We start from the raw sequence: 281,586 nt of genomic DNA, 5'->3' as shown, positions 1-281,586 counted from the left end.
TCTTGCACACAGCAACAAGTTCACTACTTAGTTATACTAAGTAACAAGTTTATCTTGCGTAGATGCGAATAAGTATATTTGAGTACGTATATACAAGCATTAGTGAAGGTTGTATACAACAGACTGCTGCATATAAAAAGTGTATTGCCTTTTATAGGTTTGGCAATACCAAAAGTATTTAGGCATCAGATAAAAATAACATCTGTCAGGATGTTGTAAGTATAATATGAATTTGTTATGAATACAAGAGCAGGTTGCGAGAGACACATACATAATTAATTTGCTGTATGAATTTAGTTACAGACACAAGAACAGACAATATCAGTAGAAATCCAGTTGCAAAACAAAGCACTAAACAGGTTATCAGTTGAGTGGAATACCAAGAGATAACAGGTGTCAAACAAACTATAAAATGTTATTATTAAATATTCCAATGTGGGGAGATAAGCGGATGGGTGGTCTGACAGGTAAATTGGTGATTAGTAATAGCTGTTGATTGTGATGTTTCTCGTTGAACAGAATAAAGGTCATTGTTGGTCGTTTTGAGTTAGTTGTATTGTTCGTGAGGTATAGCTTGTAGCTATACCTTACAGTTTCTGGGTCAAATCTGGGTAGTAACTCGCTCCAAACTGGCACGATAGGGGGGGGTGGGACATGGGTGTATAAAAATACGAACAAACCCCCTTCATTACATATGGGAATCATTTAAAATCAAACTGAGCATTAAGTTTTCATAAATTTATTGACTGAACACTCATATCTTTTAAATGAAAGTATAACTAAAGATTTTGACTATGAAAAAAATCACAGGGGTGGATAGAAATGCCCCCTTGCTCGCATATGCCTTGCGAATTATCAAACAAGTTAAAAAACATTGGTAGTTGATTTGTTTGATTATCCACTGGTCTATGGAAAAGTTAAAACTAGATTATGTTGGAACAAAATTAATGAAGAAAATAATGAATTCAAATACACCAGAATTGAAATTAGCCATCGAAGTCGTCGTCCTCTCGGATTTCTCCTTCATCGTTGTCATCTCCTCCAGCTTTATTCTCACAGTGGCAACACTGACAGAACTCGGTGCATTTCAGGTTCTGCTTATAGCAGCCACATTGTCCAAACTGACATTTATTAGCCTTACATGAGCAAAAGACATTTTTGCGTACTTCCTCACTCTGTGTGAGATACCATCTTTGCAGAGCACCTAGACAAAAAAGTATGATGATCAGTTTGTAAACTATTATTGGCAAACCGACAGTTCTTTGAGCAATTTAAAGATGTGGTTGCGTCAAAAAGGTCGATTTAATGAAATTAAGACCCGTAAAAGGCTAAAACATCAGCTACAATTTGATGCCATTTTTGTTTTTGTAGACCAACCCTGTCCAGAGATATATGCGTTTGAATGAGGCCCTCTTTTAAAAAGCTCATGTTCCAGCGGGTGCTTCTTTCGTGACGTCACTAGTGATACATCTGAAAAGAAACCACAATCGATAAATATAAGGTCGCTTCATTAGCCAATCATCAGCGAGAAATTTTTAAATAGGTCGTAATAAATATTATCACTCGTAAAATGCATTGTCTGTGATCTCAAATTTAGGGATTTTACTCTATTATTAAATCGCATGAACATTGATATTTACTAAATTAATTAACATCGTTACTTTAATGAATTACTCGATCGACACGTTTTATTGGTGACAACATAATTGTAAAAATTGCTGTGAAGTTACTGCGAATGTGATTCCGAGTTTTCTGGGCATCAGGTGGTTAAAGTACTACGGAGGAAGATCGGAGAATGGAGGTAAATTTATCTTTCACTTTGAGTCTCCTATAGATATACTGTTGAGTTTACATTCAGATTATATTTCCCTGTTTGAGGCTAAAATGTAATTTCTTGCGCGTGCGTGATACGTATGTACAATGAGTTCTTGACGGCTTCTTTTTAATCTATAGCATCTAGCAATACAATGGCTTAGATTGATGAATATACTAAAGGTAATATTTTTAGTACTCATTAATACATGTACTAATTAATAAAATTATAACTTTTTGCTATCACTAATCATCGTTTTATAATTTTTTATTGGTTCACCTAGCTACATTTGCTTCAAATTTTCTGTGGCAGTTTTATCTAATATAATTGAGATAATGCAAAACATGATTTGCAGAATATTGTAGTGAATTGGATACGGTATATGGATGTCCGCAGAACTGGAGAATGTGAGTTCAAATCCAGTTTGCAGCAGATTTCTCATCCTTAAAACTCTATCCCTATGTATATTCTTTTCAAAGACGCAGCTTGCTTATTTTACTTACGGTAGTAAGAAACTAGTTTTCGGTATGGGGGATGATATACAGCCCCACCCCCAGGATAGGCGACGGGCATAATGTGGGCGGGGCTTTTGGGAGGCTGTATATCGTTAGTGTGGGTAGCGACAGAACTGTGCCGATACAAAGACCTTATTCTACATAGTTTGCTTGACAGAATTATCGTAGACAGGTAGAATTGGTAGTCGGTACTCAAATGTTTGCACAGCATTTGGAGAAAGTGAGTAAGACAAATTTTCAATTTTCATTATTTGAGGCCTTTGAAACATTCATAATAATGTATCTGTAGCTGGGTTTAAAATTTTATTTTAGCTAACATGAGCAAATACAAAATAAAATATATGCCGATAGAGTCACGTAGGACTAGACTTTTATCGCAAATAGCCGATGTGAATACGAGATATATTGACAGATATATCACGCGTGACATCATTTTGGGCAAGTCTGGGCATGGTTTTTTGGCCTGAGCATTTTTACCTCGATCAAATTTCTTGGATTTTAATCTTCAAATATCTTGGCAATGAGATTGCCTAACACAACAAACAACGTATCAACTGATAGAGAAAAAAATGCTTTCTTTTAAGATCAACTCAAATTTGACGCAACCACATCTTCAAGATATTCTTGGCTGCAAGTCAAACCATGTTTGGTTTTTTCACAAAGGGAACATCTTTCCGAATAAACTAATGAACAATCCATTACTGGCACTATGTATTGATCATGCATACCTCTCGATATCAGGGGCATCATCATACTTATTGTGGAGCTCCCTTAACTGAGTCATCGATAAGATCTGCTTTATGGTGACTAATCAATAAGTGATCACTTCCCGGCAGAAGATAGGGCTGAGTCGTGTCTCCAGGTTACTAAAAAATAAGTAAAACATTATTACAAATGCATATGGTACTGTTTGTCACAATAGATTCCCATGTACCATTATGTTCAGATAGCATGTACTGTAATTCATAAGAAAGTGCTCCCTCACCAAGGAAACAATCATCATTTTTTGTATTGTTTAGAAGAACACCAATCCAGCATAGGCCATGTTCAGAAGTTTTTCCAATTTCACATACACAGACAGGATGAAAGTGTATTAGGTGTTATATTATGCTTCCTGTTTTGTAGAGTTGCCCCGATTTCGGTATCGGAATTGGTATTGGTGCCGATATGGGTGTTAAGTATCTGAATCGGTATTGGCCGATTTTTTCTGAAACTCTCTGAAACTTCCAATACTTTTTCAAATCAACTATTTTGCAGAAAACCGTATTTTAGCCTGCTACACTAATAAAAAATTATCAGCTGCAAGCTTCTTACTTTTACCTAATGAATTTCAGGCTTGTCACACAATTTATTTCATGTCTATAGCCTGATCAACACAGCTAAGGAACCTTTTTGCTTTAGTCAGGACGTAATCACAAAGTGTGGTAGGGCCTATTTCCCAATTACAGTGATAGAATTTATTGCAGCCAATCACGAGCAAGATAACAAATATGGAGACAAAAACGCAGTGTAATATTTCTATTTACTAGCATTACGAAAGTAATTTAAACAGTCAGTGCATAAAGTTATCTATCACTTTCTTGATCCTGACAATACAATGTATTGTTTGTACTGTACAAAAAATGGTAACCCCAGTGGCTTATCAGTATTTAGCCTGTCCTTCATCATCTGTGGCATCGCCCTTCAGTACGACTGGCTACGTTGATAATGATAGAATAAAGATACTTCTTACTGAGAAAATTGAATCACTAACGGTAATTAAAACAAACGCTGATTTGCTCTAAACTTGTACGGGCACAGCAGTTCATCCAGCAATAGAAGAGGGACTTCGTTATCACAGAGAGAGCTGTACCACTAACAGTAATTACCTTTATTTACAAATTACAAGAAACACGGACTGTTTTGTTACTACATGCACGGTATGTCAGTATGTCAATATGTAGCCTATATACATGTATATTTTTTCCATAAATACAAACAAATAAATTTATACATTAATATTTATATTTGTATTTCATAATAAAATGAACAACTATCTGTGCAACACAAAAGATCTGAATCGGATTATTTTTTAATGAGAATCGGTATATCGGATCGGTATCTGAATCGGCTGATGAATTTAGAATTGGGGCATCTCTACTGTTTTGCAAAAGAAATAGCCACATTTCACACAATCTATATATTGGGCAGTATTACATATATTAAGTTTTTACCTGATTGAGTAAAGATTCACTGAAAAGAAACAGAGTATAGCTGAACTATGGCATGTTATAAATAATTTAAATTCTACATATTAAGTATTGATGTAAATCACAATTTACACACTTTTCATATTTCATTTGGTGCCTTGCTAAAATCTAAGTATATGGTGGACATGTCATATTAGTTTGTACTCTGGTTTTGGTTGATATTGGACGATGGGAGCAGTTATGTACAGAAAATCTAGCAATAATGTTCATATTCACACAAATAACAATGTACAGTGATTACACCAACCTGGATGATGTGCCCGTGTCTTGTGTGTGGGAGTTATACAATGATTTCATCCCTGGGCATTGGTAGTAACACTGTCTGTGGTAACACATCTCCTGAGCGATGGTGTCAACAGAGAGAAAATGTACCAGGAGGCTATGATCAGCTCTTAGCTCAGCAGCTTGTTTTAATCTACCTTGTAAAAACAAACATAACAATTCAACAAATCATCACAAATGCTAGATTAATTAGTCTCTACGGTAGACCACGGTTGTGATAAACATAATGCCAAAGTTACCTAACTTACCAGCATCTTTGGTCTCTGCCCTTAGTAGACCATCTCTGATACGCTTACCAGCTTACTTAGTCCACCGCTCCTTTTTCCACAAATAACACATAGTTTGGGTAGCGTAGTTTCGGCTCTTATTGTGGATGAGGAGTGCAGTTGTTTAGTAGTTGGCTCAGGATCTTCATTCTCATAAGTTACAATCTTGAAAGAAACATGTACCAATAAAATTTAACCAGATGCAGGCATTTCATTCATCATTCAGAGTTGTCTAGACAACAGTGAAAGCCTAGCTAAAAGTTTGTAATTTTAATTTAACAAATGTAATTTTAAATTTTTAAAACATTAAATACTGCTATGCAGGTTAGTTTAGAATTATAAGATTACTTACATTTGACTGTTGTGCTGATTTGAGCTTTGCTAAGCTGGTTATCCTTACATAGCAGGTTTGGTGAATTAAAGGCAGCTCAGCTTTGCTACCAGTGGACTTATCAACAACATCATCATAAGTACAAGAATGTATAAATTCCTTGCACAAAGTTCTTTCTGGATCTTTATTAGTAACCTACTCTTTGGCATACTTCAGCAACTTATCATAGCATTGCTGACTCAGTTATGTGGGTAGATTTCTTTGGCTAGTGCTTTGAAAGTGGCAGAAACAAATCATAATGCTGATTATCTTACTCAGAAATCAGAAACATGTCGATTGGAACTCAATTTCTTGATATAAATACATGCTAGAACTCCACACTTTATTCACTCTTAAACGACCTTGCGCTTTAAACCAATCAAATGGCCAAAATTCGTTTGGCAAGAGAGGGCAACTCCTCAATTTTAGTTCACAAAAAATCATTAATTCTGAGTGAATGTGCCGGTTTGCAGTGAGTTACTACCTGCCATGTTGTTCAGCACCTTCAACTCTATAACCCACAACCCACACAGTGTATATCCATGCAACTGGAGCGAAAGTGAACAATAATTGAAGGTGGCTTACTGACTATAATTAAGAAAAGCAGTTCCTCATGATAACTTTGTTAAGATGTGTTTGTTTTTTCCTTGTTTCTCACTTTATTTGCAGAAATTGAATATTTTTTAAGATTTTGATTCCTTTAGTTTTCGAGGCCAAAGAGACCGATAAAACAGATTGGCTCTTATATACGACTGCTATATAAGAATCTGCTCTTTGACGAGTGTTATAACCTATGCTATCATACTAAAACCGTGGCTCAATGCTTTCAGTTGCACACCTAGCAAACAGTTTGTGTTTTTCTTGCTTTCTCCTCTCTCACTCTCAGCAACTCAATACCAGTGTCCTCAGTTTCGTAAAGGTTATTTGTCCTTTGATGTTGAAGATTGTTATGGGTGGATGTGGAGAAATGATGTTATGCATAACCAATCCGAATCTACACACAACATCAGTGTTGGAATTGTTTAGTCAGTTTATTCTATTTTGACTATGTTTAGCTTGTGCATTTTTGCTTAGCTTGGGGGAACGAATTTGATTATTACTGGTTCAGGTACAAGTGAAGGCGTTAAGTTATTGTTATATCTGAAATCAGTCATGTACAGATAGATCTGAATAAAGCAACAAGCTACACCAACATGCAGCTTACATAACTAACTTCCAGAGTTGCGACATTTACAAATCCCATGATTGAGATTAGTACTCTCACATGACAATCCCAGACTATAACAACTTGCGTCATGCGCATACCTGCCAACTCTCACGCATTGGGCGTGAGACTCACGCAATTGCCCCATGCCTCACGCATCTCATGCCCGTGTCACGCAATTGCCCCTTTTACCCAAGCAAACCTGTTTTTTGCCCCTATCTTCAAGTAGTAATCATATACTTACTACTAATAAACAGCTATGTATAAACCTATTTGTGGCATTCTCATCTATCAATAACCTCCACGACATTTAGTTTCCATATGGAGCTATATTATCTTTCGCTGTGGTTTTATACGCTATGGAAATTTACCCCACTTATCAAATCAACTTATTAATCAACACAACACTATTGTAAGCAATACTGATATTTACCAGTAAAAGTTATTTCTTTATTCTATAAATCAAACAATGAAATACACAACTAATGAAATTCTAAAACAATAATATTAATGACAAACGATTAAAATGGCTAATGACAGTTACATCCTTACTCCATGCTTATTTGATCAGTCTCGTACAGCTGTGCGTCTCAACAGTCAAACGAGATTCGTAACAGTCCATATAGGTACAGAAATTTGGCAGTTGAGATAATGGTGTAGAAGAGGCTCAGTTAATGAAGGAGAATGAGGCTCTATAGGCGGGCAGAGAGGTTCCTCAGTAGGCAGATGGGAAGCGTCCAAGGAGGCCCTCGGGAAGAGAGAGCTAGAGCTGCTGAGTCATTAGAACTGTTCTCTTTTATATATGTCTGGCATGTGGGAAGGCTAGCCTGTGGGTGTAGATTGAATGTTAAGGTTCAATGGTTTATGTCAGGAAGATATCTTGTTTGGATAGGCCTAAATCTTCAGCTGGTGCACGTGATGTCGACATGTAGGGTGGAGCTCGTGACTTACTCCTGGTATTTAGGCCATGTTTGACAGTAGTGGTAGATCTGTATGTGACTCATTGGATTTGTCTCTAATGTTTCTCTGGTGATTTTTTGGTGATGGGGGTTGGTATGTTTAATTGCTTCGATTTTCCTTTGGCATGTTCTCCATCTGGTGTTGACGCAGTTTCTATGATTGATTCTTTCAATTTTGAAGTTTGTAATTTGCTTTTGACATTTTCTAATTATTGGATTTTTTGATGCCTTTGGGTGTCTTGCTGTTTGTACGTATTATATGCTTATCCTGTGGTCTGGCTGCATTCCCTATTGGTATGTTGTTTTTGCAGTATTTCCATACAACAAGATAAAGCCTAATGCTTTATTCCATAGCTTTTCAAGCTATTTAATGTATTTTTTCAAAAAGATCTAGATATGAGAAACTTACTGATGCAAAGGTTTGACCTAAAAAATGGCAATTTCTTAGTAGGTGTGTCAGCTGATTTTAAAACCTATCTAACCATAGCTAGCTTTTGTGTACCTTTTTTGTCAGTTTGTGTAAGTGTTCATTTCATTTTATATGTGAGTGTAATATCATACCTATGTAGGAATGGGAAGACACAATAGTAAATTCCTTACTACTAAAATATTTTCAGGGTTGTGTCAGATATCAGTTCTGGAAGAAAACAGGAAGACCTATTTTGCCAAGGAAACCATAAACAACTATGACCTATGATGACAACAATACACGCAAAAAGATAATTTAATGACCTATTTATTTCAGACACAACACGCAGACCACCCAAAGGATGTCAGATGCTACCTGGATGGAAAAACCACTAATCACTGTATCTCACCATAATGTAGACATTCATTTAAATGCTTATTCAGATTCAACACAACCCATCAAAATATTGCATAAACATTGAAAAGAGAGACATACAAACGAAACAGCTATCCAATCCTATAAAAAGCCTATACAGTTATGCCTATACATTTTATTCTTTGTATTTTTTGCTTTTTACTTCATGCTAGTTTTAAATTTTATGTTTTATGCTAATTTTATTTTATTGTACACTGTGCTTCAAAGCGGTCCTCAAAAACTATCAAACTCATGAAAAACAATCCTTTTAACTCTCTCCATTGGATTCCATTTAATCATGGAATTTCCCAAGGAGCTGGATTCTAGCAGTAAGCAGAGCCTTTGCAAAATAAGCTCTAACAACTTTTCACAGCTAAAATAAAATTTTTAAAAGTGTGATTTTATAATAACAGTAAAAATGAAGTAAAATACATACTTCATAGTTTTTTTAGAATTTTAAAGCTAAAAACAAAAAAGATAGAAAAACTTATAAATTCCACACTCAGAAAATTCAAACATCATGGACTTCCCAGAAAGATGAGCTCATGCGCTCCACTGTAACAGCTGATCTGTTGTGATATGCCTAGTCAGCAATAGCACACAGTTTGCATAATACTGACAAGAAGCCAATTAGAAGTTATTATTCTCAAAGGGTTGTACAAAAGGAGCCTCTGAAAGGGATTAAAGCAGACAGGAGGCCAAGGGGGTGAACTAGTACTACCCTGTTACTACTATTTATCAAAGAGAGATCAGGCCAGATGGGTAAAATTGTATAACCCTTTTACTACTATTTTTACCACGAGGAGATAAAGCCAGAGGAGATAAGACCAATTGGTCGAGTACTACGATTATACTGATAAGTTTCATAAATTGATGGAATGAGTGTGTCAGGTATTGTGACTATGCAATATGCATGCATCAATTGTCATTTCATGAACTCCCAGCTTGTATTGTAATCATCCATGGTGAAAGGGATGAGTTCGCTTATTTGTAATTGTATATCTGTTCTCTGGTTGAGGTTTTTACTCTTTATAATTGTGAACTGAGGTTGGTTAAATACTAGGATGAGTGTACCACACCAGTATTGGGGGCCAATGCATCTGTAGTTAAAGTAAAAGTTTATTAAAGGTTTTAAAAGTTGAGTATTGGGGCAGTGGCGATGTGGGACTTCAGGGTTTGCATTGCTTTTTTATACTCTGAACGTCGTATTAATTCCTGATGTTTGCTTGCTATGCTTGTCAATCGTGTAATCAGTGCTATGATAACTTGCTTCTCATATAAGCTAAGTATAGTATCTATGTGCTACGATTTATAAAATAATTCCTGAAAAAGCACTGTCTATTGCTTCTTCAGGAATAATTTTAATAAGCTCCTGTAATAGCCAAATAATCCCAGTAACCTCTTTGACTTTTGTTCATAGGACTAGTAAACATGTGAATCTTTTTTGTGTTGTCAGGTGCAACTGCTATACCATTTTATGATATCACATGTTCTAAATATAAAATTTCCCATTTGCAAAGTTTTGAAGGTCTCTGCTTCAGTCCAGTATAGCGAAAACCAGTGAGCGCTGTTTTCTACAGCTATGAGCTCAGTGTTCGCTGAGGTCCTTGAAATCATCAGCCAGTCGTCTAATAGACACAACTACTACCTTCACTGATCAGGTCTGCCATAATAGCCAAAGCTATAAATGCTATTTCATGGTTAAAGTTGCAGGACTACCTGACACCTCCTGTGGCATCTGGTTGAGTTCGTAGCATCCAAAGGGGTGATCAATTTGGTCCTTTCCCTCGAATTTTGTGTAAAGTTACTTAAAGCTTGGTTTCCATATGACAGCGCAAGGCGCGCAACAAGGCGCACGACGTTGTGCGTAGGTCAGCTGTGATATGAAAACGTCAACGCACGATGATTGCGCGGCGTGCGTACGCTGATCGCAAGGATCCAACAGAATGGATCCTTGCGATGGGTGCGCGCGATGATGTATCCCACGATACACCGCTAGACCTTTTGAACCTATCCCACAATTCAAATGGAGGGCTGTTTTTTCCGAAGAAATCTGTCTCTCCTACGAAAAAGTAAGGAAATTATCTACCCTGTCCAAAACAAGCATGGAAACACTGCATCGCGGCCCAAGAAATGCATTGCGCACGATCACTGGGCCACGCACGATAATTGCGCTGTCATATAGAAACCAGGCTTAAAAGAAGCCTGAACATAGGGCCATTGAACTGAAATTTATTTTTCCATACATTATTGTCATAGCATTATCAATTCCTGATATTGTCATGAATTGTTTTACTATTGCAATGTTAGGTTTGTGGTAATCAACACATAACCTCATATTTCCATCATTCTTGCGCACCAAAACAAATGGCAATGTCCATTTGCCAGTTCTGGAGAGTTGATTTCTTTACTTTGCATCTGATCCATTTGCTGTTGTATCTACGTTTATATACCCACCGGTGTAAAAGGGTTTGTTGTTGTATCCACGTTTGTCTACTCACCGGTGTGATAGGGTTTGCTGTTGGATATGGTAGAGTTTGCACTAAATGTTCTACTATTTGAGTTTGTCCAAGCTCTATAATCCTTCCTATTGAAATTCTGCAAAATTTTCTAGGAGTTTTTTAGCTTGTTGAATTGATCTTCAATAAAGTTCACATCTGAAATGTCTAACGACTTGGAGTGAAGCATTTTTTTTAAATTTTTAGTTTGTATGGCATGCTGAGAAGTCACAGATTATTAGACCACCACATCTTGCATGCTCGTATTCATTGGAGCGGTTGAGCTGCCTCAACTTCTTAGTAATTTTTAACTGCTAAGTACTAAGAATTGCAGTCTAAGCTCATTCACTTGGAATTTCCAACTACAACTAATTATGAGCGCTAGTTGCGCTCCAGTGCAACTCGCGATGAGGTTCACTAATGTAGTATTGGTTTTGCCTGCCACTAATGCAGTGAGTAAGAGATCCTTTTTTGCATTGAAGCAAATCAAAACAGCAATAAGGAGCACTATCAGGCAGGCTCGTCTAAATAATCTTCTAATATTACATATATATAAAAATGTTGAAATACATGTTGATACAGAATCAGTTGTGAAACACATCTGCCATGGACACATTGACAGAACAAAAGCTATTACAATACAGAAGTAATAGCTCTTGTTCTTTCAATGTTTTCTTCAGAAATCTGTATTGTCATGAGTTTTATATCGTTCGTTGAATAAAGAAAAGGTTTTGCCTACCATGAACCATAAGCAATATATTTATGTAGATTGCGATGCTTACAATTGATTACATGTATGCATACTTTGAGGGTTGTTAATGCCTAAAAGGTCCAGAGCTCCGGGGCGCTGCCCCATATCCCGTTGAAGAGGGGGGCTAACACCGCCCCCTAAACTCCCAAGTGTTCATAACTAGTCACCTAACATTTGCAGCCCCAACTTGCAACCAGGGAATACAGGCCTGACATCTTGTGTTATTGGTTGGGCATGTTAGCATGTTAATAGGGACAATTATTTTTCCATGATTAACATGAGCAGCCGACTTCCTAATCACCAGTCTTTTTTGTATGTCGGTGTTCCTTCAAGCAAACATTTTTCCCTTAATCTCTGCTATTCATGATCGCCACTACTACCAATTTTGAGATTGGTGCTACCTTGATGTTGTTACAAAAATAGACTGAATCAATTCTTACCTATTGGTTTAGGGGACGGCTGACCTCTGGTAATGTAAAGAGAGCCCTTATCAAAACTGTAAGCACATGCCCCACATTTGCTTATGATAACATTATATGATATGTGACCTGCTGCATAATGTTTAGTTATACCATTTCAAGCTACGGTTGTTTCTCCAAAATCTTTAACATGTCTTTGGTCAAACCAGAGGTCGAAGGTGTATCCTCAGATCAAGCCCGAGTTCTGTTTGATTACGCTTGTTGTGACTCCTGCATATAAGCGTGAGGGGGTAGATGCATCCATTCCATTTTATATCTATTGTGGTTTTTTCACAATTATAGAAATACCAGCTGATTGCCCGGGTTATAAAAGTCTTTAAGTACCAAATTTATTTTTATTCAACTTATACAACCTTTACCATTCTAACTTTTAAACTTCATATTATGAGAAGTGTTTTTGTGCAGTTCAAACAAATTAAGAGAAAAAATAAAACAACGGTAAGGGTTTTCAAACTTTTTCAAACAACTGTAACTTTTAAATTTCAAATCATGAAAGAAGTGTTTTGTTGAACTAAATAAGGAGGAAAAGTAAAACTAAAAGGGTGTTTAAATGTAAATGTGAAATAATTAGCAGGTAACGGCTAAATATAGTCTGCTTTGCTACGATTATAATGAAAAATTATTTGGTACACAATCACATGATTTTATTTCATTTTAGTGTTGGCATCATAAGGCGAAAATATAGTATAGACCACAGGTGTCCTTTAGCGGGATATTGCCGAGGCCGGGCCGTAGTCTACACACACACAAAAAACAACAACATGTTGTTTTTTGTGTGTGTATACTACGGCCCGGCCTCGGCAATATCCCGCTAAAAGACACCTGTGGTATAGACGTACATAGAGTGGTATTGAAACCCATAGTAATTATCTAATGCAATCACCTCCTGGTGAAAACCATCATCATTAACAAATAGTAACGAAACAATATGTTAACTTTTGTAACTATAGTTATCTACAATAACTTTAGTGCATTTTGTGGTTATAATCTGCAAAAAAATGTAACATTACAATGTGCTACATGCAGAGTTCTTACCGTCGAGACAGACGTGTAACATAAACGCTGAATCTAACTTAAATGAATTTAGCTTACTAAACACTTACTTGAAGGAAGTTTTAGTATGTATTTTAGTAAACTTCAAACTGACAACTAAAATTTTATCGCTCATTTGTTTGCGAAGCCGTTTTTACCAAAACGGATAACGCTGAACTGAGAGGCAAAATAGCTTATCCACATTTTTGTTATTTCGTAATTATCAGTACAAAATTCGCCAAATTTTAATTTCGAGAGGAATTATTGTTGATACCGTATGACGAACCAGAAATTCGCCCCCGTATGGCTAGGCCGAAAAAGCATTGTGTTTCATAAGAGTTGGACGAAAAATATTTTATAACAAGGGCATCGCAACGCAGGGGCGCAATGCATCAATTAATATGTTACTTAGGATGGGCAATCGAGAAAATGATATACAGTATATGATAAGAGCGATAGAATTTTAAGGGTTGTGTAGCTCAGTGGTTAAATGAGTGGTTGGAAACTTGTGGTTGCTTGCTTGGTTGTGGTTGGAGCGCTTGTCATTCCAAAATTTTACTAGCTATAACTGGACAGACGGACATCTGAACAGATAACGACAGACGACAACAAACTTTGAGATTTATATATATATATATACACTATGCTCTTGGAAAAGAGAGCATCTCCATGGATCTGTGAAAAAGCATAGCAATCAATCGATAAGCAGGATGCATTATAATGATGGAAATTTATTATGCAAGACCTAAAGATGAGTCATGCTCGGCACTTACACAGTGGATAGCCTACTGCTCTAACACAACATGTGTGGTGCTATATTACACAGTGGATAGCCTACTGCTCTAACTCAACATGTGTGGTGCTATATTACACAGTGGATAGCCTACTGCTCTAACACAACATGTGTGGTGCTATATTACACAGTGGATAGCCTACTGCTCTAACACAACATATGTGGTGCTATATTACACAGTGAATAGCCTACTGCTCTAACACAAAATGTGTGGTGCAACTGCCGTATCTAACGGTGGAACCTACAGCTAGTAAGTTCCACCGTGATAAACAATGAGCCGCTATGATGCACATTTTTGGTGGTGTTTAGAGGAAACCAACAGAAATCATACATCAAGATCCACAGTGGGACAGAAATCAGACCACCTTGCAAATCATAAGAATGACGAATTAGAACGGCAGTCACAATGTTTTGGCCATAAATCTTTTTTATCGTTGGCTTGTGTAAATAAATAGGTAGTTAAAACAGAATGAAAGCGTTAATATTTTACTATGTACCTGGTGCAGTCACTGGCTCTACACTGAGCAAGGCAAATTGAGTTACTCTCATGTGATGTCTAGATCTGACGTTTTTATTTTAAACATTTTGTACTATTTTATACTCTTCCGCTATGTATAGTTTTATTGTTTTAGCATCTTGAGAATATTTGATCAAAAGTATAAGAAGCACTTTTTATCATTGAATATACTAGGTTTATTTATAGGCTGGTAGTTTCACCCCATTTCAAAACCAATACTGATTAATTGGTTCATACTATGGTCAAGGTCATTTAGCCTATCTGGCCTACAGGGCAAATCAATCATCTGAACTTTAGCATAGTCTATGTAAGGTAACAAAAATATTTTGTGACTCCTATTTGTTTAGGAGTCAGAAATTTTCTAACAAAATTCTTTGAATTTGATTCAAAAATCATAAAATTTGACTGATTTATTCATCTCACAATAAGTCAATACAAGAGGACGAAGAGCACAGCTCATAATTATACCCGGGTTTAAGATTCGAGATAGCAATTTAAGAACATTTTGTGATATCCAACAGTTTTGCAGGGAGTCTTTCAGAATTTAAAAACTGAGCACTACTATCAATAAAAAGTTATTGATTTAATTCTGGTAATTGAAGAGTAATATCACTGGTATACATAAACCATAAATAAAAATATAGTACAGCAGATAAGAATATCTCTAAGTGAGTTCTTATCATAGAAACAGCGATATGTCGTAAGAGGGATCAGCGTCAGTGATTGTTGTCATGTCAGTTATAGCAGCGTAGATTACAGCATCTCAAATGATGTCCTTGAGTCCATCAGCCTGTGTTAGAGGTGCGCTGCCTCAAGGTAATTGAGGCGTTTGAATTAAATCATACAGTTTTTAGCTGAGAGATAAATCTGTTACCCGTGAGGATATTGGTAGTGAGGATTAAAAACCTGTTACCTACAAACATAGTTTCCAGAATAACATCAGTATTATTGCACAACGTTCATTTAATACGTAATACTGATATCTTAAAGGAAATCTTAAAGGAAATAATACCAAATTCACTAAAGTGCAGCTATAAGATTTTCGTGCAAGCAATACTATCCTTTAGTGAAAGACAAACAATTAGCCGAGAAGGCGGCTGAACAGCGAGCCGCATAGGCAGCAGTTTCAGGAGGTAGCTATTCAATGAACGAAGCGGTACAAAACCTTTCAGACGATGTAAATTTTCTAGACATTATTCTGACTTGATTCACACGCTTGCAAATACTGTAATACTGTATGCTGTCACTTATCGTCACTAGTTCTAATCCTAAAATGAGCATCACGCTAGGAAACAGCTACCAAAGAACATTTTGGTTCCAAAAATGAGCATAATCAAAACCAAATAAAATACACAACTGTTAACTATTTAGTTATGAATTAAAATTTAAAAACCTCATGTGCCTGTCAATCCATGTGAGAATAGTGAGAGGAAGGCTGTAGGTATTCATATAGTCAGCAAAGATGGAAAACCCCATCAAGTAAGTTAAAATGGCCTTTATACCTGTTGTTTGCCCGAGGAAACGCAGTGCGGCTATCTCTGAATATGTAACACCACCTAAGAAGAAGACTAGCACTGTCTGGTCTTTACTAGCTCCTGATGTATTCATCTCCTGAATTTTACTTCCTAGCAATGAACAGAATAATCACTACACAATCAAGTATCAAAAGAGTGACTACTTAAAAAAACAACATCTTAGTCATCATCTAATTCACATGGCCGGAGTACCGTCACGAGCATGAAACAGGCGAAGCAGTGTGTGCAATATGAAAATCATGAATACATCAAAAGGCATCGGTAGCGAGTGACAAATTTACCTCGAGCCGATTGTGCCCGTGTACTTTGGTAGTAGGTGTTTGTAGTCAGTTTAATACTGTCTTCCAAGCCAGAAAAGCCTCTTTTTTGTAAAATCTATAATAAAAAATAGAGATAAGGGTGAGGGTGAGGAAGGAGAACAGTCGCAAACAGACAATCAGCTCAAAGAATAGAAGGAACCATTTACTTGATGCACAAGGGAATTGTGAAGGGTCTGTATATATTCAACAAGAATGAGAGGTAAGTATACAGAGATGAGAGAGGTCAGTAAACAACAAATGAGAGATCAGGACAGTGAAACCCCAAGACACCCATTATGCAAGCTCTTTTATTTACAAGCCATGCTTTCTGCCAAATGACAATGGACATGGCCTGGTGTACATCACGTGTTTATTCTGCATCGAGTGTTCTCTTTATTATCAGCAGCAATAACGAATCTAAATCACTTTTTGTGTGCCATCACTGTACAAGAAAAGCAGCAATTCCATAAGGTGAGAAAAACAGGATGATGCCGACAGAAATAAAGCAAGAGATAATTGAAAAACATGAGTGTGGTATAAGAGTCAATGAGCTTGCAAGAGAAGACGACTCGAGTACTTCTACAATTTGCATTTTCTGTAAACAAAGGTTATCAAACTCGCAACACCAGCAAAAGGAACATCAGTTTTATCTCAAAAAAGACAAGCTTCCATTAGGAAACAGGTCTACCTGTGTGGATGAAAAAGAAAGAATTGGCATGGGATATGTTGGCAAAGACTATGACATGAAAACAACAAGCACTATATATGCCAATGTTAAACAGGAAGCTCCATCTCCTTGAGAAGATTTTGGCATATATAGTGCTTGTTGTTTTCATGTCATAGTCTTTGCCAACATATTCCATGCCGATTCTTTCTTTTTCACCTACACAGGCAAACCATTCCCGGTTGGATATGTATGTAAGAAGAGATCTGGGATACACTTGAGTTGAAAGAATAGTGGAGGCTGCTAGTGCTGTTGGCGAAGGTGCTAAGAAATAGGTAACATATACTTGAAGGAAGTTTTAGTATGTATTTTAGTGAACTTCAAACTTGGAACCAAAATTTTATCACTTATTTGTTTACGAATCCGTTTCTACGCTAACGGATAACGCTGAACTGAGAGGCAAAATAGCATATCGACATTTTTGTTATTTTGTCGTAATCAGTAGCCTACATTAATTTCGAGAGGAGTTATTGTTGATACCATATGGCGGAAAACAAAGTCGCCATACAGTATCAGTAACTTATCAGAAAGGAAAACTACTAATTAACAAGTGTTCAACTGTGACAAAACAAATCTATTTTGAGAAAAATTCCAATGAGGACTTTTATCATTACTCTTGTAGTAAGTGAAACACCTGTAGAGATTTCAAAATAAACCTGGAAAATCCTCGAGCCTTCATGTCACACAAAATTCCCAAAGAGTTGCAAGTCCTGTGGAAGGCCAAATGTGAAACGTCAAATGAGTAAATCTCGTCATTGGTCCTGCAGTTAATAGTTGTCCGCATGACGATCAACCTTCGTTGCAAGCATTGCTTATTCTAAAGTTTAGAGCTTAAACAATGCGTTAGCCCATCCAACTGGTCTGAATGACTACATTCTCAATGACTTACAGTCCATTGAAGTTCGTACCCTCCTAATACTTCTATTTTACGACTGATAAATCAACAGTTAATCCTTAATTTCAAGAAGCTGCTCCACAAAGCAGCTCTGTGATGGCCAAAAGCCCTAATCTCACCTTTAGAGAGTTCTGGAAAGAACGACTATAAAATCATATCATACTTACGCATTATTGACTTGACATGACAGGGTGTTAAGCGAGAACTTTAAAATCTGTATTGAGAAAAGTACAGCCGGAGGTTGTTGCAAAGAGGGATGGGTTTTAAGGCAATTCAGTCCGAGACAGAAGACAAGTGATAGTATTCCTTGAAAAGTTGATACAACTCTGAGGAAATTGGGGTGAGGAAAATGGGGCAAGGAAAATGGGGTGAGGTAAACGGGGCGAAGTAAACGGGGCGAGGTAAACGGGGTGAGGTAAATGGGGCGAGGTAAACGGGGCGAGGTAAACGGGGTAAGGTAAGCGGGGCGAGGTAAGCGGGGCGAGGTAAGCGGGGCGATGTTAACGAGCTCATCAATAAAAACGTAGAGGACCTGTGAACTGAGGAGTTGAAGGAGCTAGAGATGATGCAACATATGGAGGTTATGCAGGAGAATAGTAGTAACAAAGAGTCTAAGAAAGTGATTACTGCAACTGAAATTTAAGAAATGCTGTGATTGTCAGAGAAACTTTCTCAGAATGTTTCAGTAAAAAGAAGCATTCCAAAAATGTTTCAATTAGTCATGCTTCAGTGTTTCAATTAGTCATGCTTCAGTGTTTCAATTAGTCATGCTTCAGTGTTTCAATTAGTCATGCTTCAGTGTTTCAATTAGTCATGCTTCAGTGTTTTCAATTAGTCATGCTTAAGTGTTTTCAATTAGTCATGCTTCAGTGTTTCAATTAGTCATGCTTCAATGTTTTCAATTAGTCATGCTTCAGTGTTTTCAATTAGTCATGCTTCAGTGTTTCAATTAGTCATGCTTCAGTGTTTCAATTAGTCATGCTTCAGTGTTTCAATTAGTCATGCTTCAGTGTTTCAATTAGTCATGCTTCAGTGTTTCAATTAATCATGCTTCAGTGTTTCAATTAATCATGCTTCAGTGTTTTCAATTAGTCATGCTTTAGTGTTTCAATTAGTCATGCTTCAGTGTTTTCAATTAGTCATGCTTCAGTGTTTCAATTAGTCATGCTTCAGTGTTTCAATTAGTCATGCTTCAGTGTTTCAACTAGTCATGCTTCAGTGTTTTTCCTGACAACCCCTTAACGAATTTTATAAAAATGTTGAAAGGCAGACAAAAACAAGTCTCATTGGATAGGTTTGTAGAAAAAAACCAAATGATGAAACCTAAATGAAACCCTTTCCCTGAATGAAACCGGCGAAGGTTTAGCAGAAAAGAACAAACGATGATTAAATGAAAAATCTGGTTTAAGGTAATAATAAACAAAGTCCTTGTTTTTTTTACAAATAAGTACTTTTTGTTTGTTTACGTAAGCAAGAATTTGTCACTATCATTGTTGTTTTCATCAAGGAAAATAACCTTAATGTTTAAAGTTAAGAAAGTGATCTTTCTCAATCCCATCTGTCGCAATTATTTGTTATTACAGCAAAAAGCTAAATAATATTTTAAGCTATTTCTTTGCTTTTATCACACATTGATAACGTTCATAGAATGATTTTTTTGGTAGTTTACAGTGATAAGATTTTAGGTCTAGAATTCAGTAATTTGATTTCAGTAATTCCAAATGGGATTAAGTCGATTGGCATGCGAGTTAATATTGACATGTCAATTGATATAATCTATCGATCAACTCATTTGTATATCAATTTCATCCTACTATAAGCTCTATTATGAATCAAATTATACTCATATCTCGAGTGCAAAATGGGGCGAGTTTAACTGAGTGTAATAATGAGATGAGAGTTCATAAGAATAAGAGGAACATAAGCTAGCTCTACCTACCAGTTCCACAAGCCTGCAAGAGAGGGGAGTGTAAGCCCCACTAAAAACATATGCCATATCTGTGGGATTCCGCAGGTCATCTTCTTTGCCCGGTTTACGTATCTGTAAAGCGTTGACGAAACTGTTGATGAAACATGGCCACCAATCATGAAACCTAGTTTAGTGCAAGTTACACATGTTACTGAGAAGTGATGGAGATAGCGTAAACCCATGATCAACGGTAATGTAGGCTAGAAAAAAATTATGAATGGGCTCCAAGTCACACCAGAAGTCTTTGGAGTGAGTTGACTGCTAAAGAACACTTTAATGTCAGTTTGGCAGATCAACTTGATCCTGAAATGTTGTACTCTATGATTCATATCAAATGTTATGACCAGAGGTTCACTAGCCCAAAATCTTTTATGAAAAGAGAAACACTAGTTGTTTATCATTTTACCACAAAAAAGACATGCATAGACTTTTTAATGAAGGAGACTGATTAGAGCAAGCTCTAAAATTCATTAAATTTATATCAACAAAGCCCACTTTATCATAGCACGTGTGCAAGGTGCCTTTAGTACGCGTAAACCCTATGCATTTCTACATTTTTTGAGAACCAGAGAGCCTGAGAACAAGCCTCTTAAACACCCAAATTACGGGCTCTCTGACATCGCTGGGCTTACTGCTAGTTTTAAATAAATAAAACATTCTTTTTAGGAATACAACAAAAAATCTTAACACAATAGACTTCCGATTATACAAAAATCAAAAATCTCATAAAGTGTGCCACCCAACTTCAGGTGAAAGCACGTAAACATCAGCTAAGTTGCCTAACAAATGTATACTATCATGTTTTAACAAGCTTACCAACTGTAGGTTTTTGCTCAGCATCTGGAAAGAGCTCTTCTTTGGTAAGTTAATCTTGGCAGCGGAAAGCTTAATGCTTGAGCCTGAGGTCCCGGGAAGTTTAACTGTAGCCTGCTGCGGAGGTAAGCGTTTGGTAAAGAGTCCAAGTTTAGCGAGGTTATGGAATGTAAGAATATGCTGATATCCATGACTCTGTAATGAGTAATTTTATTACATCCTAAAAATGGCTAAAACTGACAGGCAACTCAAAAATGTGAGACACAAAAATCTGCCAATTTCACAAATTAGTTTCATTTACATTTTAATTTACCGCAAAAACCTCTACATATTTGACCGCCACTATAAGAGAAGGCTTGAAAAATAGAGCTCCACCCTTTATTTGAACACCACTTCTATTTGACCACCACTTTGACATTCTTTGATCTTTACGAAGCCATAATAGCAAGTGATCAGTAGAAAATATCCATTAAATTGTGCTAATATTAACTCCGGTTACATTATTAACAACTAATTCTTTCGTGGTTTCTGGTCGTATCGAAGTCCGCTTTTCAACTCCAAAGCTTACAGATTTTTCTTTAAAAATTTGAAAGCAATGCCATAGAAATAATTAATAACTGTATCAGAATAATAACAGTTGCTTGTTTAACGCAGTCTTGATACGTCGACGTATGTGAAAAACGGTTTACAATTACGATGGAACTTGTACTACTATTTTCAGATTATAACTTGTGCTTAGCGCACATGCGGCTAATGGTTTATCATTATTTTCGTGAAAAGATTTCAAATAACAACGCGAATAAGTTTTACTCTGCTAAAACAATTGTTTAGACGCTAATATCGACTAACTCAGCAACGCAGAAGAAGAGTTGAAGTCGGTAGACGTTGTGGACGGTATCGAACAACCAGGAGAAAATGAAATGATTCCATACGAAAGCAACAATCAGACGCAACCTGCCGAGCAAACAATGCAAATATTTGTCTTAAAAATTTTAATTTTTGTTTCTGCATGTATGATAATTATGGTTTGTTTATGTCTGCTCTTCAATATACTGTATATTTATTGGACTGATTAAATAGATAAGAATCTCGTATTTTGTGGTTTTCTGTGTTTTTGAAAAGCGAGTTTTTGAACAAGAAAAAAAAAATGTTAATTTTGAAAAACAGAGTGAATTTTTGGAATTTTCAGCGAAAATCATGAAAAATGTTCAATTTTTATGGTTTTGTTATAATATATAGTGTAAAACTTCCAATATAGTGTAAAATTTACCATTTTCATGCAAATTGTGCAAAAACGTTGTTTTTTACTACTTTTTAAGATATAAACAACCTGGAAAAGGTGAATTTTTTTTGTATTTTGTGGTTTTGTAGGGTTTCTGAGTTTTGTACAAATTTTTTGGTGAGTTTTAGCCAAATTTTTGTGAGAAAAGCATAATTGAACAACCTTATTAGAAACTTTTTTCTTGAGAATATCAACTTTTCAGTTTAAGCCAGAGCACTCTCATGTTTTCAGAAAAATCAAGTTGAAAATATTTTTCTCATATTCTTATTCACACCACATTTTTCCAGAAATCTTGGTATAAATAGATACCCAGGGTTTTTGTAAAAATTTCAAAAGACTAAGAGAGAAAACTCAGAAATTTTCTCTAAAAGTGGCTTTTTGTTATTTCTAACACCATATCATTTTTTCTATTTAATAGATAAAAAATCCAGAAAATTTTACAAAAATTCCAAAATTAGAGATATTTAGATATCACAAAATCACTATTTGAATGATATGTCACTGTATTTTTCAACCCTTGTTCCATATTGGCATTTTATTAAAGGTGACATTCAAACAGAGGGTGGCGCTGTATTTTTTGACTAGCTCACCAGAATTTTAGGAAGATAAATTATAACCCTTTCACAATCAAAGCGATGCTCATGTCGCCCATATTTTACATTCTCTTTCGAGTGACATTAATGTCGTCGTATCAACATTTTTGCTAAACCGTTTTTCACATACATCAGAATATCAGACCGAGTTAAACAAGAAACTACTATTAGCCAGAGACAGTTATTAATTATTTCGATAGGGCAGCTTTCATAGTTTTAATGAAATTCTCATCCTTCATTAAAAACTTTAAAATCTTCAGGCCAGATTGTAAACCACATTATACACGAATCTTAAGACAGCAGATTGGATTTAGACCTCAGTGACTTCAAATCAGAGTGTAGTTTTGATGATTGTGAGGATCAATCTTCTCAGGTACATCGTCACTAAAACCATGGCAACCACTAAAGCAACGGCGAAAGAATTAATTGTTATAAATGTAACTGAGTCATTATTAGTACCGTTTTGCGTACACTTTTCTACTGATTATTTTCTATTACGGGTTCATAAAGAATGTCGAAGTCTAATAAAGGTGGCGTTCATTAAAAGCTGGCACTGTATTTTTCAACCCTTCTCCGATATTGGTGTTCTATTAGAGGTGGCGTTCAAATAAAGGTGATGTTCGAATAGAGGTTTTACAGTATTTTAAACTATTAACATGCTAACAAGCTTACAGCTGACATCTCCTGTTTGTAAGCTGTTTTTACATGTAAATGCGCTCATACATGGCTTATCAATGCTTTGGTACAATATGTAACTGCGTGTTCGCTAGCCTATAATTGGGCTTACTTTGGCCAGAAAATGGATCAGCCAATCATTTAATATAACTGTTTTATTATCAATAAATCAAAAACTTTGTGTATAATCTGTGAAATTCTGTTTGCTTGGATTTAATTTTTTTGATGACCACGATATTATAACCAATCATAAAATACTCCAGCATCCAGCAACTGTGGTTTCATTTAGCCATAAACAACAATTGGTTCCAGTTCAAAACACATTAGTAGTATTTTTTATCGCTGAAATTTGATACAAAAGTTCTACAAGGTGTGACAGATCTCTGTTACTACAAAAAACTAGTACAATGCTACGAATGATTTTAGAATGCTAAGAAACACTTTTTTATGTATAATTTAATGTACCGAAAGTCTTCACACAAAGCGGACTTATGTCAGTACGGTGAATGCTACGGGAAGTCATTAAAATTCGTGATTAAAAGGTCAACTCAGTCATGTATTTGAAAGTAACTTTGTTGTTTCTCTGTATTAAATTGTTGTTATGCATTTTTCATGTTTAAGTAAACTTGCAATAAATATAGAAATGAATTCACCAAATTAAAATTTTTATTGTAACGTATTAGAATATATTTGAAATTAATATTAAGCGAACATGATTGTAACTATAGCTAGCCACCCTTTCATTGCCTTCACATGAACAACACTGAAGATTCATGAATCGCGTATGATCCAGCTTCAGAGTTTAAGCGGATATTTATGAGAATATTTATGGCTTGATAGTATCATAGCACCAGCTATCATTACAAAATGGAGTCATCGATCTATCGCAACGACATGGCATGGTTCCAATAAAGATGGCCTTCGAACCGCACAAAAGTTATTGCTTTGAGTCCGACACTTTTAGAACCAACAAGAGCGATGGGCAAACCATGTGCATGAAGTACATTGTCGGTACTACTGGCCAAAGTAGTTGTTTAAATTGCAAAATTATTAGCACAGACTTTGGTTAAAAGCTTGTGGGAAATCATTGACTAATGTACACATAGCTGATAATCAGAAGCAAACATTAGTAAACAAGTCCTAATACATACATGAAGAAAGAGAGTTTTGAGAGAATCATATGTATCCGGAGAGAGGCCGTCTTTGACCAGCGATAGGAGGCAAAGCAACCGTAAAAGGTTCACAGGATTCTGCTGTCGATGAATCAGCTCTTCGATATATTTCATGTTCTCTGTCATGCCATGTCCTTGCAGCAAGCCTGTAAATGACAAATCGAATGCCTTGTGCTGTGTAGCAAGTTTGCCAACAAATAATAAAATGCTTCATCTTTTACGAGAGAGTGACTATTAATAACCGTGTGCATTCATGACTGTAACTAGTGCAATTAGTGCAGCTAGCATAACTGGATATATGTGAGGTAACTAACCGTGTTCAGTGGCTAAAAGCTCAGCCAGATCACCTTCAGCAGTTTTCTTTTTAGTAATAACTTCGCAGGCGCTAATATGCAGCGTAAGTGAGCGATGCAATTGTTTAAGACTTTGGAGGTCGTCTGCCACGAAGCTCTTCAATTGTGACACTGACATGCTATCAACATTCTAAAACCAAGTACAACAGTGACTTGTGGAGTTCATAGACAACGTGGCGAGATCTACTTCGGTAACTTATGCAAGTATCATAACGTGTGGTAACTCTATTCGTATATTACGTGGTAACTCTATTCGTATATTACGTGGTAACTCTATTCGTATATTACGTGGTAACTCTATTCGTATATTACGTGGTAACTCTATTCGTATATTACGTGGTAACTCTATTCGTATATTACGTGGTAACTCTATTCGTATATTACGTGGTAACTCTATTCGTATATTACGTGGTAACTCTATTCGTATATTACGTGGTAACTCTATTCGTATATTACGTAGTAACTCTATTCGTATATTACGTGGTAACTCTATTCGTATATTACGTAGTAACTCTATTCGTATATTACGTGGTAACTCTATTCGTATATTACGTGGTAACTCTATTCGTATATTACGTGGTAACTCTATTCGTATATTACGTGGTAACTCTATTCGTATATTACGTGGTAACTCTATTCGTATATTACGTGGTAACTCTATTCGTATATTACGGGATGATTAGAGAGCACTCTTTGCATTTCTAGAAAATCTCCGATTTTTTTAAGCTATCAGAGATACTACACCAAACTACTCAAGATGAAATGACAGGATTCTACTAAAACATGATTGTGAGACATAAGTGATCTAGTAAAATCTTAGTAGAATCTGTGTTAGAGACAGAAAGACGAAAAGGGTAATGCACTGTGACATTCATAACCATAGATGCCAATAAGGAGCTTGGAAACGTCACACCAGATTGTTGCACAGACTAGCCAACATAAGGAACAATTAGCGAACTACATGTACATGCACTAGACATGCGACGTTGGCAGCAAAGCATGTATAAAAGGCATAACAAAGCCATTACGTTGCAAGAAGGTCCCGAAACCTTGTTGGTGAAGCACTTTATCAAGGTCCCAAAGTACATGTACTAAAGATCTGAAGTAACATCAAAATACACGTAGTAGTGTTCACTTTGATAATATAATATATTGATATACTCAATGAGAAAAGTAATATAATATATTGATATACTCAATGAGAGAAGTGATATAATATATTGATATATTCAATGAGAAAAGTAATATAATATATTGATATACTCAATGAGAAAAGTAATATAATATATTGATATACTCAATGAAAAAAGTGATATAATATATCGATATACTCAATGAGAAAAGTGATATAATATATTGATATACTCAATGAGAGAAGTGGTATAACATACTAATAAACTAAATGAGAGAAGTGATATAATATATTGATATACTCAATGAGAAAAGTGATATAATATATTGATATACTCAATGAGAAAAGTGATATAATATATTGATATACCCAATGAGAGAAGTGATATAACATACTAATAAACTAAATGAGAGGAGCGATATCATATAGTGATAAGCTAAATGGGAGGAGCGATAAAATATTTATATATAAATCTCAATGTTTGTCTGTTTGCGTGTCCAGTTATAACGATAAAGTTGTAAGAATGAAAAATCCACTGCGTACGGAATTTGAACTCAAAACCTCCAGTTCTGCAGAAAGGCATTTATCCAATTTGTCCAATTGCCTATACTATGAAGTAAATTGGGCACATACATATTACGCATGCCAATCTTCCAGGCTTCACACTTAACACTGCAACTAGCATTATGCGTGAAGCCACACCAGAAAGAAAATTTGTGCTCATACTTGACGGAAAATGCATAAAATTTCATGACCAACAGGATTATTGCAATCAGTATAGAGCTGTAGTAGGCACTGTTGGAGGTACAGGATGAATTACACAGAAATAAACACAGTACACAGAAATAAACACAGTACACAGAAATAAACACAGTACACAGAAATAAACACAGTACACAGAAATAAACACAGTACACAGAAATAAACAAAACACCTTCATTTAAAAGTTATAGTAAATGTTGAGTAAAAATAAATTTTCTTTGCAAAAACTTTTTACTAGCCCTACAATGATCAGCATTCATCTAGTACAGATATAAACTCATTGAGAGCAGTCAGTCATAATCAGCAAGTAAAGTACTAACTTACACCATAATTCTTTTGGAGCTCTCTAGCCTTTGTGCTGAGTAACTTGTAGACTGTAGAGAAATGCCTGTTTCTTACTTCTTCAAATAACTAGATAAAGTTGCAGAGAATTAACATGCATGAAATTAGCATTAATTAGCGTTGTTGCTGTAATAACCCTCATAAGTGTGACACAGTCTTGACCCAAGGTAATAGAAGCAGGCGAACCCATTTGTAATTTCAATGAAAGGAAGCAAACCAGGGAAAAAGGGTTCTGAGGCATAATAATCAGACTATAATTTCCTTTTAAAGAACCTGTTTTAAGAACTTATCAGCACAATACTATAGGTTCCAGCTACAATCAGGTTCTAGCGAGTTCATATGCGTGTCAGAAAATCTGCAACTGCGACACAGTTGATTAAAATACAGTCAAACATATATATGTATTTGTAAAGTTAATTTGTTCTAGAAAACGCTTTGTCTCTTCAAGCCGTTGTAGGCTGGATCAAATGTCGCTATAAAAATGCACAGCCTGAAAATCCTGTAATTCTTTTAAGTTTGACTTGCAACAAAATTCACATTACAGTTATTTGGTATCAGAAGATTCACCATGTCTTACTCTGTTGTTTTGTAGGTGCAAAATATGTGGAAATGTGATTAAAAGCTCTTAAAAGCTTAAAAACGAACAGTTAATCGAAGCCATCATGAAAACTATGTAGGTCGGAATTCCTGTGACGTGGTGATGTGACGTAGTTCAACACTAAATGCTTCTGTTTACAACTACGTGCAAGCTCATTCGTCAAAATATTTTCACAAATATACTTCATGCATTCAATAAAACCATGTCTATTGTCCTTACGAGTCTATTTCATTATCACTGTAATGCTGTCACTTTGAGCACTGATATCTCAAAACCTAGCATAAAATTTCGTTTAATTAGCTCGAAGGAGTGCATATCATCCTCTGTTAAACGTGATGAGTCTGTCGGTCATCTGTGATAGTCAAAAATGCTGCAGAAATTGTTCGCGTCATTTGGCAGGAGGTATGGGTCACATGACCAAATTATGACTAGATGATTAGACCAAGCTGAAATGAAACAGAAAAGTAGTGAGCACCTATATTTGATAGGGGCTTTCTGGTAGAACCTGAAGTGTTCGTCATAAACTAGTGCTAGGAGACGCTTTATATTGAGCGTTTTATTGGCCTTTCAATTTGCGTGATATCATCACGTGTCAAAAAAATAATCACTTTGAGTTGAGTACGTCATCGAAATAAAGGGATTCCAACCTACGGCGTTTTCGTGATGGCTGCGATTAACTGTTAGTTTTTTATCTTTTAAGAGCTCGTAATCACATTTCCACATAATTTGCCCCTACCACACAGCAGAGCATGACATGCTGAACCTTTTGATACCAAATAACTGTAGTGCGAATTTTGTTGCAAGGCAGCCTTTAACAAATTCAAAATAAATCAGTAAATTATTTATGAAAAGATGCACAAGGGGCGCACAAGGGACGCACAAGGGACACGCAAGGGATGCACAAGAGACACACAAGGGACACACAAAGGACGCACAAGGGACGCACAAGGAACGTACAAATAACGCACAAGGAAGGTACAAGGGACGCACAAGGAACGTACAAGGGACTCACAAGGGACCCACAAGAGACGCACAAGGGACTCACAAGAGACACAGAAGGGACGCACAACGGACATACAGGGGATGCACAAGTAACGTACAAGGGACGCACAAGGAACGTACAAGGGACGCACAAGAGGCGCACAAGGGATGCAAAAGATGAAACACATCAACTACCAACACAAGTCGCAAGGAATGGCGGCAATAGACTCGCTAGAGTTTAAACTAACTTACCTTACAGAAATTTTCCCTACTTTTGTATTTTCATGCTATATTTTCATTCCCACTGTCAGTCTCTTAAAAACTGCTTATGAAACTACGAAGCTTCAAAAATCATATACTAGAAATTACTATCTGTGTAGAATCAGGACGTCCATTTGATTGGCATTTACACCCTATGCGGAAAAAACAATAAATGAAAGGAGTCGTCAATAAGACTTTCACTGTATTCAAAGTCAATACTTCAAAGTCTACTCAAACTTCGACTGCAATCGCAATAAGCCTTCATGTATTGATAACTACTGTTAGATGTTTAAAAAGTTACATCTATGCCAGAGTTACATCTATGCCAGAGTGACCCACATTTACATGAAAAACACATGATTGGGAGAGAAATAAGAGTCAGAAACTGCTATAGTGTTTTAAATTATACATGTGATACAACGTGTGGTCTAGTTATGGTTGACACACTGTACAACAGTACAAGATGTTTTTCATAATCTATACGCATTGTTCAGTATTCTTAAGATAAAATGCAAGCATAGGCAGCGATATGAGAACAAAGATACATTGGCTAGAGAAACTGCTCACCGAATCATTAGAGCTGAGCACCGATTTAACACTTTTTTCTGACTGAGTAACCTCTTTACCGAACTCAATTACTCCACATTGGATACCAAATATGTCATCGAGGAGTCCTTCATACGTGACTTGAGAACAAAGAGGAGTGACCAGATCGACATCTGCAAAGACACGTCGCACATGTATGAATGAAATGTATATTCATTAGCAAATGATAATATATATTTGCTGAAGATTGAAATGTCTACACTGGAGGTCAGCAATAGAAAGAGATGACAATTTGTTAATACCGTATTTTCAAGACTATAACCAGCATCTGTATACAATCCAAACTTACACAAATTTCGAAAGAAATCTGCGCATAACCTGCATCATACCATAACTTGCACTGTACTATAACTTAACCCATACTATAACCCACACCGTATTATAACTCACACCGTACTATAATCCTCACCGTACTATAACCCACACTTTACTATAACCTACACCGTACTATAACTCACACTGTACCATAACTCACACCATACTATAACCCTCACCGTACTATAACTTACACTGTACCATAACTAGCACGGTACTATAACTCACACAGCACTATAATCCGCACCATACTATAATCTGCCATATACTATAACCCACACCGTACTATAACCCACACTGTGCTATAACCCACACTGTACTATAACTCACACTGTACCATAACTCACACCGTACTCTAACCCTCACTTTACCATAACCCGCACTTTACTATAATCCACACCGTACTATAACTCCCACTGTGCTATAGCTCGCACCGAGTCATCTTCTTGTTTTCTGCAAGCGCTAACCAGCAACTCGTCGAATCTGAGTTGCTTGCCGCTCTATTTCCGTGCTCCTTGGCAAACTGTACTTTAAAGCTACACTGTAGTTTTTTCTACTCTTAGCTAGCATCTTGGTTAATTGACTAAAAATAAATACCTTACAGATGGCGCTCTTATTTAAAAATCAAGATGTCACATGATAGAAATCAATAATCAAGTGACTGAACAAGATTATACAATCCTGCATAGGCTTAGTAACTTAAGTTACTGATGCCTCTTGACAATTAGAATTTTGAACAGTGCACCCTCAGGATACGTTTACTCTGATATATGATTTTTTCACCTTATGAAGTGCAACATGATGAGTTTTCACCTCACCATACGAATCTTAAGGTGAGGCGTCGTATTTAACCATACGAATTCAACAAAATTTTCGCTAGAGTTCAAATTTGGCAGTCGGTGTGCTTATTACGTACGTCAAAATAACAAAGACACCGAAATGCTGTTAATGGAAAACATTTTTACAACGCCTGAAAGAGACACGATGACCGATTTTTTTATAGTTCAGCAATTCTCGTGTGTAAAACAGTACAATTTTCCTTTAAAACCAGTACCAAAGTTGGAGTTACGATCCCTTTACACAAAAAGCAAGTGGTCAGACAACTTCCCTTAACCTGCTAACAAACATCCACTTTATTATGAAAGAAGCTCTATTGGGGCTTTTTGTTGAATAAGGATGGAAAAGGTTTTAATCAGGTCGGCTAAAATTATATTGGAAACGAAGCCAGAAACTAATAGGTGATAAAATTTTAGTGATAACAAAATTAAATTCAGTAAAATAGTTAAAAATACATACTAAAACTTCGCTCAAGTGTGTGTTTAGTAAGCTAAACCTATTTAAAGTGAATTCAAAGTTCATGTTATACGTACGTCTGTCTTGAAGAGAAAAACTGTCTACGGTATGTACTGCACATAGCACATTGCAATGTTACATATTAATGCATATCACAACCAAAATATACACTAAATATACTAAAGTTACTGTAGGTAACTATAGTTACCAAGGTTAACATACTATTTTTTAATTTGTACAGTACTTGCACAAAACTTAGTGAGGGTGCACTGTATGTAATTCAACAATATAATGTACTGTACACAGAACTGAAGATCTATTCTATGCGCTACGACAAAGATACATTTTATAATTAAATCATAAGTTTGTGTTAGATCGCTAGTGATGAATAGAAGACAAACTTTATGCGTAAACCACAGTTCTATAGCCCCCGCACCGTACTTAATTTTGTGCAAAATGTCAGGGGTTATAGTTCAGACAATACGGTAGTCATTTATTCTGCATCACGTGTGCCATAAAAGATGACTATAATATTAACTAGCTGTGCATCAAGAGGTACAACAGTATGGCAGTAATACAACTGGTCTACCTCTGTCCATAATAATCAAGTGTTCTATTTGACTCTGGAGTCCAGTTATGTCAGGTTCATATTCAAGCAGCGTCTGAGACAAATCCCAAGTATTCTGTAAAGATGAAAGAGAAATCTCTCCAGCTCACGTACTTATTGGCATGTATAAAAAGACAAAGAAGACCCCTTTACGTGACTACTTGCAAAGCATCTAAATATCATCTAATCAAATACTTGTATACTTGAATCTTTTATGTTATATAAAATATGCTATAAGCAAAATGCCTCTTAATCATTAAGGGTTAATAAATAAAAAAGAAAATAGAAAATAAGCAAATAAGTGTATGAGACGAGGGGTTATCTTCTTTTCATCAAATTTATTATCTAAAAGTTCTACTTTAAAGCTTTTTTACGCCGATAATGTTCAGTGGTTTTGTGACAAACCAAGCTAGTTGAGTGATACAAAAAGAATTCTTCTTGGCTGATACCGATTCTAGAGAAGAAAAACATAAAAACTGTTCTATTTCTATGAATCAAAAAATACACAACAAAGAGATATCATTGAACAAGTCATATGTAGGTTTACAGTAAAAGATAGTTTCATAAAAAGCTAGTGTTAGTGGTTATATAATAAAATATTGCTCATATGATACATCAATTGTCAATAAAATACCAACAGGATTAAATAATTACATGTTATTTTTTAAAACTTAATTTGTCTGAGAAAGACAACTCCTTAACAGGCGACTCAGTGATGCAAAAATTGTGGTAAATCTGAAAAACTTGAAAAACTGTGGTAAATCCAATTAACAGCAAATTGCGATAACAATCGGTAGAAAAAGTTAACAAACCTTAGCACACTGCCCAATCGCGTATACATTCTGAAGTTTACCAAACTCCTGTTGCAGGGAAACAAGAGCAGAAGCAGCCGCATGAACCCAAGTTTCATCATGATGCTGTAATATGGATAATGGCATGTATTAAATATATTAATAATTGATTACATCTATCAATTATATCATATTTATGTCTGTCTAGGAAGAAAACTTACAAGAAAATATGATGAGTAGAATAGGTCAAGCTCCATAGTGATAATATCATTGTCTATAGGAATAGTGTGCAGTGGCAAAGCCTCAGTGTGCACACAGCCATGCAGTCCATGCTCTTCAAAGATTTTTTCGCAGATGTAGAGCTGGAAACCGCCAAAATCATATCTTGGAAAAATATATTAGCATACGCAACAATATGATAGCAAGTTCAACAATATACAAATGTACTCAGCAATATCACAGTATACTCCAATACATCAAAGCATACACAACACTACGACAGGATACTCAGTAGTATATTAGCATGGTATACATTGCAGAAGTGTAGGAACCATGTGCTTGCACAAGTATGCTTTAGATAAGCACACATTCTTTACTTCGCAGCTATTCAGCTACATAAATGACCAGATAAAATCCCACATACAGCGGTATCTCTACTTACGAAAGAATCTATTTACAAAGATTTTAAGTTAGGAATCATCTTTCAGTAGAAATCTTGCTTCAACTTATGAAAGACGTTTCTAGATATGAAAAGCCTTTCGACTATTTTGTATTTACATCCATTTGTTTTGTATTTTTGGCCTGTTTGTTTACTGTGGGTACAACAAGTCATCCTCGACTCGCTAGCAAAAATCAGTAAATGGCATGTTTCGCTTTGGTACGGCATACAATTTTGGAGTTATCATGTACCACATACAGAGTACGACAACTTTTGTTTCTAGCAATTCTAGTTCTGTGTTTCTTGTATGATTACAGTTTTTCTTTTTCAATATCTAAATAAATCTTTCTACTTACGTGCGTGCAAAAATTTATTCTGAGAAATGCAAAATCACGACAACTATACAACACCCACTCTTCTGACTCCCACTCCCCTTGGCTTCCGTTTAGCCTCGTCTAAAATGCTAACGCCAAAGGTAAACAAACACACTGTCCGTAGTTTTTATAATCTGTCATTCTTACGTTTTTCTTTATTCCATGAGTACTTTTTCCATTTATTATGTAATAATGTAATTCTAATGTGTATTTGTTACAAGGTTTAACCATTGCATGTATTTATAATCTGTACAAATGCTCTGTCAGAATTGTGTGGGGGCTCGGAATAAATTAGGGCATTTACTGTCAAACCTCTATTTGAATGCTAGACTGCTGTATTTTTAATCCTTCTCCTATAGTAGCTTTTCATTAGAGGTGACGTTCAAATAGAGGTGACGCTGTATTTTTTGACTAACTTGTCAGAATATTGGGAAGATAAATTTAACCCTTTTACGGGAAAAGTGATGCTAATGCTGTCAGCCTCAGCAATTTTGCTAAGCCGTTGTTCATATACGTCGAAGTATCAGACTGAGTTAAACAAGGTGCTACTCTGAGTAAAACTTAGCCGGATACAGTTATTACTTATTTCGATGGTGTTGCTTTAAAAGTTAAAAAAAAAGTGTAAAGCTTTGGAATTAGAATACGGACCTCGATACGCCATAACAATGCCTGTATTATAGTTAATTAAGTCGTACAATGTTCCTGAAGAGTATTCTCATCGTTTATCAAAACGCTTTAAAGTCTTCAGGTCTGATTGTAAACCACATTATCGACGAATTTGAAGTCAATGGATCGGATTTAGACCCTAGTGACTCCGAATCAGATGTAGTTCTGATGATTGTAACAATTTTTCTTCTCAAGTACTCTGTCGATAATGGCAACCACTAGAGCAACAGTGGAACAATTAATTGTTATAGATGTAACCAAGTTATTATTAGTACCATTTTGTGGAAATTTTTCTACTGATGACTTTCTAGTATGGGTTTGTAAAAATCAACGAATGTCAAAGTGGCAGTCAAATGGAAATGGCATTCAATTAAAGAGTGGCACAGCATTTTTCAGCCCTTCTCCTATAGTGGTGTTCTATTAGAGATGGCATTCAAATAAAGGTGGTCGATCAAATAGAGGTTTTACGGTATATGGTAAAATAAGTTTCTACTTACGAAATTTTCTACTTATGAAAGTTTCTACTTATGAAACAGCTTCCAGAACAAATTAATTTCATATATAGAGGTTCCACTGTACGTGACTATAAGTGTAAAAGTTAGTAAATGAAGAAGCAATCATTTGATGCTTACACTCCGTGGCACCATAACGACAGTATATCGTCTGTCATGTCCCGCTGTCTGCTCCCCCTTAATTTGCTCTACTAATAGCCTGGCATTAAAAGCTTTTGGTCTCATGATGTAGAACCTTCTACAAAAGCAATTGCATAGACCCTACTGGTAATATGACTCTCACAACCAGCTTACAACGTTAAGGGTAATGACCAATGTTTTTTGCATCTATCAATTTTTAAATGCCTACATTGATAGTCATAACATTAAGTAAAGAACAAACAAACAGGTAGATCCCAAAAGCTCCGCGAGATAAATAATACTATAAAGCTGAAAACGATTGACGAACTAAAGAGAGAATAGATCGTCTATATAGAACATGCAGAGTCATAACTGTACCAAGTTATTGCTTATATGAAAACAGCCCTCACAGTAAGATTGTAAACAAAAAACCTTGAGATATAACAAAGATAGAAATAAATAAAACAAGAAACAAATAAATAAGCATACTCTTTGCTTCCTTGAACAGGCTTCGACGAGTCCATCTTAAATATCCTGTCAACTCCATGATTCTTTAAGAAGCTTATGTCAGCAAGGCGGTCAATGGGTTTCATTAAACTAGGGTCAATAAAGAGATCTTTAACACCATGCCTCTAGATAAACAAATGGCCAAATATACATTTGACACTACTGTTAGAAATCAAACAATTAAAAAGTTTGCATAAGACAATCAATTAAATCAATCAATCTCGAAATCAATCAATCAAATCAAACTCGCTGTACTAAACTGCAGAGCTAATATTGACAACTGAAGAATGCTTTATCGTAATATTAAATCAAACCAGGACTGCATAGAATTTCAGGATGATCTTAATAGACTTAATACAAGGGCAAATAAATGGAAGATGCAGTTCAATCCTGTAAAATCACATGTTATAGTGTTTGGAAAAGATATGCTTGAAAATTACCACCTGTGCGGTCAACCTTTGAGCTATGTGGAAACTATAAAATATGTAGGCAAGGTGTGAATATCAGTAGGGATCTTACCTGATGTGTGCATAGTGAAAGTGTAAAAAAGCATCTGGGATGCATGAATTGATAAAACGCGTACTATTTCAAGCTCCCCCAAAGTAAAGTATATAGCACACCTCTCTTTATGTAGACCATAACTCGAATATGCAATGAAAGCTTAGGATCCATACAGGGTACAGCATATAGATATGCTTAGAAGAATTCAGTCACAAGCTATCAGGTTTATTAAAAATGCAAAGAAAAGATATTTCTCAGAAACGGTAGCAAGAGTAGAGTTAAATCTAGATTTGCTAAAAGACCAAAGAATTAGTGCCAGTAGAAACATGTCTTTTGAAACTATTAAAGATCATGATAAATCCCCAAGTCTAAATGATTCATATGACCAAGTTACTGAGACCGTTATCTATATACAACCAAGATCTGCTACAAAAGCCTTTACATATAGCAGCACTGATCATTACCTTTTTAGTTTCTTACCCCGCACCACAATTTAGTTTTTTACGCCTTTCATGCCCTTAATAAGCTAAATTAATGCACTATGTTTTATCACAAGACATTTTAGAAAAGACCATCAAGGAGATCCTCCCCTCTCAATCAGAAGGGTCTACAGGATAAATAAAGAAGAATGCAGTTTTAGGTTCTTGAAAAAATATATAATCAAGTAAACATATTGCACATTGATGGAACTAAATAAAAAACTAAAAGAACAATATGTACCGTTTCTAGAATACGCCGAAGTTCATCTTTTGTTAACTTCTTTAAAGAATTTAAATTAGGAAACTTGGGTTTCATGGACGCCGCCATCTTTAACAATGATCTCTCACTCACTAAAAAGGTTTTGATTCGTTCAAAGACTGGTGCGCTATTTGCCATTTGCCAATAAATAAGTTACTGTATATTCTTTATTTTCCTTTCATTCATTTCTGTTTAATTTTTTTTAGACATTCTCATCAATCAATCTGAATCAATTTATGCTTCTATCATTCTCTTACTCACTATTACTTACTCACTATTACTCTGAAATATACTTAAATCTCATCTGTCCATAAACAGGTAGCCTGTCTTGACAAAACAACTTGTTTTGCTCGCTCAGCTCGACGGGAGACAACTCCGCAAAAAAACAACAGTTTGTCAAGACAGGCCAATAAACAGGGAATAAACACAGGACATAAACACAGGAGTTGAAACGTGAAATATGATGATGAATTTGAGGGTGTTTATGGACAGATGTAAGTACATGTAGGTATATTTCAGACCTATTTCAGAGTAATAGTGAGAAAGAGAATGATAAAAATTTAAGTTGATTCAGAATCAAAATCAGATTGATTGATGAGAATGTCTAAAAAATAATTAGAAAAAATGAATGGGCACTTCAGGAGGAAAATCAAGCATATGCATGGAACTTCTCTACTGGCAAATCGCAAGTGGCGCACCGGTCTTTGATATTTTTCGTTGAATTTTAGACACCAAAGAGCTCAATTGACAAAATCTTATTCGTTTAGCTACTGGTAGCGCGGCGAACATTGTTATGAATTTTCAACTTTTATTTGTCTAGCTTGTTCACCTGGCGCAAGTAAGGCCAACTACCCGCAGACGCGTTATTAAACTTACATTTTCAACTTTTAATTGAATAGGGTGGGTATGTGCAACTAAAAGTCTTGAATTACCGAAAAAACGTCATCACTATAATTTGTCTGAAAATCGATTATCGTCATTATATGCCTATCAAGGTGAGTGAATACACTTTGTCAGTTTTGGGTTTTCCTTGGTTCTTAAATTTAATTTAGCGTTTACAGGCATTACAGTCGCGCTTTTATATACCAATAGATATACCGTATTAAAAAGTTGATCAAATTGATCGACGAATCTGTTGAGTCGCCCTCTTCCTCTTCGACATGCCATCAATGATATACAGCCCCATATGGGGGGGGGGGGGGGGGGTGGCGGCTGTATTTCATTGGTGCCATCTAAAGCCATAAAACGGGTGGTTATAGGTGTTACCAAACGATTCAATTTCTGCAGCCCATTATAAAAATGATTTTGTATCAGTAAACTCTCATCTCTAACTCTCTGCTAGTCTGACCAGCCTTTTTGTACGCTGGCTGCGGAAGCATTCAGTTTGCAACAGTTCACTTACCTTTATTGGGACATGTGTTTGATAAACACGACGAGTGTGTTTATCTTAGTTTAGGTCTGGTCATTCAGGAGCTCTGCAAGGTTGTCATCAGATTCATCAAACTAGTCTTGACATTTAGGCTGCACCTTTGGACATATTTTGCTATCTGCGTCACTGCTATAAGAGATTTCTACTGCCCTTCTTCTACATCTTTACCTTCAGTAGCTTTACTTTTTTTCCAGTGCAGCATCTGTCTCTTTGTCTAGTTTTACCTTAAATTTGTTTTTCATCACTTTAGCATCAAACAATCTGCTTGGTAATTCTGAACTTGTCTTGAGGCAGGAACTTCTGGCTAAGGAAGATAACTAGCTTTTGTCATAAATCTTGCGTTTAGCATGTCTTTTTAATACTCCATTTTTGCATTGACCCAGTGCAGTAGATGACAATTGTTAGATTCGGTTTGCTCCTTGCATTCAACTATAATAGTGCTGGTGATCATTGTTCAAAGCTTTGAACCAGTAACAATTTTTCGAGTCGCGCTTGATCCCATGAGACCAATGACCATTACTCACATATCATGCTCTTGTTTGTTTCATGCATTAAAATAACGTGCTACAATCAACTTATCCTTTTTGGACACTTGGGGGAAAAACCATTTTTAGTTGGCTATAAAACTTCTACATGATTTCTCATGGATTTGTCATTGTAGGTGTGTGTAGCCTACACTTACGATTGTAGCATAAACATCCTTTCAAGTTGTAAGTGAACACTCATGGTATCACTTACAGGTGAAGGATCTTGCTCTTAGAGTTTGACTATTGGGTTTCTGATGGCAAATGCCATTCCAAAATCCTTTTTCTTGCTTTTTTCCACTTCAAAACCAGGTATAGCTACAGTCCACCACACGGTCATAGCACCCAAGGCGAGTTTCAGTAGAAGCAGCATTATCAACCCATATTTGCAAAGTTCATTTACAGCATAGTCTTTCGGTCTACTTTATGAATGACTATTTTTGAATATTTTCATATTCTACTTGCAAGTGTGAGCCTTGTTCAACATCCTAACTTACTTTTTATATCCATCAGGAGCAGGAGATGATAGGTACAAATTTTGTTCAACTTGGTAAAATTTTAGCCTGAATAAACAGATTTTTTGTCTATATTTCATTGAACTGTTTGCAAGATTTTAGCACCATTTGAAGTAAAACTAGCTCCTGCTCTACTATGTTCACTCTTAGCAATCACTAGCATAAAGTATGACAGGCAGGGTAGAGTTGAAATATGCCATGAATGTTCAAGGCTGAGTAGATTAGCTGCCAACATCTAGACCTAAGACAGGTTGTACCTGGCTGCTTGATTACCAACAGCTCGAATTTTTCCTGACTTAGCTAAAAAAATAGATTATGTAAGTAAAAACTTGCAATTAGTATTAACTACAAACCAAAAAGATTTGGTAGTAGTTTTAAATTATACCAAGTAAATTTAATACAAGATTATAAGAGCATCGTTACCATAGGTGCCTTGAGACATATGTTGCTTTTGTTCCGTCACCACAGATAGATTGTTCTTTTTACTTGAACGATTCCAAGTAGGTTTTGGTCGCAGTAGCTACATGTAAATATGAAGAATTTATTGATATACTGTCAAACTAACGGTTGTAGTGCGTTTTATTTAGCTTCACAATTTTGACCTGATGTTCTGGTGCCGATGATTTTGGTTGATAAAAAGATGGTGAGTGTTGCGCATGCATGCATCATGAATCATTTGACTGTTGGTACAATTTACAAACAGAAAGACTATATCATGAAGCATGTAAAAGGTACCGTGCCGATGCAATCCACGACCATTAAGAAGAAAAGGGGAATGTCTTGTGAGAGCTCGAAAAATTTCAATGAACAAGTCTTTTTAAATGCCGCACAAACCAATATAGGGTACTTATACAAGCCTTACACATACTTATATAATCCTTAAAATTCGTACAAAATAATGAACTGAGACAACTTGCGAACAATTCGCTTAACAAGCGGTTGTTCAAAACGCATCTCATTCGTAAGTTGGGGACGTCTGTACTACAATACAATGTTTAAAATTTAAAGGTAATTTCAGAAATGAGTAATAAGTATAGTTGGCCAGTGATACGAATAAGCAACGTCAAACAGTGGGGTGCCAATGCACATTCGGGTGAAATAATTTGAAGACCAATAGTTAATGCCGAAAAATCGACAGTAAAGAAACTTCGATCAATTCGATCTATTTCGCGAGCTGACTGCTAATGGCTCTATACCATTGCAACTAGGTGTTCATATCTGTTTACTGATTACGCATCTTTTTAAAGGTATAAAAATATAATCCACTTTTTATATTATGGCTAGGTCATGTTCATGTCAGCTCGTCATTGTGAATCACTATATCTTTATATGTTAAATGTGTGACTGTAATAGTTACATATGATTGTTTATTGTAGCTGTAATATTGTTATGATGCTACATAGTTATGATAAACAATAAATGACATGTGAAAAAAGGAATGCTGTAACTTCTCAAGCCATATATTGTTTGTTGGCATGATAAAACCTGAGAGGACTCACTGTCGTGATGGCTACACATGATTCTTGGTTATTGCTGGGGCTCATGATTGCTCCAGAAACACAGCAACTGCATATATAACAAATGCTAATGGAAAATTGAAACGACTGAGTCGTTTGATTTCCATATAACATGCCATCGTTTCCTTGGTTTGCAAGCAGTCTGTGGATATGCATCACCTTAGTACTGCATATTCGTTGTCCATCGTGTCTGTTATTTGTATTTGGATTTTCATTTCCTGTCATTTGTGTGAAGAGTTGAGTCAGTAAACTCATCAGTAATTTTAAGCACTTCTACTGCAGTGATAGTTCAATTTACATATATTATACCTCTCTTCTTTGTTAGTTATAGTGTCTCTACTACTTTTAATTTTTTGTTCATAAAAAATAACCTGCCATTTGGTTGCTGGGATTTTTTCCGGAGCTTTAAGTTTACTCGTAGTCCATGATGAACTGGTCAAGCTTTACGTCTAGCACTTTGGTGGAGTTGTGCAGCGCAGACTAACTGAGGACATCGCTATTGTAGTACAAGCTCAACTCAAGTGCAGTACCTAGTGTCATGTAAGCTGCATTACTTCAATGGTTTGTGCAAATAGGTACTTTTCGTAAAACTATTGGGTATACCATTGCTAATACAAAGTCTCATTGAGCTAGTGTATTCCTCAATGCATGGCTGATTTCTATTTTCTTGCACGCTATAGCAAAGATTATCATTAGGATATTTTAGATCTATTAGCTCCATACTTTTTTTGTTAATTATTGACTCATACATATAGAAATATGTTTTCTGTATTATGTGAAAATGAATTTTACAGTCTTGACCAAAGAACTTGAGAGTACGGTTTTTTAATATGAAACAGTGTGAATTTTTATCAGTGTAGTTTGTGCAGCAATAAAAGTTTGTAATGAATCACTGCTAATTCACAGATATAAATGTAACATAGGAAAGATAATTTGGGTTAGGCTCTGTATAATTGTGAGCAACTTGTCAGTCACTTGGTTTTATTGAAAATGATTGTTGTTTGGAATATATGCATGTAATATGTTCATGTATTTTATCGCTACAAAATAACGCAGTGTACATACAAAACATGCATACAATCCGGTGTAACAAATATATTAGTAAAGTTTTGGTTTTTAGTTCTATGTTTATGTATGAGATGAACTTGAGTGTAATTAAGATTGCAGTTTAAGGCTTATGATGTTTTCACCATCAAGTCAAACACAAGGCAAGGTGCACTGGTCAGTGGTCATGGGTACTTTATTAACTTTATCTGAGACTGCAAGGTCTAGTTGATAAAACTGTATACCTATAGTATATAAAACCTGTATACAAATGATAAAACTGCTAAAATATGATAATAGCGAAAGCTGTATAAAAAAGGCATGATAACATAATATGTCATAGAGTGCATGCATACCTATTGGTACATACAAGTACATGTAGATCAAACATGATGGCTATTAATATTGTCACTAAAAAGAGATGACCAAGCAGTGTAAGAAATACTAGTAGTATAAAGTAAAAAGAAAATACAGATAATATTGAATAATAACTAACCTTTTGCGCCTTATTTCTATTATGTCACTATAATTGCTTTATAAGGAAGACCATTGTGTAGTAGTATTATTCGTGTAATCTCAGTATAAATGTGAAGAGTATAATAGGTAAAATTTGTCAAGAGCTGAAAGCATTGACATAACAATAGCTTCTTGACTGCTGTACTACTGGTGCTACTAGAACTAAGAGCCCAAGCTGACCTAAATTTCATAACTTTTGGAAGTAAAAAATGCTGCCAGTGATTGGACACTGATATAGGCCAGTTACTACGTCACTTGTTTTTTATTTGTTTTGGCAGTGATGTCTCTAGAGTCACAACAAAGATAGAAGTATATATAGTAGAATGTCACTACCGAGTAGAAAGTAGTAGGCTTTTTACTCTGAGGTTGCTTATTCATATTAAATCCATGCTGTACACCAAAAGAAATTTTTTTTTGTTCCACATTAAAAAAACTCTTATAGATGCCAGTTGAAACAAACTACATGATAATGATTTTATTTTTTAGTGCCACAACAAAATTCTGGAGTCTACACCTGAATATTGTGTTCAAAAGTTAGTCATAAGTTCATATCCTTCTTCATGAGTGTTAGGAGTGTCAGGTTCATTATCATTTTTACCTTTTAATGTTTACAAAAAGAGGAAATTAATTTTGGTTTACCAAAAATTATTTTGGTCCATGATCTTTTGTCAGGCGTTCTCTCTTATTTGGGCAGGTGAACCTGTTAGTAATGAAAGATCAGATAACAATCAATGCAATCTGTATTCATTCACAAATGATGCAGAACTTGATAATAAAATGTAGACTCAGGAACTCTGTTCAAGACTGTTAGTTTTGCCTGCACACTCAATTTGATCTACCCTAGCCCAATGTTACAATGTTGAGGCTAATGTTGAGGCTACTGTAATACGGCTAGCTAGCGCTGCTGTTACAAATCATGTAAGCTGATATTTACACTCTTAGAAATAAAGAGTTAAGAAAATTGCAAAATTACAGGACATTGAATTCTTTATGGGACTGATCATAGCACATGCACTGTTAATTTGAACTGTCAAGAAAAGCGTTCAGCTGCAGGTTCTACAGGCTAACGTTTTTATATATGGGACCTGACCTTGCATGTGAAATACAATGCATTTTCTGTGCATTCTCCTCCTGCAATTGTGGTGACTCACACTCATCTCGGCTTTTTCATGGCTTATTATCAATTGAAATTGAAAGCTGTTACATCTTTCTGTACCATCTGCATTGTAAGAGAGGAAGCATTTTGCTTACTATTACAGATCAGTATTTCAAGTCATATGGCTAGTTCTTGTTTGGAACTACTTTGTTTCTATATATTATTTCTGTCTGCTGTTTTGGATTGATCGCCAGACCCATGACCTATTACTACTCCGAATTGTCTAACTTTTTTCACTTTAGTGCTAACACTACTTTCATGCTCTTGAATCAAAAGGACATTTCACGACACAAATTTGAGGCAGCTATGAGTTTTTTCTAACGGAAACAAACAACTTGTCATAATTTGTGCGTTCTGTGACATATTAAACACTGTATCTTCTATCTTATTTTTTGTGTTTAATATATTTCTTTACCGCGAAACTGACTTTCCCTGTCATACATTGCTTGGTTTTGAATTCACAAGCTAAAGTTGCCAGTTGACAAATACAAGTACAAATATTGTGCTCCTTACAAAGACATTGATTAAATCATTGAGTTGAAGTGGTTAGATATTGGCATTATTTCGGATGAACCATAATCAAAACAAGCGACCCTCGGCCCCAGCCCAGGGCTGATACTCTAAAAGAAACGCCCACCTGGATAGGCCCAGACTTGGATATTGTACCCCCAATCACCTGGTCTTGTCAATTTGAATTTGGATATTGTACCCCCAATCACATTGTTGGTCAATATGAAATACACCCCCTAAACACTGGGAGTTCCCTAGAGAGAGCCCAGGTTCCACGCCCGCTAAGCAGCCAATATGATTCATGCATTAATAGAGCAGAAAAAAAGCTACAAACGGAATTTCCAATTTTATTTAAATACGTTTTTATTTCGCAATTTTCGTTAGTTTAGTATTGAAAATAACGGTCGTTTTTTCGTCTGCAAACGGCTTATTTTTTGTTGCTAACAGAGGCCAAGATTGTAGTTTACTATTTGTAAAACATTAAACAAAAAAGGCAATTAGCTAACCATAAATCAATTTATAAAAACCGTTCGTGTGGCGACATAATAGTCTCTCTGCCACTATCGTCAGTGTCACAAAAGGGTTAATAAAACTGATTCCAAACATCAACCATCAGATCATCATTTTCATTTACAAAGGAAAGCATAATGAATATCAATGAAAGAAATATCATATCATTCGTTCTGAGTATATCGCTAAAGGGTTGCTAAGATGATGCAGTGTCGACTGTCTCTTTTCCTTTTCTTTCCTGTCAGCAAGCATGCAGATTTTAATGCAATCTGCATTAAAATGAAGACTGGAATTTCGGTGCAATTTCTTGGTATTACTTTGGCTGAATAAAACCTTAATGAGCATGGGCCCCTAAAGTAGCAAATTCACTGACAGTGCCCCATGGTCTGAAACCCCCCTAAAACGTGATTTTGGGCCGATCCTAATGGGCCTTTTAGGGGGAGTATCAGCCCTGGGGGCCCCAGTTCATTCACCGACCAAGGGTGGAACTGTTCCAAAGGAAATCAGTTTTAATCAGTCTATACTAACACTCAATTATCAAGTTACAGTATGTCCAAAAAGTACCGAGTCTCAATGGAGACTAAAATCATTATAGCATTATATCATGAAAGTTCAACCATCTTTTCACATTTCTGAACTTTTAACTGTTTGCCATTGATATCAGGTGAAGCTAGTTTGTTTAAGAAGTAAATTTAAAAAGGGCTATAGTGTTTTTATTAACACAAATTTTGTCTCTTCAACTCAATGGTTTCTAATAAGTCCCTAAGTCAATATCTAATAAAAAAGAGATTCCGCTTACAGCATGTCTCAGCTAAACAACTTTATAACTAATGCAGATATCGACCAATCCTTTGGAGAAACTTTCAAACCATTCACTATATTTGCCAACATTGTTTTTGATCTTGTATGTGTATGACTACTAATAACATTCTTTGTGATTATTTAATAACAGAGACAGAAAATGCTTCACCTCTGTATGAGTTTTACTGACCACGAAAGGGAATAGGGTCCATGCAAACTATATTTTATCAAAATACTTTGTCGGGTACATTGCTCCATCACTCGGGTACATTGCTCCATCACTCGGATACATTGCTCCATCACTCGGGTACATTGCTCCATCACTCGGGTACATTGCTCCATCACTTGGGTACATTGCTCCATCACTCGGGTGCATTGCTCCATCACTCGGGTGCATTGCTCCATCACTCGGGTGCATTGCTCCATCACTCGGGTACATTGCTCCATCACTCGGGTACATTGCTCCATCACTCGTGGTCAATTGTACATATATTATTTTTTTGACTCGGCAAAAGCATCTTTTTAACTACAGACTGGAATCCCTTGCATACTATCACACACCATATGATTTTGGTTTCAGCCAGTTTTAAAATACTTTCCAAAAGATTCATGAATCTTTTGGAAAGTATTTTAAAACTGGCTGAAACCAAAATTGTGATCTTGCCCAAGAATGGTTTTACGTTGTATGTCATTAACAGGCCTATAGAACATTCCTTAATAAGTACACAGCGCTATGAGATGCCATCATATTTTCTTTTATGAAAGCTTTTTCATCGTTAAAAATACAAATAAAGTAGTCAGAGGAATTAAAAACTGAAATCTATTACACGCAGTGCTAATTACTTACCAAAAATAAGGAGACATTTGCCTGGACTTATCATTTTAGAATATATGATATATGATCACAGATCTATGGATATGTCAGAGAGGTAGTTCTCAATACTGACTTAAAAAGAAACAACAAAAACATGTCCTCTTCAAATAAAATTGTGTCTAGCCAACTTGAAGTGGTTTGTTAAGCTTTCCATTATTAATAAACTGCTCTGATATTAGACATGGGATCCATATGGATCATTAAAGCACGTATTTAATTGTGCCATAAATCGTTAGACATACATTGTATTTTAATCTTACTTACATCAGAATTTGCTAATAATTTTTGAGCGCTTTACCAATGTTTCGTCTTTTTTTCATATATATATATATACGTTATTTGGTCTCTGTAAGTCCTCCTAGAGAAAAAGACCTTATGTACCCACAACTCTGACATTGAGATTTAATGTACTGATAAATGTGTATTAGGTCAACTGTCATCGGAATGTTTACAAACTCATTCCTTACAGTGTCAGTTATGCAATAATACACCTTGGTTAAATTTATGATGATTTAGTTATGTGAAACGAGACAATGTTTTAAATTAGACTGTTTAAACTGAATTGAACAGTATAATGCCTTTCTATTCATTGTCATATTTGCTGCTCAGTGCCTATCACTATTGTTAATGTGAGGTTTCACCAACCATAGCTTTGGCCACTGTACATTGTATAGCCGCTGTACATTGGTTATTTTGTTTAGGTTTGATTAGAAAAATGAGCTAAGTGAAAGGCGAGCAACTGAAGTGATGTTGTTCTGCTAGAAATGGACCGATCTAGGTATCAACAGTCCTCTATGCAAAGCACTGGTGGTGAGAGAATTGTCTTTCTAGTTTTGTTAGCTTTTGCCTTTTTATTCTAGTCTCATGGAATGACAAGGCTGGAGAGATAAGGCTTACAGTTGTTTATTGTGAAATTGAGTGACAGTGAAATTGTCGTAACTCATTGTCATAAAAATTGAAATAAAAAGTGAAATTAACAGTCATAAACAGTGAGATTGTCATAACACTAAACTCTAACTAAATTCCCTGCTTTAACTTTTCTGTATGTAATTTGGTCAGGTTAGCTTTTGTTTCTTTTTAGGCCCTGTAGCCCACAGCACTCCATCCAAGTCCTCTGCCAAGTTATTGCGATTCTCTGATAGTGCTCCAAGAGCAAACGAAGGTCACGATCTTACAGATGGTTGTGCTTTTCCTCCTACAAGATTTGCCTTTAGAAGAGATCTGCCTTCCAGTTCAAAGAATGAACAACATTCCAGTGTGAGTTTTTGGTGAGATTTACTCATACATTGCATTTTTTGAAGAAGTTTCATTCATTGTGATGTCTAGCTATAATTAGGAACTGATTGTGTTAGAAAGCTACTCAGATCTCATTGATGCTTGACTTCATCTAAAAGTAATTACTGCATTGGCCAGTTTAAAATCATAATGTGAGCTTCCATGTTTTTATGCCGTATAAATGCTGCTATGTTTTCGGCGTTATTAGTCAAAATTAGGTAAAATTGTTTGTTTCAATGAATCATAGTACTTGTCATAAATCCTGGAAGACACAATCAGATCTGACACAGGTTTTATCAGAGATGGAGCGAGATACAATCGTAAAGCAGCGAACAGAACTGCAGTTGCTCATTGGGGAGCTACGTGATCGGGATAAAGAGCTGAATGACATGGTTCAGGCGCATCACACAGAGATGAAGGCCTGGCAGGAGGACAGATGCCTCACCCAGTCGATGGAGCAGAAGTGTGTCAAACTTGAGAGTAAGTCTATCCAACTTGTCATTGTCAGTGTAGCAAAAGTCTGTCTGAATCTAGTTTAAGTTAGTCGTGTTGACATCATCAATGAAGCACAAGTGTGCTAGACTTGAGTGTAAGTCTATTTGTGATATCGTAGTCAGTAGAGCAAGTGTGCTAGACTTGAGTGTAAGTCTATTTATGATATCGTAGTCGGTAGAGCAAGTGTTCCAGACTTGAGTGTAAGTCTATTTATGATATCGTAGTCAGTAGAGCAAGTGTTCCAGACTTGAGTGTAAGTCTATTTATGATATCGTAGTCAGTAGAGCAAGTGTGTCAGACTTGAGTGTAAGTCTATTTATGATATCGTAGTCAGTAGAGCAAGTGTGCTAGATTTGAGTGTAAGTCTATTTAAGTTATCAGTTATCAGTCATCAGAGGAGAAATATGCACTTTGGTTTAGTAGTCAAAAGGTGCTAATTTTATGGTAGTCTCTGTTTTAACCAAAAATACCATAAAACCTCTAATTGAACGCCATGGCACTCTATTTTTCAACTTCTCTTCAATAGCGGCGATCAATTGGAGGCGGCGTTCAAATAGAGGCTGGCAGGTCTATTTTTCGAAGGCTTGTCAGAATTTTCGAAAGATAAATTTAGCCCTAATACGGGCGAAGCGAATATCGCTTATATTTTGCTCTCTTTTTTCGCTCTCTTTGTTTTCTGAAGCGATATTAAACCTTTTGGATGCAATAAATCTACTAACTTACCTCTAACTTATCAAAGATCTCTTAATAAATGTGCATCGGGAAACCGATAAATATCTCTACCGGTTGATATCTATTGCTTGCAATTGACCTGCGATGATATTATAGCCTGCGTGCTTCTTTGCAATTTGTTGGCATTTCTAATTTTTATTTCATTCTAAATTTGAAGACATATTTTTATTTTATATTTATATTTGACATTGTTGAATAAAGACTCATTGCACTCACTGATATGCTTGCTACAGTTTACAGCCAAAACTAGCTTTTTATGTGCAATAGAAGCGGAGTTATGAGCATCCATCAATTGTAAGCCGCGTTAAGATAGCCGCAAGGATGCAATAAATAACATGCTATAAATCTGTATATTTGTAAGTCTATATATAAGTTTGCACAATAATAATCTATCAAATGATACAAATATATATTCATGAACAAGTGACATAAATGAATCAAACTTATATTACACGCAGAAACAAAAATTAACGTTTTTAAAACCAAAATATTTCCATCGTTTGCTCGGATAGCTACGTTCGGATTGTTGCTTTCGATGGAACGAACATCTTCTAATTGTCCAATACCTTCCACAATATCTTCTGGTCTCATCTTTTTTTCTGCTCTGCTAAACTAGTCAATATTAGCGTTCAAACAATTTTTGGCAGAGCGAAACTTTTACGCGCTGCTTTTAGTACGATAAAAGTAAGCTCAGTAAACCTAACCCTAGGTCCAAAACTTGCGAACCAGTTTTTATACGCATGTCCTTCGAAGTATTAGAACCGCCTTGAACAAGGAACTACTATTAGCCTGAGATAGTTAGTTATTTCTATGGCGTTGCTTTCAAAGTTCCATCTACCATCGTAAGTTTTGCCGTTTTTTATGCGCATGTACTTCGAAGTATCAGTTAAACAACGAACCGCTATTAGCCTGATACAGTAATTATTTCTATAACGTTGCTTTGAAAGTTCAACTACCATCGTGAATTTATGCCATTTTTTTGTATATGTAGGCTGCTTCACAGTAGAAAGACCGCATTAAACAGACAATTAGTACTAGCCTGAAATCGTTATTGATTAGTGCTATGGTGTTGCTTTCAAAAAGATGAGAAGCTTTGAAATTGGACAACGGGCGAATTAATTGTTATTAATATAAACGATTCATTATTAATACAGATTTTGTGGACACTTTTCTACTGGTCAGTTGATATTATGGGCTCGGAAAGATTAAGCAATGTCAGTGACGGTTGAATGAAGGTGGCGTTCAATTGGAGAGTGGCGCTTTATTCTTCAACCTTTTTCTCAGGCGTTCAAATAGAGGTGGCGGTCAAATATAGGTGACGTTCAATTATAGGTGGCGTTCAATTAGAGGTTTTACGGTATTTGGGTTTCTTTCAGGAGATCTAAATAAAAGAAACAATCAGATAAGAGAACTGCTGAAGAAGTTCAAGGCTGTCGAAGGAGAGGCGCTTGATTCTTCTTCGGCACTTGAAACGAGTCGAAGCCAGCTTCTTGGACTTGAGGATGAACACAAGACTGTTTGCGAGCAGCTCAGAGAGCTTGAGGTATAATCTGTATTTAGGTATAATCTGTATTTAGGCTTGATTCTTTTAAAGTCTCCTTTTGTGTAAGGTATTTCTCTTCAAGGTAAGCTTGCATTTTATGTGGGTAGAAATCCTTGAAGGTAGACTATGTTTGGATGGATTATTAGTTAAATAAGTCATTTCCCTCGCAAGTCCTTTTCTCAGTTTCACCGAAGTTCTCTTAGAGTTCATTTCCTTTCGAGTCAATCTGATTGCATATTTTACCAAATGAGACCTTTGGTGGTCAGATAAGCCTTTTTTAGTTGTACATTTGTAAAGATACTGACAGACTTTGCTTTTCAAAATTCATAGATTTGTTGGTCTCACTTTATGACACGTATGAAGAGCTGGGTTATTGGCAATCGAATGAACATTCCTTGTGCCAACGTTTTTAGGAGTATAACAGCAAGCTGCAGGATTCTTTCAGGCATACGTCACAGTCTCTTGGAGATGCGCAGAGTAAGGTAGTGCAACTTCAGCATACTCTACAGGTCAAGGTACATGCTCAAGGCCAATGACCCAAAGATGCTTCATTAGCATCTGCGAATAACATTTAATTTTGTTATTTCTGAATTTTCCAATGTTAAGTTCAAATTATTTGTTGATTAATGTAATGTATTAGTTAACTCTACAATGTTTTTCATTGCTTATTCATAACTAGCGATACTTAGCATGTTTACAATGTGATGTGTTGATTGATTTGCTACAGTTTTATCACTAAAGTAAGGTTATGGGTGGATGAATTACAATTTATGGCTTGATTCAAATCTTGCTTAGGACAAAGAGGCCGTAGCCACTAGCAAGGAAGTCACTGATTTGGCATCTCGACTTCAGTCTTTGGAATTCTCCTATAAGCAACTAGAGAAGATTACTCTCGAAGTCAAGACATCAGCCAATGACTGGAAGAACAAGTATTTGGATGCTAAACAAATAGCAGATACCATAAAAAGTAACTATCCTATAATATTAAACGTTTATCTCTGATTTGTACAGTTCTCTTATAAATGTGTCAGCTATAGTGTTTAGCTGTATCTTATAACTGCGTCAGCTATAGTGTTTAGCTGTATCTTATAACTGTGTCAGATATAGTGTTTAACTGTGTCTTATAACTGTGTCAGATATAGTATTTAACTGTGTCTTATAACTGTGTCAGCTATAGTGTTTAACTGTATCTTATAACTGTGTCAGCTGTAGTGTTTAGCTGTATCTTATAACTGTGCCAGCTATAATGTTTAGCTGTATCTTATAACTGTGTCAGATATAGTGTTTAACTTTATCTTATAACTGTGTCAGCTATAGTGTTGAACTTTATCTTATAACTGTGTCAGCTATAGTGTTGAATTATATCTTATAACCGTGTCAGCTATAGTGTTGAATTATATCTTATAACTGTGTCAGCTGTAGTGTTGAATTATATCTTATAACCGTGTCAGTTATAGTGTTGAACTGTATCTTATAACTGTGTCAGCTGTAGTGTTGAATTATATCTTATAACTGTGTCAGCTGTAGTGTTGAATTATATCTTATAACCGTGTCAGCTATAGTGTTGAATTATATCTTATAACCGTGTCAGTTATAGTGTTGAACTGTATCTTATAACTGTGTCAGCTGTAGTGTTTAACTTTATCTTATAACCGTGTCAGCTGTAGTGTTTAACATTATTTTATAATTGTGTCAGCTGTAGCATTTAATTGTATTTATTCCAGTATAATGCCCAAAATTGTATGCCAATTTTTAATGAAAAGTTATGGTGCCCGTTACACACAAGTAAATACGAGAGTCTCACACAAAGCATTGTTGCCTGATCAATGATGCTTCACCGGTAATATAATTGAAATAACCAGAGATGGCAAAACTACGTGGCATGAAAACAGATTCCGCATATAATGCGTCATCTATCCTGGTTATTGTTCACTATGCTGATCTCCCTATAAATCGGGCAGTCTGTGAAGAATTCACAGTACCAGAGACAAATAATAAAGACTAGAAAAAGCAAAAAGTTATTTTAGAAGTATGAACAAAAAGATGAGAGTATGATGAGGGTGAAAAGTCCTGTACAGTGCGCCCTTCGGTTACGATGTCCCTGTTATGCGATTTTTCCGCCTTACGATTGGAACACGATGATTTTTTGTCTTTGCCATACGGTATCAACAGAAATTTCTCTCGAAATTAAAATTAGTAAGTCGGTGTGCTGAATATGTCGGAACAACGAAGATGACGAGATACTATTTGTTGAAATCCCTCCCACAACGCCTGAAAGAGATCTAATGCTCGCTTTCTCAGTTCAGTGTTATACGTTATAAGTTCTAGTAATAACGGAACCAAAAACAAATAGGTGCTAAAAGTTTGGAATATGACAAATTTAAGGTTTAGTAAAATACATAATAAAACTTAGCTTTAAGTATGCGTTTAGTAAGTTAAATTCATTTAAAGGTTTGCTTGCAACAAAATTCCCATTACAGTTATTTGGTATCAAAAGATTCACCATGTCTTACTCTGCTGTGTTGTAGGTGCAAAATATGTGGAAATGTGATTACAAGCTCTTAAAAGCTCAAAAACGAACAGTTAATTGTAGCCATCACGAAAACGCCGTAGATTAGAATCCCTTTCCAAAACGGCTCAAATGGGACATAGCTGAACAAGATGGCTTCTGTTCTCACTTTCATGCGACGTCATTCGTCGAAATATTTTCACAAATATACTTCTCACATTCAATAAAACCATGTCTATTGTCCTTACGCATCTATTTCATCATCATTGTAATGCTGTCATTTTGAGCACAGATATCTCAAAACTCATGGTAAAAATTCGTTTAATTTTGTAACCTTAGCTTGAAGGAATGCATATCATCCTCTGATAAACATGACGAGCCTGTTGGTCACCTGTGATAGTCGAAAAATGCTGCAGAAATTATTCGCGCTGTTTGACAGGAAGTCTGGGTCACATGATCATATTACGACTAGACGATTAGACCAAGCCGAAACAAAACTGTAAAGTAGCGAACATCTATATTTGATACGGGCTTTTCGGTAGAACCTGAAGTGTTTGTCATTAACTAGCGCTACAAGAAGTTTTATATTGAGCCTCTGATTGGCCTTTCAATTCACGTGATAACATCACATGTCAAAACAATAACCACATTGAGTACGTCAGAGAAATAAATTGATTCCAACCTACGGCGTTTTCGTAATGGCGGCGATTAACTGTTCGTTTTTGAGCTTTTAAGATCATCTAATCACATTTCCACATATTTTGCACGTACAACCCAACAGAGTAAGACATGGTGAATCTTTTGATACCAAATAACTGTAATGTGAATTTCGTTGCAAGTCAATCTTTAAGTTAAATTCAAAGTTTATATTATATGTCTGTCTCGAAGGTAAGAACTCTCTACGGTACGTACTGCACATAGTACATTGTAATGTGACATTTTCTCACTGATCATAACCACCAAATACACTAGTTACTCTAAGTAACTATAGTTACTGAGGTTAACATACTATTTTGTTCCTAATTTTTAATATGTACAGTATCTATACATAAATAAAATGTTGATGTTTTACCAGGGCGTGTTTGCATTAGATAGATACTATGTGTGTCTATACCCCTCTATATGACGTTTTCACCTTATGATGCCAACACCGAAACAAATTAAAATCGTATGGCGAGGGTCCACCGCACTCAGATATGGGGAAGCTTTATGGTTGTATAACTGTTGGTACATGCTACATCACTGCACGTCAGACCTTCAAAGCACATATGACATGCATAGATTTAATCTTCAAAGTATCTGATAGATGAGCAAGGTTTATGAGAAGGCGTGGACTTACATTACACCGAAAAATTAAGATAGCACAGAAGTTGCTAAAAGATTCAGAACAAAAGCTCAATCTATTCCATATATTTCTAATCAGTCTACAGCAGAATAACTTTAAATTGTCACTTATAGGCAACATGAATAAAACTATTATTAGTTTTGACTTACCACCCAAAAGAATAATGACATGAAAAAAATTGCACAGTCCAGATTAGGACCACGGGCCATGAAAAGACTCATTTCACAGCCATGTTATCTTGTATGTCAGGCGGCGCAAAAATTTTGGTGATTTTTAAAAGAAGGCTTATTCCAGAGGGTAAAAAACCTTTGCCAGGCGTAGTGATGAACTGTCATCCTCAAAGATGGATGGATGAGGATGGCATCAGTTTTTGTCTAAATTAAGTTTGGGATACTAGACAAGGCACACTGTTAAAAAAGAAATCTGTGGTAGTGTGGGACCAGTTTCACTCACACTGTACCGACACTGTGAAGGTCAAGATGCAAAATCCAAATTCATCATTTTGCGATGCCAGGTAGATTAACCTCTTTTCTTCAGCCACTGGATGTTGTTTTAAAAAAACCCTCAAAGACAGAGTTTGAGAGAAATGGATTGTCTGGATGAAATCCAGCAGCACAAGGTTGATAACAGGTGTCAATATCAAGAAGCTTGGTTTATCTTTTTGGACACCATGGGTTAAAACTGCGTAGGAAGACATACAAAAAAAATGGTCGTCATATTTTGTCAAAGACAGACATCAGTGATAAATTGGACTGCACAGAAGACGACCTGTTGAATTAAGATAAAGATTCAGAAGGGAAGACATCGATGTGCCCTGAGCACATCTTTGAATTTGCAGTAAAAATAGCGTTTTGGACATCAACGTACGCAAAAACAATGTTAGAAAAATTCTCAGCAGTTGTCTACTACTGTACTACTAATACCAAAGTTTGGATTCTTGGAATGTTTCCCCCAGATTTCAAATGTGTATTTCTGTTTCTCTATATTATGCTACAACTTGAATCCTTCAGTTCCTAGCCAAATTGCTAAAACACCTTAATGAGAACTGTGACACCAAAGTAACTGCTTGCTCCAGTTTGGGTTCTCTAAGTTATTAGTAATATTGCAGGGTAAATGTGAGCACTGCTTTTTTTCTTCATTTAGCTGAGGTAGAGATTACCACTGCTACACTGGAAGAAAAGGATGAGGAACTGGAAAAGGTTAGGCGACTTCTTAAGGAGAAGCAAGAAGAGCTAGCCTACACGGGTTTGTGTACCTTGAGAACTAACATTTACCACTTTCCTTGTCACATGTTTATCTTGTGCAGTCATGCATTCGTGTGTTCTTATCTTGTCATAGACTGGTGTGCTCTGTTGTTAAAGTTGCTGGTGTTGCTTTCTGATATCATACAATCATGCGCTGGTAATATTGCCATGTAGTGATATAGTTGGGTGATGTAATACGATGTTGTGGCCTGATATCATTTAGTGATATGGCGAAATGATATCATGTATATATGATATGATATGGTATGATATGGTATGATATGGTATGATATGGTATGATATGGTTATGTGATCAGATTATATCAATATAGTGATGTGGTTTGATGATTTTATAGGCTGAGAGTCTGCTGATGTCATTGTAAGACGCTCCAATTGTGCAATGTGGTTAGCTAGAAGAGAATTGTTAGAGCATTAACATTGATGATAGTTGATTATACAGATTGAGGTGTATTTTTATCCAGTGGAGAGGGAGAGACGCAAAGACCAAATGCTGTCATTGCAGAAGTCCAAACAAGAGAGGACTGACACCGAGTTGCATTCTCTCAGGCAGATATATGACTTACAGCAACACAAGTTGGCAGCATCACGCAAGGAGCTTTGTGAAGTAAAAGAAAAGGGTATAAAGTACAGATGCAATATTAACCAGGAAGAAAGGTCAGTACCACAGGGTATGACTGCGTGTAAGTCTATTGTTAAAATGGAGTAGGTGAGTTCAAGTTGAAACATGTTAACTGAGTTTTGTTAAATCTGCCAATCAGCGGCAATTATTTCAGTGTATTTCCGTACGCTCCATAAGTTAGTGCGATAACGTCTATTGGTTAGCATGACCTTTAGACCTTTAGATGATAATATTTACTTTCTTTGAGCTGTTTCAATTGTATATGTTGATAGTTAGTACAGTAGACGTTCCTTAGTACAGTAGACGTTCCTTAGTACAGTAGACGTTCCTTAGTACAGTAGACGTTCCTTAGTACAGTAGAGGTTCCATAGTACAGTAGACGTTCCTTAGTACAGTAGACGTTCCTTAGTACAGTAGACGTTCCTTAGTACAGTAGACGTTCCTTAGTACAATAGACGTTTCTACAACGTAAATGATTTGTTCCGCCAATGTTTACACTATAGGGACTTTATGTTATACTAACAGTAAAATAAATGTAAAATGCCTAATTTGTTCCTAGATCTTCTCACTCACCCCTTTGGACCTTGAAAGAGGGAAAAAGCTAGAAATGACTTTTTAGTTTAATGACTACCGCAACTGTAGTATTATTGGTTGATATCGACAATTTTTCCTTTTTCATCACTCTCACTCTGTTCATGGTTCATGATTGCGATAATTTTACAATGAGTCTTGGAGAGCGCACACCTTCAATGACAATTTATCTCGGTTTTTTTAGATTCTAGACAACATAATTCTAGACCATTTTACAAAAGGAAAACAATAAAAATGTTTTATGTTTAAAATAAATAAAACATAAATATAACTTCACTAAAATAAGAGTGGTGTTTATTTGTCCATCCGTCTATCCATCGAAAAGGTTCAAGGTTATGATAAAAGAAAGCTTTCGGTGATACTCGAACTCGATGACATTCAGATCGGTAGACCGGTACTCTACCACCTACATTGAATAGGTAGGTAACTGTGTAGCTACTTATTATCTGTGCTTTACCACACATCTGATGATTTCTCACTGCGACCTAGACTGTCACGGTATTAGTATGTATAATAGAGATAACCCTATACGACGTTTTCTGTCTCAAGTGCAGCAAGAGAGAAAGCGATATTTTTAAGGCTAACCGTTATTCATGTCAAATTTGAGAACTTGTGCTGACTTCACACTTTCCATTATATGGATTTTTTACGTAGCACGAAGCAAAAACTACATATATTATTGGAAGGATATGTTATAGGAGCGTCTACCGAATTCACTTTATGAATTTCTTGTGAGACCAAAATTAGACTATCTCACATGATGTTAAATGCAAGTCTAGATACAAAGAGACGACATGGTAATAAAGTACTGCCCATTACATAGTTTTTGTTAGCTGAGTTGATGATTGTTAACTAAATGGTAATGACTACAATAATTCCATTTATCATTTGCCTGAACCATTGCTCTTAAGCAGGCATGCTGAACAATAGTAAAATTTTCTCTACAAGGTATTTACTCTCACCTTAAGCATTCTTTTTGGTGTAAATAGTTTTGGCTAAATATGTAGACTTTGCGAGTGTCATATATCTCTTAAAGCACATAAATTATATAATTTTTTTACTATATAGTTCAATACATCAGAGTCTTGGCTTTCGAATGAGCCTATATTCAATACACAAAGAATAATAGAACTATGAAAAACAGGGTGTCAAAAGTATGTTCTGCAATAAAAAAAACACTTGGTTGCGGTTTCAACAATGTGATGTCATAATTATTATTTACCCTTAGGTAGTCAATCCCTTTCGCTGCCATTGAGGCTGCACTTTTCTGAGACAATCGGTGCTGTTAAACCCAGAGAGTGCTAATAATAAACTAGGATTCTAGATAATCAACAAAGCCCAGGGATCATGCTAACGCCCGACCAATACAAACACACGTTCTGGGTTAATTAATTATGCTTCAATAAATATATGAAATCACATCGATTAAATTGTGACCTGCGGTTGCGTGGCCCTAGGACTATATGTCTATGTTTCCATGGTGCGCAGTACTGCGAAGCAGCCTCCTCCGAAGTCGAGGGGATAGTACGTTTCCATGCTGCGCAGTGGTTTTCAGCAAATCAGCCAGATAAGAGAAATTGTATAAATCGAATCGCCTGATGGAGAAATAGAATCGATCACGGACACCGAACGTCAGAAACGGTCTTTTTATGATTCTGTCGCCATTATACTTTTATTTACAATACACATTTCCAGGGTTTTACAAACCTTAACACACTTTTTACAAAGTAATATATTTTTAATAAGTATTTTTAAGTAATATATTATTTAAACGTTAATTTAGGATTTGCCACCTATTTTTCGAAAAGTGTTGGTATCGATAACAAAGTTCAGGAAAGTAATCACCTCATCATCCTCGTGAATGCAGACCATAATTAAATTTAGGTGAAAGAAGATCGGAAGAATAGAAAAAAACAAGATTAGCACGACAACCTTTGTACTAGTTTATGGCCCTCGAAGAATCCATCTCCACGGCATGAAAGCTATGCGCAGCCACTGCACAGTCGCTGTTTCCTTGCTGCGAATTTGCACTGGCTTCGCACTGATCAGTGCGCAGTGATTTCAGTGCGAAGACGCCGTTTCCATGATTCGGAGATAGCACAACTCCGAAGCACTGCGCATCATGGAAACATAGTGAATGTCAATCGCACTTTCGCAAGATCACGCAATGCTTGAAATTAATTAGTCTCAGTCGTGACCCTCAACATAACAATAAAAAGAGAGGGCTAGTACATAATATCATCGGGAAAACATAGTATGATGCTTGGAATATGAGCTATTTATCATAGAAATAATCTGTACATAGAGAGCTAATGACACTGATACCTTTGTCATCTTCATTGGTTCTCTGGAGTTGTCTTACCTTTGCCTGCCGCTAGCGTCATTATCGTAGTTGATAAATATAAGCGGTAAGCAATAAAATAAGCGGTAAGAGCACACAACACCGAATATGAAACTTGTGATGTCACAATTTTCGAGCCTATACCATTGAAAATTTTTGCAGTAGAGTTCTGGGGAAATCCTATAAACACCAACCATTGTCTGTCTCACCATGTCAAACAGGGGCACATTCGCGAGCCAAGACTCCAATGTATTGAAATATATAATAAAAAAACTATGTAATTTATGTGCTTTAACAAACTAAGTGTAGTTTGTTTTCACTTCATCAACCAACCTGTCTGTAATCTTCAGTGTCTAGTAGGACTATCAAAGATAGTGCCTGATGAATCGAACGTCTGCATAATTTTTGCAGCTCCCTGTTTGATACATCCGCCAATGAATCGGTAGACTTGACCCCTCGCAGTCCTAGGAAAAGTCAGCACTCCCCACGACGTCTCTCTCCATCAGCTGACATGAGAAGTGCTGAGGCACTAACAGATGATGTGGTTACTATGCGACCTGTTAGTCATACATTGCTCTCATTTCCTGTTAGTCATATATTGCTTTCATTTCCTGTTAGTCATATATTGCTCTCATTTCTTGTTAGTCATATATTGCTCTCATTTCTTGTTAGTCATATACTGCTCTCATTTCCTGTTAGTCATACATTGCTCTCATTTCCTGTTAGTCATATATTGCTCTCATTTTCTGTTAGCCATATATTGCTCTCATTTCTTGTTAGTCATATATTGCTCTCATTTCTTGTTAGTCATATATTGCTCTCATTTCTTGTTAGTCATGTATTGCTCTCATTTCCTGTTAGTCATATATTGCTCTCATTTCTTGTTAGTCATATATTGCTCTCATTTCCTGTTAGTCATATATTGCTCTCATTTCCTGTTAGTCATATATTGCTCTCATTTCCTGTTAGTCATATATTGCTCTCATTTCCTGTTAGCCATATATTGCTCTCATTTCCTGTCAGCCATATATTGTCTCATTATTGCTGTCAAAATTCAAATAGGTCTGTATCTCTATCACCACCTTTACCTACAACATAGCTAAGTGACAATAAAAACTTATTTTTATTGCTTACTACTTGCTCAGTTCATTTTGTTACATATAATTTAGCTTTTCACATTAACTTTCATATAGTTTCTAAAGGTTAAGGTTAAACCTTAAAGGTTACTTGTAACAAAATTCGCATTAAATTTATTTGTTATCAACAGGTTCACCATGTTTTACTCTGCTGTGTTGTAGGTGCAAAATATGTGGAAATGTGATTACAAGCTCTTAAAAGCTTAAAAACGAACAATTAATCGCGGCCATCATGAAGACCCCGTAGTTTGGAATCTCTTTATTCCTCTGATGTACTCAAACATTCCGTTTATTGTTTTGACACGCGATGCTTTCACATGAAATTAAAGGCCAATAAAAGGCTCAATATAAAACGTCTCGTATCACTAGTTTATGACAAACACTTCGAGTTCTATCGGAAAGACTGTATCAAATACAGACGCTCGCCACTTTACAATTTTGTTTCAGCCTGGTCTAATCATCTAGTCGTAATCTGATATGTGACCCATATGTCCTGCCGAATGGCGCAAACAATTTTTGCAGCATTTTTCGGCTATTACAGGTGACCAACAGTCTCGTCATATTTATCAAAGGATGATATGCACTTCTTCGGGCTAAGGTTAAAAAATTAAGCGAATTTTTACGGTTGGTTTTGAGATATCAGTGCTCAAAGTGACAGCCTTACAATTATGATGAAATAGACGCGTAAGGACATTAGACGTGGTTTTATTGAATGCGTGAAGTATATTTGTGAAAATATTTCGACGAATGAGGTTGCATGAAAGTGTAAACAGAAGCCATCGTGTTCAACTACGTCCCAATCGAGCCATTTTGGAAAACGATCCCTATCTATGGCGTTTTATCTAATGCATCACTTGTCAAAACAATAACCGCAATGTTTGAGTACGTCAGAGGAATAAAGAGATTCCAAACTACGAGGTTTTCCTGATGGCTGCGATTAACTGTTCGTTTTTAAGCATTTAGGAGCTTGTAATGACATTTCCACATATTTTGCACCTACAACACAACAGAGTAAGACATGGTGAATCTTTTGATATCAAATAACTGTAATATGAATTTTGTTGCAAGTCAACCTTTAAGTATTTATCTTTGCTTTTCCGCATCATGAAACAAATTGAACGAAATACCCTATATTCTTGTAAGAATATTTGCTCCAATGTTATTTGACTCTTTCGACATAAGAAACATATCTTGGAATGGATTATTTTTGTATATCAAGGTTTGACAGGGTTACAGAAACCCATTGTAATTATCTAATGTAAACACTCCTTGATAAAAAAACATCAAAAATTTTAATATATGTACTGTACTTATTAATAATTAGTAACAAAATAGTGTATTAACTTCGGTAACTAACTATAGTTTACTTATAGTAAACCTAGTAACTCTAGCTTCGTTGCAATCGTAATCATTCTCTTCTCCCTTTATTAATCTTAGGGCCCATGGCTAACAAATTAAAGTTATATATGTAGTTACATAGTTCTATACCTATAATAGATTAAGTTCATAGTAAATATTATATTAAATGCTAAAATGCACAATAAACTTTCACTTTCGCTTAATTTTCACTATTGTTCATTTCACTCATACGATATCAAGCATTTACGAAATGCGAAGAATGCTGAACTGAGAGAGTGAGCATCGTATCTCTTGCATGCATTGTGGGAAGGATTTCGGCAAATAGCATATCAGCATCTTTGTTATTCTGACGTATTCAGCATACGGGCTGACAAATTTGTATTTCAAGATAAATTTTAGTTGAAATCATAAGGCAAAAATTTTACATGTATGGCTGGAACCAAAAAAAACATACTATGTTCCAAATCGTAAGGCAAAAAGCTGTATAACTAGGACATCTTACCCCGGGGGTGCATTGTATTAAGGTAAAATATAATATCGATATGCAGGATGATTTCATAGTATTTTTTATTTCACTTTGAATTAAAATCCCTTCAATAAGTTATTCAACCTAAATAGAATTTTAACTATTAAAAAGTTATACAAATACAAAGTACTGATAAAAGCACGCAACACATTTTACGAAACAAACAATAACAGGACGATAACACATTTAACTACTCGTCAAACACACATAAACCTAAAAATACCATTGTTTAAATCAAAAGCTGGTCAATGTTGTTTGGATTATCAGGAGTCATTGCTATGGAATCTACTACCGGTTACACTGCGTAAAATTGTAAATGCTAATTCTTTCAAAAATGAACTTAAGTGCTATCTCAGACAACTAGACGACTAAACCAACTAGACATACTTCTGCTGACTCTACTTTCAGGTTCCGCGCCTTGATTAGCCTTGCTATTGCACATAGGGACCTCATCATCACCTTCCCTGGAGGGACATTTTTTTTCTATTTCTCTTGTCTTTTTATACTGTTAGAAACACTCTTCATGTTGTTTTTTGTGGTTATATTATAGATGAAAATAAACAAACAAACAAAAGTTAATTTAAGTTTAATTTTCCCTTGTAGAAGTGTGTTGGACATCAGATGTTCCTTCTAGTGCTAGTAATATTTATGTTACAGGGCTCATCAACCGACCGTCTGCAAAAGCTACTAAATGACTCGAAAAGACTTGTAGATACAATAACGAACAACGAATCAAAATCTCCTACACATCTGTTAGCTCAGCTGGTGAGTTCTCCCTTTAATTTATCGCTATTCTGTGAGTTGTTTATACCGGAGATCATCAAATTACTATGTTGATTAATTCGTAAGGCACAGCATAACTCGAATTTCAGTGCAAGTTAGAAAATCTTGAATAAATTGCTCTGTACATAGTGTACTATGAAGGATTTTAATATTATAAAATGTAACAAACGGCATAAAAATATTAGAAAAAGAAAAAATGATTTCTTTTCACATGAATTGAAATTAATATCCATAAAAAGAGAACAATTCTTTACCTTATTGCTCCAGTTCACTTGTACACTGGAAATGAGTGTTGCAAGGAATGGAGAGACAGGTATAAGCCTGTCTCATGATGTTAAATCCTTGACAAGCAGAATACTTCCATCCCTAATTACCTAATTATCTTTGTCAATGCTTCAGGGAATTTGTTTGCTGCTTTCTTGCTTTCTCCTCCCCGCTAAAGGCTTTACCTTGCACTGTAAGGTTATGGTAGTTGACCTTAGCCTTAAATCATAAACCATTCACTACTCTTCGCTATCATACTAAGACCATTGTTAATATGTTGCATTTGTTATGAAGTTTTTTAAATATTTTAGTTACTAATTGCTGATAATGGCAATTGGCTAATGGCACTTCACTGTGGCATTTACAATGCCACGGTGAAGTCACCAGGCTTGTCAAGCATGTTTTTATGTTGCAATAGCAAGTATATTTCAATGAATTATTAGTAAACCTTTTGGGCCATGTTAGATGATTGCCATCCTTAAAGGGTATGATTGAGAATACTTTCCCATACTACTAGCCTATTTTATGGTGTTTTATTTTTCATGAACAGTTTTATCAGATTTTTTATTGTGTTCATTTATGAACTGTTGTTAATAAATACCACATTACCATATAGCTGATCTGATTGCAGTCCATGTCAACTGAGGATGGCTAAGAAGTGTTCCTTTTAGGCATTGCTGACAGCTGTCACCAATGGGGAGACAATTTCTATGTATATGTACATTCTTGTATTATTTCACATTGTAAATATATTTTATGTATATTTTGTAGGTAATAATTATATTTTATATAGTTTACAGATTTACTTAAATTTACTCAATTTATCTTTTGCGATATCTTCACAGCTATGCAATGAAATTTATGTGTTTGTATGTGTTTACCCACACAGTTCTTGGATTATGACACCAGAATAATCATGTACATTTTACTAGATGTCTAATGCTGCGCAGACGTAGCGTTAACATAGTGGCCATGTTTGTAACTAATTAATATTCTGTTTAAATAAAAATAGCATCCTAGTTTTTATTTTGCTCTGACGTATATTGGCTAATGTGGATGTAGTAACTAAACAGACACTAACGGTAGTCTTGCTTGAACATGCACACGATTTGCCTACCACAATTTGATTTCTATTTTACCTCGTTTTTCTACAAAATATGATTTTATAGCCAAGCTTTTGAATGATCAGTTAAAAACTAGATTAACAAGAAGTTGAATACTGTAACACATTACATATACATATATATGTAGTTTCACAACTCTGTTTTTCTTGTTTTATTCATCTTTTTACTTCTTTCTTGGAGGTAAAACGAAAACAGTTTGATGGATTTTTTAAGTAAAAATTCTTTGAAGCTTTAATTCCTTTTGTACAATTGTGTATTTTTCACGATACTATTTCTTTATCGCATTTTGAAGTTTTTACGATACTGTTACCATGCTCCAACCTGAGCTAACATGATCTTTTCAGCTCAAAAATGAGACTAGCTCCTCGCATCCTGTGCATATTGTAGCTGAATCGAGCTTTTATATTAAGCCAAACCAGAAACAACGAAAGCTAAGCTCTGCATTGTAGCAACAGCTAGTATGACATGTTTCTATAGCCTTGATATAAGTTGGTCACCAAGCTTGATATTGAGTATACATAAAATTCCTAAATCCTATATGACAATAAATTGCCAGAGATTGGCTCTTACAAGTTTGCAGTGCTCACGAATACCGCTATCATCAGCTTAAATATAAAGTGCCCCAACCAAGCAGCCATCTGACACGTAATTTCAAGTTGGAAAGAGTTCAGCATGTGCAAGTAATTAGTATAATTTTTTAACATGTAGAACAAACTTGGTTTATTGTTGTAGGCCATTGCTAGGCAAACCAGAAGCGCTCCGAAATGAAGATGTCGCTTTATTGCAGAAACATGAAAATGTCTGCTGACAGCAAATACTTGAGTAAATTTTGAGACAAATTAATAATATTAATAATGCTGATGAAAATATTGCGTTAATAATAATACGGCGCATGATTCTTTACAGAATCATGCGCCGTATTATTATTAACATAGATACCATTCGTGCTGGTTATGAATTTTCCTCACGGGTCGGAGCTGCTTTTAATATATCTGAGCAGACTAGCAGTATTGCTAGAGTCGGACTGCACATAAACCTAGCATACAGCGTACCACAGGTGTATTAAAACTGTATTTACAACCATTCACAACTGCCTGAAATTCTCATTAACACAAAATGTTGAAGAAATTGTCAAATGTTTATTGGGTTATATATATATAGGTAAATTTTTAAAATAGAAAAACTATAATAATAATTGGAATTTGTGTAGTAAATCTATCTAAGCACATGTAGTAACATTTTTGTCTGAAGCATAATTTATCAGTGAGCGTACCAGTGATACCTTACCATTCAGAGCAGACAAATCTGAACGTATAACTTGTGAGCGTACCAGTGATACCTTACCATTCAGAGCAGACAAATCTGAACGTATAGCTAGTGAGCGTACCAGTGATACCTTACCATTCAGAGCAGACAAATCTGAACGTATAACTTGTGAGCGTACCAGTGATACCTTACCATTCAGAGCAGACAAATCTGAACGTATAACTAGTGAGCGTACCAGTGATACCTTACCATTCAGAGCAGACAAATCTGAATGTATGACTTCCCACGTTCAGGAAGGAAGCGTTGACTCAAGCATAGGTTTGCGTTTTACCTACGAATACGTGGCACAAACATTACATTTATCAATGTAATATACAACAATGCGCGGAAGAAATGCAAAGAGATCGCATACGAAATATGTTTGCTTACCACACAAGGCGAATTAGAATAAGCCACTAAGAGATCTTTTTCCATTCTTTAAGCTCCTTTTCTTATGCACAAACCAGTTAGTTTTGCATGTACAAGTAAATGTGTGTATAGTTGTATGGAGATATAGCGAAAACAACATATCTACAGGGAATGCAGTCAGACCACAGAATAACCATGTAATACGTACAAGCAGCAAGATGCCCAAAGACATCAAAAGATCCAATATTTAGAAAACATCAAAAGCAAATTAGAAACTTCAAAATTGGAGGAATCAATCATAGAAATTGTGTCAACACGAGATGGAAAACATGCCAAAGGGATGTCAAAGCAATTAAATCTACCAACCACCATCACCAGTAAACCACCAAAGAAACATTAGAGACGAATCAAATGAGTACACATATACTAGTCTGCCACTCCTGTCAAACATGACCTAGATACCAGGAGTAGGTCACGAGCTTCATTCTACATGTCTACATCACGTGCATCACATGGACTGAGCAAACAAGCATGGACGACCGTTCGGGTAAGGATGTAACTTTCATTAATATTTGTAACCTTTTGTCATTACAGTAATATTATTGTTTTAGAATTTCATTAGTGGTGTATTTTAATTGTTTGACTTACATGTATACTGTAGAATAAAGAAGTACCTTTTACTGGTGAATATCGGTATTGCTTAAAATAGCTTAACACCTTCACTAGTACCTGAACCAGTAATAATCAATTCAGTTCACACAAGCTAAGCAAAAGCGCACCAACTAAACATAGTCAAACTAGAATAAAATAACAAAGTAAATTCAACACTGATGTATTGCGTGTGAATTTAGATTAAATATGTATAATGTAAAATCTTCACATCCACCTATAACATAGTTTTGCTCATTTTTTGTCGCTTTCCATCCTGCGATCATCCAAACCAAACCTTGGGGAGCAGAAGTTCGCATACCAAAAGAGATGCTATGCCTTCATTCTTTACAAAGGCTTTGACTTGCCTCTCCACAAGAGCCGATCAAAACAGCTCTCATGAAAACTCCATGATAAAAAAATAGTCATCTTCACCAGTGCTTGCTACGTTTTGGTACCGAGGCAAAATCCTTTAGAATGGGGTGGGGACAAATCTCATTTTTGGCATCTGCAATTTACATTTTTGAGACCAACTCACTAGGGCTCTGCAAAACTAACAGTGTGCAACACTTCCCAATGCTTCTTACATTACAACTGGCTGGACCCAACAGATGGGAGTTGAAACTAATTCACTTGTGCTCTGCTGAAACAGAGTGCACTGAGCCCTACGCTTCCTATAGTACAACCTGGTGAACCCAACAGGAGAGAACTGATACCAGCTCACTTGTACTCTGCTGAAACCAGCTTACTTGTACTCTACTGAAATCAACAGAGTGCGCTGAACCCAACGCATCCTACAATACAACCTGCCAAAGCCAACACGCGGAGACAAGCTTTTTGTAAGAACAATAACTTTTCAGTTTTAATCATCATTGCAACCTTCTCCGAGGTTGCTGTCAGTTTTTAACTAACGATCAGAAAGAGATATTTTTTCAATGAATGAGCAATTTTATTAAAGTAATGTATCCATGTGTCTCTCAGGAGCAAAACCCAAACTGACTTGTCTAACGATTGCAGCAGTATTTGAGGTTGGATAAGCAGGCAGGCTGGAGCTACATGTAAACACATTGTTTGAATGGACCAATCACACTGCTCTGTTGACTGCGAACTTTGCAAAATTCCACATGCGCAACCATGAAAAATAATTGTGCAGCAACTAGCCATAATGTGCAATAAACTAGACACTAACTAAAAACCCGTATAAATTACATACAATATGTAGAAAACAGTACTCACAAGTAATAGAAAGACATACCCTGAAGACAAAAAATAGTAAATACAAGTTCTTTTCTCGACAAATGTATCAGCAAAAATGAAAAAATATTACTTAAAGGAATTCTAACAGTCCGGTATTCCCTGGTTGCAAGTTGGGGCTGCAAATGTAAGTTGACTAGTTATGAACACCTGGAGGTTGTTGGTAAGCAACTGAACCTTTTAAGCATCAACAACCCTCAAAGTATGTATGAATGCTTTCAATTGTAAGCATCAAAATCTTCATAAATATCAATGATATACAGCCCCCATATATTAATGATAGGCTGTATATCATTGCCTCCCACCAATGATATACAGCGAGGGGGGCGTATATCATTGGTGGGAGGCAAACCAATACTAGATAGTGACCATCTCCACTTCATTGCTAGTTGCGCTCTAGTGCAACTAGCAATGAAGTGGAGAGGCTAGATGCGCTAGAGCTCAACTACCGCTAGTAATTAGTAGTTGGAAATTCCAAGTGAATGAGCTTAGACTGCAATTCTTAGTAGCCTACTCAGCGAGTCAGCCACTGAAAATCACTAAAAAGTTGTCGTGGCTCAGCTGTCCAGCCACCCCAGGAAATACAGGCCTGAATGCTAATAACTAGTTGAAACAGATACCTATTAATACTATTCCGACATGCAACTATGAACATAAATAAATTTACTAACATGCGAATGCTATGAATAAAGTTGTTAAAGATTTTTATTCGTGTAAAAGTTCTATCGGTAGCATCATAATGGCATCTGCCATTGTTTCTGAGTCAACTTCTGTCCCATTAAGTCCTTCCTCTATATATAGCAGCTCGGTCGCCTCAGCCTTACATCAGATCATCATACCTTCCCGCAGCGTATATTTGGTCTCCCCAATGGAATTGCAGCGGCATAAGAGATGTCATACAGTCTGCCTCACCCTGCGGAGTCGCTCTCCATGGCCCTTTTCAGAACCATCACTCAATTCTTAGAGTTTGTTCACTAAAATTTCTTTTTCAGTTTTTAGTTTTACCATAGTACTTGCCTGATAGAGACGGCTGTTGACATTCCAATTGTGCTTATAATTTTGCCATTAGTTGGCTCGGCAGCCCTAATCATATTAGTTATCGAAACAAAATTATTCCTAGACCTTCCTTCTTCTCATAATTCTACTAATGCTCTTTTCACTGTCTATGACGCATGCTGGTACAGTGTATTGTGTAGAAACCCCACCAGTAATCGCAATGCATGTGTAAGAGGACAATAACACAACATCTCTCTTCCTTTTGTGATGATGAAATTATTATATATATTTTATATAATTATATATATAAATTATAATTATATTATAAATTATTATATATATTATTATATATATTGTAAAGAGTAGCATAGCAGAGTCTATGAAACTTTCATTCCTTGTTAGTTGAACATATAAAGGAACATTAAATAGATGAGTGCAGATTTAAGCATTTACTCACCAGAATTTAGGTCTAGGTAGTTGTTTAAACGTGTGGGCATGTTGGAACTTTAGATCAAGACAAAGTTATTTACTGGCTAGACCATTCATCTCTGTTACAGCTGGCCGGTTTTTTCGGTGTTGGGTATATGGTATCTGGTATAGATTGCGACTGATGGAGAGGGTTGGGAAATTGCAACATTTGCTACTTTGTTGGTCAGGCTGTGTCGGCTCATCTTAGATGAGACAGCACAGCCTGACCAACAAATTGATTAGACGAAACTCTTTCTTTTAATCAATGGACTGCCATTATCACGATGTATGAACTAGGTAAGGCATAGGGGGCCAGTACTCATCCTGGTGACCATTAGCTCTCCTTGTTGATCCTGACCATTACTTCCTGATTCTCCATGAATGGTTCCAGTTGCTTTAGATGTTTGTCACATAAAAAAGTTGTATAATTTTTGTTTTTTGCGCCGTCATATCTGAATGAAGCTCAATGTACTAAGTTAAGAGCTAATTATAGAATAAGTAAATGGGATTTTACTAAAATTGATTTGCATTACAGATTGTTTCTCAATTGTGATTATTCTAGAATGCATAATAGCTATTATGGCATTATAGTATTGCTGCCTAGTATATTTTTCTGAAAGTCGCTTCCAATATATGCACTTATTAAAGGCTCTTAATAAAACTACCTTTTAATTTTATCTTTATTTTAATTTTATTTTTAATGTATATCATTTACTATTGATAGTTATTTTTTATAATAAACCACTTTTGCCAATGAAAAGATATCCTATCAGACTGTATGATTTTAGAATTCCTCTATCGAATGATTATCTGTCTAGTTCAGTGACCTCTATCCAATGTTTATCTGTCTGGTTCAGTGACCTCTATCCAATATTTATGCGTCTGGCTCACTGAAATATATCCAGTGTTTATCTGTCTAGTTCAGTGACCTCTATCCAATGTTTATCTGTCTAGTTCAGGGACCTCTATCCAATGTTTATCTGTCTGATTCAGTGACCTCTATCCAATGTTTATCTGTCTAGTTCAGTGACCTCTATCCAATGTTTATCTGTCTGATTCAGTGACCTCTATCCAATGTTTATCTGTCTAGTTCAGTGATCTCTATCCAATGTTTATCTGTTCGGTGAGCTAAAAATGTAAGAAAAGAGCCTATAACCTCCAAAGATAAGCATTTGTCTACATTGCTCAGTGGCTAGTCTGAACACCAATTTTGCCTTTTCTTTAATTCTAATAATATCACTCATATTACATGGAATTTTTTGCAGCAGGCTCGCATAGAATGGACCTACCTATATATACCGTAGATTCATTTTCTAGCACACCATTCGGTGGAAATCCAGCAGCCGTTTGCATCATTCGCCATAATCAGGTGATCACAATTTTGATCTCCAACTTTGTATTGTCGTGTCTGATCAGCATCATGACACATTTGAAATAATAAAACACTTGAAAAATGACTGTTTCTAGAGATTAACAGAGAGTACCATGCAAGGAATAGCCAGTGAAATGAACCTATCTGACACAGCTTTTGTGCAAGAGCTGAAGGAGGAAGATTTATCTAAAGGTAGCCTACATGACTCGTCGTATTCTAATGATCATTCATAATGCGAAAATTAGACATCAGGGAAATGTTGAGGGCATATTACTACAAAGATAAATGTGGCAAATTATCTTGCTTCCAACTTTATGTTTATTCCTAATAAATTAACCAAGATGCATAAATATTGAAGATCTTTGTCTATCTAAAGCTTCTTTGCAGACACTATTGGCGTTGTGGTCTATTAATCAGTGACTAGATTTATTTTCATCTGTCTTATGGTCTATTAATAACTGGGTGTATCTATTTTCATGTCTTGTGATCTGCTGCTACATTATATTTTCGTCCATAGGCGATAGGTTTGGCCTGCGCTGGTTTACTCCAGCAAATGAAGTCTCTCTGTGTGGACATGCAACTTTAGCTTCAGCCGCCGTCTTGTTTCAAAAGTATGAAAATGGAAACAAGAAGATCAGGTTTGAGACCAAAAGTGGGACACTTGTGGCTGAGAACAATGGTGATGTAATTGTCATGGAACTTCCTCTGCCCGACCTCACTGACCAGGTAAGGGTATGGTCTGAGATCATTACAGTCGACACCTGTTTCTTCAGGCTTCGCTTCCTTGGACTTACAATCATCCAGACAACGTCTGCAGTCTGCGGGATTGTCCAATGCAGTTGTATCTGTCCGAATAATGACAACTTTGACTGACTCTCTGGTGGCTGTCGATGACAAACGACATAAGCAGCGCATGATTCAGTGTGGTACTGTAATTTTAATTTGTTATTATTACTGCTACAGTTATACCTCGACATTTGAGTGTCACAACATATAAGAAAATTGAGATAAGAGCAGAATTTCGAGCAAGCTATTTCTGTGAGGTACGAGAAACCTTTAAGATACGAGCCAGTTCTTGATGACCATTAAGTTGCTAAGTATGCGAGAGGCCACTTCCGAGAACAGCATTGACCGGTCTTTCTTGTCGATCAGTTTAAAAAAGTTTTTATAAGGTCGATTAAAAGTTATAGTAAAAGTGAGGCAAAAACTGTCAAGTCAAAAACAAATAACAAAGAAATTAAAGCGATGACAAAAATAAAGTTAAGTAAAAGATTAAACCTTAGCTTTAGGTGTTTGTTTAGTGAGCTAAATTCATTTAAGTTAATTTCAAAGTTTATGTTAGGTAGCGTCACAAAAAGTCTAATGTACCAAACGCGTTGCTGTAAAGTTTTTCCATCAGTCAATATGTTTGTCAATACGTCAATACGTCTTTTCCGTTAGTCAATATGTCTGTTTTCAAGGTAAGAACTCCATACAGCACTGACATAATAGTGCTACATTTTATTGCAGATCATAACAACTAAATAGGTGATTGGTAATGGATAGGTAATGAATTACAACAGTTAAAAATACTTTTTTTCATTGTAATATTGTTTTAACCATAGCATTTTTTTCATAGTATGGGAACGCATTAGTTTGTATTTAGTTACTTTATATAAGAAATGTTGCGTTAAAATACGAGCACATTGACATACAAGCTCAGTCTTAGAATGCATTAAGCTCGCAAGTTGAGGTATGACTGTATTATTAATATTATACTGCACCTTATTGCAAGTCATAGATATATAAACCTAGATTGGCCAATAGGGAAAAAGCCTGTCAGACTTAAATAGCATGACGTTACGTAGAGCTGTTCGATGTCTACCTGCACTATGCATTCAATTTCAGAGTTGTTTTCTCCTGAAAACTGAATGAAACCGAATCTTCATTTGTTACTTCGGTTTGCTCATATGGGCATTATGAACCGCATCGAACCGAGATTTGTATATTTATTAATAAATAGTAAACTAATAATTAATATTTGCAAAAATGTTAATGGTGTCATTTTCAATTATATTAATTTTAATTAACCAATACAATTTGAAAAATGTTATCCTTTTTAAAATATAATGAATCAACATCAAATTAATTAATTTAAAAACAATTGAATATAGTCAAGTGGGGTAAGTGCACCATTGGGGCAAGTGCACCAGCTGTTCATATTTTATCAGCCAATCCCTGCATAGCTGTCTATGAGTTGCAGGACTATTACCCATGATCCTCCACAGGAAGCTATAGTCCCTGCATTCTGGATTTCAAATTTTTTGTGAAGTGAGCAACAAAAACGTAAATGCGCTATTTAAGTAGTTGGCTTTAAATTTAGAGCTGTTCACTGATAATTTTATAACTTTCATTTTAGTGGATATTTGTTTTGGCTAACTATTGAGTGCAACTGGTGTCTGTCCATAGAATACTTTTTTTTTTGTTTTAATCCAAACAAATAATTTTGTATTATTTTAAATGGGGTGGTGCACTTGCCCCTGATAATTTTAGAGACAGGGGCAAGTGCACCTATGTAGTACACATTAACATTAATCTATGTGCACCTTAATATATAACAAGGGCCGGGCAAGTGCACCACCCAGCAAACATGTAGTTCTCCATCAAAAGAGACGGTTCAATCTCATTTTAAGTTCTCCAATCTCTATAGTCTTTGTTGGTATACTTTTGAGTTAGTCTATGTCAAATTTGTGGTTCACTTGAGTAAAACTGGTCACTTGAATTGCAATGGTATAGAATTGCTAATTTTCAAATTTTTAATGTTCAATACGATCAACATTTCAGTGGTGCGGTACAAGCTCAAAAAAACTTTTTTTTTCATCTCTATTGAATTTTATATAATTTCAATATCAGCAATTTGGTGCATTTGCCTCTGTTTATCAACCAATGCATAACAATGGCAAAGAAGGCTGTATATGGGGTAAATGCACCACCTAGACACAAATTTTTTAGCGCTTCATATAAAGCAATGATATTTAATTAACAGTCTTATTGTGCTGATATTCTTGCTCAGAACATTCTGGAGTTTCACAATGACCAATATTATACTCAAATGTTTAGTTAAAGCAAAGCAGTAAGACTGCGAAATTGAATTACCCTTTTTCAATGGTGTACTTACCCCACTTGACCCTAGTATAAATAAAAAAATTACAATATGCTCAGGACAAATACAATCAATGAAGATTAATACCATAATAAGATATTACAAATATGAGTCTCCTAACTACAAAAAATCACATGAGTTAATTTGGCAAGAGTCAAGACTGTTGCTACTATTTGGATGAAAACAACTCAACACAATTGCTGACCGATCAACGCTCTCACGGAACTTTGCTTAGGAAACTGCTGCGTAGGCATGCGCAAACACTGAATCGAATCGTGATGTAAAATTCGGTTCGAACGCAGTTGTCTTCTCCTTCTGAATTGATGAACCGAGAGAGAACAACTATCGAAAAACCGAATGCACTCGAATCGTTATCCAGCACTAACGTTACATCATTGTGTTGTACCTAATGCTTGACTGCACTGGTGTTTACAATGGAGCTAATGAAGAGAAGGTGACAAAATCACATTTATTTTCACATAAAAACCTTCTTGGATATATAATCCAGTGAACCAAAGCGATTCTGTGATAATATCTGATAACCACCATAGATTAAAACTATAAAAGTTATGAAATGTTGCACACAAACCATGAGCCATCAGGGCTTTATTTGCCAGCCCCTCTCCTACCCCCCTTCTCTCTTTTCCCCTTCCCCTTCTCCTAAGAAGAAGGGGGAAGGGGCAAAGAGAGAAGGGGGAAAGGAGAGGGGGGGGCAAATAGCCCACCCACCTGAAGAGCCAGACCCTGGCTAGGTAAAAGACTAATATCATGCTGAACTAAACATGACTAAATATGATGAGCCTGTGAAGTTTTGATCTGATCAGAGAAGTGGAATCAGTGGCTTTCTTAGCTAGAGCTAGAATGAAACCAAGGAATGCAGGGTCGGGCCAGACTCAGGGTCAGCAATGAGGGCTAAGATGGAGTCGGACCGAGTCAGCATGCGCGATTTTATTCATTTAAGGTTAAGAGATAGTTCTATTACAGCCTAATGTTGTGACGGCAATAACCTAAGATAAAAGAACCCATTATCATACCAATCATAATATTTTGTGGCTCGGTTTATAGATGCAATTTACAATTTATTGCTAGACATTGGTGGATCAATGCTATTCAATGGGTGATAGATTACTGGCATGATTTGGCTAGTGTTTTTATTACAGATTTTATTTTCATTTCTGCTATTATAATCAACAAAAAGACATTAGTTAAGAAATACTTTGCAAATATAGAAATGGATAACCCAGCATAATGGAAAGCAAAAATTCATCACTTCCCTGAAACTTCTAGTATTAGTGAAAGAAACTAAAAATAAAATAAATTTGCTGGATTAAAGGTTCTTAGACACGCTTTTAAGTTCCTCAGTATGCCCTCGTTGTAAATGCCTCAATAGTATTGCGGTGGACCCTTCTTTGTAACTTAAAGGTTGACTTGCAACAATATTCACATTACAGTTATTTGATATGAAAAGATTCACCATATCTTACTCTGTTGTGTTGTAAGTGCAAAATATGTGGAAAGGTGATTATGAGCTCTTAAAAGCTCAAAAACGAACAGAAAATCGCAGCCACACGAGACCGCCGTAGTTTGGATTCTCTTTTCAAAACGGCTCAAATGTGATGTAGCTGTGAGAGAGGGTTTCTGTTTACACTTTCATGCAATCTCATTCATCGAAATATTTTTACAAATATACTTCACGCATTCAATAAAACGATGTCTATTGTTCTTACGCGTCTGTTTTATTGTCATCGTAATGCTGTCACTTTTAGCAGTGATTGCCTATAACTTACCGTAAAAATTCGTTAAACTTTTTAACCTTAGCTTGAAGGAGTACATATCATTGCCTGATAATCATGACAAGCCTGTTGGTCACTTGTGATAATCGAAAAGTGCTGCAGAAATTATTTGCGAAGTATTGGGTCACATAATCAGATTACGACTTGCAGATTAGACCAAACCGAAACAAAACTGTAAAGTAGCGAGCATCTATATTTGATACGGGGTCTTTGGTAAAACCCGAAGTGTTTGTCATAAACTAGTGCTACGATAAGTTTTATATTGAGCTTTTTATTGGCCTTTCAATTCACGTGAAAACATCACGTGACAAGACAATAACCAAATTTCATGACTACGTCATCGAAATAAAGAGATTCCAATCTACGGCGGCTTTTCGTTTTTGAGCTTTTAAGAGTGTGTAATCACATTTCTACATATTTGGGCACCTACAACACAACAACGTAAGACATGGTGAATCTTGTGATACCAAATAACTGTGATGTGAATTTTATTGCAAGTCAACCTTTAACTTGCTTTCGCATATTGTACAAATAACTTAGTATTTCCCTTTCTTGACCGGCTTCTTCATGAACTCCCAGACCACCGACATGTTGATTATTTCCTGCCGAAAAACGATCTGAAACCTATAGTCCAAAGACTATTGTCGCAGACGTGAGAATATAGTCTGAACTCACCTTGTTTTATTTTGCCTGGTTCTTTCGGGCTAGGATTATACGCGACTCTATTTCAATCGCACTTAAAAAGTGATATACAATCGCTCTCATTTAGCCATAAACTTACCCGTGTCTTTGTATAAGAAGACCCGAGGGTTGGGTGGCCTGACCAGGGCACCTCTGACGCGGTGGGTCAAGACCCGACGAGCTACCCATACCAGCTCTGTCCTTAGCTTCATAATGTGCCCTAATCAAAATATATCTCTTTGCTATCTCATGAGCTAGGCTTCTAGCATGAAGAATGAAGATTACACTTAAACAAAACAATAGCATGATGTTGAACCTCAGCAACCTCTCCATGGTGACAATTAGTGCTGGCCTGAGAAAGTTTGTCACCAATCCAGCACTACTAAGCAACACTCTCATCACTTTCTCACTGTGGTTGCAAACCTCAATCACCACAGTCGAAGACAAAGTCAAGCCACCACGATTCTTAACTGTGATTAGGGAATTCATTGCTTGGTTGACATCATAGTTGGTAACATCTACGATGCTAGTGATACAATCATTACACTTCAGCTTTAGTGACCGAGATACATAGCCAGTTGTAAAATAATCTTTCCGTCTCATTTTTGACTTCAGACATATTTGCATACTCATCATATTTAGTCATGTTTAGTTCAGCATGATACTAGTCTATTTACTTAGCCAGGGTCTGGCTCTTCGGGTGGGTGGGCTATTTGCCCCCATCTCTTTTCCCTCTTCTCTCTTTTCCCTTTTTTACTTCTTCTTGGGAGAAGATGGAAGGCGAAAATAGAGAAGGGGTATAGGAGAAGACGTGGCAAATAAAGCCTTGATGGCTCATGATTTGTGTGCAACATTTCATAACTTTTATAGTTTTAATCTATGGTGATTATCAGATGTTATCACCGAATCACCTTGGCTTACTGAATTATGTATCCAAGAAAGTTTTTAGGTGAAAATAAATGTGATTTTGTCACCTTCTCCTCATTAGCTCCATTGTAAACAACAGTGCAGCCAAGCATTAGGTACAATACAATGATGTAGCGGCATGCTATTTAAGTCTGACAATGCAACCAATGGGAATAGCTATTATTGGCCAATCTAGGTTTATATATCTATGCTGCCAGTGTAATCATATTTTACTTTCCCGTGTATACTCTGTATGTATATTGTAACTTAGCAGTATGTGTGTAAGACAATAAATGCTGTCCAACGTACAGTTCTGTATTGTACAGTACAGTATTCAATTTTCAATGTCCGGATCCTGTTCATGTCCGGACATGGCCCAGTCTGTGTTAGTAGGAAGAAGTGAGGGTCGACTGTATTATTATTATTATTATTATCATGTATTATAGCATTAACCCTTTAAACTAACCTACTCTATGTCAACATCTCTGTTTATACATTTAATTGCAACATCACTGTCAAGCGTTTTGGTTTAAACTGATGGCAATATAGAAATCCATGAACATGTATGCCAGGCTTTTTAGATTGCAAAGCTCTCACTACGTTCTTTATAGACTTGCAACTGTTGACTATTAAACGGAAGAAAGATAATGAACTTGAGGGCTGCCACATAATTGCTTGAAGCAAAATTTTTTAGATTGACATAATGGCAGTTTACAATCAGTTGTCTACTGGGCCTCAGCTGAAAGCATCATCGTTAACTAGCTTTGTTCTAGTTAGCTCCTCTTACATTTTTGCTTGGTTCAATTCTCACTCAATGAACAATGTAAGTAAAATGGTGCTGAGGAAATGAATTGAACATCGCAATGACTAATAATACAATCAAAATTGCGGTCTTAGCTGAGCATACTACATGTATGTCTTGCCAACACTATTTATCGACTGATCCTCAAAACTACATCCGCTCACTCTTGTTTGTTCACTTTCTGGCTGGCTCCTATTTATTCCTTTGTCTTCCTCAGCGCTCGTATCTATGACCCAGTAAATGAATACTTGTAGATGCCCGAAGACACCAGTGCTGTTCTTGAGGTATGTACAATATGCGTCTACAAAATAATTAGTTTTCTTATAATCAACGAGCTTATTTGCAGATGAACATCATCTTCTACTGCTTTTGTTATGTGAAGCATAGACGGTGTTGACAAGTGTCTGTAGTCTGAACTGTGTGGAATTGTAAATCCTTTGACTAAGTTATTACATCGAGTCTACTTATGCTTCTACCTATGTGTTTCTGTTTATAAATATCATGTCTTTCTTTTTATAGATACTGTGCCTCTCTCTTTATAGATACTGTGCCTCTCTATTTATAGATACTGTGCCTCTCTATTTATAGATACTGCGCCTCTCTCTTTATAGATACTGTGCCTCTCTCTTTATAGATACTGTGCCTTTCTATTTATAGATACTGTGTCTCTCTCTATTTATAGATACTGAGCCTCTCTCTTTATAGATACTGTGTCTCTCTATTTATAGATACTGTGTCTCTCTATTTATGGATACTTTATCTTTCTATTTACAGATAATTGTACCAAATTTTAAAGCAGAAAGATCTGAGATGGTGCTGCGTTATTCACCTATGAGAGAGAAACTGCTTGTCAGGCTTCCGCCATCATGGAGCAGGTTAAATGCTTTGTTAACTTTCAAATCAGGACATAGTAGTATCGGTATTTTGTTCATTCCGCCTGTTGAAGTGTTTTAGTCAAGATGAAGCCTTATAATATGCATGTTTTAAATTAACTGTTTGTTTTATAAAATTGCAACTCTGTTTGTTATATAGACACGACACATGTCAGTCAAATTTGTTAAAGGTTGATTTGCAACCAAATTCACATTACAGTTATTTGGTATCAAAAGATTTACCATGTCTTACTCTGCTGTGTAGTAGGTGCAAAATATGTGGAAATGTGATTACAAGCTCATAAAACCTCAAAAACGAACAGTTAATCGCCGCCATCACAAAACCGCTGTAGATTGGAATCAATTTATTTCTCTGACGTAGTCAAACGATTTGGTTATTGTTCTGACACGTGATGTTATCACGTGAATTACTGCTGCATTTACTCACTGCAGCATTTTCTGACTATCACAGGTAACCAACAGGCTCCTCATGTTTATCAGAAGATGATATTCACTCCTTTGAGCTAAGGTTAAAAAATTAAACGAGTTTTTTATGGTAGGTTTTTAGATATCATTGCTCAACGTGACAGCATTACAATGATGATGAAATATATGCGTAAGGACAATAAACATGATTTTATGGATTGCGTAAAGTATATTTGTGAAAATATTTCGACGAATGAGGTTGCATAAAAATGTAAACAGAAGCCATGTTGTTCAGCTACGTCCCATTTAAGCCGTTTTAGAAAGAGATTCTAATCTACAGCAGTTTCGTGATGGCTGCGATTAACTGTTCGTTTTTGAGCTTTTAAGAGCTTGTAATCACATTTACACATATTTTGCACCTACAAAACAGCAGAGTAAGACATGGTGAATCTTTTGATACCAAATAACTGTAATGTGAATTTTGTTGCAAGCCATCCTTTAATGATAGTAGGTGTTTAGCTATAAGCACCACTGGACTCACTTGTGACACTCCATATGAATTAAATATCTTGATAAGTTGCTAACTGGGGCATCTGTTGTCAATTTCATTCAGTAACTTGCTTTTGCTCTTCTTTGGTGACTCGGTTGATGGTCAGTATTATTGGACATGAAATGCTGCCATTCACAAGCAAATTTAATATCTTGGTGTGTCTTTAGTTTCTTGCGATGTTTTTATGAAATGTGTGTCATAAAAATTACATCTTAGCATGTCAGTTTTTAGTAAACAGCATTAAAGTTTCTTTTAGAGACGATCTGGAGTCGGTAGAAATTCCTGATTCTAAGCTTTTACTAGCCGCTCATGATGCTAGTAAATTCAAAGCAGTCATTCTTACAACCAATGCTCCAGCTTCAAGTACTTCAAGTAAACCATATGATTTCATTTCTCGGTACTTTGCTGCTTGGAATGGAATCTCTGAAGATCCGGTCACCGGTTAGTTACATGAAATTGCTAATTGTAATGATGAATTAAATTTTAGGAGTTTATAATTGTCAGATCGTAATAGAATCTGTTCATAGTTTTACACCAAAATCTCAATGTTTGTCTAAACATGTTTTTGTTTAAGGCAATTAGTCAGTATCTTGAAAACCCATCAGTGCCTTGTCTTTAGGTTTGTAGCTAAACGAGAGCTCCAAGTGCCCGAGGAATCAATAATAACACATAAAATCAAATACTTTGATGCATGGTCATGTTTTCCGCTGTGTTACTACGTTGCCATTTGTTTATCACCCAATTTGCAGCAAGGAACTCATTTTGATAAAATAAAAACACATGATTTGGCTATCTTAATTTTGCAATACACATGCATAACTTCTATAAATTAACATCAGCAGGTATGAGCAAGGATAAACAGGTACAAGGTACAAACTGATATGAACCAATATAAACTGGTATGAGCCAATATAAACTTGTATGAGCCAATATAAACTGATATGAACCATTATAAACTGGTGTGGACCAATATAAACCGGTATGAGCCAATATAAACTGGTATGAGCCAATATAAACTGGCATGAACCAAAATAATTTGGTGTGAACCAATATAAACTGGTATGAACCAAAATAAACCGGTATGAGCCAATATAAACTAGAATAAACCAATATAAACCGGTATGAGCCAATATAAACTGGTATGAGCCAATATAAACTAGTGTGAACCAATATAAACTGGTATGAACCAAAATAAACCTGTATGAGCCAATATAAACTAGTGTGAACCAATATAAACTGATATGAACCAATATAAACTGGTGTGGACCAATTTAAACCGGTATGAACAAATATTAACTGGTATGAGCCAATATAAACTGGTATGAACCAATATAAACTGGTATGAGCCAAAATAAACTGGTGTGAACCAATATAAACTGGAATAAACCAATATAAACCGGAATGAGCCAATATAAACTGGTATGAGCCAATATAAACTGGTGTGAACCAATATAAACTGGTATGAACCAATATAAACCGCTATGAACCAAAATGAACAAACATTAACTTAGCTATGAGCTAGTATGAGTAGGCACAACTAGGTATGAACAGATTTGAAAAGCTATAAAGAAGGTATTACCTGTATGTAAGAGCTAGTGAATTCAATGCATTAGTTTTTGTCATTTTTGCAGCCCTGCATTTATTCTTTTTTTTTCGAACCATTATTGGGTGTTTCAGGTTCAGCGCACACTGTTCTTGGGAAATTCTGGTCTGAAGAGCTCGGTGCTAGTCAGTTCTATGGTACGAACAGCCTCGTGTCACTATCTTATGGGCTCTACTTATGATGCACCTTGTTAATCATGACAGAGCAGTCTATTTCACCTCAGTCTATACATTTGTCTTTTATTTGATTTATGATTTGCTTGTCTTCATCTCCGCATATATCTTGAAGCAAAGTTTGGTATTTCTGTTCGCAGCTCGTCAGTGTAGCAAAAGGGGAGGTGATTTAACAGTACACATAGATGCGACAAAGGGAAGTGTGTATGTCGGAGGACCAGCATGCTTGTTTTTATGTGGCTCAATTCGTGTATGTCTGTAGACTTGCTAGTTATTCTTTGTTAACTTTTTATGCTGGTGCTCCTAGTGACACCACTGGGTCTATTCATTGGTTTTAACAATACAGTGTCATCACCTTCGCAAAGGCTCCATCAGGCTACAGCTATGCAGTATTACCATTAATATCGCTTCACTTTTCATATGATTTTTAAATGTCCTATTTTTACTCTTGTGCAGCTGTAATTTGAGTGTTTCCTTTTTTACAAGTGCTAAATCAATACTAGTAATGTTGAGACATGTTAGATGATTGCCATCCTTGAAGGGTATGATTGAGAATACTTTCCCATACTACAAGCATATTTTATGGTATGTTAAGTTATTTTTCATGAGCAGTTTTATCAGATTTTTTATTGTGTTCGTATATGAAATGTTGTTAATAAATACCACAATACCATATAGCTGGTCTGATTGCAGTCCGTGTTAACTGAGGATGGCTAAAAAGTGTTCCTTATAGGCATTGGCCGCATTGCCTACAGCTGTCTCCAATGGGGAGACAATTGCTGTGTATATGTACATTCATGTATTATTTCATATTGTAAATATAATCTATGAATACTTTGTAGGTAATAATTATATTTTTATATAGTTTACAGATTCATTTAAATTTACTCCATTTACATTTTGCGATATCTTCACAGCTATACAATGAAATTTATGTGTTTGTATGCGTTTGCCCATACATTTCTTGGATTATGACACCAGAATAATCATGTACATTTTACTAGATGTCTAATGCTGCGTAGATGTAGTGTTGACATAGTGGCCATGTTTTTAACTAATTAATATTCTGTTTAAATAATAATAGCATCCTAGTTTTTATTTTGCTCTGACGTATATTGGCTAATGTGGATGTAGTAACTATACAGACACTAACGGTAGTCTTGCTTGAACATGCACATAATTTGCCTACCATAATTTGATTTCTATTTTACCCCGTTTTTTTACAAAATATAATTTTATAGTCAAACTTTTAAATGATCAGGTAAAACTACATTAACAAGAAGTTGAATACTGTAACACATTACATTACATATATGTAGTTTCAGAACTCTGTTTTTTTTTATTTTATTCAATTTTTCACTTTTTTCATGGAGGTAAGACTAAAACAGTTTGATGGATTTTTCTGAATAAAAAATTCTTTGAAGCTTTAATTTTTCTGTACAATGATGTCATTTTTCATGATGCTATTTCTTTATTGCATTTTGATAAGTTTTTACGTTACCATGCTCCAATCGAACTAAAATGATCTTTTCAGCTCAGAAATGAGACTAGCTCCTCACATCGTGTGCATATTGTAGCTGAATCAAGCTCTTGTATTCAGCCAAATCAGAAACAACAAGAGAGAGGGAGAAAGGGCAGAAGAGGGATGGAGAGAGGGAGAAGAAGAGGAAAAGAGGGATGGGGTGAGAGAGGGATGGGGAGAGAGAGGGATGGGGAGAGAGAGGGATGGGGAGAGAGAAGGATGGGGAGAGAGAAGGATAGAGAGAGAGGGATGGGGAGAGAGAGGGATGGGGAGAGAGAGGGATAGGGAGAGAAAGGGATGGGGAAAGAGGGATGGAGAGAAAGGGATGGGGAGAGAAAGGGATGGGGAGAGGGAGGGATGAGGAGAGAAAGGGATGGGGAGAGAGAGAGAGATGGGGAGAGAGAGGGATGGGGAGAGAGAGGGATGGAGAGAGAGAGGGATGGGAGAGAGAGCGAGATGGGGAAAGAGAGGGATGGGGAAAGAGAGGGATGGGGAGAAAGAGAGGGATGGGGAAAGAGAGGGATGGAGAGAGAGAGGGAGAGAGAGAGAGGAAGGGGGGGGGGGTGAGAAAGAGTCATCTATCTTTTATGGAGATAGATGACAAGCATTATATGATGTGTGAGCAGTTTATGGTACAATCAGTATTAAACATTTATAAAATAGCTGCAGATGTCCATGATGGCTTCATACTGTTTTGACTATGTGATTCACCATTGTTAAGTGTCTGCTGCAAATGTTCCTTGCTTTCTATTGCTTGCAGTTAGGTTCAAGTTTTAAAATACAGGTAAACCTCAACTTGTGATCACCTTCACATACAAATTATTTTAAATAAAACACGAAGTTTGAGTAAATATTTATCTCGAAAGGTTATTTGTTAGCACACTACATGTATATCTGAAATTTTTCAAAACATTGCAGTTTGGTAAATCAGGGCAAATTGCTGTTCTTGTAGTATGGCACTGCAATACCCAAATACTATATATATATATATATATATAAATAAATTTGTTTCCTCACCTCGGTTACCCCGTATGGGTGGTAAATTCTGCTCTAACTCGGGTCTCCTACCAGATACCTGGGAGTTTGAGCACTCGCCTCAAGATCTTAGCTGTTCCCAATAGTGCACTTTTCTGCAACTCACCTGAGTTGATTGTTGTTGGTATTTGGGCAAGCCACATTTTATGCTCCAGTGTTAATGCGCCCAGTGCCCCAATGACTACTGGGATTACAGTTGTTCTTACATTCCAGCATTTTTCAATTTCTTCTCCAAGAGGGAGATGTTTCTCTACCTTTTCTTTTTCTTTGCTGGCTATATTGTAGTCATTGGGCACTGCTATATCTATTATAGTGGCCCTCTTGTTCTCCTTGTCTACCACCACTATATCTGGTTGGTTTGCTAGGACATGCTTGTCAGTTCGGATGTAGAAGTCCCAGAGGATCTTAGCGCGGTCATTTTCATTGACCTTACCAGGAGCTTTCCACCAGTGTTGTGGTTTATTAAGGCCATACTCATCACATAGACTTCTATACACAACACCTGCGACATGATTATGTCGCTCAGTGTATGTGTTCCCTGCTAGCTGCTTGCATCCACTGATGATGTGTTGGATGGTCTCAGGTGCATTTTTGCACAGTCTGCATCTAGGATCGTCTCTAGTGTGATAGATTTTCGTTTGGAGTTGCCTTGTTGGGAGCACTTGCTCCTGGGCTGCCATGATTAGCGACTCTGTATTAGCCGTTAGGTTTCCTTTGTTCAGCCACATATATGTCTGGTGAAGATCGCCAACCTTAGATATTTGTTGGTGGTAAGCACCATGAAGAGGTTTCGTGTGCCAGTCAATTTCCTCATCATCGGGGCGTAGGTCCGTTGTAAGAGCAGCCGATTGAAATTCAGCTAGCAACTTATCTGAGATGGCCATGGAGGCTGCATATGCTTTGATGCTTTGCTCCTCCTCTTTCACTGTCTGCTGTACACTTTTGAGTCCCTTACCGCCATCTTTCCTATCAAGATGGCGATATATTCTTTCCTATATATATATATATATATATACTCATGCTACAGACAGTACTGTTTCGGCTATTGAAGCCTCATCAGTGCAGCTCAGAGCTTAGGCAAGGGAAACAAATCCCATTACCAATGAGAGTTGACTTCCTGCCACGAAACAACTAAGTTGCCTCGCAGACTTTAAGAAAGTCAATGTGCTGGCACCAGAGTGCTCAAATCACAAAAGTGATGAGCTTTGCACAAAGGCTAATAGTGCCGCACCTCTCACAGAGTGCTATATATAATATATATATATATGTTTCTCAAAGTTTGTCTGTGTGTGTTTATATAGTTATTGAAATCTTGGAATAAAGAATCCATAGGCTATTGCATAAGATACCTATGATCTCGGACCCTCCCATTCACCAGTCCAATCCCTTACCAATTGAGCCACATGAGCTTGATGGATTCATTAGGTGATATATGTCATTATATGGGTGCAAATACACTACCGCTTTCAGTTACGATGCAAAGTCATGGAGGGCGGTAGCGTAATTTTATGCATTCTCAATCGTGAGAGCAAGTGGTTAGCTCTTATTAGTAAGCTTACTCAAATTATTCATTCGCAATGTGCCAGGCTAATAGCAAGTAGCAGGCAACTACATTACCTCTCATTGTTTATAGGCTGATTTTTATTTAATACCCGTGCAACGCCAGACATTTCGCTGGTTATGTATACATGTCATGCCACATAGGCTCGAAAAAAACTAGTAATGGGAAAAATAAGACAATGATTTTCTTGAAACTAATACAATTGTTAAAATGAACATGAACAAGCATCTTTGGATCAACTCCTTAAAATTTGTTGAAGGCACCAGGTAGTTAATATGAGAAAAAACTTACAGTGATGCAAAAAAGTAAGAAATAGTGAAAATGGAAAGACTTGCGGTAATAATTCAAATTTTACAAACATTTAAAAACAAAAATATATATAAGTTATTTTATCTTTTAGTTTACATTGTTAAACCTAAACCACCATCTGCATCATTGTCATAACCAGCAATGAAGCGAATGAAATGAATTACGACATTTAAAGAAATTACATGGAGTATCCACCATTAAGTCTTTTGGCTGCAGATCAAATTAAATGATGTACTAAGCACCCTTTTAAAAATCTATGCTCCACATCAAGATGGCTTCAGCATATAAAGAACAAATTGAATAGGTGCTGTAAGGACTAGTTTTGTGTGCCTTTGCAGATGAAACCCATGTAAGAAGAAGCTGGGAGTGGTGGTGCACTCTTGTAATCCAACTACTTGGAAGCTAGGTTTGGTGATTTAGAATTTGGTCTCTCAGAGTTTTAACACACTCTAATGATTATGCTACCATCATCTCGTATTACTTTGGCCAGCAAGCGGCTGCCATAACAGTTACTCAACCATAGGGTTAAACTTCTGTTTCTCTTCCTTTTGAAACCTGCTGAAGTTAGACTTATTACTAGGATTGTTACCCTTTATTGCTATAGAAACCTTTTGTCTCTTTAGCAACTGCACCTGGCAAGCATGTTAATATCGTGGGATGCACACCATTACAGCTGCTGCTCTGTTATAACACAAAGAACACATACGCTGCCCTCTAGCAGAGTGTTATCAATCTATATCAAATATATGTACGTATGCATTTACGCTATATTTACTTGAATTAATTGTAGAGCCTGTACTGCCGGGTCAGTCTGTATCGTGGTACATATATAAATATATCCGTTTGAATCAGAGTAGGATTAAAACCTGTGATTGCAAAGCAAAAAACAAAAACTATATATCTATGTTAAATACGTCCAAGTAGGGGTAGTCAGGGCACAATAAACCAAAAGTTACACAATATAATGGTATAGGAAGCATCAAGTAGCTAGCAACTACAAAATCAAATTTAAAAAGCTATTGCATGTTGTTAGTGTATTTTCCATTGAATATGTTAATTTCATACATTACTCGATTTCTTAAACATTCTCTGTTGGGTTGCAGGCCTTGCCCTCAGGGCATTATGAACGCCTAGGCGAGTCACTTTAAATATATTACAGTAGGACGACATTGTCAGTTCATTTTCAATTTTTTATGCCACATATAGATCCAAATATCAAAAATGGTTAATTCTAATCAAATAAGGAGGCAGTTCAGGCTCACTTGGAGCCTTCCTCACTGTCACTTAAATTAATGGTTAGCTCTTCATCGCTGCTCGACTTGTTATCTTGATCTGCGTAAGAAAGTAAAATTTTAACATCTTTGTAGAACAAATGATTGAATACAATAACAAATTACACAGTGTCAAAATACTTATACGAAAACAAAAGGAAATGAAAGTTTTCGTCAACAATGAAATGATCGACATTTAATTGAACTATCAAACTTTTATTCAAGGTGTTATAGTAGTCAAGTTTAATTATGATGTCTATGATACCATCACTTTTTTCTATGTAGATTTTTTTGGGCATTTTTTGCATCCCTTTCAAGTCGGGTTTTTACCGGCGTGTCAGTCAGGACAGCTGTAGAACTTTTTTTACCAGTGGTTTTACATGGTCCAGCTTTGGGGTAAGGCCGTTACTGCGCTGGTCTGACTGATTCTTGTTGAAGTGCTCTAATTGACATTACTGCATGAGCAGCCAAAACGCTATCAACTGCGGAGGAGGGGGGGGGGTAAAATTATTTCATTTTTCATTTTCAGGTTGGCATAAACTGTTATAAAACCACTGAGAAACTCTTCTTCACGAAAGGCATTTCAATATCTAATATTAGATAGTGTCAAGGCTAATGGCTAGCCCTAAAACAAATTAAATGAATGGCTATGTGTTTTCTTAAGTACATTTGCTCCACCATACAACGATTTTAATATGCGAAGGAAACAATCAAAAAAACTGATTTTCATGTTTTGAGGTTTGATTAAACGTATCTATAAATATCAAATTCAAATAAGTTCACTGTTCAAATTTCTATCTTTTGTATATTTTTATATTTTATGCTGTCTTTTTTGTTTTATGATTCTTTTATGGGATAATTTGCAAAATTTTTCTGTTTGAAATGAAACTATTGCCAATAAAGTAATATATATGGTTTATAAATTTTATTACCTAATCATATTAAGCAGATGGTGAGTTATCCCCCATTACTACATACTTTTCCTAAAAGTAGAACAGCTTCAACAGAAAGCTACAGATCTAGATACAAAGCCATAGTGGAGTAAAATTTAGAGAGATTAATTGCAATAAGCTGGACTAACAGTTTTTTAGAAAATCTTTTGGTAATGGCATGTCTCTGTAATGCTATAGTCATTCTGGCCACAGAAGAATTCATAGTCACCACCGCAAAGAATGCAACAGAGTAGACATTTTATCTCTGTTAACAATATGTTAACGATGTTAATAAATGTTAACAATGTTAATAAACTCTGTTAACAATGTCAAGCAGAGTTTTTTATATTGTTTCACCAAATTCAGATTTTGTAGCTGTCCAAAATGACCAGCCGTAATTGGCCACAGTTTAAAAACAACTGCGGTCTTGACCAATCATTTGATGACGTATACAAAGAATTATGCATTAACGTTCAGAGCAGACGACCAATGAATTAACACCTCACATATAGAATGATGCGTGAAAATTGATAGTTGAGTTTCTAGGTTGTCCAAAGGAGTAGTTTTACCATTGGTGAACCAGATGAAGGACTACCTTCATTTATATCTCCTTCAATCAATTCTATTAATATCACTTTTTTGAAGAGCCTGTAGACTTTGACAAGTAAAATATTCTTTAGATTATTGTACTTATCGATTACTTACAATAATATGGGTGAAGTTTACAGTTTATGGTTAAATCTTGAGCCATTTCTAGTAAACCTTGTCTAGCAATAGACCATGATTGGTTGAACCAATTAGGAACTCGGACTAGCTGTTTGTGAACAATAACGTGCAATTATTTTTATGTGTCATAAAATGACTGGTGAAGACTGGAGCTGATTCTCTCAAACTGGCCAAGTATACCTGTACCTGTACAATTTAGCCAGCTACAAGAAAACTGATGCTTGAAATGAAATTAAATTTGGAGACTATATAAAAGACACTATCTAACAACATGGTGCAGATTGTATTTCCTAAAATGGCCCAACATTACCTTCAATATACAATAGCAAAAATGGCCTGAGATGTCAACAAAACCACTTTATAGCTTTAAGTGTAAAGGAACGATGTTTCTTTTCACACGAGCTGTGCATTAGTTATAGCTCATGCATTCTGAGCTTGCGCTATTCATGTCTCAGAATTTTTCTTCACATGACACGCTGGCCATGGGTTGCAAATAGGTGGCATATAGGTTGCATGTATGTTTGTTTGTTTATTTTCATCTATAATATAACTACAAAAAATAATATGAAAAGTGTAAAAGAACAATAGAAATAGAAAAAAAAAGTCACTCCAGGGAAGGTGATGATGAGGTCCCTGTGCGCAATAGCAAGGCTGATCAAGGCGCGGAACCTGAAAGTATGAAGGTTGCATGAAGGTTGCATATAGGTTGCATGTAGGTTGCATGTGTGTTGCATATGGGTAGCAAATAGGTTGCATATAGGTTGCATGTAGATTGCATGTAGGTTGCATGTAGGCTGCATGTAGGTTGCATGTATGTTGCATGTGGGTAGCATATAGGTTGCATGTAGGTTGCATATAGGTTGCATGTAGGTTGCATGTAGGCTGCATGTAGGTTGCAAGTTGAAGTTAAGGTTCTTGCGATTAAGGTTGCGATTAAATATAAGCTCGCTAAAGGTAACCCTTGATGGTAGCCAAGATGGTTCGATAAGCCATCATTAGAGCTGCGTCTTTAGCTGTGATTTTTCTCCATGGTGACTTAACAGTCTTTACAGCACTCTCAGCCATACTATTGAAAAAGGGATGTCAGCTTGAGCCCCGTTTCTTCCAAATTACCTAAACTCTTTGCTATCATAGCACCTTTCATTGCTTAATCTAACCTCCTTGAGTATGCCAACTTAGGAAATAATGCCTTCTTAACTGTAATTATTGCGCCAGATGTCTGAGAGGTAACGAGTATAGCTTCAATCCACTTAGAGCAATAATCATCTACCACTACGTAAACCTTACCTTTCAGAGCAAGCAAATCTGAACCTATAACTTCCCATGGTCAGGAAGGAAGCGTTTACTCACGCATAGGTTTGTGTTTTACCTGTGAATACGTGGCACAAACATAACATTCATCAATAAAACGCACAATATCGCTAGAAAGACCAGACCATCAGAAGTGGCATTGAGCCCTTTTACGACATTTAGTAATACCTCCATGTCCCTCATGGCATAACTCAAGATACTTAGACTTAAATGTCTTAGGGATGTATATCCTGGAATTATACAGCAACATCCCTAAAAGCAAACTATAAGTGCCTTGCATTGTACAACTTGGCCAGCTCCCCCTGCAAATCACAGAAGTCATCCGACCACTCGTTAGTTAAATCTTCAATATACTTACTACTCCATTTGTCATTAGCCATTGCACCAACCAACGCTTCCTCCCTAATGTCCATATACATGCTGAAATAGCATTAGTATAATGATAAAATGAAGCAACTATATGCCACGTCAGGTGGTGCAAGAAATGTTTCAATTATTTTACAAAAGGAAATTGAAAACTTGATGTTTAATTCAATTTAGCTGCAACTATGGCTTGTAATTATTAATGCGAGTAGTTTTCTAAACTAATTTGACAATTTAATGCATAACATATTTGAGGATAAAATGAATCCTCAAAATGTTGCAAATTTAGTATAAATTTTGAAAATAAATTAATTGCTCAATTTAATTTTTAATGCAAATATTTTCCAAGCTGATTTGATAATACAAAGCATAATTTAGTTTCTAAAGAACTTAATTAATAATTTTAATTATTGCACTTATTTCGGAAACCAATTTGATTATTTAATGAATAGTTCACTTTATACAAAACTTTATTTTATATTTTAATTAACAATACACTTATTTGTTGGACCGATATGTTGATTATTGCTTAATTTGGACTATGCCAAAATTGATCTGTTAATTTAATTACTAACACGATTAATCTTCAAACAAATCTAGTAATTTAATGCCTAATAGAATGTAAACAGAAAATAATTTGTTGATTCAATTACTAATGCAAGTTCACAAACCTAAATTTAACCAGTTTAATTATTAATGCCATTTTAAACTATCGATTAATTGTAAATTTAATTGCAATTTCTGCCATCGCCGCAAACCTGATAACAACATGGGGGATACTATGTTCATTTTTCACTTTTATGTAATATGCTTAATGGCTGACGCTTGTAAGCAGTATTGTTTTTAATATTTCACTTTTAGCTCTGTGAGTAAATTTGCTTAATTTATGCAAAAGCATATTATTAAATGTTTTCTGACATTTGAAAAATTGTGCTATGTAAGGGAAGCAGTTTTTTGTATTTACAATTCCAACTCTGAACTGTACGCTTCTATTCTTTTTATTTTTTTGTATTTAAATTGTATTGCAATACATACTCAAAACTTTTTGAGATGTTTTAAATGCAATTGCTGCTGTGCTCTTGCTTGTGCTGAAAAGTACCTTGCGCCTTAGTGAGCCGGACAGTCACACATCATAAAAGGCATCCACATATAGTATTCAAATGAATACTACTGCCACCCACTATGTTGTTATATTTTTTGACTGTTTAGCAAACGCACCTAGAGTTTTTACACAAACAGCAAAACATACAATGCTTCTAAAACACAAACCGGAAACTGGTTGCAGAGACAAAACCTATCAGAATAAAAACTATATGCAAATTTAGGTAAGACTTGTGCTTTAACTTGAGCTTTAAAAGATTATGTCATCTTGAATTATAGAATCATCAGCATCAACTAGTAGAGAATTTGTCTTCTTTAAAATAGTGCATAATACAACAATTAGTTTTAGAGCTGCTGCAAACAGGAGTTATTTTTTGTCTGTTGATGTTTTAGTGTCCCATTAGGACGTATATAAAATTAGTGGGCGCGGCCTGCTTGTTTGGAACCTACCAAACTCCGTATACAGCATACACTTCTATTGGTCACGGAACTTTCTCATACAGGGCACTGCACCAGCCAAAGCAGAAATGGTTGGGCGAAATATTTATACGTTTTAATACCGTATAGGTTACGTTGTCGTTTTATTGGTTCAGTCTAATCGTTGCAAAGAGATTTTCGACGAATAACCTGTTGAACGGAAAATCGACGATCGGGCTGGCATTCGCCCTATAGTTTTTATTAGAGCCGAGCAGCTCTGCTGCGCCGCGTGCTTTACACAACCAAATGGCGGATAAGCTAATTGTTGCTCGCAACACATTTAATTCGGCGATTAAAAACATCATCCTGAGTAGTAATATTTAAAAAACGTGTTGAAATACTGTTAGAGCATGCATAGCAAATGTCCGAAATGAATACAAATATATATCTACGAAGATGTCTATTTTTCTTCAGCACTCAAGCAAATTAGAATAAGCTGCTGAAATATTTTTCCAATCTTGAAAGCTTTTTTCTTATGCGTAAACCAGTTAAAGTTTTACATGTACGAGTAAATTTTTGTATAGTTTTGCTCAATTTTTGTCGCTTTCAACTCGACGATCATTCATACCAAACCTGGAAGAGCAGAAGTTCGCTTACTCAAGAAGATGCTATGCCTTCATTTTTAATAAAAGCTTGGACTTGCTTCTCCAAAAGAGCCGATCAGAACAGCTCTCACGAAATTTTCATAATAAAAACTAGTCTTCTTCACCAGTGCTCGCTATGTTTTGGTGCCGACGCAAAATCTTTTAGAGTGGGATGGGACAACTCCCACTTTTGGAACTGTATACGTATTATGTTATTGAGATCGACTTACTAGGGCCCTGGTAAACTAACAGAGTGTGCTGAACCCAACACTTCCCACAATACAACCTGCTGGACCCAACTGACGAGAGCTGAAACCAATTCACTTATGCTCTGCTGAAACCAATTCACTTATGCTCTGCTGAAACCAACAGAGTGTGCTGAAGCCCCCGTTACTTACAATACAACCTGTTAGACCCAATGAGAGAAAGCTGAAACCAATTCACTTGTGCTCTGCTGAGACCAACAAAGTGCGCTGAATCCATTGCTTCCTATAGTACCTGCTGAACCCAACAGGAGAGAGCTGAAACCAGCTCACTTGTACTCTGCTGAAACCAACTCACATGTGCTCTGCTTAAACCAACAGAATGTGCTGAACCTAACGCATCCTACAATACAATTTGCTGGACCTAACACGCGGAGACAAGCTCTTTGTAAGAACAATAACTCTTTAGTTCTAATCATCATTGCAACCTTTTCCGAGGTTGCTGTCAGTCAGATCAGAAATGGAGATTTTTCCAATGAATGAGCAATTTTATTAAAGTAATGTATCATGTGTCTCTCAGGAGCAAAACTCAAATTGACTTGTCTAACAACAGCAGCAGTATTTGAGGTTGCATAAGCAGGCGGGCTGGAGCTGGACACAGATTTTTTGAATGGACCAATCACGCTGCTCTGTTGACTGCGAACTTTGCAAAATTCCACATGCGCAACCATGAAAAATGATTGTGTAGCAACTAGCCATCATGTGCAATAAACTAGACACTAACCAAAAACCCGTATAAATTACATACAGTATGTAAAAAAACAGTACTCACAAGTAATAGAAAGACATACCCTGAGGACAAAAAAATAATGAATACAAAATCTTTCCTCGAAAAAACATCAACAAAAATGGAAAAATATTACTTAAAGTGGTTCTAGCAACTAGTACCTAGTTGGAACACATACCTATTACAGGTATACTATTCCGACATGCAACCACGAACATAAATAAATTTACAAAATTCGGATGTTATGAATGAATTTGCTAAAGATTTTTAATTGTAAAAATTTCTATCGATATCGTAAAATGGCATCTGCCATTTTTTCTGAGTCAATTTCTGTCCCATAAGTCTTTCCTTTATATATAGCAACTCGGTCGCCTTTCCGCGGTGTATATTTTGCCTCACCAATGGAATTGTGGCAGCATGAGAGATGCCATACAGTCTGCCTTACCCTGCGGAGTCGCTCACCATGGCTTTTTTCAAAACCATCACTCATTTCTTACAGCTTTTTCACTAGAATATCTATTCAGTTTTTAGTTTTACTACAGTACTTGCCTGATAGAGATAGTTGTGTTGATATTTCAATTGTGCCTATAATTTTGCCATTAGTTGGCTCACCAGCCCTAATAATATTTAGTTATCGAAACAAAATTATTCCTAGAGCTTCCTTTTTCTCATAATTCTACTAATGCTCTTTTCACTGTCTATGACGCATGCTGGTACAATTTATTGTGCTGAAACCTCATCAGTAATCGCAATGCATGTGTGAGCGGACGATAACACAACATCTCTTTTCCTTTTGTGATGATGAAATTATATACAATGCGCCCTCGGGTTACGATGACCCTGTTATACATTTTTATTTGCCCTGCGATGTTAAGCATGCCTATTTTTTGTCCTCTCTTCAAGGAAATATTTTTCGCTATACAAAATCAACATGAAGTTCTCTCGAAATTCAAATTGGGCAATCGGTGTGCTGATTACATTGGAATAACAAATATGCTGATTTGCTATTTGCCGACATTGCTCTAACAGATATGATGCTCGATCTCGCTTAGTTCAGCATTATTCATTATTAGCTATTGTGAAAATGAAACCTGAAACAGATAGGTGATAAAATACATGGAAGAGATGCGATTCTCGATCTTGCTCAGTTCGACGTTATTTGTTATTAGCTATTGTGAAAACGAAACCGGAAACAGGTGATAAAATTTAGTGATGAAGAGGTTGCAGTTCAGACTAAAATTGATATGCATTACAAATTGTTTCTCAATTGTGATTATTCTAGAATGCATAATAGCTATTATGGCATTATAGTATTGCTGCCTAGTATATTGTTCTGAAAGTTGCTTCCAATATATGCACTTATTAAAGGCTCTTAATAAAACTACACTTTAATTTTCTAGCTTTGCATAGAGATTACCCTGATATTACAGGTACATCATGTATATTGTTGGCTATTGACTGCTATGCTTTATAATAGACCACTAGCTGTGCTACCCGGCAATGCCTGGGTAATAAAAAAGTCTTTGGACAGAAAATTTGTTTGTATTTAACATATAACAACATTTGCTATTTGACAACTAACTTTCACAATACATATGATAAGAAAAGTGTTTTGGGTAGTTGAAATATTTTAAGAGAACATAAAAACAACTGTAAAGGTTTTCAAACCTTGTCAAACAACTTTTAAACTTCATATCATGAGAAAAATGTTTTGTGCAGATGAAATAAATTGAAAAAAAAGACTACAAAAAGGTTTAGATGTAAACGTGAAATAATTAGCAAGTAATAGATAAATTAAGGCAGTTTTGCTACGATTATGATAAAAGATGATTCGGTAATGAGACAATTAATACGAATTGAGAAAACAAAATTAAAATCCTGAATATGTTGAATTAATAATAACAATTTGTCCATAGAAGTATGATATGGACGAATGTGTGTGTGTATAAAAAAGGTTACTGTTCCAGCATAACCATCAAAACATTGAATACTACAATATTGGTACCTCTCGACACTGGTACAAATGTAAAAATCGGATATCGTACTGTCTTTGTCTGACCAAACAGAGAGAATGTAGAGGCCATTTCTACCCGAGATGATACAATTGTTCGCGTGAGAATTGGCCTTGACCCTAGATATAGTAATTGAACCTTACAAAAAATATTTCTTAACAGGGGCATCGCAACACGTTGCCGCATCGGTAAAATAATCATCATGTGCTAAAGCTATAGTTCGGGAGACACACATACAGACAGACACACCAACTTTGAGAAACATGTATATAGATTTTTGAAAATGAAAAAATATCCTATCAGACTTATTTTAGAATTCCCCTATCCATTGCTTATTTGTCTGGCTCACTGAACGTCTCTATTCAGTGTTTATCTGTCTGGTTCAGTGACCTCTATCCAATGTTTATCTGTCTAGTTCACTGAACTCTATCCAATGTTTATCTGTCTAGTTCAGTGACCTCTATCCAATGTTTATCTGTCTAGTTCACGGAACTCTATCCAATGTTTATCTGTCTAGTTCAGTGACCTCTATCCAATGTTTATTTGTCTAGTTCAGTGACCTCTATCCAATGTTTATCTGTCTAGTTCAGTGACCTCTATCCAATGTTTATCTGTCGAGTTCAGTGACCTCTATCCAATGTTTATTTGTCTAGTTCAGGGACCTCTATCCAATGTTTATCTGTCTAGTTCAGTGACCTCTATCCAATGTTTATCTGTCTAGTTCAGTGACCTCTATCCAATGTTTATCTGTCTGATTCAGTGACCTCTATCCAATGTTTATCTGTCTAGTTCAGTGACCTCTATCCAATGTTTATCTGTTCGGTGAGCTAAAAATGTAAGAAAAGAGCCTATAACCTCCAAAGATAAGCATTTGTCTACATTGCTCAGTGGCTAGTCTGAGCACCAATTTTGCCTTTTCTTTAATTCTAATAATATCACTCGTATTGCATAGAATTTTTCTTTTGCAGCAGACTCACATAGAATGGACCTACCTATATATACCGTAGATTCATTTTCTAGCACACCATTCGGTGGAAATCCAGCAGCCGTTTGCATCATTCGCCATAATCAGGTGATCACAATTTTGATCTTCGACTTTGTATTGTCGTTTCTGATCAGCATCATGACACATTTGAAATAATAAAACACTTGAAAAATGACTGTTTCTAGAGATTAACAGAGAGTACCATGCAAGGAATAGCCAGTGAAATGAACATATCTGAGACAGCTTTTGTGCAAGAGCTGAAGGAAGAAGATTTATCTACAGGTAGCCTACATGACTCGTCGTATTCTAATGATCATTCATAATGCGAAAATTAGAGATCAGGGAAATGTTGAGGGCATATTACTACAAAGATAAATGTGGCAAATTATCTTGCTTCCAACTTTATGTTTATTCCTAATAAATCAACCAAGATGCATAAATATTGAAGATCTTTGTCTATCTAAAGCTTCTTTGCAGACACTATTGGCGTTGTGGTCTATTAATCAGTGACTAGATTTATTTTCATCTGTCTTATGGTCTATTAATAACTGGGTGTATCTATTTTCATGTCTTGTGATCTGCTGCTACATTATATTTTCGTCCATAGGCGATAGGTTTGGCCTGCGCTGGTTTACTCCAGCAAATGAAGTCTCTCTGTGTGGACATGCAACTTTAGCTTCAGCCGCCGTCTTGTTTCAAAAGTATGAAAATGGAAACAAGAAGATCAGGTTTGAGACCAAAAGTGGGACACTTGTGGCTGAGAACAATGGTGATGTAATTGTCATGGAACTTCCTCTGCCCGACCTCACTGACCAGGTAAGGGTATGGTCTGAGATCATTACAGTCGACACCTGTTTCTTCATGCTTCGCTTCCTTGGGCTTACAATCATCCAGACAACGTCTGCAGTCTGCATGATTGTCCAATGCAGTTGTATCTGTCCGAATAATGACAACTTTGACTGACTCTCTGGTGGCTGTCGAAGACAAACGACATAAGCAGTGCATGAGTCAGTGTGGTACTGTAATTTTAATTTGTTATTATTACTGGTACAGTTATACCTCGACATTTGAGTGTCGAGATACAAGAAAATCGAGATATGAGCAACATTTCAAGCAAGTTGCTGTCTTGAAATATGAGAAACCTTTGAGATACGAGTCGGTTCTTGATGGCCATTAACTCTTTCGCTACCGCATTAAATTCTGACCGAACGATTATTCTGCCCAAATTAATTCGAATGTATTTTCGAAAGACTGATATAATGCTAGTATTTAAGCAATATCTCGAAAATCAAAGCGGATATCGTTTTTACTGTCGAATGTATCTTATTCGGAACAAAATTATGTACAGGATAAGTATAAATTGATTAGTGAACTTTACTCTTGCAAATTTTCTGATGCTTTCTTTGCGGTAAACGAACGCAGTGTGTATCTTATTGCCATGATAATAATGATCTAGTTTTTCCGTTTTGAAAAATAATTAGAATTGGAATTGTTGAGCCAAAAAAATTTCTATTTCTTGCACACGATTGGCAACAAGGCTGTTTCGTTGGAGACAAATTTGATTGGTCTAGCTAATGTGTCGGCTTCGTAGTAAAAAGAAAAGTGAAACCCTTTTGATAAGCCGATACATCGGCTTACAGCCAGTACTTATATTATTGCGAAAGCCGATACATCGGCTTTCGCGGTAGCGAAAGAGTTGAATGGCCAAGTATGTGAGAGACTGTTTCCGAGAACAGCATCGGTCGGTCTTTGTTATCACATCAGTTTAAAAAAATTTTTAAAAGGTTGGCTAAAAGTTATAGTGAAAGATAGGCAAAAAGCATTAACTCAGAAAAAACAACAAAATTAAAGTGATGTCAAAACTAAAGTCAAATAAAAGATTAAAACTTAGCTTTTTGTAAGTGTTTAGTGAGCTAAATTCATTTGAGTTAATTTCAAAGTTTATGTTAGGCGGTTTTTCATACTATGGAAGCGAATTACTGTAAAACCTCTAATTGAACACCATGGCCCTGTATTTTTAAACCCTTTCTCTATAGTGGCGGTCAATCTAAGGTGGCATTCAAATAGAGGCTGGCGTTGTATTTTTCAAATGGCTCGTCAGAATTTTGGGAAGATAAATTTAGCCCTTTTATTGGTGAAGCGAATGTCACCTATATTTTGCCCTCTTTTTTTGGTGGAGTGATATTGAACATTTTGGATGCTATAAATATGCTAACTTACCTCCAACTTGTCAAAAATACTTTTAATAAATATCCATTGAGAAACTGAGAATATCTCTACCGGTTGATATCTATTGCTTGCAATTAACCTGCGATGATATTATAGCCCGTGTCCTGCTTTGCAATTTGTTGGATCTTTCAATTTGTATTTCATTCTAAATTTGAATATGGATTTTTATTTTATCTCTACATGTATATTTACCAATGTCGCATAAAAGCTCATTGCACCCATTTATATGTTTGCTATAGTTTGCAGCCAAAACTAGCTTTTTATGTGCAATAGAAGAGGAGTTATGCGCGGCGATCAATTATAAGATCAGATTACTGCAATGATGCTATCAAATAATATGCTATAAATCTGCAAATTTATAAGTTATATAATGATAATCTATCAAATCCTACAAGTGTATATATTCATAAACAAGTGAGATGAGCGAACCAAACTTATATTATACTCAGAAACAAAAATTAACATTTTAAAAACAAATATTTGCATCATTTGCTCGAATAACTGCGTTCTGATTGTGGCTTTCGGTGGAACGAACACCTTCTGGTTGTCCAATACCTTCCACAATGTCTTCTGACCTCAACTCTTTTTCTGCACTGCTGAACTAGTCGATATTAGTATCCAAGCAGTTTTGTGGCAGAGCTAAACTTTTACGCGTTGCATTTAGCACAAATGTAATGCGTAAAAGTTTTGCTTGCTAAACATAATATTTGGCCTAAAACTAGTCGTTCATCTACCATCGTAAATGTAAACCATTTTTTATAAATAAGTACTTTCAAGTATTAAGACCGCGTTAAACAAGGAACTACTATTAGCCTGAGACAGTAATTAATTATTTCGATGGTGTTATTTTTAAAGTTCTAACAACAAAAAAAGCGAAATGCTTTGGAGTTGGACAATGAGAAAATTGATTGTTATCGATGTAAATTATTCATTATTAAAACGATTTTGGGGACACTTTTTTACTGATCAATCGATATTATGGGTTCATTAAGATCAAAAATTGTCAAAGTGGCGATTAAATGGAGGTGGCGTTCAATCGGAGGTTTTACGCTAATTTGTATTTAGTTACGTTATATAAGAAATGTTGCATTAAGATACTAGCACATTGACATCCAAGCTTAGTCCCAGAATGCATTAAGCTCGCAAGTTGAGGTATGACTTTATTATTAATATTATACTGCACCTTATTGCCAGTGTAATCATATTTTACTTTCCCGTGTATACTCTGTATGTATATTGTAACTTAGCAGTATGTGTGTAAAACAATAAATGCTGTTCAATGTACAGTTCTGTATTGTACAGTACAGTATTCAATTTTCAATGTCCGGATCCTGTTCATGTCCGGACATGACTCAGTCTATGTTAGTCGGAAGAAGTGAGGGTCGACTGTATTATTATTATTATTATTATCATGTATTATAGCATTAACCCTTTAAACTAACCTACTCTATGTCAACATCTCTGTTTATACATTGAATTGCAACATCACTGTCAAGCGTTTTGGTTTAAACTGATGGCCATATAGAAATCCATGAACATGTATGCCAGGCTTTTTAGATTGCAAAGCTCTCACTATGTTCTTTATAGACCTGCAACTGTTGACTATTAAACGGAAGAAAGAGAATGAAATTGAGGGCTGCCACATAATTGCTTGAAGCAAAATTTCTTAGATTGACATAATGGCAGTTTACAATCAATTGTCTCCTGGGCCTCAGCTGAAAGCATTATCTCTAACTAGCTTTGTTCTAGTTAGCTCCTCTTACATCTTTGCATGGTTCCACTCTCACTCAATGAACAATGTGAGTAAAGTGGTGCTGAGGAAATGAATTGAACATCGCAATGACTAATAATACAATCAAAATTGCGGTCTTAGCTGAGCATACTATGTTTTGCCGACACTATTTATCGACTGATCGTCGAAACTACATCCGCTCACTCTTGTTTGTTCACTTTCTGGCTGGCTCCTATTTATTCCTTTGTCTTCCTCATATCTATGACCCAGTAAATGAATACTTGTAGATGCCCGAAGACACCAGTGCTGTTCTTGAGGTATGTACAATATGCGTCTACAAAATAATTAGTTTTCTTATAATCAACGAGCTTATTTGCAGATGAACATCATCCTCTACTGTGTTTGTTGTGAGAAGCATAGATGGTGTTGACAAGTGTTAGTAGTCTGAACTGTGTGGAATTGTAAATCCTTTGACTAATGTTATTACATCAAATCTACTTATGCTCCTACCTACCGTATGTGTTTCTGTTTATAAATATCATGTCTTTCTTTCTATAGATACTGTGTATCTCTATTTATGGATACCATATCTTTCTATTTATAGATCATTGTACCAAATTTTAAAGCAGAAAGATCTGAGATGGTGCTGCGTTATTCACCTATGAGAGAGAAACTGCTTGTCAGGCTTCCGCCATCATGGAGCAGGTTAAACGCTTTGTTAACTCTCAAATTAGGACATAGTAGTATCGGTATTTTGTTCATTCCACCTGTTGAAGTGTTTTAGTCCAGATGAAGCCTTATAATTTGCATGTTTTAAATTAACTGTTTGTTTTATAAAATTGCACATCTGTCTGTTATACAGACATGACAAATGTCAGTCAAAGGGAACCTGATGAATAAGCATCTAATGATAATTTCTCAGTGTTGGTATGTGTGTTCCTCCAGCTATAACTATTAGAATCTTGGAATAAATAATCTGTACTAAAAAATGTTTGATCAGGGACCTTCCCATTCGTCAGCCCGACTCGTACCAATTAGGCCACAGAGATGGATTTGTTATCTAGCCGATATATGGGAGCGAATACCCAACGGTTTTGTGTACTCCGCAGGGTGATTGCGTAACTTCATGGTGACTAATAGCGCTCATTAGTAAGCTCACTCAAATTTTCCCTTGGCAATATGCTAGGCTGATAGCAAGTGGCAGGCAACGCTCATTGCTTCTCATTGTTTATAAGCTGATTTTTAATACCCAGGTAACGTGGGGAAGCACAGCTAGTCTAATGATAAAGTAGGTAGACTTTAGCACTGAGACGTCTTACATTACACAGACATTTCATATACACCTGCTTTTAAGTATTTGTTAATGATAGTAGGTGTTTAGCTATAAGCACCACTGGAGTCACTTGTGACACTCCATATGAATTAAATATCTTGATAAGTTGCTAACTGGGGCATCTGTTGTCAATTTCAGTAACTTGCTTTTGCTCTTCTTTGGTGACTCGGTTGATGGTCAGTATTATTGGACATGAAATGCTGCCATTCACAAGCAAATTTAATATCTTGGCGTGTCTTTAGTTTCTTGCGATGCTTTTATGAAATGTGTGTCAGAAAAATTACATCTTAGCGTGTCAGTTTTTAGTAAACAGCATTAAGATTTCTTTTAGAGACGATCTGGAGTCAGTAGAAATTCCTGATTCTAAGCTTTTACTGGCCGCTCATGATGCTAGTAAATTCAAAGGAGTCATTCTTACAACTAATGCTCCAGCTTCAAGTACCTCAAGTAAACCATATGATTTCATTTCTCGGTACTTTGCTGCTTGGAATGGAATCTCTGAAGATCCGGTCACCGGTTAGTTACATGAAATTGCTAATTGTAATGATGAATTAAATTTTAGGAGCTTAATTGTCAGATTGTAATAGAGTCTGTTCATAGTTTTACACCTAAATCTCAACGTTTGTCTAAACATGTCTTTGTTTAAGGCAATTAGACAGTATCTATGGAAAACCCATCAGTGCCTTATCTTCTGGTTTGTAGCTAAACGAGAGCTCCAGGTGTCAAAGGAATCGATAATAACACATAAAATCAAATACTTTGATGCATGGTCATGTTTTCCACTGTGTTATTATGTTGCCATTTATTTATTATCCCACTAGTAGCATCTCAAGGAACTCATTTTGATAAAATAAAATGCAATACATGTGCATAATTTACATAAATGGACATCAGCAGGTATGAATAGGTATGAGCAAGGATAAACAGGTACAAGCCTACAAGGTACAAGCTGAAACAAACCAATATAAACAGGTATGAACCAATGTAAATTGGTATGAGTCAACGCGAACCGGTATGAACCAATATAAACTGGTATGAGCCAATATAAACTGGTGTGCACCAATATAAACTGGTATGAACCAATATAAACCGGTATGAACCAAAATGAACAAACATTAACTTAGCTATGAGCCAGTATGAATAGGCGCAACTAGGTATGAACAGATTTGAAAAGGTATAAAGAAGATATTACCTGTATGTAAGAGCTAGTGATTTCAATGTATTAGTTGTTGTCATTCCTACAGCCCTGCATTTATTCGTTGTTTTTTTCAAACCATTATTGGGTGTTTCAGGTTCAGCGCACACTGTTCTTGGGAGATTCTGGTCTGAAGAGCTCGGTGCTAGTCAGTTCTATGGTATGAACAGCCTCGTGTCACTATTTTATGGGCTCTACTTATGATGCACCTTGCTAATCATGACAGAGCAGTCTATGTCACCTCAGTCTATACATTTGTCTTTTATTTGATTTATGATTTGCTTGTCTTCATCTCCGCATATATCATCTAGCAAATTTTAGTATTTCTGTTCGCAGCTCGTCAGTGTAGCAAAAGGGGAGGTGATTTAACAGTACACATAGATGTGACAAAGGGAAGTGTGTATGTCGGAGGACCAGCATGCTTGTTTTTATGTGGCTCAATTCGTGTATGTCTGTAGACTCGCTAGTTATTCTTTGTTAACTTTTTATGCTGGTGCTCCTAGTGACACCACTGGGTCTATTCATTGGTTTTAACAATACAGTGTCATCACCTTCACAAAGGCTCCATCAGGCTACAGCTATGCAGTATTACCATTAATATCGCTTCACTTTTCATATGATTTTTAAATGTCCTATTTTTACTCTTGTGCAGCTGTAATTTGAGTGTTTCCTTTTTACAAGTGCTAAATCAATACTAGTAATGTTGAGCAATCCTTTTTTGTTCCACTTTTATTCTTTTGTATTATTTGCATCTTAGATTTATCTTGCATTGTCACATCTATTGCTCACATCTGCATTCAGTGCATTGTTTTTACTCATCATGCTCTACCGAAATTGTAGTGTAATCACTTTACAATACTGGTCTTTTGCTCTGTGGATCTGCTCTGAGCAATGTCTCTCCGACTGTGGTAGAATATATTGGTAATGGCTTGACACAGTTTCAGTTTTCATTTTCAACAACAGTATTGCAGGCTGTAAGATTAGATATGGTTGGTTGTCTTACATCTCATAGCAGTGTGCACTTACAAGCTTTGGTTTGTTTGTGCTACAGCTGAGCTGCCTTTTCTTAAAGCAAAAAGAGTGCTCTAGGTAGCGGAAACCTTTACTATAATCAGCAAATGCAGCACGAATACATCACACACTCTTTGGAGTGAAAACAGTTGTTAAACTCTGTAGAAGCATAGCTGAGGTTTTTATTAATATAGCTCAAGCTCTAGAATTTCATACAATGATTCACACAAATCGTTTGGTTTTTGTTTCTCACTAACCAATAAAATAACCTTTTGATCTTGTCATCCATTTATTGCAAAAAGCCATATTTTAACAAAGCTTCCGCAATTGTGTCAAATATGGTTTCTTTGTCACGATTAAGTTGTGGCTAAATATGAGTACACATAATCTATGAACGGTGATTGAGGAAGCCACTGTAGAATTTAATAGAGCCAATAGGAACCTGACTCATGCTCAAGTCAATTACTCACAGTTAGCAACTATTCTCTTCCAGTGATAGTTGGAGGTTTCCTAAAAACTGAATCTGTTTAGATTATAGTATTTTGCAATCAGGATTTCTCATTACTGTTCCTAAAGTCACTTAGACTTTAGTAAGCGGTCAACAATCAGAGGTTAAGTGCAATGGTTCGAACTTATCAATTCATAAAGGCTGCTCATTACCTCTATGATTGCAAAAAAACATTAGAAAATAGCATTTGTGTACAGCAGTGAGATCGCAACTCTCAAGTCCAGTATACATTATACACTCTCGACTCAGCATCAGTGAAGTCTGTTGCAATATGCAGAGTGCAATAGAATAAAAAAATATATATCTCATGTAAATAGAAACAATACTAGCAATTAGCAGAATGCAGTGAAGTAATATTTTAGACAAGACAAGCTTCTCGTGAGACACTCGGTACGGCACTTGAGGGAGCGCTGTTGTAAGTATATCCAATTAAATAATAAGATAATTTTCACTGCTTCTATTGTGATAATTTATTGGTGATTGCAATGAACATACTCTTTGACGTTGTTTTGAAATAAAATATTTGATTTATGTCTGACAATTAGGTCTATTTATTATGAAAAGAACACATAATTGGCCTATTTGATAATGTAATGGAGCACGTGCACCATTCATTAATGGCACGCATTACACTGCTCAAACCCACCAACAGAGTGAACTGAGTTGTTTATACACTCCCATGTAGAACTTTCACTAAAGGAACTGATAACAAGCTTCAGTTAACGACAAAACGTATCTACAAATAGGTTAGGCTTGGCTAGAGGTAGCAGTTACAGGTAATTCGTGACTTTCATACAAGTAATGGTTATGCATTGTTATGTTAGGTTATGGTTGGATGTGTTATGTTCCACTATATTGTTGTATGTTATGCGTTACGTTTGCTATATACGTTTGTTATGTTTGATGTTTTATATTATTTTATACTACTGTTGTACACATTGCTAGAGTATATTATTTCATACCGATACGATATGCTGTTTTACTCTACTCTGTTGTGCTACCCACTATGTCATGCTATGCACCATGTAATGTTTCCTTATGTTATAAGATGCAGATTAGCTCTGGTAAGCAGTCCTAAACGATAGCCCAAGTACTGTTAATCCAATATTCTTTTATAGTTCTTGCGGGCCTGGCTGACAGATTAACAATGCAATACAAAGCTGCAATGTTTTTGATTATTATGTTTATTTTAACTACAACTAAGAAAATTTCATTAGTTCCATGAAGCATCCGCAATACATCCCAAATGTTTGCAGATGATTGCTAATTGTAGGTAATTATGGTAATCTTTAGTGTATCTTACTAATTTATTTCGTTAACGTTACATTCGCTGCTCATCATCAGATCTTGAATTTATTTCTTTAACTAATTATACGTGTTACGCCACACTACTATAGCTTCCTATATCAATAGTGCATTGAATTCTATGCTCTGCGACTCTTAGAGCTTTTGCTGTAGAAATTTGTGGAAGGCAAAAGTGATGGAATGGAATGTATCTTCTGCGAACAGTTTTCACCAACTTACCGAAAGACAGCTTTGGAGTCTGTTTACATTTCTGCTGAAGAACATATCACAGAGTAAAGCTGATGCAACCTCAACCTACTTTACGTCAGTCCAGCTGGACAACATTACAATTACTACAACACCCGAGCAGCTTTCACATGACGAAAAAATGATGATATGTTATATAGTTGTATTTTTCCTTTGGTATGGAGGTCTTATTTTTGCGTGTCTCATCGGCTTTGGAGTATATAAAAAACCGGACACATATAAAATGTATAAAACATTTGTTGCGCGACAAGATTTGAAGGAGAAGTTACGGAAGGAAAAGATGGCTGCGTTAAAAAAGCGAAGAGCTGAGAGACAAAACAGTTCAGCATCCTTGCAGACAACTCTCAGCGGTGAGTCACAATTATCTAACAGTTGCAATGGGGGTCTGCGAAACCTCCCAAACTCTTTAGCTATTACTTCAGTCTACCAGGAAGAGGAAGAGTGTCTGATTGAAGAATTTCCAAAGCTCTCAACTGCCAATGGCAAGGTTGTGTTCCAACTTTAATTGTCACATCTGTTGTTTTCCTTCTATTTTGTGAACTCATTTACGTGTATAATTGTATAGAATAGACTGCTGTATAGAGCAAGAGGACGTACAAAATACAAAATGATTGTTTCTTGTTAAATAAAGCCTATATAGTTGGGATAAATTAAAAATCTCAACCAGCTGAAATAAGGTTGAAGCCCAGAGTTTAAGTCAAGTCATAATCAGTTATATATACATGTATATATCTATAAATATATATAAATAAATATATATAAATATAAAAAAGTATATATATATGTATATATATACATATATTTATTTTTTTATGTTTATATATATTTAGTTATATTTATTTATATATATTTATAGATATATTTACATGCATACTTTTATTCATCAGTCCACAGTCGTTTGTATAGAAAGACCGTTACACCCATTGTGTCACAAAACAAAACAATGATAACATTAATAAAAGGTAGTGCCATGTGGTGTCATAAACGCAAGAACAAAACTTTGTACAAAAAAACTTGAAACTATTAAGTTCAGGTGTCTTTCTTAACTCTTTCAACATTGAGAGAATTAGCAGTATAATTGTTGTGTGCTATTTTCGCCAAGTACGAATAAAATCATCAAGCTGTGGATATCTGGTACTAATCAACACATAGCATATCTCCATGATTGATTCCCTGATGTATTCATTAATCGGTCAAGTATGAAAGCCAAAGAGCCAAAGGTAAATGTTTGTTCATGTTATAAAATACAGAATATACATCATTAGCACATGCTTGCACATCATGAAATGAAGCCTGCACATCACCGGTTCATGCTGCACATTATTGACTCATGCTTGCACACTGTTGACTCATGCTCGCACACTGTTGACTCATGCTCGCACACTGTTCACTCATGCTCACATATTATTGGCTCAAACTTGCACATCACCAGCTCATGCTTCTGCATCATTGGCTCATGCTCGCCCATCATTGGCTCATGCTTCCACATCATTGGCTCATGCTCACACATCATTGGCTCATGCTCATACATCATTGGCTCATGCTCACACATCATTGGCTCATGCTCACACATCATTGGCTCATGCTCACACATCATTGGCTCATGCTCACACATCATTGGCTCATGCTCACACATCATTGGCTCATGCTCACACATCATTAGCTCATGCTCACACATCATTGGCTCATGCTCCCACACTATTGGCTCATGCTCACACATCATTAGCTCATGCTCACACATCAGTGGCTCATGCTCACACATCACTGGCTCATGCTCACACATCATTGGCTCATGCTCACACATCATTGACTCATGCTCACACATCATTAGCTCATGCTCACACATCATTGGCTCATGCTCACACATCATTGGCTCATGCTAGCATATCTTTAACTAAAGCCTGGAAAAATTGATGCATGAATAGGAAAATATATGCACAGACGATGAGACCATTGGCATTTAGAGATCTAGATATGAATGTATAGAAACAATGATGCATAGGGAAAAGTATGTAAATTGATGAATCAAATAGGTTTGGTTGAATTAAAAGACTAATATACAGTATCTCAATTATGTTGCAAAGTAGTGAATCCACAAATGATAAATATGTAACAGAATTCTAGTTGATACAAGAATAAAGAATCGAAATGTAAATGACATATAATATAAATAAATAAAAACATAAACATGATAAAGGGCTAATGACAACAATTTCACAATTTATAAAAAAGAACTATTGTGTCAATGTTATGGATGAAAAATATGACATTTCAGTTATGAGCTGATAGCAATTCTATGGAGTATACTGTAATACGCATGACAGGAAGTATACTGTAATGTGCATGATAGGGAGCATACTGTAGTGTGCATGATAGAGAGTATACTGTAATGTGCATGATAGGGAGTATACTGTAGTGTGAATGATAGGGAGCATACTGTAGTATGCATGATAGGAACTATTAGGAAGTATACTGTAATGTGCATGATATGGAGTATACTGTAGCGTGAATTATTGGGAGCATACTGTAGTGTGCATGCTAGAAAAAGTTCTTTTCATCAACACCTTCTCTTGTAGGCAATATAACAATACAGAAATAGTAACAAAGTTGAATAGAATGCATCAACTCTCAACACAACTGAGCGGCTCTGACACGTCTTATATTTATAGCAATATCTTTTACTTATCTGCAGATGAACTCTCGCATATAATATGATGAATTTTAATCATCTTTATCGATTACATTTTTAAAGTAATCAAACTGTGATTGTATGAACATGCTCTTATTTTTATTAACAACTTAGTACATAAAGGTGCTCGAGTGATTATTTGACAATACAGCTATGCAGATTTACAACTACTAGACAGGCTGGTGCCAATTGTTTATTACTTTTTTAACCTGTTTCTCATTTTTAGTCTCTTTCCTATCCTCTTTCTCTTCCTCTTTCTCTTCCTCTTTCTTATCTTCTTTCTTATTCTCTTTCTTCTTATTTTTCTTATTATCTTTCTTATTCTCTTTCTTATCCTCTTTCTTATTTTCTTTCTTATTCTCTTTCTTCTTCTCTTTCTTATTCTCTTTCTTATTCTCTTTCTTATCCTCTTTCTTATCCTCTTTCTTATTCTCTTTCTTATTCTCTTTCTTATTATCTTTCTTATTATCTTTCTTATTCTCTTTCTTATCCTCTTTCTTATCCTCTTTTTTATTCTCTTTCTTATTCTCTTTCTTATTATCTTTCTTATTCTCTTTCTTATTTTCTTTCTTATTATCTTTCTTATTATCTTTCTTATTCTCTTTCTTATTCTCTTTCTTATTCTCTTTCTTATTCTCTTTCTTATTCTCTTTCTTATTATCTTTCTTATTCTCTTTCTTATCCTCTTTCTTATTTTTTTCTTATTCTCTTTCTTCTTCTCTTTCTTATTCTCTTTCTTATTCTCTTTCTTATTCTCTTTCTTATCCTCTTTCTTATCCTCTTTTTTATCCTCTTTCTTATTCTCTTTCTTATTATCTTTCTTATTCTCTTTCTTATTTTCTTTCTTATTATCTTTCTTATTATCTTTCTTATTCTCTTTCTTATTCTCTTTCTTATTCTCTTTCTTATCCTCTTTCTTATTTTCTTTCTTATTCTCTTTCTTCTTCTCTTTCTTATTCTCTTTCTTATCCTCTTTCTTATTTTCTTTCTTATTCTCTTTCTTATTCTCTTTCTTATTCTCTTTCTTATTCTCTTTCTTATTCTCTTTCTTATTATCTTTCTTATTCTCTTTCTTATTCTCTTTCTTACTCTCTTTCTTATTCTCTTTCTTATTCTCTTTCTTATTCTCTTTCTTATTCTCTTTCTTATTCTCTTTCTTATTCTCTTTCTTATTCTCTTTCTTATTCTCTTTCTTATTCTCTTTCTTATTCTCTTTCTTAATCTCTTTTTTATTATCTTTCTTATTTTTTGTCTTATTCTCTTTCTTATTCTCTTTCCTATTCTCTTTCTTATTCTCGTTCTTATTCTCTTTCTTATTCTCTTTCTTATTCTCTTGCTTATGCTTGAAATAAAACACTGCAATAAGCTTTGATGTTCACATATTGTTTTTGCAAGAGTTGCCTCCTATGTATAATTTAGAAGCTATGTTTATATGAAATGCTGAGCCAGGCTGTAGACAGAGGTCTCTGTCAGTATCAGATTCCTACTGAGTGCAAAATATGTTTGTTTTTTTATTTTGAAACCAATTAATAACTTAGAGAGATCCTTTCACATGTACCTCACTACTAAACATATATGTACTTCAGTGTTAACTATGTACCCCAGTCTTAAATATGTGCCTCAGTGTTAAATACGTACCTCAGTGTTAATAAGCACCTCACTATTAAATACATCCTCTTCTCATAAATATGCTGAACTAATTTCACCATTGCTAGATCACTGGTTGGTTTCCCTTAAAAAGCTGTGATTAATGTAAATTGATTAAATATTTTCTACTGAGGTTGGATCTTCCTCAAACCTGATAGTCTCTAGAGTCTAGATACAATAGCTAGATAACTTAACTTCTTTGCTGCTGGTGGTGAGCTTCACTGGTCACAAAAGTGTCCTCAGATATTACTCACACTCAATTGTAATTCGAGCAACAGAGAAAGAGAGAATTCCGAGGGTGTATATTTATTTATATTATTACTCAAATGAACACAGCAGTCTATGACCAATATGCGAAGGCTGTGAAAAAGTTTCTAAGTGATAGTAGCCTATACCTAAACTTTGGTTTTCAACCCAAATCTCTTCCAGAGGGCTGGACAAAAAGCACTTTGCTCAAAACCTGAAACTGTTTTCTCGTTGTATTCAATGTAAACAATTTTAATCTGTTGCAAGTTTAGAAAATGAGCTTTTTCAGGTTTTCTTTTCACGATTTTACGCCCAAAACTGTAAATAACGAGAGGGCAAGCAATATGTAAAATGCAGTGATTGTCTCATAAAAGCTGTACTCTATTGCTGTATGCGTACCCTAGCCTCATTTTACTCTGTCATAAATTTTAGGCTTAGCTTCCCATGTCTGGTACATGTAAATGCATAAGCAGTTTTATGTTTATTCACCTTTGCTTTGTTTCCGATAATTTTATTGTGTGTGTCTAGCACTTTGTGTTGTTTGCGGATATATAGCAAGGTTTGCTGTGACAACTGCATAGTTTATTTGATTACGGTCTGTCATAGACCTATTATCTATACTAGCTAACTTAACTAGTATAGTTAATAGGTCTATGACATGACCACTGCATGACTCATCAGGCATTTATCATAATTGCGCAATTGATGTGGAATGTAAATGTCTATTCAGGAACTTTGTAGAAGTTTTGATTTTGTTCACAAGTATACAGAGCTCTGCAGTGGGAAACAATCCTATTTCAGAAGTTATTGAATCAGATTACTTGATACTTTGCTGAGACACTATGCGTAAATATATTTAGTGATATTTCAACTACAAAATTACAATGTCATCATACAGACTGGATGGTACTCGGAGCCTTATGTATAGTATACCATGAATAAAAAGATGTAGAAATAGACTGTGGTTAAATTATATCCGTTCATACTGGCAAAAAACCCCAAACATTTTGCATGTTATACTCTACCCAAACTATATATATAAATGTCCAAGTCCGTTGTTCGGTGTGTCCAGCTATAGCCATTAAAATTTAGGAGTTAAATATCCGCTTCTTGCTGGATTTGATCTCGGAGCCTCCCGTTCCCCAAGGGATTATCTTACCGCTATTTGTTAGACCTCATGAGGCATTATGTGAGTCAAAATACGCATAGCTCCAAAGGTTGCTCTCACGGCTCTTATTGGTAAGTTTGGCAATACAGATAGTAGCGTACTCAAATTAGTCATTGGCAATGTGCCAGGCGAATGGCAAGTGACAGACAACTTCATTACCTGCGTCTGTTCATAAGTTGCTTCATTTATAAGCTGTTTTGGAATTCGGCTAGTTTTAGCATAAACATTAACGCTAGCCTACGTTAAGGTTGCGATCTAAAACGTTCTAATGAAAGATTACAGTAACATGACCTCTGAAGGTCAAATGAAATAAAAAACATAGAAGAAACATTTCTTGTCTTCTATTACAAAATGATTAAAGCAATGTACTGGTACGGTACAGTAGGGTGTTGAATGCTTGCCTATGCTACTGTACGAGGTAACAAAATCGTTAGCAAAGAGAACTACAGAAAGTTCAATAATAGATACAGTTACATATTCTATCAAGATTGTGTAGAAAAAAAATGGCACAACCAAAACATTTCTTATATTCACTAATTACAATTGTAGTACATTGAGAACAGAAAGGAAAGTTAGCTCTTGAAAGGAGAGAAAGTTTTATTCTTGGCAGAATAATACTTTGCAGGATAACTTTGGGCAACTCGACTAGAGGCGTTGTTCACAAATCTCAAGCTGTACGGCCTTTTTCAACATCGTCCCCCTGTCAGACTTATTTGTCGAGTTCTGCAAATCAACCAACTTACCAAGACAACTTAGCCCAGCAGTAGTGGGTTCCAATGAAAGCAATTTAACTGGCTTAACACCTCTCAACTCTTTAACAGGTTCAATCTTGCTCTCGCATAGCACATTTACAACAGCCAATAATTTCAGCTGCTTCAACTCAGGTATGTCCAAAATGTTTGTTCGCAATTCAACTTCCATAATCCTGTGTTTTCCAAATGAACTACTGCCATTACAAATTCAACCCACTACCATCTGCATTTTTAAATCAGTTGATGACTTTTCGTACCTCATAACAATTTGTTTTCAGTTAGAGATTCTACAACAGGTTGTTCCTTTTTTTCGTGAAAAACTGATTGAATTTAAACTGTTTCTGCCTCCTATTAAAAAGTTTACAAAAGTAGCTAACCACAAAGTCATTAAATACATACGCAACTCTACTGCCTGCAGCCCTGTTTCAATGATACAGGTCCAGAAATATCCACACATCATTCCATTTTGTACAAATTCTCTGATGCTAGCGGTAGAAGCATCCTTCATTCCCTCATCATCATCTGAAGACATCTCTTCCGTCAACGTCCTCTTCTGCTCTTCCTGAAGGTGCTGAATTTTTTCTGTTGCGAGCTTATAAATAAATATCATATCAAGCTTTTTTACATCGCTTGTGTCCATCTTCTCACCAAGATTTTAGAACTTATTGAGGAAGTAATTAGTAAGTTGTGTATGGTTTTGCGAATCCTCCTTGACATCAGCAGCTGCGCTAGTGCGAGCAACACTCTCAAACCTTTTAATTTTAAGTTCAGTAGTACAATCGGGCCACATTTTCCTTCATGTAAAGTTCATGATCACTGAGTTTCCATGCTACGAATGGATTCGGAGATTGACTTAACTAACAAACTATGCCCGATTCATATTTTGCAAGAATTTTTTTCTAAATTAAATGTTCTAGCGGACCACTTTTCTCTTTACCAGCTTTATTATTTCTCACTTTCTCCTCATCCATGATTAGAGGCTGATACACTCTACAAACCCAAAAGTCAGGTTTGTGTGAATTGCAACAAACACTTCTGTGCACAATGAAGGATGAGAAAACTGAATACTGAAGGGTGTGCTAGGAAATTGTCACTTGGGATTAGTCAGACTAGCGGGGCATCGAGGCATATATTCGGAATAGCTGAGCTGCTTAAAGGCAGCACATTTAAATTTATATATACATGTATATATACAGCAAGGACATTGGAATGATCTTCGGTGTTGAGAAATGTGGAAGGCTAATTCTTAAGAAAGACCATTCTATGCTCACAGATGGCCTAAAAATGCCAAATGGTACCATCAAAGATATATAAGAAGAGTACAAGTACTTAGGGATTATGCAAAGCAAAATCAACCGCGAAGCCGAGGTACGTCACAAAGCCATTACCGAATACAAGAAACGCCTTCGGCAGGTTTTACGGAGCCAGCTTAATGCCAGGAATCAAGTCATGGCAATAAATATCTACGCACTGCCAGTAATAAGATATCCAGCAGGCATAATAAAATGGACTGAGGAAGCCATCAAGGAAACAGATATAGCAACTCGTAAACTGCTGACCATGCATGGAGCACTCCACCCAAAATCTGATACTAATAAATTGTATCTCGATAGGAAAGATGGCGGTAGGGGACTCAAAAGTGTACAGCAGACAGTGAAAGAGGAAGAACAAAGCATCAAAGCCTATGCAGCCTCCATGGCTACTTCAGATAAGTTGCTAGCTGAATTTCAATCGGCTGCTCTGACAATGGAGCTTCGCCCTGATGATGAGGAAATTGATTGACACATGAAACCTCTTCATGGTGCTTACCGCCGACAAGTATCTAAGGTTGGCGATCTTCACCAGACATACATGTGGCTAAACAAAGGAAACCTAACGGCTAATACAGAGTCGCTAATCATGGCAGCCCAGGAGCAAGTGCTCCCAACAAGGCAACTCCAAACAAAAATCTATCACACTAGAGACGATCCTAGATGCAGACTGTGCAAAGATGCGCCTGAGACCATCCAACACATTATCAGTGGATGCAAGCAGCTAGCCGGAAACGCATACACTGAGCGGCATAATCATGTTGCAGGTGTTGTGTATAGAAGTCTATGTGATGAATACGGCCTTAATAAACCACAACACTGGTGGGAAGCTCCTGGTAAGGTCAATGAAAATGACCGTGCTAAGATTCTCTGGGACTTCTACATCCGAACTGACAAGCATGTCCTAGCAAACCAACCAGATATAGTGGTGGTGGACAAGGAGAACAAGAGGGCTACTATAATAGATATAGCAGTACCCAATGACTACAATATAGCCAGCAAAGAAAAAGAGAAGGTCGAGAAATATCTCCTTCTTGGAGAAGAGATTGAAAAATGCAGGGATGTATAAACAACTGTAATTCCAGTAGTCATTGGGGCACTGGGCGCAATAACACCGGCGCATAAAATGTGGCTTGCCCAGATACTAACAGCAATCAACTCAGGTGAGTTGCAGAAAAGTGCACTATTAGGAACAGCTAAGATCTTGAGGGGAGTGCTCAAACTCCCAGGTTTCTGGTAGGAGACCCGAGTTAGAGCAGAAAGTACCACCCATACGGGTTAACCGAGGTGAGGGAACAATTTTTATATATATATATATATAATTGTACGTATACAACATATATACGTACGTTTATGTATATAATTTATATATGTGTATATCATATATATAATTTATTTTGTTCTTTCAGGGAAAGTTGAAGACATTACAGCATCATTTTTCTTTTAGCCACATTTTTTTATAAATCCAACAGTTTTCTCATAAATTGTTATTATTAATTTACTTACAATAGCTTTTGGTTGCTTAATGGTGTGCTCAAGACTTTAAACTAGCATGCCTTTCTTTAATATGCCTTCAAAGCTGGATTATAGAATAGACGACATATATTATATATTGTTTATCAGTCTGATGAGCTAGCGTAATGTTGTATAGGCTGGCACAACACTGCTTTTCTGCAATACCAAAAGCCACAAAATTATTCAATCAATAGACAGCTTTCTCAACATTCAGATGAAAAATGCAGTTTTATACTTATCTGCTCTTATATTGTGATTCATTAAACTTTAAAAAAAAATTTGTGTGGCTGTTTCTAATGACTTTAAAATGTTTTCTTTTTTCAGTGCTTTCTACTCTGCCGCTATTTCTGTATTATAAATATTAAGGCAAGCAAAGTGATTAGCTCAATTTGAACCCATTTTGCACACTGAAAGTTAGGCTGCATCAAAGAGTTATCTTCTCTCCCTAGAGTGATTACAACACGATCGTTTCCGGTGCCAACAAGGAGCGTTTAGGCCACGCCCCTTTTTTGTGCTAGTCAATCGTAGTGATTGACTAAATCAATAACATCAGCCATGGGAATGGTTAAACAAGGATCATGAATTTCCACAATTAAGATAGTAATTAATGCTCATATTAAAGAAATGATGATTATAGTTTATTACTCTAATATATGCTTACTATTTAAAGCAATTCCATACCTACATGACTTGCAAAGGCTCTGAATAGATAGTGTTAAGTAAGTGAGTTAAGGCAATCAGTTACTCATAGATAAGATAGATAGTCATACTGGGGTTGTATTACATTAGTGTGATGGGAAGCTAATCGACTGCCATCAACTATGAGCTGTACTACCCGTTGCCCGAGTAATAAAAAAGTCTTTGGACAGAAAATTTATTTTTATATTACATTTACCATTCTAACTTTTAAACTTCATATCGTGAGAAAACATTTATAAGCAGTTCAAATGAATTAAGAGGAAAAAAAACAACTGTAACGGTTTTCAAGCTTTTTCAAACAACTACAACTTTTAAATTTCATATCATGAAAGAAGTGTTTTGTTGAAATAAATTAGGAAGAAAAATAAAACTGTAAATGTGTTTAAATGTAAAATAACTAGCAAGTAACGGCTAAATATAAGCTGTTTAGCTATGATTGCAATAAAAAATTATTTAATAAATAAGGTAATAAACAAGTTTATTTTATTTTTATATAATTATAATTCAGTATAATTAAGTATAATTTATTTTTATTTAACATATAACAACATTTGCCACTCTAACGTTCAAACTACATATCGTGAGAAGTGTTTTGTGTAATTGAAATAAATGAAAAGAAGAGAGAAAATAAAAACAACTGTAAAGGTTTTCAAGCTTTTACAAACAACTACAACTTTGAAATTTCATACCATAAAAGAAGTTTTTTGTTTAAATAAATGAAGAAGAAAAATGAAACTGCAAATTTGTTTAAATGTAAATGTGAAATAATTAGCAAGTAATGGCTAAATATAAACTGTTTAGCTATGATTACAATAAAAAATTATTTAATAAAAAAAGTAATAAAAAAGTCTATTATATTTTTATATAATTATAATTCAGTATAATTAAGTATAATTTATTTTTATTTAACATATAACAAAATTTGCCACTCTAACTTTCAAACTTTTTGCTTGCTTACAACAATCAAGGATGTCCACTAACTAGTGGACATCTTTGCTTCAAGCTAATCTATGCATTTGATTGATATGTATTGAAATCTAATATTACATGCAAGAGCTGTTTGTGGACTGTGGTGTCAATGAATCACTCTATCACCATACAATGTCAATACTTTCAGTTGATGGCAGTCATTAGCTTCCCATCACACTAATGTAATACAACCCCGGTATGACTATTTATTTTATCTATGAGTAACTGATTGCCTTAACTCACTTACTTAACACTATCTACTCAATGCCTTTGCAAGTCATGTAGGTATGAAATTGCTTTAAATAATAAACATATACATGTATTAGAATAATAAACTATAATCATCATTTCTTTAATATGAGCATTAATTACTATCTTAATTGTGGAAATTCATGATCCTTGTTTAACCATTCTCATGGCTGATGTTATTAATCTAGTCAATCACTACGATTGACTAACATAAAAAAGGGGCGTGGCCAAAAGGCCTCCTTGTTGGTACCGGAAATGCTCGTGTTGTTGAAGGCACTGTTATCACTTTAGGGGTAATAACTCTATGGGCTGCACTGACAAAAGAATAAACCTAATAAGATGCTTGCACGACGAAATACAGGCTCAAGTAGCCTAGTCAGATCACATTCCAAAGATGTGCAAAGAGAGAGGGACTATTAGTTATGCAAAAGCCTGTGTTCTCTACTGCCTTTTGCATGCAATGTTATGGAAATGTTTAGAAGTATATGGCGGTCCTCCGCTACAAAAGACAATTTTTGAACTGATTAGAGATATATGAGTGAAGGAGAGATGCCACAGGATTGGAAAGATGCTAACATCCCACCTATATTTATAAAGATACCAACATCACACTCATATTAATAAAGATGCCAACATCACACCCATATTTATAAAGACACTAACATAACACCTACATTTGTAAAGATGCTAACATCCCACCTATATTTATAAAGATGCAAGCATCACACCTATATTTATAAAGATGCTAGCATCACACCTATATTTACAAAGATGCAAGCATCACACCTATCACCATACAATGCTAGCATCTTTATTTATAAAGATGCTAGCATCACACCTATATTTATAAAGATGGTAACATTACACCTATATTTATAAAGATGGTAACATTACACCTATATTTATAAAGATGCTAACATCACACTTATATTTAAGATAGCTGAGACATATTACAGGATGGGTAATGAGGGAGAGGGAGAGGGAGAGAGAGAGGTAGAGGTAGAGGGAGGAAGAGGGAGAAAGAGGGAGGGAGAGGGAGAGGGAGGGAGAGGGAGGGAGGGGAGAGGGAGGGAGAGGGAGGGAGAGGAAGGGAGAGGGAGGGAGAGAGAGGGAGAGGGAGGGAGAGGGACAGAGAGGGAGGGAGAGGAAGAGGGAGAGAGAGAAAGAGAAGAAGAGAGGGAAAGAAAGAGAAGGAAAGAGGAGGGGAAGAGAGGGAGAGGTGGAGGGAGATTCTAGAATAAAATGTGCGTTATAAAAGAAAATTTTAACATTGGAATTTTGTTTTAATCACTTTGTTTATTGACAAATTCAATTGTTCTATTTAAATAATAAACTCTGAGGTAAGCAAGAACTATTAGAAAGGTGTATAGTAGCGATGCAGATTAATATGCTCAGAAATGATAGCTCGAAAGAAAGCAAGATCTTAAAAAACTACATGATGAATGCCCCCAATCACAACTAGATCTAAGGTTGCTGACAACACGCATTGGGTAACTGTGGTCAGAAGGAATGCTTCCTCTCCTACTATTGAACCACCCTAAAAGCAAAGAAAATGCTGTGAGGTACCCATGGCAGCAACAATCGTGATTTCGCTCTGAAATCAGCTCCTAAAAGAGATCTCCCAGTACGTATCTTTTTAGCAAGAATCACTGCAAGAACTGAAGTAACTACGGTAAAAAAACACATCAAATACAGTTTTGAACTAAACCTGGAAGTAAATAGAATTAACACTAGACACCCTTCATACTGCAGCTTTGTCGTCACCTCTACACAATCAGAATACACATTATTATCAGATGATACGAAGTAGCCAGCGAATGCAGCTTTTAGATATTGGTATGAACCGAAGGGCAAACAACTTCATGGAACTCATAGTAAAACTTCACCATCAACCGAGACCGATGACCAAACCGCACCTTCTTGCCATGACTAACGCCATAAGAACTCATCTATCTTTAAGAGAATATGCCAGGTTGTGCATAATAGAGTTATACCTATCTTAGGTAATTACACACCTATTGAACATGAGTTTAACATCTTGCATCATAATTCTCAATTTCTCAAACCTAAAATTGATAACTATATAACCTTGCCTAATTTAAACCGGTAATTTAAACGACGCTATCATTATTAGTGAAACTTGGTTTAAGCCTCGTTTACCAAGTACAATCATCGACATTCCAGCGTTTTTAGCTTACAGAGATGACAAGAATTCACTCAATAATTTACTCAGTAGTTAAACTAGTAAATTACTCAGAGTTTTTGCCATGCTGCAAGTCCGCGTAGCTGAAGATAAAAGTAAATAATAATATCCTAATTGCAGGAACTATTTATGTTGCCACGAGTGCTAGTAAAATGTCATTTCTTTCAAAAGTTGTTTTGGAAAAATCATCTTTGAACTGTTTAAATTCGTCCTTACTGGAGATTTTTATATAAACTTGAATGTTAAGTTGCAGCAGCAAATAGCACTCAGATTTAATAGTTCTGTCAAACCTCACTCAGCCAATCACTGGCTGCATTTTATAGCCAACCTCTAATTAAGAATCTCTCCTAGATATTTGTTTTGTTTTTAACAGTCTCATCCTTGCAGATTCCAACTCGCTCACAACTGATATTTCAGCTGTAAACGTTTCCATTTCTATTGCTTCATGTAAGTCAGCTCGAAAAATTGTTCTCTGTCGAAATTATAAACAAGTCATGAGTGACTTACCTAACACAGTAGATAATGACTTTATGCAGAATTTAACAACAACTAAGGGTGTTAATGAACGGGCTCATCTGATTGAGAATTGGGTTGCAAATTTAGTACAATAACTCTCTGTAGCCGCTGGCTCCACTCATAAGGTTGAGAGTGATAGCTGTCTCAATACGCTCGCTCGATAGCTTCAACGCTTAAATGGCTAATAGCAATGAAAAATCGTTTCTATAGGAGAGTTTCTTATTTTGACAACAACCCAAATTATGAATTACACCGGGCCAATGCAAACAATTCAGACACTGTACAGCAAAAAGCCAAAAAGGCTAAAAGAGATTATTACGCGGAACAGCTGAGCAAAGATGCTACGTCGTTCTATTGAGAAATAAACCCCTTGCTTGGAAAAAGTAAAAAGGTGTCGCCAAAAATATGCTTCAAAACAGAGGATGAGATTATAGAAGAACCCTTGAAAGTTGCTAATTTGTTTAATACATGTCGCTTCTTTACTAATGTTAACAGTCAAATGCCATAAAACCTTTTTATAATACCAGCATTGGCTGTTGATAATAATCACTTCAAATTATGCCCAGTAACCGAGAAACAAGTGAAACAGTCCTTTCACTCAAACCAGGCAGGCGAGAGAGAAATCTGATGATACTTACTGAAGTTTATAAGAGCTTAAAACATAGTCTCATACCAGCTATGACCACTCTTATAAATAATTGCTTCTCAACTAGTGTTTTTCCTGATATTTATAAAGCTGCCATTGTAACTGTAATATTTAAAAAAGGGAGACGCTATGCAATGTAACAACTATAGTTCTGTTTCATCATTACCTATCATGTCTAAGGTAACTTCAAATATGTCTCTTCAGATTAAAAAGTTTTCGTGAAAAATCTCAGTTTCAATCAACTCACCAATTCAGATTTAAGAAACACGCTTCACCTACTCACACACTTCATTATATTCTTAATTTGTTAGCTACTGCCTTGGACAATAAAAAACCTCAATATTCCATGCCATTGTTTATAGATATACAGAGAGCGTTTGATACAGCTGACCAATTCTTACTTATAAAGAAGTTATAACATTTGGATGGATTTAAAAATGATGCTGTTGCTCTGGTTCCACCTTACTTGACAAATCGAGTGCAAATGATGAAAATTGGTCAGTTTGTCATCGTCTTTACCCGCTTTAAAAGAAGTTTCTCAAGGTTCTATATTAGGCCCCTTCTAATCTGATTGTTAACGAGATGCTTGAAAACCATGTTTTTGCATACTCATAATATGAGTAATATCAGCATATTATGCTGATATTACTCATAATAAGAGCATCATCAGCATATTATGCTGATGATGCTCTTCTTAGTGTTGGTGAAAGCCAGCAAATGTATAAACACTTATAACTGAATGGTTTATAAACACTTATAACTGAATGGTTTTGGAAATTAAAAACTTGGTACAAGGCAAATGGTTTGGCTCTCTGCATAGAAAAATATCATACAATTATCTCTTTCAATCGTTCACCTGGTACACTAAAACTTGGTAATATTGACACTCCTGTTTATTCACCCATAAAGTTACTCGATGTCACTATTGACCCGTACCTTGGTTTCAAGTCCCGCATTAATGCTACGGTCAGTAAAGCAGGGCAACTCCTCTTTGCTCTTATTTTAACAGAGGATGCTAAGTTAATTTATATATTTGTTGCAAAGAGTAAATTAGAATACTCCAACACTTTAATTACTTTTGTCAACAAAATAGGATAGTCTTGCCAAAACAAGTCGATTACAATCATTTGTAAAGCCCCTAAAACTTTTTCAGTCCCAGATGATTGAAGGTTATCGAGCTTGTACACTTTGGCCAGTCGTCGCTCGTTCATTTATAGCAGGGGTCAGGAACCTTTTTAACTGAGAGAGCTAAAAACCGCAATGTTTCAAAATTTAATTTTTAGAGATCCATATGTATATTTGAATCTCGATAACATAAAATGGAAAAGGGAAATCATTAAATTTAGTATGTTTGAGCAATTTTAGAGCATAAGAAAACGGGATTTGTTTTAAACAACGATTTTATAACGAAGATAATATGAAAAGTACTTCTTACTAGTAATGCGGCTTCTGATGCTGCATGCTTTTGCTGATAACTTTGTAGTCTAGTTGATACATGGTGAGGTCCAGCTTCATGCAGGCATTTAGGCTTTCATCTGTTAAATGTGACCGCAGGTTTGTCTTAATGTTCTTCGTGTGTGAAAATGACTGCTCACATGCATATGTAAAGTCAAACATGGTTAAAAACGACAAGACATGCAGCAGTGTTTTGTATGTAACAGTAAGTGCGCACCATGTTTTGTCAATCAGCTGGACTGCGCGTGGAAGTTTTTTTCATGTCTGTCCATTTGTGTTTACTTGCCAGCTCTTCTTGCTCTCGTGCAAGTCTTTCCGAAACTTTATTCAGTGACTTGAACTTACCTATTCACCCACATGTCTGAGGCCTTGAGGTCAGCAACTTCTATTTCAAAATTAGACAGCGGATATAAGAATCAGGTTTACTTTTTCCACTGCACACTTCTGTGGATGAGTAATGAGCTTGAAAAGATTAGTTTGCTCACGGAGCTCCCCAAAGCGAGCTTTGAATGACTGCAGAAGGTAAGATGTGAAGTTGGCGAGCTGTTGAAGGTCAAGATGTGGAGCGGAGGCATTTGCCATGCACCATCTTTAAACTCTTTTAGTTTTTTAAAGCGCAGTAACCGGTCAGTCTCAATATCCGCAATGACCATTTCCAGGTTATTTTCAGATGCAAAACTGGCTTGTTGAATGTTGAATATATAAGACCGTATGTCCAATGTCTTGCGTTTTCACATTGAGTTGGTTCAAATGTCCCGTTATGTCTACGAGATAATACGGAGCCACTCGATGTCCGCTAGCTTGAAATGCTCGAAGTCTTTTGTTTTAAGAAAAGTTTGGATTTCACATCGGCACGATGCGAACGCCTAAGCACATTCCCTCTTGATAGCCAGTGAACATTACTGTGCATAACCAGACAGTGATAATTAAACTCAACTTCATCCAACAGCGCCTTAAACTGGCGATCATTTGAAACGCGGGCAACAATAAAGTTGAAAACTTGAATGACCAGTGGCATCACTTCATCAAGCTGATTGTCACACACTTGTGCACAAAGTGTCTCCTGGTGCAAAATGCAATGGAAGCTGAAGATGGGTATGTTGTATTGCTCACAAAGAAGTGCTATTAATCCTCTGTTTTCCCCCACCGTGCAAGAAGCACCATCGGTACATACAGAAACAAGTTTTTCCATTGGTACATTTTTCTCTTTCGCAAACTCCATGAAAGACTTGAATAAATTTGCTCTTCTCGTCGTTCCTTTTACAGCCAAGACAGCAAGTGTGTCATCTGCAAGGTGCTGCGTGATGATGCTGAACTGAGATAAATGACTAGCATCTGTTGGTTCGTTAAAAGCGAGGGAAAGATATTTTGCTGCATTTACGTCGTTCATTTGTTGTTTCTCCACCTGATTTCCCATCATAATGGCAGAGTCATGTACAGTTCTTGTTGACCCATGCATATGTCTTTACTCCGCTTTATTATTATGTTTTTATTTTTAAAGTCGTCAAAAAGTTCATGAGCCACATCTAGCATGAAGGATTTGGCATATTCGGCATCTGTAAATGGCTTCTCACTGCTTACAATTGCTGAAGAACCAGCAGAGCAAGCGAAAATAAAGTTTTATTAGCTTGTAATCTAGACAGAATTCCCTGGAAGGCTTTCTTTTTACTGTCTTCCATCGGATATTTCACTGCAAATGTGGTATGGGCGTGAGCCGAAGTGTCGCTATATATTTGACTGTTTCATCGACGCAATCGTAACACATTAAACGCAATGCAGAACCCGCTCTCTCCACAAAGGCAAATTATTCTGTCAATTCTTGCTGAAATGCCTGATACTCCTTGTCTTCTCTTTTTTTAGCCATCATTGTGTTTGAAGGGTTTACCTTTCCATTTAAAAGCTACTAGTGCGGTCTTTGTGCAGCCTGCGCAGAGCAGAGTACAGAAAGTACTAAAAAATCTTTGCTGTACACACCGCATCAAAAAGGTGCAAATGAAGAAATATTTTTATTAAATAGATGTTGTTTGCTATTTTGTTTATTGTTACTGAAATTTCCACATTTGTATTATTATGTTAATTAAATTTAATAGCAAAATTATGGATTATTTTTTCCATTGATTTATTCAAGAGCCAGATGCAATCATCAAAAAAGCCACATGTGGCTTAAAAGCCATAGATTCTCGACCCCTGTTTTATAGTGTTTATGGAAAAGATTTCAGTCTAAATTTTTTAAGAGGCAGCTGGCTCTTGAATAGGAGAGCGGAGTGTCTCCTGTGATACATAAATTTATTTTTTCACATATAACTACTAGTAAAATCAATCAGTTTAAGTTCTTGTCCAATTGTCAAATCAAATGTTTAGATTTTCTTATCTTATGTACAGGGATGCATTTTAATCTATTCTACTCTATCCCTTACTTAGTGGCCCTTAGTTGCTTACATACTTTGCATATTGTATCCACTACTCATATCGTATACTCATTTAAGTTCCATTTATTTTTTTATATAATTAGGAGGGCGATAAGATTCTAATTTCTTATTCTAATCTCAATAAATATTCTATACAAAGGGCCATACAAACATACAAAAAAACATGTAATCATTAGCACTTAAAATTATTTGGAGTTGTCTTACGCGCAGAAGAAACAGTAGCTCGTCGCATAGCCCCAAACAATCTAAATGTCGAAGGCGTTCAAACTAGGGCACATCGTAAATGCAAAGAATTAAGGTCTAATGTAGCCAACCAGTCATTGTCATTTGTAAAAAATTGAGCCATAGTCTAGCAGCGTGAGCTGAACATTGTTACCGTTTTGAGTGTTTTGTAGGCGACTCTGCATACATGTAATTCAAAAAATATTTGATTTTGCGTACAGCTATGTTAGTGTTTTTTCATTGTGTATAAACATAATGAAAAATATACTTTATGGATCCAGTATTCAGGGCATTCAGCTATGTATTCGCTTATTGCTTGTCATAAACGAAAAGAGAGAAGTACTGGGTTGCTAGCTTTAGCGAAATTACTTTTTTAAATTTCGGTGTTTGTCTACTCTACAAGTTTGCATTCAGTACTTATTTGCAAGATATTCACTTCGAACCAATCTACATATTTACGAAGAGCTATGGCTAACAAATATGCCTAACCAATAATAATAACACAATAAGTTGTTATATCGGCTGTTGATTGTACATGCAATATAAACACTCTTTTCCAATAGACAGTTTTTACAGCCTTTAAAAATATTTTATTGCTGGATCTACCCGTTTTTACCAGGTGACTTTTTTCTCATAAAAATCAGTAGTACACAACCGCTTGAAACATTTTTAGCATGTTTTTAATGGTCACTAATTTCTGTCCTTGCTAGTATGTATTGTAAGAAACTTCGCTGCACGTGTGTGTGCGTGCATGTGTGTGTAGATGGGTTTTAATATCTGGATGTGTATAGACAGGTCTTAGGACCTGGCTACACACCTATGATATGCATCCCCCAAACAATGCACGCATAGTAATGCTACTAAACAATGCATCTTGCTGACAAATAAATTGACTAGTGAGAATTAAAATCTTTGGTGTGAAGTATCTTTTAAGTATTATCAGGATGTTTATTATCTAGTGCGAATCATCAAAAAGTTGTATAGCAATAAGGTTCAGCTATTTGTTTTGCTACATTTTACTCAAGAAAACACATGCATTACAAACATACATTTTTTCATTTTGCTACAAATTATTGTGTAATACATAAATTTGTTTTATTGCAAATAATGAATAACTGTTCAGTTGACGGTTGCTCAATTTCAAAATTTATTTACAAAAGGTTTACAGTAGTTGCGTAAAATGATTACATATCGTTGTTATAAGTACAGTGGCTTTGATTTATTTCACGCTAAGCAGTTAAGAAAATTGTGCTTTGAATACTAATAAACGCAATATGCTACTGATTGACAAGGCTCTTATAAAACAATACATTTCATTTATTAAAACAAATGTTGGCCAATTGATTAAACAAATACACCAGTACTTTTGTTAGCCAATTCGTAATGGCAAATTACTATTTCCCAAAGGCTGAGAGTTCAGAGTTTTAGCTGGTTTGGGTTCAATTCCAATAAAATGCCATGCGAAGGTGACAGTAATGGCACCCAACTTTAAATTACTCCGTAACTGAAAATGTCTTCAGTCGATGCAGTTCCTCTACCACTGGGCTCAGACATGTCTAGCCAAGATCATGAAGTCATTTTTGTGCAACAATGCTCTTACAAACGCCCAGCCTATGTTTGCAAAAGCAAAGCAAATATTTTACTTTATCTTCAAGGGGTTGCCCAAGTAGTAGTCACTTACTACAACATACCATGAAAAATCTCACCTATCAAACGATTTATTATTTCTGCATTCTGGCCAACATGCATAAGGTCAATAGTTATCTGGGTTCCTCATTATGTGCAAACTATTCTAGAGTCTGCCACAAGCCAATTGTGTCACTGATGTTGTTTCTTTGGTCATTATCTAGCTAAAGGTGCTATAAAGTCTTCACTAATATTTTGTTGCGTGAATTTGCAAGGTTATGCGTGTGATGAATCTAGAATTTTGGAATGTTCATAACTGTTGAAAATATCGTTTTAAGCCCTTTAAAAGGTTCATGCGATGTGGTTGATGAGTAAAATGACTTCCTTATCAGCGTTGGTAATTCCAAATTTGAGTTTGTCTCTAGAAGGCTGTGAAACCTGTCAAATTGAAAGATGAAAATTCCTAATTCATCAAAGTTTGGCCACGTCCATAATGAAGTGCCTCTGATGAACACTGAAAACAGTTGAAGCAGCAGAACACACTTGAATGTTGTTTTTTATGTTGTTTGTTCTAGAGCTGTCAGTTGTTGTTTTAGTCAATATATCTAAAGCTACATGTAAATGTCATTGTTGACGACACCGAGACGTCACTTGCGTCAAGCAATAGCGCTTTATCTTTAGCAGACATTGTAAATAGGAATACAATGTTAATAACAAATAATCTGAACTCATCCAAAACCCAATTTGAATTCAAAGACTAAATAATTAGGCTAAAATCTATTTGTTTTGATCTCAAAGGAAAAACAAAAGTAATTGGTTATAAGAGAAGATTAATTTTGAAATATTTTGATTTTTAAAACAGTTTAGTTCTGATAAAAATGTAAACATGCATTATTTTTCAAAGATGCCAGATATGCATGCTTAACAAGTTAATGTGTTTTACAGCTAGAGCCTGCTATTTTTATTACGTAGTAACACTGGTTATTTCAGCTAGTCGTTTCTATAATTTGAGTTGCAACAATAATTGGTCGTGTCTTGTATTAGATCATACATTACATATGTTAGGCTACATAGTATTGTGAGAACAAATGATCTACTGTAGGAAGCACCATTACACAGAAGCTACAAGTTACGATTAAAAATATTTAGTATTCACAGCGTGAGACCTTTTCTCAATTCTAGTAATGAGGGTAATAAAAAGCAGTTCCAACTATCGCATTCGCTTCCCAAACTATTGGTGTTTGGTGTGGTATTTACCTGGTGGTATTTCTTTTTCTGTGACTATAGCAAGGCTAACTATTTCAAGCCCAAAACTGATCTAAGGCTAACGAAAGGATTATCTATTTCTTTAACTGTGTACCACATATGTATCACGGCATGCAATGACCACCAAAGTGTTGCTCTCTGTGTGGCTTGTGTGTATGTCACAGGATATTCTAAAAGTCTGCCACATTTTTATTTTGTAAATTAAACTTGACTTTTGTTTGTATCTTATAATTTCCTATAAAAAGCATGGAATCTCCCATGACTTAAGCTTTAACTCTTCTTGTAGCGCTAGTTTATTCAAGGCAGAATGAAGGAGCAGTACAGAGAAAGTGATGCGGCTAGAGTCATGTAAGTAACCCTTGCGTATACGACTCTTAATAAAATAGCCATGTAAGTAGTCACCCTTGTGTATCCAGTCCTTCAATACGAGAGCCCTGTAAGTAGTAACCCTTGTGTATCCACTCCTTCAATAAAAGAGCCATGTAAGTAGTAACCCTTGTGTATCCACTCTTTAAACAATTATGCTAATGCATCTATAATTGCACACTCCACTTACTAACGTTATAATCATATCACGTGTTTCTCTGCAGAGACAATGTCACCTTTGGCTTGATGTCTGCCGAGCAAATGAAGAAGCAGTCACATATACATATTGTCAACAAGGGCCTCTATGGTCAGGATTCAAAGGCACATGTCCCATATGGTGTCCTAGACCACAGAATGGTGCGTCTCTTTTTACCTCAACATTTACATCTATCATACCTAGAAAACAATGCGAAATGTTTCGCATGATTCACTTACGCATTCATGTAATACACTACATTTTGGTTAAAGTTAACTTATCTTAGACAGACGCGTGGCACATGTTATAGCGATCTTTGGCATGAGCCTGGAAATAGTACACGCTTGTCATAGTTCTGCTCTACCTTTATGTCTGTGAGTAGCGATCATCTAGGCTCAGTTGATAAGACTATTTAAAAAAAGATGTTACTTTTCTTGTAGGGAACGAGCGAGAAAGACAACAACTGTGAAACCTGCAAGCGAGGTTTAAGTGACTGCGTTGGCCACTATGGCTATGTTGACCTTGAGCTGCCTTGTTTCCATATCGGTTATTTTCGTACTTGTGTGACTATACTGCAGAAGATATGTAAGGTAGTATTTGTTTCCTACTTAGTTCCTTCTTTTTATGTTAGGTAGTTAAGGACGATGCTTTCTGCGTACAATGCCTTCTAAGGACAATGCCTTCTATGGACAATGCCTATCTAAGGACAATGCCTTTTAAGGACGTTGCTTTCTGAGGACAATGCCTTCAATGACTAGTTAGGATAACCTAGCTTGAATAACCCACTAGCTTGGATAACCCACCAGCTATGATAACCCACTAGCTATGATAGCCCGCTAGCTATGATAATCCACTAGCTATGATAACCTGTTAGCTAGGATAATACACTAGCTAGGATAACGAACTAGCTAAGATAACCAATTACTGTAGCTAGGGTAACCCATGTAAAACAGTGTCTGCTCTATTAGTTTATTTCAACACGGCCTGTTTTTAACTCGTTTTGTCTGTATTTTGACCATATCGCTTGTACCTTCAAAGGAGAATGCCTTCAAAGGACAATGCCTTCAAAGGACAGTGCCTTCAAAGGACAGTGCCTTTAAAGGACACTGCCGTCAAAGGACAATGCCATCAAAGGACAATGCCTTCTAAGGACAACGCCTTCCAAGGACGATGCCTTATAAGGGGAATGCATTATAAGGACAATGCCTTTCAAAGACAATATCTTCTAAGGACAATTCCTTTTAAGGACATTGCCTTTTAAGGACACTGCCTTTCAAGGACAATACCTTTTAAGGACAATGCCTTTTTAGGACATTGTCTTTCAAGGACACCGCCTTTTAAGGACACCGCTTTCTAAAGACATTGCCATTTTAAGGACAATACTTTCTAAGGACAATGCCTTTTAAGGACATTACCTTCCAAGGACACTGCCTTTCAAGGACAATACCTTCTAAGGACAATGCCTTTTAAGGACAATACCTTCTAAGGACAATGCCTTTTAAAGACATTGCCTTTTAAGGACATTGCCTTTTAAGGGCACACTACCTTTTAAGGGCACTGCCTTCTGAGGACACTGCCTTCTATGGACATTGCCTTCCAAAGACACTGCCATCTGAGGACACTGCCTTCTAAGGACACTGCCTTTAAAGATAATGCCTTCTCAGTACCCTGCCTTCTAAGGACAATGTCTTTTAAGGACATTGACTTCTACACACACTGCTTTTTGTTTATAAAATTACATTTTGCAGTCCATTTCTATGGATCACCTGTCCAATTATGTGGCCAGTAATGCTGTGCCTGTTTGACTGAGCGTCATTGTTCTTTTGTCCCTTTTTGGTTTCTACCTACAGAAGAACAAAACTCTGCATTTTACTTCAAATTTACTTTTTATAACTTTAGCTTTCATGTTTAATTAACTTGGAATAAATTTTTTATTCCTTGTATCTTTTTTTCGTACAGTCTAATCTCTGCATTAATTTTTTACTTATGACATGATTTTTGAGTAAATACTTGTTATGACAAGTAATTTCCATCATACAACTATAAACTACAGCCATGTATTTTTGCATGCAAAAGTAAAATTCTGCTAGAAATTGGATAATTATAAAAATAATAAACAAATGTATAAATTAAGTTGATGGTAAACTATGTTTAGTGTAAGTTATAGTAAGTCATGCTCGTTTCTCTAATATTTAGCTTTTCAAATCTAGTTGCTTGTATAACTTTACATAATGCATTTGTTTCGCAAAGTATTCATTATCGTTATTTAGGCTTTGAAATTAATTCAACAAGAGATAATAAGTTCTTATGGAAATATTTGTGAAGCAAATCTCAGAGCAGATTAGGTTCGTATGTTGAGGTTTGACTGTTTTAGTTGCCTCCAAACCATCATCATGGTTTTTTGATGTAGCAATAATTGAGTATTCCTGGAAGCCTACTCTAGATCAAGCTAATCAATCTCATGGGTATGAATAAGCATCAGCAGTTATACAGTTGCCAGTGATTATGTTTGTTCCAGACATGCAGTAGAATTCTGCTGACGGATGATGTTAAAGAGCACTATCTTGAGGTTCTCAAAAGGCCTGGCATGTCATACCTCCACAAAAAATCTCTCAACAAGAAGATTAATGACAAAACAAAGAAAATGTCTATTTGTATACGTTGTGGTGCAAAGAATGGTGAGTTGATATGTCGGGTCTGTTGCATGTAAGGCATGGATGATTTTTCTTAGTCTTAGCAAAACAGTCTACTAGATGGTTGTGCATTATATTTTATCACAGCCTTACATTATCTGATATCCTCTTGGTGATTGGTGACTTGTCTCACTCCTTTTCCTGCATTTTACTTTTTAGTCAAATTTTGTCACCTGTCCTTTTGTCTCATTGTTTTTCATATGCTGCTCTTCAGCGTGTCACCAGCTCTTATGTAATGGCTTGAGGTACATGTATGTGCTGCCATATGTCACTCTGTCACATGTCTCTTTCCCTCGTGTGTTACTTTTACTCACTCGTCAACCTCTCATCCGCTTTACATTTAGGGAGAATAGCTTCCAAGAGTTGCGGACAGACTTAAGACTGCTGCCATATTCTCCATACTTGTAGGTGTTGTTAAGAAATGTGGTCTTCTAAAAATAGTACATGACAAACACAAGAGAGTTGGAAGGAATGTGCATCCTTGCATCACAGATTTTCTCAACAGTTTTGAAGAAGTGAAAAAGTTCAACACTGAAATTGAGAATCTCTTGCCAAAGACTCAGGTTAGTGTGCCAAAAATTGGGAGGCTTGTTAAGTTCTGGTAGACTTGTTACACTCCAGGTGCAAGATATATTTCTCTGTTGTGCCCTACAAATTCAGTAACTAACGTTATCCAGATCTATTCAGACCACCTAGCAAGGATAACCCACTAGCTAGGATAACCTACTAGCTTGAATAACCTACTATCTAGGATAACCTACTAGCTTGAATAACCTACTAGTTAGGATAACCTAGCTTGAATAACCCACTAGCTTGGATAACCCACCAGCTATGATAACCCACTAGCTATGATAGCCCGCTAGCTATGATAACCCACTAGCTATGATAACCTGTTAGCTAGGATAATACACTAGCTAGGATAACGAACTAGCTAAGATAACCAATTACTGTAGCTAGGGTAACCCATGTAAAACAGTGTCTGCTCTATTAGTTTATTTCAACACGGCCTGTTTTTAACTCGTTTTGTCTGTATTTTGACCATATCGCTTGTACCTACAAGATTCTTAATAAAAGGTCGTAACTGGTATCTCCAAGAGTGCTTTTGTAGCCAATTACTCTGCAGGCCATTATCAAACAAAGACATCTAGATGCTCATTCAGTTTGCGTGACTTCCACAGCTTTGGAAAGCTTCTATAAGCATTCTGGTTCCGACATTAGATGATTGTTGCATAGGAGATCTTCTCTGCCATACTATGTTTGACTTCTCTTCTCAGGAGATGTTAAATCCGTTGACAGTGCTGCGGCTGTTCACAGCCATTCCTGAGGAAGACCTCCCACTGCTGCTCATGAACATCTCGGTGAGTCACCCGCAAGACCTTCTGCTTACGCGACTTCTTGTGCCACCCCTCTGCATTCGACCATCTGTTGTCTCTGACCTCAAGTCTGGCACGTAAGTCAACTCTATTCCTCCGCATCTACTGAATTGTCGCGCTACTTTTTTGTGTGTTTATATCTTACATATTTTTTGCTGGCTTATAAAATTATTCTCGCTGTGCTTTAACTCTTGTTTCAGCTTTAGTTGGGTTATTCCTTTAAAATTAAATTGGTTTATCATCAGGTACCTTTGTAATGGTATAGAATGGGCTATGTTAGTGTTTATTTATTTATTGACCCACCTCCGTCATAGAGCTACTCTTGTCATAGAGTTACTCCTGTAAGATTATGTATAAATTTAATTGTATGCAGTGTAAACTACGATCACAATATCATATTCACCCATTAAGACATTGGTCTCTTGTAACCAGGTCTCTCAATCCTTTTACTGGAGGTCCCAGAAATTTCAGGTTGTATGCCTGTGCCCACAAGACGAATCCCAAAAATTTAGGGATTCGATAGACCTTTTTGAAGTCCTTTTAATTATTTATAACTCTGTATTATCTGGACTTTGTATCTGGACTACAATTGTTTTGTGCTTAGTTATTCAAAAGAATATGAGCTCTGCCAAAAAATTCATTTGGATCATGATAACGACTGATTCAGCAATGAGCAAGATTTTAGGTTAAAAAACTGCGAAGATGAAATCGGAAGCTCAGAAGGTGCAGTGAGTGCAGAGTGCAAAGATGCTAACGATACTAAATAAATTTATTCAAATACTTTTATTGTAGTTTCTACAATTATTATAAACATTGCTGTATAATTATGTCACTTAGTTTTGCATATTTATTTTAAACATTTGATTGATTATTACTACAGTATTTATTTTGTAAATTTGCAAATTTTTACCATACTGTCTGATAACCTCAAGGCTGTTATCTCAACTGGACTTGCAATGAATAGAGGCTCATAACTCAGCTTCTCTTGCACAAAAAGCCAGTTTTTGGTCAAAACTCCAGCAAACATTTGAATCAGTGCAATGAACTTGTATAAGCATTGTTTCATCTATATACATGTATATACATCTCAGTGTTTGTTTGTCTCTCGACTGTATGTCCAGTTATAGTGAAAGAGTTTTAGAAACGAAAAACCGCTTCGCACTAGAATTAAACTCGGAAACCGCAGTTCTACAGGCTTGCTATTCACTACGCCGCACAGCCTACATGCCATATTATGGAATAACCATGTATATACTTATAACACCTGCCAATCTTTAATGGCGATTGGTTAAAATACCCACGCTTCAGCTAGCATGCTTGAACTACTAGAAGAAAAATATGTGCCCAGACTTCCCAAATGCTATAAATATATGTACATGTATACTAGGTGAATGCCCGGTGTTGCGCGGGTAATAAAGAACCCTTTGGATAGAAAGTTTATTATTATTAAACATATACAACATCGATCATTCTAACTTTTAAACTTCATATCATGAGAAAAGTATTTTGTGCAGTTCAATTAAATTAAGAGAAAAATATAACAACTGTAAAGTTGTTTTAATGTGAAATAATTAGCAAGTAATGGCCAGATAATCTGTTTTGCTATAATGATTACAATTAACAATGATTTGACACTGGTACAATTATTACGAACTGAAAAAAACAAGATAAAAATAATGAATATGTGGAATTAATAATAACAATGATTACATAGAAGTGTGTGTGTATAAAACAGTTACTGTTGTAACCGAAGCTATCCATCCAACCATTGAACACAACGATACTGGTACAAACATAACAATTAAATGTTGGACAGTTTTTGTTGGATGCTTTGTCTGACCAAACGGAGAGAGAATGTAGATGCAATCATTACTACTCGATATTACAGCAGTCCAGGTGTAAAAGTTTTAAATTTATAGTTCTGAGCGATCGCCACGAGGAAGAACTGGAAATTGAAGCTAGTAATAGGACATTTGAGATTGAAATGTCACATTTGCCAATTAAAAGTTCGAAAAATAAGTAATGAATCTTGAAATGGTTTGTGAAAATTTTCAAAAAGGAAAAACAAACATACCAGAGCTTGTCATAGATGTAGTCCTTAAATCAACTACCACAGCCCAGAGCTTGTCATAGATGTAATCCTTAAATCAACTACCACATACCAGAGCTTGTCATAGATGTAATCCTTAAATCAACTACCACAACCCAGAGCTTGTCTATATGTATTCCTTATATCAATCAATGCATGTCAGAGCTTGTCGTAAATAGATAGTATGTTCCTTATTTCAACCACCGCATGTCAGAGCTTGTCATGGATAGATATATTCCTTATATCAATCGGCACATGTCAGAGCCTCTCATATATACATGTACATGTAGATGTAGTTCTTACATCAACCACCACATGTCAGTGCTTGTCAGATATACATGAATTCCTTATATCAACCACCACATGTCAGAGCTTGTCATAGATAGATGTATTTCTTATATTGACCACCACATGCCAGAGGTTTTCATAGATGTAGTCCTTAATCAACTACCACATCCCAGAGGTTGTCATGGATGTATTCCATATATCAACCATCGCATGTTCGAGCTTGTCATAGATATATATTCCTTATATCAACTACCACATGCCAGAGCTTGTCATGGATAGATATATTTTATATGAATGGGCACATGCCAGAGCTTTTCATATATAGCTGTAGTTCTTACATCAACCATCAGAAGCTTGAGCTTGTGATTCTAGTACACCTTTAGTACACTTATTTCTTTATTCAGCAATGAAGACGATATAACTATGAAGTTGACAGAGATAATATTCCTTAATGATGTGATACAGAAGCACAAGGCTACAAATGCCAAGATGCAGATGATTATGGTAGGCACAACATTTTTGTATTCTCAAACATACAGTAGAATGTGGTTTTTTGTTTCACCATCACGCCTACGTGCTCGCGTGTCACCAGTGCGAATAAATACCAAATGACCTTTCTTATTATAGGAGGACTGGGATTTCCTGCAACTACAGGTCACACTGCTCATCAACAGCGAAACTTCTGGGATTCCCCAGAACATGCAGCCAAAGAAGTCCATGCGAGGCTTCAGTCAGCGATTAAAGGGAAAGCAAGGGCGATTTAGGGGAAATCTTTCTGGCAAGAGAGTTGATTTCTCAGGCCGAACTGTCATATCACCAGATCCAAACATGAGAATAGATCAGGTGACTGTAGACGTGGTTTTGTCAGATAGTTCTATGCGTTTGATGGTTGTGAGTTTCTAGTCTAGGTCTAGTCATATGGCAATGTTACGTGTCTTATTGGTGAGTCCTTTTTGGGTAATTCGTTCCATTGACAGTCTCGAGCATCTTAAGCTTTCTTTCTGCCCACTCATTTCCTTAGCTTGTCCCTAGTAATATAGAGCATGCATCAAGCTCAAGTCTTGTCACTCCATTACCTAGATGTTGACTACCTAAGCAAGACTGCATATTTCTATAGTAAATGGATTAAAAGATGAATGTAATGTCGTGGAAGAGCAAATGTGAGATTTGACAGGTTTGTGTAGTAATCATATAAACACTGTGTTTTCAGTTACATGCGGTTGTATCCAAGCTGTGTGCATTTATTATCAGTTTTACAGATACATGTATGTGAGAAGTTGCAAGCATATGATGGTCAAGTCAAGCAATAGTCATTTAAAGTCGTTTTACTTTGTCTGTGGTAGTGATAATAATAGTAATGATAATAATGGTAGTATTAATAATAGTAATGATAATAGTAGTGATGATAATAATAATAAGAATAGTAGTAAGAATGATAGTAATAACAGTAGTGATAATCAGTAATCAGTATATTTACCTAACAGTGTCCTTGTTTGTAGACATGATATAAATGTCTTCTGCTCATTAGTGCAAATTCTGGAACCGAATGACTTGTGGCTTTATTAAACTTTACCAATTATTAATATAGAATCTAAACATGGAGAATAGACAGAATGATTTAAATATAATAGTTTAATCGAAAAGTCAGGAATAGAGAATACTATGCAACTCTCTTATACATCCACGCTGCCTCTGACTATCCGTTGTCAGACAGTTGAAGGCTGTTTCATGTTTGAACATTGAAATCACTCGACACTGGCTGCCGGAAAGTTAAATGTCTAACTAGTAAAAACAAACTGCTGTTGTTATGCTTGGAGATGCATCTCACTCTCAAGTAAAACATGCTTGCAGGGTTTGTCAGGGTGATCTTGGTGGGCTTATCAAACCATTAAACTATTAATAACTCTATTAGAAATTATGGCAGTCTCAAAGATAAACAATCGCATCTTCTGTAGGTGGCTGTACCCGTGCATGTGGCCAAGATACTTACCTACCCGACTAAAGTGACCCCCTCAAACATTGAATTAATGAGGAAGCTCATAAAGAATGGACCAGATGTTCATCCGGGAGCCAACTTTCTTGAGCAGAGACAAACCAGTTTTAAAAGATTTCTAAAGTAAGTCTTTAACTGCCTCATTACGAAGTTATGCGAAAAGAGGCGAATTGCTCTAGCCAAAAGCTTCTGTGTGTACTGTGGGTGAGCGGAAAGGTTTGGCAATATTAAAAATTTTTGTTGGAAAAGATGTAGATGTATAATCCATTCTAAAGCAAAAAGAGCAGAACCCAGACCTCTGGATTTATGGTGGTTTGTGCTGCAAAACAAGCAACCTAAACGCTTTCAAAAAACTTCAATGGCTCGACTAATAAGACAGTAGTGTTCAGAAAGGCTGACAAAGCCATCAAAATATGTCCAGTGGCTGTGGCTATCTAGAAAACTTACGGGTTGTTGTATGAAGCATTGTTTGCATCTTTTTGAGATATGGCAACAAGGAGAAGATAGCCAAAGAGCTGAAGCCAGGAGACTGTATCGAAAGACACCTTATGGATGGAGACGTCATACTGTTCAATAGGCAGCCCTCTTTACACAAGCTCAGCATTCAGGCCTTCTATGTAAGGTTTAGCCTAAAACTAACTAGTTCATATTAACACCTTCATAGAGGTACTTTAGCTGTCAAAAGGGTGAACTTTACTTCCATGATGCTGGATGGTTATGCTGAGCAAAACGTTCTCAACCTCAGTATTATGGGAGTCTGTAACAAAGCTTGGCTATCCATTTTCTGTTTTAACTGACCCTGTAAAGGCAGTCATACATGTATGAAGACAGCGATGCATGTACTAAGTTTGACAGACATTGGCAGTGTCTAGTTTTATACCTCGGGCTTCAGAACATCTTCAGAAAAAAACATCTAGAATAATGATAATCTAACTAATAACAGAGTGGAGATTGGTTGGTGCAATTTGGGTAGACTTGGTGCAAGTTCTAAGTGATCTTGATTATATAGACAGAAATTTGGGTGCACTCATGTCTATATCCTTCTTTATCTACCTGCAGGCCAAAGTCATGCCGCATAGAACGTTCAGATTTAACGAGTGCTGTTGTAACCCTTTTAATGCTGACTTCGATGGGGATGAGATGAACCTCCACCTTCCCCAGACCGAGGAGGCCAAGGCAGAGGCTATAACCTTGATGGGAGTAAGTATGTTTCAGTTTGAGATCTCTGCTAGTAAATGCTAATTCAACATCAGCATCATACCTTGATTACTTTCGCTTTGCAGTGTTATCATATCATGGATACACTTTATTTACGTGATGGTATCCTACCCTGGATACACATAAGTTATACGGCTACAAGTACAGCTATATCACACCTTGGCTACAGTTGATTTGCGCAGTGCTATCCTACCCCAGTTACTATTGGCATTTGTACCATGGTTACTCTTGGTTTGCACACGATTATTCATACCCTGGTTACTTTGGCTTACTCATTGGTATCGTACCCTGGATACACTTGACTTGCAAAGTGGTTTCATACCCTGGATACACTTGACTTGCACAGTGGTTTCATACCCTGAATACGCTTGACTTGTACAATTGTATCATACCCTGGATACACTTGACTTGCACAGTGGTGTCATACCCTGGATACGCTTGACTTGTACAATAGTATCATACCCTGGATATACTTCATTGTACAATGGTATAATACCCTGGATACAATTGACTTGTAAAGTGGTATAATACCCTGGATACACATGACTTGCACAGTGGTATCATACCCTAGATACATTTAACTTGTACAATGGTATTATACCATGGTGACTCTTGGCCTGTACTGTGGTATCATTTGTTAAGTGTATCAAATCAATCAATAATGATGACTGTAGTCCAAGTCGAATGTGATTACGCCAAGGAATGGAGAGCCGCTAATTGCTGCCATTCAAGATTTTATCACAGCGGCGTATCTCATCACTCAAAAGGATGTATTCTTTGACCGAGCCAAGGCGTGCCAGCTAGCTGCTTCTCTTGTAGTTGGATCTGTTAGCAAAGAACGGTTGGACTTACCCCCTCCTTGCATTGTTAAGGTATTAGTTCTAGGCTCGCTTATTTGAAAGCTAAATATGAGGATATATTTTGCAGTGCACCCTCAGGATACGATAGCCCTGATATACAATTTTTTCACCTTACGGAGTGGAACATGATGATTTTTTCACCTCACCATACAAATCTTATTTCACTATGCAAATTCAACAAAATTTTCGCCAAAGGCTTCAAATTTGGCAGTCTGATGTGCTTATTACGTACGTCAAAATAACAAAGATGCCGAAATGCTATTTGTCCAAAACATTTTCACAATGCTTGAAAAAGACACAACGGATTTCTCTCATTTCAGCACTTCTCGTGTGTGAAACAGTAATATTGTCTCCTTGAAAATCAGGAACAAAATTGGAGTTGCAATCCTTTCAAAAAGAAGCATCAGTGGTCAGACAACCTCTCTTAACCTGCTAACAAAAATCCACTTCATCATGAAAACACCATCGTTCAGGTCTTCTTGCCGAATTAGGATAAAAAAGGTTTTAATGAGACCGGCTAAAATTATATTAAAAACTAAGCCGGAAATGAAAAGGTGATAAAATTTTAGTATTAAAACTTGAAATTCTGTAAAATAGTTGAAAAATACATACTGAAACTTAGCTTGAATGTGTATGTTTAGTAAGCTAAACTTATTCAAGTACATCTATCTTTAATATGTATGTCTTTAGTACGCCTGTCCTGAAGGTAAAGACTCTATAATACTTACAGCACATAGCGACGTTGATTTTTAATGCAGATCATAACCACTAAATATACTAAAGTTCTTATAGAAAACTATAGTTACAAAAGTTAATGTATTGTTTTGTTACTAATTTGTGATATGTACAGTACTTGTATAAAATTTTGATGATTTTTATCAGTGGATGTTTGCATTATATAATCGCTATGGTTTTTATACCCCTCCATATGATCTTTTCACCTTGCAATACCAACCCTAGAGCGGATTAAAATCGTATCCTGAGGGTGCACTGTCTAGCACTCAATAACCAGATCAGCATAAAACAAATGCTTCCATATGTTTTCCCAGACAGCACTGTCAATCTTGTGCTATCTATAATGCAAAGCATTGAGGGTGTATTTGAAGTTGTTACACGTACTCCTCACAATAAGACGGGTATCATAGTCTTCAGGTAACGCATGTTATGTTTGCCCCTACAAGAACCCCTGTTTTTCATTATCACTCGAACCCTTTGAATGACTTTACAGTAGTCATCGGCTTCTGGGCAGCCTCCATGTATTGTAAGAAACCTTGCTACATCTTATGTCTGGAACACTTACTATTTCTCACATGTATAACCTTTCGAATCTATGTAACAAAGTATTAGTGAAGATTTACTAACACCCTGAGCTAGATAATGACTAGAGAAACTCCACAGTTAATTATAGTACAGGTTTGACAAATGATGCCCTAATGCTTGCTTTTTCATTCATGACTTATTATAGGCAGCTTCTCAAGGCACACGAAAATCAAATGATATATGAAGGTGATCTTAGGGATAGCTCATTGTTATATGGCTCACTGTTAGTTCAACTAATATAATCGTGCTACTGTTGATATTCGGAAAAGGTAATAGAGGCAATCATGCTCATTTTTTATCTTCCCCTGTTAAGTGTCCATCAAAGTTATATTCATTGATTCCAGTTTTTCGTGGTCATGACAACGCAATAAGTATAAAAATAAAGAAATAAAAGGAATAAGAAGAATAGTAAAACCTTTTGTATTTTAAAAAGAAGGCTGGACGATGTGAAGCTCGGATTACCTTCATTTAAACAACTTGTGATCTAGACATTTTTTCCCTGAAAGATTTTTTTTGAGCAGGTTTCTATTTTTACTTGTTTTAGCCAGTCAAGTTGTGGAGTGGAAAACAGATATTTAGCCTAGTAATACGACCCTCAAAGTCATGCAATGTCAAGGCCAATTTGAGGACTAAAGGGAAGAATTACAGCTCCGGAGAGGACATGTGCCACAACGACTCTTGTAAGACGTACACACAAGCGCGCATAGCGTGTCTTTATGCTCTGGCTAATATTTCTTGCTAAATGTGTGTACTAACAAGGCATCAGAGCGTCTTGTGAATCTCATGAGTTTAAATCATATCTGTTGATTATTAAGACTCAGTACTTGGAGTTTCTTCCGTTTTTGTTTACCTAAATTTCTTTTTCAGTCATAGTCATCCACAACAGTCAACTCATGTGCGGCGCCGTCGACAAAGGCACGCTCGGGTCTGGTTCTAAAAGTCAGATATTCTATCAGATACTCCGACACTTTGGAGAAAAGCAAGCAGCGGATGCGATGGCTCGCCTTGCCAGGCTCTGTCCAGCGTATCTCACAAACCGAGGTTTCTCTATAGGTATTGGGGATGTTACCCCTGGCCTCGGTCTCCTCCATGCCAAGGAAAATCTCCTCACCAATGGGTTCGTACATTCTACATAGCTGTAGTTTTCTGCATTGAGTTGCACATCTATATTGGCTAAGGAAAGTTAGTGTCTCATATAACAGTGTATAGTCCTCATTTTTCTGCCCTCGGTCTGTCTGTATACCTTCTATCAAACAGCTAGCGTGTCTTCGCACTAATGGACAATACTTCTTCTCAATAAACTGGTTATCTTCTCGGTCTATTGCATGCAACTATATATCTGTTTTAAATGCTGTCGATGAAAACTTAACTCACTCAGGGAATTAATGTCGAAAGGCAACAATCAATGAGATTAGAATTCAGCTCTCGTCTCTGTCACCGCACCACCCTGTCTCTTGCCCTCTCAGGATGTAAGGCTTTCTGAATACCCTCGGTTTTGAACTATATTAGCATACAATCTACCTCCATGCCTGATCCTCGCCTCCTATGTTATTTTAGGTGATGTGCCAGAACTGACTTGTTTGAGAGTGATGTTGTTTTAGGTACAACAAGTGTAATGAGTACATACAACAGCTAAAGGAAGGAAGCCTCACTACCCAACCAGGGTGCAACGCTGAGCAGACGTTAGAGGCAGTTATTCTCCGGGAGCTCTCTGTAATTCGCGACCACGCTGGCAAGGCATGCCTGCAGGTACCTTTATTCTAGCTTTTGTAACTGAGTACCATCCTTTTAATATTGTTCCTTTCTTCATCCTTTTCACTCAATGATTGTTGTGTGAAAATTTTTTTAAAAATTGCTTCATAGGTGGTCTATGGTTATTGAGGTCTATAGAGAAATATTGTAGTTATAGGCATCATAGGTGGTTATAGGTGGTTATAGTTGTAGGTGGTCTATTGAGAAATATTTTTTGTGGTTATAATTTTCTAGATAATTATTTTCTAAATTTGCTGTTTCACGCCACCATTTTTCATATAGGTATCACTTACATAGTGCACACTTGGTATTATCGGCCTTTTGCTAAATCACAACTAATTGCAGCATTTGGCAAGCTAGTTCAGACTGAGTTAGCTTGCATGCTTTGGATGCATAGCAAGTTTGTAAACACCAGAGGCAATGCCGTGCGTGCTGTGTTCTCATCAAACTATTCCTCGTTGTCAAGTTTATCGTTCTTCAATTTACCATTAATGTTAATAGTTCACGGAGAGTGAGAAAGGGAATTTCTAAGGCATGGTCAATTGGATGAAGTAAAGCGCATATAAAACGATGTTTGTCATATGTGTGAAAGGATAAATAAAGTGTCCAGAATATTTATCCTTCTACACATATGACAAACATAGTTTTCTATTTTGTAACACCAACATACTACATTCACCATCATGTGTTAGGTAGTTTATGAACTTTCTGATTCCGCAACCTGCAATTCACTATCCTGACTCCCCACAATACTATCAGATTACCAACTTTTAAAATGCATTTGTTCAACTGACTCAATAATTCCTGAGTTTTCTCTCTTGGTTTTTTTTCTTCTGGCATCTGATGAAAAGCATCATTTTACTGATGATTACTAAAGGCAATAAGAAGTTATGCATATGTCAACCATTATTACTGAAGAATGTATGTGAATATGATGTTTTTAGGAACTGCACCCAACCAATAGCCCCCTAACCATGGCAATCTGTGGCTCAAAGGGCTCCTTCATAAACATCTCGCAGATGATCGCATGCGTAGGGCAGCAGGCTATTAGCGGTAAGAGAGTGCCCAATGGATTTGAAGATCGAGCCCTGCCTCATTTTGAGAGACACTGTAAGCAGCCCCAACTTTGCTCCTGTTTCTCAGGCTATCAATTGCATATAGCCTAATGTTTTTGCGAATCTTACTAAGTTGTTACTTCCAAGATAGTTGCATTTTTTTTAGTTTCCCCTGTTTAACAAGCAAATGAAAAACTGTATGTTTTTGTTATTTGTGTAGAAACCTCTGGAATTTATGGCTGAAAAGTAAGTATTCTTTTCATTGCAGCTCTGTGGTAGCAGGCAGCGTGGCGAGATTAATGCGTCGCACAATCGTGCTTTGCTACCCATGGACCAGTGCCATGTAGTTATCAGAAGATATTCTGATTGTAGGCAAGACTCCTAGTGCCAAGGGCTTTGTTTCCAACAGCTTCTACAGTGGTCTGACTCCCACAGAGTTCTTCTTTCACACAATGGCCGGCCGTGAGGGTCTAGTTGATACGGCTGTGAAGACCGCTGAGACTGGCTACATGCAGCGTCGACTTGTTAAGGTATCGCCTCCCCATTTCCCTTTTTGTTTGTTTTCTCTTCACGTGAATAAAATGTTCCAGCAGCTATTGAAATGTTAAATAGCAGTGCAAATTTCTATTGCGTTAACAACAGCAGATAACATTACAAGTTGAGGTTTCCATAATATTTTTGTGTATTTATGACCAAATGTGAGGTTTTATCAACATTTTCAAGTCATTGGTAGGAACAAAAAGATTATTTGCAAAATATTGATCAGAAAAAGCTGCAACACTATATTATTAGATTAAAATAGCTTGTTTCTCAACTATTTTATCTAAAAATTATTTGTTCAAAATCCTTATTATTGAAAATAGAGCATGCTTTGATAGATTTTAAAGAGATGACTCCTGAGAATAGCTAAATTTTATAGACAAGTATACTTATTTCCTATTTGTGTGAAGGAAGAATTGCTTGCTAACACATTCCTCAAGATATACGCACTAGCTGGGAGCATATTTCTCTAATCACTGCTCGCAAGTTATTTCAGGAAATACAGATGCGGCGCAGACTTTTTTGGTATTTGTGGAATCTAGTACGACCTTACAGTACAATTATCAGCTATGTTGGGCAACCATAACAACATAGTCTGGTGACTATATTGGGGACAATGTATAAGAATGGTGACCAACAGAAGCGCTTTTACTTCATGTTCATGCATAGGCTAATCATTGGGGTTGACATCATAATTCATACATCTATGTTTTGCCAAAAAACTGGCTTCTCTATTTTACAGCTCGGTGATTGAACTGCGAGTGTTTTTGTTTCTAAAGCTGGTTTTGTTTTTTCTTCTAACATCAAAATTATTGCCGAAAAATGAAACTTCATCATTATATCGGTATAAATAGATGTAATTCTAAATTCTATCAGTTAGCTTTTAAGCCAGACCTAGGCCACCTATGACCGGCCACCCGACATTCGGCCCATTGTACATCCCTGCCCAGTGGGCGTGAGGTCAATCATAAACATCATAATTGAAAAGCATTACATTATTTTTGATTACATTAAATATAGTAAATTGTATATTAGTTAGTCTACCTTGAGTGCCTTGTATGCAGTACACAGTGTATGTTTACTGTAAATTACACTAGTGGGAAGGCGTGCCATGTTGTTAACCCTTTGGCTGGGGAAATGACCAAAATGTCGTTTACCGGTTGCGTGGGGAAACGACATCTGTGTCGCTTTCGGTAGACGTTTATAAAGCTGTCGCCTAGTAGCGTTAAACAAAGGATATGAATACTAATAAGTTTTAAATATCATCAACAAGATATCGGTCGATGATTTACAATATGAAACGATTATCTGAGAGGCGTTGCTTTGTGCTAAAAGCTAAACAAATCGCGCCTCCTTAGAAAAGAATAAAAGTTGGAAAAACCAGTCAACATCAGCTCGACTTTCAAAACGGTAAAATAAAAGATTATTTGATCCTGCGATCATTAGTGATTTTTTGTCTGATCAGAATAAAAATAATTCAAATGATAGAAGTGATGTAAACTTTTTGGACTTTTAATATACTTGGAATATACAGAGAAAACGATCGTTATGGTGGCTCGTACGGCTACGTTATAGCGTTTGACTCTACCGAAAAAAAATGCTTCCAAGCATTTCATACAGGGACAATTGCACATGGTTGTATTTTTTTTAGTAGTAGTAGATATGTGACTGAATGTTTATGTACAAAAATTTTTGTTCATAGAAATAAATTTAAGATTTGAGCTATGCATGTTCATAAAATATTGGTTTTATTGAACTTTCGAAAATAAATTATACGAGTTTCGGTTGTTTTTGTTGTACCTGGTCAAAGGGTTAATATTGTGCAAACATGTGCTGTCTTCTGCTCTACAGTCACTCGAAGACCTTTGCTGTCAGTATGACATGACTGTGCGCTCATCTATTGGAGAAATTGTTCAGTTTACATTTGGAGGAGACAGCCTTGACCCAGTTAATATGGAAGGCAAAGACAAGCCTATCGACTTTCAGGTAATCTTTTTAGTTGCAGTTAAATAAAAGTTTAGTTTGCCTTTCGTAAAATGTTATTTTCTGTTATACTAACAGCCATTGTAGTGTGCAATACTTACAGTATATCCTGTACTCCAGCCGACTCAATTACCTGACTAGCTTAACTACCTGACTAGCCTAACTACCTGACTAGCCTAACTACCTGACTAGCTTAACTAGTGACTCATAGTAACTCCATGATTAAGATCGGCTGATGAGATGCTAACAATTTTCTCTGATTTTGGGAGTCTTCAGTTTTCGTGTTTTGGTTTTAGTTAGTTTGTAAGGACATTTGTCTATTCGTGAGAAGATTAACTCATATTATCATGAAAAGTTCTTATATACCTATAATACATACATGTATATGATTGCTGCATATTCTAGAGCCTGCTTGCTCATGTATGCGCCAAGCACTCGGAACACAATGAGCTTTCGCTATCTGGTGACAGCATTAGAGAGAAGTCCGATGAGATTCTAGACTCGGAGGAGTTCAAAGTTTGTAGCGAGGACTTCAGAGAGGAGCTCAGGTAATTCATACATTATTCATATGTAATACGCTAGTAATATGTTAGTATTACACTGGTAATATGTTAGTAATACGCTAGTAATATACTAGTGATATGTTAGTAATTCACTAGCGGTACATTTGTGATATACAGTGCTGTACACAGTAATTTCGCAACGCATTACAACTTTTTACTGCGCAACAGACGTTTGCTGGTACTGCAACTGTATTCCTTCAAATTGCCTACTGCGATCTACTGCAAATTTGCTTCCATGACGAATTACTCGAACATACTATGAACAATCATTCAAAACTTGAAATTGCATGTGTACTGTAACTGCTAATTAGTTAGTATGAAGTCGATACTGTGGATTAACTAACCCTGCTGACTTCCCAAGCATCTGTACTGTTGTATCTTTGTAAATATTCGCTATAGCCTTAGTTCTTACGTATTGTAGCTAGTCGCTGTTTGCCGACAACATCATTTATTCACATAGCTTTGGATATTAGCCTAGACATTTATTACAGTTATCAACGTAGCCTTTGATCGTCATTTTACTCTACATATTATTAGAAGCATCATCGGACATTTAATTAATAAATAAGAAACGCAGAATAGCAGCACCGCAGAGTCGGACATCTTGTAGAAATGGACTTGTAATGTAGAACCACGTTTTTAAAGCTAACTGTCCCTTTTTGGCTGGCCAGCCCATATTTGTCCCTAATCGATAGTACTACACAATAATACGCCAGGATCGTCTGGTGCTAAAACACATGCTAACAGGTAATTGTCTATATTGAGTTAAAAGCTACCAATTCAACAATTGGATTTAAATAATAGAATCTAATAAGTACTTGGAAATACAACATGTACAGCATTATACAAAATTGTCAGATGCTATTCTCAGCAAGCTTATGAACTTACAATCGAACTCTCTTATCATTTGTAAATAAGGTGTCAGGCATTACCACCATTTTAATGAAATTTGGGTCTTTGTATTTGCATTAACATCGTACATCAAAACCATAACATATTCTCATTTCAACCTAGCCTGTCTTGACAAGCTGTTGTTTTTGCGTAGTTGTCCCCCGTCGAGCGACGAGCAACAACAGCTTGTCACAAGACGTACTGCACCTGATGCATCAGCTGCACTTATAAGGAGTTATTCTCTTCCGTCTACGCGGCTTGGCCGCGATGTTATGTCGGTCGCTCCATTGGTAATCATAACGGATTTCACGCAAAAATTTATGTAGAAAAAAAAACAAGATTACAACGTTTAACCAAAGACCAGTTTTTGTGATAAATTTTAGTAGAACTTAAGAATAAAATAAACTTAAAATAAAATCCATTAGAACAAATAAAACTGACTGATACAAAAATAGAAATAAAACTGACTGAGCGCACCAATAACGGCATGTTTAGTCGCTGTTGTTACCTAAGTTCTCAAGTTCTACTAAAGTTTACCGCAGAGACTGGTCGCTGGTTAAACGTTATAATCTTATTTTTTCTACATAAATTTTTGCGCAAAATTCGTTATGATTACCAATGGAGCGACCGACATAACATCGCGGCCAAGCCGTGTAGACGGAAGAGAATAACTCCTTATAAGTGCAGCTGATGCATCAGGTGCAGTACGTCTTGTGACAAGCTGTTGTTGCTCGTCGCTCGACGGGGGGACAACTACGCAAAAACAACAGCTTGTCAAGACAGGCTAATTTCAACCATATACAACATGCTCACTGCGATCCATTGGTTTGCCGACTCGTACTCAAGTTAGGGCAGCATTCACATCTAGCAATTGTGTTTTGGTGGCATAAAAGTCAGCTCAATACTTAATTCTGTGATAAGTTTTCATGAAAAACTGCTGCGCATATATGTATAGTGTAATGCAAAAGTTCCTACTGTATCTAGCACTGCAAAATACACACTAGCGACACTCCCACTGCATCCAGCAGCACACATCGCGCAATAGCTAATACTGCACCAATACGTCCTAATGCACAGTAGAAAATAGTTGTACTGGATGTGTATGGTATAGTGCGCAGTACTAAATGTATACATTGCAATTATACTGCATGGCTGTAACATGCTTACTACTGCTAATGCAATTACATAGATATCCAGGCAAAAATTTACCGCAGCTGCAATAAATTTTACATCTGGGCATCACTGAGTGCTTATCAATGCGCAGTTATGATTTTTTCATACTGGTCACTACCTTTGTGATAGGCTAGTGATGGGGGTCCTACCACACAAAGTCGTCGTCAGAATAGTCACTTTTAAAATCACTGTCGTCACTTTTAAAATCACTCACCTTTTTCAAGTTGGTAACCAAAACAACCTCTTTCTTCACATTCGTTATTTTAATACAAATATCTATTCTTGTGGCACTGGGTTGCGTTAAAAACCTGATACTTGCTCAGTTTGAACTTGCGCTAACCAAAAGCATGGCTCAACCAGCGACCTTCACAAACTTATTAGTGATGTTTGGGAGCGTTGCTGATTACTCCGCGAAGAGTGGCAGCCGTCTTAGGTTTTTAGGGCTACATTTCTTGTACTGAAAATAGACCGAGATTGTCTTTAATAATCACTGTCAGTCAAAGACTTGGAAACGGATTTGCTGTCAATGTCGTGGCATTACATTGCCGTTTACATTAATTATTTGGCAGTCAATAAATGCTGGACCAGATGCTTCAAACCAAAACTAGTGAAGTTTCGGTTGAACGTGTTGATTTATGCTACACGTAACACATTTTTTTCGTTGGTTCTAACCGAAATCACGAACTGATTGAAACACACAGAATTATTCTGCGCTGCTAGAATCGTGCTAGCGAGCACGATTCTAGCAGCTTTTGCAATTGGTATAGTCCAAGAGACGTATAATTACACACAATAAAAGTATAAGTGTAATTCAACATAGTACACACCATGCAACTGCTTAGATTGCGTTATTGTATGTATTTATTGTTTGGACGCTATAGCTACAAATTGTTTATTTTTTAATTATATTTCCTTTTTAGCAGCAACAGTTTTGTGGTAGAAAATGTTGCCATCTTTAGCGCAATCAAGTCGGTTGCATCGTATTTACTATGGTGAATTTCCTTAATATTTTTCTTGCGTGTCGCATTATGTTCTCGGACTACATGTATCTTAAAAATTGCTAGAGTCGTGCTCGCTCACCAACAATAGTGCAACTTAAACAGTTACATCGTGTGTTCTATGTTGAATTGCTTTTGTACTTTTATTGTGTGTCGCGATACATGTCTTGGACTATACACTAATTGCTAAAGCTGCTAGAATCGTGCTCGCTAATAATTTGTTTAATCTGTTAAAAGCGTTTCGTCGATGAACTCGGTGGGCATGCACAGCTCAAATAATTCTGTGATATTCGACCGATTAATTCTGCGTTTTTCGTGATTTCGGCCAGAACTCAGAACCAACGAAAAAATCGTTACATGTAGCCGTACCTTTAGTAATCCTACTTACACAATCATCGTCACCTACATTGATAAATGGTCGTCTCGTCTGTCACTTTTTAAATATCCCTGTCGTCAGGTCGTCAGAATCGTCACAAAACATGGGAGGACCCCCAGTGATGTGATTGAAGACTAGCTTGTGAAAATACTAAATGCAACTATTTTTATAAATGAGATTACGCGACGGGAAGGATATGTATGATATCACTTCAGTCTCATATTGAATGAATTTTCAAGTTTCTTCATCTGTTGAGATGTGATCGTAGTAGAGGACTTAGCGTAGTTAAACATCACTACTCCTTGCTGCTTTTGCATGAGGTTATTCATTTTTGTTTGTTGACCTTGCAGTTGGTTTCAGCATTTTTGTAGGTTATCTTTGCCCTATTTCTATTTCGAGTTTGCCCCAGCTTTATAATCTTTATTATATTATATCATTATATTAAACTAACACTCACCATCATGCACTGAAAAAGTTTTTGATTGTCCAGGACGTTCTTGCATGAGACCGGCAAGAAGACGAGTGACACACGACAGAAGCTCGGGCTAACAGAAGACAAGGATGTGCGATCAAGTGGTACAAAGGCTCTATCTCAGTATGAAGTGAAGCGCCTTACATCCACTCAGTTACAGATTTATTTGGACGTCTGCAGGGATAAATATATGAGAGCTTTGATCGAACCAGGTAAGGGACAACATAAACCGGGTTGAAAGTAGCTGTTCACCAAGTGGTTACATTTGGAGATGTGCTTTTGTAGAAATTATTCACTCTCTTGGTCAACTAATTTTCACATACTTCACGAGTCATGCAATGTGTGCGAGACCTTGTAATATTACCCTAGAAACTCTGCCGGCGTGTTCTGCGTGTTTTAATTTCTTTCTGTCTGCTTTTTCTCACATTAATATTTCCAAACTTGCAGGCTTGATTCTGATTTGTCAGCTCAATATAAATACTGATATCTACCATCAGGAACAGCTGTAGGCGCTATCTGCGCTCAGAGTATTGGTGAACCAGGCACCCAGATGACCTTGAAAACATTTCACTTTGCCGGAGTTGCTTCTATGAATATAACACTGGGAGTACCGAGGATCAAGGAAATTATCAACGCTGCTAAAGCTATCAGCACCCCCATTATAAGTGCCACCCTCGATGTGGATGATAAACAAGAGGTAAAACCTTTCAGAAATAAATTTCTGGATAGCTGAATCTGCTGTACAAGTAGGTAAAACATAGTTTATCGTTATCTTACAATTAGGGTATGACTGGCACTTAAATGTACACTTCCTCACAGCTAACTCGTGTGAATGCACTGTTTACTGTTCCAAATAGCTAATCTAGAATTCTAGAATATATGGTCTAAGGACTTGCGACTGCAAATGTTCTTAATTATTACTGCTTAAATCAACTTTTTGCTGTCCTTGACCTTACCAGTATTCTGCTGTATTGACAGTGATATCTGCTGTTTAGAGCTTGTCATAGCAACCTAAATATTCCAGGTTATAGTTTTAGCAGTAGAGCAGTTTTTATCACTTCCTATTTGTTGTGTAACTATTGCTTCCTATATACTGAAATCTTCTGGGTCTCCTTTAATTCTCCCTCTGTACAGCTCTTTCTCTCTACAGCTCGTTCTCTCTACAGGTATCTCTCTACAGGTATCTCTCTCTACAGGTCTCTCTTTCTACAGGTCTCTCTACAGGTATCTCTCTGCAGGTCTCTCTCTCTACAGGTATCTCTCTACAGGTCTCTCTCTCTCTACAAGTATCTCTCTCTACAAGTATCTCTCTACAGGTATCTTTCTACAGGTCTCTCTCTCTACAGGTCTCTCTCTCTACAGGTCTCTCTTTTTACAGGTCTCTACAGGTATCTCTCTGCAGGTCTCTCTCTCTACAGGTATCTCTCTACAGGTCTCTCTCTCTCTACAGGTCTCTCTCTCTCTACAAGTATCTCTCTACAGGTCTCTCTCTCTCTACAGGTCTCTCTCTCTCTACAGGTCTCTCTCTCTCTCTCTACAGGTCTCTCTCTCTCTACAGGTCTCTCTCTCTCTACAGGTCTCTCTTTCTACAGGTCTCTCTGCAGGTCTCTCTCTCTCTTTCTACAGGTATCTCTCTACAGGTCTCTCTCTCTCTCTACAAGTATCTCTCTACAGGTATCTCTCTCTACAGGTCTCTCTCTCTCTACAGGTCTCTCTTTCTACAGGTCTCTCTCTACAGGTATCTTTCTACAGGTCTCTCTCTTTACAGGTCTCTCTCTCTACAGGTCTCTCTCTACAGGTCTTTCTCTCTGCAGGTCTTTCTCTCTGCAGGTCTTTCTCTCTACAGGTCTTTCTACAGGTATCTCTCTCTCTCTACAGGTCTCACTCTGCAGGTCTCTCTCTCTCTGCAGGCCTCTCTCTCTCTTTAAAAGTCCATCATGCACAGTCCCCACGTAAAAGGTGCTTCTCATTTTTAGAAAAACTTTGATCACAGTGCTAAACTCACAGCTCTTGATTTCAGAGTTGATGAAAACAATTAGGCTCATTGCTAACCAAATTTATAAGTGCTTGCAACTTCGCCCTACTTAGTTTTGTTAGTAAATCCCAAATTCAGCAGTGAAATTTGATTGGTTTTGGAAGAAATGATGCTTTTGCTGGTCACACAACGATCTTTTCTTTGCTTGGTGCAGTTTGCAAGGGTCGTAAAGGGCCGTATCGAGCAGACCAAACTCGGTGAGGTGTCTGAGTACATAGAGGAAGTCTACTTACCTGATGACTGCTTCTTGCTCATCAAGTTGGACATGGACAGAATTGCTCTACTCAAATTGGAAGTGGACTTGAACAGCATCTGCTCATCCCTCGTTATGTCTAAGCTTAAGATCAAGCCACAGGTATGCAAATCTGTAATAAAATATGTTAATAGCTTGAGGGCTCAGGTTGAAGCTACAACATAGCCATATATACAAGATGAATAATCTATTGTCGCAATATCTTTCATTTTTCTTGGCTGTCATTTATTCGGTAAGGTTTTTTTTTCACAACTTTGTTGATAAGTGCTACTACGACCTAATATTTATAACAAAAAACATTTGAAATGGCAAAATGAAAGACAAAATTGATATTATTAGTGATTAGTGTTTTATGAATTTGTTATGTTTTGTTCTGACACTAAACTACGGCAGCATTTGCTTAGTTTGTGATCACAACGATGTGATCACAATGATGCGATCACGATGATGTGATCACAATGATAGACTTTCAAAACCTTCAGATGTCAACTTAAATGGTGTGATTTATCTGAGCGTGAGTTTGTTTAGTGCTAAAATAATACACGGAAGTGTATATATTGGTGTAGTTGTTGATAAGGTAATATATTGAAGTGTATATATTGGTGTAGTTGATAAGGTAATATATTGAAGTGTATATATTGGTGTAGTTAATAAGGTAATACATTGACAAAGGTTTTTAGTTGAAATCATCTCATGTACTGATTTTCCTTTTCAGTTTTTATTTCTTCTACATCTAGTTGTTTCTTGCTTTATCATTTAATCCACTTACTGAATTTTTGCGTCTTTCTCATTTCTTATCTCATCTACCTGCTGATTGTTGCCTTATTCCGTATTATCTCATCTACCCTCTCACTGTGTTTCCGAGACTAATTATAAGGAGCCCCTACCTTTGGTTATAAATTTTCAGCATCTTGACTGTCATGGTGACTCTATAATCTGTATAAAGCCGTGTGAAAACAGCAGAAGTTCCATGTTCTACGTGATGCAGCACCTTAAACAGTACGTCCCTGACGTTGTAATCAAAGTAAGTGCTAAGGCTACTTTATTTAGCCTCAAAATCTAGTGCTATACGACGATATAATAATAAGTTGCTGGCATTTAAGGAACCTATTACAGCTCGCACATGTCATTGAGTGCTTACTAACTTGTGACAAAGTTGTCTTTATGTTTTTGAGCGGGTAATGTATTTTTAGCTAAATTGCATGTGTTGTGTTTGATGTTATCATTATCACCGATAGCATACCCTCCAGTGGAATAGTTAATGCGAGCCTTTTAGATTTGGAGATTTGCTGTCCTTTGTTTTTACTGTTTTCACTCAAATAAAAACCCACTTATGTTGCTGCCTTACACAAACTCAGTTCTTTAAGTTGCATAATAAGGTTTTATCATACATGGTGCAACGACAACTTGTTTATATTCTGGTTATGTTCAAACTAAATTTTGGTGCGCACGTATGCGAATGTTAGCGGTCACATGTTTTTATTGCTGCTAATTTAATACCTCGGTAAATCCACATATTTGGCGAACATTTGTGAAAGAGTACTTTTTTATGGTTAAAATGAAGCTAAAACTTTAGTATTTTGCAAATACTGGTTATAAAAGTATTTAAATACTTTTATAAATATTCAATTAAACATTGAGTTGTAACAAACTGCTGGCTTCTGAAATACCATCTTGTGGATACAATATACATGTATATATAAGCTGTCTATAGGGAGTGCCATCCATGTCCTGGGCTGTCACATACATGTATATTGATTGTCTGTAGGGAGTGCCATCTGTCTCTCGGGCTGTCATACATATAGATGAAACAGGTGGAGGAGTCAAGTACAAATTGCTGGTCGAGGGAAACAACCTGCGCAATGTCATGGCTACTGCAGGTGTGAAGGCTACAGGCACCACTAGTAATAACACATATGAAGTGGAAAAAACCCTTGGCATAGAAGCTGCGAGGTAAGTGGTGAAAGTGAAGAGTGAAGAGGTAGTTAGTTACAAAGAATGGAGGGAACTGAGAAAATTAATTTCTTTTGTATCTAAAAAAGTTCCGTCACCATTATGAAAAATATCCTTTGTGCAAAATCTTACTCGGCACTTTTCTGGCACAGAATAAGACAATGCTGCTAGCAAACATGACTGTGGTTCAATTTATTTCAGAGACATGAGAGTTAAGCGTGTGATGGTATGAGTTAACGTGTGATGGTATGAGTTAAGCGTGTAATGGTATGAATTGAGCGTATGATGGTATGAGTTGAGCGTACGATGGTACAAGCTGAGCATATGATGGCACAAGTTACGCGTGTGATGGTACGAGTTGAGCGTGTGATGGTATGAATTGAGCATTAAGAACTAACAATCAATGGTGTGTCCTGTTTAGATGGCAAGTGTTGTATTGTTATCATGATTTACAGAGACTGACTGATATTGTAGACTGACAATCATGAATGAAATTACCTACACAATGAGATCACATGGTATGAGTATCGATGTGAGACATGTCATGCTGCTCGCTGACCTAATGACTTATAAAGGAGAAGTGCTGGGCATCACACGATTTGGTCTAGCGAAAATGAAGGAGAGTGTCCTCATGCTGGCCTCCGTAAGTAATGCATTTTATTCATCAGGCACCCTTCTCTATAGCTGGTCACCTATCTCTATAACTGGTCACTTATATTTATAACTGGTCACTTATGTCTATAGCTAGTCACTTATCTCTATAACTGGTCACTTATCTCTATAGCTAGTCACCTATCTCTATAGCTGGTCACCTATCTCTATCCCTGGTCACCTATCTTTATAGCTAGTCACCTATCTCTATAACTGGTCACTTATCTCTGTAAATGGTCACTTATCTCTATAATTGGTCACCTATCTCTATAACTGGTCACCTATCTCTATAACTGGTCACCTATCTCTATAACTGGTCACCTATCTCTATAGCTAGTCACCTATCTCTATAGCTAGTCACTATAGCCTGTGAACTATCTTTATAGCCGGTGAAGTATCTCTATAGCCGGTCAACTATCCTTAGTACCGCTGAACTATTTGCATGACTGGTCTCCTATCTATAGATGATGGCCACCATTCTCAATAGCTACCTAGCCATATTTTATGTGATGTCTTTGTGTTCCTTATCTGTATCTATATTATGGTTAAATATTATTGTTTTCATGCTATTGGTTTTAGTTTGAGAAGACGGCAGATCATCTTTTTGAAGCTGCGTATTTTGGACAAAAAGATGTTATATGCGGTGAGTGATAAGGTCACGGTTTTCAGGTCAGATTTCAAGGCAATTGGTGGAAGCAAATTTAGTGTTGCAAGTACAGTAATACTTCAACTTACGAGTGCTCCAACGTACGAGAAATTTGAGATACGAGCCAGCTTTCAAGCAAGTTTTAGCACTAACATACGAGCCATGTTTGAGATACGAGCACTTGAGTCGGTTGCCAAGTATGCCGGAGGTGTTTTATGAGAACAGCATCACTCTGTATTTTTCAACTGCTCAGGTTATACTGTTGTACCGTGTTTTTTGTGCACGATTTTCTGTGCAGAATTATGTGAATTAAACGTACTGTGCGTAGACCGAAAGTTTGCAAGTAAAATGAAAGATAATACAAAGAAAAAGCAAATGATAACAATCGATATTAAACGGAGAAATATTGAAAAATATGCGAAATGTGTATGCGTGATTGAGCTAGCTCGGCAATATGACAGAAATACATTCATAATTATCAAACAGAAGGATTATATTCAGGGCATTTAGTTCGCAAAAGGACTAACCATAGTTTCTAAACGGTGTAGCGATCTTCACGACCGCTGATGGCATTGGACAAACAATTGGCCGGTGACAGCGTAACTGAAACGATGCTATGTGAAAAGGCCGGCGCTATCTATCCAAACTGTTTAATAGACATTCGGACAAGTTGGCTAGTGGTCGTGCATTAACCATTTGTGACGACACCTGTGTTCGTCCTAATCGCAACATGTTGCAAGGGCGACTAAGGCAAATGTCCTTAGATAGGTTTATCTTAAAACGGCCGGCTAGTCGTGAAAGCGAAAAAAAGGAAAAATTTCTCGCTAACCAGCGAGAAACTTCAAACTATGAACGCCGAAGAAATTTTAATTACGTTTAGTTGAAAATGAAAGTTTGCTTTTAGGTTTGCTTCTAAGTTTGTCTTTTAACACTTTGATAAAATCCAAATTTATCAAAGTCAGCTGTTGTAAATGAAGGATAACTTATATCTCCCTCCCTGGCAAATGCGAGTGTTATTGTATGTATTTAATTTTACATTTTAATTAATCACATTTCCTTGCATTATTTTTTATTTGTTGCTTTATTGAAATCATGTAGTACGTAAGGACAATAACCAACATGTTCTTTCTGTTACAATATCTTGTTTTGAGTGTTTTATTTGCTTTTTGTTAGAGTATGGAAACCAATCAATATATATTTAATTGTTCTATATATAAATGAATTGCACCAACATGCGAGTAAACTGACATACGAGCTCAGTCTCTGAACGCATTAAGCTCGTAAGTTGAAGTATGACTGTACTGTGGAACCTCAACTTAAGAAAGTTCGAGCTGCGAAATGTCTTGGTAGAAATTTTGCTTCGGTTTACGAAATATCTAATTAGAAAAAACTGAAAAGCCTTTTATACTTTCACTTCTTTCGTTTCATGCTTCGGTCATTGCCTCCCATGGGAGCAAATTAGAACACGCCTCACTCTTTTTTCCTAGCGGGGTCAGTAAATGCCAAGTGTTTTGCATTTGTTCGTTTCATGATTTGGAGTTGTCATGCATCGCGTACATGGTAGGACACCTTTCGTTTCTGGCAACTCAAATTCTGTGTTTTCTGTACGATGATAGTTTTTTTGTTCAAATCAATCATACTACATGTACTTATGTTTTTAAAAACATTTCCTTTTAGCAAACACCACCAAGCCAACAATACAACACCCACCTCTTCTAACTGCTGTCCTCCCACTTCCTGTGGTCTTTTTTTAGCCTCTTTTACCTTTGGTCAACCCTGAAGGCAACCAATCATGCCGTTCATAGCGCTTATTTGTATATTTTACTGTGTTTTTTTGTCGCTGTGTACTTTTTCTATGTAGTATAATTTATAGTAATATAATTCTAACACGTATTTGTTACAGGTTTTAACCATTGCACGTATTTATAATTTTACGAATGTTTTATCTGAGTTTTGTGGAGGCTTGGAACGTATTAGGGCACTTATATGGTAAAACCACTTCGTATTTATGAAATTTTCTGCTTCCAAAACTGCTTCCAAAACAAATTACTTTCATAAGTAGAGGTTCCACTGTACTAATATACGATAGGGATTTTTGGTGACAATCTTAATAACACAGGTCATATAATATGGTTATATGGTTAGTATCAGTTCTGTTGTACATAATTACTATGTTTCATAAACACATCTCTTTGAGACTTTACAGGAGAATTGTAATGTAGTTGTAATGGCTTACAACTCATAGGCTGCATAGGAAGCTGATTCTAGATTTACATGAGGTTTTAAACATATATTTAAAACCTTTTTACTGTTGTTTGTTAACATTGTTTTTTGTTCTTTCGTAGGTGTCAGTGAGTGCATTATTATGGGAATCCCGATGAATGTAGGTACAGGCTTATTCAAGCTCTTACACAGTGTCGATAAAACCCAACCCGTCAGCCGACCACTCGTCTTTGATTCTCTAGATTTGCACCTCCCTGAGTATAGCTAGACATGTTAGTGTGCGTTCTTGCTTAAACTATTTATATTTTGTATGCAAGTTTATGTGTATCATAGATACATTATTGATGAATATGCCCCGTGTAACGGCTGCTGGAGGTCTTTGTTAGGACATAAATGTCTTGTTAAAGGTTTAGCATTGACTCAGGAAGTATTGATATTTTTAAAAATATCTCACCACCATGAAATATTCTTTTATTTCTGTTTTTTTGTGCGGTTCATAAAATAGTTGAATGTCATTTTGGCACTTCATCTAGTTTGAAAATGTTTTTACAGTCATGCGTAATAAAACAGTTGTATTGATTCCACTTACTGTATTTTTCTCTTGAGATGATATTCTGTTGCAATACTGATGAAATTGTCTCTCTTCACTATACCACACTATACTGCTAGTGTAGAACATATTCCGTATAGGTTTATGTTGACCTCACGATATCAGATTTCATTGGTTAGTTTGTTGCGATCCTCATTTTTCAAGTAACCCTACATGCTGCTATAGTCAACTAAGAGAGAAGATACCTTGTAGAAGTGGATTAGAGAATCACCAAAGTATAAGATGAGTAGAGAGCCATAATGTGAGTTCAGTGTTGCTAGAAAGTTTGAAGCAAACTAAAAATGTAGACTGTCAAGACAGATGCTCGGTCTGTCTTGACAACTTGACAATGACAACTTGTAACTATAAATCCATTACATCTCACTTTTATGGCAAAACTATTGGTTTTGATTACTAGGACTGCCCAAGCCATAGACTTATTGTTAAGCCAGTTTGTTACGAACTCTAACAGGCATTTTAGATACACCTGCTGACCCGCGTTGTGACTTAGTGAGCATTACCTGAGCAGACCATTCAGATGCTGGTGGTGATCTACCCTGTGATTCAAAGGGTAATGCATGAGTAAGAAGACTGACTATATTACCAGATGTTCAGTAGTCATTGGGTGTATTAGGCGTAATGTTATTGTAATGCCATACTGGTTTGTTTACGCCATGCGATATAAAATCTAGCCTCACACCAAATGAGATCATTAGAAACTAAAATGTCAGCCTCCATGATAAGTCCAAATTTTGTCAGCTTGTTGAACTTCTATGCGATTGCGCAGTCCTTGTCAAGACGCTGACTGCAGCACGCCAAAGTGTTTTGGTAATCGCTCAGTGGGCGCTGTGCAAAGCATGTATAACTTCAGTTTGGACAGAGACTGGTTCAATTAAGATTTGGCTGTAAAAGAACATATAATTCAAAACACTCAGATTCTGCCTGAGATTAAACTAGCAAATTGGTCTCATGGTACATAATTTTTGTGTGACAGGCCCAACTGTTTTTGATGTACTTTTGAATTACCTATAGCAGCTCATCAGCTGTTTTTGCTTTTTGATATGCTGACATGACTTGAGCACTTTAAATCACCACCGAGCAAACAGACTGCTAAAGGTCCAGACCAAGGTTTTCCTCTAGATTCACTTTGTCTAAACATGAGAGAGAGAGTATCTGCCAGTACCATCTCCTAGCTGGGATAATACTTCCGTACTATAGGATAGGCAGGCAGATTTACCACTCATAGTAGACTGGCCAGATGACATCTCTCTGATGAATTTCTTCATCGGTCCAAGCAAAGGAAAATGATATATTGACACCTGTACGGCTGTACAGCCTTCTGTCCTAACCAGTAATATCTAAATCCCTTATTTGCAGAGAGAACAACTCTTTGTTTCTAATTGGCTATACCGAGTCGAACAATCACCCATAGCTTTAGCAGGGAACCAAATGAGCCTACCATATAGATGTAGTAAACCCTATAGCTGGGTTAACTATATCTATGGCCTACCCTCTTTCAGATTGATTGTTTCTAGACTGTTTTTGAGCTGTCTACCAACAAGTAAACAATACATTCTGAAAACAACTTCAGAATGTACAGCTTTAGAGTGGGAGCATCCATGATCAGTTTAAAGATCTTCTTGGAAGCTGATTATTAGTCAGTGTAGCAGTGGAACTGAACCTGCTTCTTTACCATTTCCCACAAGGGCAGTGTAAAGTATGCTAGTCAAGACACGCACAAACATTCTCATTAGGTTTATGCTGAATAGCAAGGGGCGAGATCTACTGCGATGAGTCTGTGTCTGTAATTATAACATCAAGACGAGGTAAATATCTTGCCTAGGGCACTCTTGCATGGTTCCCTCAGTTCCTATTACACCGTTTATGTTTATATCTACTGCTTAACCTATGCACTTTTGCTTGCTGGTTGTGTGAACCAATATGTCTAATATCGGTTCAGTGTACCAAGCTGTAAGTAATATCAATATCAATGATTGAATAAAACATCTTTATTTTTTTAAGTCGAGCGCTTCAAATGCACTATTTAGAGTGTTCAACTAGCAAAATTCTAAAGCAATAATAGTTACAAAAGATTAAAAACAGCAAATGACAGTTACACGCTTATGTAAACTGCTCTCCATGTTCTGTCACTCAGCGTCATATGTCTATGAATTTTGATGGTTAAAAGACAGTCCTGACAGTCTAAAGAGGAAGAGGCTCAACAGTTGAAAAAGAAAAAGAGATAAAGTAAATGAAACAGTTCTCTTTTGTAGATGTTCCCTGTTAATCTGTGAGAAGAGGTTTAGGAGATCAGAATTTGTTCATTGTTTTGTAGAAGGTCAGTATTCTAGTGCACTTGTCAAAATGTACTAGTCAAAGTGATGACTAGCTCTTGTTATTTTGATGTAGTCTGGTAGAGGCTGGCAGAGCAGTGTACATCTCATTGTATCTAACTGCATTTGGTGGTTTTCTGATCTGCCGGTTACTACTGTCTTTTGATTGTTTTTTTCTTAGGATCCTTCAATGTACCGTGCGTTACAAGGTGTACATTTCCTGTGGGTACGCTTTCCTCCCCTCTAGTATCTGGGTTGCTGATATCTCCATACAACTATATGATAGGCCGTATTTAAACATGCATCTAGTACTACGAATCGTTTTATAGCATAATGTTCTTTTGTTGGTACCATGAACAAAATTATGTAATTCACAACATTTTGAATGATGTTTGCAAAATGATGTAAGCGCATAATTCTGCCTACAAAGTAGTTATATTATTCTGCCCATAACAAAGCTTGTGAATTCATGAGAGCCGTCATTTTTAGTTCAAGCCAAAATCTTGACCAACATGCATGTAAATGCCAATATTTCCAACATGAAAACATAATAGGGGCCAATAGACATAAGTCATAAAAAACATATATGTATACCGGTATATGTAATCCCTAAATACGCGGCAAGATAACTCTTGTAATAAGCCTAAAACATGGAATGATAACTTCTAATTATCATTTTTTGAAACTATTGATCTTTACGGGCTATCTGGCCTGGACATGTGACTAGCTACGTATAACCATCGAAGTTTTGCGACTGCGCTTAAGCTAATATGTTACCGGCTGGTTGGGATTTCCACTCTATTTCACATGTGATTGAGTGAAGTACGCGTGCGAAAGGTAGTTTTAGGGCCACAACTACAACCTAAGCCACCTTGGCGGCTAAAGCGTGCTAGTAATAGCTCCTTTCATAAAATCATTTATAATCTACAATGGAGGAGTCTAATTCAAGAGTTCAGGTCGCCATCAATAAATTAGTAGATGATGTCGATAAGTCGTGTCTTCGCAAGATGCAGGTGATTAAAAATGTCTGTTATGTGTCACAATCAGTGTTACATGTATGTCTGTGCAAATTAAAACTACGTCCTTTCAATTGCGCTACTCAAGTAGAAACTTTCGGTAGAATTATTCTGCCAGGAGCTACAAAAACTGATTAAGGTTGACTCTAGGTACAAAAAGAAGCAGTAGAGGATTTCGTCCCATCCAGGACTTGCTTTGCTCCTTAACGTTATGTGTTTTTTTTCTATCCAATTCTTGCTCACCGTAATGTACATAGAATGTACATATATACATGTATATAGAACACACTGTCGTAGATTTTTTTTAAAGGTGCTCTTCCCAAATGGGTTAAACGCATTCAGAATTCTATTGGTTAGATCGTATCCACTATTAGTGACATGCCACGGAGGTCATTTCAGCATTTCTTTATGATTAAACCAAATCGTCTGACTGCGTCAATACGTTACGCAATTGTTATAAAATTCGTGCTTATAACTTTTCAGTAATATCCAAATCGAATTTCTCGCAAATTAATGGTGGTATCAAAGTATATCGACCGTCAAAGTATGTTGAACTGTTATTGCTTGTGCTCTGAGATAAGTTAGAGGTTGTACACCAAAATTTTTAGCTTATTTGTAAATGGAGGCGAGGCCGGGAGCATGGCTGCTGCCATCTTCACCGGCGAGAGCCTTGGGGATGCTGTATTGGCGGCGCATTTGCCTCACCATCTGGGCGTCGAAAGGACGCTGTACCTTGCTCAGCAAGTACGCAGTGACTTGTCACGGGAGCAGTTTAAGCGTGAAATGACTGGCTGTGAGGCCTGTCAGCGCGTTGACCCGGCTCTGAGAGGTGAGAACCGCGTGAAAACAGGCAGCTTGGCTGCCGAGGGGAACTAGTGCCGGGTGGCCATAGACGTGACTCACTATGGCGGCCAGGTGTTCCTGTCCATGGTTGAATGTGGGCCATCACGTTTCACTATCTGGCGTCGCTTGCCAAGTGAAATGGCAGCCCACATCGTGGCTCAGTTACGCACTGTTGTAATAGTGCGAGGGCGAATAGTGACGAATTGTTAATGGACAATTCCATGGTGTTCAAGTCAGCAACTGTTGCACAGCTTGCTGACGAGTGGGGGGTTTCTCTGAGATTTCGTGTCGCCTACGCCTTGAGTGGCAATGGAATCGTCGAGAGAAATCACCGGACAATCAAGAGGACTGCCGAGAGGGGAGGAATTAGCCTCGAGGAGGCGACGTTTTGGTATAACGTCACGCCTCGCAACGGTACAGATGGGGGTTCGGTACCCTCGAATAATCTGTATCGTTATTCATGACGAGTGCCTTTTGATGTCAATCTACGCGGGATAGACGAGGTCAGTCAAGGCAGTGGGCACCGGGAGTGATAACCGGTGTCGTCTCAAAGCACAACGTGTGCATGGATGGCATGAGAGGGATGTCCGTAAACGGCGTTTTGGCATTGACCGTAGTAGAGAAAACGGCATCCGTGAACTGGTTGTAGACAGTCGGCCTAATCTAGATAGATTAAGCGGTTCTGTCCCTCCCCCACCGCCTCAGCTGCACCCCTGTGAGGTAGCTGAGGTTTTGGAGGGTGATGCGGAGGATGGTCCTCAGACTACCTAGGATGGAGTTCGAAGCACAGATGGTGAGCCTCAGGCTGCTGATGGTCCGCCCTGGGATTTAGATCCTGGTGAGCCTGAGCTTCAACCGTTGATGCTCAGGCGGTTGCAGCGGGAGCAACGACGTCGCCAGTATTTGGATGGCTATGAGGGATAGCTGGTAGTTTCTTAAAAGCTGGGGGAACTGTGAGTTAGTAGTCAGGTGGTGCTCGAGGGTAGCTCGGAAGAGTTCTTGGGCATGTGCCACCGGACGAGCGGAATCGGTCATGTTGTCATTCTGCATGAAAGCTCGGTTTGCGTAGCTCGTGACTTTTGTACTCTTCGTGGTGTCACAGCTCGAATATCTTTCACATCTGTTTGGGTCTTGGTGACTCGTGAGTAAATTACATCTTGGAGTAGTCTGGCACTACGGTGTTTTCTGGGAAAACGTGCAGGTGGAGTAGGAGTGACATAAGGGAGGTTTGGAGTGTCACCGCTGGCAGTCTGGTACTGCGTATTTTTTGCTTAGAAGCTTACAATCTGTTTGAAGGGCACATCGCCAGAGAACTCATTTTGTATTACAAACAAACTTCATAGGTTAGTCCTAAAGTAAACTAAAAATAATTACAACTTCCTTCTCATAGAAACATGCAACCCTCAAGGATAAATGTTAGGTGGAAGTGTAACTTCCTAGTCTAAAGCTAAGATTGTGTACTTCCTTTAAAACAGGAGAAACCTATCTTGGTGATGACATTGAATAAAAAATCACCTCTATACAACTATGTCAACCAACTACACAGAGATACATTTACAGCAAGTAGTAAGACTCGTAACCAAAAAGAGGTAGAAAAAAGAATTAGTAACAAACAAATTTATGGAAGACAAAACAAACAATTTTACCGAATTCTTAAATGGCTACCAACAGGTCTTCTTCATGCAACCAGCTCAACAGATGGTTGAAAATTGCACCACTATTAAGCTCTTGTAAAGTTCATAAATGGTCTTCAAAAGATTTGTTTTTACGGTAGGTAATTATTCACTGCCACTAATTATCTTGGGGCAATATGATCATGGAGATTAAACCATTTTCAACTGTTTTGCTTTAGTGGAAGATCGTCTTGTTGAAACCTTTATTATATGAGGCGTTTGGTTACTTCCATGCAAGCATTTTTTGCTGAGCCATATTTTAAAATTTGTCAACTAGAAGCTTATTGGTTTCAAAATTGCAAGCAACTAACAGAATATTTATTGATAAGGATAAACAAATATCTATTACAAATATGATTGATGAAAGCGTTTCTATTGAGGGCAGTACATTTAGTTCTGAAAAGCCTAAAATGTAATATGGGCAATTATGGTAACTTGTTTCATCTGTCATCTATTTGTATTACTACTTATCGACTTCACTGTTGCTACTTCCTGTTACTACTTATTGACTGTTTGCTGTTACTGCTTGATGTTACTAGTTACTGACTGTTTTCTGTTACTCCTTACTGTTACTATCTATTGACTGTTTGCTGTTACTGCTTACTGTTACTACCTATTGACTGTTTTCTGTTACTACTTACTGTTACTACTTATTGACTGTTTTCTGTTACTACTTCCTGTTCTTACTTACTCTTCACACTTTCATGCATGGTATCTATACTTCCAAGCTCCTTTGAAAATGAGACGAAGTCCGTTTTTAGAGTGTTGCTTGCCAACCTGTGCTATGCCAATGTAATTTAATATAAATCTTCTGCAGTTTGTCAAGTATTTATTTCTCAGAAAATTTATATTTAAATTATTTTTAACATTTCACTTGCCTTATTTTCAGATAGAGATGTTCCAATGCAGTGCTCAATGTTGTCAGAACTATGATCTGTCAGTGCATCAAGTGCAGGAGTGTGTACAACGATGTCAAGCTCCGTCAGAACGAGCCGATCAATATTTGCAGTCTGAGATGCAAGGTTTCCAGGTATTATAACTACCTCGAAATTCTTATTTGTTCTGAATAACAGTGGTACACCTTTAATTTAATTTATTATAGTCTACATATGTATGTTCCTACAATAGTACAATGCATTTACCCGGTATTTCACCTTGGAGATTGTGTATGTCAGCCACAGTCAAACCATTGCACTGGTAGCCAAATCAGACCATAATTGAAGCAATATTGGCATTTTTACTGCAAAATAGTTAAAAGTGAGTAATCTTTCAAAATCTGGCTGTTGAAAAGTACTATTTATTGGTATTTTAAAAGCTAACACAATATCACATTGATATTCATAGCATCCCAATAGCATACGCTTGCGCATTGCTTGGGATGTCTGGCATCTTGTTTGCACACCGCAGATCTAGAATTGTTTGTCCCAATGTGTCAAGACATTTGGATTTATTGGCAGGAGCTCGCTTTTAACCACCTTATTGTGGCTTTCTTCTACAGAGTCGTCTGCAGAGATGTGCTATGGACTGCAAAGATAAGGCTACTGATAAACTTGGTGCAAATCCAACTGAGAAGGAAAAACAGGCTGCAACATCCACAATGGAGAAATGTGTAGTTAATTGTGTTGACACAAATCTGCTAGCTATTCCTAAATTGTTTGATAGAATAACACAAACAGTTAAACAGCAAAAGTAAGGAGCGTGTGGAACAAAAAGGTTTTATTAGTATGCCTTTGGCTATCAATCTAGAATGCAATAAATTATATAAAGCAATGTCTAAGTGATAAAAGTATGTATACAGATCATTTCAGCACCATTGGCAATAGTTTAGATATAAGTTTGTGTATGTTAAAAGTTTCAAGATTAAACTGCAATCATATATTGCAAGTTCAAACGTGCAGACTTTATTCTTTGAAGTTGTCCTCCCCTTAACTTAAAGAACGACCATATGAACATTTGCAGAGCACCACACACTAATGGTACATATACTAGTAGTTGAAAGCATGACTCCTTATAAATATTCGTGTGTTCTCTTAGTGGACTCCGCTCCCCTTCAATTGAGAACATCTCATACCCTGTAACGGATCAAGTTATACGGACTTTAAACGATCAACATCATCTGAGACCTGACCTTGGCATATACACGCCGACAATAGATTATCACTCATAGCTGCAGATTAAGACTGATTAGAGGCATGCTCATTGTGAATCCATTTTAGTTCTGTACAACCTTCTGTGAACTGGTATTAAAATGGTGAAACAGCTTTACTCAAGTGACCATACTACGTGTTATAATATTGATGATCTTCTCATACAATATCGTGTAGTTGTGCCATTCTGGAAAAATTGGCTTCTTTGTCACAACGATCGCTTGCCATATCTATGGGGTATTCACCCACAGATGTGTCCTATTTATACTCAAAGTTTGTCACATTAAGACAATTTGCTAGATTTGCAGTACAATGTTTCTGTGAGGAACTTTGGAAAGCTTAGCTTTAATGAAGACAAGATTTAATTAATGTTGATACAAAGCGATGTGTCAAAACATTGCTAACAACATAAATGGCAAGTATTTAGGAAGAACATGGGGGGGGGAGATTTGCAAGAAAGATGTTTGAAAGGAAAAAATGTCAGCCAAAAATGTAAAACATTGCCTCAGCTCCCCTTCCCTATAATAAAATCATGTACATGAATAGATAGTCATCATGAGAGATGCAGGCTGCAACAAAAACAGTGAAATCGCTCAAGCATTGCAAATCCAATACATGATCTTGTGAAAACAATCACCTTTGCTACTATTTATCATTTATTTATTATCTCACTATTAACTGTAATAATGAAAAATAATGTTATAGTATGCACATTATTGAACAAAGTGCATATTTTACCTTATCAATTTGCATATTTTATAAAAATAACGTTTACTACCAGTTGTCTTTTGCGCATCCTATGTATAGACTGTGCTTAGCAACTCAACTGCCATGGTTACACCATTCTCCACTGCACCAAGTGCAATATGCTGAAACTATCTGTAGAACTGTATGAAGAGAATTCCTTTACCAGTTCGTAATGAACTTACACAAGCCCTTTCTTTAACATACGTAACTTGGTTCACTGGAACTACAATACACCGATATGTAACCGACGGATGTTGACATTACTAACAATTTGCCGAAACATTTCAATTTGTGTGCAACATTCAAACAGAAGCTGTGTATAAGTTGCATGATAGCAAATTTAAACTCGGAATAACATCAGGAAGCTAAAAAGAAATAGTACAACCAGGGTTTGTTAACCTGTACAACAAAAGGACTGTATTTGGTAAACGGAAGCGGCAACGCTGATACTATTTTGTCTGTAGTCTGGCACATGACTATAGTATATGATAGTAGAGTATCCTACCTGAGAGGATGGATAGAATGAGGTATATGACTATAGTATATGATAGTAGAGTATCCTACCTGAGAGGATGGATAGAAGTGAACTATATGACTATTATAGTTCACTATCTGCTATAATAGTATATGATAGTAGAGTATCCTCCTGAGAGGATGGATAGAAGTGAGGTATATGACTATAGTATATGATAGTAGAGTATCCTACCTGAGAGGATGGATAGAAGTGAACTATATGACTATAGTATATGATAGTAGAGTATCCTTCCATAGAGAAGGAATAGAAGTGAGGTATATGACTATAGTATATGAAAGTAGAGTATCCTACCTAAGAGGATGGATAGAAGTGAACTATATGACTATAGTATATGATAGTAGAGTATCCTACCTGAGAGAATGGATAGAAGTGAGGTATATGACTATAGTATATGATAGTAGAGTATCCTACCTGAGAGGATGGATAGAAGTGAGGTATATGACTATAGTATATGATAGTAGAGTATCCTACCTGAGAGGATGAATAGAAGTGAACTATATGACTATAGTATATGATAGTAGAGTATCCTACATGAGAGCATGGATAGAAGTGAGGTATATGACTGTAGAATATGATAGTAGAGTATCCTACCTGAGAGGATGGATAGAAGTGAGGTAATATGACTATAGTATATGATAGTAGAGTATCCTACCTGAGAGGATAGATAGAAGTGAGGTGCCGACAATAGGGGCCAGTGTCTGGCTAGGCTTGGCAAGGAAATTAACTGTACCAAACAAGAGCATGGATATTGGTGCACTCCTGCTATTCTTAACATAATCCTCATCAACCAGATCAGCAATAACCAGTGTGAGTAATCTGCAGGTGCCCTCCGTGCAGACACGGTTGCTACAAGCAACACAACTTTTTGATAATCACAACAATGGAGTAAGCAAGAATATACGTATTAGTCATTTAACAATGACCGGCAATTTATTATAATTATTATATTATTACTATACTTATGAGTTTTAAGGTTTCTATGCCTAGAACGGTAGAAACCACATCATTAGAGATTATATGTAATATTACATGTAATATCATTTTTCATATTGACGAATTAAATAAAATAGGTCAAATACTACTTTAGCTTGCTCTCCGAGTCTTGTCTAACCCTGCAACATCTGATTTAATAAAGAAAATTTTATAGTCTCATAGAAGCTATGAGACTAAAATGATAAATAGTAAACTCATTTACAAACTCTAAATTTATTTAAAAAGAGATTGGCTGATACCAATCAGGATACGTAAAGTTCGTATGAATGTCAACACTAGAATTAGGGTATGGCCTGAAACAAAACCTCTAGTGGAGTTCAACTAAAAGAGTAGGGTCTGTAAATACCTAGCGATGAAGAAGCACATGAGCCATCCATATGACACGCCACAATACAACATTAACAATGCCAAAACCATCTTGGCAGCGAAAAGGAGTCGTATGACGCTGTAGATTCCGTAATGCTTGCAGAGTCTTAAGAAGAGAATGTTGTTGAGATGAGGGATAACGAAGGAGATACCTACAACAAGACTCCAAAAGAAATGACAGACTACATACCGATCAATTGGTTGCATTACGGAATATGCTTTTAAGATGAAGCCAATGTTACCAATTTATGCTTATCCAATTAAAACGACTATAAACATAATCAGTTAGCATTTTGAGTTAAATATGCAAACAGATAATAGTTTTCATTCTCTTATAGTACTTTAATTATAATTAGTCTAAGCAAAAATACCAAACTTCCAAGGTGAAGGTGCAACGCCTGGGCAAATACTGAACATGCAAGAGATATGGTAATAAGGAAAAACTGAAATCAACAGCATTACCTATCAGAAATGTCCCATAGTGTTTATGGTCAGCAATGAGCACCTCCATAAAGACAGCAAGGAAGTTGCTATTGAAGTGGCAATGAAATACCTGAGAAGAGAAATGGTAATGAGTACTCGAATATGTCTGCAAACATGCTGTTCGACAAACGTGTCGAAAACTGGCTAGTATGCTATTTACCTAAATTTCCCATAATAAGAAAATTATGAGCTCCGCTAAGAATACCAGAAGCTTTTCTTTGGAGCATTTATTTTTGATTATTCAAACTCACTTGAAACTACACTATTCTAATCATAGCATGAACCATTTTAACCATTTAGTTAACTAGGAATATGCTTTTGCATGAACCTGAAGAATTCAGAATACAGATGACAAGCTTTCAAGATTTCAAAGTTCTATGACAGGTCTACCTTCATCCATATGTTGCCTGTATAACATCCTGAGTGTTTGAAATTTATCTATATCAAGTCTAAGTTAAACTGTGCATCTATGTCCAGTGACCAACAATATTTCCTTATTTATAATGTTGTTTATTTTTCGAAATATGTTTTTATGAATTTGAGCTATGAATGCTTCAGATTTGTTAAGCATAGCAGCTGAAGATTGTTATATTGAAGTTGGGCCCCTAATAATGAAATGTAACCTAATCAATGGAAAAAGAACTTGAAATGTGTTTACACTATGTGGTGCAGCCCAAATATGGTTAAAATTGGTGACTCATTACCTGTATAGCATTGATAAGAGTAAATCTGAGAAAGTTTTTTTGGGCCAACAGCTGTCGAATGTAGACTTTCAAGGACAGATTGTGAGGCACTACGCCATCCTTGTTAGATATGTAGTTGGTGTTGTGTCCGGGTATGGAGATAAAAGACTGTAGGAATGTAGAAATGACGTAAAAGCCAATGGCCGAGATAACTGCCAGCAGAATACAGAGTGTCTGAAAAGGAATTAGGTTACCCCTGTCCCAGACTTGATATGATAAAAAGACGGAGATGGAACCCGCAGCACTGAATGCAGCCTCATAGCTTGTCATATTGGCTCGAGCTTGAACCGTGATGGAAAGGTCAGCAAGCAATGCTGACTGTTGGAGATCAATAAGAGATAGAAAAGTGTCATACAAACACAAACAGATGGCGAATTGCACGCATGGTATATTCCAGTCAAACCAAAAAGTCGCAAAACTCAGCGCCATCATTGGTCCACACCAACGAATCACTGTAATCCTCTTAACTATAATATGTGTAGAAGTCTTCAATCCGTGAGATAAGTTTGTACTTTGAGCAGTGTAACTAATGTCTGATGGCAATGAAGTTGCTCCTTGTTTCGAGTCAGCCAACCAGCCAAACAATGGATCGTTTAGTGAGTTCCATATGAGAAATATCATTTCACCAGTCCAAAATGATGTTTTATCAATTTTATAAATGGAGACAAATGTTTCAATGTGATATATGAGAAAAACATTATGCAGGACAGTAGAAAAGAGACTGATGGAGCCATAGCACAATCCCACACGATCCTCAAGTTTCATTGCTTCAGTCTCTGTAAACATAAATGCATTCACCTTCACTATGCGCCTATAGAAACGCATCAACAAATCCCCAAACACGTAACTTATTCTGCTTATACTATTTTCACTTGAACAACAAATAAGAATACACTTATCATGTGTTATTCAGACAGCAGTAGATGAGAGAAATCGTAAAATGGGATATTTTCAGTCATAGGTTCAACCAGTGAATGAGCTTTGATAAACATCTAACATACCGGTACTTATAAAAATATAACGGTGTAATTATTTACCAGCAAAATCAAATCGATAGCCACATACAGTTCTCGTTCTGAATAGCTGCAGTGTGCATAAAAACTTTTCTCGATGCCAAGAGAAAGAAAAAAACAGAGCTACACCTGTGTTGTTTGGAATACTCATGTTAGCGTATTTAAAAGCTTCACTGGTGTTGGTCACATTAAAGACTAACACAAAGTGACTTATCTCTGTGATGACATCTGATGCCTTTAGATTATATATCTACAAAGCAAGGCAGTAATATTAGCCTTCTCCACAGGTTTTTGGTGTCTATCAACAAGTAACGACTTTGCATAGCTGTGAGTGTATATGTATATACATACATAACAAAAATTATATACAGTACATGATTTTCATGATATACAGTCAAACATGGATAACTCGGCCACGGATAGCTCGAAAACATGGTTAATTCGAACGGTTTCTTTGGTCCGTTCCCACGTAATGATAAATTGCTATAGATAACTCGAACTCAACACTGTTAATTTGAACTGTTTTTTTGCCCAACGGCTACCGAAACGGTTATTATCGCTTTAGAAAATCACTTTATTCAAAGCCATAGAGGTAAACCTCATCTTTTCGTAATTCATAAGCGTTGTTATTACCACCATCGGCAAAATAATTTTGTCAACGACTTTTCTAAAGGTTTGGTCAAATTTGATTTATACTGCTATACGATTAATAGCATGGGCTTGCCGGGTCACACGCGCAAGGATTTTCGCCACGCACATACAAAACAAAAACAGCATGTTGTTTTGTATGTGCGTGGCGAAAATCCTTGAGTGCGTGACCCGGCTAGCCCGTGACGAATAGTTTTCCGACGTTGATTCCGTGTTGAATCAACGTCGGAGTGTTGAATGTTTAAAACGTCTTAAAATTGTTTTCATTAAACGTATACGTTGTCTTAGCTAAAAAACTATTCATCGTTTGACCTAAACACAGAATACGTGTGTACATTTAATAACTATCCATTCAAAAAGCGTGAGTGATATACAATGTACCGTTAAACCTCGTAAAACTTTTAATTGAACTGCCTCGGAGTGTTGCTCTTAACGAATCCCAGGTAAAGTAAGGGATTTTTCTTTGGTAACTTTTTCTTGAAGTTGCATAAACTTCAAGAAAAAACGGCAAAATTGATCGTGGGTAAAACCCCAAAAGAAAAAAAATGTCTTTTCTTTTGAGCATTTCAACAACGATCAAGTTTTGCCAATGTCAATCTGAAAAACGTCCTGGCAATAACATCACCTTAAACAACAAACCAATCTCAAGTGATAGAAAAATCTCTATACTTTTTCATGAAAACGTTTTAAACTTTACATTAGAAGCATTTAATTTGAAACAAGCCATTTGTGCTTTTGATTTATATTATAGTTTGCATATGTACATGTATCTACTAATAAATAAGTAAATACATGGACTTGTGACAGTGCTCTGATAACTTGAATGCTCTGATAATTCGAACACTTTTGCTCGGTCCCTTGAAGTTCGAGTTATCCATGTTTGACTGTATACATGATTTTTACATAACATGATTTTCACACAACATGATTTCATGACATACATATTTTGAGAAATTATGCATTTATAGAAATTTCTGAATGTCTGTCCGTGCCCTCAAGATGAATCATGAAAATTTCAGAATTAGTTAGACATTTAAAAACTCTTGAATACTTTTAAAATTTGCATTATAGCAACCGATTTTCAGCTTGGGTTAATACTACAAGACAACAGTCACAAAAATGTAAGAAAGTATTTAGTAGCTGAAATTGGTTTCTGGATATATATCACTGATTGAAAACCAGGTGACTTGTCATAATCAGCAAGTGCCCAGTATTGAGCTATCTGTGGTCTAGGCAGCAAGTCCATTAATATTTACCGCCCAAAAAAAAGCTTCAACTTTGTTTTTATTGCAATCAGTCCAATCAAGATATCATGGATACTCTGAACAATCAATACACTAATCTGAGAATTGAAGAGCATATATTTTTTTCAGCAATCAATTCAAAGTTTATAGGAATAAGTAATTGGATGCTTTTCTATGATATTAAACTGTGAATCATCCCTTTGAGTATATGCTGGACACACAATTTCTTGTACAATTTTTTGTTCATTTTAGTGAGAAAAGGGAAAAAATTATTTTATTTTAGTAAATATCCATGTAATGCCCAAGGGTGTAATAGATCATTATGTAAATATATCATCAGCAAACAGTCTTATGCAGATATTTGCAGTTCACAACGAATTTGCAGTCTTATGCAGGTCACAACGAATACACAACGGAAGGCCATTAATATATAAGTAATAGAAACAGCAGTGGTCCCAACACAGAGCCCTGTAAAACGCTTGATATTACCTGAGTGGGCAAGGAGTAACAGTCATTTATGGATACATGTATTTTCAAGCTTCCATTAGTGAGCCAGTGTTAGATCCAGTTGATCAATGTGTTATTTAGACCATATTTTCTTAACTTATATACTAGTGACCATTTGAATAAGTTTGAATAATTTTAATAAGTTTAATACAACATACCAAAACCTATTAAACACGAACCATCAGACATGTTGAAATTTAAAATAAACAATGTTTGAAGTAAATTCTACTCGACAAGGATAGACAACTCCCAACTCAAGAGCGAGTTCCACAACTTGATGAGTCAATAAACAGACTTGTGGGTGAGCCGATAAACAGACTCGAGAGTGAGCCGATAAACAGACTCGCGGGTGAGCCGATAAACAGACTCGCGGGTGAGCCGATAAACAGACTCGATGGTGAGCCGATAAACAGACTCGATGGTGAGCCGATAAACAGACTCGATGGTGAGCCGATAAACAGACTCGAAGGTGAGCCGATAAACAGACTCGATGGTGAGCCGATAAACAGACTCGATGGTGAGCCGATAAACAGACTCGATGGTGAGCCGATAAACAGACTCGATGGTGAGCCGATAAACAGACTCGATGGTGAGCCGATAAACAGACTCGATGGTGAGCCGATAAACAGACTCGCGGGTGAGCCGATAAACAGACTCGATGGTGAGCCGATAAACAGACTCGATGGTGACTTCTCTCAATTGTACACCCTAGCAAGCCAAGCGCAATAATTCTTGATGTTCGGTCAATAGCATTTATAGTGAAAGCAGCTATGATACGCTGGCTAATATCACAATGCTAAAGGCAGAAACAGTGACAAGAATTTTATACCCTATTTGCTTTTGAAAATCAAACAGAGCTTATTATAAAGAACGCAGTATCTTTATTGGTGTTATATCTCTCAGTACCAAGCAGTAACACACCAGCAATGATAAAACTGACAGGTTATATAGCAATTCCAAGAAAAATCTACAGTTGATTGGCTGCACAGTAATTAGGTCAACCAATTCCACAATAACATATTTCGAATACAAAAACGATAACATTTGTCTCTAACTAATCACGCAATACGAGTATTAATAATTTTTAGTGTTTGTATAGTAACATACAAATCTTAGAACAATATGGTAATAAATGATTAACATAAAAGAATTGCTAGTATAACCCATACATATACACTACATTGGACAAGTGTTAAGCGTGTGCCTTATAAATGACTATTCACATTTGTCCGAATTGCGACGAACGTAATATAGATCCATTGAGTCAGCAATTTGAAGCTGCCGGATTATAGGCTTAGAAAAGACGTCATCAACTCTCTTGCGCATGCTGACTGTCTATAAATACGGGTACACACTGATTTACAGTTCATTCGCTTTTACAAGCATGAAGCACTCGTGCACCTTTTGCGATTTTTCTTGTCACAAGGAGCGTGACCTACAGAGGCACGCTCGTGTACACAGACACCGCTGCTCCTCCTGTGATGAGGTGTTCACCACTCAGCCTCTCCTGCATGCGCACGTCTCTGCTGAGCACCGGAGAACACAGTCTACCCAGACTGAGTCCCAGAGACCGAGGGCGCGTTCACCTCGTCGCCAACACCATCACCGAGGGCAACGCTACCAAAGGCCACGGCAGGACCGAAGGCCGTACTGGAGGCCAGCCCGTGATGCTTGCCCTACTCCACGGCATGAAGTGGAGTCCAAGATCGTCCGCCCAACGGTAGACTCCATCGGGGATGATAGTGACCCTCTCGGGCTACTGGACTCACCAGTCAAAATTGACTTCTGAGTGCCAGTAGTCTCGCCAACCACCTCGGCCCTTCTCAGGGCCACCATTTCCATTTTAAGGGTTTTGTTCTGCGTCAACAATGGCGGAAACTCAGTGTCGTACTTATCATCCATTTTTTTTTTTATTACACTGTCCCCTCCTAAGACAGAATTCTGCCCCAGAATAGCTGATAGCTTATCATTGTCTGTTTGCATTCTGTTGAGCCAATAATTTTGTAGATGCATTGGCTTCTTGGTTACCCTAGAAGGTCGCTGCTGTATGTCAGGGTTGGTTGGCTTCACCGACGTTTCCGCGGCAGGGGGTTCGGGCTCAAAACTAGTTGCTACATCTTCTGCACTTCCTCCAAAGCTTGGTCTGCGGGCCCGAGCATTCTCTCCTGGAGGAGCGCTTGTACCGACTTCCTGGTACAGTTTAATCCGGCCTTCGTGCTGTACAGACAATTTTCCATTTCGCTCCATTTCGTACGTTTGATAGGGCAGAGATTTTGTAATGCGGTAAGGCCCAACATACTTGGGTTGAAGTTTTGTCCCTCTACCTTTTGTCTTAAAGTATGATTTGAGCCAGATTTGATCACCTTTGACAAATTTTGGCTCTTCTTCACTGTCATCCGTCCGAGGTTTGCATTTTTGATGCTGCCGTAGTTTTATGTATGCGGTCTGCATGTCTTTTTGTAATTGTGCAGCATACTCATCCTCTGTAAAATCCAACCCGGTTGGGTAGTTGACCAGGAGGTCATGCGGCAGTCGGACATTTCGCCCTAGCATCAATGAGTTGGGCGTCTCTCCAGTGCTTCGATGTGGCGTAGCCCGTATGATCCGCATGATTTGGGGCACTAGGCGATCCCATTCCTGGTGTTCTGACTCGGCCAGCATAGCCCTCAAGGAATTTCCCAGTGTCCGGTTCAATCTTTCCACTATCGAATTTCCCTGGGGATGATAGGGAGCGCAACGGGTTTTCTTGCAGTTCCATAATTCACAGCAGGCCCTAAATAGAGCTGACTCAAACTGTGCTCCTTGGTCCGTGTGTATTGTTTCAGGGATCCCAAAGTAGCTAAACACTCGCTCATCTAGAACCTTAGCTACTGTTGAGGCCTGCCCATCACGGATTGGAATGGCGTCGTACCATCTGGTGAAATGATCTGCGAGGACTAAAATCTGGGTGTTACCGTCGGTAGTCTCTGGCAGGGGCCCACATAAATCTACCGCAATAACCTGCCATGGTCTTCCGGCCCCCAGCTTGTTTTGGGGGTCAGAGTGTCGGTGGCGTGCTGGTTTTGCTTTCTGACAAGCAACACATCCATTCACCCACTTCCTGACATAACTCGTCATGCCAGGCCAAAACCAATTTTGGCGGATTATGGCCAGGGTCTTATTAAAACCAAGATGGGCAGATTGGTGCGCGGTCTGTGTTACCTCTGCTTGTTTAACACGGGGACATATCACCCTTGAGACTCGTCTACTTTGATAAGGCAACTCTACGTGCAGCACACCAGATTCATCTAATTTTAGGTGCTCCCATAATTTAACTAGCTTTTCTGCCTGCCATCCCAGGTACCGGTCTGAAGGGGGTTTCTGTTCCCGGACCCCATGATACACATCGCCAATGTGCTCATCCAACTCCTGAGCCTTGGCCAAATCAATTTGCTGTCCCGCTAGATGAGTGGATACTGCATCAATGCGTACTGGCTGCATTTGGGATGCTTCGGGAACAAGGTAGCGTTGGCATTGCTTGCAATCTTGGCAGATCTGCCGACTTAGTCCGTCTGCATTATTATGTTTCAGCCCCTTGCGGTGCTTCAAGGTAAATTCGAATTCCGAGAGTACCTCGAACCATCGGGCTAGCTGACCTGTCGGCGTTGAAGCTCGCAGTAACCATGGCAAGCTGGCATGGTCAGTGCGTATCTCAAACCTCCGTCCATATAGTTGCGGACGGAAATGTTTTAGGGCCTTCACAATAGCCAATAGCTCCAGCCGCGTCACACAATAGTTCGCTTCTTCCGGTGAGTGCATCTTAGAATAGTATGCAATTACTCTCTCTTGACCATCTTGTTCTTGTGCCAGGACCGCTCCAGAAGCCACTTGGCTTGCGTCCGTATCTAGAATGAATGGTTTCGAGTAGTCTGGATAGGCCAGCACCGGCGCAGTTGTCAGATGATTCTTGAGAGTCTGAAAGGCATGCTGACACTTGTTGTCCCAGCAAAATTCTGCTCGGGTAGAACACAACTGGCTGAGTGGTCGAGATAGCTCTGCATAATTTGCAATGAACCTGCGGTAATACCCACAAGTGCCCAGAAAGGCCCTGACATCAGACTTATGCTTGGGCAAGGGCCATTCGCTAACAGCTTCAATTTTGGTCGCATCGGTTTCCACCCCATCAGCGCTCACCACATGCCCCAGGTAATGTACCCTCTCCCCGAAAAGCGTGCATTTAGATGGCTTCAGCTTTAATCCGGCAGCCTGGAGCCTGTGAAAGACCTCTTCTAAGCGTTCTAGGTGAGTGTCAAAATCGGCAGAGAACACAATTATGTCATCTAGGTAGATCAACAGTGTGCGCCAATGCAAGCCCCGTAGAACTGTTTCCATTAATCGTTCGAATGTAGATGGTGCTGAGGTAAGGCCGAAAGGAAGAACTTGCCACTCCCAAAGACCGGATCTAGTAGTAAAAGCGGCAGCTTCCTTGGCAGAACTTTCTAGCTCCACTTGCCAATAGCCACTGGCAAGATCTAGAGTACTGAACCACTTGCTACCACCCAAGGCATCCAAGCTATCATCAATTCTAGGGAGAGGGTATGCATCCTTGGTGGTGAGTTCGTTCAGCTTACGGTAGTCCACACAGAAGCGCCAGCTGCCGTCTTTCTTTTTCACCAACACAACTGGGGAGCTCCAAGCGCCATGGCCCTCCTTGACTAAGCCATGTTCCTTGAGCTCTTGCACTTGCTTTTCTATTTCTGCCTCTTGAACCGGGCCATGCCGATAAGGCCTTTGTTTGATGGGTCGTGCATCTCTAACCAAAGGAATGGTATGCTGGACAACAGCTGTCCTTCCAAGATCATACTTGCCTGTACTGAAAATTGACTGATTTTTCTGCAATAACCCCATTGCCCTTTTTACTTGGTTATCGTCCAACCTATGGCACCATTGTTGAAAAGCATTCTCAAGGTCTTCCGGAAGCGCTCCATTGGTCGGCCCCATGCTTGGGTTATCTTCCACCGCCCCAACTATGGAACAGCTTGCGACGACCTGTCCCGATTTCAGCTCAATTTCCGCATCTGAATAGTTCATCATGCGTATACAGACATCTTGATTTTTCGGTTGATGTATGGATGAGGCCACTACTAGCCCTGGCAGCCCACCAGTGTGCTCTATACACGCTGCCCCATGCCTCCAAACGCGATTCAACCTAGCTTGAACGAGCTTCTCACTACGGGGTGGAATGGATGTAGTGTATTTGGCCTGGACCTTGACCTGCAAGGGCTCTCCGTTGGCAGCGCAGCAATCGATCTTCTGTCCTTGGCAGACCAGCTGATTGTTCTTGAAATCAATCTGGCAGTTAAAGTTCTTGAAGAAGTCAAAACCCAGCAGGATATGGTTATCTATTTCGGCAATGATGAAGTTCGTTACAAATACTTCATTGCCCAACTTCAATGTGACTTTTGTTGTCCCTTCCAATGGAATTCGTTGGCCATCTGCAAGCACACCCTGGCCTTCAACAGGTAGGGGGTGGGTGAAGGAAGACGGAGGTAGCTGTTGTAGGACTCTTTTAGGAATTATGGAACGGGAACAACCACTATCGAGAAGAAGCGTAAATTTTGTCTTTCCTACCTGAGCCCGAACATAATACGATGTGGCCTCGGAAGGTTGACAGAAACTAACTAGTGTGTCACCCCTTAGGTTTGGTTCAGCTTGTCCGGGGCCTATGACTGCTGAACTGATTCGTTTCCCGCCTTCTTTTGTCTGCAGTCACGAGAAATATGTCCTAAACCCTGGCAATTGTAGCAGCGTATGTCCTTGGTGGTTCGAGGCCTCCGGTTAGCCGCCAGTCCATTTAACAGCTCTCGCTGAGAGGTTGCCAACTGTCTTTGTGATTCCACCAATTTCTGGGTTAGTTCCATTTGCATGGAAGCAAATTTATCCAGCATTTCCTTTTGAGAGTTGCGAAACTCTTCAGCCTGCAGCTCTATTTGCTTCTTTAGGTCTTGGACGTCCTCTGTCTCTAACCGGTGGATCCCTACATCGGCAGTTGTCATTGAGCGATATTTATGGATGATATCGACTGCCTCTGCGAGAGAACTTGGTGGTGACAACCGTAATGTCCATGCCAATTGTGGCATTGTTGACACTGCACACAGAACTTCCTGTTTCGCTTGTTGATCCTGTTGATCAGTCGTTAAATTTGGGTACGCCTTTTTCACCAATGTCATTACTTTTTCCCCAAATTTATGAACGCTTTCTTTAGGTTTTAACTTCAACCCCCGCAAAAGAGTATTTGCCATATCTGTAGTGAGTCCATACTGCGATTGTAGCTTATCGTACACTTCCTCACATGAGTCGCCATTAGTTCCCATTGTAGCAGGGCCCTTTAGGGATAGCCGAAGACGTAGCTTCTTCTCAGCATCACTCCATCTATTATGTTTAGCAATGGCTTCATAGCTAGTGATGAATGTGTCTACATCTTCTGTTCCATCAAATGTGGGTGCGGGGATTGGATGATGTGGTGGGACAGCTGCCTTCATGTGTGGCCGCCCTATTTCTTCCTCATCACCACTGTAATGGTCATGACACCCCCGTTCCATTTCTAGCCTCTCTTTCTCTAACCTTTCCTTTTCTAACCTCTGTCGTCGAGTGCGTGTAGGCATTCTGGGTTCGTCTAGATTGCTCTAGCAGAAATATCCCACTGCTGCCACCAGTGAAGTAAATTCTACTCGACAAGGATAGACAACTCCCAACTCAAGAGCGAGTTCCACAACTTGATGAGTCAATAAACAGACTTGTGGGTGAGCCGATAAACAGACTCGAGAGTGAGCCGATAAACAGACTCGCGGGTGAGCCGATAAACAGACTCGCGGGTGAGCCGATAAACAGACTCGATGGTGAGCCGATAAACAGACTCGATGGTGAGCCGATAAACAGACTCGATGGTGAGCCGATAAACAGACTCGAAGGTGAGCCGATAAACAGACTCGATGGTGAGCCGATAAACAGACTCGATGGTGAGCCGATAAACAGACTCGATGGTGAGCCGATAAACAGACTCGATGGTGAGCCGATAAACAGACTCGATGGTGAGCCGATAAACAGACTCGATGGTGAGCCGATAAACAGACTCGCGGGTGAGCCGATAAACAGACTCGATGGTGAGCCGATAAACAGACTCGATGGTGACTTCTCTCAATTGTACACCCTAGCAAGCCAAGCGCAATAATTCTTGATGTTCGGTCAATAGCATTTATAGTGAAAGCAGCTATGATACGCTGGCTAATATCACAATGCTAAAGGCAGAAACAGTGACAAGAATTTTATACCCTATTTGCTTTTGAAAATCAAACAGAGCTTATTATAAAGAACGCAGTATCTTTATTGGTGTTATATCTCTCAGTACCAAGCAGTAACACACCAGCAATGATAAAACTGACAGGTTATATAGCAATTCCAAGAAAAATCTACAGTTGATTGGCTGCACAGTAATTAGGTCAACCAATTCCACAATAACATATTTCGAATACAAAAACGATAACATTTGTCTCTAACTAATCACGCAATACGAGTATTAATAATTTTTAGTGTTTGTATAGTAACATACAAATCTTAGAACAATATGGTAATAAATGATTAACATAAAAGAATTGCTAGTATAACCCATACATATACACTACATTGGACAAGTGTTAAGCGTGTGCCTTATAAATGACTATTCACATTTGTCCGAATTGCGACGAACGTAATATAGATCCATTGAGTCAGCAATTTGAAGCTGCCGGATTATAGGCTTAGAAAAGACGTCATCAACTCTCTTGCGCATGCTGACTGTCTATAAATACGGGTACACACTGATTTACAGTTCATTCGCTTTTACAAGCATGAAGCACTCGTGCACCTTTTGCGATTTTTCTTGTCACAAGGAGCGTGACCTACAGAGGCACGCTCGTGTACACAGACACCGCTGCTCCTCCTGTGATGAGGTGTTCACCACTCAGCCTCTCCTGCATGCGCACGTCTCTGCTGAGCACCGGAGAACACAGTCTACCCAGACTGAGTCCCAGAGACCGAGGGCGCGTTCACCTCGTCGCCAACACCATCACCGAGGGCAACGCTACCAAAGGCCACGGCAGGACCGAAGGCCGTACTGGAGGCCAGCCCGTGATGCTTGCCCTACTCCACGGCATGAAGTGGAGTCCAAGATCGTCCGCCCAACGGTAGACTCCATCGGGGATGATAGTGACCCTCTCGGGCTACTGGACTCACCAGTCAAAATTGACTTCTGAGTGCCAGTAGTCTCGCCAACCACCTCGGCCCTTCTCAGGGCCACCATTTCCATTTTAAGGGTTTTGTTCTGCGTCAACAATGGCGGAAACTCAGTGTCGTACTTATCATCCATTTTTTTTTTTATTACATGTTGTCTAATGGAGAGGAAATATACCACATCACAGATACTAACATTTTCCAAACAAATAGTGAATATGAAGGACGAGTCAACATACACATTCTATCCTAAAATTCCGAACAGAACTGTTAAGCTTTAATTCCGTTAACAATAGGAGCGTACAGTTTCAGTATTCCATATTTAGATAGTACACTAGTAATAAAATTATAAAAAACGTCCTTCTAAAAAAAGACGTCGATCTCGCGCAAGATCCACGTTAGCGATTCGATCTTTATTTCTTTTGTTTGTTACTAGAGCAAGAATCTGAACAGATAAAAGCCTCAAAGAAACGGGTGGGCCAGTGAAAACAGCTTTGTTTTACAAGCCCTACGCTCTGCAAATCTCAACTATAAAAGTCTACCTCTATGGCATGAGTAGATCGGGCTCAAGTGGTGCGCGACGATTAATTTATTTTAATTGTCTGTCGACACTTTTCGTTCGACGCGTTAACGACTTCACAAAGACGCCTCATTTGTTTAGTTTCTGGGTTTATAGTATCTTTCGTGCGTCAATGGAGCTGTAGCCATCTTGTTTTATGAAAAAAATTAATTCAGTGTTTGAAGGATCTTCGTTTGTGATCTTACTCACATTATTATAGTTTATCATAACATTGAACAGTTAATGTTGGAATTTATTGACAGCAAAATTAGTTATTTTTTGTAAATCTTTAACAATGCCGCAAGTTAAACGGGAAGCAGGAGATTCAGAAAGTAAGTTTTCTATTATTTCTCATTTGTGGGCGATGTTAGACGCGTTGTGCTCACCGCCTTTTATTTAATGTTACGATTTTTGTTGTATTACCAACCGTTTCGCATGTTCATATCATATGGCTTGTGTACATCATACTTGTGCCCATAAGGGTTTATAACATCTATCGTATTTAGAATGAACGGAGTCATCACTGATTAGAAACATTTGTACTAATAACTTTTTGCTGTCTAAATTTGATGGTAACGTGGACATTGCTTAGACTTGTTGTGTAAGTTTATGTTCTACGAAGTACGATGTACACTAGTCACAGCCAGTATCATAAGCGAACAACTAAACATAAGATTATGCTGCTGTAAGGGAGAAATGTTTGGTGCTTTTTCATATTGCGCTATCTATAGGCAGTTCTTAGATTTGCATTTGCTGGACCTTTTATCATATATTGTGTGTATGAAGTGTATATCTCTTTTCGAAGGTGTGCCTTATTGCTTGTTTTCGGTCTAGCAGAAGACAGGGTTTTACTTGTTTGTCGCTACCAATTGTTTATGGTTTTTAATAGTTCACTATTAGGCTTTTATTAGACTATTAGTTACTTACTATAGCCTATACTTAATAGACTTTCACTTGTAATTAGCCTCAGGGGCCTTGAGAAAGTGCCTCAGAAGTGATACTTTGGTTAAGCTTTTTGTTCACCTAAATTCCAGCATTAAGCTGAGTTATGTTTCAGTCTGAGATTTAAGTCTTAAATCTCCAACAGTTTTGGGTAAGAAACTGTTATGAAAGAGGCGAGTCATGGCGTATATTGATGTTGGCTCACCACGGGCAGAGGCACATGTGATTATGGCAGTATCCATAGTATCCAGTATCCATACATAGTTAACTAGTAAAAATAAATAAATTAGATTTTAAAGACTGCACTATAATAGTGTAATCTCTAAACTTGCTAAAAACAGACATTTAGACATTTTTTAGTTGAATAAATCTGTGTGTTGCCGCCATCACAAACTGGAAAATTATTTTTCTCAAGTTCATCTGAAATGAAAACATCGAAAATCACCTGAAGTCTATAGGAATGCAATTTGAACAGGCAGAGGAAATTAGTAATGATAGAAAAAAATGACGTAATAGTATAGGGAAGGCTACCTGAGCTAGAGAGACAGCACAAGTTAGCAAATCACGACAATGATGATGTTGATGAACTTTAGTGTAGCGATAAGAGCCACATGTACTGCTTTCTTTTGGTGTTCATCATCGCAATATGTAAACTGTTAGAAAAATGAATATTTATCTTCTTAGACTATTGGCTATTTATCTGTCCTTGCTGATAACCATCAAAAAGGTAAAACGGGCAATTTAGAAGCAATGTTTGATAGATAAGACAATCTAAAAAAGCTTGCTCTAAGAGTTAGGAGCATTACTTGTAATTTTCACATTGATCGTAGCTCTAGTCAGCCTATAGATCGCATTAGGCTTTGCAGATCTTGCTCATATTTGGAAAGAAAACTGACTGACATGGTAGCATCCTATTAGAAACATTTTGCTGAACCTTAGCATATGAGTAGCAAGAATAAATAAATATTTAATTATTAAACCATATACATGTACATAATTTCAAAATGAAACAGTTGTTTAACACAAAGTTATGCGGCCGAGTCTTTTACATATGTTTATCACATTGCTAGCCATTAGAACCAACAGTCCTATAACTGTCCTGTTGTAATTCTCTTACTAATCTGCAAAATCTTTTGCAATTACTAGGCCTATTATGAAGAAAAGTAGTCTAATGCAAAAAAATCTTTAAATGTTTGAATATGGAAGGGTTTAACATTGTAACTAGGATAAGGAGTAACACAAAATATCCGACATAGCAACAAAAAATAAATAGGTTATGTTAACTTGAAAGCTCATTTAGGTACCCTGGTTCTTCATCTCTTCCATACACCTTCATTTTACCCTTTTCTTTGTCTCTTCTATAAGGCTAGATTTTTATTCACTTATCTGAAAGAAAAGCCAAAATAACAATTGACAAAAACTATCATTATTATTTTAGTTTCATATAATAATTTATTTTAGATTTTTTCGTGTTTTTTTAAAGCTACTGTATATGTAACCAGGGTAGAAGTTTTTTTAGAAATTATTGAATTTATCCCAGGCGGTTGAGAAAAATGAATATTTACTGGTAAATACCATTGACAAATTGAAAAAAGAGTGGTACGTTGTATTTTTATAAGAAAAGCATGGCAAATTTCAAAGTTTTAATGGAAAAATATGGGTTTGTGTTGTTTATCAACCTTTTAGGAAATTAAACTGTAAACAATGAACCAGTCTATGAAATTTTGCTAGTTCTCTTCCACCAAGTAACACATGTTTTACAACTTAGAATAACCAAAAATATCACCATTTACTTGAAATTGCACCTTGCCTCACAATCTTGCTTGGATATCATACTGTATATTAAGGCTTAACTCGACTTGAAAACTCTTTGACTCTGACTAGTGAAACCGTGAAAGACCATCTAATAGCTTGCTAAAATGCTTTTAGTGCTCTTAGTTTCAGTGGAAATAGTTTAGTTAGACTATAAAGAGACAGCAAGAAGTATTTAGGGCAGACGGTGAATACCATATTTTTCCAAGTGGCATTTACTGCCCCGTGAAAAGTCTTGCAATCGTGTATGTAACTACTTGATGTATTTGTCATTAAATATTTAGCTGTGGATTTAACTAAATGAAATACATGTGTATTTTTAAAAGAATATTTAACAGTGTTGTTGTATGAAGAAAGTATCAGTATGCGTCTACATATGTTGAGGTTATACCTGTAAAAACTAATCAGCAAATCTTTTTTATTATTACTTTGCTTCGAAGAAATGTGAATCGAAGTGTAAGCATGACAGTGTATAAGCTCAATGGTAGAGCGAATAATATAACTAGATGATGCAACTTACACTAGATACAATTTCAATTAAATTGACTTAATATATGTTTTGATATTTTTACGTTTCATCTTTAATTTTACCTACTTTTACATCTTCATTTTTAATATTGCCTTGCTTGGAGAAATTTGGGATGCAGCACGGTATGTTGGAAATTACTTTGCGCGCTCAAATTTTATGCTGTATTTCTGAAATCGTATCTGTAAAGGTGGTCATAAATCTAAGTATGACTGTAGAGACAGTGGATCACTCAATATTGCATACAATGGTATAAGGCATATAAGTATCACCAACGAATTCTCTATTATATCCACATGAATGTAAAACTTAGTATTTTTTAAATACAGCTTAACCTAAATTTATTTAAAGGTTGACTTGCAACAAAATTCACATTACAGTTATTTGATATCAAAAGATTCACCACTTACTCTGTTGTGTTGTAGATGCAAAATATATGGGCATGTGATTACAAGCTCTTAAAAGCTAAAAAACAAACAGTTAATCGCAGCCACACGAGACTGCCGTAGTTTGGATTCGCTTTCCAAAGCGGCTCAAATGTGACGTAGTTGTGGTAGATGGTTTCTGTTTACACTTTTATGCAACCTTATTCGTCGAAATATTTTCACAAATATACTTCACGCATTCAATAAAACCATGTCTATTGTTCTTACGCGTCTGTTTTATCGTCATTGTAATGCTGTCACTTTTAGTAGTGATATCTTATAACTTACCGTAAAAATTCATTTAATTTTTTAACCTTACCTCGAAGGAGTACATATCATTGTCTGGTAATCAGGACGAGCCTGTTGGTCACCTGTGATAATCGAAAAGTGCTGCAAAAATTGTTCGCGAAGTATTAGGTCACATGATCAGATTACGACTTAACGATTTGATCAGGCCGAAACAAAACTGTAAAGTAGCGAGCATCTATATTTGATACGGGGTCTTCGATAAAACCCAGAGTGTTTGTCATAAACTAGTGCTACAATAAGTTTTATATTGAGCTTTTGATTGGCCTTTCAATTCACGTGAGAACATCACGTGACAAGACAATAACCAAACTGTAATGAATACGTCAGATAAATAAAGAGATTCCAATCTACGGCGGCTCTTCGTTTTTGAGCTTTTAAGAGCTTGTAATCGCATTTCCACATATTTGGCACCTGCAACACAACAGAGTGAAACATGGTGAATCTTTTGATACCAAATAACTGTAATGTGAACTTTGTCGCAAGTCAACCTTTAATGCTTAAATCATAGTATTACGTATCTGACCAGAGAGATTTCTAATAAACTTGTTATTATTCTGCTATCTCAGAGTCGACTGAGTGGGCGTCTGACAAAAAGAAAAAACGGAAATCTAGATGGACAAATGATGAAGCAGACAAGACTTTTATTCCTGGAATGCCTACAACCCTACCTGCAGATGCAACGGAAGATCAGAAGGAGCAATATTTACGTAAGCTGGAATATAGTATATTTGTTTAAAAATAGTTTTCTCTTATCTAGCCTGTTGCAACTAGCTTTCAAGATTTTATCTCAACAATTCCCTGCCACAATTAAACACGCATTCATTGAAAGCTCAATCTAAAGAAACAGTTTCAGCAGGAAGTAAAGGCAAATGCTCTACTGGAAATTTACCTCTTGTTAGGTCTTTGTTTGTCATATCGCATTGCTTCGTGTTTGTTTTTGCAATCATTCACATTTGTCTATCTTTGTTGCTATATTTTCTTATGCATTTCTAATATATTAACCTTGTTTTTTTCCTTTTTACTTTAACCAAACCTTTAGTTCAGCTACAGATAGAAGAGGCGACACGAAGGCTGCGCTCGGGAGACCTTGGAATTCCAGCTAACCCAGAAGAAAGGTTGGCAGTGACGCCAGATGGTTTTGTGTGCTGCTCAAGCACCAGCCTAAATTAATTCTTCAATCTATTTTTCATTCTGTATATTTTGTATATTTATATTAATGTCACTTTTTCTTATTCCGCTCTATATGTGACAAATTAAGAGCTCTTCATAGGATGACATAGTTTGTATGATTAGGAGATCCTCTGCCATTCCACCGGACATGTTTAGCAGAATTCATCTTGCCATGATCATAGACAAGCAGGTCTTTCTGGCATGAACTATTTCATTGGCTTCAACAAATCTAATCCCCTGTTTTAAAATTGTAGTGTGATTGTATAAGGGCCAAATTAAAACTGCATCTATTTTACTGAACCAGGAATCTGGCTACATATAATATTGTGTCTGTATGAAATGAGTGCATCGTTTTGTCTTCAGACAGTAAACATGCTAAATTTAAAGTTAATACATTAAAAATAAGTAATTACTGTAAACATACAATCAATCAATTTAGTAACATGCAGTTTCTTGCTGTTTGCAGATAGATTTAATTGTAGGTAATGTAGTATCTGTGGATATACCATCTCTTATTGCTTGTGTATTTACAACTCGCATTGCCTACAGCATCAGATACGGACATAGATTTAAGATTACACAAATTAAGCTTTGTGTTTGTTTGAAAGGATTTGGTAATTGCGAAGGGTACGAGGACTGTATTGGTGTGGGTGTTATGCGGGATTCGTAGTAGGTAAGGGGTTGTGGGTAATGTGCGGGATTTGTAGTAGGTAAGGGGTTATGGTGGGCTTGAAGGTTGGGGTCATGGTGGTTGAAGGGATTGTGGTGAGTTGGGAATTGTGAAGCTTGTAATGTGTATGGAGATTGTGGAAGAGGTTGTGTTAAGGGGTTACAAGGTCTGGATGAGACGAATTTTAGAGTTGTGGTGTGAGAGTAATGATAAGTATGATAGGTCAATAGTTGCCGAGGATGTGGATTGGAGGACCATGGATTTTAAGAGAATATTAACGAAAAAATTGTTCGATTGGAAAAAGGGTCCGGAGAAAAAGCGATTCTGCATGGAAAGGTTTGGTTTGAAGGAACTACGGTTTGGATAACAGGTTCGCATTGAAGAAAGGTGAGTATTGATAGGAGGAAGGTCTAGATGTAATGAGGTCTGGAAAGGAGTGTCTGCATGGATGGAAGGAGTTTCTGGAAGGAGTTTCTAGAAGAAGGGGGGTCTGCATGAATGAAAAAAATGTCTGGAAGAAAGGGGGGTCTGCATGGGTGGAAGGAGTGTCTGGAAGAAAGGGGGTCTGCATGAATGAAATGAGTGTCTGGAAGAAAGGGGGGGGGGGTCTTCATAGGTATGATGAGTGTCTAGAAGAAAAGGGGTCTGCATGAATGAAAGGATTATCTCATAGTTGGAATTGTCTGAGGAAAAGGGATGTCTGCATAAATGGAAGGAGTGTCTGGAATGAAAAAGTGGCCTGGAAGGAAAGGGTGTCTGTATGAATGGAAGGAGGGTTCGTACAGATGGAATGGTTGTCTGGAAGGAAGGGCGGTCTGCATGGATGGAACTAAGGTTTGGGCTTGCGTAGCATATTAAGGATAGAGACTTGGCTGAGTGAAATTAATTTGATCAGAAATGACGGTTCTCATCTTGTCAGCTTCTGGCACTAACAGTAAGTTTAATTGTAGAATTTACTCCTGAGGGATGGTATATTGCCGTTTATGAATCTCAATTTTATTTACTCTACTTGTAACGTGCTGTCAATACACATCCTCTCTAAAACCAAATATGACTGTCTACTATAGCGTTTGTCAGTTGAGATCCATCTGTTTGTATCGCTGATCAATATAAAACTTGCCTAACAAGCATTTTTCTGTGTTTGTAGCTTTTTCGCTCCCACCAGTGAAAATGATTTTTGTCAACAAATTAATATGCATAATATTATCGGTTGTAGATTCAGCATTGGCTTCCTCAAGAAACGACATTGCATGTGTATTTGATTAATAACAAAAAAGTTCTTTGCAGCATTAATTAATTCCTTTATCTCAAAAGCTTTTAGCGGCGTGTTAATCATTGTTTCATAACTTCATTTTAGGCTGTGCTATTGGATGACAACATTATACCAAATGATCTGATAGACTGGAAAGTTTTGTTGCATATAATCCTGCATACCTAGTTTAGTTTCTTTTTAAAATCAGGTAATTTTATTGGCCAAAATGCCATTGAAATATTCAGCTACAAACACTTAAAAGTGTTCATAAAAGTAACTGATCAGACAAACGTTTTTCTATAAGTGTTTGTGGACGTGTGTGCCGCTTGTAGATCACCATCTCCAGAGCCGATATATAACAATGAGGGCAAGCGTATGAACACCCGTGAGTATAGGACAAGGAAGACTCTCGAAGAAAGGAGACACGAAAAAATTCAAAAGTTGCTGACATTGAATGCCAACTATAAACCACCCAGTGATTACAAGTGAGAAGCTATATTTCTTTGTTAGGTTTGGTAAATGCAAAATCATTTTAGAATTGTTACATATTTAAGTCGCAGGTAATATGATTGTCTAAGCCTTTGGTCAGACAGTCGTATGCTCGCAGTTGCTCTTGTCATGATGGTAGTTTTTTCGATAGAGCTTTTTCGTTTTAGTCTTGTGATAAAAAAGTGCTTTTGCTTGTGCTATTCCCGTGTATATTTCATTTAGCCCATGCTATTGTCAAGTTTCAATGAACAGAGTCAGTAGGTGGGTGATTAGAGACATTTTTAGTTTATTCTCATAGTTGCCTCATTCGCCTAGTTGCCTCACAAGTTTGGCCATTTAACTTAAGATGTGACCACGTGTTGCAAACTTTCTACAATTTTATATTAGGTTAATAGGGGTTGGCTATTGTTGGTCCCTGGAAGCCAAATCTGCAATAAATCTCAAGTTGTAAGTGATGTTTTCCGTTGAAAGTGCAATAAGCGTAGCCTTTCTTCACATGCCTGCTGTGACTACAGGTATTTATTGTCAGCTGGCACATCTATATATAAATGTCAGTGTTTGTCTTTTTGTCTGTCATCCCCGTGTCCAGTTATAGCGATTAAAATCAGCAATAGCAAATCCGCCTGGCGGAAGATTTTATCTCGGTACCTCCTGGTTGGAAGTTTAGCGATCTAAACCACTACACTACGATCATTCAGTTGGTCATAGTAGTGAATCATTGTAATTACGTTAATTACATTGGTTAAAATACTCAAAGTGCTTGGGGTAATTAACGAGCACAGTTGATCGTTGTGTGTGTCACACACAACGTAACGATTATTAAAGAATAGAGAAAGCACATTATTATTATGCTTTATTATTTATCTTAAGGTGTTAACTGATGCTTTAAAAAAAGAATCAAGGAGATTGACCAACCAGAGGCTGAGATATAGCCAGCCAAACACAGGTCTACCATTAAACATATGTGTTTTGGCAATCATCAATATATGACGTATGAAATCGACTTGTGTGCCATTGGTCAATTAAGCCAACTAATGCGCTCTCCTATAACAATCACGACGTTTTAATTGGTTTAATCCCTGGAAGTATAGAACAATCAAATTGGGCCTAACAATCATTGCTCTGAGAATTCCGAACCAGTCCCTCTGACCTGTAGATTAGTTTTAGCATGAAATAATTACACGCATCTATTATTTCGCAACATTTCGCTATCTTGCTAGTTCAGCTCAGTTTTGTTGTTCTCCCACTTAGCTTCCCTATTAACTCATCTTTAGCGCTGTTCAGATTTTTTTAACTATAGCTAATAAATGGAATCAATTAAATCAATCATCGATCTCGGTTATCATTTGGAATTTTCTACAAATTATATTAGTTACATCATTTATTCTATACTCAGTTATATTATTATTTTGTATAATATGCATTATGATTATTATATTAATCATAAAAAATAATCATAGATAAGATAATAGATAAATAGAAAAATCAAATCAAAAGTTATCGTTTTCTTTTCTTACAGCAAGAGCAGCACGGTCAAGTTATTCTTTTCAAAAATATGGCTGTAGTGAACTTACAGTTTAATTAACAGTGACAATAATCCTAAAAATCAACTGAATGCTGCAGTAGGTACAAAGATAATGAAGGAACAAAATTCACATCCACGTTTCTTATTCGACTGGTAAACAAACTGCAAATAGCGGATATTGTAAATTTTAGACCGGCGTAGACTATACACGCGCCGTTCGTTCAACAGACGATCTCCGGAGCATATCGGTGCATATAGAGTTAAAGTTTGAGGCACGAAAATATCAAAATAGTCAAAATATCCTCTTCTGTTTTGAAAAATCATGGCAGGGGGTTGTGGGCAATTGCCTTTACCACACAATGTTTGCTTGATTTTTTTGAGAAACCAAAGCTAGTTTGTAGATTCTTTACTACTGCGAGAAGCGTTTCACATCTTGCAGCTTAAAACAATCAGTATACGCAATGGAGGTAAGGGTGCGCAACTCTGGCACATGTCCAATAAGTCGATTTCATACGTCACAATTTTCGGGGTTTTCGAATGGTTTTTCCTCCGATTTGTTTTTAGGTAGACCTATGTTTGGCTGGCTATATCTCAGCTTCTGGTGGGTCAATTTCCTTGATTTTTTTATAACATCAGTAAACACCTTAAGATACATAAAAAGCATAATAATATCATACTTTCTCTGTTCTTTAAGGTGGCTTAAAACGCTGCCATTGTTTTAGGAAATATTTGGGTTATTAGCTAATAGCTTACAAGGTAAGTTACTCAAATTCATTGGATAATTATTTTATTACCGATGCAAGGCCTCGCATTTGGCTAGTAGTTTATAAATATGTACGATGACCACGGTAGTGTATTATACCAAATGTTATTACCCAAAATTATATAGTATAACCACAAACGTATAACCATACCGAGTGTTATTACAATCAAATTATTATTCAAAAACTTTGTTTTCTGAACTCATGTTTTCAGATTGAACAACTTTCTCTGATGTGGTATTGTTTATTTCAGGCCCCCAATTATACGGGTAAATGACAAGGTTATGATACCACAAGATGATCATCCTGACATTAACTTTGTTGGATTGCTCATTGGTCCTAGAGGAAATACCCTCAAAACTTTGGAAAAAGAGGTAGGATCATGCAAGGTTTTTGTTGGCAGTTTTCTAAAAATTGCTCCAGAGATGTCTAACATTATCATGAAATAAAATTTGGAGAAAAGATATGATGCCAACTTACCTCTCTACTGTTTCATTGCAACGACTTCAAGCAAATGCGCGAACAAGCTGTTAATTTTTTGTCTGTTAACTCTTATGGCATCAATTAAGTTTTTTACTGGGAATATTTGGTAAAATCTATCATTTGACAATGGCGCACATACGAGGTCTGATCCAAAAGTTCAATGAATGGGGCTATAACTCGGAGCGCTTTGCTTCACCTTGCTTCTCTAGTTATACCCTTCAAAGTATTCCTTTAGGATAGCGATCTGTTGTAATAACATAACGATATAGTACACTCGTAAGTTGTCATAGCATTTGAACTTTGAGGTCTATAAAAAAGTTTTTCTTACCAAATTAATCAGAATAAAATTCTACATCAGCTGATAAAAACAAGTCTACAAATGTTTTGCAGAGTGAGCTTGGACTCTGTTTCAGTCCCTCCTATTGCCGTTAGTAACAACTTGAGCATGCTCCGAGTCAGCAGAGTTATCACTATTACTATGGGTTATGACATTATTCTTATTGCTAGAAATAAAATAATTAATGTCATTAGTATTAGTAAATAGAGAGTCACAAATGTCAGTAGTCCCACGATTTGTGAAGCTTTGGTAACTGTAAAATGTCTGATATGGCTGGTTGTTGCAAAGAAATTTTATCGTTTTCACAAAGCTCTGCTCTGCCCTTGGTGTGCTGTTTCCCCTTGTTTAAGTACAGACACGATAGGCTAATTAATCAACTAATCACTAATTCTGAAATTTTTTTTACTAAGCCTACTAAAACTGCATCGTGCTTCTTTTGGCCATACGCAACGAGTTAAGTTTGATATATATGTAACATTCTTTTTTTAACTTGCTGTGGGTCATCAGACAGGTGCCAAGATAATAATCAGAGGGAAAGGATCAGTAAAGGAAGGAAAGATCGGGAGAAAGGATGGACAACCTCTACCCGGAGAAGATGAACCACTGCATGCATATATCACAGCAAACGACCCTGCTAATGTAAAGATAGCAGTTGCTAGGGTTAGTACAATTATTCATAAAGAGATAATAGTATAATGCTTATCAGGATGGTAGAAAATTTTTCTTCATCGTTTCCAGCTTGCTATGGAGTTATTCAAATTTTGGTGCAATTATGAGTTTTTATACACATATTTTTATAATTAGTAGCAGCACGAGTTCCGTTTATTGTGTAAATCCTTTGGCAGTTACAGTACATATAGGCTATTTTATAGTTTCTGTTACAACCGAGTAAAATTCATAATAAAAAAAACACTCCAAAATGACATATTTTGTATCCAGATACACTAATGGCACTAAGCTGCTACAGAAAATTCACCTAAAATATTACCTGAAAATTTGTGTACTCCGTGATCTGCAATGTCACTGTATGAGTGCACAAAGACACTATTCAACCACTAGTTGCAATTTCCTATTACTGTGTTGGTTTTGTTAGGGGACTTAAATAAAATTTCTATTCCAACTCAGATAAAAGGTCTGAACTACTTGAAATTTAAGTTTGTGCTAATTGTATACATGTAGGTATTGAAAAAAATGTTAAATACTAAATAGCTTACAATAAAGAATAGAATTTTTAATCGCTGTGGACTCAGCATATCCCTTACGACAGTGATAAGAGACGCATATCCTTTTTTGTTTTTATTTTAGCTATTTATCTGCTTCATTTGGTCTATGAATAGCGCATTTGTAAGAAACTTAAATACATGTACATATACATGTAGAAACTTTTTAGAAAAATTGGGTAACTTTGTTTTTAAGATTAAACAGTTTTTTCTTTGTCTGGCGCAATATATAAGGTGAATTTTAACTCATTCGCACCCAGGCGCGAGTTAACTCGCCTATTTATAACTTTGCTAACTAATCTAACTTTGTTTCAGCAAATGACAATTTTTTCAAAATTGGAGAATTCCTGAAACTACATTCTTTGAGGCACGAATTTACATAAAAGAGATATGAGTTGTCTATATTAATATAATATAATTAGAAAGAAGAGACTTGGCTGGTTCTTGTGAAATTTGAATGAGTAAATTATCTCAAGTCTGTCTCCTGTAGTAGTAATTTGAATTACGGCAACTTCCTAAAAAATTAGCGGTATCTGGGGCTAATCGCCTAGAAATTAGTCGGGTGCGAATGAGTTAACACCATGTACAGTTTGCTTTGCAAACATGACTAACATTTCAGTAATGAAGGAGCAGAGAGTTGTGATAAAATTCTTGGTGAAATTAGGGAAGAACACAAGGACATTATGAAAGCTTGCGGCAAGCATTTGGTGAGGTTAATCTTAATGAAAGTAATGTCTATGAATGGATCAGAAAGTTCAAAGATGGCCTGACCAGTGTCAAAGATGCGGCCAGATCTGGAAGGCTAGCAACCAGCTGAAATGAAAAAAAGTGCTTATTCATTCCAAAATCAATGAAGATAAAAGATTAAAACGCAGATAGCCATGTCACAGGTGATGAGTCTTGGATGTATGGGCATGAACCTGAAAAAATATAGTCATCGCAAAGAAGGTCACCTCGCTCTCTTTGCTCTAAGAAAGCTCAATTGTGTCACTCTCGAGTTGAGACCTTGCTGGTAGCATTCTTTGATTTGAGGTGCTGGTGCAACGGGAGTATTTAGCAGAAGGCACCATTGCCGCAGCTAATGGATACATCGAGGCTTTAAAATGTTTAAAAGATAGTGTAAGATGCAGGAGACCTGAATGATGTCATGCAAACTCATGGCGTTTGCATTATGACCACATCCTCGTGCACAGAACCAAAAAGCAGTCAACAAAAAATGGTGTTATTGTTGTAGACATTTTCCATATTCGCCGGATTTGGCTTCTCATGACTTCTATTTTTACTTCAGAGACGAAGTCAGTCTTCTATTACATAGTTTATATACTTCAGTTTATGCTCATTAACTCTTTAATGATTAGCCCAAACTGTTCATTCTGCCCATCAAAAATTTATTCTGTTATGCAAATCGAAATTTCAACGAATATCGACATCCTTGCACAAGGTTGCGACTGTGTTGTGTGATTAGTCCAGCTACACTGTCGTATTACTATGGTACCATAACTGCTTAACGAGTGATATCGACATCCTTGCACAAGGTTGCGACTGTGTTGTGTGATTAGTCCAGCTACACTGCCGTATCACTATGGTACCATAACTGCTTAACGAGTGATATCGACATCCTTGCACAAGGTTGCGACTGTGTTGTGTGATTAGTCCAGCTACACTGTCGTATTACTATGGTACCATAACTGCTTGCACTCATTTCCGCAACGTCCTGCAGACGTGCACTTGAGCAAATACATATATTCTATCTTTAAATAGACTACAAGGTGTGTATTCGTGAAAATCATTTGTCCTATTTTGTTGCTAGAGTTATGGGGTACTTGTGGAAATACACCTGCTCTATTGTATCGGTAGATTCATGAAATCATCAAAGAAGGAATAGAAGTTCCTGAGGAGAAGAATGATCTGAGAAAGCAGCAGCTGAGAGAGTTGGCGCTGCTAAATGGTACACTGCGGGACAATGACAGCGGCCTTCAGTCAGTCTTCTATTATATACTTCAGTTTATGCTCATTAACTCTTTAATGGTTAGCCCAAATTGTTCTGCTCATCAAAAACTCTGTTATGCAAATCGAAAATTCAATGAATATCGACATCCTTGCATAAGGTTGCTTATGAAGTAGCAAATAACTGCAGAAGCTAGCAAAAATACAACTACATATAAGATTAAGGGTTGTTGAGACTTTCTGTAACTTTGGATCAGCCATTTTGAAAAACTAAAGTTTTAATATAAAAAGAGTCCTTTGCAATAATTGCTGACTCAGAAAAGAACTTTAATGGAGTTCTGAGTAGACATGGCAGCAGACAATTGGCTAGGCGCTATGAACTATCCCAGATGCTAAGATTAATAATGGTACCATTATAAAGTTATTGTTAAATTTGATGGCCGCACCATTACTGCTATGACCATATCACCATTACTGCTATGACCATATCACCATTACTGCTATGACCTAGGGAATTACTGCTATGACCTAGGGAATTACTGCTATGACCTAGGGAATTACTGCTATGACCTAGGGAAACACATATCAGTGTCATGAAGATTTTAAGATGCTGCGGCTAAATAAAACAGCGACTGCGGCTAAATAAAACAGGACAGGATTAAAAGAGCGCAAAATTTTGTTAAGCCTGGTTAAATAGAGATTTAATTGATTACGTACATGCTATGGGATGAATTGAACAAGTTACATTGTGCTGTTAGAGGAATTTCTGGTCCAAGATATGATGGATTTAGTATAGAAAGCAGAATTTTTCAACCGCATTGTTGCTTGTTCATTAAGTTTGTAGACTTGCAAATGTAGGATATGCTTGCAATGTATGGACAAAGTTAGGCATGTAGTCGTTAATTGAGAGCATAAATTTTTATTGCATAAACAGCAGTATATAAAATCACAAGTTGAGGTTTCAATAATATTTTTGTGTAATTTTGATCACATACCATGTTTTATCAACATTTTCAAATGGCCAAAAATATTTTCGGTTTTGCAAAATATTGACAAGGAACAACTGCAATGCTATATAATTATATTAAAATCGCTTGATTTTTTAAATAGATTTTATAAAGATTTTTCGTTCAAAATCCTTATTTATGAAATCAGCACATCAGCTCATAGGTTTTAAACAAGTTACTTTTGAGAATAGCAATATTTACTCACAAATTTTAATATTTCTTATTTCTGTGAAGTAATAATTTTTTGCTAGTGCGCTCCACAAGCCGATTGGCATAATTCTATAACCACCGCTCAAAAGTTAAAACGGGGTGCATAAACAAAGCACATACTTTTTTATATATCAGTGGAATCTGCTTCAACATTGCATTGTAATTAACTGTTACATTGGATAACTATAACAACGTACCTTGGCGACTAGATAAGGAAAATGTATAAGCATTGTGGCCAAGCGAAGTGCTTTTGTCTCATGTTTGCGCATTGTGTAATCGTCCACGTTGACATCGCAATTCTTGTCTGTGTTTTGCCAAATAATTACTTCCATTTCACAGCTGGAAACTTGCATCACGAATGTTTTTGGCTCTAAAAGTGGTTTTTGTTATTCTAATGTTCAATTCGATGCTGCAAAACGAAATATTGTGCTTATACTGGTATAAATAGATGTAATTTTAAAATTCTAGTAGCTGTTCTTAAAGGTCAAGTCTCATACTTGTTGGACTTCCATCTCATGTCATTCTGTGATAATGATATTGCATACTTTTTTACTGCTTAGTTACTAAAGGTTATCATTATTCCAAAAATAGTTCGTGATTGGTCGAAACATTTAGCACTTACGTTTGCATTTTGTAAGCAATGTTACATGAGTGGATGTGTAAGGCATTAGCTAGCTCGTTGAGACCGCAAACGGTTTCAAATAGTGGCCATGCATAAGAGACTCTGCTGCATAACTTGGTGTAATAAACTGTTTAACTTCGTTTAAGCTCGTCGTATTTCAATAAAACCTTTTAACTACACTTTTCGCTTAATAGTACCCTTTACTCTTTCTAAACAGGAAGCTACGTCAGATAGCTGAAGCAGAAACCATTATTACCAACCAGATCATCTGTAACAAGTGTGGGGCAGCTGGCCATATTGCGAGAGATTGCGTACAAAGGCCTCCTGCCGAATTAACACAGTCTCAGATGGTTGCCAGTGGGGGAGTCGATTCTCTGCCTGCTAATACTATTGTAGGACGACAGGACAGAGCTAAGATGGACTCTGAGTACATGTCATTGATGGCAGAGTTAGGGCAGGTTCGCATATGGCTCCTATATTGATTGTCGATAAATATAAATTACTACCTGTAAGCAGGCCTGTATTCCCTGGTTGCAAGTTGAGGAGGCAAATGTTAGGCAACTAGTTATGGACACCTGAGGGTTTGGAGTGGGGCGGTGTAAGCCCCTTCAACAAGGTTTCTCTCATGTAGGGCCTCAACCGGGCCGTCCATGTAAAGTTTCAAATTTTTTTTATCGGAAAGTATAATATTTTTCTATTATTTGAGATTTGTTTGTTTTAGGTGATGTGACTGCCAGGAGGTTTTCAGATTAAAATAGGCAAAACTTGACAGCAGTTAAAATGCTCAGAAAAAAGACATATTTTTGTTTTGAGCGTTTTAACAAAGATCAATTTTGTCGATTTTATTTTAAGTTTATCCGAAGGTTTCCACGCTGCCGATGGGCCATTGTCAAGCGGACGTTTGGTAAAACTTGACCTTTTGAAAACCTTTGTAAAAGTCGTTAACAAGAATATTTTTCCGATGATGATAATGACGCAAAAGAACTACTAAAAGTTGATGTTTATCTCTATGGCTTGAAATAAAGTGATATTCTACAGCGATAAAAACCGTTCCCATAGCCGTTGGGCAAATAGCTGTTGGAGTTAATGATGTTGAGCTCGAGTTATCTAAAGCAGTTTATCATTACGTGGGAACGGATCAAACAAATCCGTTTGAGTTAACCATGTGTTCGAGTTTTAATTTTACATTTTATCCAAGGGCGAGTTATCCGAGTTTGATTGTACTTAGCCGCCGAAAATTCCTAAAAAGTTGGGGTGGCTCAGCCGCCCCAGGGAATAAGGGCCTGCCTGTAAGCCCGGTGTTGCCCGGGATTTTTTAGTTTTCAATCACAGCCTGCAGGAATTGTAGATCTTCAGCACAAATTGCTACACTGCTTTTACGATGACAATCAATAAACATTTTCATTGAGGACAATTGTCCTGCATACATTGCTAACTCGATGGATCCTGGTGCATTTATATGGAAAACAAAAGTTCGAGGATAGCCAGTTAAGCCTGGCATTGGTTGGAGTGGGCCCGCTTTTTCGCATTAAATAAATGATAGGTAATGGCACAGAGCTCTGGCAGTCGGCTCTTATAACTATTCGCACACTTGAGAATTCTTTAACGTCATGAAACACCGCTCTTATAGTAAATATTATTTTGCCTGAAAGCGGTTAATTGTTTCAGGTAATAGCGTCGGTCTACTAAGCTGAATGACATGAGTTCAAGTCTCGTACAAAGCAAGCTTTTTTGAAGCACTCTAATTACTCCCTATAGTAGTTCTTCAGTGCAACGGTTTCAAGCAAGATTACAGGACGATCAGAGTTTTATAAGTATGTAGATTTGGCTCAACCATTTCAAATAATAAAATTATTTTGTTTAATAAACCTAGTGGTATATGCGTTGTAGGTTGCACCTGAAACATTGAAGTCAGAGTTTTCTAAGATGGCCCAGCCTTTGCCAGGAGATTCTTCTAATGGCAACTCAAATTTTGGTAGCTTGAACAAAACGTCAGATCAACAGTCATCACATTCTTCATCAAATAATTCAGCATCGCCACTTGCTGTGACTTCTGACTATGGATATGGTGGTCGCAGGTCAAGATTTGATGAATTTGAAAATTCGAGAAATAGAAACGATCGATTCGGCAATTGGCCAGCTGGTCCACGATTTGACGGTCAAATCTGTAATCAAAACCAAAATAGATTTCCTCAAGGGAACCCACAACAACGATTTTCACCCGCAGGTTTCAACCAAAGCCCTGGCTCTAGATTTAATCAAGGACCAGGTAGATTTCCATCCAATTTCAACCCCGGACATGTTCAGTCTGGGTTTAATCCAAGACCATCAGGTTTTGATCAGGCCCCTGGGAGATTTGATCAAGGTGCGCCACTTGCAAGATTTGATCAGCGACCGCCTGGAGGAAATGAAGGGTGAGACCTCAAAACTTTTGTGCCCTTATGACTGTCATGAATTTGATCTTGTTCTCAAGTTCCTATTCCTTATCCCTCTTTTCACGCACTGTCCAGTTTAGGAGAACAAAGGCATTTCTGCTTGTACATCCATCATAAATTAATGTCATCGCTTGCCCTACAAAAGCTATTTGAATTTTAGTTGGTCAAATGATTCTACTCCCAACCATGGTATGATGAACAGCAATAGATGGGGCTCTTCCACAGCCGCTCCACCACCTCCACAAAATGCCCCTCCAGGTAAATGGAGGTTTTTATTCATTGTTCGTGTCTTGGTTTCACATTGCTTGTTACGCTTCGCAAATAGTAAGTACTCTTTACTGCTGTAATGTCCCATGTTAATGTTTCACAAACAACTTTGTAGGAGCTCCACCAATGCCACCATCACTCCCACCTGCTTCCTCAGGTTCTTGGTCGCAGCCTACTAGTATGTATAATATATACCGTTGTCTTTACTTCATACATATTAGATAGATGAACTTCTTAATAGCTAGAACTACCAAATCACAATGATTACCTGTTCTCATCAGATCTTTAGAAATGATCATGTCGATATCGAAATTGAGACTCGCTGAACAACCCAGCCATATATTCATCTTGCAACCTATTATTTAAGAAGCATATACATATATATACATTCATGTAATCCCTTTGTTTTAATGCTATATTAAATATAATTAATTATAATAACTATTATAAGTAGCCTTTATAATAATTATAAAGGCTACTTATAATTACAATTAATTATAAGTAGCCTTTATAATAAGTAGAAGTGGAACTTCTACTTAAAGAAAGGCTACATATGAAATGTTTGGATTACAAAACGTCTTTTGGTAGAAATTTTCTCTGACTTTGCTTTGGCTTGTTTGTTAGTTTTGTGCCTTGACCCTCTTGCTTCCTTTGGTATGACATGCAATGTGTCTCACTCAGTTTTATTGGCTAGTGAAAGTCCGTCAATAGTATAGGTGGTTCATGTTCATTCATTGTAAAATTTGAAATTGTCATATATTATATACAGAGTAGGACAACTACCGTGTCTAGCAATTTACAGTTTTTTGTATTATGAAATGGTTTTTCAGTTCATGTCATTGTAAATAAATCCTTCTACTTACATTCTTAAAAAACACTTATTCTGAAAAAACTAAACCAAAACACCAATACAACAACCACCTCTTCTAACCGTCCTCCCACTTTTCGCGATCTTTGCTCAGCCTCATCTGAGGTGAACAAACATACCGTTTGTAGTCATTATTTTTCTGCTCTTTCTCTTTTCTATGCATACCTTTTTTGTTTATTATGTAGTAATATAACGCTCGTCGACATGCGGCGATATAGTGTGAACCAGCCATGAAAGTTATATTACTACATAATAAACAGAAAAGGAATACATGTCGTATGTCAGCGTTTTCCTTTCGGCGTTCGTCGATTATGTGAACCATAAACCGATGACATTGATGAAGCAACGCAGATACGTCGGGAAAGTTTGCAGCTGTCAAACTTTCACAATATTTCGCCGAGCATCGATGAATGGAGCTCGGCGGAATATCGGGCCTGCACAATGTGAACCATTTCAGCAATAGTAATTTGCGGTTGCTGATAGCGTGATTTATTTTTTTCCGTTCATGATAGACGCTGCAGGACCATTTAATTCAAGCGCGCGAAAGCAAGTTTTCTTCGCGGAAAATTAAATTGAAAAAATGAAAACATTGCGTCAGAGTATTTGTTGATGCAAAGACAGATGGGTTTTTAATATTGGGAACATTGATTGTTATCATCGACGATTGCCGAAGCGTTGTGGCATCAACGCCGAGATACAGCGATATAGTGTGTACCAACCTTCACATGAAGGCTATTTGTTACAGATTTCGACCATTATCGTTATATGTATTTATAGTTCACACAAATGTTATATCCAAGTTTTGTGGAGGCCTGAAATGGATTAGGGCATTTATATGATAAAATCGGTTTCCACTTAGGAAACAGCTTCCCAAATGAATTAATTTTGTAAGTAGAGATTCCACTGTATAGTATAATCAATTGCTTTACTACTAGAGGAATTTGCTTGATCATAGCTTAATGAAGCATTGCTTTTCAATGAATAGCAAATACCTAAATCACTTCTTCAAATTGTTCCAAGTTTAGATCGCAGTTCATTTATAAACCTTGTAGCTAGTTATCTAAGGTACACCAACAGGGAAGTTAAAAAACATTCTTATTGTAGCTGGAACTATTGTTCTTGTCTAACACACCATGCATCTCCAACTGCAATTATTTAATCTACAGTAGATATCTAAAACATAATTACTACTCTTGATGTTGATATGTGATCTAATATTTATTGTAGCCAATAACCCGCCATGGCAACAGCAGTCTAATGCTCCAGCACCCCCTTGGCAGAACCAAAGCAACTTTAGAGCAAATCCTCCAGCGCCGCCTCCACCACCAGGCTCATTTAGTGGCCCACCTGGTTACAATAATTATGGAACTGGAGGCATGCCTCCACCACCGCCGCCACAATGATGTGTACATGTGTAGGATGGCTGTGTCTTTGCAATGCGATGTAAAATTTTGCTATCACAATTTAATGACAAGGCATTTTAATATACATTGGTATAGAGTAAGTTATATTTGGTTCTTGTATATAAATAATACAGTAATTAAATTCCTTGTGTCATCGCTATTTCTCAAATGAGTGCTAAAGCATTCTTAGGTAAGCCATATATGGTGGCAAGATTAAAGTGGGGCATACAGAAAAATAGCTAAGATTAGGGGGCACTGAATGAGATTAATGCCCCTATATAGAGCTAATCAACTGTACAGATGGTGTTGATGATCAACTGGGCATTCGAACTTTTCCATTAGCTCTACGTTATGACTAGATTACAGACATCACCATGTTTTGCGTTTGGAGTCTGCGTTAATGATATTACAAATGCTTCATACAAGTAAAAAACGCAAAAGAGCTAGCTAGAGAGAGAGAGAGAGACTAACAAAGCTATTTCTTTGCCTGTGAATTATCGCGTCTGGGTGGCATGCGTTCATTGCTTTTGTCTAGACTTCTTGCTTCTTCAAAGCTCGCAATTTTGTGATTTGGTGATACTCCAGTCATAGCTGAAATATATTCAAAATAAGACAAAAACCAATTGTCACTTTCAGTAATGTGGTACAGACAATTTTTATTGTAAAGTTGGTAGAGGAATTAGAAAATATTAATATTACAGTAACACAATTTAATGTGCAAAAATGAACTAGCTAATACCCTATTTTGAACTTAATAGTACCCAACTTTTGAACTTCCTTTTACAAAGGCTCTTTTGGCATTATTTAGTGTGTTAAAACCCAAAACCTACCAAAAAATATGGGCAAGAGATTGGAACTTTATTGACTACGTAATGTGAAAGCGCGAAAAAATCCCCTGGTGTAACAATAAGTGTTTGAAGTCACCCATGCAGTCATGTTAATGCAGTCACCCATGACAACAGAAGACTTGGTGGAGAGCTTACTTCACAGTTAGACCTTGAATACATCGTTACTAAACTCATGTAAATTGAAAAGTTCTTAAGATTAGTTTTTGCACACTGGATGGATAGCGGATGATTACAAAACTAGTTCCTCACTTCGAAGTGAAGGTCGGTGTTTCGAATGGTAACAGCGATGAATAATTTTGACAGAAACAAGCCATAAAACGAAACCAGTAAATATAATATTGCTCATAATGATAGAGAGCTAACTAATCGTCTTCTATGATGGTACATTAAAACTAGCATTCATAAATCTATCTACTATACTGTATTATAAAACTTTGATCTAGTATTCTTAGACTTTCGCCCTGAAGAACAAATATAGATGGTAGTTCAACAGTAATATAGATGGTAATTCTTCAAAAAATGATTATTACGTATGAGTCAAACTCGTGACCTTAGGTTAGGTAGACATGACACACTACCACATGGCCACTCAACCAGATTTATTGCTTGGAGACTAAAAGAGGAAAGTATGAAGTGCTGTTTAATTAAATATAAACACTACAACCAACCTATATGAAAGAGAACTTATACACATGTACTGTTCGACAAAACCATTTTAAGAAAATTCCCAGAACATGTTAAAGATTATATTATGTGTAGAGTCAAATATTTGCTCAAATTTTACATGTTGAAAAATGCTCATGTTGAGTTCATCCTAAGAATGAGTTTGGCTGTAGAAAGTTTGAATAAATTTGATGCGCACTTGCTTTCAACCCTTTCCGTACCGAAACTGGCTATATTGGGATAAGTTTCACTTTTAGATAAACTTCTTTGAAATCTTTTGTTTGTAAATTTTTATTATAACAAATAATTAGCGGCTTGAGTGATTATGAGTCTGCACTACTATTTTGAGGCTAAATTTGTGCTTAGCACGCATGCGCCACGTACATGTGGCTACAAGTTTCTCTTTCTTTACTCTAAAAGTATGTATTCTAAATGGCAACGCGTAAAATTTATGCTCTGCAAAAAAAGATTAGAAGACAATATGTTAATATTAGAAGACACGGTGGAAGATACTGAACAGTCTGAAGAAAACTAAATGAGTTCAAACGAAAGCAACCATCAGAACGCAACTGGTGAAGCAAATGATACAAACAGTTTTGTTTAGAAAATGTTAATTTTTGCATTTTAATATGTAATTATAATTAAGCAATTATAATAATGCATTGTTTTTGCATTATAACTATTGTTTGTTTATGTCACCTGTTTTTAATATACATGCATATTTGTAGTATTTAAAAGATTTGCACATAAACAACCAGTTTTTGCTGCAAACTGTAGCAAATATATCAATGAGCTTTTATGTGACATTATTAAATATAGATATAAATAAAAATATGCTTGCAAATTTAGAATAATGAAATAAAAACTTAAAGCTCCAGCTTTTTGCAGTGCAGCTTATAAGATCTCTAAAGGTTAATTGCATGCAATAGAGAAATATTAACTTGTAGATATTTCTCAGATTTCCAAAGCATATTTATTTTAGAGATCTCTGACCAGTTAGAAGTAAGTTATAGCAGCTTTCTTGCATCCATGTCGAACGATAAAATTATGCAACTGAGAGGCCCGGTATGCTGGACAATTCCAAGCCGGATGTGCTCAGTAGTGAAAGGGTTAAAAACATATGTGAGCCTTTTTTATATCGCTGCCATTATTGGCAGCAATCATGCAGCGCCTTCATAATGCTACAACATGGCTACAAACTCTTGCTACAGAAAGGTGGAGGTGGTAAAGCACGCACCATTGACCATTGACTCTTTGCCGCCTGAAAGTGCTCCAACTGGCAGCATACCATTCGGAGTGAGCCCTTTGAGTTGCAGAACTGTTTCACTCTCCTCTCTGTATAAGAAAGTGCCATATCTTGAAGACATGACTAGGTGTTGCTCAGAAGTAACAAGATCTGTATTATAATTTTGCTTTTATACAATCCAACAAAATTGTTGGATGGTACAAAAGAAACATCACACACACTGAATCACCATGAAACAAAATTCAGGCAAACCAACTAGTATTTCTATCAACAACTAGTTGTAGCCAACTTTAACAAATAAGCAACAGTATAAATATTAGGACAAACAGAAGCATCTGAAACGAGAAGAAACAAGATTACCTCATGGTATGTTTCATAAGAATATTACCTCATGGTGTTTCATAAGAATATTACCTCATGGTATGTTTCATAAGAATATTACCTTCTGGTATGTCACATAATAATATTATCTTCTGGTATGTCACATGATAATATTACCTTCTGGTATGTCGCATAATAATATTACCTTCTGGTATGTTACGTTAATATTACCTTCTGGTATGTTACATAATAATATTACTTTCTGGTAGGTTACATAATAATATTACCTTCTGGTATGTCACATAATAATATTACCTTCTGGTATGTTACATGATAATATTACCTTCTGATATGTCACATAATAATATTACCTTCTGGTATGTCACATAATGATATTACCTTCTGGTATGTCACATGATAATATTACCTTCTGGTATGTCACACTATATTACCTTCTGGTATGTTACATGATAATATTACCTTCTGGTATGTCACATTATAATATTACCTTCTGGTATGTCACACTATATTACCTTCTGGTATATTACATAAGAATATTTGCGGTCAATCACACAATATAGTTCAATATCGGTTTTGGTCACAATTCATACCAAATGACTGTTCCAAATGCCAATTGCTGAATTTCTAACAAAGATTTTCGCATTACAAATAATTATAATCCATCGCAAAACTGACTTATTTAACCATTTTCACACTATTTTACACAATGAACTACACTAAAGAGCGAATAACATATAAAATGCATATATAATATATAAAGTGCACTGAAATCTTAGGAAATACTATATTGATATAAAATTCAAAATTGAAAAATGTCTTGCTATATTCACAGCAGGTCCTCCATTTTTTCCTCAGATTTTTGTGTAGAATAGTTTCAAAATAACTTGTTTTATTTTTAAAAAAAATAACACACTAACTACATAAACCGCAATAAACACGTCTTTATACAAATGCACCCTCGAGTATTTTGGAATGTCTCGGGGGCGTTGAAGTTTCGAATCTAGCTTCCGCAAAAAAACAAGTATCAAATTTTTGGTTGGATTCCTACTTTTTAGATACACAAGACATTTAAAACCTGCGGATGGATTGCATATTTGTTACTTTCACACATTCATCAGCAGCCAGAGATCTATGGTACAAACTGAGAAAGTGAGCAGAAATCAGAAACCATGATTTCGAACAAGTAAAATGAAGCGAATAAGCGAACTGTTACTGAGAGGTCGGTAGGAGTTGAGCTACCTCAGCAGGGAGTACACCTTAAGCAGTCTAGAGACTGCTTGCACTTTGAATCTCAATTCCTCCCTTCTGCTAGGCGTAGTTTTAGGTCTGAGTAAAGCTAAAATGAATGAAGGAGGGTGAATAGAGATGGATGAGGTAAGTTACTAAATTGCCTAGCTAGGGTCGGTACCTGAGCACAGTAAACACACGCGCCATCTTTCCAATTGCCCGCACTTTGTTTCGTATCACTTCTCTGCGCGCAGCCATGGCTGCAGCTGTAACATAAATGGCAAAACAGAATGAACTTTCACACGCTAGAAAAAAAGATGAAAATGCATACATAGAGCTGTCAAGAAGAGAGGGGATGACATGTTAGACAGCAACAAAGGATATCAACGCCAAGGTGGATACTATCGGTACGACGCGGCTGTTTATTATTAAAGGCAATTAACAACGTCATGCATCATCTCTGCCACTTGAAGCTGCCTAAAAAGCAACGTATTAGCAGTTAAATGGATAAAACCAGTGCGAAGTAGAGTAACAACCACAGATATCTCCACGACACAAAGCAAATCAAAAAATCTGCTTGATTGTTAGCACAGACACGCACTGCAAAGCATGTACTGTTTGGTAGGACAGCAGCAGCCACTTAAAGTCACAAGGTCATGGCAGCAGCACATCACAATCACTTACTACGACTCGTCAGCAGCTGTGGTGCTATAACAGCTGACCGACTAGCGACGCCTCTCTTATTTACTGATGATGCACTAGTTGGGCCATCTTGTTCATCCTTACCCACATCTACAAGCGCCAGCTATGAGAGCTCACTTAACACACACCTCTAGCGGGTTCTTATGCATGAATGAAAAAAAGGTAATGCGTGCATGCTCGATGTAGCAATCAAATAACTTGACCACGCCCTAAAAACATGAGAAGCATATCATGAGAATGGTTAGAGAGGGGGCGAGGGAGAAAGAAGGAACAATAATATTATCGTAGGTGAAATGGAAAAGGCTCTGTAGAATGCATCACTCTAACTCTATTAGACCGAACCGGCATACATCTATGTTACCTTTTGCAGCCGAGTCAGCTTCGCTGTCTGTAGATTCACCTGCATTAAAATTGTTATGCACGGCGTACATAAATTATTCATGGAAGTCAAAACAATGCAGAAATACTGTTGGAATATTATGTACAAAGATGGAAAACATATAAATCACACGCAAAGTTATGCAACGTGAAAATACAACTTTTGACAATGGAAAAAGGTAACTCTAAAATAAGACCAAATACATCGAAGTTGAAAATGGATGATTCCAGAAAATCATTATGCAATGATAAGTAAGACAGAGTCTGCCTCCATGTAGAACAATACTTCAGTAAAACTGCGGGTGACTGTACAGACTCTCTATGAACACATTTTTAAGATTCAAATGACAAACTAAATACAAAGTAGAAGACAGGTCTGAACGGTTAAAAAAAGATAATGAATGCATATTGTCATAAAAATGCATGACAAACAAAAAAACCAAGACCACATTCAGTTGCTGCAATGATAACGCTGCCAGCCATGTTAGCAATTTGCATTAACCAACAGTGATGACATTTCATTATTTATTACCTTTGACAACGAGTAGGAGTCAATATATTATGTGTGTCCAGTAGGATCCCAAGAGACGCTCTTGTGTGCATATATATATACACATAAGTAAATGCTCACGTTTAAAGAGGAAAACAGGTGAGTAAAAGGCGAGTAGAGGGCGAGTGGAGGGTGAGCAGAAGCGAGTAGAGGGTGAGAAGCGAGTAGAGGGTGAGCAGAAGCGAGAAGAGGGTGAGAAGCGAGTAGAGGGTGAGCAGAAGCGAGTAGAGGCAAGCAAAAGTGAGCACAAGATGCAGTTGATATTATCAATAGAAGCATGTCTATCCCTACCGTCTATCTCTCCATCTTCTTCCCCATCACCAAGCTCCTCATCCGTACATATATTCAGTACATTAACTAGCATCTCTGTCACTGCAAGTAATAACGACCTATACAAATGCACAGTTAGTCCATCCACCTAATGTCATTATTATTGAAATTGAATTTACAAAAAAACAACTGCGCCTACATGTATACGATCATTCAAAGTAGAGTTATAGATCATACTAACAAAGGTAAAAACCCAACTTGCCTCCGCACAGTATTCGGACTGTTCTGGCCTTGAATAGTTTCACATTTTGCTAATAAAATACTGCAAGGATTTTACTAGTGAAAAGGTGATATATATATATGTGTGTTTGTTGGCCTGTCATCCGTATGTCCAGTTATAGTGATCAAGTTATAGGAATGAAAAAACCACTTCACTTAGAATTTAACTCGAAAACATCTGCTTTGCAGACAGGCGCACTAACCACTACGCCACACAGCCACCTTGTCATACTGTGGAATAATTGTTAATTCTAGCACGCTTGAAGATCATGATTGTGCGAGAGATCAGGGTGCGTAATGATTATAAGTACAATTATTCGAAGATGGAGCAAGCTGGCTGCAGGACTTAGTGGTGTGCGCTTGGCTTCCCATATACATGTGTGCTTGGCGTGCATCCATTTATGTACCTGTTCGATTTCTGTGATGTGAAATTTTTTTTCTAAACGCCTAGACGGAAGGACGAACATGGCTCTTATTACGGTAGACCAGAGTAATCTATAATGATTATATATGATAGAATAGATTAGATTATTATGGTAAAGGTTTAGACTAGTTTAAGTGACTCAAATTCATTGGTAAAGAAACAGCCATTGGGAACTACATCACCTGCCACTGTCTATAAGCTGTTTTAAATCTGGAACGAATGTGTAGCATAATAAGTAAGAAATGTTTTCTCAACAAGCTGTTTTAGCTATACCTCGAGCTGTCAAATATTTTAATTATGCATCGGCCAGAAAAACACAGAAATGAACAAACACCTTTATTTAAAGTTAGATTAGTAAATGTTGCACTGTATATGTTGATTAAAGACCAATTTTATAAGCAAAAACATTTTTGATTACCGGTGCAACCTGTTCCATTTATCTAGTTAACGACTAAATATAACAAAACATAAAAAAAATTTTTTTTGAACAAGTTGCGTTTATTTAAAATTTATGTATTCTAAGTTAGACTAGTTGATACACCGTATGTCTCCGCATATGAGCCTATTCTAGAAAACAGCACTGAAATCAAGGAATTTATAAAAATTCGCATATTCTATTTATAAACTATAAATAAATGAAAATTCTATTAATTATACAGTAGTATAATTCCAACATGAAGGCTATTTGCTACATTTTAACCATTACATGTACATGTATTTGTAATTTAGAGAAATATCATATCAGAGTTTTGGAAGACTCGCAACGTTCAGACTAAGGGATTTATACGGTAACAGTGGTTTCTTCGTACAAAATCTTCTATTCGCACAATGGCTTCCGGAATGAATTAATTTCGTAAGCAAAAGTTTCACTGTACATATGTCCGAAATATTTATTGGCAAGTTTTTTGAGCTGTGGAACGAATTAAACATAATACAGTGTATTTTCATAATAACATTTTTATAATAATATTTGCTCCAACACACCGTAACTTCAACATATAAAGCAAATATCGGAGCAAATCATATTTATAAGTCAAGGTTTGACTGCGACTAGAAATTTCTATTAACCACTCACAACTGCAAACCCAACACTCATTCATTCCAAACAAGCGGATTCAGTATTAGCGCTGGATGGGTAAAATAATATCAAAGATGGTTGCCCACTACTTAAGTTTGATCGACCAATAGTGGCCATCAAGGAGCCTGGTTAAGTTGCAGGTACTAACACAGCAGATACATCTACCCATAAAAAGGTCTCAACGAAACACTTTCTGCTGATGGTAAGGGCGTGGCATTCTCCTAAACTCTCCTCGAATTAAGCAAATTAGCAGCGGCACGATGACTTATTAAAAAATTCTAGGAGTTTGTGTTAATAATTGCGAGAAGAAAAACTTATGAATTTATCTCTTTTGATAGATCTATCAGTAACTTTAATAAACGCAATAATAACAGTTTGCAATTGGGGCACATCAAAAATTGGTGCTTCAATTTTGCAATAGAAATGTAAAAAAATTGAAGAACAAATGAATGTACATTTCACCCCCTACGCACAAACATGCACAGTAGCGATTTGTTTATTTTAAATTCTTGTTGAAGAATAACCAATAGCAATAATCGCCTGCGCTTGATTAATCTATAGGATATATAATCAGCATTTGTCTAGTCCCAAAAATGGTTGACTCAGACAACTACACTATAATCAAAAGTTGCTTCCTCATGAAACAGTTTATAATCATTAGGTACAATTGCCATGAGCAGTAATGCAGGCCAATGATAAAATGGATATATTTTTGTTATACACCGTAAAACCCCTAATTGAACGTCATCTCTAGTTGAACACTACCTCTATTTGACCACCACTGAGAGAAGGGTTGAAAAATAGAGCGCCCACTCTTTAATTGAATGCCACCTGCATTTGACCGCCACTTGGACAATATTTGGCCTTTACGAACTCATAATATCAATTGATCAGTAGAAAATCGTCCACAAAATCATCATGGATCAGTATTAATAATTAATCGTTTACATTAATAACAATCAATTCTCTCGTTGTTCAACTCCAAAGCTTTACGATTTTTTGTTAAATCGTTAAAATATTGAAAGCAATACCATATAAATAATTAACAACGGTGTCAAGCTACTAGTAGTTCTTTGTCTAACGCAGTCTTGATACTTTGAAGTATATGTATATAAAAACGGGTTCCATTTACAATGATAGATGAACGACTAGTTTTAGGGTAAAGGTTGCCTTTAGCAACTTTTACTCATTGCATTTGTGCTAAATGCAACATGTAAAAATATTGCTCCGCTAAAAATTGTTTGGACTAATATCGACTAGTTCAGCAGTGCAGAAGAAGAGTTAAGGTCAGAAGACATTGTGGGAGGTATTGGACAACCAGAAGATGTTCGTTCCATCGAAAGCAACAATCAGAACGTAGCTATCCGAGCAAACGATGCAAATCTTTTTGTTTTAACAACGTCAATTTTTGTTTCTGCATGTGATATAAGTATGGTTCGTTTATGTCACTTGTTAATGAATATATATATATATATATATTTGTAGCATTTGATCGATTATCATTATATAACTTATAAATTTGCCGATTTATAGCATATTATTTAATAGCATCTTTGCGGTTATGTTAACGCGGCTTACAATGGATCAACACTCATAGCTCTTCTATTGCACAGAAAGTCTGTTCTGGCTGCAAACTGTAGCAAACATCAATAAGTGCTATGAGCTTTTATGCAACATTGTTAAATCTATATATATATATTACTCAAAATTGGTCGTATGTGTATTTGTGAATTCGTCGTTTTGATTGTCCAGCTAGAGCTATTATTATAGCATTACGCACACACATTACGATGCGCCTGTTAAGAAGTTTTGATCTAAGGCGTTAATATACATGTATTCGATATGCCGTAACCAGACGCTAATTATTTTAGCAATACGCGCACACGTTACGATGCCCCTATTAAGAAATTTTTTTCATAGGGTTCAATTATTATATATGGGATCAAGGCCAATTCTTCTACGGACATTTATGGGAAGAGCTTCGACATTCTCTTTCCGTTCGGTCAGACCAAGACAGTACGACATCTCATTATTACATTTGCACCAGTATCGATTGTGAAGTTGTTTTTGTAGTTTTTTGTGTAGTTGAAATAAATTAAGAGAAAAATAAACACAACTGTGAAGATTTTCAAAGTTTGTCAAACAACTGTAACATTCAAACTTCATATCACGAGGAAAATGTTTTGTGCAGGTCAAATAAAAAAATAAATAAAATGACTATAAAATGGTTTAGATGTAAATGTGAAATAATTAGCAAGTAATAACTAAATTAAGTTGGTTTTGCTGCGATTACAATAAAAGATGATTCGGTAATGATATAATTAATACGAACTGACAAAACAAAATAGAAATCCTGAATATATAGAATCAATAATAACAATTCCTTGCATAGAAGTGTGTGTGTATAAAAAAGGTTACTGTCCCAGCAGAAGCTATTCATCAAAACTTTTCTCATGAGATGTAGTTTGAAAGTTAGAATAGCAAATGTTATTATACGTTAAATACAAATTAATTTTCTGACCAAAGACTTTTTATTACCCGAGCAACGCCGGGTAGCACAGCTAGTAATGATATAAAATAAAAATATGTCTTCAAATTTAGAATGAAATACAAATTGAAAGCTCCAACAAATTGCAAAGCAGTACACAGGCTATAATATCATCGCAGGCTAATTGCAAGCAATAGATATCAACTGGTAGAAATAATTCTCGGTTTCTTAATGCATATTTATTAAAAGGTCTTTGACAAGTTGGAGGCAAGTTAGCAGATTTATTGCATCCAAAAGGTTTAATATCGCTCCACCGGAAAAAGAGGGCAAAATATAAGCGACATTCGCTTCGCCCGTAAAAGGGCTAAATTTATCTTCCCAAAATTCTGACGAGCTGTTTGAAAAATACAACGCCAACCTCCATTTGAACGCAGCCTCCAATTGATCTCCACTAGAAGGGAAGGGTTGAAAAACAGAGCGCGATGGTGTTCAATTAGAGGTTTTACGGTATATGCAGCTATCTACATGACTAACTGAGAAATGTAATGCTTTGGGCAACACATTACCATGTCATTTTCTGTGGTCAGATGATTTGAAAGTATCAAGTATAAAATAGTCTAATAATCACCATAAAAATAAAATCACTGATATAATTAAGCGCGAGTGGTCAATCCATCAAATTCTTCTGACATTCACGATCGAGGAATTAAGTTTATTAACACAAAACGAAATTATGTCACTTTTACAATAGCTCAAAAATCAGCTGGAAAATCAGTTGAACTTCTGTTGAACTTTTTAAAATTTATTTAAATATTAGAAAAATGGCAAATGGCATACGCAAGACGGCATACCAAGGTTTGCAACTTCATCTTCATTGGTACAAAATGCAAGCATAAAGAGATGACTGCTGTTATGTTACTAATTAGAGGATGCTTATAAAGTTTAGTGTAAATATTCTCCGTTGCTTTCAGTTTTGTATTAATATAGGAGATATTATTACATTATTTGTTTAGCTCAGTGTACAATATCGTAATTGTTCGATGTTCTTCAGACAGACACGCTTAGTGATCCTGCGATACGATAACTAAACACAACCACAAAGCACAAAGCACAACAAACCATCCTGCAATATAATAACTAAACACAACCACAAAGCACAACAAACAATCAAAGACTAATCAGAAGCGCTGCGAAGGACTGGCAATAAATGTTACAGAAAAAGTCAAAAACGAATGATAGCAAACAGTGGTGAGTAAGCCAGTAAACCGTTGACAAGCTCAACATCTGACACGTGCAGATAGTCAGACGAAAAGTTTTCCAGACACGTTAGTTACCTTCGGCCAACTAAACTGTTATGCCCGGGCATAGCTAAACATTTTTGATGTTTCGAGTTTTGATGGTGTATCGAGTAGCGATTGAGGACAATCAGACAGAAGAGCATAGTAGTACCTTTTTCACCAACAAATGGAAGTGACCAGGTGAAGACATCCATAAAGTTGGGCAACCAATAAGGATGCGGAGAACAGTTAAACTGGCGAATGTTCATCACATTGTTCTCATACTTGAGGATAGCAGCTGAAAAAGGAAATGATTTGACGAAATTTCAAAAGCAGATGATCTAAACTGACTTGGATAAGGCTTCTTGTTACAAGTGAGGAGATAAGTTGGGAGAAGAACAAACAGTATATTGATAAACAAATAGAAGAATACCATCTTTTTTGGGCATACATAAAATTATGATTTTCCCAAAAATTAACAATGCGCTTTACAACCCTTTGGTGATGTTTGCTGACCTTGAACCGGTATTAATGCGGTGCACCTTAGTATATGCCTCCTGTAGTCGGGAGTGTTACCAAGAAGTACAAAGATAGGCCTACTGCACTTCTAAATACGCTACCAGTTATATTTTAGCATGAATGTATAAGGACCCCAACAGCATGAATTCTAACCCTTAGTATCATAACAGATACATGAATTTAAATTCTTAATATCAGAGGAGACAACAAAAATATAAAGCTATTCAACAAGTCTCTTATAATAAAAGTGCAAATGCCTGTAACATAACAATAGCAACTGTTACATGGCTCACACATACTGCATTATTTGCTGTTGCACCAACCAACCTTTGTTATTATACACATCCAAATAGTTTGGGGCTGAAAATATGGTTATGAGTGAAGGAAAACCCGTAGTTTGACTCTTTCGGTACATTCGGTAGCCTGCGTCTTGAGCCTCATGCGCTCGTATAATCGAGAGTAAACTGTTGTGTTGCAAGAAGTCACAACAAGCTGCATAGCTGTAAAAAATGTACGAGAAAGTCTATAAACATCTGCAAGGTAAATAATTTGAGTGCAAGCCAAGGGCAGGGGACCAGAGTTGATGGGCAAGCATGCGCATAGACTGCTGGCGCGAATGCGGGGTAAATAGGACATAGAAAAGAGAGAATGCGGACAAGTAACATGGGAATTAAGTCAGGGACTTGGGTATCTACTCTAATCACTCAGACAAGGCTTTCCATCTACTAGCCTAACAAATCAATACAAAGCCGAAATCAAATGTAGACACATACATGTAACTACTGTTTCGGATTACAACTGCCTAAGCCAGTTAGATGATTAGAGTTTCCATAACTGGTTATAATAGAACTAAAATGGTTAAGATTGTGCAGGCCTTGAAATTAGAGTGAGCCTTCTCAGAGTGAACTAGCTCATGTGAAAACTAAGTGGTACTGCTATATAGCCTATATATATACATTTGTATATATATATATTTGTTTGGTCAAAGAATTATCATCATGGTCAGATGACCAAATTTCTGGTAATTTAACTACGTAGTAGGAAAACCAATGCTATGTTATCTTAATGTTTACTATCAGAATAGCTTTATGTTTCTCACAGGCTAGCACCTTAATATTTACTGTCAGAATATGTTATGTTCCTCACAGACTAGCCCCTTAACATATACTATCAGAATATCTCTATGATCTCCACAGGCTAGCACCTTAATGTTTACTATCAGAATAGCTCTGTTTCTCACAGGCTAGCACCTTAATATTTACTATCAGAATATGTTATGTTCCTCACAGGCTAGCCCCTTAACATATACTATCAGAATATCTCTATGATCTCCACAGGCTAGCACCTTAATGTTTACTATCGGAATAGCTCTATGTTCCCCACAGGCTAGCACCTCAATGTTTGCTATCAGAATAGCTCTATGTTCCTCGCAGGCTAGCACCTTAATATTTACTATCAGAATAGCTCTATGTTCTCCACAGGCTAGCACCTTAATGTTTACTATTAGAATAGCTCTATGTTCTCCACAGGCTAGCACCTTAATGTTTACTATCAGAATAGCTCTATGTTCTCCACAGGCTAGCACCTTAATGTTTACTATCAGAATAGCTCTATGTTCTCCACAGGCTATCCCCTCAATGTTTACTATTAGAATAGCTCTATTTTCTCCGCAGGCTAACATCTTAATATTTACTATCAGAATAGCTCTATGTTCTCCACAGGCTATCCCCTCAATGTTTACTATTAGAATAGCTCTATGTTCTCCACAGGCTAACATCTTAATATTTACTATTAGAATAGCTCTATGTTCTCCACAGGCTAACATCTTAATATTTACTATTAGAATAGCCCTATGTTCTCCACCATGTGTGCCAGCTCTTTAACATTTACTATCTGAATAGTCCTATTTTTCTAAAGCTTGAAAAAATTGTTGGCGCAGACCTGTTAAGATTTACCTAATCAGTGGCTAGACTAGAAATAAGGCAAAGAAATAGGCTAGTCAAAACTCGTCAAAAAAAATTCACTATTTTTGTTTTTATGACATCCGGTGCATACGTGTAGATGATAAATTCTAAAGAATATATATAATACATATTCTTCCATTGTGTGAGCGCGCTAACCAATACTTATAATTTCAAATATGAATAAAAAAAATACATTGGCCAAATTTTCGGCATTGCACGGGTATTAAAAAACTTATAAACAGTTATTAAAAGCTTATAAACAGTGGCAGGTAATGTAGTTGCCTGTCACTTGCTATTAGCTTTGCACATTGCCAATGGACAACTTGAGTAACCTCCTATCCGCTTGCTAAACTTACTAATAAGAGCCGTGACAACAAGCTTTAGTGATGTTGCGCATAACACAGAGTCGCTATGTGTATTTTAACCCAGATAAAGACTCATATCGGCCAATTAATCCATTGCATCTCACGTAGCTCAACGAGTTACCTTATCACTTGGCGAATGGGAGATTGTGAGATCAAATCTTCTGCGATACGGATTCTACATTGCTAGTCACTAATCACTATAGCTGAGCAGACACCGAACAACAGACGACGACAAACTTATATATATATATCTATATATACTAGCTGTGCTACCCGATGTTGCTCGGGTAATAAAATTCTTTGATCAGAAAATTGATTTGTATTTAACATATAACACCACTTACCATTCTAACTTTCAAAGCACATATCAGGAGAGAAGTGTTTTGTGTAGTTGAAATAAATTAAAAGAGAAAATAAAAACAGCTGTAAAGGTTTTTAAACTTTGTCAAACAACTTTTAAACTTTATCATAAGGGAAATGCTTTGTACAGGTCAAATAAATTCAAAAAAATAGCACGACTATAAAAAGGTTTAGATGTAAGTGTGAAATAATTAGCAAGTAATAGTTAAATTAAGCCGGTAATGATACAATAATTACGAACTGAGAAAATGAAATAAAAATCATGAATATGTAGAACTAATAATAACAATTCTTGCCTAGAGGTGTGAGTATAAAAAATTTTACTGTTCCACCAGAAGCTATCCATAAAAACTTTGAAGAACGTGTGAGAAAAATTGGCCTCGACTCCAGATATAGTAATCGAACTTTACAAAAGATATTTCTTAATTAACAGGGGCACCATAACGCATGGCCGCATCGGTAAAATAATCAGTTTGCGCTATAGCCGGAATGACAGACAGACATACTTCAAGAAATATATAGATATATTGATATTACCTGTGTATATATATACATGTATATATAGGTCAAAGGGAAAAATACATCGCAGAAAGTCAATACAGATCTGTTACTCTTAAGGTGACAAGCAGGGAATGATTGGTTTAACATTTTTGTTGGTATAAACTTCTGACATGGGCTCAATGATGTATTTGTATTTAAGAGTTTATAAGAAGGTGACACCTAGCATGTCTGCAGGATGAGAATAACTCGTGTCTTTTATTTAAAGTGTTCGATTGTGGTTAGCAGATCATGTAGAATTGTTCGAATATGCAAAGGTTGCAACATTTTGTTAGTGTATGTTTGAGAATGTACTATTGTTTTCCAGTTTATATTATATTCCTTAGATTTGTCTCGCAGTTTTCATGTGTGCTTGATTTGTTCCGCTGATTTTTCGTCTTCATCAATAAGTGAGTGAACACAAGCTGTGATGTGTGACCTCTCCATGATGTACGTAGACACACGTTCCTCTTTGGTATAGATCTCTTGGATCTTCCATTGTTTGATCTCATCTACCTCAAGTTCCAATATCAGTTGCTTCCTGACTATGTTGCTTCTCTGTGCAACAAATTGTTAACAGTCAAAGGTATTTCTGGGCGCATCTCTATCAACAGATGTCGCATTCTCATTTGAACAGGCAGTTTAAGGCGCAGCATGGCAGTGTTTGTCGCACTCATCATAGAGGTGTTAGACTGAATATAAACAAGAGTCTTGTCCAGAAACCGACAGAAAATCAAGCAGTGCGAGGAACCTCACCACCACCAGCAGACACAACTAACAATTGCACTATCTGACCTACATTTCTGGTTTGGTTCTGTGGCAAACATAATCAAACAAGCTAACTAAGCACGTATGGAAACTGCAAGACAAATCTATGTAGTATAACATGTACTGCAAAATAATACGTGGCTTATATATACACAGATACAGAAAAAAGGATACTCAAATTACAGAAAAGCACAGCAAAATTGTAAGGTGTTGTAATAGAACTCGTATAATCAAGCTGAGAATAATCATCTATCACCGATTATCCCTTCCAATTAGCCCACAATATTATTACCACTTTTATTGCACCTCAATTACCCAACATTATCAATCGAATACACCACGTACGATTGAGATAACAGGTTCTATGCGTGTTTTTCGTGCACATGTGCTTAGCTTGTAGCAGTCAACTATATTCGTGTCTAAAAATCTAGCAATCTCATACTCCAGAAGCTAAACATAAATGGAGTAATGATTACAGCAGTTGTTGACCAACATGCATTTATCACTTGTTTAATTAATGCAAGCTACCCAAGGGTCTCCCTGTCAGAGCGGCAACACAATTTTTATTTGTGACAGTATATCTCATATACAGCAACTCTTCTATAGTTATAGTATATATCCTGTAATACAGCAACTCTCTTATTGTTATAATAGTATATCTCATGTAATACATCAACTCTCCTATTGCTATAGTATATCTCATGTAAAACAGCATATCTTTTGTTTAAAGAAAATTTGACGGAGCCCCTCTCAGCAATTTTGCTTCTACGGTGTTAAAACCAAAGCCGTCAAAAGATGTCAGACACTGTTACAAAGAGCATCTGCAAATTTTGTTCCTGCAATGTTTAGCTGAGCTTTGTAGCCCATATCAGATAAATGAATCTTAGTGTCACCCATAACATATCTGCCAAAGTGGCTAGGAGATGCATCACATTTGTAAGTGTACAAAATTGAAGTACTGTTGTTATACACTTAACATTTTCTTTCTGCAAGGCTTTTAAAAATTATCTTTGAGCGATAAGTCACTAAGCACTAAGACAAAAACTAATCTAGTAAAATACTAACCAGATGGGTAACACGCCGCAGTAGGTACTATATGATAACCAGATGGGGAACACCGGATGAGGAACACCGGCAGTGGTTACTACATAATAACCAGATAAGGGACTCAGGAGAGTTGCTATTACATGATGTTGCAAATGTACCTCTGAAGTGGATTTGGTAATTTACACTTAATCCGCAGCTAGGAGGTATTAAGTAATACCATAATACTCTCTAATTGAACACCATGACACTCTATTTTTTAACCCTTCCTCTATATTGTTAAAATAGAGGTTGGCGTTGTATTTTTCAAACGGCTCGTCAGAATTTTGGGAAAATAAATTTAGCTCTTTTACGGGCGAAGCGAATATCGCTTATATTTTGCCCTCTTTTTCCGGTTGAGCATTAGTAAAGATTTTGTATGCAATAAATCTACCAACTTAACTCCAACTTGTCAAAGATCTCTTAATAAATAGGCATTAGAAAACCGAAAAATATATCTACCAGTAGATATTTATCGCTTGCAATTAGCCTGTGTACTGCTTTGCAAATTGTTGGAGCTTTCAATTTTTATTTCAATCTAAATTTGGCGACATATTTTTTATTTTATATCGGCATGTATATTTAACAATGTTGCATAAAAGCTAATAGCACTTACATGTATTGATATTTTTGCTAGGTTGCAACCAGAACTGGCATTTTAAGTGCAATAGAAGAGGAGTTATGAGCATCAATCCATTTTTAAGATAGCCGCAATCATGCTATCAAATAATATGCTATATACCTGCAAATTTAAATATATATAATGGTTATCTATCAAATGATACAAATATATATTCATGAACAAGTGACATAAACAAACCATACTCATATTACACGCCGAAACAAAAATTAACGTTTTTAAAACAAAAATATTTGCATCATTTGCTTGGATTGCTGCGTTCTGATTGTTGCTTTTGATGGAAATGCTACAAATATATATTCATGAACAAGTGACATAAACGAACCATACTCATATCATATGCAGAAACAAAAATTAACATTTTTAAAACAAAAATATTTGCTCGGATAGCTGCGTTCGGATTGTTGCTTTCGATGAAACAAACATCTTCTGGTTGAACAATACCTTTCACAATGTCTTCTGACCTCAACTCTTCTGCACTGCTGAACTAGTCGATATTAGTCCAAACAATTTTTGGCAAAGCCGTACTTTTACGCATTGCATTTAGCACAAATGCAAAGTGTATAAGTTTTGCTCGCTAAATGCAACCTTCACCCTAAAACTAGTCGTTCATCTACCATCATAAATGTAAACTGTTTTTAAATACATGTATTTCGAAGTATCAAGACTGCGTTAAACAAGAAACTACTATTAGCCTGAGACAGTTATTAATTATTTCTATGGTGTTGCTTTTAAAGTTGTAATGAGAAACAGCGAAAAGCTTTGGAGTTGGACAATGAGAGAATTGATTGTTATTGATGTAATGTAAATGATTCATTATTAATATGATTTTGCGGACACTTATTTACTGATCACTTGATATTATGGGCTCATATTGTCAAAGTGGTGGTCAAATGGAGGTGGCGTTCAATTAGAGAGTGGCACTCTATTTTTCAACCCTTCTCTCACAGTGGCAGTCAAATAGAGGTGGCGTTCAATTAGAGTTTATACGGTATATGTATGTAGAATGACGGGCACTCCAGAATTTAGTTTTGAGCTATTTAGATATTATTGATTCAAACGACATTTGTAACCTGATGCAAGGATAAATTCTGCCTGGATCAAATCTCGACAAGTAGACCTTATGGCGCGGGAGAATCATGCATTGTAGGTCAAGAACCAGAAAGAAAAAATATTTATCTAGACATAACAACTCACCTGTAAAAATATGAACATCCCCTCACGCTGTTGTGACTGAAATGCTCTGTACTCTTTTCATTGCCAAAATCTTCGAGTGGGTCCGACCAAAGCATATCACACATAGGACCAAAGGCTGGCGGTTCCTTGAATCTGTCCAACTGCATTAAGGCAAACATTTTAATAAGTTTATTATGAATTAATAGTTTTAATAGGATATCTATTAAAACTAATAGATACCTGCGTTTTAATAGGATATCTATTAAAACGCAGGTAATAATTACCTGCGATTTAATAAATAATCCAAGCAAAAATTTTCAACCCTACCATCATGGGAACAATGAGTAGCTTGTTAGGTATATATTGACTTGTTAAAAGTAGTTTAATAGGAGATTCTAAATTATTTTTTTCTGCTACATTTAGATTAGCCAATTGACCTGAGTTTTTGTGGTGGTATAGTAAACGCTACAGGTGAGTAAGTTTCCTCACTGTCAATAAAATATTTCCCACCAGTTTATATATTTTAACTGCTAATAATGGAAAACATAACACGATTTACGTAAGCGTAATACAAACAAAACTTATCAATTACAGTCAAGCCTCAACATATGAAGTAAATCAGTTCCACTATCTTATTGGTAAACCATTGCATGCTAGAGTAATAGAAATACGCAGTTTAGTTTACTCTAACATATGCTAGATGCAGTGTACATTTAAACTAGTATTAATTCTATAGTTTTTAAGTTTTATTTCCAATTTTGCCAGCTTAGTTCACTTTTCCTAATAGAACTGTGACGTTTAAAACATTGCTTGCCTAAAATTACTCGAAGATCAATGTTTAAAATTTTTTTAACTTCTTACTTGAAAAAATTTGGATGTAGCGGTATTCAGAATTCGAAGTTTGACAGTACAAGTATTGCCAGTCTTCATAATATTAAAGTGATGACAACACGATTTGTAACCATATCAACAATGCGCAATGGGCTTCGGGGTTTAGCATTTCTTTACAGTTGCTCTACAGTAAATCCAACTCAGCATTAGCAACTCTTTAAGGCATCAGTACACACGACCTTCGCTACTCGAAAACGAAAGGTAAATATTAAAGAGTAGGGAAATGTTATTAAATTGTCTAAAGTTTACGCTGTAGCTGCACATTTTCTAATAACTCATTATAAGTGTTTTGTAACAAATGTTCCAAGACCAAGGATCCCCAACTGATGCACTATAGTTAAGACACTGTCTATAGATGATTCATGCTAGTGATACACACCGCACACTTTGCTTCTCGCAGCGTCCAGTGTGTTATCACACACTGTTTCATATTAAATATTTATATTTAATATGAAGCAGTTGATTTAATATTTAATACACACTGCTTCATACTGCACTACACTTCATATTAAATATTTTAGAACACAAGTAGAAATATACAAGAACTTCTTGCACAGGCATCTAGCAATAGCAACTCTTCAAGCCCGCTTTACCTTTCTGATATCATCTAAGTTGTGGAGCTCGGGGGAGAGGCCTCCATGGACACACAGGAACTGCTGGTTCATGAGGGCGGCCAGTGGCAAGCAGTCAAATGACTCCATACAAGCATCGTATAGCTGAGTAGAATACTTAATTTGACCTGTAAATGATTAGTGAGCCAGACTAACAGATCCCCATACAGTTGCCTACTAAAGAGATGAATTAGAGCTCTAAGAATACATGCAGCCAATCAGACTGATAGTCAGCAGGCGTAAGAAATCTGTCATAAAACTAGCAACTTAACGAGTGTACATGTATGTTCATCAGGCAATAGCTTGATTTCTTAAAGTTGTTCAATAACTCAACTGTCTTCAATATTAAGGCGGTGACAACGAAACCCTTGTTTTATTTATTATTACTTTACGTGTTTATTTTCTTAAACACAAATTAGATTGTTAGATAGTTTTTATAATGCGCTTGTTTCAATGTTACGGGTACCCGACACATTTATCGGATAACATAAGTCCATCGAAACACCGCAACAGTTTCCTTTACACTAATGTAAAGATTTAAGTAACAAACTACAGAAGAAACTTGACAGATCAAGCAAACCAAAGTTGGCTACAATATCTTTGTTTAAAAAAGAAACAAAATTGTAGAAATGTATAATGACTGCAATGATATGACATTAGTGCAGGTGTGAGATGAAACAGCTGATGATAACAAACCAATTCATACTCACATTCCTGTTTGAAGGTGAAATACTCAGTTAAGTGTCTACATTCATGGTTTCCTCTCAGCAGAAACAGGGTACTCGGATATAAAATCTTTAGGGTCCATAAATACAAGACACACTAAAAGTTTAGAAGAAATGACATAGTACACCCGGGGTTTAAGCAACAGCTGGAAAGGACGCATACACAACAGACTTTTTCCAAGTCATAGGCCTAACCATTTTAACAACTAAGATTCAAACACACTAAGATTTTTCAAAACCTTCAACTATTCCCAGCTCAGGTTTGAGTAAATATTTAAAAGCAACAAAGTCTTGTCATCTGACTGAACCGACTATAGGATGTTGTAGCACAAACTATACCATAATAAGAGCAGTGTCGGTCCGTCCAAAGTCACGCCAAAAGCTCTAGGAACAAAATTGCCTAACGCAGAAAGTAAACTAGGGTACTCCGAATTAAAGTCCGGCACTCCGACCACTACACCACTGAATGACCCTATTAAATCTCTCCTTAAACAAAAAGGAAACAATTGTCTTCATGCGTTGAGCCAATAAAAAATATGTCCCATCCTGAGCGAAGTTTCGCTTTACAGAAGCGTTTATTTTTCATCACGATTTATTGATAGCAATGACCAGTCGCGCTAGACGTATTGCAACTACGAAATTTTACTAATTATAGATCTATGGACTTGAGGTGATTTTATTTAACAATAGTACTATTGAGAGTTATTATTCACATTTTATAAGTAATAATATTATAATACTGCCATAAACTATAATAATATTGGTGAATCATCGGACTCGAACAAGCGCACGGTCTTTTTGAAAATTGCTAAAAAAGTGTTCGTTCCCATTCTGCATCACATTTGTGGTATTTTTCACAGCATTAGCGACAAGTGGACTCCATGGATAAAATTTTATGATGATTATTTGGTATCAAAATATCTTTTATAGATTGTGTGGTTCAAAAGATATGAGGATTTATACACGCCCATGTGCAATATTAGGTCTTACTGAATAAGTAACTATGTCCTGGTAAAAAAATGAATTTGATAGCGAAAGAGTCAATTAATGCTGCACATACACAGATTACTCATGACGATCTCTCACAGTGCACGGGACTGCCAAGCATACTAGTAATAGTAAAATGAGATGTACAATTGGAATTTGGGCCGCCCAATGGCAAACAAAATAACTTTGAATAAATTTTTTATTGAGGAAAGAAGAGCTTGCTGCTGCTTTTTTGACTGTAGCAGCTTTTTGCAATTAAAAGCTGAATATCTCCACTCCAACAGGCTATTTTTAGCCGCAAACACAACTTGTTTCCAGTTATTAGCTAAGACATGCTGCTAACTACAATGAAAACTTATTATGAGGGGCTATTTAGCTATATATATATATATATATACATATATATATATATATACATATATATATTTCTGGAGTTTATGGGTTTGTATGTCCCTAATGTAAAAGAACCACTTGAACTTAGAGAACTGATAGCTGGGATGTAAATTTCGAGGGACAGGAACTTAACAGAAGGTTTCCAATGTCAATCGCAACCTTGGAGGCTGGCCGCTCGGGCTAAAGCGGTAATTTCTGCTTGAAAATTACAGAAATTGATGTTCTTTCACTTTATTTTTGAAGTTGAATAAGGATTCTCATGAATTTCGACAAGCATATTGCAATAATTGAAAAAATTGCGCATTAATTGAAAATATATTGCTATAATTCATATATGATCAGCAATGAAGCAAGTTGGAGCTGGCAACGTACAAAGGATGTAGTACCTGTTTTGTCATAGTTCTAAAATAACCTTCAGAAAGTACACAAGTTGTCAGTTAATATATTAAAAAATGATTTTTAAATCAAAGCCAAGAGGTTTTTGTAGGTAAATTTGTTCCCTTAATAAATCTAGGGTGATAATACCGACAAAGAAGAGAACGGTCATAGATGAAACTGATTTTAAATTCTCTAAATTCATTAAAACAAACAAACTAGATCTCAAAACAGCTGTTGAAATAAAGCCCCTACGAAATGTAGATCCACCAATGCTCTGTGAGGATACAGGGTTGGTTGTAAAAAAAAACTTTCAACCACGCACGATTGAAGCTACAATTCTGACAGGATAGGGGAAGGAGCAAGATGTAGGTATTAATTGCAAGGGTTCTACTTATTGCAACCCTATTTCACAGAGATGATTACTTAGAAGTTAACACAGCTCTTGATTTTATTTCTGGGCAATGCGAGTACTCCTGCCACTATTGTAATAAACTAAACATGATTAATAAACATGTCAGCAGGTCAGCAGCCGTTACCATAGATTTTGTTCAATAGGGATAAAACTTCAAAAATTCTCTCAGCTTTGAGACGAAGTAAAGAAAAAGGAACAAAAAAAAACTTAGACAGCTCAGCAATGATTCACTCATTCAACCAAGATATGGCCATATTTCCTTATCAGAGTAATAATCAATGAGCTCCATTTCCACAGCGGAAAACCAGCTACATTAAAATCTTAATCAATCTTTGGGCGCCGAGTACACAGATTTGTGTGTAGCAGAGTACACAGATTTGTGTGTAGCACAGAGTACACAGATTTGTGTGTAGCACAGAGTACACAGATTTGTATGTAGCACAGAGTACACAGATTTGTGTGTAGCAGAGAGTACACAGATTTGTGTGTAGCAGAGTACACAGATTTGTGTGTAGCACAGAGTACACAGATTTGTGTGTAGCACAGAGTACACAGATTTGTGTGTACAATAGAGTACCAAAAGTTGGAATGAAAAATTAAACAGCTTGGTGCAAACCTGTTAATATAACTAAAAATTACATTTCCTTTTTCAATATATAAGCAACACTTGACATAAATCTCAGCGTTACTCAGGATGAAATGCTAGTAATTTTGACCCCTTGAAGCTGTACTCCGTGCAAAAATTGGTAGAATTAAAAACATTGCCGACCTTTTACTTGTGGACGGAAGTTAGTCTAAAGTGTACTGACCTGCAAAACAAGTCGCTTATGATGTGAATATTTTAATTGCTACATGTAATTGTACGGATCATCTTTCATTCGCATGAGCGCCCTACATAAGATGTTACTAATTTGTGAATCTGGTGTTTGGGGTAAACCTGAGAGATTCAAGTGAAAACAGTAATGGCCAAATAAGAAATTTTACAAAGATAATTAGCAAGATATCTGAAGACTATATACAGTGATGTGCGATAAAAATGACTTACTGGCCTCATCTGAAACTGACTAAAGCACAAGAACATTGATAAAACTGACCGGTTAAAATGTCTACAGCAGTTCATAAAACGCATCATTTATCAGTTGAGACTTGATAAAATATGCCTACCTCTATGCTAAAATAGCCTCTGTCGACGTAATCTCCTAGAAAAAGGTATCGGGTAGAGGAAGGTGGCCCTCCTACCTCAAAGAGTTTCATCAAATCATAGAATTGGCCATGTATATCTCCGCAGACTACAAAGTATCAAATCATAATGTTCATAAACAGTCGGATGTAATGTTAAAAGCATGGTAGACATGAAAAAATCTAATTAATGGTTTAAATCATTCACTTAAACCATGATTGAAATCATCATGTATTTCGTGGAAAAACATCGCAATTTTTTAAAAATAAATTTGCAAAATCAGTGTTTTCTGACAATCTAGTTTTGAAGTGTGTATAAGAAATCTGTAAACATTGCTCCATCTAATAGGCAAGTGTGATGGAGATAATTGGTTGCACGTGTAGTGCAATGTTACAGAAGGACCTTTCAAGTTACGACCTACATACATGTATGAGTTAATTGAGTTTGTTTAGTGAAGATACAGCAGACCCAGTTGTATTATAGAAGCGGCTTGAAACAAAGTTAGGAAATCTACTTAATACTACTGAGTTGAAAAAGTTAGACAAGAAGGCGGATGCCGATCTAATACTCTTACTTAGATCTAATACTCTTGATGAAGTATCAAGCAAAAGAGGCACCTTTTCGGCCTCATCGCTTTCCCTATGAAGCAGTCGACAGGGTACAATCCAACACATGGTGGAAAATTCTTATTGGTACTGACAACAATTTTTACATTGCACACAAAAACTCTTTATGGCAATCAGCTCTTGTGCAAGCATCAAAAGAGTATTCTCCACTTATGGTTTTATTCATTCAAAAATAAGAACCTAGCTAGGTACTGAAAAAGCAGATGAGCTGGTATTTATATTTCGTATGATCAACAGCATCGATCACACCAAGGAAAAATGTGTCTAAATATTTCATATTGCCTTTATAAATCTTTAGCTCTCATCTGTACTTGGAGTGAAACTGCTAGTAGCTGTACTCAACTAACTTACATGTAGTTTGCATATATTATAATTTTACATCACTGTTGAATTCAAGAAATATAGGAATTTGTCAAATTGAAGCATGTAAGTCACTAATACTAAAAAGTGGGTTCACCAGCATTCTGGTGTGCAAAGTAGATAAATAATTCGCTTGTAAAAAAGAGCGAAAAAAATATTGAAAAAATTGATTTAAATAAAAAAAAAAAATCAGTTTTTTTCTAAATTGGTTTGTCTAAAAAATCGATAGAACATAAATCATGAGCTCAGTTTTTAGTCATTTGAATCGTTGTCGAATTTACCTTAAATCTACCAGCAACCGAGTCATAAACGATAAAGACGTGGCTATTAACAAACCACGACAGACTGAAGGAGCAAAAGACTAAGGCGTGCTACAGAGAGAAAGAGAGAAAATAACTGATCACTCTCCATGCCGATTGGAGATAGATACAGTGGTGTGCATGAACTTGGAATCACATTGTTTTGTTCACTCTATATCGAATGGATCTTCCATTTGCTTTCTATTTTCCCCGCCAATTATGATGCCATGCCAGATATTATATATCAATCTGATCAGCAGAAGATGTGCTTTCAAACAATGCATTGATTGATTTAACACAATCAGTTCTGAGTGATTTATATTAATCCTATTAAACAGATTAGCAATTTTATCTGGTCTTGTACGTAATCTGGTTATAACAGGTTAGCACAAACCTTCCCAGCTGAGAAAGTTTACTGCTTGTCAAATTTCAAAGAAAGTGAAATATCCTAAATCCCATCATGATGTCATTTCAGTTATGCAATTTGCTGACTGTTGCATATTTAAAGCAGGACACTTGAAGTCTTATTCATTCTCAGTTTAACTTTGAACTCAGTTTTACTTTGAACTTTACCATGCCTAAAGTGTTATCTACAGAGAGAAGAGCCATCATTCTGCACCTTCACAAACAGCAAAAGACCCATAGACAGATAGCTGCGGAAGTTGGTTGTTCTCAGAAGGCAGTCTACACAGCAATCAAGACTTGGACCTCCAATGGCAGTCTTAAACCCACCTACTCTGCTGGACGACCCAAGAAGACGACTATCCGTGAAGATCGGTACCTGGTACGAAGATCCCTCGCTGACAGACATCTGAACAGTACTCAACTTTGTAAGGAGATCAAGGACAACAGAGATATTGAGATTCACCCCAGTACAGTGCGAAGAAGACTGCTTGCAAATGGTTTAAAAGGCTGCAAGGCAAGGCGCAAGCCCTTAGTTTCTGAGAAACAGCGAAAGCGTCGTCTAGAGTGGGCTAAAGATTCTGGACAACAGCCCAATGGCAAAGGGTCTTGTTCAGTGATGAGTCAACATTTACCATCCAAAACCACTCTGGAAATTGTTATGTGAAGAGACGACCTGGAGAGAAGTACAGCCCGGCTTGTATGCTACCAACCATCAAGCACCCTACTGGAGTCATGGTATGGGGTTGCATGACAGCTTTTGGTGTGGGAAGACTTTCCATTTGTGAAGGCATGATGAATGGAGACAAATACATCAAGACCATGGAAGATGTCATGCTTCCAAGTGCTCGGAGCCTGTTCACCAGCAACGACCAACCCTGGTACTACCAGGATGACAATGCACCCTGCCACCGTGCCAAGAGAGTCAAGGAGTGGATGACCAGAAGTAATGTGAGGGTAATAGACTGGCCAGCACAAAGCCCTGACCTGAATCCCATTGAAAATCTTTGGCAGCGTATTGGTGTGATAGTCAGCAAAGATAAACCAAAGACAAAACGGGAGCTCATAGAGAAGATTATTCATGCTTGGCATCACATCATCGCTCCTAAAGAGCTCAGAAAGTTGGTAAACAGCATGCCTCGACGGTGTCAGATGGTGATCCAAGAACAAGGGCTGGCCAATAAAATACTAATGCTCAGCTCAAGACACCTTACCAGTCCTTCTGAAGACCAACAATAACCCAACGGCCCTTTTCAGGGCCACCAATTTGTACAAAAGAGTTTGTTTGTATCCTATTTTATCAATTTTCACTAACAACATTCATAGCCTGCAATAAGTCTGCCTTTCGGTAGATCCACCCCCAGCGATAAAAATCTGAGAATATTTTCGAATATTTGGCATCATCTTGTTTTTCAGAATTTTCCCTTTCAAATGATATATATATTGATGGGGTTGAGGCACTTAACTCCAAAGAATTTTTTAGACAACAGCATATAAACATACATATTTGAAGATTTAACTGGTGATTCCAAGTTTATGCACACCACTGTAGTTCAAGTTCCAACGAATGAAGATAGCCACTCTCGCTTACAAGGTTTGCTTGCTGAATGCCAAGTTGATCGCAACTTGGCATTTCAGAGCTCGGGTTAAAATTGCTAGCGTTATCATTGTTTAGCTTGAAAATAAACTAGCCACAACTGTACAAGTAGTAGAAATTGTTTTCTTGGCTAATATTGATTATAATACGATAACTCATATACATCAATATATATTGTTGTTACATGGAGTACATGGAGGCACGACATTTGAGCGCTTCATGTACGTAAAATGCTTTAGGGTGCTTCATGAAAAAAGGGGATCTCCATGAGCTAGCCGCCCCATTGGTTTACCCCGACATAAAAATGGAAAAAATGACAAATGGACACATGAAAAGTGAAAATAAACGAAAATGTGAAAAAAGGAGCACTCACTACTCTTTAGCTTCTAACGCAGTTTGTGCTAATAGTACTCAGTTCAATATCTCCTCTTTGTGATGGACAACCTTTTTTATTTGCAAATGTCAATTGTTAGCAATGCCTAACTTTGGTTAAAAATCATCGACTATTGCGGCTGCAATACTTTGCTGATATAATTTTGTAATATAAACCTCAGTGCAAACCAAATCATATGTAATATTTGGAAAAGATTTTGCCTTAGCCGCTGACAAAAGGTGAACATTTTAATCAGTTGAAAAGCAGCATAGAAATTCGCATATTAAAATAAAACCAAACATAAATAACTCATTAAAAATCCACAAACCTAACAATAAATTTAATATACCCTCTATAGCACACCTTGCAAACATTTGACATAATTCTCACTACCAAACTAGGCATAAAACATGAAAAATCCCTAATCAACTTGAGATCAGGGTATACTAACTTGCATGTAGCACAGAAAAGCACCCAAAGTGAGACAAAGATTAATTAATCCAACGCAAACCAGCTTCTATAACTCAAAAAACTATATTTTCAAATTTGAATGCTTAACAAAAACTTATGACACAAATTTCACTGTCATATTCGGTATAAAATGCAAGCAATTTAATTAGTTTGCGCGTGGTCGTGGCTGCGCAGTAACCCACAAATAGCGGAAAGAGCAATAATTTCTAACAATCTATTTCCGTACAGAAATGAAATCGAGGTAAAACATCAATTCGCATTTATAACGTGAATAGTTTTATTACTAATTGTATAGACAACTGCATATACAGTCATACTTCAACTTACGAGCTTAATGCGTTCCGAGACTGAGCTCGTATGTCAATTTACTCGCATGTTGGTGCAATTTATTTTTATATAGAACAATTAAATATATATTAATTGGTTTTAATACTCTAAAACATGCAAATAAAACACTCAAAACAAGATATTGTAACTGAAAGAACATGTTGGTTATTGTCCTAACTTACCACAAATTTTTAAAAAGCAACAAATAAAAATGATGCAAGAAAATGTGATTAATTAAAATGTAAAATTAAATACATACAATAGCAGCTTACGCTAGCATTTGCCAGAGAGGGAGATATCCTAGGGAGTTATAGAGAGTTATCCTTCATTACAAAGGTTGACTTTGATAAATTTGGATTTTATCAAAGTCTTAAAAGACAAACTTAGAAGCAAACCTAAAAGCAAACTTTCATTTTTAACTTAACGTAATTAAAATTTCTTTGGCATTCATAGTTTCAAGTTTCTCGCTAGTTAGCTACTTTTTCCTGTGTTTCGCTTTCACGACTAGCCGGCCGTTTTACGATAAGCCTATCTAAGGACGTTTGCCTTTGTCGCCCATTCAACATGTTGCGATTAGAACGAACACATGTGTCGTCACAAACGGTTAATGTACGACCACTAGCCAACTTATCCGAATGTTTATAGTTTTGATAAATAGTACCGGCCTTTTCACATAGCTTCGTTCAGTTACGCTGTCACCGGCCAATTGTTGATCTTTTATCCAATGCCTGAGCAGTCTCTCCATCAGCGTTCGTGAAGATCGCTGCGCCATTTAGAAACTATAGTTAGTCCTTTTGCGAACTAAATAAATGCCCTGAATATAATCCTTCTGTTTGATAATTGTGGATGTATTTCTGTCATATTGCTGAGCTAGCTCAATCACGCATACACATTTCGCATATTTTTTTCAATAATTGTCCGTTTGATAATTGTTATCATTTGCTTTTTCTTTGCATTTCATCTTTCATTTTACTGGCAAACTTTCGGTCTACGCACAGTACTTTTAATTCACATAATTCTGCACTGAAAATCGCGCACAAAAACACGGTACAAAAGTATAACCTGAGCAGTTGAAAAATACAGAGTGATGATGTTCTCATAAAACACCTCCGGCATACTTGGCAACTAACTCACGTGCTCGTATCTCAAACATGGCTCGTATGTTAGTGCTAAAACTTGCTTAAAAGCTGGCTCATATCTCAAGTTTCTCGTACGTTGGAGCACTCGTAAGTTGAAGTATTACTGTACGATTGAGTGAGCCAGACACCATACCTCGGCGCTCGGACGCTACAGGTAACAACTGTAATAGTCAGTTGGATAAAATTTACATCACTGAGCACTGCCATTACTCAAGCCGTAAATGATTGAAAATTATTAATACAGAAATTATTTTGGGTCAAACACTGTCAAAATATATTGTCGATCTGATAAACTGGTCAATCCAATGAAGTTGTCTATCTGATAAATATTTTACAAATGTTGACTCGCCGCAGTTATACTATGATTTTTTGAATATTTTTGTTACTAGAACTCCGAGCAAAATCACTAGGTAAGTTACATGTACTAGGTAGGTACATGTAAGTTGGCATGCGATTTTCTTTTGACTCAGTCCTTTGTAATGAATGACTTGTCTAATTTTAGTATTGCGCAATGAAATCCTTTCCAGAAAAGTCAGCTATAGTACAAACAAATTCGAACTTATCAAATCCATCTTTTAAAAATCGATCAATAGGAAAGCTAGTATATAAGCAAATGTAACGAGCAGATACAGATTCCAGACATTCTTAAATCTATCCTACTCTAACAACAGATTATTTGTGGGAAATTCACTTTACTTTATATATTAGTCGATTTTTAAAACATAGTTAATGGGGTAAAATAATGTGAAAGTGCTTAAAAATAGTCATTTCCTAGTCTTAGAAAAGATTAAAATGATTTGCAGCAATTGTTACAAAAAACACATTTCAGAATTCGACCGATTTGTTTTCTGAACAGCTTTCTGTAACAGGTTGTGGTCAAAAACTGACATCGGAATGTAATAAATACAAACCATTGGCCTTTACCAATTCCCAACTGACTGAACTCGGCATAGACAGATCGCTGATGATTGTCACTCATTACACATGTCACTTTAGAAGGCAAATTGATGAAACACTTTATGTATAAGGGAATCTACCGGTACACGAAAGGCCTAGCTACATACGTACAGACGAAATGCATCACCGACGTATAGTGTAGATTAATACTGTGGCTACTACACATACCGACCCGACTAAACGATGCATCGACCCGACTAAACGATGCATCGACCCGACTAAACGATGCATCGACCCGACTAAACGATGCATCGACCCGACTAAACGAAGCATTGTGTTGACAAATCTATTGACCAATGAGAGTTGAACTCAGTCATGGGATGCCAATGATGTCCTGACTGGATTGTCCAATACATTTGTTTAAGCATCGTGAGGGTATTTATTATCTAGTACAGTGTGCCCTCTGGTTTACTATGACCCTGTTATACAATTTTTTTCACCTTACGATGTAGAACACGATGATTTTTTGTCTTCTCCATACGAAACATTTTTCGACATACAATATCAACAAAAATTTCGCTTGAAATTCACATTTGGCAGTCAGTGTTCTGAATACTTCGAAACAACAAATATGCCGACATGCTACTCGCCGAAATCCCTCACACAACGCATGAAAGAAATACAATGCTCGATATCTTTCAGTTCGGCGTTATCCGTTATTAGTTATTGTGAAAACGAAACCAAAAACTGCTGGGTGATAAAATGTTAGCGATTAAAAGGTTGAAGTTCAGTAAATTAGTTAAAAATACATACTAAAACTTCAACTCTAAGGGTGTGTTTAGTAAACTAAACTCATTTAAAGGTTGACTTGCAACAAAATCCACATTACAGTTATTTGATATCAAAAGATTCACCATGTCTTACTCTGCTGTGTGGTAGGTGCAAAATATGTGGAAATGTGATTACAAGCTCTTAAAAGCTCAAAAACGAACAGTTAATCACAGCCATCACAAAACCGCCGTAGATTAGAACCCTTTCCAAAACGGTTCAAATGGGACATAGTTGTATAAGATGGCTTCTGTTTACAGTTTCATGCAACCTCATTCGTCAAAATATTTTTACAAATATGCTTCTTGCATTTAATAAAACCATGCCTATTGTTCTTATGCGTCTATTTTATCGTCATTGTAATGCTGTCACTTTCAGCACTGTGATATTTCAAAAAACCTACCGTAAAAATTTGTTTAATTTTTTAACCTTAGCTCGAAGGAGTACATGTCATTGTCTGATAAACACAACGAGTCTGTTGGTCACCGGTGATAATCGAAAAGTGCTGCAAAAATTATTCGTGAAGTATGGGTCACATCATCAGATTACGACTAGACGATTAGACCAAGCCGAAACAAAACTGTAAAGTAGCGAGCGTCTATATTTGATACGGGGTTTTCGGTAAAACCCGAAGTGTTTGTCATAAACTAGTGCTACGATAAGTTTATATTGAGCTTTTTATTGGCCTTTCAATTTACATGAGAACATCACATGACAAAACAATAACCAAATGTAATGGCTACGTCAGAGAAATAAACTGATTCTTATCAACGGCGGTTTCGTGATGGCTGCGATCAACAGTTCGCTTTTGAGCTTTTAAGAGCTTGTAACCGCATTTCCACATATTTTGTACCCACAACACAGCAGAGTAAAACATGGTGAATCTTTTGATACCAAATAACTGTAATGTGAATTTAGTTGCAAGCCAACCTTTAAGTTAAATTCAACGTTTACGTTATACATCTGCCTCGAAGGTAAAAACTCACTTCGGAATGTACTGCACATGTACATACATTGTAATGTTACATTTTATTGCATATCATAACCGATAAACACAGTTAACACTCTAAAGTTACAGTAGGTAACTATAGTTACTAAGGTTAACATATTATTTTGTTACTAACTTTTAATATGTACAGTACGTATATAAAATTTTGATTATTTTTACCAGGGGGTGTTTGTATTAGATATTTACTATGGATTTTTATACCTATTTTTTTCGCTTTACGATGCCAACATTGAAACAAATTAAAATCGTACGGCGATGATCCACTGTATGCCTTGTCCAGAGACTTGTGATAGCAATAACATTTTTGCAGTTATTTGTATTGCTATATCTTTCTTCAAAAATACAAACTACATGTTAAAGATGAAGACAGCCAAGCAGAAAAACACTGTAAAGTCCATCCCATACATTAAACTAGGAAAAAAGAATTTTAATGCGTTTAATTAGCAAAACAATTACCTGAAATGTTTTATGAGCAGTTCCAATTTGTGATAGTTGTTGTCGTCACAAGAACCAATCCTGAATACAACTTGCTCATGTTAAAAATGAATAAAATTGAATCAAGATCATTAAAATCGACTATTTCAGCCAATCACAAATGCGTCAGTTTTATCACTACCGGTGTAGTCCAACATGTTCGTTTCGAAACATTGTATCGGCACAGCGTTTCCAACACATCGCCAACGCATTGTCTACACAAACAATGCATCGCTGTGTATTTATTATGAGATGGTGACACAAGCCCTGTAGGTCGCAAAAGAGTTGCTCCGCTTACACTCACCTGTAACAGGTGCCTCAATGTCTATCATGGTCTTCTCAGCTCGCAGCAGTGATGTTCCCTCACTTATGATTCTCATTGCGCACTCGTCACTCAGTCGTCCTTCAAGGACAAAGTGCTGCTTCAATACATCGGGTTTTGGCTTACCTTTTGCATCATAGACATCTGCAATACTCAGACGCTTGGCCGGAGGAAGAGGCACAGCTGTAAATAACCAGACGCATCAATTAACCTATGCTTGTAGGCACACCAAGGAGGTTGAGGAGGAGCCATGACCCAGCACACAAACTTAATCGACAAATGATCAATTCACTAGAGGGTTTAGGGCAGGGGTTAGGAACCTTTATGACTGAGAGAGCCAAAAAACCACGTTTCAAAATTTACGTCTAGGAGAGCCATATGTACATTTTAAATCTCGAAAACCTAAAATGAAAAAGGAAGACCAACAAATTTAGTACGTTTGAGCAATTTAGAGTATAAAAATTTTTGAACAACAATGTTCAAATAACAAGCTTTTCTTTTAGCCATACTTTGGTTTGAAGGGTTTACCTTTTGATCTAACAATAACTCGATCTCTGTGCGGCCTGAGCAGAGCGTAGTACAGAAAGCACTAGAAACTGCTGCGAGCGCCACATAAAAAAGCTGCAAATGAAAATATATCTTTATTACATTGACATTATTTTTTATTTTGTTTATTATTACTGTAATTTCAGCATTATTTGTATTATTATGTTCATTAAATTAACAGCCAATTTATGGATTATTTTTCCACTGATTTATCAAAGAGCCAGATGCAGTCATCAAAAGAGCCACATATGGCTCAAGAGCCACATATGGCTCAAGAGCCATAGGTTCCCTACCCCTGGGTTAGGGAGAGAGAGCCCTAAACCGATATGCCAGGAAACATTGTATGAATACAGCTTCTGCAATACAACGTGAAAGCGTAGTCGTGTATAAAACATATTGCACATGGAAATAAACTCCGCTGAGAGATCAGCCCAATGAGGTTGAGAAGTAGACAAATATGATAGACATTTGCGTACATTTGAATAAAACATTTTTTCTGCAATACAATGTTGCAATAAAATGAGAAAGATGTAAAATAAAAAGGTATAATTTTTGAATTATGCAATACAGACATGTTCACTAACATTTTTATTTCCATGGTCATAAACAAAAAGCTTAAGACGTTACAAAATTTATTTACAAACATCTGATTCAAGTTGAAGAATTTAAAAAAACTGATAAATGCCGCAACTTCACATCGTAGCAATGTCAAACTTTCGAAGATTGACCAAATTCTGGTCATTGATAGCACGGATATATTGACAGATGCACTAGGCTTGCAGCACAATATCTAACATGCTCAAAACAAACGATCTACGATCTTTTGTCTTCATGGCCTTTATCAAACAATTATAATGCAAATATAGTTTGATTGCTATAACAAGCCTACTTGAAATTTAATGAGAAAAACATGCCTACGCGAATCTAAAAGTAGCTTTAGTTTGCTGGCAACAAGTAATAAAAAGAGCTTTATCAGAAGAATTCAAAATAGCTATAATTAATTAAAAGTTAACAGCAAAAAATAAATTGAGCAAATAGTGTTAAGACTTTGGTAGTCATTTTTGAATGCCAATGAGCTCACCACCAAATCCATCAAAAATGTCCATATTACAGCCAACTCATTAGGGAGCAAGCTTTCCAACATCTCTAACTGGATTAGCACAGCAGTTTAGTGTGAACAGGAAATTCAATTAAGAATTGCCATTCTGGGTGTGAAGCAAGTCGCTTAATAACTACAGCTACGCTTAATAACTACAGCTACGTACAGCTACTTCCAATGCCAATAAAAACATGCTGTGTGAATAGGGGTGAGATTATTGCTGTCAGTGGCAGCAGTAACCATGGCGACCATTTTTTATTTTAATGACGTTTCTCAGCGTAACTTCTGTTTGAGTCGTACAACATTATTGAGACTACGTAATTAGTAAACTACTGACAAATAGTAGCAGTTATACACTTTTGAATTTTTAAATGTGCCCTAAATACCACAAGAATATCTACTGTGGAATGGGCTACATAATAAGCATTCATTTAGTCCTGCATATATCTACGAATTTAGTGTTATCTTTTATATGCCACTTCCAGTTATACGTAACTGACACGTTACTTAACATATATTGAAGACATGTAGATAAATCTAATAAAACATTCTTTCAACAGATACCTGGATAAAAGGAAAAACTAACACATTTATTCTAAAATTGCGAGACGTGTGAGATTGGAATCCAAACAGCTAGCATACGCTCAATGGCGAAACCTCTACAGAAGGGAACCTAAAAGCACATTTTAACTATTGCAAAAAGTGAGCAGCAGGGATGCAGCTTCATCGTTAGAAAGTCGATCTATTGGTATCATCTATTGGTATCATCTATGCATCTATTGGTATCATCTATTGGTATTATCTATTGGTATCATCTATTGGTATCATCTATTGGTATCATCTATTGGTATCATCTATGCATCTATTGGTATCATCTATTGGTATCATCTATTGGCATCATCTATTGGTATCATCTATTGGTATCATCTATTGGTATCATCTATTGGTATCATCTATTGGTATTATCTATTGGTATCATCTATTGGTATCATCTATTGGTATCATCTATTGGTATCATCTATTGGTATTATCTATGCATCTATTGGTATCATCTATTGGTATCATTTATTGGTATCATCTATTGGCATCATCTATTGGTATCATCTATTGGTATCATCTATGCATCTATTGGTATCATCTATTGGTATCATCTATGCATCTATTGGTATCATCTATTGGTATCATCTATGCATCTATTGGTATCATCTATTGGTATCATCTATTGGTATCATCTATGCATCTATTGGTATCATCTATTGGTATCATCTATTGGTATCATCTATGCATCTGAGCAACTTTTCACTAGGCTTTGGCTAAGATTTTCGTGGATACAAATGTTTGCTTGCGCAACTAATATCTGTCCTAGTTGGTTAAAAACTGTATTACCTGCTGATTATCTGCCTAGTGCAAATATGTCTTCAAATATGATCCTACACAATGCTAAGAAAATAGCTAATGTTTGTTAATCTGCTGTTGAAAATTATTTCAGTATATAAAAAAGTTTTATCCAGGTTTCTTGTGATCATCATTTCCTTGCAGCCTTTACATTTGACTTTGCAACAAATAACAAGGGAAGAACGGTTATATTTCCTAAAATCGTCTCTTTAATAAGGAATCATTTTATGTATACATCCGAGGAATCGCGACATCTCAATCGTATACAACTTGCACAATATAAAACAAGAGCCAATTAAAAATATTATTCAAGTCTGACCATAACGTTGTAATGGTTTTCTGAAGGCTGGTGCCCATTGATTATCATATTAAGCAATCGATGGTAGCGTGACATCACAATGCATAGTGAGCAATCCTATTATATCCTATAATAGTGGATTGTATCCGCCACGCTTGCGTTTCAAAGGCTTACATCAAATTTTAATAGATTTTATCAAAAAATTTAGATATTTTTCTATCGTTTGGGATTTTGTTTGTTGATTTAAGTGAGCGGGCTGCCAAGATGTTGCAAGATTAAAATCGGCAAAAATTGATAGCGGTTAAAATGCTCAGAAGTAAAACATGTCTCTAAAAATGACTTGAGTGGTCGCGCTGTTTGTTTGTCCATCTCATTATAACGTCGGCCAATTGTGTTCAAGTCAAAGTGTTATGCATCTAAATTGACTTATTTTATTTTGTATTTGTCATGATTGTTGTAATAAAACTTCAAATATAGCTTCGGATATATTTCTATAGATGTTTTAAATGATTTGAATATAAGTTGGTTAGAAATTGTCCCCTTTTTTCCTCTACATGCTTTGTAAACATAGAAGTACCTAATGCCAAGGAGACCGTATATTTCTGGAGAAGTCTGAGCAGATTTTTTTTGGGCAATTTAACCGCGATAAAGTTTTACCGATTTTAATCTTAAAACATCATGACAGTCAGATCACTAAAAACAAACAAAATCTAAAATGATAGAAAAATATCTATACTTTCTGGGACACTATTGAAATTTGACGTGGGTGACTTTTTAAAAATACGCTTTGTTTGAATTCCTTGCTTGAACCCGGTGCAGTCAAAAATATTTACTGTTAAATTGGGTAAAGGATAAGCATTTGTTGAGGCCTTTGTGGACCATACACATAGGAGTTATTCTCTACTTGCTGCTTTCAACAATATCTGGCTGCCTATGCTAATTGTCTATCAACGATGACCTGCATGCAAATCCAAAAAGGTTTTAGCATATACTAAACAAGTTTGTTATAAGATGAGTGTTCAGTCTAAAATGTGCCGACACGTATGTGTTCGATCACTAATAATGAACTCCAACAGACTTGCTTAACGTGTACTCCAACAACTCAGGTGTACCCCATCGCCTGGGAATCCAAAAATGCCCTAGGAAGTGAAGTATAAGTGATCATATAGGCAAGAAAAAAATTCACTTCAGACGCGTTGAAGAGATTGGTGGGAAATGGCAGGTCGTAGACACATGCCTGTTAAAATGAGTAAAATGATGCCTAGTATGCCCATGCAAAAACATACACAGCGTTACGCTTGAATAACTAGAAGAATGTTATATAAGACTCAAGCGTGAATGTAACTATATTCTTTCGCACATCGGCTATTAATTGACCTAATCAGCGCAATCCAACGCAAATAAACTCCGCCTCAACCTTGACACAGTTTTTAACTAACAGTCTAACGGCTTTAGTAGTAGTTCAGATAAACAAATAAAACACTTTACAGAGTGAAAATACAAACACAAGAGAAAATTACTAAAACACTGGGGAGTAGCCGACTCAATTCACAGATATATTGATTAGTTGGAGCTAATGCTAGAAATATAGCCTGAGGCATCATAGAAAAGCAAAGCATTACTCTCTCGTAACTCATCATTCTATCATTCCCTCATCAATACGACGGTTTCTGTTGGATTATTGGCATGGACCAAATATTATGTCCTTTTCAAATTGATGCTGCTACAAAACGATTACTGCAAGAAATAAAATGACCACTATAATTATGGATCAATGGAATTTAAAGAGGGAGGGGCAAACTGGTCTATCAACAAAAGAGAACTATGATATGTGATATAAAAAATGGCAACACATCCTAAATTATTATTGCCTTAATCATACAATTGCAAGGGAAATTCCTACAGAGAATTCGCAGACCAGCCTATCTAAGGAGTGTAGCGACATGTCATATTGTTCAACGCCTGGAATGAGATTTTTAAAAGCCTGAGATGGTAAGTAACTAAGGTAGTTACTATTGCATCAGTATCTACTAGTACAGAAAATTATCTATGACCGCTATCAGAATCCTCAGCAATGATCGGTTTGTAATGATCGCAATCTTAAAGGTTTGTTATAAGACAGAATGATGCAAACTAGTCAATGACCTGACCTACTACTTGTTCATAATATAAAGCGCAAGTGACTACTAATGAGCGACTACTAACAGTGTCAATCGATAAAGCCTATAATGCAATAATAGAGATCGGAATTCCAATTGTCTTTCAATAACATTACTACCGGAAGATCCTTTGCAGAAATGCTCTTCATAAACTAAAAGGTCACAGCAAATTTCAACTAAACACGATCAATTTATGCATAAACCAGGGCAGTGACGATAACATGCTGGATTAATGGCAACAAGCTTACTATGGACCGATCTACTACTGATATTTAAGTAATTCAACTTGTCTTATTTATTGCAAGCAATATGGCATAGTTTATGACTATGCTTTTAATGCCAGCATGCAATGAGCCTTTTATAACAACAAATTCCATAATAAAAATATACCAACTTTGAACGATCCTTTCTTTGGTCGGTTGCTGAGTACCGTCTGCACCTGAAGTGGTGCCGGCTTCCGCCATACCACACTCGCCAGTCACTCTATAAGAAACGCTGGGCATAAACAAGAGTAACTACTAACTATTCTACTACTCAGCAATATTGATTGAACTATATCAAAAATAGACCAACTCATGGTCTAAAAATAGTTCAACTAACGGCTGAAAAGCAATGGCGATCAAAAGATAAGCTGCAAGAAGACCGTTTCCAGCTTGGGCTGATGACGAGGCATCTTGAACTTGCAGACTAAAACTTACCAACTTTATATTTCAGACCGGATATTCAATAAATTCAAACGATTCCAGTCACTAGTGATGAACATTTAGTAACAACAATTTAGACAGGATTATTATATCTATTAAAGTTAACAACCAACTAGAGCATGTCATGCTTTTAGCTACATAATGTCCTTTGCTTCAAGGAACATACCTACATGAGTGAAACACACCTGGCTTTCAGTTAATTTAGTCAAATTATGCACAATTCAATAAAACCTTTGAAGTATAACGAATTGTACAAATACTATTCAGTAGCCATTTTTGAACAGTTCTTAAGGTACAAAATACAAGAATCCCTCGCTATTTCCCTGCTTAGCTTTCACGATTTCAACATTTTGAAGAGTAAAAATACTCATTGAAAATTTTAAAAAAAATGGAAACGACAATAAAAAATTACCAACAAAAAACAGAGAGATCCCTCCGCGAGCATCATTGTGACAGCCGTTGCTGCAGTTCGCTGTTTTTGTTGTTGTTATATGTTGTAAAGCGTAAAGACTTGAAGTGCTTGTGACATCCTTCAACATGACTCATAAACAAAACCAAAACCCATGTCTATGAAAAATGGGAAAATGATCGATGATAAAATTAAAATTACTTTATTAGATTTCTAGCTTATATTTCAAGGATTTTCACTTACCGCGGGGCCGTTTCAAATAACCGAAAATAGTTCGGGATTATTGTATAAGTAACATTTACATATCAGTCAAGTCTGTAAAATCTTATGTCCATCTCGTGATGACTATGTTTCAAATAGTGTAACATCAAAGGTTAAAAGCAGTTCACTACAAACGAACTGACATTGTATGGAAATCACTCAATAATCTTATCTGTGTACGCATTTCCAAGCATTAAAAGTTAGAATTATGTTATCTAGTGTTGAATGCTGGCAGAAACATTTATTTTGACCTTGATGCAAAAGTTTAATAGACAAACTCAAGCATGCTCACGAGCTAAAGATAGATAAGATATAAATATAATATCAATATATACGCAAGAATATATATAAGATAGGATACATGCAAGAATACAAAGTTAGTAAATATCTTGGTAATGCGAAACTTACATGTTGATTCTAGGCAGTGTTAAAATTCAGTTTAATATGAAATGAGTGATAGCCCTGTTAAGAGTGATAGCCGTTAAAATTCAGTTTGATTGTTCGTGTAGTAAAGCAAGAAATCAAAAGAGGTATTTCAAAGAACAAACTCTATGAAATGAGTGATAGCCCTGAACAGGGCTGTGGGAGAAAAACTCTGCAGAGTTAGATGGGCTGCATGGCATTTCTTGCGCCGAGACAACTTCCACGGCAAGGGGCTTGAGACATTAGACACAAGGAAACGTGATGAACAAATAAAAAGATGGTATAACCGACCCACTATATATACAGTTAAACTCAGATAAGTCACCCTCGATAGCTCGAACACATGGCTAACTCAAACGGATTTGTTTGGTCCGTTCACACGCAATGATGAACTGCTTTAGATAACTCGACCTCAACATCATTAACTCGAACTGTTTTCTGCCCAATGGGTATCGAAACGATCATTATTACTTGAGAATATCACTTTATTCTAAGCCATATAGATAAACATCAACTTTTAGTAGTTCTCCGGCATCGTTATTACCATCATCGGCAAAATAATTCCGTTAATGACTTTTCTAAAGGTTTGCAAAAAATCAAATTTTACCAAACATCCACTTTACGATGACCCTCCGAAAGCAATGAAAAAGGGAGGTAACCTCGGACAAACTAGTAAAATGAGTCAAATTGACAAAATTGATCTTGGTTAAAACGCTCAAGAGAAAAATGTCTTTTTTCTGAGTGTTTTAACTGCGACCAAGTTTTGCCAATTTAACCTGAGAACGTCCTGGCAGTCACATCAACTAAAACAACAAACAAATCTCAATTGATAAAACAATATCTATACTTTCTGATAAAATTTTTAAAACTTTACATGAGAGGCCCTTTAACTTGCAACAAGCAATCTATGCTTTTGATTTATATATAGTTTGTATATGTACACGTATCTACTGAAAAACATATGCACTTGTGGCAGTGCTCTGATAACTCGAACACGTTCACTCGGTCTCGTGAAGTTTTAGTTATCCGAGTTTCACTGTATATATACAAGGACTTTTGAGACAGAAGTTGATCAAAAAAAGGTGAAAACGCCACTTGAAGTAATTTACTCGAATGACAATTTGTAATGAATTTATTCCAACCGTGCGCGTTCATAATTCCCTATGAGGTATCTATGATATTCTTAGGATGCAATTATGTCAATTAGTTATTAGTTGCTATTCCCTTCAGTAATGTTTTTCCGTTTTGTTTACACCTCTTCGAGACGAGATTCTGTATTTAATAATTTTCATTCTCATGATATGCTTTCCTGTTACTTAAGGGCGGTTTTCCTTGCATATGCGCCATTTTTTAAAGACTTTTATGCTAGCGTTCAATTTGTTGCATCATGATAAATAGTTGCCACACAATAACTTTGTTTTTTTTTGTTGAATATAGTGAAGCTTTGAAAAGTTAGCATCAGGATCAGTCGGTGAAAACAAGTGTTGTTAAATGAAGTTGACACTGCTGCAATTGTTAGGCAACTTCAGTTTGTCTTTCGCACCCAAGAGACACATGAATATTTTACTTTAATAAATTCGCCTGATCGTTGGAGAAATATTACTTTCTCATCGTTATTAAATAACTGACAGCAAGTTTGGATAAGGTTGTGAAGATAATTAGATGGCTAAAAAGTTATTGTTCAAGCATAAGGATGAGTTCTCTGCTGTTGGTAACAACACGTAGTATCGCAACAAGTGTAGGGTTTCATCACACTATGTTGGTCCCAGCAAAGAGCAAGCGAGTTGATCTCAGTTCCCTCCTGCTGGTTTCAACAGGTTGTACAATAGGAAGCATCAAGTTCAGCGCACTCTCTCAATTCCAGCAGGTCATAAGCGAGTTGACTTCAGCTCGCTGTACACTTCGCTCGCTGTAGGAAGCGTTGGGTAAAACGCACTTTGTTGGTTTCAACAAAGTACAACGGATCAGTATCAAGAAAGTAACTTATAGACATCAAAGGTGAGAGTTGTCCCCACCCCATTTGATACACTTTTGCTTCATCGTTGATTTCAATCCCCCAATAATCTTTCATGGCTACCATAATAAAGCAGATATTGCAGGTAAATTTGGGAACCATGAGAGAGGGATAGTAGTTAACAACATTAAAACGAGTTATCACGAAATGTATTCTCAAAATAAAACCACCACGATCACCAACAACCTCAAGCAAAATTTGCATAGGCCTACACAACGGTTTGTATGTTGCTCTATTTGAGTCGGAAAAATAATTTCCTCAATCTAGCGAGCATTCACAAATTGTTCATACTTGTTTTGAAAAAGTAGCTTAATGTAATGCATCTTTATGGATGCTATACAAAATCATCACATAACGATTTAACTAAACAGTACTCATGCGCTTGATTGGTTTTACTGTAGCATGCTGCCGAATAGAATTAATAGAAGTATAGTGAGAATACTATTCTGCTCACTCCAGAATAGTGAGCAGGAGTGTAGCAAGTCATCACTTTTTAATATCGAGTTGGTTAAAAAAGTAAACAAAATAGTTTTACCTGCAAAAAAATAACCACTATTACAATGTCAATTCATATTTACAAGCAGAGACAATCTAAAGAAATATTTTATGTAGTTACGTTGTAGGCTATGTTTTATTTGTGCAGTAAGAATATGCATATATAGGACATATTTCGGAATAAAACTATACCTCTAATTATAACCTTCCAGTGACAAAACTACTACAATGTGTTACGTTGACTTCTTAGCATTAATAGTACAAAATGCCAACAGTGCGTGTAACTTCTGACAGTTGGCGCACTGACTGAACTATTTAAACTATCGAGCCCAGTAGCTAGGCTAACTGTAAGATGGCGTAAACAATCAGCAACACGCCCAACAATTCTTATACGTAAAAGTTATTTTTAAATTTTATAATGTTTTTTTAATTAAAATTTTTTTTATAAAAAAAATTAATTATTATAAATTAAACAAAATAATTAGAAAAAACTACAGTATATGTTTACAAAATAGTTTTGTGGTTCGTTTCAAACCCGCAAGTCATGTGTATGTATAAGTTGAGTTATCTATCTCACCTTATACAAAATTGTATTTGCCCAAACTTATCAAATTCTTTTGTTTCCAGCTTGTTGTAGTGAAATATTGGTTTTGAATTAGATGTACGATTCTACATTTTTAGATATTAGACTATTTTTTACTCGCTAATCATTTTACCTCAAAGTGTTTAAACCTTTGTTGCAGCGTTATGCGTATAATAGAAAGAAATTGTGTTATGCACGATTATTCCGCATCCACACATACATCTGGGCTGAATCTGCTTTGTCATTTTATTTTACCCATGTTTAGTGTGAGTGCACTGTTGCTTATGTTGTGTGAACTAATTTGATTAATACTGTTTCAAGCACTATTGAATGTGCGTACATACCTGCCAACTCTCACGCTTTGGGCGTGAGACTCACGCAATCACCCCAAAGAAAAAATGAAAATGCGTGAGATTTTTGCCCCAATTTCCACAATTTTACATATACTATCATTGATACATCAATTGCCCCAAAACCAAATCTCACGCATTGCCCCACTCTTGGGTTGGCAGGTCTGTGTGCGTACCATAAGCATTACCAATATTTATTACTCAAAGCTTTTCTTTTCATAAGTCTAACACTTGAAATACACAGCTCACAAAATTCTAAAACAATAATAGCAATAATAAAAGGTTTAAAATAGCCAATGAAAATTACATTCGAACGCGAGCAGTCATAAAGTTCTTCCTCTCATCCCGTACGTCTATGGGTCCCGACAGTCAAAAGAGAGTAATTATAGTCTAAAGAGAAAGAGGCTCAACAGTTCAAAGAGAAAGAGGCTCAACAGTTCAAAGAGAAAGAGGCTATGCAATCAAAGGAGAAAAGGGCAATATTATTAGAGCTGTTCTCCTGTTTAACTGTATCTTTTAGCTTGTGAGAACACGCCTAGTTGCTCAGACTCTGTTTTGTTGTAGAGGGTCGGTATATGAGTACATCGTGGGAATTTACTTGCTGGAAATGATGACCAACTTTTTTTATTTTGGTTTTGTCTGGTAGGGTTGGCTGAGCAATGTAAACATTTTCTCTGATGGATTTCGTCCACTCGAAAGTTTTTAATCTACTTGTTAATACATCTCTTTTAATTGGTTTCTTTGATGATCCTTAATGTACCAAGCATTGTGCTGATTGCACATTTCCAATTATTTCGGGCCCAGACTTGACAGTGTTAACACAGTTGTATTTCAATTTTTGCTATTATCAGTGATGTTTAGTGATAGCTAAATCTAGTCCAAAGTCAGCCTAATATAATCCTACACAGCTTTCAACATGCTGGTTAGCAAGTCTTGTCACTCTTGCTTGATATATTGAACTGTTTAGGACGATTTTGTCTAAGTTGGCAATTCTTCGATTTTACTGCCGTTGCAAGCTGCTGTTTTCAATGTTGTTGCCATTAATGTTGTGCAGCAGTTTCTTGGCTTCGTGGTTTGAATTTGATTTGTTGAACATTTTGCGACAGGGTGATTTTTACGGAGGCATTTATTCAAGATCCGGACATCACAATATAACTTCTTTCAACCCATCCATTAATCCGAACACACAAACAGGTAATGGAAATTAATTCTTGGCACTAATGAATAAATGCATAGGCAAATTACTCATTGAAAATACTGCAAAAATCATCTATTCCGCAATACTAAACTAAACTGTGTATAGAATAAGTTCTACACTATTGAGAACTATTAGCATATTTTGTGTGAGTGTGCGCATAATTGTGAATGTGCGCAGGAATGTTCACTTGAGTGTGCTTATGTGCTCATGAGTGTGCATAAGTGTGTGTGTGTATCCACGTCCATGAGTGTGTGCGTGCATGCCCATGTTTGTGTGCACACCTATGAGTGTGTATGCGTGCACACATACTCATATGTGTGTGCACAAAAGTGTGTGTGCAAGAGTGTGTGCTTGTTAATGAGTGTGTGCACGTGTGCACATTAGTGTGTATGCGTGTGCGCGCTCGCATGTGTGCGTGCATGTGTGTATATGAGTATGTGTGGCTTATACTGTCAAAGTTGATATTTGGAAGCTGTTTTAGTTTAAAATATTGATTGTTGTTTTTAATAGTTTGTTAAATATTTGACTATCACTCTCCTCAATTTCGATTTGCTTAGTTTGTTGGCAAGTTATCTGTAGTGTTTCATTGATACTCTCCAGGATTTCAACAGCTTTCGTATAAAATGCTGACCATTAACTTAAAGGTTGACTTGCAACAAAGTTCACATTACAGTTATTTGGTATCAAAAGATTCACCATGTTTTACTCTGCTGTGTTGTAGGTGCAAAATATGTGGAAATATGATTACAAGCTCTTGAAAGCTCAAAAATGAAAATATTGAGAAACTTATAAAAATGAAAAACTTATAAAACCTTCAGCGCAAACCGATTGCCATCGTAATTGTAGTTATTTTGTAAAAGTTGATTTGTTTAAATATTTACATGTAACTAATAAGATAAATGTTTGTTTTACAAGAATTTGTTTGACCCAACATACAGTAAACTTGGCTTCCCTTTTTTTTAATTGGTGTGTTTTGAAAAATTTAGTTACTATATTTAACACAGATTTAACTCGCCTTAATATACGTATAATGTAACTGCTACTTCTAACACTTTTGGTGTTGCGTAGTGATGGTCAATTGTTCATCCTTTTGACCTTAGGCGTTAAAAACTACACCATCGCTTTAATATTTCAGGCAGGGACCACTAGTTTCACAAAGTAGAGGTGTAATTGCAAAGTTAGATTTACATGTCGTTGCAAGAGCAAGAACCATCTGTCGAGGTATGTATTTGTCAGTTTTGATACCACCATTAAATACCTTATAATCTTTAAACTAAATCACTGTACATGTGTATATTATGTGAGCATATTTCCTTGCATGCAAAGGTTTTGTCAGATAAGTTGTTTCCCTTGTCGAAGCAGATGATTTTTTACCATGGTATGTCTATCTAGTGTAGGGGAGCTTATATTAGTAACAAGTGTAGGGGAGTTTATATTAGTAACAAGTGTTAGGGAGTTTATTTTAGTAACAAGTGTTAGGGAGTTTATATTAGTAACAAGTGTAGGGGAGTTTATATTAGTAACAAGTGTAAAGGAGTTTATATTAGTAACAAGTGTAGGGGAGTTTATATTAGTAACAAGTGTTAGGGAGTTTATTTTAGTAACAAGTGTTAGGGAGTTTATATTAGTAACAAGTGTAGGGGAGTTTATATTAGTAACAAGTGTAAAGGAGTTTATATTAGTAACAAGTGTTAAGGAGTTTATATTAGTAACAAGTGTAGGGGAGTTTATATTAGTAACAAGTGTAAGGGAGTTTATATTAGTAACAAGTGTTAGGGAGTTTATATTAGTAACAAGTGTAAGGGAGTTAATATTAGTAACAAGTGTTAGGGAGTTTATATTAGTAACAAGTGTAGGGGAGTTTATATTAGTAACAAGTGTAGGGGAGTTTATATTAGTAACAAGTGTAGGGGAGTTTATATTAGTAACAAGTGTTAGGGAGTTTATATTAGTAACAAGTGTAGGGGAGTTTATATTAGTAACAAGTGTTAGGGAGTTTATATTAGTAACAAGTGTAAAGGAGTTTATATTAGTAACAAGTGTAAAGGAGTTTATATTAGTAACAAGTGTTAGGGAGTTTATATTAGTAACAAGTGTAGGGGAGTTTATATTAGTAACAAGTGTAAGGGAGTTTATATTAATAACAAGTGTAAAGGAGTTTATATTAGTAACAAGTGTTAGGAGTTTATATTAGTAACAAGTGTAAAGGAGTTTATATTAGTAACAAGTGTAGGGGAGTTTATATTAGTAACAAGTGTTAGGGAGTTTATATTAGTAACAAGTGTAAAGGAGTTTATATTAGTAACAAGTGTAAAGGAGTTTATATTAGTAACAAGTGTTAGGGAGTTTATATTAGTAACAAGTGTAGGGGAGTTTATATTAGTAACAAGTGTAGGGGAGTTTATATTAGTAACAAGTGTAAGGGAGTTTATATTAGTAACAAGTGTAAAGGAGTTTATATTAGTAACAAGTGTTAGGGAGTTTATATTAGTAACAAGTGTAAGGGAGTTTATATTAGTAACAAGTGTAAAGGAGTTTATATTAGTAACAAGTGTAGGGGTGTTTATATTAGTAACAAGTGTAGGGGAGTTTATATTAGTAACAAGTGTAGGGGAGTTTATATTAGTAACAAGTGTAGGGGAGTTTATATTAGTAACAAGTGTTAGGGAGTTTATATTAGTAACAAGTGTTAGGGAGTTTATATCAGTAACAAGTGTAAGGGAGTTTATATTAGTAACAAGTGTAGGGGAGTTTATATTAGTAACAAGTGTAGGGGAGTTTATATTAGTAACAAGTGTAGGGGGAGTTTATAATAGTAACAAGTGTAAGGGAGTTTATATTAGTAACAAGTGTAGGGGGAGTTTATATTAGTAACAAGTGTAGGGGGAGTTTATATTAGTAACAAGTGTAGGGGAGCTTATATTAGTAACAAGTGTAGGGGAGCTTATATTAGTAACAAGTGTAGGGGGAGTTTATATCAGTAACAAGTGTAAGGGAGTTTATATTAGTAACAAGTGTAAGGGAGTTTATATTAGTAACAAGTGTAGGGGAGTTTATATTAGTAACAAGTGTAGGGGAGTTTATATTAGTAACAAGTGTAGGGGAGTTTATATTAGTAACAAGTGTAGGGGGAGTTTATAATAGTAACAAGTGTAAGGGAGTTTATATTAGTAACAAGTGTAGGGGGAGTTTATATTAGTAACAAGTGTAGGGGGAGTTTATATTAGTAACAAGTGTAGGGGAGCTTATATTAGTAACAAGTGTAGGGGAGCTTATATTAGTAACAAGTGTAAGGGGAGTTTATATTAGTAACAAGTGTAGGGGAGCTTATATTAGTAACAAGTGTAAGGGAGTTTATATTAGTAACAAGTGTAGGGGAGTTTATATTAGTAACAAGTGTAGGGGAGTTTATATTAGTAACAAGTGTTAGGGAGTTTATATTAGTAACAAGTGTAGGGGAGTTTATATTAGTAACAAGTGTAGGGGAGTTTATATTAGTAACAAGTGTAAGGGAGTTTATATTAGTAACAAGTGTAAGGGAGTTTATATTAGTAACAAGTGTAGGGGAGTTTATATTAGTAACAAGTGTAAAGGGGAGTTTATATTAGTAACAAGTGTAGGGGTGTTTATATTAGTAACAAGTGTAAGGGAGTTTATATTAGTAACAAGTGTAAGGGAGCTTATATTAGTAACAAGTGTAAGGGAGTTTATATTAGTAACAAGTGTAGGGGAGTTTATATTAGTAACAAGTGTAAAGGGGAGTTTATATTAGTAACAAGTGTAGGGGAGTTTATATTAGTAACAAGTGTTAGGGAGTTTATATTAGTAACAAGTGTAGGGGAGCTTATATTAGTAACAAGTGTAGGGGAGTTTATATTAGTAACAAGTGTATGTTGTTCGAGTTTTGTCCTCTGTTATAGTGGCACCTAACCATCACATCAGCTCATTAACATTTGTGCATCAAATATTCACATATGCATAACAGTTATTCAAAATTAACAAGTGTAGGGGTGTTTATATTAGTAACAAGTGTAAGGGAGTTTATATTAGTAACAAGTGTAAGGGAGTTTATATTAGTAACAAGTGTAAGGGAGTTTATATTAGTAACAAGTGTAGGGGAGTTTATATTAGTAACAAGTGTAGGGGGAGTTTATAATAGTAACAAGTGTAGGGGAGTTTATATTAGTAACAAGTGTAAGGGAGTTTATATTAGTAACAAGTGTAGGGGAGCTTATATTAGTAACAAGTGTAAGGGGAGTTTATATTAGTAACAAGTGTTAGGGAGTTTATATTAGTAACAAGTGTAGGGGAGCTTATATTAGTAACAAGTGTAGGGGAGTTTATATTAGTAACAAGTGTATGTTGTTCGAGTTTTGTCCTCTGTTATAGTGGCACCTAACCATCACATCAGCTCATTAACATTTGTGCATCAAATATTCACATATGCATAACAGTTATTCAAAATTAACAAGCGTAGGGGTGTTTATATTAGTAACAAGTGTAAGGAAGTTTATATTAGTAACAAGTGTAAGGGAGTTTATATTAGTAACAAGTGTAAGGGAGTTTATATTAGTAACAAGTGTAGGGGAGTTTATATTAGTAACAAGTGTAGGGGGAGTTTATAATAGTAACAAGTGTAGGGGAGTTTATATTAGTAACAAGTGTAAGGGAGTTTATATTAGTAACAAGTGTAGGGGAGTTTATATTAGTAACAAGTGTAGGGGAGCTTATATTAGTAACAAGTGTAAGGGAGTTTATATTAGTAACAAGTGTAGGGGAGCTTATATTAGTAACAAGTGTAGGGGAGTTTATATTAGTAACAAGTGTTAGGGAGTTTATATTAGTAACAAGTGTTAGGGAGTTTATATTAGTAACAAGTGTAGGGGAGCTTATATTAGTAACAAGTGTAGGGGAGTTTATATTAGTAACAAGTGTAGGGGGAGTTTATAATAGTAACAAGTGTAGGGGAGTTTATATTAGTAACAAGTGTAAGGGAGTTTATATTAGTAACAAGTGTAGGGGAGTTTATATTAGTAACAAGTGTAGGGGGAGTTTATAATAGTAACAAGTGTAGGGGAGTTTATATTAGTAACAAGTGTAAGGGAGTTTATATTAGTAACAAGTGTAGGGGAGCTTATATTAGTAACAAGTGTAAGGGGAGTTTATATTAGTAACAAGTGTTAGGGAGTTTATATTAGTAACAAGTGTAGGGGAGCTTATATTAGTAACAAGTGTAGGGGAGTTTATATTAGTAACAAGTGTATGTTGTTCGAGTTTTGTCCTCTGTTATAGTGGCACCTAACCATCACATCAGCTCATTAACATTTGTGCATCAAATATTCACATATGCATAACAGTTATTCAAAATTAACAAGTGTAGGGGTGTTTATATTAGTAACAAGTGTAAGGAAGTTTATATTAGTAACAAGTGTAAGGGAGTTTATATTAGTAACAAGTGTAAGGGAGTTTATATTAGTAACAAGTGTAGGGGAGTTTATATTAGTAACAAGTGTAGGGGGAGTTTATAATAGTAACAAGTGTAGGGGAGTTTATATTAGTAACAAGTGTAAGGGAGTTTATATTAGTAACAAGTGTAGGGGAGTTTATATTAGTAACAAGTGTAGGGGAGCTTATATTAGTAACAAGTGTAAGGGAGTTTATATTAGTAACAAGTGTAGGGGAGCTTATATTAGTAACAAGTGTAGGGGAGTTTATATTAGTAACAAGTGTTAGGGAGTTTATATTAGTAACAAGTGTTAGGGAGTTTATATTAGTAACAAGTGTAGGGGAGCTTATATTAGTAACAAGTGTAGGGGAGTTTATATTAGTAACAAGTGTTAGGGAGTTTATATTAGTAACAAGTGTAGGGAGTTTATATTAGTAACAAGTGTAGGGGAGTTTATATTAGTAACAAGTGTAAGGGAGTTTATATTAGTAACAAGTGTAGGGGAGCTTATATTAGTAACAAGTGTAGGGAGTTTATATTAGTAACAAGTGTAAGGGAGTTTATATTAGTAACAAGTGTAAGGGGAGTTTATATTAGTAACAAGTGTTAGGGAGTTTATATTAGTAACAAGTGTAGGGGAGCTTATATTAGTAACAAGTGTAAGGGGAGTTTATATTAGTAACAAGTGTTAGGGAGTTTATATTAGTAACAAGTGTAGGGGAGCTTATATTAGTAACAAGTGTAGGGGAGTTTATATTAGTAACAAGTGTATGTTGTTCGAGTTTTGTCCTCTGTTATAGTGGCACCTAACCATCACATCAGCTCATTAACATTTGTGCATCAAATATTCACATATGCATAACAGTTATTCAAAATTTATCAGTGTAGCAAATGCAGTTTTTCAGTGGGATATTTCCAAAAACTTTCGTTTATCAGTTTCTTTGAGCAGTCTTGAAATATTAAATGTACATGTACATGCAGATTAAGTATAGCGTATTTTAGCAGTAATGTTCAAGCTGAGCACACTTACAGGTCTTTAATCTGTCAATGTCTCAAAAACTGTATTGCTCATAGTTAAAGGTATTGCGCCAGTTTTCATCGATAGTTCTTACCTCCATACCGTTTGGGAATTGTCCCGCTATTGCCTGGAATGCAGCTGTCTGTGCAAGATAACTCCAAACACTTAAATCTTGCTTAACCAGCTACAAATATCTCTCACTTGCATCTATATTTAGTTCATACCTTCATCGCTATACACGCTTATTATATGTAATAGTGCTCATACTTCACCAACTACATGTACAACCAAAGGCATTTGTGTTAGTTTATCAAAGTCATTTATTAGTTTAATTATAAGTACGATTAACGAAGCAGCATCAGCTTATAACTCTATGTATGTAAATCTCAAAGTTTATCATCTGTCTGTATGTACTTCGGTATGTCCATCTATAGCTATTAAAATCTTGGAATTGAAATCTTGCATTTTGCTGGATTTGAACTGACAAAGATTACAATTACAAGTTTCAAACTGTGCATTTAGCCACCAAGCTACACTGTATTTACAATTCAATTGCACTTATCATCCACTGTTTACCCTGTTCTCGATTGCCCACGCTAAATGATGTATTAATTGAAACTATGAACTCTATAAACTCTATGAAATGTGATGCTTTTTCGTCTTCGCTGTACTAGGGGTAATTTGTTTTTCGCAAAATGATATTAACAATTATCTCTCTCAAAGTTAAAATATGGCGATTGTATCTCAGTTCAGCGTCATCCGTTATGATGAAAAGGCGTTTGCAAACAGATAAGCAATAAAATTTTGGTTACAAGTTTACTAAAATGGATACTTAAACTTCCTTCTAGTATGTGTTTAGTAAGTTGAATTCATATGAGTTAGATTCAGCGTTTATGTTACACGTCTGTCTCGAAGGTAAGAACTCTGCACGTAGTACATTGTAATATTACATTTTCTTGCAGATCATACCAACAAAATGCACTAAAGTTATTGTAGGTAACTATAGTTACTAATGTTAATACATATTGTTTTGTTACTATTTTTAATGATGATGATGTTTACCAGGCAGTGATTGCATTAGATAATTACTATGGGTTTCTATACCACTCTATATGTCGATACGATATTTTCGCCTTATGATGCCAACACTGAAACGATCTAAAATCATATAATCGTATACCAAATAATTTTTCATAGCAATTGTAGCAAAACAGACTGTATTTCGCCATTATTTCCTAATGATTTCACACTTAAACATAGTTACAGTTTTATTTTTTTCATTTATTTATTTTATCAAAACACCTCTTTCATGATATGAATTTTAAAGGTTACAGTTGTTAGAAAACCTTTACAGTTTTTTTCTTTTTCTCTTAATTCATTTGAACTGCACCAAAAAACACTTCCCATGATTTGAAGTTTAGAAATTAGAGTGGTAAATGTTATATGTTAAATAAAAATAAATTTTCTGTCCGAAGACTATATAACTGAGCAACACCGGGCATTCACCTAGTATATAATATGTTAGTGTCAAAGCCTCTACGTGTGTGTATATATTCTTGCATCAATGTTGCTGCTTTGCAGGTGACAGTACTGTTTTTTGCGAAGGCCCGAGATCTTGTCGGAAAAACTCATGAAACGTTAGCATTTCCTAGAAGACTGAGTTATTCAACACTTGTCAAGGCTCTGATTTATCAACTTCCCTGGTCAGTATTACTCTAGTATCTCATGCTTAGTGCCATTTATCTCTCAAGCATTCAAAGTCATTTGACATTAGGTGATTTAGAGAGGTAGTATTTTTTTGTTGAAGCTTCTGTCAATCGCTTCACTTGTCAGTTTATGCAAGTCAGATGTTCCAATCCACTTTATTATGAAAGAAACCAATACTTATTTAAAGTGGCACCCTCAAATATTCATTCAGTTTGAAGAAGTTATTTAGGAGGAAAGCATGAACTTTTCATAACACTTGAACTCAACAGAACTTGAACATAACTGTCATACTATTGAACATAACTGTCATACTATTGAACATAGCTCTCATACTATTGAACATAACTCTCATTCTATTGAACATAACTCTCATACTATTGAACATAACTCTCATACTATTGAACATAGCTCTCATACTATTGAACATAACTCTCATTCTATTGAACATAACTCTCATACTATTAAACATAACTCTCATACTATTAAACATAACTCTCATACTATTAAACATAACTCTCATGCTATTGAACATAACTCTCATACTATTGAACATAACTCTCATACTATTGAACATAGCTCTCATACTATTGAACATAACTCTCATACTATTAAACATAGCTCTCATACTATTGAACATAACTTTCATTCTATTGAACATAACTCTCATACTATTGAACATAACTCTCATTCTATTGAACATAACTCTCATACTATTGAACATAACTCTCATACTATTGAACATAGCTCTCATACTATTGAACATAACTCTCATTCTATTGAACATAACTCTCATACTATTAAACATAACTCTCATACTATTAAACATAACTCTCATACTATTAAACATAACTCTCATGCTATTGAACATAACTCTCATACTATTGAACATAACTCTCATACTATTGAACATAGCTCTCATACTATTGAACATAACTCTCATACTATTAAACATAGCTCTCATACTATTGAACATAACTCTCATTCTATTGAACATAACTCTCATACTATTGAACATAACTCTCATTCTATTGAACATAACTCTCATACTATTGAACATAACTCTCATACTATTGAACATAGCTCTCATACTATTGAACATAACTCTCATTCTATTGAACATAACTCTCATACTATTAAACATAACTCTCATACTATTAAACATAACTCTCATACTATTAAACATAACTCTCATACTATTGAACATAACTCTCATACTATTGAACATAACTCTCATACTATTGAACATAGCTCTCATACTATTGAACATAACTCTCATTCTATTGAACATAACTCTCATACTATTGAACATAACTCTCATACTATTGAACATAGCTCTCATACTATTGAACATAACTCTCATTCTATTGAACATAACTCTCATACTATTAAACATAACTCTCATACTATTAAACATAACTCTCATACTATTAAACATAACTCTCATGCTATTGAACATAACTCTCATACTATTGAACATAACTCTCATACTATTGAACATAACTCTCATACTATTGAACATAACTCTCATACTATTGAACATAACTCTCATACTATTGAACATAACTCTCATACTATTAAACATAACTCTCATACTATTGAACATAACTCTCATACTAGTAAACATAACTCTCATACTATTAAACATAACTCTCATACTATTGAACATAACTCTCATACTATTGAACATAACTCTCATACTATTGAACATAACTCTCATACTATTGAACATAACTCTCATTCTATTGAACATAACTCTCATACTATTGAACATTTCGTAAAAACGACGGGATCTGCTATTAGTAGAGCAGGAGGGCATCAAAAAACTGTCAAAAAAAGTGATTTATTCCTTTTGAAGGTGGGCTATGGGATAAAAGTCGCATCTATATCAGAATTTTGAGCAGATTTCAAATATCTGGTTTCTACACCTCTCAGATTGTTCATTTTCGAGCAATATAATTAATATATTATTTTAATTAAATAAATGTCTGTAATGTTTTATGTGCCTCTGCCAACAATGTGATAATGAAAATGACATATAAATACTAAATAATTAGCAATAACCTAAGTTGGAATCAATTCTGGTAACACTAAAATATTTATTCTTCAAATATCATAATATTAGAATTGTATTATATAATATTATGTATTCCCATTTTGGTTGATATTGGGCAGCTTTACAGTTTTTCCTTGTTATACCACAATTCCTATATCATTACAGATCTGCAAAAGAAAATGAAAAGTATTTTTAAAGACTCAGACCATGTATATATAACATTTTAGTATACATATATTAAGCATTAATGCTTATTCTGTTGAACCGTTTACTTGAGTATGCAAGTGAAATCGCAATTAGTCAGTCTTTCATACGGTGTGGCACATTTGTATTCTAATCAAACATGAAGCGCACCTTTGGTTACAATACCACTCAAATACTAAGCTTCTAATTCATAGTCATCTGAGTCTTCTGCATCACTACTTTCATCTCCATCCTCTTTATTTCTATTGCTACAGCAGCTGCATCTGCACATGTCTGTACATTTGAGATCTGTATTGTTCACTGACAGCGACGAGACCGGAACCCAGTTTTACATCGACAAAACATGTCCACGAGCACATCAGGAGGTGCTGGTTGTGTCATCCATCTAGCTTTAAGCTCTCCATCTTCCATAAATCATCCATGTTGCTGGGGGATGGGGCATTGATGATGATTTGCTTGGTTCTTCTCCATATTGCGGCCTGATGGGCAGCCCTAGATATATGGAGATTTAACCCATCTCGTGTGGGTGGTGGGTGTGATTGTGATGTGCGAGACGGTGAGCAGAAGACCTTATATCGTGCTTCATTGATGGAATTTGTCTCTTCACCATATAATTTGCATATGAATGTCTCAATAGATTCTCTTATTTCAAAACCCGTTCCCAATGATTTCAGTGGGTTACAGAATTCAAGATTGTTCTTTAGCAGCTTGAAGAAAGTTATCTTCTCTTTGGAATAGAATGCGCTTACACTCTCTCATCCACTTAGAGCATGGAGCCCGAGCAGTGCTTTGAATCGTTCAGGTGTAAGGACGGTGGACAGACAGCCTGTTTACATATCTCAACTGCTTCTTACCACAGCTGTAAATGAGTTTTTGTGATGGCAGCTCATCCCCTAGAGATAGACAGCTTATGAAAACATCTGTGTCCTGGCACTTGACTAGAACTTTTGAGCTGGGTTTGTCTTCCATTATTTTTGTGATATGTGATAACATGCGCGTATCTGCTTCGTCGTGGTCTGGTGTCAAACTATCTATTTGACTTATAGCGATTGATCCATCAAGGTCATAGCTGATCATGTGGCATTCTTGAGAAAAAGCTGTTACAAGATCTAGTTTCTGCTTCACAGTTGACTTCCTCCATGTATCCTTTAAAAATTTCCCTAGAGCAGTCTTGTTTGAGCCATCTGCTAAAAATTCAGACCTTTTTGGCACTGATTAGTTCGGACTAAACACAGCAACCTTCTGCCTTCCTTTCACACTTCTACGACTTCTCTCATCTTCTTTAATGCTGATATCAGGATATGTGTCACAAACAAAATTCATGTGTGATACATGTTTGCAATACTAACTATTCGTTGCAAAAGCTGACTTGCAACCATGCCAAAAGTTGGAAGAGCTTTCAGGGTCTGACTTTCATAGCATCAACCACAACAGCGTCAAAGACTGGTAGATGATCCTGGTTAACATAGATTGATGGTTGATCATCAACATCTTCCTCAACAGCAGCCATCAGAGCCGACTTGGCAGTCTTCAATATAGAGCCGTCATAGTTAGCCAGGGACCAGCTGATGTTGCCAAGAGAGAATGATAACACTTTTCTCAAATCCAAGTTACGCTGTTGGCTGATCACTAACAAATTCTCAAACAGTCTGTGTGAAGATTCTAGGACTTTTTCTTTTGATTTTTTCTTAGCTGATGGTAATGTGGTGAAGGTTTTGAGCTTGTTTGACTTGAAGGATGCATTGAAATCAATCTCTTGGTTGCTTAATCTCTTCTGGACAATCTCTGAAAGCTGTTTCTCTCCTATCACATTTTACATTTCAAGATCCTGCTTTTCTTCTATGGAGGCTTTTGCACCACTGGTAATATGTACTAGCTTGGTGGTTTGAAACACAAACGGGTTTATTCTTGCTGTTATGAGTCTTTCATGACTTCCCTCATTTTCTCATCAGCCTTCCATGCCTTTTCTTGCATCTCATAACTTACTGCATCCGAATCACCAGGCACTAGCATCTTCTTCATGTCTGTTTGTACAGCTGTTCGTTCCGGGTGAGATAGAGTCTAGCGTTGAGAGGCCGATGATTCCTGGTAAACCCTATGATTCCACCGTGAGACTTTTAGTCTCTTTTAACTGTGTGCTCAATAGATTGATCACAAGCGATAGAGCTGAATGGTCAGTGATGTCGTGATTGATAAATAAAATACTCCTTCTTCATAAGAGCCTCATACACCTTGCTCTGCGATACTTTCAGATTAGTCATCTCGGCATAGTACAGCGTGCCATATCTAGCATAGTTTGTGTGGTCATATGCAAAAAACCAATGAAGGATCATACCTGTAATTTATCTATAAATTTATGTCCAGATTGTAGGCTATAACACGTCATGTAAACTGCAAAATGTTAGTTTGTTGCTCACAAAATGTGCAGACAAAAATGAAAATGTTTTCTTTTTCTCCCACCAAAGTACCATCATCATGGAGTAATCATCATGAATTTGTAAAGTTTTAAATATCTAATCTCACCTCTTCTGCTGTATCACATTCTTTCTGTCTCTTCTCCTGTCTTTTCTCAGCTCTTTCCATGACGAGTTTGTTACAGTACTTTTTATAACAAGCATAATGACATAACAAGTCTGAACTTTCATCAAAGTTCTCAATGCTTAGCACTTTTTGAACAATTTCATATTGAATGCTCTCTTCTTCCAATATCAACCATCTTTTTGAATACTTTTTGGCCGTCTCGTATTGAAGTTTAGTCACTCTGACTAGGGTTTCATTCACAGACTGATCAAGGCAGTGAAACAAGCAGTCTTGCTGCATCCTTGGCATGGGTTAAGAAATGCTGACAGTTGACTTACCTAATCTCAAATAAAAGCATTTATTAATTTTCGAGATTATAAAATAGTTTTCTTTGTCTGATATGTAAGGTTTTCCAAGCAAACTTGGAGTTGTCCCCTCCCATTTCAAAAGTGCTTTCTAGCTCAAAAATGTGCAAACACATAGGTGTAGAAACGTTATAAATGAATTCAGCATAAATTTCTGACTATAAAACATTTTTGTTTGAGTAGCCCACTCTCCGAAGGAAAAGGCTGAAAGATAAGTTTATGTTCCTGCTCTACTATATGGTTTATTAGACTGACTAATCATAAATGCTGTGAAAAAGGCTGCAACCAATCATGAGTTCTTGTCATGAATGTTAGGCTATTTGGGATTGTAGAATTGCTTACAAAATTATTTTACATGGTCCGTTTGATTTTGGGCATCCAGCCATTGGTTGCTTAGTATTTTGCAGGTTCCTCTGTTATTATATTATTGGCTAGATTCGTAGTTATTAAGAAAAGAACTTTAAAGAAAGGAACTTTATCGGTGTTGATACTGATATTTACGTAGGGTCAGCGCAGCTTTGATTCTTAGCACCTTTGTTGCGAATGTAGTCATCACTAATTTTTTAAATCAGTATATTCTCATTACTAAAGTTGAATTTCAAATCTACATGCGGCATCTTTTGCCTTTTACTTTATTTTGCCATTTATGAAACATTTCTTTACACAAGCACTACTTTGTAATTCTTTCATTGAGCTAAGGCTGTTCACGCTGAAAGTACTCTTCAAAACTCAATATCCTACAACAGTGTTGAAAGAGATGTTCGGAACATTTGTCTTGTGTTATTTCCACCTTGTCGTAGTTTTATTTAAACATTGTAGTCTTGAAGTGCTTCAGCAGTCAGTTGTCATAGCGATAAACGAAGAGTACGTAGATGAGCGTGAACCAGTACAGCTGAAAGCAGAAGACGTGATTGCCGTAATTCCCCCAATCAGTGGTGGTTAACTAAACACTACTTTCTACAATATGTCCGAAGGTTCTCTAACAGATGATATCATAGAGATAAAATGGGATGAACTAGATGTCAACAGCTGTGTACAGAGTGTTGTGCTGCCTCAGTGTGGAGCCGTCTCAACATTTATTGGTGAGTCCTTAGCGCCACAATGACCTCTTTATCTCCACAATGACCTCTTTATCTGTAAAGATCTTGGAAAGCTAGCCTAAAATAGATCCAATAAAAATGTTTAGGAGTTTGGTTTCGTCTGTATATTTTGGTATGTTTTCTTCCGTATTTCCAATCCAATGTTTTGCTGCATGTACATTATGGTCATCACGGTTTTTTTTTCACTTCTGACCCTGTGTTATTTCTCTTAATACTTTCCAGTTACTTAATTTTTTCAATGTTTGAAGTAGCAAATTGCATTTCAGTTAGTGATTATCCAGGGCTATGATGCATGAAATAATTGATTAATAATGCTTTGAATTTAATATATTAATAATATTGGTTGGTAGGAACTACTAGGAACAACTTTGATGGCAAAGCAGTAAAATCACTGGAGTATGAGTGTTATAGTAAGATGGCACTAAAGCAAATGCAAAATATATGTAGAGGCTTGAGGCGTGAATGGCCCGACATTGGAAGAATTTCATTGGTTCACAGAATTGGGTAGGCAACAGTGTCTGATTTTATCACTTTGTTTAAGTACCATACCAATTAATAGTATTAGTGGTTTGGAAAGTCACATCATTAAATATTCAAGTTGGTGTTAAAACTAATAGCTGCAATGCATGCAAGGTATAAATTTTAGTGTGTCTTGGAGAAGCTTTGTATATAAGTTTGTAGTCTTATTAAATGTATGAAATGCTTCCCTACAAAATGTATGATAACTTGCTGCATAATGTTTCTGTTTCAAGTCGCTATGAGCTGCAGAAAAACTGATAGTATAACATTGAGAGTAATTATATCAATGTAGCAATATAGAAGATTACAATAGGTGAGATAACAATAGGGAAGATGAGTGATGTAACGATAGGGTTGTAATTATGTAAAAATAGGGAATATTGTAGTTATGTAACAATGAGGAAGGTTGTATTTATGTAACAGTAAGGAAAGTTGTAGTTATGTAACAATAGAAAACTAGTTATGTAACAATAGGGAAAATTGTGTAACAACAGGGAAGATTGTAATTATGTAACAATAAGAAAGGTTGTAGTTATGTAACAATAAATAAAATTGTAATTATGTAACAATAGGGAAGGTTGTAGTTATGTAACAATAAGGAAGGTTGTAGTTGTGTAACAATAAATAAAATTGTAAATATGTAACAATAGGAAAGGTTGTAGTTATGTAAAAATAGGGAAAATTGTAATTATATAATAATAGGGACAATTGTAGATAAATATGTAACGCTAGCTAAGACTGTAATGTAACAATAGGGAAGATGATGGTTGCTTTCTGTGACTTTTCATGCCCATAACTACTAGACAGCTATTTATAGCATAACTAATTCATTTGGTAGGCTAGTGTCTGTGGGAGAAATTAGTGTTGTCATTGCTGTCTCCGCTCCTCACAGGAAGTCAGCTATAGCAGCAACTGAATCATGCATAGAGCTACTAAAGGCATCTGTTCCTATATGGAAAAAGGTTAGTACTCTTCAATTCTATATTACCGCTAGGATATAAATTACTCTAAAGTATTTGGCCAGTCTAAAGCTGACATCTCCAGACAGGGTTTTGGCAGACCATTGTTAGAAAAAGAAAAAACTATCTTCACCAGCTTTTCAACCAATTCACTTCTACTACTCTGTGAATAGATTACATGGATAAGATCTGTTTGTCTATTCACAAATTATTGTATGATTTCTACGGAATGTTTCAAAATAAGCCTGCATATTGGTATAATTAACAGTTTTTTTAAGTGTTATTATGCAGATCTCTTTTGGCTGAGCAGTTTTGTAGGCAAGTCAACTTGCACTTTTTCTAGCAGAACCAGTTAGGAAATAACATCAACGCCTAGCTTGGGGTTCTTAGTTTGGCTCCATTGGGAGCAGCAATATTTATGTTTGAAGGATGAACAACTAGTAGAGGACGTACTTTTGCACCCTCATAATTTATTGTACTCATTTTAGGAAATATATGAAGACGATGAAAGTGAATGGAAAGCCAATAAGGAGTGCCAGTGGCTTTAGTCATAGAAACAGATATGACAGCTTGCGCTCTATTTAGGCCATTTTACAAAATTTTATGATACCCTTTTTTGAAAGTTGGTAAAAACAATGATAATGCCTTCATGTGTTTGGTGGTAACATTATGGTCAATCCAACAAAACGCTGATGTGTTGTGCAGTGTGTGACCATCCTTCAATGCTTGTACAATATGCACTGTGTCATGAACAACTGATATGAAGGGTAGCAACCAACACTAGTCATCAAAGCATATTTCTTTTAGTTTCAATCTTTTTCAATAACAGGGCTTTAATTTTAACAATCATATTTTCCTTCTGTTATGGTAGCCATTTTTCTATCTCACGGACATAAATGTAAGTCTAAATTCTTCCAAAGATTGTATCCGTAATTTTTGGTATAGGAAATTAATGATTATGAAATGCAGGTTCACATGTATTTTTGATCGTCTTCTCTATTACTATTTTTCTACATTCCTTATCAATTTTGCAGATAGCTGTTAGAGCTATCTATTCAAACGCAATTTGTGACAAATTTCTTAGTGACAGTTCTCATGTCTGGTAGCGGTAACTGCGTAGAGACAGAATTAGGTGATGATTTTCTGCTAAATTTATACTGTTATTGCTCATTAGAACATTTCTGGCAACAAATATAAAGATAAACATATTTTGCATAACCCACTTTTGAAGATACAGAATGGTATGGATGAACAAGTGGGTAATATGCATGTTAAGATGTACCTATAGTATAAATGGCAGACTGGCTAAAAGCTTGTTTTCACCCTAAATGATAAGCATTTGCCAAGAAGCGGTGTAGTTCTATTGACAGAGAAACAAAAAGGTGTTGGTCACACAATTAAAAATGGCACTCATTGCAATGTGATACAATGTTGAGAGCCCACTCCATCTATAGACCTGTTAGTTTCTAGTGGACTAGCAAAGTGCCCGATGTTCTATGACCGCACATGCAAGGGTACACATGAGAAAGAATGTTGAGGAACGGGAGAAATAACTAACATATGCTACGTATATTTCTTGGTGGTTTTTAAGTCTGATACTATTTGTTTCTTTAAACAAGTATGATAGTTTGTTTATTATTAACACCTCGTGTGTCTGCTTGAATTTGGTTCAGCAAATTTAGATCAAAGAACATGTCTTGTGAAAATTCTTTTGATGGTTTGAAGTTTCCAGAATGAACGCCTTTATAATTTTATACTTCGAAGATCTTCTTTCAGTTTGATATTATATTCTACATGTAGGTATGTCAGTGCTTCTGTAAAGATTGGTATACTCTGTAACCATTGGTATATATTCAAGAGACTATTAATTGGTTGTATATTCATTAGGTGCTAGTGTATATTCATTAGATGCTAGTGTATATTCATCAGGTGCTAGCGTATATTCATCAGGTGCTAGTGTATATTCATTAGGTGCTAGTGTATATTCATCAGGTGCTAGTGTATATTCATCAGGTGTTTGTGTATATTCATTACGTGTTGGTATATATTCATCAGGTTTTGATGTATACTTATCAGGTCTTGTTGTATACTCATCAGGCGCTGGTGTATATTCATCAGATGTTGGTGGACATTCTTTAGGTGTTGGTGTAGACAGTAGACTATATAGGCTCTACTGTATATTCTGTAAGTGTTGTTGCATATTTTGTGAAAACGTTGTTTTATCGTATATATTGTATTGCTTGTAGTTAATTTTGTAGGCATTAGTATTTTTTGTGAAGGTATTGGTACATATTCTGTAATTATTGCGGTTTTCTCTCTAAGTAGTGGTGTATACTTTCTAGTTATTGGTATATAACTTGTAAGGATCAGTGTATATTCTGTATGGATTACTAAATATTTTTGAGGTAACATATGTATATTCTAGAGGCATAACCATAGTAGCTGTTGTTATTAAAATCTAAAGCAATTTAAGAAAGAGCTAAACAACAGACACTGCATTAACCGAATAGCATAATTGTGTAGGCCCGTGTATAAATGGCGCGTCAACTTAAAACATTTGCTTTATGAACTCTAATAATTTATCACAAGATGCAGCTATAAGAAAGCAAACTTCAAAGCAAACCTGTGAATTATTGACTGACATGCTGTACAGACCTGCAAGTTGTTAACAATAACAGCTTCTTCTTTACACTCTTGTGAACATAATAAAATCAAATCATTTTTCCAAACCCTTGTGAATATAGTAATGGCAGCACTTTATTCTACACCTTTGCAACCATGACATTAGCTTTTTATTCTACACTTTTGAGAATAAAACATTAACCTACACTTTTTGTGAAAATAACAATGGCAGCTTTTACTCACACTCTTAAAAGTATAACAATAACAACTTCTTACTCTACACACTTGTAAATATTCCAACAACTTCACCCTCTACACTCTTGTGACCATAATACACATAGTTACCTGCTTACCCTACGCTCTTGTTATTATGAAATCATAACGGATCGTAAATTGTTACTAAGAAAGTCGTGGTAGATGCATAGATTTAACCGGTTAAACTAGAGGTGACGGAATATATACCAGAGATGTTCATAAAGCTTTAAAATGACTCGATTTATTTCAATTCTCATCAAAAAATTAACAATTCAATTCCCAATTCTTTTGTAGCATATGTCATGTAAGAATCGGTTCAATTTACAACTCATTGCAAAAACATCACAATTCAATTGTCAATTCCTTAGCTATCCTAACGTACTCTGAAATTTTGTGGCTGTATCAAAAACAACTTGTAGTACATCCTTTTGAATATAGCAATAACAGCTGATTACTCTATACTCTAGTGACTGTAACAATATCGGCTTCGTAGTCCACATTTTTATAAATGGGACAGTAACAGATTTGCACTCTACACTTTGGTGAATATAACTGTCAGAGCTAGTTACTCTACACTTTTTTAAATATAACAGTCAGAGCTAGTTACTTTACACTTTTGTGAATATAACTGTCAGAGCTAGTTGCCCTACACTTTTGTGAATATAACTATTAGAGCTAGTTACTCTACACTTTTGTGAATACAGCAATAACAGCTCTTTCTTTACACTTTCATAACTATAATGATGACGGTTTTTTCTACACCTTTGTGACGTAAAGATCTTTTGTGTCATCTTCCAGTGTACACAAATTCCTAAACATTACACAATATTGACACTTATTAGAGTGTGCTTCAAGATGAATTAGGCTGCATTATTATTGTGTCTGTTGCTTGAGCTGCAATTTATCATAACATCATTGTCTGTGTGTTGTATTTTATGGGTAGATACTTTGCAAACTTTTATGATGACAATTTCTGTGCGCCAGACAGGGATTTCAGTTAAAGTTAACCATATCATGATTGGTGGTATTATCGATTTAAATAAATACTATTGGAAATCTGATCGTGAGCTCTCTGTGATTGAATATTTCACAGATTTCTTTGAGGTTTCTCTGATAGCCTTGCCATTGGTAGCAACAGTAGAACCTACAGACCGGTTGACTGGGCTAGATAAGTTTTGGTCAGGTATGGTTTAAAGACTTGTTGTCTCCTATGAAGTATGCCGAACACCGAAGTGAAGCAGGAGGGAAACCAGATGCTGCTGGAACACAGTATTAGGTCAGCGGAGGTCTGTAGCAAGTAGTAGTGATTGGTCTTGTCAGCCGCATGCCAGTCACACCTAAACACAGCTGAGTCCTGGCTCTATCTGACTATTTCATTTAGTGGGTTGAGGCTAATCCTATTGCTGAAGCCACCAATCCTTTGATTCTCCAAGCTCTCCAAGATCAGATGTTTATCAGATTTAGAATTCTATGAAACCTACAAAGCAACCAGTGGACAGTTTGAGTCTCGCATGCTGGACAAACTGTGGTGTATATGGAGAGTTGACAAGTCATGCATAACTCTTTATCGACCCCAGAGCGACGGAATTTCTAGACACAGATACAGGATGCTTGAAGACAATCTCCGATCACAATCTTCGATTGGGATCTTTTGGTAGCTGAAAACATGGCGGTACACAATGCTACACCACATTTACTCTGTACACCATGCTACATGGCATTTAGGCTACGAAGTACACCATATTACACCACATTTACACAGTACACCATGCTACACCACATCTGAGTACTGGCGAAACTCTCAATCCCTTGAATGTTGCGTAGAGAAACTTACCTTTCTGAATAGTTGGTGTGCAATGTTGGGCCCACTGATGTCCTTCTCAGTAATCAATACGCATTTGAATCTCCAAGACAGACTGGAGAAGATAGGCCCTACAGAGAGCACCAGAAAACCATCCAATTGGAGGAGAAAGAGGAGCCGCCTCTTTTCTAACAATTTCTTTTTCGTCACCCGGAAATGTGACAATAACCATTTTTAGTCTACGACTTTGTGACTAACAATAACAGCTTATTATTATTCTACATTTTTTGAAGATAGCAACAACCATTTCTTACTTTACAGTTCTACGAATAGAACAATGTTAGCTTTTAATTATTAATTCTTGTAAATTTAGCGATAAGAGCTACTTATAATCCACTCCTTTAAACATAGCATTCGCAACTTTTTATTCTACACCGAATATAACAATTGAAGCTTTTTATTACAGCTTTATACATTTTACTCTTACTCTTATTTTACTCTGAGAATATAATAATAAAAACTTCCCATTACGTATTCTGATAAATATAACAATAACAGCTTCCTATTTCATAACTTAGTAAATATATTGATAAGTTTATTGTGCTACATTCTTGTACATATAACAGTAACATTATTCTACAGATCTATGACATTAACAGTGTGTTATTCAGCATTTAGTCTACATTCTTATTCTGCAACCTCTAATTCTACACCTTTGTGATTAAAACAGTATCAGTTATTCACTCTGCACTCTTGTAAATATTACAGTAACACCTACTTAATCTACACTCTCGTGAATATAGCAATAATAACTGCTTCAAAGTCTGTTAACTCTACATCTTTGCAACCATGACTGTAACATCTTCTTCATCCACACTTTTTGCAAGTATAATAAGTTTCTGATTTTACCCTCTTTTGAATATGGCAATAAGAGCTTCTTAGTTTGTAGTCTTTAGAATAACAAACAGCTTCCTACTTTAGACTCTTGAGCATGTAACGAAAACAGCTTCATCTCTACACATTTGTTAATATAACACGCCCTGCTTCATATTTTAAATTTGCAAATATTACAACAGCTTCTTGCTTTACATTTTTGTGACTATAATAAATAATAAATAATTAGTTTCCTCTAAAAGCTTGTGAATACAACAAAACTACTTATTCTACACTCTTGCATCACGATAAGAGTTTGAAACCCTAAACACTTGTCAATACAACAATGATGACACTTTTTACTAGACTTTATTAATATAACTAGCAAGTTCTTATTCTACACTCTTTTCGAATATGACAACATTGATTTCTTATTTTACACTTCTGTGAATGTAACAGTAACCCTTGTAAATGTGATATTCTTTTATTCTACACTCATAAATATTACAATGATTGCTGCTTACTCTACATTTTGGTGACTGTCCCATCTACACCTTTTCATTCTACGCTTTGATAACAAAAGAATCTTATTATTCTAAGATGGAAACACAACAATGATAGCTTTTTAGTCTACAATCCTGATTAAAACAATAACAGCTTAAGATTCTACACTCACACGTCTATGATAATTTCTTATTCTACACATTTGTAAATATAACAATAATAACTTCGGTTTCTACTCTATAGTCAGCATAACAACAAAAACATTTTACTCTACAATCGTGTTAATATGAAATAACAATTTTTGCTTAAACTCATGAGTATAGTTGTAACAGCTTTATAATTAATACTCATGTCAATACAACGATAATAATAGCACATTAGTCAACACTATACAAATATTGCAAATAGAAATATAAAAGCTCTTTATTCTACTCCAGTTTATTTATTCAGCATATCACACTGACCTATGAAAGGTCATTTCAAATCTCTGAAATTCACAAGAATTGCAGCCGGGTTCATCACAAGCCCAGCCACAATATGCCAGTCATGTGCTACATTCAAGCATAGTACTGTTGTGGAATGTGATCCACTGAGAGCTGAGCCTAGGTCTGAGCTAAGCCGAGCCGGGCTGTGCTCAGTCAGGCAGAATAATGAGGTCAGAGTTTAGCCAAGCCAGAGCCGTGCCGAGTCAAGATCGAGCCGAGCTGTGCCGGGTCAGCCAAGTAGAACGGAGGCGGAGCTTACTAGCTATATAAGCTCGAACTTTTATGTAGAAGAGCAGAGCTGTTCTGGGCCTGTTCATTGCCTGTTACTTGAGCATTCTTGTACGACTTATGAACTAAGCAGAAAATATATGTATAAACTCATGCACCGAGTCTTGTACCAGTGGAGGAAAGTGAAGGTCTCACAAAACCTTTACACTGGTGGCAGCAGTGGGATCGCTGACGATCCCAAGAACTCCACCACAGGACTCGCATCAGGATCACTGGACACTTGGAGGATTACTGGACTTTAGGTGAACTGGGCTGCCTGAAAAACGACGACACTGCTCCTACTGGAAGAATTTCCTGACAACAGGAAAAAAACCCAGATAGAGCTGTAGAAAGCCCTACGGTATCGGACCCAGTAGATGCACTGTTCTAGGGGCAAAAACCTACTAAAGGCTCCAACAAGACTTACCTGAGGAGGCAGCGTGCACCTACTGAAAGAACTTCCTATGGGAAGAAACCCAGAGAGAGCTGTGGAAAGCTCTGCGGTATCAGACCCAGTACATGCACTGCTCCAGGAGCAGAAACCTATTAAAGGCTCCGACAGGACTTGCCTGAGGAGACAGCAAATTTCTACCGGCAAATCCTCCTACAGGAAGAAACCCGGAAAGGAGCCGACAGCCATGGACACAGTAGAGGCACCGCTCTGGGAAGAGAGCAAAAACCTACTGAAAGCCGGACATGGCCATTAGGAGAGCAAGAAGTTCTGACCCGGGACCCGATCAACTAGTCGAGGCCCTAGAACGGGTACTACTGATGTCAAGGGCGCAGGAACTGGCACCACGTTTAAGGACTCCCCAGTACACTGGAAAGAGAGATGTGGAGTACTTCATTACTCGCTTCACGGAGGTAGCCGACGCCAACTAGTGGACGGAAGGAGCAACCCTATTGCACCTCCGGGAAGCACTGGGCAAACAGGCTGAGGACTGCGGATGGGCCGAGGACCAGGAAGCCATTTTCAATGCACTCCGTGCAAAATTCGGGCTATCAACCAGGCAGGCGCTAAGCCAGCTCAATGCCCTTAGGCGAGAGGTAAGGACGACACTTCAAGAGCATGCCATGGAGGTCGAGAGGTTGGTACGCATTGCGTATGAGGACCTGCCAAATCGACACCTAAATAGTATGGCTATGGAGACCTTTTGCAGCTCACTAAGGGACCCTGCCCTGCAGCAACATCTGTTGGCCATACATACACCAATGCTGGCTGACACTGTACAGGCTGGGAACGACTACCTCCAGATCCAAGGAGGCGAGTGTAAATTCACCAGATCTGTGGTACAAACCCTGGAGGGAGGAACTTCCATCCAGGTGAACTCGGCCGAAACCGATGTTATAGGACGACTAGGCCGGCTGGTCCAAACTCTCACGGACAAGGTGGAACGGCTCCAGGAGCAGGTTCGCACTCTAACCGAGAGGAGGAGCCAGCCAGCAACTCTTTGCTGGGGATGTGGGCAACCGGGGTACGTACAGAGAAGAATTGCTCTCGCTACACCACACCGGCTTCGGGAAACAAAGAACGGCCATAGCAGTAGCTCCGACTACTGGTTGTACCAAAGCCAAACAACCCCGGAAACACAATAGGACTACATGGGATTCAGTGACAGCCAACGGTCGGTCTCAACCAGCAAAGACTAGGCCGAGAAAAATTTGTGCACAGAAAAAGCCTGTGGAGACACGAAACTACTACCAGTCTTTGAGTGAGACCAATCTGAACATTCCAACTGTCCAGGATACCACCTACGCCCCTCTGTGCGAGCGGCAGGGACGTAGCCCGAAATGAAGGAGGGTGACCCTCAAATTCCATCCACCCCAGACAGTGAGAACCACCCCCACTGGACAGGATGGTTGGAAGCCTGCCTTAAAAGCGGCAGGGCCGACCCCTTCTCCGCCTTGGGGATGACAATCACAAGAGCCGCAGGTCTACTTCGGACGTGGAACAGCCCGAGGGACTGACCCCGCCCCACCGCAGAAAGGAAGGCTCCTAGGCCTCCAGGAAGATGTCTTGGAAGACACCACTAGGGCGCAAGCCCTCAGCCGAGCTCACTCCACCAGATATTTCCTCGCAGGAAGAGTGGAGGGGCGGCCCAACCAATTTCTTTCAGACACAAGATGCACCCCAAACCTGATCAATAAACAGGTCTTTGACCGATTGCCAGGGGCCGTAGGGGACCAACTCGAGGAGAATGACAGCCATGGACTATTGGCTGACGGAACACGGCTCCTCTTCTACGGGATAATCTGTCTGGCCATCTGCCTGAGGGATGTAAAGACAGAGGAAGTCTTTGTTATCAGCCATCTGAGCGAGGATGCCATACTCGAAATGCCATTCTTCATGGCCTCAAGTGCTCTCTCGAATTTGAGCAACCGGTGGTCCGAGTGGATAGCAGACAGCTAGTCTGCACCGATCGACATGGGTTGCTGCTACAGAGCAAGGTGCAGGTGATAAGGAGAGTAGTGGTTTCCGCCCGGACAGAGATAGCAATATACTGTCACATCACCACGCGAAATTACTGCCCCATGGGACTGATCGAAAGATTTTCCGACGGACCTCTGATAGCTAGTAGCTTGAATCAGCCGGGACCCAGGAAGTAGGTCATCACTCGCTGCATAAATGCTATGGAACGGCCATTGACTTTTCGGTCCGGAGCCACTATCGGCATTTACACGGGAGTAGAGACCCCGCAGATTGAAGAGGACGATCCATTACTGTGTGACGCTGGTTTGACTTCAATCAATGGAGTGCCGGCTCATCTTGAGGAATTGTTTCAGGCAGCCCGGCTGAACTGTGAGAGGACTGGTCAAACGGCGAGGTTGGCTTCTTTGCTGAGTCGATATGCCACCGTGTTCAGTACAGGTAACGATGATGTAGGAAGGACCACCAAAGTGGAACATTCCATTCCACTTAAGGAGAGCACCCAGCCAATCCGGTAATCCCCCCACAGACTCGGACCAAAGAAAGAAGCCGAAGCCGAAAAGCAGGTCCAAGATCTGCCCAAGCGGGGGCTTATCAAGCCAATTAGAAGAGCTTGGAGCTCTCCCGTGGAGTTGGTCCAGAAGAAGGACAGGAAGTGGCACTTTTGCATCGACTACCGGCATCTAAACGCCGTCACCAAGCAGGACGCTTACCCTCTACCCAGGATTGATGACAGCCTAAACGCCCTGTCCGGCAGTCGCTATTTCAGCACGCTCGACCTGGTGAGCTGGTACTGGCAAGTACTCCTGGATGCAGAGGTGCAGGAGAAGTCGGCCTTCTCGCCACAGTCCGGATTACGGAAATGGAAGGTGTTGCCTTTTGGACTGACGTCTGCCTCCGCCACCTTCCAAAGACTCATGGAACGTGTGCTACACGGCTTCTACTGGAGAACGCCGCTACTATATCTGGATGATACTATAGTCATCACACTAGACTTCGATACGCATCGGCTGGAGGAGGTCTTCCAGAGACTCTACAAGGCCGGACTGAAATTAAAGCCGTCTAAGTGCAAACTATTGCAACCCTAGGTCTGCTACTTGGGTCACATAGTAAGCCAGGATGGAGTCTCTACAGACCCCGACAAGGTGAAGACAGTCTCGAAATGGAAAGTGAAAGAACTTCAAGGATTCCTCAGGGCGGTCGGCTGCTACCGACAATATATTCCGGGGTTTGCCACTATAGCGCATCCCTTGCACCGACTGACTGCAAAATGAGAGCCCTGGAGATGGGCGGAAGGAGAACAGATTGCTTTCAACGCACTGAAGGATAGTATCAGCACCGCCCCGACCTTAGGCTACCCGGATCCCCAGGGGCAGTACATCCTAGACACAGACGCTAGCGGATGTGGAGTGGGGGCTGTGCTGACCCAAGTACAGGAGGGGTGCGAGAGATCATTGCCTATTACAGCAAGACCCTCACCCCCTCGAAACACAATTACTGCGTCACTTGACAGGAGCTGCTTGCGGTGGTAAAGACAGTGAAGCACTTTTGGCCGTATTTCTACGGCCAGGGGTTTCTCCTACGAACGGACCACGCGTCACTCCGGTAGCTATGCAGGAGGAGAGAACCCTCGAACCAGGTAGCTCGGTGGCTAGAGATCCTGACTGAGTTCCGCTACGTTCTGGAGCATCGGTCAGGGACTCGCCACGGAAACGCAGATGGGTTGAGCAGGCAATCCTGCAAGGACTGTCGGCAATGCGCGAGGATTGAGCAAAGGAATGCGACCCCTCACGGAAGGAGTTGGCAAGGGAGCAAGGGCCGTTAGCCACGTAGGTACCGACCAGTTGCCTGGATGGTACTCCCGCTCTCGACAGGGTGGGATCGACCCTAGGCAATGTCATATACCCCGGAGGGCTGGCAGACACCTTGCACGAGACTCTCACCCCCACAGTGGTGGGATTGAACCTGGGTCCCGGAGGTTCTTTCGAGAGGCTACCGGTCACACCAGGAATAACGGGCCAAAGGGCGAGCTGGCAAGGACACAGGCCACTGAACCAAAACCAGTAGCCATCATGTATCGGGCCATCGCCACAGGGGAAAAGGTGCCAGCGGAACACCTGGAAGTTGGAAGCAGAAAACTGGATATCCTGCATCACATGCGAGGCTATCTGCGCATACGACAGGACGGCGTGCTGAAAGCACGCGTGGCCCTGCAGGGCCACGCCAAATGGTGCGTCACTTGCCTTCTAGCCATGCGAAAGACCATGGTGTGGCAAATGTACGCCCTGGCTCACTCCGAGGTGGGAAGAATGATAAGCCTTCTCCAGCTGACTTGGTACTGGCCCGCACTGACGGCCACAGTCAGACAGCTCATCAGGAGTTGTGAGGTGTGCCAGGCTGCAAAGCATGGAGGGACAAAGGCGGCCGGAGGGAAAAGAAGGCTGTACGCCGGACGACCCTGGCAGGAAGTGGCCGTGAACCTGGTGGGGCCATTTCCGGTCACGCTTTAGAGGAACAAGTGGGTGGTGGTTCTCACCGACCACTTCACCCGATGGCAGGACGCACTGGCACTACCTGACGTCGCAGCCCCGGTGATCGCAAACGCACTGGATGAGCGGGTTTTCTGCTACCTGGGGTTACCTGAGCAGATCCACACGGACCAGGGGGCGCAGTTTGAGAGCTGACTGATGGCCGAACTGGGCCAACTCTGGAACGTGGGGAAAACCCATACGACTCCTTATCACCCACAGGCCAACAGAATCGTTGAATGAAACAATCGGGGACTCGAAGACTCCTTGAGGGCACTACTCCTAGCTCAGAGACAGGATGAGTGGCACGTGCTGCTTCCCCAGTTGATGAGGGCATACCAAAGCACTCCCCACTCCGCAACCGGAGAGACAGCCAACATGCTGATGTTGGGACTGGAGCTGAGGTTGCCGAACCAGCTGGAACGCCACCCACCACTGACCGAGTTCTTTCCTGCTCACGAGCATGCCATTAAGGTGCAGCGGAGGCTGCAGACGGTGCACGAGTCGCTACGACAAAGTCAGATGGAGATGAGACAGGAGGACCGGGAGGAGCCACCGCTGTACGCCCCAGGCGACTGGGTATGGCTCACGAATAAGCACTAGAGACAGGAAGAAAATCCCATGCTGCAGGCAAAGTTCGTGGGACCATACCAGGTTCTGAAGGCCTGGGGGAACCACACATATCTGATGGAACGACAGAGCCAGTCTTCCATTCAGAGCGAAGGAAAGCTCAAACCTTATCATGCTTGCCCAGAAAGGTTGGGGCAAGCCCAGGCCATCCTGGAGCCAAAGAGAGGGCCTAACATGAAAGGAGCTCGACCCAGCAGGCCGAAGAGGAGGCAGGATGTCAGAATAGACCCTGTACCCATAATGTCTCACTCCAGCATGGAAAAGTTGCTGCTAGAGGCTGCAGAAAAAACGAGGGCAAGAGATAACTCTGGGAGAAAATCTGGCTGGACCGGAGGAAGGAGAAAGTCAAAGATGCCCTCCGAGTTCCGAGGGAATCAATCCAGCCACACGAGAAAAAGTTACGGGAGAACCTGAAGCAAACCTGGTGGAGACCGAAGGGATCACAACACCAGATCCTATCAACCCCGCAATCCAATTAACTCCGGTCCGGCACAATCTGAGGCTGGCCCTGACCACCAGGAAGCCGGAACAGAACGAAGATGGGGTATGCTACTCCATGGAATTGTCGGAAAACGGTCCGGAGGTCGAACAAAAAGGCAGCAAAACCGTCCTCACGGACGCGACCAAAGCATTTCTTTTGAAACACTTGTTTTTTTCTGGACGACGTTAGAGCACTCGAGAAGATGGACAGAGAAGGTAACACCTCGCTACAGGATTTATTGACTTTGGTCACAACTAGCTTGAAAGAAGCTGAGGAAGCACTGGGTGCACCGGAGCCGGTAGGTGTGGCAGCACCCAAGGGAGATCAGGAGTGGGAGGAGGCGACTTCCGAGGCCAGCACGAGCTGCCCTGGAGAAGCTGTCTCCAAAGCAAATGACGAGGACCTGAACAGAACCCTGACAGGAGAGGAGAGATCTGCCGAGTGGCTACCATAAGCTCTCTCCCAAGGTCTAGATTGGAGACCATGGTCACCAATGAAGGGGGGAGTGTTGTGGAATGTGATCCACTGAGAGCTGAGCTTAGGGCTGAGCTAAGCCGAGCCAGGCTGTGCTCGGTCAGGCAGAATAACGAGGTCAGAGTTTAGCCAAGCCAAGCCAGAGCTGTGCCGAGTCAAGACCGAGCCGGCCCGGGTCGCGAAATTTCTTTTTCCAAACAGGTTTACATACGGCAGTAAAATTTTGACTCATGATTGGTTTTAGTAATTGAGTTTTAGTAATCAAAACCTACATCCTTACATCGAAAGTCAATAGTTATAATTAGAGAGGAACACAAAATTCCAAAATTTAATTCAAAATGGCTTAAATTAATGAGTTTTAAGTGAGCGCCTCTTACGTTTAACAGCACTTTTTGAATGATAACATCAGTTTTACTACATTATTTAGAATTTTGTGTTCCTTTCTAATTATAACTATTGATTTCTAATGTAATTATGTAGGTTTTGATTACTAAAACTCAATTACTAAAGCCAATCATGAGCCAAAATTTTACTGCCGTATGTAAACCTGTTTCGAAAAAAAAATTTCGCAGCCGGGTCAGCCAAGTACAACGGAGGCAGAGCTTATTAGCTATATAAGCTCGAACATTTGTGTAAAAGAGCAGAGCTGTTCTGGGCCTGTTCATTGACTGCTACCTGAGCATTCTTGTACAACTTATGAACTAAGCAGAAAATATATGTATAAACTCATGCACCAAGTCTTGTGCTAGTGGAAGAAAGTGAAGGTCGCACAAAACCTTTACAGTACTTTATTGAACAGACTATACTGTGAATGAAATGAAAAAAGCAAATGTCTCCTCTCATGTGCTAAAACACGCAACATATCCAACAACTTGACAAAACATCTGCAAACACATCATGATGTGGCAAACACAAAAGCTAAATTATGTTCTGACTGTGGATACACATATCCTAGACCAGGGATGGGCAAAGTTTTTTCTCAAAGAGCCAAATTTTAAAATTGCAAGATTTTTGGGAACCGCGTAACATGTGTATTACAGTATAACATTTCATACTGGTAATACAAGCTTGGTAGTTGTATTGTAATTAAATTTATTTATTAGAATACTTTTATAAGAGCATTGAATAATGTTGAAGTGAGCCTAAAGAGCTTTGTATAACTTAAAGTTTGGTAAGATTTATAGAATTGTTTATGGCTGCTCATTATCTCTTGGTAATCTGGCTCTCTACAGCAGCATGTTATTCTTAGGAGCTGACACAAGTGATCTCAAGTCAAAGTGGATCTCAACTTGCTCTTGATATTATTTATGTATGAAAATGCTGATTCACATATATATGTAGCAGCAAACACGGAGTACCACCATCTTCCTAGTTGAGCAAGCTGTGGATATTCAGCCTTTGTTGAAGCTTTCAAGTAGACGCCCTCCTCAATTTCATTTACATGTATCTATTATTATTATCTATTATTGTTTATCTATTATTATTATCTGTACCTTTGAGGTTACACAACCCCAGTTTCAGAGATGAGGCATTAACACTCTTCAATGGCAACTTAGTAACCTATTCTCCATTAGGCTTTGTCTTCTGAGGTGCTTGTATGAGTTGTATGATGTGTTTCAAAGAGTGAAACAGACTAAATCGATTGTTAAACTTTTGTTGAAGCTTTTCTATGAATTGAGTGCAATCAGCTGTACAAGAGGCCATTTGTTCATCGTCATCTAAAAATGCTTTTAGAGTAGGAAAGTGAAGCATATTACCTTACACATCCACTAGAAATAACTCTAACTTATGAGAAAAGGCTTGAACAGCTGGTAGTGTATCAATGATAGTCTTGTTCTTCCCTTGAAGCTTGAGGTTCAGATCATTCAAATGGACACAGATGTCAACAAGGAAGGCAAGGTCACTATATCTTTAGAAGAGCTCATCATCTCTTGAAACTGTCATGCAATCAGGCTTGTGTATGTATTTAAAAATGAGGTTAGCTCCTGACGAATACTCCACAACCTTGACAGAACATTTCCCTTACTTAGCCATCTAATGTTATTTTATCTTAGCAAATCTTCACTTGTGGCATCGCTTTTTTGAGAAACTTTTTTAAGTTTCTGTGTCTGAGAGCTGATCGACTTCTGAGGAAATTAATCATCTTCATAGCCTTACACATTAGTTGTTGAAAGTGATCATTTAGTTTTTCGCATGCAACAGTTTGGTGGATGATGCATTGGAATGCTAGATTGATGGCATATCCTTCTTCAATTTAGCTATGACACCTTGCTCTCTTTCAACCATGGTTGGAGCGCCATCTGTTGTTACAGATATGCATTTGTGGAGAGTTGTCTTCATATTATCAAGTCCTTCAACGAGGGCATCATAGATATCCTGGCCATTGGTTTCTCCTTCTAATTCAACCAAATTAAGAAGCCCTCATTCCTTTCTTTACCATCAAAGAATATGTAACACAGGGTATAGGACTTAAGAATTATACTATGCTTTATAAAGAAACATGCTGATGCTTTATAAAGAAGCATGTAGTATAAATGTGTGGGTTAGTATTTTGGAAACAAATATCACAAAATAGGTGCATCTTTCTCTACTTGAAGTTATGTTCTCTCTTTACTGTCTTTTAAACTGCACTTGTATGATTTCAGCTTGCAATTGCATGGTAAAATGACATTGCCAGTTGTTAGTGTACACACAGTAGCCTACATACCTTACAGAAACTGCTAATTGATCTAAACCCATTATATCAGTAGATTCATCAATAGCGATTGCAAAGTAATCTGCCTGGTCTATATGGTTTAGCAAAGTCATACTGAGATAATCATAAATGCTTTTAATTCTACCAGTAGCAGTTTTCTTAGAAAGTGGAATTGCCTTGACTTTACCAATCACATCACGCTTATCTGGAAAAAGTAGTTCCATAACCTCAACCATGCATTATTTACAATCACAGCATGAGAATAGGGAAGCATTGCTTTTGCTGGAATCTTTGACACTCGTAAAGGAGCTTCTGTAGCACGTTTATCAGCAGCTATGAAAGAAGCTAACATATTTTCTAAAATATTTAGTGATTTCTGAAGTTTATCTAACTTTTGACGTCTAGCTACAGATCCCAGTAGAAGTGTAGTAATAAACTCTGTGTTTCATCTCATGCCGTTTGATGTTCGTCTTCTAGTTAGCTGAGACAGTTTCCTGGCACAACAGACATTGCGGTTTACCATGCCTAAAGATGAACGCATATTCCAGGGTCCATTCATTTTGGAATTATCTTGTAGATTCGTTTCTATTTCGTTTACTTTGCGAAGTTCCCATTGTAACTCAGGAAATGGTTAGTTTTGTTAAAGATGTCATTGCTACTCCCACTGCATTAATTGGCTTAATTGCAAATGACATGTTCAACTAAAAGACAGCATCTTATATAAGCCAGCATTACGAAATCAAGATGAAATGACTTCCTGTTAAACATTTCTAGAGCATTCTAATTTTGTCCTCATTAGGTCAGCAGCAGACAATATTACACTGGAAAAGCTACATGTGCATGATACCATGAACTATGACTCATGATGCATGTG

General features: G+C 36.8%; 13 protein-coding genes and 1 long non-coding RNA gene across 26 annotated transcripts; 8 read left to right on the top strand and 6 right to left on the bottom strand.

Annotated features, from left to right (window-relative positions):
- Window positions 1–14,746: 14,746 nt before the first annotated feature.
- LOC137402544 (vacuolar protein sorting-associated protein 33B-like) lies at window positions 14,747–36,694 on the bottom strand. 2 transcript variants are annotated; one of them, XM_068089048.1, is made up of 15 exons: window positions 36,608–36,694; window positions 35,369–35,511; window positions 34,880–34,997; window positions 32,771–32,911; window positions 32,571–32,675; window positions 31,741–31,834; window positions 29,505–29,656; window positions 27,080–27,166; window positions 24,823–24,991; window positions 24,488–24,654; window positions 20,790–20,981; window positions 19,944–20,045; window positions 16,368–16,461; window positions 16,054–16,176; window positions 14,747–15,464 (listed from the first exon to the last, which is right to left on the bottom strand). In XM_068089048.1, the coding sequence occupies exons 1-15, from the start codon at window positions 36,692–36,694 to the stop codon at window positions 15,391–15,393; spliced, it is 1,848 nt and encodes a 615-aa protein (XP_067945149.1). In that variant the 3' UTR covers window positions 14,747–15,390. The 2 variants fall into 2 exon arrangements, with proteins under 2 accessions (XP_067945149.1, XP_067945152.1); XM_068089051.1 differs by having other exon boundaries at window positions 35,369–35,476; window positions 36,608–36,682.
- Window positions 36,695–37,464: 770 nt separating this feature from the next.
- Window positions 37,465–64,274, top strand: LOC137401837 (coiled-coil domain-containing protein 62-like). Of its 4 annotated transcripts, XM_068088324.1 has the most exons (13): window positions 37,465–37,620; window positions 46,723–46,831; window positions 47,103–47,278; window positions 47,587–47,776; window positions 49,900–50,066; window positions 50,480–50,581; window positions 50,862–50,891; window positions 50,940–51,033; window positions 55,064–55,165; window positions 55,647–55,839; window positions 59,148–59,322; window positions 62,415–62,522; window positions 63,436–64,274. In XM_068088324.1, the coding sequence occupies exons 2-13, from the start codon at window positions 46,786–46,788 to the stop codon at window positions 63,457–63,459; spliced, it is 1,407 nt and encodes a 468-aa protein (XP_067944425.1). In that variant the 5' UTR covers window positions 37,465–37,620; window positions 46,723–46,785; the 3' UTR covers window positions 63,460–64,274. The 4 variants fall into 4 exon arrangements, with proteins under 4 accessions (XP_067944425.1, XP_067944416.1, XP_067944412.1 ...); XM_068088315.1 differs by having other exon boundaries at window positions 50,862–51,033; window positions 59,148–59,295; XM_068088311.1 differs by having other exon boundaries at window positions 50,862–51,033.
- Window positions 64,275–66,080: 1,806 nt separating this feature from the next.
- Window positions 66,081–81,963, top strand: LOC137402103 (phenazine biosynthesis-like domain-containing protein). 3 transcript variants are annotated; one of them, XM_068088579.1, is made up of 9 exons: window positions 66,081–66,149; window positions 70,237–70,337; window positions 70,436–70,532; window positions 70,858–71,066; window positions 77,919–77,948; window positions 78,439–78,539; window positions 79,769–79,953; window positions 81,190–81,252; window positions 81,429–81,963. In XM_068088579.1, the coding sequence occupies exons 1-9, from the start codon at window positions 66,134–66,136 to the stop codon at window positions 81,548–81,550; spliced, it is 924 nt and encodes a 307-aa protein (XP_067944680.1). In that variant the 5' UTR covers window positions 66,081–66,133; the 3' UTR covers window positions 81,551–81,963. The 3 variants fall into 3 exon arrangements, with proteins under 3 accessions (XP_067944680.1, XP_067944674.1, XP_067944685.1); XM_068088573.1 differs by having other exon boundaries at window positions 66,087–66,149; window positions 70,234–70,337; XM_068088584.1 differs by having other exon boundaries at window positions 66,113–66,149; window positions 70,286–70,337.
- A 4,558-nt stretch (window positions 81,964–86,521) lies between these two features.
- Window positions 86,522–92,764, bottom strand: LOC137410662 (uncharacterized). Of its 2 annotated transcripts, none has more exons than XR_010981234.1 (3): window positions 92,494–92,764; window positions 90,314–90,375; window positions 86,522–87,047 (listed from the first exon to the last, which is right to left on the bottom strand). It is a non-coding gene; the product is annotated as an uncharacterized lncRNA (long non-coding RNA). The 2 variants fall into 2 exon arrangements; XR_010981233.1 differs by lacking the exon at window positions 86,522–87,047 and adding an exon at window positions 89,165–89,313.
- A 3,681-nt stretch (window positions 92,765–96,445) lies between these two features.
- On the top strand, window positions 96,446–103,889 carry LOC137405498 (phenazine biosynthesis-like domain-containing protein). The gene is made up of 8 exons (XM_068091794.1): window positions 96,446–96,554; window positions 96,653–96,749; window positions 97,075–97,283; window positions 100,716–100,745; window positions 101,033–101,133; window positions 102,093–102,277; window positions 103,054–103,116; window positions 103,293–103,889. The coding sequence occupies exons 1-8, from the start codon at window positions 96,465–96,467 to the stop codon at window positions 103,412–103,414; spliced, it is 897 nt and encodes a 298-aa protein (XP_067947895.1). The 5' UTR covers window positions 96,446–96,464; the 3' UTR covers window positions 103,415–103,889.
- Window positions 103,890–107,413: 3,524 nt separating this feature from the next.
- On the bottom strand, window positions 107,414–107,893 carry LOC137386700 (salivary glue protein Sgs-4-like). Its single transcript, XM_068072852.1, has one exon. It carries the CDS (start codon window positions 107,891–107,893, stop codon window positions 107,414–107,416), a length of 480 nt encoding a protein of 159 aa, XP_067928953.1.
- Window positions 107,894–108,911: 1,018 nt separating this feature from the next.
- Window positions 108,912–113,168, bottom strand: LOC137386684 (cylicin-1-like). Its single transcript, XM_068072851.1, has 2 exons — window positions 112,928–113,168; window positions 108,912–110,071 (listed from the first exon to the last, which is right to left on the bottom strand). The coding sequence occupies exons 1-2, from the start codon at window positions 113,166–113,168 to the stop codon at window positions 108,912–108,914; spliced, it is 1,401 nt and encodes a 466-aa protein (XP_067928952.1).
- Window positions 113,169–127,917: 14,749 nt separating this feature from the next.
- On the top strand, window positions 127,918–158,155 carry LOC137385654 (DNA-directed RNA polymerase III subunit RPC1-like). The gene is made up of 27 exons (XM_068072166.1): window positions 127,918–127,981; window positions 128,224–128,356; window positions 128,636–128,785; window positions 130,714–130,873; window positions 131,297–131,451; window positions 132,163–132,338; window positions 135,043–135,142; window positions 135,266–135,481; window positions 136,594–136,754; window positions 137,116–137,248; window positions 137,691–137,831; window positions 138,524–138,721; window positions 140,574–140,709; window positions 140,897–141,146; window positions 141,631–141,778; window positions 142,726–142,891; window positions 143,209–143,366; window positions 145,228–145,362; window positions 145,765–145,907; window positions 149,851–150,044; window positions 150,330–150,529; window positions 152,022–152,222; window positions 153,028–153,144; window positions 153,889–154,073; window positions 154,548–154,716; window positions 155,304–155,367; window positions 157,716–158,155. The coding sequence occupies exons 1-27, from the start codon at window positions 127,941–127,943 to the stop codon at window positions 157,859–157,861; spliced, it is 4,176 nt and encodes a 1,391-aa protein (XP_067928267.1). The 5' UTR covers window positions 127,918–127,940; the 3' UTR covers window positions 157,862–158,155.
- Window positions 158,156–161,342: 3,187 nt separating this feature from the next.
- On the top strand, window positions 161,343–165,880 carry LOC137388145 (protein FAM136A-like). The gene is made up of 3 exons (XM_068074679.1): window positions 161,343–161,528; window positions 164,937–165,077; window positions 165,546–165,880. Exons 1-3 carry the CDS (start codon window positions 161,445–161,447, stop codon window positions 165,738–165,740), a joined length of 420 nt encoding a protein of 139 aa, XP_067930780.1. The 5' UTR covers window positions 161,343–161,444; the 3' UTR covers window positions 165,741–165,880.
- LOC137387986 (transmembrane protein 180-like) lies at window positions 165,749–182,097 on the bottom strand. Of its 3 annotated transcripts, none has more exons than XM_068074569.1 (6): window positions 181,917–182,097; window positions 170,023–170,837; window positions 169,298–169,388; window positions 168,816–168,987; window positions 168,129–168,322; window positions 165,749–166,119 (listed from the first exon to the last, which is right to left on the bottom strand). In XM_068074569.1, exons 2-6 carry the CDS (start codon window positions 170,824–170,826, stop codon window positions 165,908–165,910), a joined length of 1,473 nt encoding a protein of 490 aa, XP_067930670.1. In that variant the 5' UTR covers window positions 170,827–170,837; window positions 181,917–182,097; the 3' UTR covers window positions 165,749–165,907. The 3 variants fall into 3 exon arrangements, with proteins under 3 accessions (XP_067930670.1, XP_067930706.1, XP_067930625.1); XM_068074605.1 differs by having other exon boundaries at window positions 181,960–182,026; XM_068074524.1 differs by lacking the exon at window positions 181,917–182,097 and having other exon boundaries at window positions 170,023–170,858.
- Window positions 182,098–182,419: 322 nt separating this feature from the next.
- On the top strand, window positions 182,420–202,968 carry LOC137403309 (splicing factor 1-like). 2 transcript variants are annotated; one of them, XM_068089424.1, is made up of 12 exons: window positions 182,420–182,611; window positions 186,860–187,000; window positions 187,333–187,408; window positions 189,718–189,870; window positions 192,414–192,534; window positions 193,488–193,640; window positions 196,058–196,179; window positions 198,204–198,444; window positions 199,877–200,400; window positions 200,582–200,679; window positions 200,804–200,866; window positions 202,784–202,968. In XM_068089424.1, exons 1-12 carry the CDS (start codon window positions 182,575–182,577, stop codon window positions 202,957–202,959), a joined length of 1,905 nt encoding a protein of 634 aa, XP_067945525.1. In that variant the 5' UTR covers window positions 182,420–182,574; the 3' UTR covers window positions 202,960–202,968. The 2 variants fall into 2 exon arrangements, with proteins under 2 accessions (XP_067945525.1, XP_067945526.1); XM_068089425.1 differs by lacking the exons at window positions 182,420–182,611; window positions 187,333–187,408 and having other exon boundaries at window positions 186,902–187,000.
- A 74-nt stretch (window positions 202,969–203,042) lies between these two features.
- Window positions 203,043–246,982, bottom strand: LOC137403335 (serine/threonine-protein phosphatase 2B catalytic subunit 3-like). Of its 2 annotated transcripts, XM_068089426.1 has the most exons (15): window positions 246,840–246,982; window positions 242,736–242,824; window positions 236,827–237,027; window positions 227,705–227,829; window positions 224,356–224,467; window positions 223,628–223,773; window positions 222,165–222,304; window positions 215,578–215,750; window positions 214,904–215,029; window positions 209,207–209,287; window positions 208,349–208,387; window positions 207,970–208,077; window positions 207,467–207,551; window positions 205,708–205,805; window positions 203,043–203,550 (listed from the first exon to the last, which is right to left on the bottom strand). In XM_068089426.1, exons 2-15 carry the CDS (start codon window positions 242,803–242,805, stop codon window positions 203,435–203,437), a joined length of 1,620 nt encoding a protein of 539 aa, XP_067945527.1. In that variant the 5' UTR covers window positions 242,806–242,824; window positions 246,840–246,982; the 3' UTR covers window positions 203,043–203,434. The 2 variants fall into 2 exon arrangements, with proteins under 2 accessions (XP_067945527.1, XP_067945528.1); XM_068089427.1 differs by lacking the exons at window positions 207,970–208,077; window positions 208,349–208,387.
- A 1,651-nt stretch (window positions 246,983–248,633) lies between these two features.
- On the top strand, window positions 248,634–263,050 carry LOC137399559 (molybdopterin synthase sulfur carrier subunit-like). The gene is made up of 4 exons (XM_068085736.1): window positions 248,634–248,774; window positions 249,914–249,999; window positions 256,824–256,945; window positions 262,911–263,050. Exons 2-4 carry the CDS (start codon window positions 249,967–249,969, stop codon window positions 263,032–263,034), a joined length of 279 nt encoding a protein of 92 aa, XP_067941837.1. The 5' UTR covers window positions 248,634–248,774; window positions 249,914–249,966; the 3' UTR covers window positions 263,035–263,050.
- Window positions 263,040–265,871, top strand: LOC137399546 (molybdopterin synthase catalytic subunit-like). Of its 2 annotated transcripts, none has more exons than XM_068085723.1 (4): window positions 263,040–263,173; window positions 263,542–263,695; window positions 264,603–264,672; window positions 265,158–265,871. In XM_068085723.1, the coding sequence occupies exons 1-4, from the start codon at window positions 263,056–263,058 to the stop codon at window positions 265,215–265,217; spliced, it is 402 nt and encodes a 133-aa protein (XP_067941824.1). In that variant the 5' UTR covers window positions 263,040–263,055; the 3' UTR covers window positions 265,218–265,871. The 2 variants fall into 2 exon arrangements, with proteins under 2 accessions (XP_067941824.1, XP_067941815.1); XM_068085714.1 differs by having other exon boundaries at window positions 264,549–264,672.
- Window positions 265,872–281,586: the final 15,715 nt, after the last annotated feature.

Source organism: Watersipora subatra, chromosome 1 (genome assembly GCF_963576615.1).
Source record: "Watersipora subatra chromosome 1, tzWatSuba1.1, whole genome shotgun sequence".
Taxonomy (NCBI): domain Eukaryota; kingdom Metazoa; phylum Bryozoa; class Gymnolaemata; order Cheilostomatida; family Watersiporidae; genus Watersipora; species Watersipora subatra.
The sequence above is the reverse complement of the archived record's forward strand: the minus strand, read 5'-3'. Positions and strand labels throughout refer to the sequence as shown.

Bases quoted from the DNA above. Each gene is read 5' to 3' on its own strand.
- LOC137387986 (XM_068074524.1), bottom strand. From the start codon at position 170,847: ATGTTTACAGAGACTGAAGCAATGAAACTTGAGGATCGTGTGGGATTG. The intron at 168,323-168,815 runs GTATTTACAGAC...TGTTGCTTGTAG, and splicing joins ATGTGCTTCTTCATCGCTAG to CAACCGTGTCTGCACGGAGG. The intron at 166,120-168,128 runs GTAGGATACTCT...GATCCGTTACAG, and splicing joins ACTTCTATCTATCCTCTCAG to GGTATGAGATGTTCTCAATT.
- LOC137405498 (XM_068091794.1), top strand. From the start codon at position 96,465: ATGGACCTACCTATATATACCGTAGATTCATTTTCTAGCACACCATTC. The intron at 100,746-101,032 runs GTATGTACAATA...TTCTATTTATAG, and splicing joins ACACCAGTGCTGTTCTTGAG to ATCATTGTACCAAATTTTAA. The intron at 102,278-103,053 runs GTTAGTTACATG...TGGGTGTTTCAG, and splicing joins CTCTGAAGATCCGGTCACCG to GTTCAGCGCACACTGTTCTT.
- LOC137403309 (XM_068089424.1), top strand. From the start codon at position 182,575: ATGCCGCAAGTTAAACGGGAAGCAGGAGATTCAGAAA. The intron at 187,409-189,717 runs GTTGGCAGTGAC...TGCCGCTTGTAG, and splicing joins CCAGCTAACCCAGAAGAAAG to ATCACCATCTCCAGAGCCGA. The intron at 200,867-202,783 runs GTATGTATAATA...TATTTATTGTAG, and splicing joins TTCTTGGTCGCAGCCTACTA to CCAATAACCCGCCATGGCAA.
- LOC137388145 (XM_068074679.1), top strand. From the start codon at position 161,445: ATGGAGGAGTCTAATTCAAGAGTTCAGGTCGCCATCAATAAATTAGTA. The intron at 161,529-164,936 runs GTGATTAAAAAT...CCTTATTTTCAG, and splicing joins CGTGTCTTCGCAAGATGCAG to ATAGAGATGTTCCAATGCAG. The intron at 165,078-165,545 runs GTATTATAACTA...TTTCTTCTACAG, and splicing joins CTGAGATGCAAGGTTTCCAG to AGTCGTCTGCAGAGATGTGC.
- LOC137401837 (XM_068088311.1), top strand. From the start codon at position 46,786: ATGGACCGATCTAGGTATCAACAGTCCTCTATGCAAAGCACTGGTG. The intron at 47,279-47,586 runs GTGAGTTTTTGG...GATCTGACACAG, and splicing joins AGAATGAACAACATTCCAGT to GTTTTATCAGAGATGGAGCG. The intron at 51,034-55,063 runs GTAACTATCCTA...TTCTTCATTTAG, and splicing joins AATAGCAGATACCATAAAAA to CTGAGGTAGAGATTACCACT.
- LOC137386700 (XM_068072852.1), bottom strand. From the start codon at position 107,893: ATGTGTGAGCATGAGCCAATGATGTGTGAGCATGAGCTAATGATGTGT.
- LOC137399546 (XM_068085714.1), top strand. From the start codon at position 263,056: ATGTCCGAAGGTTCTCTAACAGATGATATCATAGAGATAAAATGGGAT. The intron at 263,174-263,541 runs GTGAGTCCTTAG...ATTGGTTGGTAG, and splicing joins AGCCGTCTCAACATTTATTG to GAACTACTAGGAACAACTTT. The intron at 264,673-265,157 runs GTTAGTACTCTT...TACTCATTTTAG, and splicing joins CTGTTCCTATATGGAAAAAG to GAAATATATGAAGACGATGA.
- LOC137403335 (XM_068089426.1), bottom strand. From the start codon at position 242,805: ATGGCGGAAGCCGGCACCACTTCAGGTGCAGACGGTACTCAGCAACCG. The intron at 237,028-242,735 runs GTTGGTATATTT...GGTTATTTACAG, and splicing joins CAAAGAAAGGATCGTTCAAA to CTGTGCCTCTTCCTCCGGCC. The intron at 215,751-222,164 runs GTGAGTTGTTAT...CATTTTTTACAG, and splicing joins GGATGTTCATATTTTTACAG to CTATGCAGCTTGTTGTGACT.
- LOC137402544 (XM_068089048.1), bottom strand. From the start codon at position 36,694: ATGGCGGCGTCCATGAAACCCAAGTTTCCTAATTTAAATTCTTTAAAG. The intron at 29,657-31,740 runs GTAGACCAGTTG...GTGTCTTTGCAG, and splicing joins CTTGATTATTATGGACAGAG to ATGTCGATCTGGTCACTCCT. The intron at 16,177-16,367 runs GTAAATTTGTCA...GTTCATTGCTAG, and splicing joins ACGGGCACAATCGGCTCGAG to GAAGTAAAATTCAGGAGATG.
- LOC137402103 (XM_068088573.1), top strand. The intron at 70,338-70,435 runs GTGATCACAATT...GACTGTTTCTAG, and splicing joins GCATCATTCGCCATAATCAG to AGATTAACAGAGAGTACCAT. The intron at 77,949-78,438 runs GTATGTACAATA...TTCTATTTACAG, and splicing joins ACACCAGTGCTGTTCTTGAG to ATAATTGTACCAAATTTTAA.
- LOC137385654 (XM_068072166.1), top strand. From the start codon at position 127,941: ATGAAGGAGCAGTACAGAGAAAGTGATGCGGCTAGAGTCAT. The intron at 128,357-128,635 runs GTGCGTCTCTTT...CTTTTCTTGTAG, and splicing joins GTGTCCTAGACCACAGAATG to GGAACGAGCGAGAAAGACAA. The intron at 135,143-135,265 runs GTAGGCACAACA...TTCTTATTATAG, and splicing joins CCAAGATGCAGATGATTATG to GAGGACTGGGATTTCCTGCA.
- LOC137386684 (XM_068072851.1), bottom strand. From the start codon at position 113,168: ATGGACACAAGCGATGTAAAAAAGCTTGATATGATATTTATTTATAAG. The intron at 110,072-112,927 runs GTATGTATTTAA...AGCTTATTGCAG, and splicing joins GCTGCAGGCAGTAGAGTTGC to TGTTTTATTTCAAGCATAAG.
- LOC137399559 (XM_068085736.1), top strand. From the start codon at position 249,967: ATGTCGTTGCAAGAGCAAGAACCATCTGTCGAG. The intron at 250,000-256,823 runs GTATGTATTTGT...GCTGCTTTGCAG, and splicing joins AGCAAGAACCATCTGTCGAG to GTGACAGTACTGTTTTTTGC. The intron at 256,946-262,910 runs GTCAGTATTACT...TAAACATTGTAG, and splicing joins CTGATTTATCAACTTCCCTG to TCTTGAAGTGCTTCAGCAGT.